The sequence below is a fragment of the Cygnus atratus genome, chromosome 5 (assembly GCF_013377495.2).
Source record: "Cygnus atratus isolate AKBS03 ecotype Queensland, Australia chromosome 5, CAtr_DNAZoo_HiC_assembly, whole genome shotgun sequence".
NCBI lineage: Eukaryota > Metazoa > Chordata > Aves > Anseriformes > Anatidae > Cygnus > Cygnus atratus.
Window position 1 is genome coordinate 4,531,878 of NC_066366.1, and position 288,358 is coordinate 4,820,235.

General features: G+C 39.2%; 4 protein-coding genes across 20 annotated transcripts; 1 reads left to right on the plus strand and 3 right to left on the minus strand.

Moving 5' to 3' along the window:
* The first annotated feature begins 16,169 nt into the window (after positions 1-16,169).
* On the plus strand, positions 16,170-20,943 carry C5H11orf58 (chromosome 5 C11orf58 homolog). The gene is made up of 5 exons (XM_035550339.1): positions 16,170-16,367; positions 16,594-16,674; positions 17,295-17,355; positions 19,144-19,253; positions 20,493-20,943. Exons 1-5 carry the CDS (start codon positions 16,308-16,310, stop codon positions 20,697-20,699), a joined length of 519 nt encoding a protein of 172 aa, XP_035406232.1. The 5' UTR covers positions 16,170-16,307; the 3' UTR covers positions 20,700-20,943.
* Positions 20,944-29,962: 9,019 nt separating this feature from the next.
* Positions 29,963-181,477, minus strand: PLEKHA7 (pleckstrin homology domain containing A7). Of its 15 annotated transcripts, none has more exons than XM_035550073.2 (28): positions 181,323-181,477; positions 179,485-179,561; positions 179,323-179,380; positions 91,857-91,940; positions 83,823-83,934; positions 80,665-80,769; positions 78,824-78,896; positions 77,549-77,649; positions 70,270-70,388; positions 67,778-68,263; positions 63,600-64,119; positions 61,685-61,771; positions 59,342-59,395; positions 53,919-53,987; positions 53,650-53,730; positions 52,404-52,553; positions 50,476-50,577; positions 46,632-46,740; positions 45,322-45,560; positions 44,691-44,879; positions 44,352-44,469; positions 43,663-43,742; positions 43,069-43,269; positions 39,772-39,930; positions 37,523-37,656; positions 36,515-36,657; positions 33,189-33,297; positions 29,963-31,487 (listed from the first exon to the last, which is right to left on the minus strand). In XM_035550073.2, the coding sequence occupies exons 1-27, from the start codon at positions 181,460-181,462 to the stop codon at positions 33,200-33,202; spliced, it is 3,888 nt and encodes a 1,295-aa protein (XP_035405966.1). In that variant the 5' UTR covers positions 181,463-181,477; the 3' UTR covers positions 29,963-31,487; positions 33,189-33,199. The 15 variants fall into 15 exon arrangements, with proteins under 15 accessions (XP_035405966.1, XP_035405963.1, XP_035405965.1 ...); XM_035550070.2 differs by having other exon boundaries at positions 70,270-70,448; XM_035550072.2 differs by lacking the exon at positions 181,323-181,477 and adding an exon at positions 179,667-179,771 and having other exon boundaries at positions 70,270-70,448.
* A 40,763-nt stretch (positions 181,478-222,240) lies between these two features.
* RPS13 (ribosomal protein S13) lies at positions 222,241-225,905 on the minus strand. The gene is made up of 6 exons (XM_035550087.2): positions 225,791-225,905; positions 225,581-225,629; positions 224,396-224,474; positions 223,480-223,649; positions 223,025-223,125; positions 222,241-222,319 (listed from the first exon to the last, which is right to left on the minus strand). The coding sequence occupies exons 1-6, from the start codon at positions 225,811-225,813 to the stop codon at positions 222,286-222,288; spliced, it is 456 nt and encodes a 151-aa protein (XP_035405980.1). The 5' UTR covers positions 225,814-225,905; the 3' UTR covers positions 222,241-222,285.
* Positions 225,906-226,034: 129 nt separating this feature from the next.
* Positions 226,035-275,677, minus strand: PIK3C2A (phosphatidylinositol-4-phosphate 3-kinase catalytic subunit type 2 alpha). Of its 3 annotated transcripts, none has more exons than XM_035550148.2 (33): positions 275,565-275,677; positions 262,598-263,772; positions 257,401-257,501; positions 255,991-256,148; positions 254,209-254,329; positions 253,429-253,540; positions 252,778-252,857; positions 252,609-252,672; positions 250,065-250,208; positions 247,906-247,948; positions 247,605-247,818; positions 247,397-247,519; positions 245,562-245,729; positions 243,261-243,369; positions 242,366-242,508; positions 241,549-241,737; positions 241,015-241,108; positions 240,653-240,747; positions 240,155-240,335; positions 239,451-239,555; positions 238,410-238,502; positions 237,528-237,657; positions 235,916-236,052; positions 235,083-235,252; positions 234,150-234,306; positions 233,612-233,721; positions 232,597-232,804; positions 230,345-230,469; positions 229,802-229,919; positions 229,624-229,705; positions 229,109-229,218; positions 228,747-228,872; positions 226,035-228,221 (listed from the first exon to the last, which is right to left on the minus strand). In XM_035550148.2, exons 2-33 carry the CDS (start codon positions 263,705-263,707, stop codon positions 228,039-228,041), a joined length of 5,103 nt encoding a protein of 1,700 aa, XP_035406041.1. In that variant the 5' UTR covers positions 263,708-263,772; positions 275,565-275,677; the 3' UTR covers positions 226,035-228,038. The 3 variants fall into 3 exon arrangements, with proteins under 3 accessions (XP_035406041.1, XP_035406040.1, XP_035406042.1); XM_035550147.2 differs by lacking the exon at positions 275,565-275,677 and adding an exon at positions 263,998-264,124; XM_035550149.2 differs by lacking the exon at positions 250,065-250,208 and having other exon boundaries at positions 275,565-275,676.
* Between the last annotated feature and the right edge of the window lie 12,681 nt (positions 275,678-288,358).

Here is a 288,358-nt window from a genome sequence, read left to right on the forward strand (position 1 = left end):
TTCAGGCAGAACTTCCCTTCTGGCCTCCAGAGTCTTTGACCAACACCTTTGTTCTGCTTCCAGCACGCATGGGTATCACCATTGCAGTCATCAAACTGCTGTTGAGGCCAGGTATTCAGAAAATAATAGATTAAAATAATGGGAATACTGTTTAGCAGAGAATGTATTCTGTGGAGCTCTGTATAGTACTAGAGGCACCAATGCCGTAGAAGAATTCACAGTGCCATACTTGCTTTCCCAGACTGGAAATTCAGAACCACCTTTCAACCAAAGGTAAGATTTCATTTTCAATTTAACCTGTCCTTATTCTTAAGCTGTATTTCTGCAGGCATATTTATCCAGTGTTGCAATTTGTCTATCACCAAATTATTGCATGTTTTATTCTTTGTTTTATCCTGCAGAGATTTTGTTGGTTTTGTTGCCTAAAGCAACAAGCAGAACAACAAACAGTTCCAAGTAAGCTCCTCTTACACAGCTGTGGACATGCTAAAAATTTACCTCCTAAAGCCTGATCACAAGTGAAAGGTGCTTGAATTCTATCAGTCCTCAAAACAAAATGTTTTTATTTGTTCTGACATAAACTTGATGAAATTTGGATTAAAAAAAAAAAGCCTCATCACTGTAAAACAGAACTAAATGTCCTATTTCTCAGTAGCACTCAAGAAGAATACTCTGGATGTTCATTTAAATACAGAAAGCAAGCTTATGAAATAAAGTGCATAGACTTGTCAAACAAAAGCAGATCTTCTTCGGCTCTTCACTTTCACTTGTCCACAATTCTTCTGATTTATATTAACTAGATTGCTGCCATTGACAGTCTTTTTGCTACTGCATGTCACATGAATACAAATATAAAACTAATTTTAGGAATAATGTAAGCATCACAGTAGAAGTACCCCCCCCCCCCCCCCCCCCCCCAGTTATTTTTTTTTTTCCCCAATAAACAACAACATTTTCCTCATAAATATCAAGGAGGTAATTGATACTGATTATCTAATTAATTTTTAAAAGTCCAGCCCCCTCATTTCTCCACATTTAAAGAGAGCTGGGCATCAGTATGGAGCAGCAGGTTGAAACACTTAAAATAATTGGCAGGACAATGTGCAGACTCCAAAAAGCTTTCTTGTATGGGTATCTTCTAAATCTAATATTAAGCTTTTCCCTGAGTTTATAATATGTGAGATACAGTCCAATGACTTGTTCATTGCAGTCTTTTTCCCTCCCTTCTGTTTTCATGTTTGGGGGTTTGTTTTTTGTTTGTTTTTGTCTCTAGTACACATTTGGGTCTATTGCCTTCCTTAAGTCCCAGAATATGTGGTAAGAACTTATCTAATAAACGTTTTTCTAAATGTCCTAAGGTATGTTACATAACTCACAACTCCCCCTCAGATAAATAGCTGTTGCACTGTTCAGCATCTTCACAGCAAAACAAGCTTGTTTAAACAGTTTAAGATGGAGAGATCAGCCTATATTGGTACATCTAAATTACGACTGCTTAAGCAAAGTGCCCTCAATGTGGTTTTCAGACTCACCAAGCAGAGATTACTGAAAGATATAACTACTTGTTTTTCCAAGACTACTTTTTTTGGAAGAGTGGCTTTGCCTGCTATGAAATATTTTTCAAATCCCGACACCTAAAGCTGCTATATTGTACCTTTAAAAGTAAATGTGTGCACTTTTCAACAATAATAATGTAAGTAATACCCCATCACACACTGTAAGTACTATCTCCACTGTACCTATAGAGAAACAGAGTTATAGAATGAGGACTTAATTGAGCCCATTCACAAAGAATGTCTGTAGCATAACTGCAAGGAAAACCCTGACTTCTTGAATCCTTATGCCTTAACCACTCCACCAACATAAACACCGCACTGCTCCTTAATAATTATTTCCTAAGAAATAAGCATAGCATACTTGAAAACTGCAGCATAGATAAGACTGAAACAGCTGTTCAGTTGCTTATACTTACAGATACAAACAGTACACAGTGCATAATCCACCTGGAGTTTTCAGAAGGTTTTGATGTCAATGCTATTCAAACACATCTTCTAAAATGTTGAGTCTATAATCCCTCAGTATGTGACAGATAAAGGATTTCTTATTGATTTGAGACCAGGATTTCAGCATAGTGTAACTCATGCAAACTTAAGGCTTTTTATGTTGTTTCTTTTCCTTTGTCTGGCTACTCCTTTTTCACTTTTAAACACGCAATCTGTGATCCATAAGACTTGAGAAAAAATCCAGAACTGTTTTCCTTGTAATTCAGTACACCCAGATAAAACCATGCTAGAAGGTTATTATTGATGTTTTGTTTGCTCTTGCTATACACACTATCTATTATGTGTAATCCTTGGACGTTCTGAAAAATCATTGCTAAAATTAAAGACCTTTTGTTTGAACTTGAAGTTTTGGTGACTGAAAGGCATGTGCCATTAGAAGAAAAGACTAGCAAAAAAACTGCAGAAGACTATGCCTCCTTACTCCTACCACTTTTTGCAAACAAGCCATTAAAAAGTGTGCTATGGTAACATCAACAAATTGGTTCAGATGCCTAAGATTAAGATTCACAGGGCTTTCCTGAGACATATCTTGCCCTCCTTAGCACTGCCAGAGTTGCATCATTATCTCATTAAGTTTATTTAAAAACTTTTCACCCTATTTGTGTGAGAGGCTGCAACTAACAGGCTGTTTTGTAAACCATGCAAGTCTATTTGTGTTCTGTGTTCATGCAATGCTTGAGATTTGTCTACATACAAATGTTATGCTTAACCATGCTAATTTAACTTAATCAGCTCAGGCCCTGTACTGTGATGAGACCTAAGACTGTTTTCTGTGTGTGAAGTTCCTCGTGTTATGGAAGAAAGACGTGGCCCTTTCCTGCTATTGTAGCTGCATCCCCATCCAGGTTACACCTGCACAACTATTTCAGTAAACCTAATATGTAGCCAAAGCACTTGCACTTCTCTAGAACCTGTGTTTGGGACAAAACATAAACCTGAAAGAGCAGATGCTCCTCAGAAGTTTTGGTAAGAGATTTCATTAGGAAGTAAGACACTATTATTTTTGATGCGTACCATTATAGTGCTGAAAGAAAGTTCCAGATATACTAGTCTCTAGTGGAAGAGAAAATGGAATGAGTACTGGCAGAACCAGTTCCCTCAGTTTCTGTGTCATCCCAATGGCTGAGATGGTGTTTCCATTTACATGGCAAACAATCACCAACTTTGAATGCTTTTAAATAGCATTCAGGATGTATTTATATTTGTTGCCTAGGAAATGAAAGGCTGAAGATGCCTGGTTATCTAACAAATCCTAGTAAATATTTGAAATTTCATAAAGTGTTGAAAATGTCCCAGAATTTCTTTAAATTTAGGATGAGATTTCAGCATTTTGCAGAATATAATGCCTCTTCATTTTTATAGTTCAGAGCCAGTGCTACCATGTAGCAATGTGAAATATTAAATAATTTGAAATTTTCTTAATGGAAATATATGATAAGAAATTTTAATTGTTGATGGCATTACTGTTTTTATAAATGAGCAGGAACCTCCATTCTAGGGCACTAAGCATGGGGGGGGGGGGGAACAACAAATATTTAGGTATTACAAGGCTCCTATAAAATGCAGTTTCGTTAATAGAATTTCAACAGATGTGAACAGTTTTAATGAACAAATTGCTCTGTAAGCAATGGAAAGGTTCATAGAGGGGCTACCAGATCTGCGCTCTATCACGCTCACGTGGGCCCGACCACAATAATTTCCATTTTCTGCTTGTATCTCCTGTGACCTCTCCCTCCACTTTCCCCTGACCGCGGTAATACCAGGAGCTCTGGTTCCTTTCAGCCCTTTACCAGGGAATGCAGCTGGCTACTCAGCAGGGCAACATGCAACACGCGGTTCAGACAGAAACGATGACAAGCTGCCTGGTTGGCTGCAGGTCCTGCTGCATGCCTGCTTCAGTCTCACTAGTACAGAGGAACACTTTGGATCACTCTCTTTTCCTAGCTAGTCACCAATTTTTCTGAAGCTTGCAAAAACTTGGAAAGTTCAGGATTCTGCCCAACTGTCAAATTCTATTGAAATCAGCCAACATTTTCTGAAATACAGACTGGCATAGACATTGCAGATGTGTTCCTTCCAGAAACAAGGTGAAAATACACTCAAATAATGAATGTAAACATACAGAATTTTTCTGGAGGTAAGTGCTTGTCATGCTTTTCTGCTTCCAGATTCCTAAACTTTGTCCCTCCATGTCAGATTTGTACATAAGGTCCCATGTTACGTAGCCTCAACATTTGGTATTAGAATGCCATATCCACAGATTTGTTAAATTCCACCATCATCAATAGTGCTAAGCAATTTGCTACTTCAGTAGCATAAAAATGTTATCAACTATATGGATATAATGACAGAAACACTTGAAATGCTATCAGACTGTAAAAGCAGCATGCTATGGAAGCCCAGAATATTGGGCAACAGGATATGGAATATCCTAGATGAGTTTTCAATTATGGATAGATAACATTGTTTATATATGGAAACTTTCAGGTACTATATTGTTTCCTCACAAAATGCCTGTAGATTCAGAGAGGCAAAAACACACAGAAGCGTAAGAGTTAGATATATATGTGAATGACATGGTGGGTGCAAAAGGTTGTGTGCTATTACTCATATTTTTGTTATTTGTACGTTATTTATAATGGATATCATATGAGCATTATACACCTTATATATGCATATTCATGTATGAATTGAAGCTCTTATGAAAATTAGCATAAGGTAACAAAAATGTAGAAACACTTACAGATAAGCATTTAGGCTTCTCACTCTAATTTCTGATGTCCACTGTAAAGCAAAAGCTGTCTGAAATGGTCAAACTTGTCTTCAACAGACATACGTTTTTTACTAGGTATATAGATGTGATACATGGTCTAAAAACTTTCATGTCTCAAATCCCTTCTGAAATAACAACAGATTTATAACTCCCTCTCAATAACAGAAACAACTTCAAGACCAGGAAGGTTGCATGATATACCCTCATTCAGTATTGTTTAGATCCAAGAGCTCTCAAAGTTATTAGCATGGCATAAGGCTTTTGGAACTGCAGTATATTTACCATTGTTCATATTCAAAATCTCAATTTAAATATTTTGAAACTTTCTGAAGTTTTATTAAGGAACATTTATTGGTTATTAAATCACTTCCCACCCTGTTGCTCTACAGGACAACACTGCGTGCTCATTCATCCTCTTCAAGGCTTGGGTGGCCTAACAGAGTCTGTGGCTGGTCTCAAACTCCACTTGCTAGATATATTTACCTTACTTCTGCCATTTCATATGGAATTATTTGTCAGTTTCAATGCCATTCCTTTCTCTGAGCCAGAGCTTTCATTTTGCTTAATTTTTATCTTTTAGTTTCATTTTGTCTCTTCAAGGGATAAAGAAAGGGAGGAACTAACTGCAAATGTAACTTCATGTGTCCCCCATCTCTTTGTGATAGCCCTCTAGATAAGTAGGGACATTATTAAAAGTACAATGATACACTCCTTTGTATGCTAATCTTTCTCCAGATCCCACAAATAAGCACCAAAAAAATTTTATAATACAGATTTTCAGCTTAGATGGTCACAAATTAACCAGAGAGGGCTATAGGTTAGTTTAAACAAATTACTCACATTTTCCATTTTTGCACTATACCATAAGAAATTAGATAGTTAATTTTAAATGCAAAACTTTGTACAGCGTGCAAATCATGTCTGTATGTCAAAGTAAAATAACAAACTTAATGAGGAATGTTAAAAAAGCAAGACCCATTAGTTTAAAGATACATGGAAGCAGCCAAAGATGACAAACATGCATAAAATTCAAAACATGATGGAAAAGGGAACAGGCACTGAACCACATAAATCAGTGTTTTGAATTCTATTTCTCTGTGGGTATAATTGTACCTTAGTTTCTTATAATGATTTATTGAGGTAAATAGTCTGTATGGTTTAACAGCTACAGCTTCAAAGTGTCAGGCACAGACTCTCCTTTATTCATGAGGCAGCTGAGTATTGGGATGTGAATTAGCTTCTGTATTCTGGGACTTGGCAAAGTTTGTTTTTAAGGTCCTTATAAAGGATTCATGTTGATGCAGCTATTCAAATGTGAAAAACACTGTGCTGTAATGGATGAAATAGAAAAGCTTTACAGTAATTCTGGAGGAAAAAAAAGTAAAAACATTGAAATAAACCATTCAGAATTACCTTCGGCAAAAGAAAGGAATGCCCTAGAGTTAATTTTAATACATTATATCATTTTGGGGAACACAGGAAAAAAATTATTGATGAAGTACAAAAGTGTGAGGGGATTCCATAATTTACTTTTAAGTTAAAATAAAAGATATTATGAAAAAGAAATGGTAGAAGTTTAAGCTGTGATATTCTCACTTAGGGTTGATTGCCAAACCACACTTTCTATTGCCCTCAGACCAGGATAAACCAACCATTAACTAATCAAAAGAATCAGCATCCATGAAAGCTATGATGGCATTTTAACAGTTCTTAATCTATTAATAAGAAAGAATAATTTGCAAGAGATATTCCCTCTTCTGTTTATATTCATTGGGCCATTCTTAGCAGAAATTATATGTGGGCTCCCATGGTGTAGAAACCCCATGAAAGCCATGAAAATTCACTAAGCTTCCTTACGTACAGTGCCAAGATGTTCAGCAGGAACTTTGGTCCTTGCCAAGAAACACGTGTGCCTCAGATACAGAAGCTCTGCATGTACCGGTATTTCAACATTCCTGGAGAGAAATGTGACCCCTTGATGCATACACTGGTTTGCTGGCATGCTTGCATTCCTCCCCATCTGTCAGAGTGGCATTCTGCCTTCTCACAAGGTGGGATGCCAGTTTTGGAGCACAGGTGCCAACCAAATATAGGTTCAGGCTAATACTCCGCAAAATGCGGCAAATGACATTTCACCTGCAAGAAGATCATCCTACCTCTGACCCATGCCAAATAGGATTGCATGCCTCATTAACAAAGGGGGTCATCTTCTGAAAATCATAGGCAGCACCAGAAATGCTGGTTCTCTCTGTAATATCTCCTAGCTGTGAGTCTTCAGCTTCTGAGGCTTAATTTACAATACACCAGATTTTCCTAACATTGCGGACATACAGCCCTTTTGAGAAAGCTACAACAGACCATGGGCAGAGAGAAGTTGAATTCATCCCCCAAAACTCAATTCTGACAAATTCCAGGATTCTTAAAAAGGGAAGGTGAATTAACAGTGAGGGAAAAGCATAAGTAAAGACTTGTGTTATCTTTAAGGGGGTCTGCTGGCAACACAAAGAAAACTACCTTTATTATGACTGGCAAAAAACAAAAACAAAACAAAACAACAACACTTGTTATCAACCACCAAAGTACCCACATAATTTTAAAATTCTTAAGAGAGAATCAGATGTTTCTATAAGAAAATTTGACATAAAATACAAAAAAAAATCCTAAATTAGCTTTTAGTTTGAGAATTTACATAGATGTGAAAGCACACTAGTAATGAACAGCCATTGAATGAAAACTATTCAATATACAATGAAAATACTGGTTAATATTAAATGGTATCTCAATATCCTCAGAGTAAAATATGTTTCAAACTCCTTCTTTAATTAAAACATTCCACACTCTTTAATCTAAAAAGAAAAATTAAATATTCACTTGATCAATAAACAGAATAACCCAAAAATAGTATTGGTTTTGCTTTCAAATTAGCTTAGCTCACTTGATATATAAATGTACACAACAAAACCAAAACACTGTTAGTCTAAAAAAAAATACCGCCTTTCCGGAAACAACTCATTTTCCCTTCTTTGGCAATTTATTATGATTTCTGTAATTTATTTATCCCAGGATGCACCTGATATATTAGCAGCTTTAGGTGATTTTGTTAAACTGATTATCCACAAATGAGAGTCGTTATGCACAATTCTGCATTATTTAGACTATGCTGAGAATATGCCACTGCTATTCCCCAATGGCAAACCCAAAGCTATTAGTTCTCACTAGCACAAAATTATAATCCAATACATTGAATTCTGTAATTTTAATTCAATACATAAAGATGCAGAGCCCTGCATCTGAGATAGAATAACCCCATGCAACAGGACAGGCTGGGGGCCAAGTGGCTAGAAAGCCTAGTTGCAAGAAAAAAACACTGGAGGTTCCTGTGGACGACGAGCTCATCGTGAACCAGCAGTGCGCCCTGGCAGCAAGGAAGGCCAACAGCATCCTGGGCTGTTTCAACAGAAGCACTGCTGGCAGACTGAGGGACCTGATAACTCCCCTCTTTCTGGCACTTGTCAGACTGCATCGGGAGCAGCATCTCCAGCTCTGGTCTCCCCAGTTCAAGAAAGATATTGAGAGAGTGAAGCACGTCAGCGGAAGCACTGAGGCAATCGGCAAGACATACAAGGAGGAGCTGAGATAGCTGGGTCTGCACTGCCTGGGGAACAGCGGATGAAAGGGAAAGCTTATTGCTGCCTGCAACTGCTGAATGAGAGAGACTAGGGAAGATGAAACACGGATCCTCACAGAGGTGCACCGTGAAATGACAAGAGGTGATGGGATGCAAGGGTAATTATGGGAAATTCCAATTCAATATAAAGAAAAAAAAATACCATGAGGGTGGTCAAACATTGGGCCAGGTTGCCAAGAAACAATGTGGCATCGCCATCCTTGGAGATACTCCAAACCTGGCAGGACGTGGCCCTAGGCAACCTGCTCAAATGGGACCTGCATTGGGCAGGAGGCAGGACAAGACGAGCCCTGGCCATCCCTTCCAGCCTACATGATTCTATGCTTCTGTGATACACATGGGTTTGTAAGATACACCTACCAGTTTTGACAGTGCCATATACAGAGGTATTTCTTAGTACCACACTCTAGGCATTCACGAAGCTATTTAGGGACAGCATACAGCCTTACATTTGCTTTTTTCAGCCTTCCATTCAAACAAACAAAACATCTCAGTCTTCTGTACCAAACATACTTCTAGTAAATTAACAGCATTATATGGGGCATTTTTACAAAGCCTTCCCAAATGTTTTAGAAATAATGGATTATATAAAATAGGAAAAGGCACCTGGTATGCCCCCAGAGAAAACAAGGACGATGGCCTAAAGTCAGTAGAAAAGCGTATTTTTCTTCCTGGCACATTGTGCCTGTGTCCTGATGTAAAGCTGCTTCCTAAGCAGGATACCATTACAGTCTCAGACCAATCATAAACATCATGACATAAAGAAGGACATAATCTTTCATGCCTAGGTTAATTTAAGATTTATTATTTCAAACACTTAAAAATACCCTGATCCCTGGGCTACAAATTCCTATGCTCAAAGTCAAAATGTACATAAATTGCTGCAGTCCTGCACCTGCAACTTAATGTTGTTTATTATAAGAGAATACATTCCAAAATGTTAAAGTCAGCTGCAGTGTTAGGCAGAATGCACAGTAGATTCTTGGCAAAGTTGACAGATAGTTTATAGTTTATTAATACTGTGTATAGCTTGAAAAGTTCACTACATTAATTTTAAAGACCTGATGGAAGAAATAAGATGTTGGTGTAAAGCAGGTAAAAGAGGGTAATGAATTTCACTTTTATTTTTGTATTTATTACAGTCACTCAAAACCAACAGGCCGTGACTGATACCCAATTAATAATCCATGGGCCCAGTACACGAACAAAGTGAAAGAGCAATTATCTATTTGTATGTCTTTTCATACAGTGAAAATCTTACAGTAGAAAAACTCAGCGCTGCCAAGGAGACAGGCTGTCTACATGTGAAGTAGCACAAGTCACCAAAACATAGACAAACTGGCTGCAATCAACCTGATTCAACTTACAGGCTCCTGTAAATAAGAGAGGTAGTGAATGATCACATATGTGGAACTAACACAATTGGGACACAAATTAATGAAAAGATTTTTGCAGGAGGAAAAAAAAAAGTGATACAGTGGCCACAGACTACTGTGGTAAAGCTCTGCCATGGAGAAGCAGATTATTGTCAATCTTCAAAGTTTATTTGGACGTTGGGTGCACATGAAAAGCCTGTGTGTTCCACTGAGCATGAAAGTCAAACAGAAACATTTATTTTCAAAAAGGACTCTGACTTGGGAGCTATGCAAATATATCAGAGTTTTAACGCACCCCCTTTTTCAAACCTTTAGAATCTTTTCCATGTCATTTTGGATTGAATTAAAATTATACATATAAAGATAGCTGGTGTTATTTCGTGTACCCTTCTACTGACTCATCCACAAATGTTACTGACCCTAAGGAGGAGCAACTACTACAGTCACACAGGGTGAGGAAGGAGAGCATGCAGAGCCTGCAGAGCCACAGTTTCTCCCCTACCAATTACATTTCTTTGTAGTTTCTCTTTGCCCATACAGTAAAAGATTCAAAGGTATTAGGAACAGGAATAATTATATGAAAAGACAAATTCTGTATGCAGACAACTTTCAACTGACTTCAGAGACTTTGGCTTTCACAGTGCTACATGACTCAAAAAAGTACAATGTTGATTTTGTTCAACCTTTTCCAAAGGAGAATTTTCACTGAAGTATGTAAAGGAGTGGTTTGTCCATGACATTTTCAAATTACCCAATAATTTAAATTCCCTAATAGAAACAGATGGAAATGTTAGATTCCCACGAGGTTTTTTGATTTTCCTTGAAATATTCTGCTTTACTACAGATGGATGAAACAGAAGATATACCAAATGGAGGAACTACTAAGTTTTCACTCTAAACAAAAACAATTCATTTTGATAATGCTGAAGATTTTGTCTCATCATTCAGACTCACAGTAGAATAACGGAATTTGGCAGACACTTTCTGCAAAATGCCTTGTCTTTATTAGTGCTTTTACATGTTATCAAACACAAAAGAAAAAGAAGAAAAAGAAGTGAGATATATAAAGCTATATCTTCAATGCAATTAAAAAAAAAAAAAAAGATTTTTACTCGGGTACATTATTCTTGCACTATGCCAGGTACAGTGGTAAACAGTGAAGCCCAGTCAGTCTAATACGATGTAAAATCTTAGTGGAAGCAAAGCACTATGTTTTCTTATTTTGATGTAGCTTGTTCAAATCAACTCCAAGTAAGAGATATATGCCTGGCCTTGACTGGCTACACAGATATAAAAAGTACCTGGGTCCTGTCTCCGCCAGGACTGTACCCAGAGAAAGCTGGACTAACTTACCTTTTATCATGTTAAAAATGGGGATTTTTAAATCTTTGTACTGAGAACAAAGCCTAATACATACAATAGCAGTGGAAGCCTGCACAGTGCTAGGTTCAAGGACATAATTTCTTCATTTTTTGTTTTCGTCATTTGTTAAACTGGGGCAACAATTCTTTTTGCTGTGGTATTGAATAATGGCCTGCTCTGCTAGAGTAGAAATAAAAGTAAGTGAAGATAGTCTTTGTATTGATGTGCTGACTGTCTTGTTTACGACAGAAACTATTTTGTTTTTAGAAAGGAAGTGTTCTAAGAAAAGCTTTTATAACAGATTCAGAAATATAAAAGCCATTTCAGGATGAGGACATCTCTATCCTTTATTTTGTTAGGCCTTGAAAGGGCTTTTTAAATGTTAACAGCTATGACTGCCTTCCCTCAACTGATGCTCCCTTCTCAGCAATCCTTTTGTTGACATCTCTTTTTTGCTCTTAGCTTGTCTCTCCTTCTTCCCAACTCCTTAAAACAAAACTTAGCAAGAGCTTGGAATTGAACTTTTGGCAGACATCATGACACTAAAACATACTGAATAAGTATGTTGCATAAGTCAGATTTCAATTAAAAAAAAAAATCTTTCCACACCTCCAGTGATATACAGAATATTTTCCACTCTTCTCTGGGGTAACCTCTACATATTGCACTGACAACTACTAAGCAAAACTGGTTAGAAATCAAAAAGCATTTTAATCTTAAAATATGCTGAAAGAGATGAAACATTTTTGAAACGCGAGGGCAATGCCCTGTTTCCATTTAAAAAGAAATAGAGCTTTCTGTTAAAATGAAATGTAATTTAAACTGTGCACTTAATGTAGGTGTGTGTGTGTACATATGATATGTACTTTTTTTTTTTTATTTCAAGCTTAAAAAAAAAAATCAGTAGTTGCCTTGCTAAGCTTTCCTACAGACAAATCCTGGCAGCATTCCCTGTCTCACAGGGATAGGTACTTTGAATATCAGAAGTTCATTAGTAACAATTAAAAATTCTACAGCACTTGAGAAGGGGTTGATCCTATTTTATATGCCAAAGTCAGTTAGCACATTATAAATTACAGTAGTCCAATTACACTGTAGCTAATATTTAGCACGTATACATTGCTTTGAACAGACTGTGCAACCATTAATTAAGTCTAAAGGCTGGAAAGGAGATATATTGTCCACATTTTGTAGATAAAGCAGAAAGGTGAGATATGCCAAAGGCCACTTCTTCTTGGCAGAGCCAGGACCATTACAGGAGAAGATTAAGCTCTGCAACCAAGCCAGGTCTGTCCTGTCTCATTACTGCAGCTCAGTCAATGACTGCACGGCAAAGACATCCTTATCACATCACACAATGAAAAAAGCCTGTTGGCTGTCAGACCTAGCTGTGCTTTAATCTACCCTACCTCGACACAGACACCTCAAATATATATATATATTATTTTTTTTCAAAGATTGTACATCAGATTCTTCAAAGATAAAACTACTTCTGCCAGACCTAGTTAAGCTTCTGCTTTCCCATACCTACCTATCCTAAGTTGTTGTCTGCCTGGAAGTTTTTATTGCTGAGGTTCAAAACTTGGAATTGGACTGGTGCAGAAAATCTTCATTAAGGTAGTTTTTCTCCTGTAACAGGGTTGGTTTCCCTCCACCCCCAAAGATGGTTCCCATCCAGAGACTGGAGCTCACCAGCAAAGCAGAGTTACACAGAAAAGCCTGAGATGGTAACTGTATATAACAGTGAATAACTTTGTCATCTTATTGGTCATTACACCACATCACAGTCTCACTGTATCGTCTGCCTCTCTCTGTTTACCATTCCAACCAGAAGCCTTTTCGCTCCTCCCTATTGTTCCTTAGCTATACTGATGGACAGATGCTTAATCCAAGTCTGATTTCTGCATCACAGCCAGTTTCTACTCCATCGCAAAACCTGAGCTCCTGTGACTGGAATGCTAATTTCCAGATAGTCTCTTCTGAAGGACTATGTACAGAACTGCGGAAAATTCACACAAATGTTGCCCCGCATCCTTACCCACTGTTTTGTTTATATACTAAAACAGTCTCACACACGCTCAAGAAGACATGCTTCTTCTTAAAAGCCAATCTGTCTTGTTATCCTGTGAATCATTATATTTTTCAGTTGTTCAAAGACTACAGTAAATACAACACTGGATCTTAGCATGACAGGATTTTCTTAACTTTGCCCTTTCTTACCATTTTCGATTATTACTGGAATTAAATCTAGCTCCTTAGTCTCACTTCCTCAGAATTATCTGTAATATCTCCATAAAGATAAATAAAACCTTTGCATAATCAGTCTTCTACTGAGACAATCCACATTTTTGCTAGCAGCCTGATTACTCCATTTTAAGCTCCCCCATATGTAGACGGGTGCCATATAATGCTAGGGATATATCTGTTTTTTTTTTTTTAATTAAGGTAACACTTTTCTGCAAAACCAGAGCATTTTTATCCCAAATGAGCAATAAAATAAGAAAGACAAATATTTATAAAATCCCCTTACTAAAATGTTATTAGCACATCTTATTCAAAATGTAAACAAAACACCAAACCATTGCAGCCATATAAACAATCATATATTTCAGTCATCCTGAAAAGAACTTGAAGTTAACTGTAACCCACAACTTAGACCCAATTAAAAAAACTCATTTCAACTTTAGCAAAGTCTGATATTCTTGCACCTTTTTTTCCAATGGCAATCCTTCTCCCTTTGTCCCGTAAGGAAACCACAACCATGAAGTTCAAATTTTGCACTTGTTTTTCTTAAGGAACAGGTCTTTTAAGCATACTAGTACACAAACTGTAATAAAAGCTTAACTAAAAAAATAGAAAAGATACAATTTCACTAGTATTAGATTACCACAATTCCTATTAACAGACTAAAAATGCTGCTAGATACTACAAAAAAAATTACTGATAGTGATGTTATTTTTTACATTTTGTACCCCTTCCATGAGAAATCGTTTATTAAAGTACCAGAATTTCAATTAAGCCACAATTACAGTCATTATATAATTATATTGAGATACATTAAAATGACGTTAAAGTTGTAAATACAATATTCTCTCATATTAATGCTCCCTTCTGCTCTTTATCATTGTCAAACAACAATTATGGAAGTTTTAGAAAACTGGCGTTAACAGCTGTGCCTTTCTATTTGATTTTGCACACTCAGGTAGTACAATATACGTGAACATGAATTTAAATATTACTATCCTAGTGTTGTTTTGTATAAAAAATAATTGAAAATAATGACAATCTACAAATATCTGTAACTAAATCTACCTACCCAGGAGTGGCAGGGCTCTATCAGCACATCTCTACATTACTAGATCTGCTGAGCTTTTGTGCTCCATCTTCCAGAATATGTTCTTATTAACTCTTCTTTCACTGTACTTCAGTCCTACAAAGGAATGATGGGTGACATCTGAGTAACAAGGCTCAGGAAAAATGTCAAAAAATATCAAAATGACCAAATATTTTAAATGCCATACTCAAACAAAGAAACAAAAACCACATTGTAATGGCACGTTTTTAACCTCCTCTATTTTTCCTCCTCTGTAAAGAAGATATTCATAAAGACCAACTTAACTGAGAGCAGGTCATCCTTTAAGCATAGAGATTCCTCTCACAGAGTCAGAGCAGAAGCCTAAATGTAGAAGCCCTATAGACTTCTATAGGAACTTTTCATCCACTTGCAAGGAACTGAGCACCCTTTATATAAGTTGTCCATCAGCATCTTTACACCGTGTGCAGACCCCTGTGTTATGGGCTCTTCACCTTTAGTCAGTCTCTGCAGTGTGGTCTTCTGCCTTGCAGGTGACTACACATGGTGTTTGCAGTCATAGCCTACTTCCTCCTGCCTTGCCTCTAACCTTCAAAACCCCAAAATTTCCTTCATCTAGCACAGAGATAGAGGGGTGAGGGGGCAGACTTACTGCCTCAAGCCTGAAATGTTTCACTGTTGTAGTGACAAAGCAAAACAATAAAAGTGCAAATAACAACTTGGGAATAGAAGAAACCAAGCCAAAACAAACTACTAAAGACAAGTAGATGCAATGAAATGCAGCTTAGGTCTCTGCAAGTCAAAAAGAAGTCCAGACTCACCCCAACTACTGAGAAGAACGGCAGATTTGGGGCACGTTCTGACTATCTATACTGTATGTGCACACCATGTGAGAAGATTTGGGGGTACAGCTATAGATGAAAAGTTTGTGGCTGAACTGACTGCACAAAGACAACGTGAACGCACAGACTGAAAAACATTCAAAAAAGACCTAATTAAGACTTTACCTGTTTAGCTCTTTCACTAAACAATAAAATTGCAATCACTTGTTTTGAACCAGGTGTTAAGGAGGTTTCAACAGGACTGAGTACATTCACATGTATTCACTGCTGTTTTCATCCGGAGTGGTTTATTTCACTTCTGTTTTGAAAACCTGTAACCAAACAACTTTAACCCTAAGCTGCAACATGACCTGGCACATGGCACTCGCACATTTCCATATGCACACTTGGACCTCCTGGCCTTGGCTAGTCTGCTATAGCTCTGCCGTGTGGGCAAGTCACTACGGGACGAGGATATTAAAACAGAAGGGGGTTCTTAACGGCAAGCTGAGGGACGGCGGCGTACGTGAGCCGCTGTGGGGCCGTGCGTCTGCCGAAGTGATCCGAAAGCAGGGGGAGGGACCCCGCGCTTCCGCCCTCGCCCCTCAGAGCCGGGAAAGAACGGCCCGCCCAACGGCCCGCCCAACGGCCCTCCTAGCGCTAGCGCTCGCGAGCACCCCCCCATCTCCCCCGCCCCCCGCCAATCAGCGCGCAGGGCCGTCCCCGCCGCCGCGGAGGCTTCTGGGCCTTGTAGTCCTCGCCAGGGCGCACCGCGCCGCGCAGGCCGCGGGGAGAACTACACGTTCCGGCTCCCCCCGCGGCCGCCCCGCCCCGGGGCCGCGACCCGGCGCTGTGGGAGGGAGCGGCTCCGGCAGGAAGGTGGCGGAGGGGCCTGGACAGCAGCCGCGGCCATGAGCTCGGCGCGGGACTCGCAGTCTCAGCACGGCCTCAAGCGAGCGGCCTCGCCCGACGTAATGGGCGCGGGGGTGGCGGCGGGCGGGGGTCCGGGGCCGGGGGCCGGGGGCCGGGGGCCGGGGGCCGGGGCCGGGGCCGGGGCCGGGGCCGGGGCCGGGGGCCGGGGGCCGGGGCCGGGGGCCGGGGGCCGGGGCCGGGGCCGGGGGCCGGGGCCGGGGCCGGGGGCCGGGGGCCGGGGGCCGGGGGCCGGGGCCGGGCGCAGCGAGCGTGTGCTCCCCGCAGGGCTCCAGCAGCTGGGAGGCGGCGGACCTGGGCAACGAGGAGCGCAAGCAGAAGTTCCTGAGGCTGATGGGCGCCGCCAAGGTGAGGCCGTGCCGCTGTGTTAAAGCACCACGGTGTTAAAACATGCCACCGCCACTAACTGTGGCGCCTACTTAAATGCTCAAAGTACCCCGCCGTCTAACGCCAATTCGTGCCTCTAGGGAGACACTTGCTAATGAGCGACTGCTTAGCCACTGTATTGATGAGCACCAGTCCCAAAGTGGGACTGCAATAGGATGCGAAGGCTGAGCTATCGCATAATGTCAGAGACTCGAAGGGTGAACTGTTGGAACCCGGATTCGCACTCATCTGGTGTTGCTGTCACGTAGTTTTCATATCAGATGGTCACCATCGTTCCTTATTTAGCATAGTAGTATGGCTTGTCTTTGGAGTGGCAAAAAACAGGGAAGAAAAGAGACAGCTTTGGGGTGTGGGAAGAGGAAAGAATATCTAGTTGTTGGGGCTTCTTTTCCAGAAAAATTCAGTGAACCATAAAAATGAAATGAGCTTCATCAGTGGATAGCAGTAGTTAGCTAGCAAATCGTACAGTCTTATGGTTGGTTGTCAAGATTTGATTGGAAATCTTTCCCACTAGAGACTTCCAGAATGTTGGCAGAGCTGTCAGTGCCTAAAGCTCCAAAACAAACTGCATTTTCTTTTAGAAAGAACATACTGGCCGCCTTGTTATCGGAGACCACAGATCAACCTCTCACTTCAGGACAGGTCAGTTTATCCAACAGCTGCTACAAAGTTGGAAATCAAATGCTCACTTAAGAACATCCCAGAACTTTGAGCACGGTCAATGTCGCAGGGAGGGATTTCAGGTTTTGTGGTGGAAGGTGAAGGCAGATCCATTTGCGAAGTTGGTAATTTCTTGTTAGAGTACTGACAGTTTGACCGCACACGTTCACCTTCTGAAGCCCGGGGTCAGAAAAGTACTTGATGGTCAGTTAAACTTGTATACAAATGCCTTGTAAACCAGGGTCTGCAGGTCCTTGTCGTATTTTCTTATCAAAATAAGAAAGTAAAGTGTTATTGCTTTTAGTACCTAGCAGTGTTATGCTGCTTGTGTGCTGCTGGGTATGGATATCCACACCTCTAACTCAGTGTGTGTGTTGGGGGGGGAAGAGAACAACAAAAAACCAGGATTGATTTCTCCTCCAACCTGATTACCTATTGAATGGAAATATCTCTACCTTAAAGCAGCGAGATAGAAGAGGGAAGATATGCAAGGTCATCTTGGAATTAGCACTAATTTGATGTTATATAACATAAAACTCCTTATCAGACTTGCTCAGTCAAAGTACACCAAAATGAAGCTGGGCTGGACTGTCTGACAGAAGCTATAATAAAACTGTATAGAAGAGCAACTGTCAAGAGGTTCAGAAAACTTATTTCCCTGATATGCCCCACAAGTCGTTTTTCAGTTGATGAAAAATGGTGGGCAGGCCAAAACATCAAAGGAAGTCTGGGGATTGTTTCCAGGCTCTGCTATTAGCCTGCAGAGTGACTGTGAATCACCTCCTTGGACCTGAATTTCCTAGGGTGCTGCTTCTTAAGGAATCATAAATACTCAGAACTGCATTGTTATTAGCAAGAAGTGCTGCTTTTTCACAAAAAATCAGGACAGCTGTTTTCTTAACACTTTACTTCCTTTTCCAACATAAGGTTTTCCTCCTTCTAGAGTGACAGATGGCTCTACCTTCTAAATGAGGAAAAGTTTGTAATACATTTTTGGTTTACAGTGATATAGGTTAAAAACTAATGTTGTAGGCCTTTTTGGGGGGAAGATTTAGAGGTTTCTACTTTTCACAAGAACAGAGGATACTCAACTATTTTGGATCATATTTTTCCCCCTAGTAGAAATGCTCCTTTATTTACTTACACAAACAAGTAGTAGTAAAGAGCATGTAGAAGTAGTAGCTCATGTTCTGTTAACTAGATAAGAAAATTAGTTTTCCTGTTAATCCCTAAAGGTGGGCAAGAGTAAAGAGTAACTGTTCCTGATAATTCAGGCTGCATGGAATAATTTCAGGTGCAGCTCTATAAACAAGAGTGGTAGTATTGTTCTAACTGCTAATGCAGTATATTAATTACAGTTTAATTATGGTAATCACGTGCTATACAGTGAAGGTCAGAAACTTTGTCCTGGCTTTGACGTTGCAGTACTGGGGGGAAGCACAGAAAAGTCATACTGGTTGCACCTACCTTGTTGAGTAGAACATGCACTGTGCATGGTACATCTCTGTCTGAAGGCGGCAGGTCTTAGGAACATACTGTCCCATCAGACAGATGTATCACAGCAGTTTTGCTTGCACACTTGATAACACTGCTTTCAAATCTGAATGGTTTGTATACAAGAATACCCAATCCAGTAGTTTCTAAGGAAGGTGGCTAAATTTAAACTTTTTCACCTATATTGTGATAAACTTTGAAAATCTGGTGACTTTGTGTAATTTGATGTCTTTGTTAATTTGAATGAACCATAACCAAAGTACACTGGACATGCAGGGGAAGAAGACAAGAAAATGAATGAAGAACTGGAGTCTCAGTACCAACAAAGCATGGACAGCACCATGTCTGGACGAAACCGGCGCCATTGTGGACTTGGTTTCAGTGAGGTAGTAAGTTAATTATTTCTCTCATGATTTGGCTGCCACTTCAGTAAGACAAGATGATACATGGTTTAAAAATCTAATAACCGTGCATTGTTGTGAACTTACACAGTTTGGGTTAAATGAGAAACTGACTGGAGTCACTTGACCCTTATTTGTGTGCGCTGTTGTGGCCATGTAGGTGCCTGGAAATGATGGATGCTTTCCATTGTTCTGAAAAGTGCTATGACATACTCCATAGTAGTCAAGACTGATTAGGACAAAGTTGCAAATATATTAAATGAGTGTTGTCACGGAATACATAAGGGGAGGGGGGGAGTGTAACCATCTGCATTGTCACAGAGAGCTAATTAATCTGTTTTGGCTTCTTGCTGCTGTGAGGTGCATACCTCCCTATGGCCCTGAAAACTAAGCAGAAATAGAGGGGTCAGATGAGGTAAACTAGTCCTTCAGTGGGTTGACACCCACCTGGTCTTGTACTTGCAAGGAATTACATAGGGGTGAGCAGAAAGAAGTGTGACAAAAAAAAAAAAAAAACACAACCAAATTGGGTTATTAGGAAGCTGTCCTTATTTGCCAGTTGACGTCTCTTTTTTTTTTCCTCCTGTTGGCACCTATTATGGCATGAAAACATGGATAATGTTTCCAGAGAGAGTAAAACAACTCGTGCTTAGAGTTCTTAATATTAAAACATGGATGCATTGCTCCTTACGTGCATGAACAAAATTCAATTTTTGGATCATTCTTTTTAGCAGTAGCATTGGATTACTTCAGCACTCCTAACGCTGCTTTGTAATGCTGTGCTAAATTTATTTTCAAAGATTAGTCATGACTAATCATCAGAATTCTTGATGATCTATCAGTTAGTGTCAGTGTGTCTCATTCCCTGACAAGCATTTAAGTGTCATTGTGTACCCTGTATGCAAAAGTAAAGAATTACAGAAGTGATGGAAACTGAAACTTTTCAAACTCATTTAATGCAGTCTTTAGGGTTTCTACTGTAACTAAATAGGAAAGTGGCCGAAGAATCTTTGGCTGTTACAGTCAGTACTGTTAACCAGTCCAGTGGGGTTCCTTTCTGTCTAATAATTTGTATATCAAAGACCTGTGTTTAGCAAGCTAGCCCACTTTAGTACTGATACGAAAGGAGACATTTCGCACAACATTCTCACTGGGCACATCTAAGAGCCACAATGGAGTTGCCAGGAAATAAGGGCTTATCTGTCTCATAATCTGAACTTCTAGTTTCAGGAAGATGAAGAAGAGGCAGCTGGACACTCCTCTGAACATGAGAGTTCAGAGGACTCCGAAAGCGGCTCTGAGTCAGAGCAAGACGAGTCTGCAGAGGAGCTGCAAGCTGCTGAAAAGCATGATGAAGCTGAGGTTCCAGAAAACAAAAAAGAAGCGAAAAGCAATTATAAGATGATGTTTGTTAAAGCTAGTGGTTCATAACTGCAGATGTAACAGCTTTGTATTTAAAGTACAGTAAGCCTTATTGTTACAGTGCGAAGTGGAGGACTGCTACAGCACAAATCTTTGTATTATGATTTTAAAAAAGACCCTGTTAGATGACAAAAAGTAGTACTTGCTTTCAGTTGCCATGGATAATGTTTTTATGGGCACAGTGAGACTCCTGGTTTTTGTAAAGTGTATAAAATACTGGATGAAGAAATAAATTCCTTTTGTTCCTGCCCAATCTGTACTATATGTTATCTAAACTACCCTTCCCCTTATTTCATGCCAGAAAAGGAAAATTCCTGTTAGTGGCTTCTTCAGTTAGCACCCTAGTCTTGAATTTTTAACTATAAGATTACATGTGAATTATTGGATGTTGCAGTAGTTGTAAAATACCAATATCAGCACTATTTTGTGATGTGCTAGAGCTTTAAACAATGATTTTGTCTATAGATGCTAGTGTTGACAGGGCTAAGAACAGAAATCGCTCACTTTTGTGACAGCATTAATCACTGTATCCATCTGAAGTCCTACAACAGCTGTTGGGAAAAGATGGTTTAGAAATGCTTTATACAATAGGAGATGAGTTGCTTCTTTTTTTCAGTTTATAATGATGATGGGGAAAAGAAACTGCAGGGAGGGTGATGTGTAGTCCTTTATACCTTTCACTAGAAAAACGTGATTTTGAATTATTGGCACCTGATTATAACACTAAGCTGTTATTTTTAATAACACTGCCTGAGGAAATCATTTTACTTTGAAAGAGAAAATATACTTTAATAATGAAAAGGATATAAAAATCATTTAACTCTTTCTTTAATATATAGAGTACAGAGTTTTATGCAAGCCTCTCTTCCTTTCCTCGCCATACATACATCACTTGGATGTCTATGTAAATTACCACTAAAAGGTTGTACCTTTCAAGTAAAGCTGATATGCTTAAAGAGTCAGGACTTCTAGTAACTCCTTCCAACAAGAATTAACTGTATCCATTCCTTTGCAAATTTATAGCTTGTCATACTAAAGTAATCAGTAAAATAACAGAACTTTTTAGACTTAATTTCCTCATGAATGAATGAACTGCCTCTTTGCTGGGAGGACAGAACAGCAGACCTGTACGTGTAGCGCAGCTTCATTCTTTTACAACAGTGTTTCAAGAAACACTCCAGATGCTTGTGGAGAATTTTCCATTTCTGTATGCTATTTATTACATGCAGATAAAATTTGCAAGCCATGTGGCTTATATGAAAGCAACAGTATGTGCTAGTGTATAGGTTTATTGAATAAACAAACATAAACAGTGCAGCATCAATTGTTGGGGGAGGACTTGGAATAAGATACACTGGAAAAAATAAAAGCAATATGACTGTAAATAAAAAGTTTAAGGTAGCTGTTTCGCTATAGTTGTGCTTAATCCCAATTTTTTAAGTCATTAACTTTTAAAAACTTTGAACAGCAGCCACTCAAGTTCAGAGATGTGTACTTGACTTGTATGGATTTTTTTTGTTTGTTTTTCCAATATTCCAAGATTCTAATATGTAGATAGAAATTAAAGTTGCTTGTACACGGTTAAGAAAAACCTCTCCATGACTTAATTTTCCTAAAGACAGAGCAGCTAATGTCTAACACACTTAAAGTGTCTAAGACACTTAAAAGCACACAAGTTGATGAACTGTTATTCCTATTTGAAAGCAGGCTTTGAACTCACGCTATATAGACAACTTTGCAGACAACATATTTTCATAGAAGCCTTTCATATCTTCATCAAGATGTGGCTTTGGCCAAGGCCTAAATTAACGGAGAAATTTGAGAAAGATGCTCGGGAATAAAAGTATAGGAATACCTGTGTTGTTACCAGATCTTTGGGATTTTTTTCTCAATTTTGGATTTTATTTTTTCCACTGAGCAACCGCATTGCAGAAGATGCTATATCCAAAGTGCCAGCCCAGACATGTTGCATCATGAGATCCTCAAGACAGAAATCAGACCAATGAGGCAGTCTCTGCCTAGATCACGCTCTCCCCTCCATCCCACAGTCAAGCTGATTGATTAACTCTCCTTATCAGACTGAGATAGTTTCCTCCTATTTGGACACTGGCTACATTTAAACCAACATTTCACTTTTAAATTCTTTTAGATTTGGCTGCTACCTACTATTTATTGCCTCAAGTGGTGTGCAATCAAAATTAAAAGTGCAGGCTGCAACATGGTGCATATACACCAACCTGCCTTCTCTGTCCCAGCATTGAAGCCAGCGCTGCTCATGCAACCTTTTCTTCTGCAGCTGCTCAGCATCCACAGGGATCTTGTGACTTAACGCCACCATGCATCTAGACAGGAAGTCAGAAAGCGATGGAATCCACCCCTGCAGGCCCTGCTGCTTTCCCACTAGTCTTGAAGGAAGAGCATATTAAACCCTCACCTGTGGGGTTTTCGCCACAGTGCAACCAACCTGGGAAGACCCAGGAAAAGCAGATCCCACTGGTAGTCCCCACATGGGTCTCTGCCTACAGAACAGGCTGCCACAATGAGCACTGCCAGGGGCCTCCTCTGCCCAGCTCTGCCCTGAACTGACTGCAGCCTCCTGCCTCATAGAACAGATTTAGGCATCAGTCCCAAATACAAATAAATAGTTCACAAAAGAATAAAAAGTAAACTGAAATTAAGCATTTCTGATAAAAGCTGTTACCAGGAAGAGTCAGCACAGTGTAGCTTCCATTCCCAAAGTGTACAGCCAGTAATATAGTGAACATCTGATGAAGTTTGGTGCAACGCATTTCTAATACTGAACTAAGACTAACCTGCTCAGAACACAATCATACCCATTTCTGTGTAACACATACTATGTCAGCACCAGCACTTCCATCTACGAATCAGCACCTCTAAGAAATTTCTTATATGCTGAGAAAAGCTGATTTAGTTCAGTTGAAATTCTGCAATTTTTAATTCAACAGTCAGCTTTAGCAATATTTGTTATAGAAGCACCGGGATTAGTGACTTACAGCAGCAGAACACTTTCAGCTCTCAGCAGAGAGAGAACTGAGACGAAAATCAAGATTGTGTTTTGGTTGCTTCTGTAGTTAGTTCTCTGCCTTTTCAGGCTGATGTGGAAATTGCTCCCAGAGATGACAGCAGAACACACACACATCCTGAATCAAAGAGGCCAACTGCATTTGTCTTTTCAAACAAGATTTGGCCACTGAAATTCCTCAACTCAAAGACCATCTCAGTAGAAAGGCAGAAGTCTGCTCATACTTGTACATGCCTTTGGAAACAACTGAAGAAAGATCTGTCACAGAGCAACCACCACATCTGGTAAAGGCTCTAAACCACACTGACACTTTACCTACACAAAGGTTAATGCAGGCGCAGTACCAGCATTTGGCTTTCGAGGACTGAGAACACCTGAGCAGGTGGGAAGAACTGGTGCACCTCTCCCCCCTCCACCTGCCCTGGAGCAGGGAACCCCTCAAGATGAGTACCATCACAGCCCCGCTGCCCACAAGGCCCTGCACTCACAAAAGAGGATGCTTCTAAGCCAAGTAAAAAGGGATCTGTATTCTCACCATCATACAGGAATTCTTCAAGGCCAAGAAAACCTGATCTATAAGGTGCCCTGTAGCTTTATGCAACTGCTTTACAGTTTACTCTCCTTTTTTTCCTGAAGAGGAGGCTGACAACTTGATTCCTGAAAGCACAATTTATAGGCCAGCTTCAAAGCTATAGGTCCTTCTGAGGCACTGGTTGGGGAATTCACATCAAAGATGATGTGCACATGTTGTTCTGATGTCAGAGAGGACGGCTGGCAGAAATCTCTGTGGATTTACTACAGTCCCCAGAACAGGGATTAAATTATGCACTGAAGCTGCCTCTGTAAACTGCAGGAGACAAAGAGAATAAGTGGCAGTGCAATATCTCATAATCAAAGCCTGGCATAGTTATTTGCATCGGTCTCTTGCAAACTGTCAGGGGATTAAGAGAAGGGACATGTGTCAAGGTACCCTCACTGAAGGGACAAAGTGGAAGTTGGTTTTGTTTGTTTTTAAGACTGCCACCTCAAGTACACTTTTTCCTGAGAAAAATATCTAAGTAGTATACAGGTGTTTGGTATCATGATGGATAAATAAAAGTTTCCTCAGTTTTCGCACAGCATTAAAGAAGCAAAATGCTTAGTGATTTAATCTAATTTAACATGGGTTTGAAGTGCAGGTGCAGAATGAGATCACACCAACAATTTGTGCTATTATCTGTCTAAATCCAGTACCATTTATGGTGTCCATAGCTGAGGAAGATCTAGTACAGGGAAAAAAAAAAAAAAAAACACCTACCAGAAGAATGGAAACTAACATGTAATAGAAGAGAGGTTTTTTTTATATCATCAGTCAAGCAATACAAGAGCTCATATAAAAACCACTTTCTCACTTTGAACTTTTACACAACTGTCCACCTTGACCTGCAGGGAAATTTTCTTAAACCACTGAAGTACATGTGCTCATCACAGGTGTATCAAGCCATATTAAAGACTGAAGAAAAAAGTTAGACAATCTGAACTGATTTCTTTCCACCCACAGATTTATTGCTAAATAAATTGCACCAAATGCAGGTGAAGCTTTGATCCTTAAATGTTTGGGGCCAAGTCCCCTTCTTCTCAGCCACTAAAATCTAGTGATTGTGAACTGTTTGTAAGTATGCCATCAGCACCTCTCTTTCCAAAGCATATTTTTTTGTTAAAAAAGTGACAATCTTAACATAAGAAGTCAATACCTGACAGAGAAAAGAAAAAAAGATCCAATTTACTCAGTAGTGAACTGAAGAAGCCATACTACTCAAAGCCCAAATAAGATCTGCACATAAAATCATTTGCCAAGTCACTTTTAAACTGCATTCAGACAAGTGAAGAATTCTCAGGCACATGGAAGGATTTGAGGCAAGCAGGGAACATAGCCATACCCATGCGCTGCTCCTCTGCTCCCTCAGGGTCTCAGACAGGTGAGGACTTGCAGAGTGAGCAGAGCAGTTCTGGCACTTGTCTGATGGTCTCTCGACTTCTGCTGATTCTGCCTCTTAGCACCAAATGAAAAGAGAACAGGATCAACACGTGTACACGTGTGCACAAAGCCACCGCAAACCTCTGCTGGGCAGAAGACAAAACCCTGCTCCGGGGGAAGGGGGTGGGTGATTGGAGAAGAGGATCCTCAAAGGCCCAGTATGGAAGAAGCAGAGCAAGGACACAGACGAACTGCTCAGCATGAAAATGTGGCCAGAAAAAACAATAACAGAGACAGTATAGGAGACAAACAGAATTTGAAGTGATATTTCTGCTGTCGGTTAGCTTTTCCCCCCAGCACGGTACAGCTCAGTGCAACTAAAAAGCCAAATGCTGCATTCCATCCGGGTTCCATCTTGCATAACCCATCAGCCAGCGTTTCAAAAAAGCCTCTCATGTATCAAGAGATGAACCAGAAAACAACGTTAAGGCTTTTCTCAATTCTGGCTCTGGAGATAAAAACAAGGCAGCCCAGCCCAAGACCACCGCAGGCCCTGCAGCACCACACCTTGCAACAGCAGAGCACAGTGGCTGAGAGAGAAACGCGCGCTGGGGACAGGCTCTGGGCCAGGGGAGATCAGCCTTTTCTACCCCTGGCTCTGGGACAAGCTGTTGCCATGGGGAAGAAGAGGGTTTCACCAATACTAGCCATTCTTAACTGGAATTTGGCCGAAAAGAACAAAGCAAAGCAGCTAGCAACAGCAAAGAACCTTCCTATAACCAAAACACTACGTTATGCCATCGGTGATCGTCTCCATCCACTGCCACCTTCAACACTACTCTTATTTATCCCCTTCACAAAGGTGTTTTTTTGTTTGTTTGTTTTGTTTTTACTAGCACAATGGACTTACATATTTGCCAGGTATTCTTACCTCCCCCTCTACAATTTAGCCCAACTCCCTTTATCAAAGCGTTTTGTTTCTGCCAGAACCAATGTATTTCAGCTCCTTCAAGCTTTTTACAGGTATCTCACTTCAAACCACTAGGCTGTTCCCCTCTCTCACCTCCAGCCTCTTACTTAGTCTTGTTTGCAGATACATCTCTGCCATTATTTCCTACAACTCACTACTCACCCTCGTTTTCTTAATTTCTTTCATCCTTCAGTGCTTTCTTATGCTTAGCTCCGGGTAAAAGGTTTCTTTTAGTGGGAAGAAAAAAAAACAAAACACACTATTCTTTAAGCTTACATCTTATAACACTGTTTCATCAATAACTGCTGGCTGAAAAAAAAAAGAAAAAGCTAATTCATAATTTCATAATGTTTTGTCTGGAGGCTGTTTTACACTCTCTGTAAAGCAACCAGGAACACTTACAAGTAAATAACAGGTAAACAGGGCACAAATGTGTTCATATGCAATGCCTTCTGGTTTTATTTTCTTTTATAATTAGCACTCCGAGTTATTCTGTCACCTCCCTGTAATTTCATGGTAAGCTTTATAATTTTACCTTCCTCTTAGGTATACCTGTAGTTTAACATTCAAAGTATGGTTGTTGCACAGAATACCTCAACAGACTTGTATTAAAAATGCTCTTTAAAATTCCAAAGCTTTGAACTAAAGAAATATCTCAAGAAGTTTTCATGGAAAGTTCATCTCAGTTGGTTCAATTCAGCCACAGTTAGATGCACCTTTTCAAATAATGGAAAAAAAATGTAAAGGGGTCAGACCCAATCAATATACTTGTTCAAACAGAATTTCAGGCACTGTGATGTGTGTACTTTTTGTGCTCTTTCTTTGTACTGCTCCACTATGAAGAAAGGTTGCTTTTGCTAGTAGAGCAATAAAAGTCTTAGCCTTTTGAATACAGCCAAATAACCAATGGGAATGTTTACTAGGTGTGGAAAATATAGCTATTTTTCATGTCCTTCCTGTGCTCATCTTTGTTCTTTTTATAACTACGCGATACATACACACACACACCACAAGCAAACACTTTAAAATACCCGAAGACAGACATAAATCAGAGGAGTAACATCAGATCATGCCTTCTATATCTTCTAAGTTTTGACACTAAGTAAATCCAGTCTTTCCTTCATACAACATCCAGAAGTTAATTGCTAAGACACATGGGAAATGTGTGGTTTTATAGAGAGCAAAACCCAACAATATAAAATAAATACACATATTTAAAGGACTGGAAATTGGATGGGCAAGTGAGGCTGGTGCAAAAACAATCCTGTGAACATGCTGAGTGTGCTCTGCCTGTGCCCAGCACCAACCTCCCCTCCAAAAGGGGTGCCTCAGGCCACCTCACTTGACATTTGGCAATTTTTTTGAAATAGCAACACACAAGTTTAGTGGCATCTTTCAGTAGCTTTTAGTTACAGATATATGCGACTTTCCAGAATAGCATCCCTCAATACAATTGTTTCCTGAAAAATCTCTCTAGTGAAAGTGTGTTTGTTTTGTTTTGTTTTTCCTCCAACTGTTCCAAAACAGTCTGGATGCCTCCAAGTACAGTTACTACCCAGTCCTTCAAAACACACAGCTTTATATGCTCATACAAAGTCAGGCAACAGCTCAACAGGATTTCGTAACAGCCTATCCATACATACAATAGTGAAAAATGGGGGGGCCGAGGGGGTGTTACACAAGTTCAGAAAGGTGAAAGCTGTGCTAGTTATAATTATCAGGCTGCAGTTTTATAAATTCAGCTGTGTAATAAATGAAACACTAATAATGTTAGTACAAGAAATTGAAAATGTAGAAGGGGAAAGAATGCCCTCTACATAATTTTTGCTTAGTCTAACATTACAAAACACTAGTTAGAAAACAGTACCTTCAAAAGAACTGCTTTCTAATTACATTTCTGTTAAATTATAATTACACTTAAGCTTCTTAATAGGCAGTGGAAAAGTGTTGCCTTCTGACTGAAATGATATTGAACAGCAGTCTGCAAGTAGTCATCATTTTTCTAGTCTTGATATCAGAACTAAGACCTATAAAATAACATTTTGATGGAAACAGAACTAAAAAAGGAAATCGTCCCAAAGCAAACACTAGTTACAAATGAAACTTAGCTGTAATTATTTAAAGACTACACCCATCCCTGTAAAAGGATAGTCACTGAAGAATAGCATTTCACATATTTAATAAAAAGTTTTAGAAGAAAATCAATCTTGACTTTTTCCCCGAAGTATAGAATTAACTGCGGACACAGAGCAAAATCATTAGAGAGGTTCATCTCACTGAAAACATTCATAGTATAACCATTTAGGGCAAAATCCTCCTCTTTCATGCAAGCTTGAGTGAGCAGATTTTGTGTGTACGACTGAAGGAACGAAAATGAACATCTCCTGCAACCTGCAGAGCAAAACTGCCCACAGCCCTTCCCCTCACTGCTAGGGCAGCAGAGGACTGTGCTCCTCACCCACCAGCTATGGCCACATATTCTTCCAGCCTGCATAACAAAGCTTCTGGAGAAAGAATGCAGCTTCGCTGAACCACAAAACATGTGGTCAAAGGCTCCTTTGTGTTTCCAGCCCGAGTGTCTGAGAAACAGGAGAAGCACATCCTAAGCAGCTCAACTCTGAGTTCCTGCTTCATGCATCTGGAGCTCAGCTGCTCCCATTGTTAAATGCTTGCTCTCGAGGTCGCAGAGTCAATGCTAAGCCACAGAAATACTTCTAACTGCTTCTCTACATTTTGTTCTACATATCAAGTTCCAGAAGAAGCAAACATTTCCAGTGGCCTCTGTCAAACTCCTGTCAATTGAGTTACAGCAGAAATCAGTACTGGTCAGTAGCTAAGTGCAATCTGCAGGGCCAGTTGACCACCAGCCAGCTCTTTGGCTAATGCCACTTTCACGTCCACGTTTAGGTGATGAGCGAGTGATTAAGTGTGAGTTACTTTTGATACTTCATTTCACCAGAAACTAAAGGACCAAGAAAGTGTCAGACAAACACACATCTGCAAAATAGAAAGGACAGCATCGTAGTAGTTGTATTTAAGGCAGTACCCTGAACAATCTTTCTATTCAAGAATAAACAGATTTAATCAGATGGTAAGAAACATTTCTAAAAAAAAATGAAGTTTTTATGTAGGGGGGGAACTTGATTCACATCCTAACAATACAAGTGCAAAATTTGGGAGCTTCCATGGGATTTGAACCAAAGAAGGGCAAAACGTGGTAGCAACACGAGCAACTCTGGATTTCCAACTGGATGGATGCTGGTAAGAGAGCAGATAAAACAGAGGCGAAAGGAGGCAGTTATGTTAATATTTTAATCTGTACATATACCATTTTCCAAACTGTTACATTTTATTTAAATTAATGTTTTCTTGCAAAATAGTCATTTATGCTTTCAAAACTTTTTATAAAGGCAAAAATAAATCATTATTTTGGCAAAAGGCTTTGAAGTTGATACTGGCAGTATTGAGGTAAAATAGATTACATTAGCTAAATATATATTTTTAAGAGTATTTCTGAGTACAGTGTTAATATGATTTCTGTCAAAATCTGAAACTTGAAGGTCAGTCAGTTTCCAGGGGACTATATCTATCACTTGGATATAGCAAACAAGTTAGTGGTTTCATAAAATACTGCAGAAGTATTTGTCAGCCATTTCTCATCTAGAGCTGAACTCAACTAACCATTACATAGTATTGGGCAATTTTTGCATATCTTGCACTCAGTTCTGTTTTCTTCAAGTAAAGCAGTTGCAGCCATTCATTTAATCTTATTTTCTCCTTATGTAACCACCTCACCCTTTGCCCTATAAGTAAGTAAAACACTGAATTTCAAAGTTTGGCAAAGTAAAGCACCAGGAGAACTTACGTACAAAATTAGCAGGTGCCATGTTACGTTAGTTTTACCTTTTCCAGGATAAATACTAGTCAATACATCATATTATACTGTTTATTGAAAAAAAATCAAAAGAAAAAAATATATTTTCTAGTAAAATGGCATGCCCTATTTTTTATTGCTTACTTCACATATTGTAATTTAAAGTTTTCTTCTTCCACATCTCAACTTTAAAAAAAATATATATATAATCTGTTAGCTGTTTGTTACTACTGTCAAGAGCAACCTAACAGACTGTATATCGATACCATCAAGTTAATCATACGCAATCAAGAAAGGAGACAGGAGTTAAAACTGGTTATCATTATGGCTTTCATGGAAAATTTCATCTATACAGTGGTTATTAATATTTAGCAAATCAAACTAAAAGTTCCTTGCAAAATATCATTTCATGGGCAAAAGGGTGGGTGATTAACTCTACAAAAATATTCGATCCAAAACACCCTTGCATTAAACCTCTCACTTGAGTTAGCTCTACCCATACCCTATGAATGTGCACCTAAGATTGTTCAATTTACATTTTTTTCATGAAACTTTACATTGTGCATCTGAGCCTGAGGGGGAAGTAACAGCATCCTGTAACAACTACCTAAGTAGTTCCTCTTAAAATGAATGCAGCCCTTGATTTAAACAAATTCTAAAATACATTCTGTTCTAAAAATACATTGTCAGTATTTTACAGAGTTTATTAAAAGTGCCATTTATTCATATAAAAAGTCTGAACTAAGCTGAATTCAGAATAAAATGTTTTGCAATTCTCTTCATTTTCATAGAAAATCCCCCCATTATTCTCTGAACATATTTCCAAAAGAACGTGTGATCAGCCGATGAGCATCTCCACAAAAAGCAGGTAATGAATCTCCTCTTTCTTCTCTGCAGTGTCACTAGGTGGGATTTGCTTTGAGTCTTACATCAGTGCTCGCTTACTGCTTTGGCTGGCGTGAAGTAAAACGAAACATGGTTAAACATGAAAGCAAGCAAACCGACGCCAAGCAGCAAGCACTTTCAGGAAATGTACTTTTGTGTCAAAGCCTCCTGCAGTTTGACAGAATGAACAATTAATATAGACACATTAAGCAAACAGCTATCACATGTCATCACCGAGCTCAAGCTCAAACTCTTGGGTCCCCTGAATATTGCTAGTTATTGCAGTTATTTGCTTAGCAATTTTCCAGGCACACATACATACACATGTATGTATGTATTTTTATACAGACATACTATACATTTTAAGTCTGCCTGGAATCACAGAATGGTTGAGGCTGAAAGAGACCTCTGGTTGGAAAGTCACCCTGTCCAACCCCTGCTCAAGTCAAACAATATCCTGGCACCACACTATGTTTTTGGGTTCTTGAGGCTAAACATGGGTACCCCCTGTTCACATGTGAAGATGTCATGTCACAAGCAGTGATAACCAACCAGTGTATTCACTAGTTGTCAATTGCTACTCAGATATAGCAAAGGTAGTAGAATTTAGTTCTCAGAAAGATAAACTGCACCAGAACAAAACCAGCTATTTCTGTCAAGCTCAGTATATGTGCTCCAAATGCCTGCATACGTTCTTTCTTGCTCTGTGTGTAGCATTTATCCCAGGCCTTTCTGAAGACAGGTCACTGAGAACATTCATGAAAGGCCCAAAGGGGCTCTTTTATTTACGTTTTTATATTTGCACAGGTATTTGACTCTTACTTTAAATACCTTTGTTTTCAGATTCACTAAAGATAAACACCATTTGATGTGTTCACTCAATCAATCCTCTTTACTGCTTCATCTGTGTTCTGTGGCTTTGTCCAGCATCAGGCAATAAAATTTGGCCAAAGGAAATCAGAAAGATTAAAATAATTTCAAAGGGAACTAGGGACACATGGTGAGTGCTATAACTAGGGCACTTCTAGCAGGCAAGTATCATAATATTTGCATTCCCCTATTTCAAATAGAGAAAACACCATAAATACTACTGGGAAGAGATGACCCACGCTTCTTTACACGGGCAACAAAATTAACTGAATACTTGAAATCTCAAAATTACCTAATCAGAGGCAAAAATTCATTATTCTGTTAGCACAATTCAGTGAAAAACACACCCAAGGCACAAAACAGTAAAACTCTATTGCAGAATTAGTTACGCAGGGCCAAATTTTCAGCTCACCTCAATTAAGACTCAAATTTTAGTCCATGTGCTTTTAGACATCAGCCCCAAAAATGAACCCCCCTGCTTACAGAACTTTGTTTGCACGTTGGATTCTCTCAGGAAGCAAACGTACATGCCACATGCAGGCAAACAGCCCTACACGCCCCAGCTGTAGCCACAGCAGTACACAACACTAGCCATGGGAGGGCAAACTGTGGCTGAAAATCTGGCCCCATGCTACCACGAGCAGAGATGTCTCTCTCCTTCACCACAGTAAGATTATGGAATGTCCTTATCTGTAAAGCTCCAGCAGTTATTTGAAGACTTTATTAGCCCACATGTTAGCTTATTAGTAGCAATATTTGTTACACAGGAATGAAAGGTTTCTGAAAAATGGATGCATGCGTTCATTTGGATCCAATTTTAGTAAAACTTGTTAAAATTCAGCAAGCCACAGCAAAGATACAATGGCAAATCAGACATGCCAAAAGCAGTTAGTTCTTACTTTTAAGGTGTTTAAACAAATGTGTAGTGAAATCCATTGCTTAAGGGGGAGTGAGATGGCTGTGGTACAGAAGGTGAGGGTGCTTTAGGTGGAAAGGTCAACTGCTGAGCTAGAAGGGATCACATACACGAATTAGGCTGCACAATCAAACATTCGTATCAAAACAGAGCCACCTCAATTTTCTACCATGTGGATAGGAAACCTGATCAGTAACCCAATGAAGTGTTACATTATTTTAGTTACATGGAACACAATTTAAACAACATTTCTACTTGCTATTTTTTCTATTGGTTGCCGTAAGTTATGCAAATAAACATTCCTGTTTTGATGAGAATATGGACAATTATCTTAAGGTGAAGTTTCACTGGAACATATTAAGGCACACAATACTGACATATCTGAATCAAATTCTCCTTTTAAAATTACAGTTCTGGAATAGCACCAAATTTACTTGGTTTCAAGATTTTACTGCAGTTGTACAGGCTCTCAACATTTCATTTGTTACATGCCAAAAAACAGATATAAAGGTGCTATATAGAAAATCACACACACAAATATTATAGATGCATAGAAATATTTTGCTTAATATAGTGCATGATAAATACATTTTCAGATCTCAGCTTGAAACATCAGAATAAAAAAATGCAACAATATAAGTATACTTGTTTATAAAGTAGAGCAATGGTATAGTATTAGAAGACAATCTTAAAACTACAGAGACTGAAACTCAATCTTAAATTCTGCTTTTTCATTTTGGAAGGCCAAAGGTAGACCTGTTTCCAAAAAAACAGGGAGATATTGGGAACTGACTTCTTGAGACATGTACATTTGACTTTAATCTTTTGGACTCTTGGCATGATTTCTGTTTACAAGGTAGATTTTCAACATGCTGCACTACAGGAGTTAGATAAATGCACAATTTATATTAAAAATGATTTATATTATCACAGCATCCTAACACAAGCTATCTGCTTTACAAAAATAAAATAGGAAAAATTAGGCTTTAGTTCTTTCAAAGCAAATCTTTTTTACTATATCTGGACATTTAGGTTTGGATTTTCAGATATGGTCCGCTTCATCAGCAAGAAACAACTTTGGCAATACATATTTTAAATTCAAACTACAAAAATAAGAATGTGAAGGAATTTGTAAAATTAAAATAAATCAGAATGTGCAATCAGAAGCTCAACACATTACATAATTTTCTTTTTTAACCACTTTAGATCATCTTAAAATTTCCTATAACCCCAAGCTCTTTTTATGGTTTGTATATTTTCAATCAAAAACAAACTAATATGGCTTCTTTTTTTTTTTTTTTTAGAATTATCCACATTTTTGTTCTTGTTTGTTTTTAAAGGAGAAAGTAATAATTGCAATCGTTGTATAAGAAATGAATATTTGAGGTAGAAATGTGGTAAAGAAAACTGGGCACAGGTGTAAACATGCAGACTTCCTTAAACAATCAATTCCTTGACTATTACCTATTTTTTTTTTGTTTTTTTTGTTTGTTAAGCGTCTGAAAGAAAAATAAGCCGGGTGCTATGCTTCACAAAGGTATTAAGCTAATATTAAAACAAGCATCTCACAACTGACTGCAAATGTATTTTTCAAGCAGCACTTAAACATTTCAGGGAAGACACATTTTAATTCTCTTCAGGGAGAAGTAAAGAATTAAGTAGATTTCTGTGGTGACATATACCCCAGAATATGTGTTAATCTCACTTTGAAATAATTATAATAAAAACTTTAAAATGTAAAAGCAAAAATTGTACTGCATAGCTATTACTAGCTACCTCACAACTACTACATTAACTATAAAATACAGACAGATCAAACATATTTCAGTGCCGTGCAACTACTGCACCTTCACACACACCAAGAAGGATGTTAGCTGTCCACATGAAGACTATTTACTATGGCAGCCTCTCTACTCTTGCTGTACTGACACAGGAATAATTTCAAGAAAGGACTGTGCTTGCTGGTCTTAGTTTTGGTGCCATCTTTTCCCAGAAGAAGCTAAAACTCATGTGGCAAAATGCTGTGTTGGTTCATACCTCCCAAACACAAAGTCCCACTCCATAACCAAAGCGTGCAAGTCAGTGTTACAGTACTGAGGATCTGCTTACTAGAACTGGGACCAGACTGCCTGAGGAGAAGCTGTTTCTATGCAGAGATGCCTGAAGTTCCAAAAGGTTTTCCCTGAAATGCTCCCAACACCTTACAATTCTGTTTATTTATAATATCTAGCCTCCTCAGTGAATCCTTATTATTCCTTCAAGTCTGTTAATTTCCCACAGAACTCCTCCAAAATCTGAAGTCTGATAACCTGAAAATGCATCCCTTCCCCTGAAAAATCGCATTCCCCTTAGATTTAGCTGCCACCACATCTGAGTATACAGCCACATTCAATCCACAGTCTGTTACTACAGATGTGTGTTACGCATCTGAGTATTGGAATAATCTGTCTTTAATGGAAAGGCCTTGAAAGCTTCTGTGGCAAGTACCATATGTTTAAACTGACAACTTCAGATGAGAAACGTGCATATTTTTTCTTCATCATAGTTAAAGCTTCCATTATTTCCATTCTCCACTGGAACAGTGAACTGTGCAAGTTATAAATGGCTAGTCAAGTACTTGCTAGAATAGCTGCTGCATGTATTAATATGCCATACAAATCCGTTAACTTTTTTTTTTTTTTTTTTACTTATTTCAACTATAAAGCAATCAAGAGTGAAATTATCATCTTTAATAACATATTACAAAAGGTCTACTGATTTCCAGGCATCAAGCAGAATTCATGCATGGTTGTCTTGCTCTGATCTCTAATCTTGGTCACCAGACAGAAACATACCAATACCCATTTTACAATGTCTTTTTCAGTCTGCTGTTACATAGCTCAAGCTGCAAATGATTATACTATAGTTTCAATCATCAGCCCAGTGAATCTTTCTGTTAAAAATAAATATTTTCCCTTCATTTTATACATCATTAACCATTTTACTTTTAAAAGTGATTACAGATACAGCTTACTTCAGATATAGTTCACATTCATAGAAAATGTTCTTTGTGCTATTAGTAACAGCGAGTTTCCAAGTTCTGAACTTTCTGATCACACTATTTTCTCCCATTCACCCTGTTCACTGAATACCAGATACTACTCCATGTAAACCTTTAGCTTCTCTGAATTTGTTACCTATACACACTTCTCACTATTTTGAATGTGAATGGCTAAAATTCTCTCTTTTGCCAGAAGTTCAGCAACAACCACACACAACTTTAGAAGCAAGTAAGAAATAGCTGTTATTTTGTAAATAACTAAGTATTACCTGCTACCTCCTTGCTCCTCTGAGAGGCTTCAGAAGCCAAAGCGTATGATATGGTAATGATGCGTTCCTGCTCTTGCAGCTGTGAATCTAAATCAACTGAGTTGTGCTTGTCCTGGGCAATAGTAGGCTGTAGATTGTGCATACTAGCAGGAAAGTGCAAAACAACATTAACATTTACAAAGATAAAGAAAAATCCACTCTGCAGATGAGAACAAGCTTCAATACATACAGCAAGTTTCGGATCTCACACATCAAACTCCATATTTCATTGAAGTTCTTTGAAGTAATGTTAGATATTGTATGTAAATGACCATAGCAAACAAAGACAAATGATGCAGCCATTACACATTCGGTCACAATATCTGCATACCCTTAAGTACATCTGAAAGTCCTTTGTAGTAAACGGGTTGTTTACATGAAAGCACTATAAAAATGTTATTTATTTGAAGTTGTTAATAAAATTTCTTGCTAGGGCTCGGAGGAAGAGATGTAACCTGGTGGTCCTCAGATGCAGACTCTTCTACAGTCTTACAAAGAAACTATATTTGCAGGCATTTGAGGTAACCAAATTATTGAAGCTGAATGTTTCAACTGACCCTACATTAGCTCTAAGTATCCAGAAGAGTTCTTTTAGAACTCCACCTCTCTGCAGACAACAGAAGCTTGCTCTCACATTGACTTATATTCTGCTCTGTGCCTTTCCTTCCTCCTCACCCTCATCTACAAGCTGTTTGGTAAAGACTCACTCCTATTTTAGGATGCTCTGAACAAGAAAATGGACATATACAAAACCTGTCATTATTAATATCTCTCCTGTATCCTGTTCTATAAAGGAGCTTTAAGTGTACTAAGTATACTAAACTGTATGCATTTTCCACCATGCTTAGATAAAAAAAAAAAAAGCCACCACACTCAGGCAATTAAATTGAACAGGAAATAGACTGTTATATAACGTCAGATTCCAATGTTTAACACCAAACTACAGATATGATCTGAAAAATAACTGACCTTGATTTAGTAAGAATACTCTTTATCTTCTCTGCTTTACGCTGCCTTGCTGCCAGTTCTTCTGTAGAAAGAGGTTCTTCTGGCTCCATCTCAACATAGCGTTCTGGAATTGCAACCTTCTCAGGTTTTGAAAGCTGTGGAAAGAAAGCAAGCATCAAGTTTTAATAACAAGGACTTAAACCTTGAGATATATTCTCCTCAATGTGAGAACACAATGGAAACAATAAAGCAGAGGTCTTCACAGTCAGTACATGTAGCCAATGCTAAACATTCCCTTTGGACATAAGCTGATGCCCTTTTAACAGTGTCTTTTTCCTTCTTTTAGAAGATAGATCAAAAATATTAAAGGGGATTACAAAAGAAATTAGAATCAATAGGTAACCTTTTCTTCAGCTCAGTTTAGAGCCCAAAGTAAGGCACTACCTCAAGTTGCTGCAGTAGAAAGAAGAAACCGTATACAAGAGTGAATGGACAGAGTTTTTAAAAGAACACTGGAAAATATTTATGTCATGCCAGTGAGGATTTCCTATAACTGAAAGGAGATATCACCTGAAGTTTTAATCCAGGGTACCACTCTTTTGAGACCACATTATCTTTCTCTGTGAGCAGCAGAAAAGAAAAAAAAAATCCCCAAACCAACACTTTATAATCATTGCTGGAAATTCCTTGACTCTAGATTCTGAAACCTTAGGTGTTCAAAAGTTGTCTAGGGAACTGACCCAGAAATACACTTACATTGGGCATTTAACAACATGTTGGATACACACAATGATGTAGACTGAAAATTTTAATAACTGAACCGATTGCACAAAAGCTAGCAACAAGTTTTTGTCAGGATCAGTTTCTTTGTGGAAAAATTTTGCTTCTAAACCACCTAATGAAAATTCAGTTTACAAATGGACTTTGAAAATGAATGCTTAGAACATGAAATGGACTTAGAAAATGAATGCTTAGTAGAACAGAGTACTTTCAAAATGCACAAACAGCAAATGCATGAATAAACAAAAGTGATAAAAGGAGAACTATCCCTCCCATCCCCATTGTATTTCTGTAAAACACTCATAAGGCCATGAGTTTCCAAAATTCAAAGTTTTAAATGGTGGCCATAAAGACACAACTGAGTACCTTGCCTTATGAGGTACAGAAGTGGCCAGGTGAAGAGGACGGGTAAATGAAATGGAAAAGGACAGCATGGGTAACCTGAGAAAGAAGCTTTAAATCCAGATCTTCAGGCCCATTTCAGTCACTCTGAGGTATGACAGAAATGCCTACACACAAACGTTTCCTATCTTAGGCTGGAGGTGCTAGTTTGGATGTAACAAGTGATTCAAGAAGCCCTGGAGGCCTTCTGGAAAATATTTTAATAGAGTGCAACTAGGAAAGGCAATGCAGTAACAGCATTTTTTCTATTTCTGAAGTTTACAAGAGCACTGCATTTTCTGTAGAACATATTGAAAGATTAATGAACGACGCATTTGTACAGAGCGATCAACAGATAATGGCTCACGTTCATCGTCTTAAAAATGTCTCTCTGAAATGGTACACTGGCAGCTGCTTTAAGCAGAGTAGAGGTGCTTACTAGTCAAAGTATCATTAACAATTTCATTGACTTTCCATCTAGCATGGCATTTTACACAATGCATACTTCTATCTTTCCACTTGTTCTACTCTTTCCTTTCCACCAGATGGCTCAATCGCATTTCAAACAAATACTTAACTCAGTTAGTGAAGTGGAAACAAACCTCGTGTCTAGAACACAAAATCACTTGGAAAGCCAGCAAAAAAGCTTTTTCTGTTCTGACCAGGATAAAGCAGCGCTCCCTCTTCCCTAATATGTTTTGCCAGATCAAATGAAGAGTAATGTAGTTCTGTGGAATGCACTTTTACTTCCTAGCAGTTTCTTATTTTAAATACTCTTCATGTTGCCATCTCATCTTTTTTTCCCCCCTATTTTTACATAACATTGCCTAACTTAATAACTTTTTCTCTATAAAGCATGACATATATTTCACACAGTAAAGCCAACCTTTCAGTTTGTTCTCTCCACTAGAATACCATATGAACACAAACCTTACAGAAACTCTAGGAGCCAGGCCATAAATGTGCTTCCTTTTCAATACCCAAATGACTCCTTTTTGTTGGAACTTGCAGCTCACTTTTGAAACAAAAGACAGAATTCACTACCTAGAACTTAGAGAAAGGTTAATACTTTGGGGGATAGAAAGGAAGCAAATAATTATGAGTGTTACCTCTCTGCTGATATCTAAATCATAGTCTTGAGGCTCCAGGTCTGTCTCTGTTACTGCTACTGCTATTGGCTGAACTTTTAGCCATTCATTTTCATCCTTGTCTTCTCCACGAATGGCCCTCTCCAGTAACTGCAAATCAAATTCTTGCTCTCGTTTCCACTGGTAATAGATACAAAACAATTAATAGCATTCAACCATACTGACAAATTCAACATTTAGCAATGTACATAACTATGGCTGCAAATGCTATATTGCTGAAAGAATCCACAGAGCAAACTCCTTAACTGACAGGAAAAAGAATATGCTACTCTATTTCGTGGAACATTTGGCTGTGAGATTTGATCTCTAGCTGGGCTGCATGGATTTCAGAGTAGTGTTTAATTCTACAGTCAATGTTCAGCTGTATTAAATTCTAACAAATATATTAACCACAATTCACATATGCTGATTAACATGGCACTAGCACCAACATCCGTGGAAGCATAGATGTCAGTACAAGTGAGTCTGTGGAGTGACAGCCTTGCCCTAGGCATTATAACCAGGCAGTGCTATGTGAGCTTGAATGGCCCCACACAAAGGACATTTATACTGCAGATTGATAATTGCAATTCGTAAATTGTACGCTAGAAAAAGACTTGGTGATTAAAGTTGATATTTCATGTACTAGCATTAACTTGTCTTGAATTCATGGTAATTTTCATGACTTCAAAGCTCTTATGACTTTGCTGAAAGACATTCTGTTCAACTAGCTACCTGCAAAGATTAAAAATCTTTCATATTGCCTTTACAAGAGAAAGACTGAGCAATAATAAATTCAGAGCATATTTAAATTAAACAGCATATTTTGGAGTTCCCAAATTATTGCACAGTAGCCCCTTCACAGCTACAATACAGCTGCATATAAACTCACGCTTAAAAACCCTACCAACACATTTTTGTTCATAAATATCAAAAAATTAAGTTCTGCTGCAACACCATTCCATCCAGCAAATCTCAGCAACTTTACCATACAGACGTGAAACACTGTATTAAAAGCAGTGAGAAAGAAAAGGGACAAAATCAACAACCAAATTATCTCCTCAAGTATTTGGGGCTACCAACAGTAGAATGTGCCATTATGTTTATTAAAAGCATGTCTAAAATTTCTATTACAAATCTCTAGCTTGTTTTGGTTGAATTTTGAACTCTATATGAAGTCCTTAGCCTCCATTACACTACCTGCATTATTAAATCCACTTGAAACCTATTCATGCACAAGCTCTCAATCTTCACTCAAAAGATATGTCTTCCATATGTATTAAAAAAGTTAAATAGCTAAAAGGCAATTACATCTCAAAAATTAAGATTTTTTTTCCAGAATTCAAAAGAGAAAAAATGTTTTCTCATTCTAATACTCCAAACTTCTTATTCTACTCATATTCAAACCAGGCCTGATTGACATAGTATATTTCAAATACACATTATCATTTTCAATTTATTAAATATAATTAAGAAAAACATCAAACCATTATTACAAAGCAGAGTTTTTATTGGCTTTGATGTTGCAACTTTTACATTAAAAAGGCATTTTATATAACAAATGAATTCATGTACTGTGATCAATACTTAAAATGTCATTCTACATTTGCGAGCTGACCAATTAAAAATTCGAGTTACATATACAATGTATGTTTAAAGCAAATGTTACATACTGAGCAGCATTTCAATTATACATTTAACTGTTTGCCATTTTGGCTGCTAAATAATTGCAATGCTGTAAGTAACTGTGCTATCAAACATGCTTTTTGCGTGTTGAAGCCCTGTAGGTACAAGAGATGACCTCTACAAAACACTGCTAGGGCTGAATTCAATTTTAATTCTTCACAGCAAGAAAAAGACCAAGATGGCACCCAAATTTATAGACAAAGTATTTGCCACAAATGTTAATAAGGAGTGTCACAAAAATGTTTAAATTCAGCTCGTGTATGTTACGTTAGACTCAGGAAACATTAGAAGCTCAGATTTAGTTCTAATTAAAATATGAAAGTAACAGTTATCCTATAGTTCTACAATTCCCAAATATTATGCACTATCTTCAATAAATTTGTGATTGCAAAACAGAAGACAAAATAGATGAATGTCTCCAAGTAGTGCACTCATTTACTGGGAAAGTAAAAACTGGCTGTAAAAGTGTGTTACTGAGCGGTGGGAATGAAAGGCTGAATATTATAGGGTTTTTTAAACACTAGCAATTGACACACACGTAATAAATGCAATTAAGCCTGGTAAAAATTGAGTAGTCCAGTTAGAAATTGTAAAATAACTACAAAATTTTGCAAATTAAAAACAAGCAAACAAAAGAAAAAAAAAGAGGCATTAGGTATGATGAGTGACAAATCTAAAAGCAAGAGATCTTGTGCAATGAATTAGGTAAAATAAGGTGATCATTCTAAAGCTCTAGTGGACCAAATGAAAAATAAATTAAAAGACTACAGCGTAAGTGCAATTACAGTACAATCTTGGTTTAGCACCAAGTGAGAAACTGGGTAGCTTCACCAATTAGAATTGCTTTGGTTAGTATCCAAACCATATAACTACAAACTTATATTCTGTACATCATTTAATCTCAGAATGCAACAGAAGTCCTTTTTTTTCAGCAGCTTAAATTTGAGCCTTATTAGAATATTCTACATTTTGAGCTTTAAAGCAGAATTTGTACCAACTGAAAGACATTAGCTCTTAGAAAATTTTCTAATAAGTGTTATTAGGTTTCAAAACTGATTATCCATTTCACTTTTTAAAAAACAAACAAAAAAAACAACACAACAACCAAAACCAAACACACACACATAAAAACCAAACAAACAAATATACAAACTGCATGGCCTGATATTAACATTACTATCTTGCAGCCTAATTTATGAATTTAAAAGAAAAAATAACCTTGGAGAATAAGAACATTCTAAAAGGCCCATTCCATTATGAAGCAGTTTAAAAACCATACAAGCTTCTTACACTTTCTAAATACAATTCCAATAAAAAACAAAACCATGTCTCCGAAATCACTCCAATATACTCTCATCTCCACTCAGCACACTAACCTCTGACCAACTTACCTGCTGAACCTGCTACATATACTGTTAACTACTAGTAAAAAATGATCATCTGTTACTCACGCTCTCTGACCTCATTTTATACAGTATAACACTAATTTAATTAGACTAGAAGCATCACACACGCTCAAGTGAAAGTGCTTGCTAGGAAAAAAAAATCCAAAGATATTTTTAGTTTAGTCCTTTTAAGGCATATCTAACATACTGAGCCTATGTCTGCAGAAATGGGCCTGACGAAAGACCGAGATGAAACAGACTGCCTTTCTCCTTGGCTAAGAGTTCTCTTGCGTTCCCGAACTAACGCCTTCTGATGTCGTTTCATTCTTTCTAGTTGCTCCTCTGCACTCATCTTGCCTCTTTGGTGGTCTCCAGAGTATAAACGTTCCAAGGCACTCTTTGGTCTGTCCTGAAGAAGTCACAAGGCACACAAAACATGTGTGGGAATCAATAGTTCAAAAGTAGTATACAAAAAAAAACTTTCTCCTATCTTATTACTAAATTAAGATGATTTTGCTCTATTACTTTGTATTAATTTGCATATTTAAACTCTAAAATTTCTATTAGTACTGGTGATTTTTGGTTCTAAACCTTGCTTTATAAATCTATTACAAATGCAATACATTGTCTGTCTACTTCCTGATTCATTTAAGAAAGTGAGAAAAATTTGATTAGATCACAGGTGTTGGGTTCTCTCCCATGCTATTAGAAACCTATCTCCTGCTAGGCAAAATATACTCTGGGCTTAAGAATATTTTGAACAATCCAGACATTTGCTTTCAGATGTTCAATTAAAACTTACCTTGGACCTATCCCTTCGAAGCGTTGCATATGATGAAATGGTAGATGATTGGTGCAATCTGGAAGTTGATCCAGATAAACCTTCATAAAGAAAAAGAGAATGCTTTAAAACTAAATGACAGATAGAAGGAAGATACCTGTGAAGGAAGTCAAATCTTAACAACATTCGCAGTTAGAGGGGTAAGAAACAAGAAGAAAATAAATAAAAAATGAAACCCTTTTTCCCAAATATCCTCTCTATCCTCATTTGTTAAACAATTACAGAACTGTAGCGCAGTGGAACTAGTGGCAAGTCATGTGTAGTGTTTGATGGCATTATGTTCTTATTCTTTAGCGCTTCCATTTAATTGACTTCCACAGGCAATTAAAGTGTTTTAAAAAATACTTGACTTTGTAAATACAATACAGAAATTATGAGGAAGAATAATTCTGAATACAGGAGACATTCTAACAGCTAACTTCATGTCTTGCTATTTTTTAAAGCATTATATATGAAGTTGCTTTGCAAAAGGCTGGTTATCTATAATGGCACCATCAAAAAACACAACATTTCTAGAATTCCATAGCATTACACAGTTAACCTAAAAATAATGATCTTAAAATAAAGACCACTTCCAGAAAATCCTAGGAGAGTAAAGCTCCTATACAGAAAGTACCATTACAAATCAGCTGTGTAAAATCCTGGCTTACCACGGGTAGGTAATGTCTGGTATCCACTATCAGAGCTTATTAAACCGCTGGAAGGTTGGCTGAGGTCACCACCTATCGTTGCTAGTTCTGGTTCACTCACATATGAACGCAGCTCTACCTGTGTGGAAAAATACTTACTGGCTCAAATGAAATCACAGACAGCAAGTCTTAATAGTCTTAAAACAAATCCCAGTAGTTTTGTTTATGGCTTACTGAATCTCTCTCTGCCCTTACTATACAGCATAGATCCATTCTCTGTCTCTTTGTTACAAAACAGTATCTTGCATTATAGGTTCACACAGTCTTAAAGCGCAGGTGGATAAGTCTGTGAGTGCTCACCCTATAATCTCCATTTACGTACTGTCCTAGTTCTCTGTCTCTCTTTCTTTCATCTGACTGACGTTTCAGGCCCCGCACTGATGTGTGCCTGATGACAGTGGCTTCTCTTGGGAGAGGTGGAACGGCTGGTGGCTGATCTTCAGGACTGTATAACTGAGGGAGAGGAGGTCTGGGTGGTGCTTCATCTTCCTGGTAACAGGAAAACACAGGTATTTTGCAAATAGTCTGCAAACTGTCTGGCATAAACTGTCTGAAATTTCATTACATTACATGAGTTATTTATGACTGCTTTAGCATGCTCTTCACTGTCCTCCAGGGCTTGAGGTGTTAAAAGCAAACAAGACCCAAGAAAGCTAACAACCAATCAGCCAAAAAGCATTTCCAAAGAAGAGCAAGGAAGGCTCTGCCTTGGTATGCTGTAAAGTCGTATACGGCCCCTGTGCATAAACCTCCCAGTTAGAGACATACATTCTCCTGTATTTGTTATAGCTCAGTTTCATTACAAACACCTTAAGTGTCTCCTTGTTGTGCCTCCACACTGCGTGCACTTAGTAACCATGAAAGCTTTCAGTGTTTCTGCCAGAAGCAAATGGAAACAGTGGTGAAGGAGTCTCACAACAGCAGTACTTACAACCTTTGGCTTTAGCCTAACTGGCGACTGAAGAGGCGGCTCAATTTTTTTCAGCTGCGGTGCTTGGTGCTGCGTTCTGGCCTGGAAATAAGGCTGTGGATACAGCCTGACCTCCAAAGAAGGTTTGACCGGGCTGGGTGGAGGGCTCTGCGGAATGGAGGGTTTGCTCTCCACGGTTGTGAGAGAAGCTGGTAAGGAAGGCACTGTAGACTGAGAAAATGAAGGCACTATTTTTCTCTCTAGGGGAGAAATATGTTAGACACTGTTATATATGTGTTTCTTATATCTATCAGCTATGTTCATAAGAATAGAAATTAACATCCTTAGGCTTTAAAAAACAGCCTTAACACTGCATGTTATTTTCAACACAAATGGTTTGTTTGCTTTTTTTTTGAATATAAAAATCTATGATTGGTAGATTATAGGAAGGGTGGGCAACATTTTCTTGATGAGGATCAGACATGCCCTTCAGGCTAAAAATAAAAACCTACACTTTAATATCAGCCAGTGAAATCCACTGGCAATGGAGAGAGGGTGAGATGGAAGGAAAAGCCCATGAGTCATATGCAAGCAGTTCACCAGCTGGATATGGCCCCACTCAACAGATTCCTTAAGATGCCTATAGATCTAGACACGGCTAAGCACAATAGCCATACCGTAAACAAAATAAAATCTCACCATCCGAGGACAATTTTATCTCTGTGCATACAAGGTAAGCAAAGATACTTTAAATATGAAGTGAGTTTACAGGAGGCATTAACAGCCTCTTGCTATCCCAATGTGTCAGGTCTTTCCTTTGAAACATAATAAAGCAATTGAAATGCAGACCACACACACTTTCCCTTCCTCTTTTCCACAGCTGATGTTGTTGCTCTGCCCACCAAACACCTGCCTGAAGAGGGAGGGGGAAGGCAACTATGGCAAGGGCAGCTGGGTAGCATCCAAGGGAAAAACAGCAAACGAGTGCAGAGAGGAGCTCCTGGACAGCATGCAGTGTAGATACTGCTATGGTATGAGCTTGTTATGTGAGAGAAGCTCTTCCTGCATCTTGCACAGCTTACCCCACTATTATTATTATTGTTGCCTTTTCTATGGCTTGCTACATTTTAGTATGTCAAAACAAATGAAAAACATTTTAAGACCTCAACCAAAGAAACACCAAGATAATGTGCTCAAGCTACAGAGATTTCTGCTACAGTGCAGAATTACCTGCATTTTCTGCATTAGAACATACTTCTAGACAATTCCCACAGACCCAAAGATTCACCTGCATTTGTATATTTTTAATGTTTTAATTATGTTCTCCTTACCTGGATTCTTGATAGAGTCTACTATGGTTTTGTAATTTGCTTTATTTGCACTCAAGCCAGCTGTAACATCTTCAATCCTCCACAAGTCTTTTTGTATTTGTGCTTTCTCCTGATTGTTTATAATAAAAGAGAAGATATATATATATATACATATATATATATAAAAATAACCCATTTTAATTTATAATGGGCTTATCCTGTTTTTGACACCAGAACCAAACTAATTTTCCAGAACTTACATGAGAACTTAGGAGTCTAGAAATGGGTTAAATGTTTATTTTAAAATTTAAAAAACAAACAAACAAACCAGCCCCAACCAACATATCTTGCACGTAGGCCCATAAGATTTAGAGCATTTTCTGAGTCATGGAAGACTTTCTAGAGAAGAGACGGGGAATGAGACATCACTATATTGTTCTCTACATTATTATTCAGACTACAAAAACCTAGTTTAATATTCTACATAAAGTGCGCTTACAGAACCTTTTAATTTGACCCCAAATTAAAGTCTCACATCTTTCTAACACACTTCAGGCTGATAAGGCAGTGTTACAAAACTTCATGCATTTAGGGGATATGTTTTATATTAAAAAGAAAAAAAAAAGTATAGTCTGCCTGAACACTGCTGTGAACTACGTAACGGCTTTTAATGGATGAAATATAAAATTAACTAAGAAAGGATGACAAATTTAATTTCACTTTATACTTGGGTGGTTAGACCTACTGGACATGATGTATTACAGGTTGAAACAATATACCTCTGTTCTTCCAGGATTCAGTCTCATCTTGTACCATATTTGCTCTACTGATTCTTTCCAACAGACAAGAAGGGGAAGCTTTGTCTACAGTCTGGGTCCTGCCTCTGACTGTATCATGTGGCTAGAAGCCCTGGCTGCTGAAGCCACCACTTCAGCCATGCATTTATTGCAATCATCATAAATAGCTGTTTTCCCCTCTGTTTGTGGATTTCTATTTTTATTTTCCCCAGGTTGGGAGTAATCTTGATACTTTATGGTAAGCCATTATTATTTTCTAAGGAATTAATGCCTGATAATTCTTCCTTCAAAAATCGGCATTAAGAATAAACTTAATGATATTGTTTTCCTTGTGGTTTTATAATGAAAGCTGAAGGCACTGCAACACTTCAGTTAGGAATTGCTTACAAACTCCTTAAGAACCCTAGAAATCCATCACTTGCCAGGAGCTGCAAAATAACCACTAATTAATCCTATAAACCTGAAAGAGAAAAACTTTAGTAAAAGCTCTTAAACCTCATAGAACTAGGGAAAACATATCAATTGCTTTCTACTTTCTGTCTTAGATCAGAAAATATGTCCAGCAAAGTAACAGGTCAGGAAACAGGGTGCCAAGAACACAAACATTTAAATGATGGAGAACGTTATTTGCCTGTAGTAAACTCACTCGATAGATGGGACATATCTTGAAAGATTATCAGGATGAAAACTATAAATTTACAAATTTAATTTCATTTTTCTGAGATTAATCATCCTACAAGGAACAAAATGATGGATTTACAATAATCAAGCCTCAAGATTGGTCACAAAAAACAACACACACATACAAAAATTCTTTTTCTGAAACAACTTGGAAAAATGTTTGATCAGTAATATACAAAAAACAGGAGATCTTTTAATATTATTTCTTCCCGTTACTTAAATCTTTATGTGAAGACAATATTTTAAACCAAAAATGGAATAGATCCAAAAGATAAACAGATGAATTTATTTTTAAATTATGAAAACCAGGACTGCTGTTTACCAGAGGGTATAAATATACTTTATGGGCAAGCATGAAAAGTTAGCTTGGAGAGATAAATTAATTTCTCTAACTTCCTTCACACAGAAACATAATTTAGCATGATTTATAAAACCAGAGCAGAAACACTTAACAACTGAGAAGTCATCACTGACAAAATATAACTTCAAAGTTAATTTCAGCATGACCAGATCCCAACCCTTAAGCAAAAGACAATGAAGCTACAATCTTGAAAGCAAGATTTACTTTAACCAAGCTGGTCGAACTATTTAGTTTTTAACCTCTTAATTAATGACATATAAAAACAATATTATCCATTTCCTATGGCAGCTTGAGCCTGCAATTTTATTGATTTTTCAGTAATATTCCATGAAGACTGCAGGCTTTTTTGTGTGTGCAGTGTTGTGTTTTTTTTGTTAGTTTGTTTTGATTTGGCTTGGTTTGGTGTTTTTGTGTGTGTGTGTTTTTGTTTGCTTTTTGTTGTTGTTGTTTTTAAATACAACATGTATTTAATGCTACTGTAAAATGCTAGATAAATAGTCTTGAGCCTATGCACTCTTGGGCAGACACCTAAAGACCCTAATGATTATGGGCACTTAAAAATCAGACTTCTTTGAAAGACTGTGATTTTAAGAATATTCAGTACTTTCTGGAAAAATCAGCTCCCCTTAATATCTCCGAAATGGATATTCAGAAACATTTTTAAAAGTCTTAGCCAAAGACAAACTTATCTATGCATATATTTAAATGTGCATGTACATATTTAGGTATACACACATAAAACACATCCCATGTGTAGGTCTGTGTGCATGCATATGTATGCATGTATGTACATGATATGAGATGCTAAACTAAGTTCACATTTTTTTCAGTGCAAGCCATCTTGTGTACTGCTAAGTCACATGCCATACAGCCAGTATTTTAAGCATGTTCAATGCAAAACTGAAAACTGTTTGTTAAAGTACTTTTTTAAAGTATATTCCATGTAAACCTGTAATTTCCCTTTGTTTATCAAAATAACTTCATACAGGGATGATCTTATTCTACTCCTGGGATTTTTTGGAGGGATGTATTCTACAGCTGATCTCAAATGAGTAACACTCTGGCTCCAGAAACTAAACACAAACACACCCGAAAATGAAAAGTGGCTGAAAATGGAATTTTAAGATTGATGAAATCTAAAAAGGTTTTACAACTCTTTTGTTCTGATACAAGTTTATGCATTAATGGCAAAAACAAATAGACTAACTCACATCTGATCAGATGTTTGTTGCAAATATATACATTTAAAAACTCAACTAGTGAGCTGTTTTGTTCCAGGATATTTGGAAAAGTAGGCTAAGAGTTAAGCAAATTATATACATTGAGCTTGTTCCTTGTGTTTTGTCGTTTAAAATAAAACTATTCTGCTTTGACACAGGAAAAGCAATCTGGACTGTATTCCTTGTTCTATGAAAAAAATCATCAGTCGTTAGCAGGTATGTAGAAATAACCTCATACACCACATACAGTTCAGCAAGCAGAATAGCTTAGCTTCAAACAAAGCTTCTTTGTAAGATTCAAAACAGAATAACTGACTTAAAACCAAGATGCCTTTCAATTACTGATGGCTGTTAAACATTTATTCCACTTCACAAAACAAGCCACAGAGGTAAGTCTCCCATAAATAGAAGAACATGACAAAGAACAAGTAACTACAATAACAAGCTAGAGGCTGATGTTCTTAAAAATGGATAAAGAAGCCAACGTCAGATCAAATAAATGGAAGACTAAGAAGTCCTGCACAGTCTTATAAATTAAATACGTCATCAATGTCAAGGTGTCAGCATGTAATAAAAACATAATAAAATAATGACAAATTTGCAGAGACAACTCATGAGAAACTATTAGGCTGGAAGACAGCTAGTTACTATGCAACTATGCTGTTACAATTTCTGAACTTTGCAAACTAAGATGTGACAGATGAATACAGTGCAAAAATTGCAGAGGTTCTCTCTTACAAGATGATAGCTTTCAAGTTCAGATAAAATTTTCTCACAAGTAAGCCAGTGTCGGGAAACAGACTCACCTGAGATACCAAAGAACTATTCATCTGTTCCTGTAAGGCTTTTTTCAGATGGCTCACATCTTTTTCTAGTTTCAGATACTCATTCCAGGCATTTTCCATTTCCTAATAACAAATGAAATATTCTAATGCAATGTTATGATAAACCTGGATATCACTCTATCCGTTCTCTAACTGAGCAATTAGATGTTTTTAAGACAGTGCTGTTCCTTTACAAAAAGAAGAAAAAAAAAGTATGTTTTGTGGCCTACATTTTCACTCTTATTTGAAGGTAGGCTTCAAAATGCTTTACAGCTTTGCAAGACCAAGTCAGCAATACCTAGTTAAGAAATTCTGGCCAGCTTTCTGACACAAAGCTATTTCTTAAGCATAAAACTGGTGTTTAACACTTGAACTGACTCTACCGTGCTATGAAGGAAGAAAGTCTACTTCAGTTCCATTTCCTTGAACCTTCCCCCTCTATTTAAAATAAATTTGTAATTAGAATTCAAACAGTCACCTAAACCAGAATTCGTATTATGAAACACAAAGTAGGATATTCTTTAAAAGCTCTACTGCCATGTCATTATAAGCAAATAAACAAGCAGACACCTGGAAAATAAAGCTATCCTAATCATCCTTACGTTACTTAGACTACTTCCAACACCCCTGGCACCACAGCCTGCCTTCTGACCAAGACGTGCAAAAAATCTAAAGTCTGGAGCAGTTTCTATGTAAGGAGTGATGGAGTAGGTTTTTTTTTTTTTTTTTGGCTTGTTTGTTTGTTTTTCTCTGAAGTTTGGCAAAGACATAATTCGGGAGTTGAGGGGAAGAAATAATGGAGGTTTACAAAACCCGGAGTTGCACAGAGAAATTGACTGGCTGTTCCCCATCCTTTCTCATACAAGAATATTGGTCTACCACATCAAACAAGTGTGAGTCAGGCTCTAAACAAATAAAGTGGCTGTCCACACAGTCAGGAACTGTTCTATGCAATACTTTGCCAAATGATGTTTTGGATGCAAAAGGTTCACAGAATTTAATAGGAGTCTTGGACAGATACTCTGATATAAGATATATTGAGGATTACTGAATAGATAAAAAATAACAGTCTGAGGAATTCTCTGATCAGCAAATAGTTAGAAACTGGACTGATCATCACAGGAAATACCACACACACCTCCCATCCTTACTCTTCCCTAAACATGTGCTTATACCCACTGCTAAACCCTGGACCAGAAGGAACCTAGGACTGGACCAGTGCAACCATTCTCATGATTATGGGGGCTACTTATGCCCCCAGTCAGATTTTAAAGGCTGTCTGTGAAAGTTATTAATTTTTCTACAGGCACAAAACACTGTACATATACTTTTAAATACTACTGGCATCTTAACGTTCAGATCTTACTACAGAAAAGGCGTTCTAGAAACAATCTTACGAAGAGATGATCCCATATTCATTAAGAGGTAAGAATAATACAGTGAGTGCAAAACACCCAGGCTTAAAATGTTCTCTTTCACAGCCAATTCTTACAAATATTTTTGTTTTAAAATTTTTCGATTAAGTCATAATATTAACAGTAAATTTTGACTGAAATATAGACAGACATTCCCAAGCCCTTTTCCCCTGGAAAAATACTATGGAATCATGCTTGTATTTCCACTGCGAAAAGGGGTACCTGAAAGATTTGCAGTTTAAGCCCCATACATGAATGACAGAACTATAAAAAAAACTTCAAGCACTTTATGGGGGTGGGGAGGGCAGAACGAGAAGGGTGCATTGAAGAGGAAAGCTGGAGAAGTAGTTTGTTTAAATTGTTTGTTCTGATTTAGTGTCCTGTACCTTAACAAAATCAGTTCACAATAGGACTTAATTTCCCCATCCAAAGAGAAAAATACAGTTTAACTGGCATTTTAATTACTGTTTCCTTGAAACAACCAAAACCACATACCGTCGAAACTTTGGATATTTCAGCCCGAATATGTATGAGATCCTCTTGCAAAAGTCTCTGCTGGTAGGAAATTTTTTCTGCATGCTGTGGTTGGTCTTTGTACTGTTCCATTTGCCTGTGTAAAACCTCCAAAACTGACTCCAGCTGATCCTAACAGAGAAGCAGGCAGCAGTAAGCTTACAGCATTTACAGCAAACTTCACTAAATTACCTGTGTGAATATAAAAGCTATTTTTCGTGCCCCCCGTATTTCCTCTAAGCCACTAGGTTAGCATTGACCTCCTATTGTGGAGACTAGGATGTAAATGAAAACGTGCAAGAGCTTTAATTAATCACTATAACCAAAATTCTCTGATATTTTCCACTATATCTGCTTCAATAGCCAAACCTGTACAAAAAAAAAAAAACAAAGCAGTGAGATTTTTTCTATATACAGTCTGTGCAAAACTGTAATTCACAGTTTCAGAAAATCCCCTCAAGTACTACAGAATTGTGATAGCCACAGTACAGCATTAACTGTTTATTTATATATAGCTTCTCATTCACTGCTATAGCTCATAGGCAGGGAAGCAGATAAAGGTGCACACATGCAAGGGAAGTCAAGGAAACCCTTTTGTTACTGTTCACAACTCAAATTGTGACCAAATGGGCATGGAGGAAAGGAGGAGGGTTCCAACTAAACTTGTCACAGAAAATATTCCAGCATTTCAGTCATAAACCTCAGAAGAAGGCTCACCATACTATCAATAAACAAGCATAAGTCTCAAATCAGTACAGATCAGTATCTCGTTTTTTTTCTTGTTTTTTTTTTTTCTTTAAATAAAGACCACACAAGTTACAGAGAGTGTTCAATATGGATCTTGCTAGCACACAGAAGCACACTGCTGTTTATGCAAACAATGTTTGCGCAGGTGGGAAGTAGTGCAAATGAAACATGATTCTGCCTCCCACCACATGCATATTGAGGCATTAAGCAGAAGTATACAGAAATGTGTATGCGCCCCAATTTTTGAAAAATGCCAGAAAAGTAAATATATGTAGTTTTAAAACATTTACTTTCAAAAACTCATTTTCTGAAAGTACATAATTCAATCCTAACATTATATAACATTGTATTTTTCCTTATGTTTATACATACATTCAAAAAAAAACTGCAATGCAAACAGCATCCAGTAATTTGATTTTTTTGTTTGCAATTCTGTAGTTTATAAGTATTTATTTTATAAAAATCTTTTTAATCTACTCACTTTATTTTCCTTAAGAGCTCTAATTTTGTCCTCCAAGTCCTGCAGAATTCTGTCCTGCTCACAGAAAATGCTCAGCTTGACCTGAAAATAAAATCATTTAAATATTACATATAATATTAAATTAATGTAATAATATTAAATTTCTAAAAAGAAGACGAATAGTGTCCACTAACAATAACTTACCCCAACAAGCATAATAAATGCGAACAATTAACAGTACAAATAGCCAAAACAATGCAAGAGGTTCCAAAGTGGTATTTGATACTTACATCAATATCACTTTCTGCAATCTTGACAGGTTTTGTACTTCGTTCTTTTAATGTGTCACGCCCTGTCACCTAAGAGGAAGAGTTTTTAAAGATCTGAGAAATTTGTTTCAAACTAAAACTTAACTATGCTTCAGCAATGAAAAAAAAGTTCGTTTAAATATTCAAGTTTATCAACAAATATAGACAACATTTTGGATACAAGTCTTTTCAAAAATGCCACTATTTTTTCAGGGAGGTAATCAGAAAGGATTATTAGTTATTTTAGGCTATTTAATTACTCTTGGCGTAGCTTAAAATTCTGTACAAAATAGCATAATCCCATCTGTCTATGGTTACAACGGTCCTGTTCCTGAAAAACCTAACAGTTTTAACTGTTCACCTTTAATACCTTTCTTGAACCCGAAGGACCTCAATAGTTCCTTTAAATGTGTGATTGCAAGAATAACAGCATTAACTAATGACTAAAAATATACCTTTCTGGCAACTATTTCATTCTACAAAGGACAGTCTCTTCATAGTACAAGGTGAATTTTATTAAAGATAGACTGGTAAAAGAGTGCTAGGGTGGAATTTAAATGTAATTAATCTATTTTGACATGTTTATAATATACCAAATCTCTCATTCCATAAATCACTGCTTCCATATGCCATTTCTGGTGAGATTATCATCTTCTCACATAACGCAGTTTTTACATCAGTACAGAAACTATACTATATTATACTTCCATCAATCTTAAAAGGAAGGTATGTCTATCCCCGTAGAAAAGTTTATTGCTTCCGCTGTTTCTATTCAACCCTTTTGGCAAATAAATAAGGCTAACAGAATTGTCATATAATATAGCTCACAAATCACATAGGTTTTGTAAGCTTTAAAATCAAAAGACTAAATGTTACTCAATTAGAACACTTTTATATTTCATTAAAGCAAATACTATCTTACGAAAGAAATAGCTGGCATTCAGTATAGCTCTCATATATATTGTATTCTTTCATACAGAAAAGAATTTTTGAATAACTGTTCACCTAATTGTTGTATTCAATAATATAAAATCAAAAGGTTTTTTGTTGTTGTTGTTTGTGGTGGTTTTGTTTTGTTTTACTATTTTTTTAGTGGGAGAGAAGGGGCAGTTTGGTATTTGCTGACTCTAGTACAGATTTCAAACGACACGGTTTACTTATCAACCTACCCAGGTCCTACAGGATCACACTACCTTTCTTTAAAGTAATTGAATTTTACTGCAAATGTAAATAAATCTTTGATACAACCTCAGTTTCTCCTTTAATATGGTGCACGAAGTTTGACAGCTACAGATAATATTTGCAAAAAAACTACATTTAAGACAGAAGATTATGCTCATTTATGTTCAACGTCTCCTCTCCTCCAACTCTGGTCTCCATTCACATACTTATCATGGGATTTCACGTGGGGAAAGTTACACATTTGCTACTTCCCCACCACCAAAATCAAAAGCATTTACTACCTCTCAAAAGAAACATTTCCATTTTCAAATATTTTCATCTTCAACAGTGTTATGCTTTATCTAAGAAAAACCCGTCTTTTAAAGACATTAATGAAATTATTTAAATACTAACTCCTATGTATAATAGTAAGAAATAATTGTATATAAACAGAACTTTAGCATGTCCAAATATTAATTTTGCATATTTAATTACCTGCAAATTAACAGGATGCAAAAGCCTTTTTCAAAGCAATAAAATTAACAAAAAGACACAGTCTACAGATTTGGGGGATATTTAAAATTACATAATCACAACTGTAAAGATTTTGTTAATTTTCAAGCAGTGAACATGAGGACATAATGAAGATTCAGCATGCTTTCACATTTTCAAAACTACACATAGGAGTCACTACTTGACACAATCATTTTCAAAACATGATAAAATGAAACCAAACACTGAGGTCAGCCATAACTTTGCATACAGACTCCAAAGTGCGGAGGTGGGGAGGAACCAAAAAGAAAAAAAAAAGAAAAAAGGAAGAAAATCTTACAGAAAGCTCTACTGTTTACTCCAAGACACCTGTAAAAGCCAGAATATGTAAACATCGACTGCTAAGTGAAAAAGCAATGGGATGAGCGCATTTCAGATGCAAGCAGTCTTACATGTATACTGGAAAGTAACCCCTGTGCTGAGTTCTTCAGCACTTTGTAAATCATGTTGATCAGAGGTCCGTTATTTTCTATCTGTTTCGAACAAAAGTTTAGTAATAGCTTGTTATAGATCGAAAAAACAAAACCTTAGCACACAAAACTCCATGAGCAGCAGCAATCTCATGCTTTCTTTCACACACATCCTCGAGGTTTAGAATCTATATAATCTCCCATTACAGAAGCTGTAACTGGCTATCTATCTATCTTGTTATATTTTGGATAGGTTGTCTTGAACCCTAAGACTTCTTTCCTTTCACAAACCACACATATAAACACACAACACAACCCAGGATTTATTCAGAGTTGTCCAGCTGCAGTTTAAGAAGTGCCAGGAATCACAGCAAGACGTTTTCTGTTGGGTAATATACCGTAACACTTGCACCATGAGCTCTGTGCTGCTAACTTGAGCAGCCCAGTCAAGACCTTAGTGACCCAAGTCACTCCAATCACACTTACCACTACTCCCATCATAAATATTACCTGTGTGGCACAACCTTGCACTAGCAACCTCTTTCAACTGCAGCAGAAACAGAACAGCTTCAGATATTAGAGAATAACTGCAGAAGAACGAAGCAGGACCACTGCTAAACCACTGAGAGAGCCCCAGATTTGCTTAAATTGGTTGCACGATTTATACCTAGCAGCACAAACTTTGCTCTACTCCAGCAGACCTTATTCATGAGTAGCATAAGCCCCTTGGGAATGTTTGGAAACTATTCTGAAGTGAGACCACCCGTCCCCATCCCTCCTGTAGGCTGCTTGCATTTGGTTTCATAGTCGTGAAAAGGGAAACTTCCTTCCCCGTTTCTGTTTCACCTAGAAGCTTGTAGGAAAATGTATTTTTCTACCCCTTACTATTCCTTACTGCTTTTCTAATACAGGATCACACTTTTTCACCTCCATTTTTGGGATAAAAAAAGCTGTAACACATAACTGTGGAAATCCATTTACAGAAAAGGCATAGTTATGCTATAGCACAGAGATACATTTCTTTCATGTCCTATATACCTCTGTTTAATGAGTGAAAAGGAATAGTCATTGGTTTATTCTTTTTCCTTTTTTAAATGTCAGAAGTATCTTGCTTGCAGGAGAAAAATACTGAAATTGATTAATATCTGTAAAGTCCATCTACTTCATTTATACAACTATCACGACAACGCACTATAATACTGAACAATACCACTGTGGTATCAACATCAAAATATTTCTTAGATAATACTTTAAAGCTTTTAAATAATACTCAAAAATAGACTGATAAAGTAAGGATAAGAACAATGTTTTTCTGAAGACAAAACATCTGAGTTATGACAAATTACTAAATGCCATGTAACCAGTTACTGCAATCTGTTTTAATACTGTGGCATGAATTATGCAGTTAATTAAATGCTTAATCACTATTCCATGTTGAAGAGTTATATTTCAAAACCTCTAGGAAGAAATATCTTCAGAGATAATGGATGAAGTAAAAAAATGTTTAGCTTCAGTTCTAAAGTCTTTAATCCTATTTGAAATTGTTTAATCAGAGTGGAGCTAACTCAAAGCCCACTGAACTCAAAAGACAGACTTGAAATAAAAGGCATTATATCTAAGCCTTCAGTGTCTTAAATGCAAGATACCATGTATATTAACTGTGAATTTGCCATATTCCACCGTTACCAAATCAATATGTAATTTTCTTTGTTTCATCGAGCACTCTATTTTCCTCATGCTGCTAAACAAAGTCTCTCTTCAATAATTTATATTAAGCAGCAAAACACAAATTCAAGCAAAACAAAGATACCTACTCAATTTTCACAAGGTCTCTTTAATCTCTCAACACCCTGACCTGAATTTTACATTTTTGGACCACAACTGAAAGAGGGTTATTCTTCCAAGCTTGAGGATATTTAACTGAGAAAGACATGACCACCTTGAAAAACCAGATCACTCTTACAGAACCACACTTGACACTTTGGCTGTCAAGATTTTTCATAAGGGAGTTCAAACTAACATTATATTTTCACAGAAAGAGCAGGTTGCCCCCATACATTTTTCTTTCTGGCTACTTTTGGTAGGTGCTACGCAGGCTGCACCTGGGATACAGTTAATTTGGCACAGCCATGAACAACCATGAACAAGGCCTGAAGGGAAACATGTCCAACTGATTTTAAATCTGTATATTTGTGATTACAACAGCTTATATATGCGATCATTTTCACTACGTATACCACATATAGTATGTGATTCATAAAACGTCTAACATATTGCTCATATTTTCCACTGATATATTTGGTTGTATATTCAGCCACTCAAACATCAAATGAAATTGAAATTCACGCAATAGTGGTCCAGGTAGCTTACTAGTGGCACATACACAATGCTCCCTTGGCATCAGGGAGAACCACAGGCATACAAACAGTAAGGATAATAAGGTATCCCGTTTCACTCCACCTTGATTTGCAGAAACACCATATGATTTATATATGGTGAGACATGCTAAACAGCATGGAAAGCGGTAGACTGCTTCACTAAGCAAAATGATTATGCAGTTTGTTTGTTGTTTTTTTTTTTTTCCTTCAAAACCTGGTATTAGTAAATCTAGATTTGCTTTTGAATTGCCAACTATCAGGTGTACCAGATACGGAAGGAATTTAGTTTAGATGGATGTTTTGATGCTCAGTACCGTATTTTCTTCTTATTAGGAAATATTACATAGTATTACACAAACATATTTATGCATGGGTAAATAGATAGATTTTATATCTCTTAGCCATAATAACATGAAAATAAATGAAAGGTGCCAATTAATCACCACATTTTCACCAAAAAAAAAGTAAGAGATTATAAATACAGGGTATTTTAAAAACAAGGAAAAAGCTCAAGTAGATTTAAAGGGAAAAGCTGAATTGAAAGAACATCTTATTTTAACTTAGAGGAGTTGACTTCATATTGGTTCTAATGCTATAGCAAAAAAGCATTTTGAATCTATTTTTTAATCTGGTTTCTCTAAACCAACAAAATACCATTCATCTGGAGTACCAATAATGCAAGTTCTACATACAAACTGAAGCACCTGTATTTTCTGAGTTTGCACATTAGTTCTAAAGCCACTAATATGAACTCACTCAACATTTTAAGCACAAAAGTGATGGCAAAAGACTCAGAGTTTCTGTCTCTGGACCCAAAGTGATTTGAAAACCTGAAGGAACAAAAACGATACATAAAAGATTGCTGGGTTAAAGATAATGGAAGTAGACTCTTATAAAGTCTTACCTTCAGATCCAAATACTCCAAATCCTTTTTCAGCTGGATGTAAGTGTCATCAGCCTTGAGGTAATTACATGGAAAAAAAAAAAAAACATTATATTTGAAGGTTTGGAAAATAATTCAGAATACTTGGATTGGCTATGTATACGAAAATGATGAAAGCGGAACCAAAATAACAGAGTAGAAAGTACATGAAAAGCACATTTGCTCCACCAGCATATTGCTATTTACAGCTGAAAGATGGGCAAAATATTTCCTGAGTACATTACTACCTCATGCCCACCCTCTGAAGATATGGATTTGAATCCTCCAGATCTAATGAGGCACATAACTACCTTAAACAATAGATTTTCAAAAGTTATTTTTTCGAGACCTTTTTTTGCTGACTATCCCGTCTTCAAAAAACTTACGGGGTTGTCCTCCAACACAACATGTCCCTTCGGGAGAAGACTTTACCTAACTGAATGTCAGATATAAATAGAAGCCTCTATGTATTGAATCATTAGAATACTTCTGAGCAGATTTCATATGCATGTTAAGATATGCATTCCTTTATTTAAGGAATATAAGAAATAAGCTTAATTAATAAAATACTGAATAAGATCTCACTTATGCAATTGGAGAATCCACTTCACTTGTTAAGTGATAGCATTCAACTTGGTCCCTATTTCTCAGTGGCTAACTCCTAGCTGCTGTCAGCTTAATGTTATGGTTACATTCATCTAGCAACATCTTCATTAGAGTCACTTAATGAAAAGCGTGCACACAAGTCATAACAGAGTTATCTCTTCTTTTTTATTTTTTTGATATGAGGTATTTGCAATATGTAACAAAGTAAAACTTTACTGTTGCAAATTGATTTTTAATTAGCCAAAATTCCTACATTTTTTGCTGAAATTGTTATAATTTTATATCCTCCGTTCATTAAACTTCAGAATAAAAGAAATATACAACTATACCTTATTCAAGTTTTGAACCAATCAGAATGTGTATTTAAAGAAAAAAACATTTTTTTGCCATAAAATCAATACATCACATTTGCATTTCTTCAGAGGTGTTCACTTACAATTATGTCCAATATCCCTGTAAATCTGGCTGAGGACTTGACTAGAAAGTATGCCCATTTTTAAGGAGAAATCCCTGTTATTATAGCCCACCTTAGTGAAATTGTTCTGTAGGTGAGGTTAAGTACAGAAAGTAAACTTTTCCAAATTTAAAAATAAAAAGCCTTTAAGTTTAGGCCAATACAAAGCCTCCACCAATTACAAATGTTTTATCCCTATTTTTGCAGCTCTAATACAGGCCAAAGAGCTCAACAAGTACATTTGTTTCATCTCACATTAATGTTTCAAACATCAGTGCAATCAAGAGCACTGTTTTGTTTATGACTCAAGATGCCCACAAACTTTTATGAGCTAATGTTCACCTGCAGAACTGACACAGTTACAAGCTTGTATGAATGTACAAACTGGCTGATGCATTTCAACTTGCAGGTGACACAGCATGTAGAACAAGGAGCCAATCCCATCATGAAAGCAGCACAAAGAAATGGTTTTGCCTCAGAGTGAGCATAATCTTTTAACCCACATTTCTGAAGATGCAGCATTTTCAGAAATAATATAAAGAGGAAGGACATGTAACACTTTGTAGCGTATGCACTGGCACCCTATAGCTTAAAATGCTTATCTCTTAGAGCGAGTACAGCAGCAAAGAAAAACTGCAAACAACCTGGGAATTGTAGAACTCCGAAGAATGGGCAAGAAAGCACAGACTTGAGCATGCCACTGACGAAGCATTTGCAGAGTCACAAAATGTCATACAGCACAGAAGAGCCAAGCAGCAGCTGACCTGATAGGTGGAATTAGTTGGCAAGTGCTGCAGCAATTGTGCGATTGTATAATTTCGTATACTAGCCAACTTAGCCTGATGTCTCCTTAATCGAATGAGAAGCAATGTTAGCTCTTCAGGCTGCAGGTATTTAGACACATTGTAAAGAGGAAATTAGCAGTCTTCAGGGAGAGTAACCGTAATTACATTTTTCACCTCAGTGCCCAGAAAGCAGTTACTTGACATGATTAAGCAATTATTTCATTAACTCCACATTTGGTCAAATAAACATAATAAAAGTTGAAACCTGTAATAACAGACAGCTCACTCCCATTCACATTGCAAGTAACAGCAAAATTCCTACAGGCTTTATTATTCCTATAGGTTGGCTAAGATCAAGTTTCAGATTCAGGTTATTTATGTTTAAACTAATAAAAATAACTGCTATGGAATAAGCAGAATTTTAAAAATTTGCGATATTATGATGACAAAAAAGGAAAAGAAATTGCTCTTTCAACTTACCGACTTGCCATGCAAACTGGGTGCGCTCACAGTATGGGTCATGTAGCCCATAGCTGGCATGGAGCGTCGATCAATGTGAGCTGAGCTCTGTAAGAAGCCACAGGCAGAATTGTAAGGATTGTCTCAGGTGAGAGGTATGCTATACTTGAGGGGAAATTCAGAAGATATGCACCTCTGCCAGAAATTTTCTATTTGAATTCAAGCCATGCTTAGATCAGGGAACATTCATGGGCCAGCCAGATCCTTGCGGATTAAGAACTTATAAAAGAACAAATGCAACCAGCTTAGAACCTGTGATGCTGGACAGAGCAGTGGATTCTGGCAGCGCGAGATACTTCAGAAGCTTGTGCATAGTGCTTTTCAGCAAATTAAAAAAAATATATTCATAAAATGTCTGTCTCGCACACAAACACACACACACACGTAATGTCTCCCAGAGAAAGGCTACTTGGCTGATGCCCTTAAATAGCAGGCTTGTACTCCAGACAGTAACAACTGTGAATGCCCTCCTTTAGCCATGGAACAGTTCTCCACCACTAAGCTCCTGACGTGAGTGACACCTTGTGGTAATGGGTCCCATTAATACCAGGTTTTATTAAATAATCATATTTGATATGCCTCTTTCTGCTTATAATATAAAAACCTACTTCACATCCATTCTTCCATCTTTTCCTCAATGCCAAACTCTTCGGCTTTCTTCCTCCCCCCCCCTTTTTTTTTTTAAGTGTAACTGAATAGAATTAAGTAAAGCATTCCAGGGAGGGAGAAGTATCACAGCTTTCTGTAGACACATGCATTTAAATATAAAATGATGCTGTGGACTTACATGAACATGAATGTTTTTCTCCAGAAACGTCTATGTAAAAGTTTTACAGACAACGAAAATTTTGTTTTCATATATTGGTAAAACCAATATGACATAAAAAAGTTTTATTCCATGAGTAAAATTTACGCAACTACATTACACAGGAAGGGAAGAGACTTCTGCACATTCCTTCATAAGGGATGTAATGCTGCTTCAACTTACACATGGAGAAACCAATGCCTGGTATAACATAATCAGGAGTTAAAAAAATAGTAATAATTTTCAGTGCTGCACATCACCAGACTACTTCATTCTCTGACAGAATATTATAAATCTAGAGATGCTGAAAGACATATGACAGTTACACAGCATATACTAGGAAAAATCTCAGCTGTGCATGAAGCTGGCATGCAGCCTCAGTTCATGGTCCTGAACAGCCATGCTGTATGTGCATGTGCAAGACTCTGCAAATACTTTCCCCATCTGAGCCCATGGATGAAGTTAAAGAATTGGCTGAACACAGAGGCTTTCATTTCCACTTATTCCGGTGTAAAAGCTACCAAGGCAAGTTCTACATTGATTCAATCCTGAATTTCCCTAATTTCCTCAGGCAAGGAGAGCCACATGGAGTACTGTGTTAAAAAACCTCCGGATAAGAGTTTAAAACAGTGACTACAATCAACTGCTCTGCAATTCTGCAGAAGGTTAAAGTTTCAGACCAACACAATTTGACTTTGGTTAGCCCAGTGCTATCAACTCCACAAAGGACATAAACTATCAAGTGCATGAAAAAGTACGATGCTTTTAGCCATAACTAAAAACTCAATCAGTACGTTTTATATACACACATGTAAACCTCCAGCTTTTGAACAAAAATATTCCAAATCCATGTGATGTGCCACAAATATTTTTTGTTTGGAAAGGCAAATTAATAAATCCGAAATGATCCCAAAGATATGAATTTTAGGAGAAGACTGCTCATTGTATTAACTCTTACAACTTGCATGATCTTTCATACACAAAGCAGGATGCAATGTAAATTACTAAATGAAATAATATATGATGCTACATGTAAAGTAGTCTCAAATTATTGTTATACTGCATACAAACCTTTACAGCATGACTTTGTATCTTCCTGGGTGATCCAGTGAAAGGGCTGTCTGCAGTCTGTCTCTCATCAGATGGTTTAACTGTAAGCCTTTCTGCAGGAGTGTGTGGTCTCCTCGGGGGAAAGCTTTTCGGTGGCCCAGGTGGAGGAATATCAGATGGAGAGGGTGGAACGGATATTGATCGTGGAACATCCAACGAACTTTTTGACTTACCCCGATCCATAAAGTCCGAAGAGCCTACATACAGCGGGGCAGTGGGGCTGCCATGCTTAAATTGCTGTCTCTGCTGCCACTCATAGAGCTGCCAAACAGTTCCGTCCTTATTTGCTTTCCTTTCCTCCTGGGACATCTTCAAGTGGCTAACACGGTCTTGTGCATACTTGTAGTCACTCGGCAAATTGCGGTTTGGTGGTGGTGGTGAGCTCCCTGAAGGCTGCCTGGTATTCTTTGGCAAAGTGTGATAGTTTTCAGGAAAAGGTGGATTAGGGCCCTGACGTGTAAGAGTCTGATCAGAAGCAAGGCTGTAAAGGGATAGGGGGAAGGGTAAAAATTAAGCATATATTGATGAGTAAGAGTGGGTGATTAAAATAAAATAAAATAAAATATTCTAATAACATTAGCTACAGGAAACACACGGGAGTCCTTTAAAAAGAATTTACAGCAACATTAACAAAGTAATATTGATGAAACTTACCCTGCACAAAAATATTACATTGTATCCGTGGACTGATAATAATACCATAAATAGAGGCTATTAATTTAGTGTCTGCCCTAGAATGGCCTACTAGAAATAATCTTAAGGGACTGCTGATTATCAGTACTTAGACCAAAAAAAGTGTGAAGAACACGAAGAAAGGCATCATTGTTAGATTTAAAGAGCAATCCGTAAATTAATATGCATTTTTTCTGAAAGCTCGTTCACCACCAGGTGGTGCAGTTTGCGAAGAACAAATACATGCTCATTGCAAACAATTACCTTCAAGAAAGGAAGAAATCTCACCCATTGCAGAATGAGTATCTTACACATTTTTTTTTTTGCTTACATGAACATAAAAATTGCATCACACAGGGAAAGCCATGAAACTTTGATGCAATTGCCTAGATACAAGCAGGTTGTAATTCCTCCGTGTATGAAGCAGGGAGAAACCTCCAGCTAAAACGACAGGCTTGAATCAAGTGGCACCTCCTACCACACAAGGTTTCAGACCCTTAGAAGTAATTTGTGTTATGTAAAAACAACCACTATGACAACATACCAATATCTAGAACAGGAAAGGAACAGCACCCCAAATGACTCAAATTAGTCCCTAATGAACTGTGGACACTTACTTTTCTCAGAAATCAAGAGTAGAATGAACAGAATTAGATGTTCTTGAGACTCTTCCTCTCTTAAATGATGAGGTATAATGAATATAAAAAGGAAAGCAGACAGTGAAGAGTGAAAAAAAACAGCCTATGCCATATGATTATTCACCACAAAAGTCATTCAGGATCTGCAATGGTAAGCAACTGGACAGAAGGTATTGTAGAGAGAGCAGTTAATTGTTCAGAAGAAAACAAATATGATTATTGGAAACATGATGTCCATTCATGGCAACACACAGAAGCTAACAAAGACAAGTAAAGTCTCTTCCTATCCAACTCAGGAAGACTTCTGCATGGTAGGAAAATAAGTATGTTTAACACTTTATTTGCAAGAAAGGAAATTCCTCAACGTGACACTATTTAGTTGGGAAAATATTAGGTTTACTTTTATCAGACTGATTTTTTTGTTAGTGTGAATAAACTGTGCGTTCACTGTGTCTATCCAGGCACTGAAATCAGCTCAAAGACAAATAATTTCTGGGCAGCTGCTGGCTGATGGTCCCAACCTTTAAATACTTAAAATTCCTTTCAAGCTGTCTTCCAACCTCTAGATTTCTCTCAAAGGCTGAGATGAACCTTACTGAAGTAGCTACTCCCCTCTGCTGAGAGCAGAGAGGGTTTAAATGACTCCCCTGGACTGCAGTGCATCTAACAGTTAGTTGTTTAGGAGAGATGAATCTCCCAAGTGACTGACAGCTAACATTTACTAGTTAGCAAACAGTGCTGAGTGCTTTACAAAAAGAGAAAGTAAAATACTTATTTGAAAGATCTAAATACCTATAAAAAGGGTGTAATGTCTGCAAATAATTATACAAACTACCAGTATATTTGTGTGAGGCATCTAACTGAAAGAGCTCTTTCTTGTCATAATCAACTTGCTGGCAAGCACCGCATCTTTATACACCTGAGCCAGGAGAAAAACAGTACTCATACTGTGTTCCAAAGTTTATAGGCTTCTACATCCTAAGAGGTTCTTTATTTGTAACATTTCAGGTGGAATAACCATGGAGCAACAAGAAATTGAGTGCTCCACTCATAATAACCAAAATCAAAAGGGAAAGCCAATCAAATGATCATCTCTATTTTAAATGTCTATATCCTGAGATCAATAGCACAGCTGACAACTATCATATCACTTTTATCTACCAGTTAAGTGCACTACAACAGCCTCAGCGGGTTGTGAGAAGGTGCCATTTAAAAGACTGAGCCATTTATCTTTGGAAAGGTAGCATGCAATTCATTCCAAATTCAAAGAATGCAACAGCATTTGTCAGGGGAAGACAAGAAAAACAAGGTCACCTGAGCTAGAACAGAACATAACGAAAGTTCTTAAGGTAAGAAGAAAATAACTAAAATACACGTGAAGTTAGATTTTGGTTACAGCACTGCAGTTAACCCTTGAGAAGTTTCGCTGCATACTTGGTAGTTGAGGGAGCTGCTTCTACCTGGAGCAAAGGCCGCCACCTGCAACAGAACTATCTTAACACTACGCCTGATACATGTCTGAAGCCCATTTACTGGCAAGAGTAATCAGGAAGAAAACAGCACTTCTTTAGGGTTCAGTCAAGCCTGGTCACTGCCTCTATTTGTGATGTGAATAAACTCAACAAAGGTTTTCTTAAGCTCCAGGTATTCAGTTAGATAGTTTTCAATATTATTTTAGACTGATACTTCCATGCATGTAAAGAACTAACGTGCTAAATATTTTTTTTCATTAAAGTTATATTCTTACAGGAAGCACGGACTGATATCCAAGGAAAAAATACAAATGTAAACTGTCTCTAGTATTCTAGAATATTAAATACTGAAAAGTATTAGAGCTTCATTAAGAGTAATTCCAAAGGTAAGAAAGTAGAAGGGGCTTCCAAACAGAATTAGCAAGCCTTAAATTTCTCACTGTATCCACGGTGACAAATGTTATATCAATAACCATTAAAGAAAACCAACAACTCCAAAATGTTTTTTTCCTCCTAAAAACCATATGTTAATGTCTACCATTGTTCTACGTTACAATTAGATTTTAGCAAATATGTAAGGTACTAACTCAGACAGTTACCCACATCTGAAAAACCCTCACACTCAGCAGAGAGTGCAGCTGCCTTTCCTGCCACTTGACCCAAGGTGACACCAGACGCACATACCCATCACTTCATTCTCTCAAACTGGTTCATAATCTGGTTGCACATTTCGAAACTAAGGCAATTATGAGATTTTCAAATTACAAAAGCATCCCAGAATGCATTCCAGCTCCTGGTAAGATTTATGTAATTTTCAGGGACTGAAAAGGGAAAAGAGAATCCTGGAGACATTGTGACTTCGAACGCAGTCATGTTATGTATAGAAGTGAATGGATGTTGGGAAGAGGAGCAGAAGAAAAAAACCAGCATTCTTTATTTTTTTACTTTTAGGATAAATGATTATGTTTACATTGTCTAGTTGTTTTTGAATAAGAGGTAACTGAGGGCTCCACTTCACTTTCTGTCTCCCTTGTGTTAGCAAATTTTAAAAGGTTTTAAGCATCTACAGTGATTAAAAACATTTTTTAAAAAAGTAGCACTTTAATCTCACCTTTTCTATTGGCACTGTAGTGACAACACTAAAGGAATTTGATTAGCCAATCCCATACTGACTTTCTCATGAGATAAACACCTGAAAAATACCATTCTGTACTGGGGAAGGAGAAAGCAAGTTTTGTAATATATTGTCTCCGTAAAATATTGTTCTAATTTGCACAGAGCATATTCCAAATGCATATTCCTTTAATTTATGAACATTCTGTTTGGCAGTCTATTTAAAGACGGGCCTATTACTAACCTTTTTGTATCTCCTTTTTGGACTTTTACCCAGTGCTCCACTTGAGCCATATTACTTTTTCTTTGAATCTGTTTATCTGGATTTGTTCTGGGAACAAACCCTCTTTTATATGAGCTGGTACCATTCTGCTCCACTAGTCCAGCACTCATACTTAATGAACTAGGAAGCGTTCCATTCTTCTCAACAGGCAGAGGCTGAGCTGCTTGAGACCGTGGTGCATTTGTTAAATCTGGAAATAATGAATCAACTTCTGTTAACGCATGCTTAGCCTTTCCCTTCTTAGAGTCCAGAGCTTCTTTTCTGAGGATATAACGCTCCTCCTCCTCTTTTTCTCTTCTTGTTTCTTCACGCTTATCATAACCAAGCATTTCAGCAGATTTTTGATAACTTTCTTTTGTATCTGTACTCTCTGACTTCACACACACTTTACAGGCATCCACATGATTGACTTGGGGAACAGCCTGCTGATCCAGTTTTTCATTTTCCCTGAAAAAAAAGAAAAGTGTTGGTAATGAACACTGCTTAATTGTCGGAAGTTGATGTGGTCTTATTAATATTTTAGAAAAGATAGCTACAAAAGCACCTTCTCCAGGCTGTGATGAATCCAACTGAAGTATGTTTAGATATGCTCACCAAAACTCAAGCTGTTATCCCAGTCAGACAAAAGTTACCTTTACAGTGCTATCAAGTAAGCACAAATCATTTATATGCATCTGTAAAAATGACTGAAAATATTAAGACTGTATGAAAAGTGTTGAACTTTCATAATATTGTGTACATACAACTGTAAAAAAAAAAAAAGTCATCTTTCAATCCTTGGAAGCACTGGAAGCCAAAAAACAGAAAATGAACTGCCAAGTGCACATTTCAAAGTCAAAAAAGTATTTCATATCTTCATAGATGTCCTAAGGACTAGTTATTTCTGGCCAAGAAAACAGAACAACATCTACACTTGAGTCAACACAATCACTGTCTAGGGAATCTCGAACTTTGTAATTTTGCTATTCCTAAAAACAAAATGAAAAAAGTTAAACCTACATTGCTCCTAACACATGCCATACACACTAGTTTACTAATTTGCCTTACCATCTAAATATTTGAAAAATTCCATATCAGAATTCTTGATATCAAACTTATCACAGTCCTAAGAGCTTTATGTTGCTTTTGACACATAACACACTTCATTTGCAATTTTGTTCATCTACTTATAGTCATAAGCTTCCGCACAAGACTTTTCTCTAACAATTTAATAGTATCATTGATCTGTGGGTAGTGCCTCATTTTCTCTGAAACTAAGTTCAGTTTCTTTCAAGCTTTATAGGAGGTGGATTACAAGCAAGCACCACAAAACAATTATTTTATCTTCAGTCTATTTAGTGTCTCAAAGTGAATAGTCTACTAGGACCAAGGACACTATATCAGTACATCTAACTTGCCAGGCTTCCTTGACTTTTTTTTTTCAATTACTCCTATCCTTATAAAGAAGATAAAGAAGAACAAGTAACAGATTACATATTATTTGAAGTTAAAATTAAATCCAGAAAACCCTAACACAAAATCATACAGAATGCAAAAGTCTGGAAGAGATACTGGATCTCTGCTTATATTAGATTAAATTTACCAGAAGAAAGCACTACAGCAAGACATTCTGAGAAATTGCACCATGACTTCTAATTCGCAGAGCCCCAAGGGTTAAAAGCTGGGCTACCTCACAGTACAGAGACTTCTTTCACAAGGGGTTTTAGGGAAAGAATCACATTCCCAAAGTCAAACCGTCGAGAAGGCTACATTCAGTTTAATAAAAAGGAATAACTGGAAGCACACGAAGGCACAGCTGAATTTGTTTGCTTCAAGCAGTGGTTCAGAACAATGGACCAAAAGGACATCCTCCTTTTTTAACAGTGCTTTTTTCTACACCAAGGAAACGTAAAACTCCTACAAGTACTAAAGGCCACCAAAGTAAGCCAAAAATAAGCAGTTAATACATGTATAAATTAGTTGATATCTTTAACCATGCATTTGCAGTTTACCCAACGTTAACATTCTTCTCCTGCATAACAGCATTTGATCCTTGTTCTAAACACTCGTTTGAAACAACTCTTTACTCTTTTGTCATTTCCCTTATATTTACTTACCTTAAGGCTGCCATTTGGCTGTTGCAGGTGCATGAATTTGCTCACAAAATTTGTAACCCTTTAACTGAATTTCCCTAAATATACACATATATATAAAAATAAATCCGTGTCATTCAATGTGGGCATATAGTTTGTATGTGAAAACAAATACTGAACGCCAGCCTTTATTAATTGTTAGCTAACTGATTTGCAACAGGAAGAAACCATTGCAGAAAGTAAATTAAACAGAACTATTTCTTTAAAACTGGAATAAGTTTCATAGCACGTTTACCAATATCGCTTTCAGAAATCATCATCATTCTGATTTTTAGCAGTATTTGTTTGTTTTTAAGCTAGGAATTGGTGTATTGAACTTGCCTCTTCAGTGAAGAGCGTGTTTGCATAAGAGCAGCTTGGTTCATAGCCCGGATCCAGCCATTCATATCCTCCTGGGTATCTGCACTGAAGTAGTATGTCCGCATCCCTGAATGCTCTGCCTGAGAGCCAATAACAGAATTCTTATTATAAATATATGCCCGCATTCCTGTATGAACAGCCTGTCACCAAAATAAAAAACAGAAATAAAAGATATAGTAATCAGACATCACTTTCATTTTCTTCCCAGAAAGTTTATTGCAACTTTTCCTGATATCTTAAAAATAAATAAATGAATAAAATTTTCAAGATTCTTTGACTGTTTCTTGAATTTAGGGTAAAATTATTATCCTACCACATCTGGCAGTTGTGCAGCCAACTTCAACAGCACTCTAATTTTTACTGAAATTCTTCTACCTCTTTCTCTCACTTCTAAGCTACAGATGCAGCACTTCTGTTTTTCGGAGTAGGAATTTTCAGCTTTTCATCTTCTCTTGGCTGATATGTTTCATTTACCATAAATACCATACAAAACAAATTAATGTAATTCTCACTGAGACATGCGTAAGTGAGCGAATTTTCCCAGCTCGTTTCATAAAGCAATTTAGTCAGACAAAACACAGACAAAAACCTTACAATTCAAGCAATTAAAATGCTTACTTAAGAACTGACTATAATGCATGTTAAGATCTTTCAGTTAAAGCGTGCACGTGAGCCTCTATAGATTAGCTGCAAAATCACAAGTCTTACTGAGAGTTACTAATACTGATGGAATTATCAAAGTGTCTAAAATACGGACAACTACCTCCTCATACCAAAATACCCCATGAAATTCCACTGAAAACTAGAGGTATTCAAAAATTCCTCTATAAACATAATAAATCACTAAATATTAATGTCATGCTCAAAACAATATTCAAAATGAAACGTCTTTATAACTCCAGGCCAGTTGAATTTAATCAAATCTTACCCACCTTTGTATAAGTGATAGTATAGATATTACTAAATCCTACAGTGAAGTGCTTCAGGACTAATATATCCTCCGTCTTACTTTACAGATTCAGCTGCTGCTTGCACTTCAGGTGCTTTTCACTACTGTTAACACAATTAGTAGGAAAAGACTTGTTTCCTTACTTCTTTTCAAAAAACTGAAGTGAGCATATTCAACATGAAAGCTCTTGTAACAATATTAAAACTAAATTAATAATTTAAACTGCTTTCAGTAAAACTAAGACTGCTGTCACATGTGAAAGCCAGTGGCATAAAACACTGCCGAGACAGGCGTTTGGTTTATTTTTAAAAGGAAAAAGTTCTCTCAGCTTTTCATTATGCTACATCTTCTTTTGAAGGTTAAACATATTTCATGAGTTTTCCCTAAAAGACTGGTCCTTTTATTTTGATGAAATCTTCTCCTTTTCCTTATTGCAAAATAAAAACTGCTCTACAATCACAGGTGGATTTGGAAACAGCAACAATTTTGACAAAACCCAGGCTATTTAATTTGTTGAAGCCTTCCCTAAAAGATGTATTTTCAGCTGTTTACACTGATATTGTAATCTTAGAGATTATATCAACAATTCTGATAAGCAAAATATTTGCTTGTTCTTACAGCTTTAACTTTTGCGGAAAATTTACTCCCATTCTACTGCATCCTGTTCTTACAAATGTGTGCGATGTGGCCTTTCTGCTGCAGGTCTTAAGCAAGGAAATTTCTTTCGAAAACTCTGGCAGTACAGTTTTTGTAGTGGTCAGCCCCTGGACTGCCACTGTGCCCATAGAGGCAAGGCTGAGACTGCCGCACACGAGCCAGCCACAAAGAGGAGGAGGAAGAGGAAGGGCTGATACAAGTCCGAGACTCTCCTGCACAGGCTTTTCTCTGCTTCCTAACAGCACTGGCTGACAACCCAATACGAGGTGGTGTTTTCCTTCCCACTATCACCTACCTTAACACAGTAAAGCAGGATTTACATATGTGAAATAATAGCTCTGATCAGTTGCATATTTAGGAATCAAAGGGTTTGTTTTTGTGTTCGACTGGTTGAGTTTTTTGGGTTTTGGTTTTCTTTGCTGTTGGGGGTCTGTCTTTTTTTTTTTTTTATTGACCTACTTGAAACTACTACAGATATATTCAAAACAAATATGGTTTAGAAGAATTTAATTCACTGTGATTTATGAGTAGTGTCCATTGCAAGAACAGATCAAGAAAAGGAGCTCCAGATGTAAAAGAAATCAGTAACTTTAAAACCAGATCTTATGACTACAGTGTGCCCATACACACCATGTTGAGTCTATAGAAGAAGATGCTAGAATATGGAAGCGAATCAACTTCTGCAAAAAGCAGACTGCGTATGCTCCACTGTGGATAATGTAGTAGGACCTTAGCCTTCCATTGGTTATTCACTTGCTGTATTAAATAACTAACTGTGCAGACTGCATACCGCATCAATAAACGGATTTAATTCACCTGTATGTCCTGATCAACATAATCAGTTTGCCTTTCACGTTCTCTTTCAGTGGTGAATGATGAACACAGCTGCAAGCATTGCCTAAGAGGCTACAGGTAAAACGGAATAAAAACACAAAGCATGTTGCACCATTCCCAAGAGACTGAAGCTATCACAGCTATAAACATTCATAGCTTCAGAAGGGGTAATGGAGATGGTCTTTTATTATTAACAAACCTGACATTCTTAAGTTTCTAATGTATGAAACCAGTTAAAGGAAAATTCATATACCTTATAGTTATTTATTAGCAGCATATCTAATATGCAAGAAAGCCACTTTGTGCTAATGTCCTGTAGCTGTCACTGCTAGCAGACACAGAAGCTAGTGGTTTTTTGTTTGTTTGTTTTTAAAGCAAAAGCTATTAGGATGACTACAGCATACAAAAAAAAGCCAAAAACATAGCACATGCGCACACATACACTATACACAACAGGGAAAAAAATAATATTGGTACCTATTCATGCATTCAGATGCCTTAATGTGGATAGATTGAGAAGAGAAGCAGTCTCTCTCCCATAATGCACAGAAGGAGAAATGGAGAGTAAACCCCAAGACCGTATTGACAGAACAAGACAAGGACAAAAGTTAAACAAGTTTAAATTGTGTAAAGATTCACGTATCCAAAGAAAATATTTAACAAAAGACTGTAGTAATAAAAGTATGCAGTAGCTAAAGTCTACCGCTATGTTCTCTCCCATTAATTTAAAACTCCTACGAGAGAAAAAGGCAGAGTTTACTGAACAGAGGGAAAGGAACAATTTTATAATAATTGCAACCTTCACGTTTAGTGCTCCCAATAAGCTATAAAATAGCGGAAACCCAACCTTCTTCTAAAGTTTGATATTTATGAAGCATTTTTGAACAAAAATTACAACAATACTCTGTCCCTTTACTATAAACACAACAACACACTACAATCTAACTTGTCTTTCCCCCTCAAGTAATACTGAGCTTTTTCAGAACTTCTAGATGCTGGTACCTTCCCTCCTCTCTTTCAAATTCTTAAATGACTCCCCAGACCCAGTGAAGCTTTATAAGTAGTATGGGAGCCTAAGGAACCAAAAATTGTTGTGAGAACACAAAGGAACAAAACATGAGATTTTTTTTTTTTTTTTTTTTTAAGAAAACCAGTGAGATCACAGGCAAAGAAATAAGTCTGTCCTGGTGCCATCAGGTCTAAGCAATGAACAGATACTTGCATCATTATGTCTTCAGTATCAATAATGGAAAGATGTTTAAAAAAAAAAAAAAAAGAGGCACAGTAGCATCTTCTGGAAATAATGTTTTGGCCTGGCTTCCTTGGCTCTGAGTGTCCTCACACTGACTCTGTAGATCTCTGAAAAAATGCCATGGGTAGTATCTAAAGGAGTTTTGTCTTCTTCACTTCTAACTCCAGTGGTAATTCCTGTCTCTTAGACAAGTGTCAGAGCATACTTCATTGATTCTATTTGCATTTAGATATGTACCTAAATGCAGACATATACTTCCATACAATGGCTTTGCTTGTTTTCTTGCTTTTTCAAGCAAGTTTTCTTGCTTTTGTTACAGCAGACACAAGTACGCCTTCCAATTTTCTCAATTTATATCAAAGTCAGATTTGTATAATGAATTTACTTTGAGTATTCTCTCATATTTTTAACACACAAGATCAATTAAAATAATCTTAACTGAGGACAGTGAGGCTTCTGAAGAGACTGCAATGACTTTAACTTTCATAAATTGCTAATAATGTTTACAACTGTAACACTAAGAAGTACAGTAAATTCTCTGTCACAGGGAGTATTTTCAGTTATATATTAATGTTGTGCACACTTTTTCACAGTAAAGTCCAGACAAAGGATTCGTGATACCTCACATCTGCATCAGCACAAAATTACTATATGAAGAAATAGAGCAGTTAATTAAATACCTGTGTTAGCTGCGGAAGTAAATGTGCAGCCAAGATCTTACAGTCTAAAGGCACAGCTTAAGGTGAGTAGCTTGTAGCTAATCACAGGACTTTGCTTGGGACAAATGAACAATGTGAAAAGTTTGTCAAGGACAAAGAAGCAAAGTTTCTAAACAAAATAATTTAATATGCAAATTCCTATGCTTCAAAGTAGGTCTTGACGGGATTTGAACAGCCCATACACTATTCTACAGGCCTGTCACTGTCAAGCATTTAAAAAAATCCTAAACTGGACTTCAGGAGGTGAAGTAAGGAACACAAGTTTGAGAATGTCAACAGGGTACATTTTATCTGCTACAGGGCTTAGCATATATCCTACTAAGCATGTATTTTGCAAACAGTCTTCTAATTGAATCATACAAAAAGCATCCATGTATTTGCTAAGTAAATTTCCTTCTTTTAGTTTTACAAAATAAAATTTTCAGAGATTGACTGCTTACCTGGCTTAAAAAACTCACTGCTACTTAAAAAAGTCATTGAAAATGGAGGTGTCTATTGTACCAAACAGCGTACAACAACTGGAGTAAATGACAGGCCAAATGCAAGAAGCGACGTGGCGCATTCTCCTCCTCGTTCAGGACTTAAATGTGAAAAAGTCCGATCTTTATTTTGGGCTTAATCTTCTTGTGTTTTCTATTTCTGGCTGTGCTACGTTGTGAGATAGAATGTCCATCCATGCCCTAGCTATCGAAGCAGATTAGATAAAGGTAATGGCTGGTGAGTGATGGAATGCCAGCACGGCCGGGCTCCTGCCACGCTGCACCCACAGCCGATGCCGCCGGCGTTGGATTGGGTCTTTGTGACAGGAATCACACAAAATCCTCCTACTGCCCTAGGAGTTGGCTCTAAAAGCATGAAACTGCAACGTCAAGCCTGCAGTCAATTATCAAACACCTCAAGCAGAGTCAAGACTGGCCCAATGAACTTCAAAACCTGAAATGTATGATGTGGATTTTTTCTATCAGTTTTCTAGCATAGAGGTTGTTTTACCAACAACTCCTTATTTCTCTATCAACTTTTTACTAACAACCTTACAGTGAAAATTCCAGGTTACTGGCTCATGCTAATTTTCAGAGAAGACTCAGATTAAAGACTTAGTAGAGCTCGTATGGGTATAATATTCAGAACTGAGAAAGGTTGCAACTGGTTCCGAAATGTTTAACCATGATCACAACCATGGGTTCTGTTCTGCAGGAAGAGAGAGGCAGCAGTGACTGAGACCTTGCCTACAGAACAGGTCACATAGGAACTACATGTGCACATATATGTTCATATACATAAAAATATATGTATGTGTGTGTGTATATATGTGTGTGTACATACGTATGCATTCATGCACCAGGGTTCTTTTCCCTTTATCACTGATGTCTTAAACTGGTTAACAATCCTAACGTGCACTTGAACATTTGCAAACATCCTTCCATGAAATTAGAAAGATATTTTTAAAACACCAAAGCAACATGGTTTAAGTAGATACTATTGTTAGTTTCTTCATCTCCTTCCCCAGCCTACACTAACAGTAAGACATGTAGACGCCTAAATATACATTGGGCCCTCCTTTTTTTAGTATCTGCTTCTGCCTAAGAAAAGGCTTGAGAAATGAACTTCATGAATCACACTTAATAAATATTAGAGTGAACTCACTTTTTTAACAAAGGTTCTTTTGTAGCTTGTCGTGCTATCTCACATTCAATGTATTTGAAAAAGTATAACAAATATTTCCATAAAGAGCACCAGGTCTTTTTTAAAACACATCTCCCAGGTTAATATTTGTTTAATACATTTCAAACCACTACCCACTTGAAAATAAATCCTAATGCAACAAAGGACAATCTGTGATTTTAAAACACCCCAAGAATCAAAACACAAGAGAAGCCTAGAGAAGCGTAAACTGAGAAGACATTCTTTGTAATTTCAGCAAAGATTTAAACAGTTTTCTTCTATATCTCAAGCTATACCCGACTGAAAACTGAGGTTTTTTTTGTTTCTTTTTTTACTAGTAGTAGTTTTTAGCTTGATATAAAACCAGGTTCTGCTCCAAGTATCAGTATAATTTAAATTTGCAAACAAATGCAGACATTTCTAAACTTTGTCTTAGTGCTGCAGCTCAAACAATCAGTAGGAGAGGCAGGTTTTTCCACCGTCATGAAGGAATGCATGTTTTATTACATTTTCCTAGTTTTTGATAACAATGAATAGAACTGTAAATGATACAATTACAAGGGGGGAAAAACAAAACAAAACCCACAAATGTGAGCTGTATCAAACAAGAGTATTTGTAACTTAAAAATTCAGAAAATTACTCGTTGTCACTTAGGACAATTATTGCTCCCAAACAAAAAAGGAGAATAAATTGGTTACTCTTTCTTTTCTTGAAAGGAGGAAATTATATGTCAAAAGCCAAGGTATTGTCATTTTCCCACTGTGAAAACTGAGCTGGTTATTTTATTATCAAAAAAAAGGTCATCAGTCTGCTACAAGGTTAAGTATCCTATAAAGGAAAAAAAAAGTCAACTTTTCTTTCAATATGAAAAAGAGTACTGGAACAACTTATCAGCATTAATTTCTAATTTTAGAAACAGTATCCTTACTCACAGACTCATAATTAAGCTCTGAAGACACTTACATAGTAACAGATATATGAAAATCAATTTATAAATAATAAAACTGCTATGTGACATCTGAATAGCCCATCAATAAACCTGTCTGCTTTTCAAAAATAAATTAAAAAATATAGAAAAGCAGATGTTTCTGCTTATGACAGTATCTTTTCTACTGCAACTGAGTATTTCAAAATATGATGAGGTAATAAGTTTTTTTTAACTGTACCTTGAAGGAAAACTTGCGATTTATGCGATCTTCAGGTCCAACTGGAGATATTACATAACTAGGCAATGGTATGCTACCCAACACAGATTCTTCTCTGCTGTCTGTAAAATAAAAAGAAAAAAAATCTAATTAATTGCACTTTTCAATAGGGTAATAAATACATTCTCCCTTATGGACACACAGTGGTGTACTACAGAGGGACAACAGACAGCAGGCATGAAGGTGAAAGAAAAGCAGTTTAGACTGCATATAAGGAGAAGAAATTTCTCTGTGAGGACAGAGCAGCAATGGAACAGGCTGATCAGGGAGGCTTTGCCATCTCCACCCTTGGAGGTTTTCAGTGCGCGACAGGATTAACCCCTGAGCAAATTGGTCTGACCTCTTCTTTCGGACCCAGATTTGACCAGGAGGTTGGACAGGGCTCTTCCTGAAGTCTGAATTTTCTTACAACTCAATGCCAGTAATTCAGAAAAATGTTTTATTTTTAAGGAACTAATATTGACATTTTGGAAAAAAATATATATTTTTTTTCTTTGTTTTGTTTTCTGTTGGTTCACATGAAAGAACACACTTCCTGAATAAAGCTTATTTTGACAAATGAACTCTGATAGGTTGTGTAACACAATAGACCTTCTATTTAGCATTCTACGTGCAGGCTAATTACTATAATTAAGAAACCTCTATTACCACTGGCTCTAAAGCAATCAGCAGAAGTGCTGTGCCTACAAACATGAATTTGAGCTCCACATTCTACAATGCTTTCCAAAAATTGTAACATGCTATATACAACATTCAAAACTTACAAATAACCTTATGTAACCATTATGCCATTATCCCTATTCAGAGGAAGACTACACCTAGCCTTTTTTGGTAGAAAAGCTAGCTTCAGGATTTCTCACTCTTATATTATCACTTGGATTAAAGCTGCCCTGATAGGGCCAAAGTGCATTCCCAAAATCAAGTATGCAATCACAATTAAGTAGGTACACAGAACAGGGATAAGAAAAGTCTTAAACAGGAATTGCTGCCAAATGTTTTGTAATGTAAATCTTGGCATGTACCAAAGACAAGGTACATGACAAAAGATCATACAGCACCCACTTAGTCCCCAACCCTGGCTTGAAATTTGTCACACATTAAAGATGGATAGGTAAGTCGTTGTTTCATGATGCATCTCAGAACACCTAAACGTATCTGAAAAATTCAATTGCAGTGTGATTTGAACAGGTAAACTGTTAACAGACTAACTTAAAAGAGCTGTTATTATCTACTCACCTTTGTAGTAAAACAAACAATAATCAGCAAGCACAAACCATCGTCTTTTCCATAATCGCATACCAGAGCTATCCTGAAATGCAAGAAAGGTGATAGACTTTTCATTTAATGAGAATAACAGTTTATCATACAATGTTGTATCAATGAGTAGCTTACCAGATGTCTGCATATGGTATTAACTGCAAAAATATGCGTTTTATATTTTAGTGAAATATTACATACATAAGAGGCACAGAATAAGACCCAAAACATCCAACTATAAAATAATCAGGTTAGAATATTCAAACTGCTGATTTTCATTAAGTAATTAAACTCACCTCCACACAGCATTGAGATTAACCTTATACACAATCAATGAATATTTTTACTAGACAGCTTTGTCCCACAATAAAGAAACAAATGTATGCATCCTGATGGCACAAACTCCAACAAAGATTGCCTGTGCACCAAAATGAAAGTCACTACACAGCTGTGAAGTATGACCTCACATTTCAGACAATGATCTCTTGTAATTCTACAGTCAATTTCCCATATGTTACCCTTGCTCAAAATGTAATTTAATCAAATGTTCCTTATGAAATAATACAGGGTGCATAATGTGAAAACTTTAATGAAGTATAATTCAATATGCCTGTAGAGATATATCTCTCTCCATATAATATACATCACCTTGTCAAAATGAGTAATATTTACATTGAAATTAATTTTAGAAGCCTGTAAAATTGCCAAACTGTAACGTCAGCAAGTACAACTCATTAAACTGAAGTAGGCTTTGATGAGACCAACAGTATAGAAAGCATCTTTGGTGTTTAAGTGCTTGCAAGTAGAGGTAGGCAGACAGAAGGAAATAGCTAAAGGAATATGGTACATACAATTTATATTCCTTCCTTTTGCAGTCATATTAAGTACGCAATGACTTTATTTCCTTTATTTTTTCATGCTACAATGCTGCCAACACATATAGTGTCTGACCTCCGTTTCTGTCCTTAAAACTAATGGACTCAGATAGTGGATGTCAACAGAACTGATCACGGAAGACAGAGCTCCACACAGGAGGAAGTGAATGGCTGTCAGCAATTTAAATTTCCTTTGTATGTAGAATCATAACTTTAAGCCTTAGATTTCAGCTTTCTCCTACTCATTCCTTAATTTAGCAGCTAAATCTCTGATAATAATCTGGTGGACACTGATTGGCAAATTAAAAGCAGGGAAATACTTTCACAGAACACCTGGCTTTATTTACTTTTTGCACTCAAGGATGTGCTTTTGCTAGCTTAAGAATTCAAGATGCAGCAGCTTTAAAATTCTGTTTGTTGAAAGAAATTCTATAATCCACTCATTGCTTGGACACTGGCCTTGGTGACAGAATGTGTGGTGAATGGGTCCCTGTCTCTCCCTTCATCTTCTCCCTCCTGCTTCTAGAGAACAAAATGCAAATGAGTTGGAATTAAGCCTTTGATCTAGGGCATAAGGGTGTAAGCAAACTGATGAACTTCGTAGCCAACCTCAGGTTAGCGGTGTGTTCTGAGGGAGACTGAAATCAGCATGGCAACAAGCAGGTGGGATAAAACAGGCAAAATGACCAGACTTGGACAACAAAGTTATAGCCTCAGCATTTAACCAGGATAACTGTGTCCATTTATCATTGTTTCCTCTTCTGAATCAAACCTGTATGTAAATCTCAGTTCTGGTACTTGCTGAGCACAAGCCCCTCATTACAGAAGCCCATGGGTGTTCCCACCACCACCGCCATTCCAGCTTCTGCTTTTTCAGTGATCTGAAAGGCGCTAGCTTTTACTTGATGATTGCATATGCATGGAAACAGAGGATTACATACTTACCTGTTTGTGTAGCCAGCCTCTTACTATAACAGGAACATTGGGGTTCCTTCTGATAGCTTGTTCCCTCTTTCCAAAGCTATGAACTTTGTTTCCAGTCTTCACTACCTGTAAGGAAGTGTAACAAAGCAGTGTTTTTTAAACTGAGCTGACACACACTTCATGTTTTAAATAACTTCACTGCAGTAATTCATTACACAGTAACAAAGCATTTATAGCATTCTCAAGGGCAAGTGAATAGACAATAATATTTACAACATAGCAAAGCCAATTTCCCACTCTCATCAACATATCAGTGCTAGGCTGGTGTGGCTCGAGTCTGAAAGGCAGAAATGCTGAAGTTCTATCGGCAAGTATTTTTGAGTGCACTACATGCAAGTCTCTCTCTACAACATGGCACAAGTCTTATACACACAGAAGTTTGTATGCATGAATCCTAATCTTGCTCTTTGTCGCTTGTTTTCTGTTCGTTTGTTTTTCCTGTTTAAATTCAAATAACATTGACAGTTTAATAAAATGCTTGGACTTTGACCCTGCAAACAAAAGGAGTAGATGCAGCATGACTGCTAAGGAAGAGACCTAGATGGCAGTAAGTGGAAAACACGAGGGCTACATAATGGTTTGCTTTACTGCAACCTTGTTTTTGACTCACACTGGCAAAATGAGTTCAAAAACAAGAAGGGAAAGCCTACCAGTCTGTGAAAAAAAACAGCAAGAACCTCATAAATGGTCTGCCTATTCTTTTCCAGCCTCAGCACAGTTTGCTACTGCAATTGCTTTAGGAACCTGAGGGGCACAAACCACCCTTACAGTTGCACCCGATCTCTGCAAGGGAAGAGCTGTCCAGATTCACACCCTGTCTCCTTCCTATCATGTCCCTGCAATGTCTCATTTGTTCGAATCTCTCAACTGGTCAGGGAATCAACCAGTTCTGATGTTCCCTCAGCTGCAGACAAACAGCAGCTCTGGAAAATGAACGCATCTGTCATACGCAAGGGATGATATCATAAAGACACCTGAGTGTACTGCTTCTGCCTGTCAGGCAACATCTGGACTAGAAGACAGCACATATCATCACAAAATACTCCAGCGATATACAGAACAGAATATTTCAGTTGGAAGGGGAACACAAAGTACAGGAAAACACAGTAACATTTGCAAGCTTCCATTCACACTGTTAGATGCTTTAAAAAAAACTGAATTCCAAATTATTCTCAAACTGAACCAGACCTTTATTTCTCCATATCCTTTATTCATAATCAGTATGAATGGCTTTTAACATGGTTCATAATGGGTGAAAATCCTCATCTGTAATGACTGCAGTGGTCTAAATGCAGTCTTGAGATGACTTATTCAGACAGTGCCAGCATGTAAATGGTGAGGCCCACCCCAAGAATCTATGCACATTTCTGCAACTGCCCATCTTATGTGTCTTGGAAAATGAGGAATTATGTATTTATATGTATATCAATAAAACAGAATGAGAGGTTGATAAGTATAAGCCTTCGTTTTAGTTGGTAGTGGTTTGCTTGTTTTGTTTCCAACACTCTCCTTTCCTTGTGCAGCGTGCAACTGACATTGTTGAAGAGTGCATGTGAAATCCTCTTTCCAAGCAATTACTTCTTATTTCAGAAATTTTATTCAATCCAAGTTCAGACTTGAATACTGCAGCAAGCAAGCCAGTAGGCTTTGTTTCTTTCATCTTGAACCAAGAATGACAAATCTACGATGCAGCTGGCAGCTTACCTTCCCTCTCCACCCCAAACATAGCAATTGTTAGCTGTCTGCTTTTTGCAGAAGAATCAAGCTGAAAGCCCTGTACCTGCTTCCACACTTTCTGATTTGGTACAATTCCAGTGCACATAGCTCTCTATAAAAATCAGTTTGAATTTGGCCAGGATTCCAACCCTACACCTACACAGTGTCAGTTTTGTGATAGCATTTGCAGGACAAAATAGTGAAAGCATTTCATGAAAGGTAATAACTAGCTATGGGTAGCTACGGGAATTTGCCATGATAAACAGAATGTACCTCTGGCTTCATGACTGTCTCCCAGATCTGTGTCTGGGAATTCACTCTTCAGAAAGAATGATTATAGAATGCATGGAGGAAAACATTTAGAAAATAGAGGAAAGGTTCTTAAAATCTACTCTTGGAATGCTACAAAACAACCTCAAAATGGAGGACACCGGTTATTCACTTTACAGCCTTTGTTCTTGGTACTGGTTAACTTGAATTCTGATATGGTAGTTTATGAAGGAATTTAACAGATCTCCTTCTAACTCTACAGAACATGGGGAGTGTTTTCAAGCTTGGAAACACATGCAACGATGAACCAAAGTGTATATGAGAAAGACTATGGTTCTCTGTCCTAATTAAAACTCAAGTAAAGTATTTATCAAGGGTCCACAGCTGGATGGATCTCATATAAACAAATTTGGTGGAGAAGGAAAGTACAAGCAAGTCCTCTGTGAGATGTCTATTTGAATTCTACAGCTGTAGAGTATTTAAAAGAATGTCACATCTAGCAGCCTGGCAGAAGCATACACTGGCACACTTCTACTGGACAGCAAACAAAATAACAGCAGAGGCCAGAAACAGATCAGCTGAAGTTTTGGGAGGAGATTCTGGATATTCTCCAAGTTGTGATGGAAAGAGCATTACTATCACATTTAGCTGTGCAGTTCTCATGTTTCCTGTGAATTAGTTCTTTCTCGTGGGTGGGCCTCTAAGTTGTATCCAGTCATCATTATCATTCTCTATGTTTTGCAAAGCCTGATTAGATGAGTGCAATTACATGACAAAGGAAAGCAGCAGGAGCAGGTGACAAGGGTGCACACTTACTGGCAAAAGTGTGATCAAAAATAACTTAAAGCCAACTGCATCACTGGAAAAATTCCTCATCTCAAAGCAGAGTACCAGGTCCCCATTAAGTTAATTGATTTTTAAGAGTGAAAAACTGAACCTTTTCTCTCTAATGCTGGCATTAAAAAAATGACAATGAGCATAAAAACAGTAAACTCAAATGCATAAGTACCTTGTTAAGTCCTAGTCTTCTAGTTTAATTCATGGACCGATTAAAATCAACACTAAAATAGCATTGGCCTTAAAGCAAGCAAAGTTCTAATCATCAAGTTCAAACAACATTCTGTTTCCTTTACCTTAGAACCAGGCTTTGTATCAACAGCAGACATAGTTACTGCAGTGGATGATTCGCTGACCATGCTTGAAGGTCTTTGGTTTATTTGTTGCTTGGACATAGGTGAATTTAGTCTAGAAAACAAAAACAAACAGATACTATAAAGCACATTGGTTTTTGAACACTTAGCTTTGCCTTTTTATATTTAAGACTCCCAGTGAGCAAATGAATGACAGGTGAGTCAAACACAAGGCAAACATTTCCCATTTCCCACTTCCATTGCACTACCCCTATTATTTTGATTTCTGGTATTTCTCAAGCAGATTCTGTCAGTGACATCTGATAATTAGTATTTGCCAATGTATCAGGAGGCAGAAACCTCCCAAACTGCAAACCCAACAGAGAATTGAGATGTAACAAAGAGCACTCAGAGAAGATAATGCTCATGCACAGAAACTGAACTATGCCCAATCTAGAGGCTTGGCAACAAACGTGTGGAAGAGACAGTAGTGGGAAGGGAGGGGTAGGAGTCAGCACACTTTGCAATTACAGATTTATTGTTTAAACTAGAAGTGTGGATACCCTAATGTTTGATCTTTCATTCTGCCCAAAATACAAGCCACACTACAATATAAATTGTTAAAATAAGAACATCTTTTAAGTGAAATGATTAAACTCATGGCAGATATTGTTAGAAATAGCCTCCGAGTCATACTAGGATACAAGAAATCTAGATAACTAGCTCAGATAGAGATACCCATTTAAATCATAGTGAGATGAATCCTACTGTAAGAACCTGTTCAACAAGTAAGAATTCAGTACAGCTGCCCAGATGAAGAAGCGAGAGGACAAATGCAAGCACAGACTCTTGTGGAATTCCACATGCGGATTGTTAGCATAAGCCTCAGCAGCCAAGCTTGTGAATTAAATCAACAGGTGGTATTTTCAAAAATCATTAAGAGCAGTTTAATAAATTATATTTTAGAAACATCAAATCATTAGGAGGTATCACTACAATCACACCAAAAAATACTGTTAACAAATAAACTCCTTTTTGCATTTCAGTAAGTAACTGAAGCATTTATTGAAAATAAAACAAACAAACAAAACTAAACCAAAACAAAACAATACAAACCACACCAAGCATTCTTCCTGCTGCCACTAAAATTCAACCAAATTCTGAATGTGGCAGAGACCAGTAATTGTGAGTGGTCTCACTCATAAGACCAGAGAGGTTGCTGGTTGCAGCAGACCAATACATGGCTTAACTGAGGAGGACAAGGTGCTTGCCACCACTGCTCTATCTCAGTTAAAACCTGAACAGTTACCTCTCCAAAAGCATTTATAGTTAATGTCAGAGAAAGCACATTTTCCCATTTGTGACCACAGTTTAAATTAAGCTTGCCAGGAAGTAATACCACAACTTTAATCCAATTTCCCTTACGCATCACTTACCTGGCCTAAGTTCTCTCTTTCTAGCTTTTGTACGTAAATTCAGGTCCCATTTATGAGAACAAACTACAGCAAGTCCCAAAAATCCCAGACCAGCCCCCAATGTGTGAGCGCTACATCACCTCAGTTTGAGCCAATCTGTCTTACCTCCTAGGGACCGGGCACCCTATTTTAGCATTTCACCAGCTTTAGGAATCCCCAATCTCAGCAAGGAGTAGATTAAGACACTTCCTGCATATAACACAGCCTGACCATGCTTTCTGTTGATCAGCCAGTCTTATTATCATCTGCTTTTGACTCAGCTTTCACCAGCTACGGTTCCACTCTATAAACTTTCAGAACAGGTAGTAAACACGAAGCTACATTGTCTGCATTCTTCTTGCAAAAACAAGGTACTTGCCTTTTCCTAATATTTCCTTTAGATTCTCTACAATTTCCAGACCACAAGCTATTGGGTAGGAGAGTCACTTACTGCATGTTACTGATTGTCCAGGTACTCACTGGGGCAAGGAGGGAAGATGAAGGAGGTGAAGGGCAGAGAAAGGAACACTTAACATACATATTCAGAAAATATGTAGACTGGGAAGCCTGCAGACAATATGCCTAGATTATGTTTCTTCATTTTATGGAGTAGCTATTTCATATAGAGAGAGAGCACACTAATTGTCTCAGGAAAGAGAAAAATGAAGAATAAAAACTAAAGTTTTAACATATTAGAAATTAATTTTTGCAATAAAAACATTAATATGGAAAAATAAATTACCCCAGAGGAATGCCTTTAATTACAAATCAGAGTAGATAAACTCAAATTGAAGCATGTCCACTGTTCAACAAGATACTGTTTTACAGTACGTCAAGCTTTGTGCAGTTAAAAAAAAAGGAGTAACAGAACAAGGTTCAGAACTACAAAGATAAAAAGATAAGCTTTATACATTTAACGAGATCTAACAGAAAATCACTAGCACTACCAGAAAACTGCAATGCAATACAGAACAACAACTGCACAACTTTAAAGAACTGATAATTTTGCCATTTGGTGATTTCTCTTCCACTTCTTACTGAAAACAATCACTGTCAATAAACAAAGCTTTCATTTGTTTGCAGTACCAAGATTAATGATGAACTTCAACTGGAAAAAGAACAGAATTAAAAAATAAATAAAAAATAAAAGAGCAAGGTTGTTGCCATGGAAGAACTCACATAGCCAGCACAAGGAACAGTAAGTCGACTGAAACAGAAAAAAAAAACACAACAAAACATTATTATTCCCCTAAAACAATGCCTTTGGTAGCAAACACTGGTGATCCGACCTTTTTGTACCTGAGATGTAACAGAAAACACAAAACAGCATTGACAATGAATTTAAAATATTCAAATGTAGCATTTCAATTATAAAATACTGTAACAGATTTGCATTAAACCAAACTCAAGCTCAAGTCTCTTAATAGCTAATTAATATTCTCAGTCTGTTTTAAATTGCAAAGAAATATATGGAGAATATACGGAATTACCTGCAACAGTCCAACATGCTTAATGGTGTTAAGACCGTCTTAACAGTGTTTACAGATTCATCTTCATAAATAAGTGAATAAAGCATTAACCCTGTGCATTCAGAAGCATTAGGTCAGAATCACTATTACCAAACGTTTCATAATGTTTGTTATTCAAGATACTGCATTTTGTCTTCACAGTGCTGGGTTTTGTCTGTGTTCTGGACAGTTTTCTTGCTGCTTCCCCCAGGGGTGTGCATACACACACAAAATGGCAGTGTGTGCACTCGGTGCTCCAGTCCCTTGTAAATCTTTATGAAATACTTGAAAATAACTCTCTACATAATATATCTCCTGTCTAGCAACTCCCTGCTCTACTTAAGCCATGCTGGGATGTCTATAAAGAAATCACATTTTACTACCTAAAAGAATCACATGGCCAGTATTTAGTTTATTTTTAAAAAAATGAACAAAAGGGGATTTTACACCAGTAGTCCATATCAAAAAATGCAATACTCATGAGAGAAGCAACTCCTTTTCTCTAAAGGATCATAAAGATTAGTCGACTAAAAAGACCCACGTTCATACCAGTGACTTAAAAAGTTTATTTTGTTGGAACAAAATAACATTATGTTAGTCTAGTTCTCATACTAATAAATCTCCTTTTCGGTTAGATAAAAAATAACTATCTTTGTGTTTCTATACACGTAAACATGCCAGATGTTTATTTTGGGGCTGCTTAGGTTTCCTCCTGTCTATCCACCTGATATTTTTGCTGCTATAGTAACCATATGCAATAGAAAAAATAGGATGTCTCTCTCTCCAGAGATAATCCACAGAATTTATCAGTTGCACAAAAAAAACAGGCAAAAAAGGATAACAGTAATTGCATTAAACACATAATGTATTTTCTGTATTTCTACATTTATGTTAAAGTTAAAAAGGATAAGACTTCAACATACTGTTTTCTCATTTGCAAGCATAATGCTATCACAAACACACTGTAACATTTCTAATACACAACTACTAGTGTTTAGCAACAGATGCAATTATATATGTCCCTATAAGTGCCTGCTTATTCCTTCCTGTATTAAGTTAAGAACTGCTATTTATAGAAAAATAATAGAGAAGAAAACTAAACATTGCACACATCTATCCTAAGCAATTCTATCATAGGTTTTTCAAAGAAATGCATAAATAATGATCATAGAATTATGGTTTGGGTTCGAAGGGACCTTAAAGACCATCTAATTCCAACCCCCTGCCACGGGCAGGTTCACCTCCAACCAGCCCAGGCTGCCCAAAGCCCCATCCAGCCTGGCCTTGAACACTTCTGAGGACAGGGCATCCACACGTTCTCTGGGCAGGCTGTGCCAGTGCCTCACCACCCTCAGAGTAAAGAATTTTTTCCCAATATCTAATGCAAACCTACCCTCTTTTACTTTAAAACTATTCCCCCTTGTCCTATCAATACACTCCTGACAAAGAGTGCCTCCCCAGCTTTCCTGTAGGCCCCCTATAAGGTCTCCCGAGCCTTCTCTTCTCCAGGCTGAACAACCCCAACTCCCTCAGGCTGTCTTCACAGGAGAAGTGCTTCATCTTTGTGGCCTTCCTCTGGACTCATTCTAATACTGCCACATCCTTCTTGTGCTGGGGACCCCAGAGCTGAATGCAGGGCTCCAGGTGGGGTCCCACGGGAGCAGAACAGAGGAGCAGAATCCCCTCCCTTGCCCTGCTGGCCACAATGCTTTTGGAGCAGCCCAGGGTACGGGTGGCTTTCTGGGCTGCAAGCGCACATTGCCAGCTCATGCCAAGCATTTCCTCAACCAACACCCCCAGGTCCTTCTCCTCAGGGCTGCTCTCAATCCATTCTCCTCCCAGCCTGTATTTGTGCTAAACACATAATGATGTGTTTAAGCTAGATCTGATGCCTGTCCAGCAGCCTGAGAATGAGAGGTGGCGATCTGACAGTGGTCTTAGCTAAGAAAGGGTTAGGAAATAAGGAATCATTAATCACTACTTTTAATAATAATAAAAATCTAAACAAAAACATCTTCAGGAAGCAGGAATAGCATAAGGATCAAAAGATAGCATAACTTAAAAGTTACAGGTTCCAAGCAATACTCTTTGTGTTTGTCTTCCAGTTACAATGGATGTGAGAAAACTGGAGTTTGGCTTAAGCATTGAGACTGATGTGATATTGCTTAAAAGGCAAAATGCCTTGGGAAAACACTACTGAGGCACAGTCTCAGCCTTCTACTGAAAGCATCCCTGTTCTCATTTGATCAAGTGAGACAAGGGCTTCTGGTTCATAACCAATCGTAAGTACGTTAGGATGAAATCATTCACCATTTCCCAAAACTCTTCTTTTCAAATCTTTTTTCCAGTACATTGCTTCCCGGATAAGAAATGGCCTGAACAGTCCATACATTCATCATCTCTGGATTACTGTAAATTACTTCCCTGATGTTAAATGTGTCCTCTTAACAGATATGTTTGTTGCAACTTGAACAAGTTTGTGCCTAGGTCTCCCCACTAGTCCTAGTCGACTCCTGGCTTTGGCCCTAACCTGAAATTAAAATCAACCTTTAAGTAATAAATCATGTCACAACAACACTGAAGAAGAAACTGATGTATAAAAAACCCTTAAGAGAGCTGCTACTTCAGACAGAATGCTTGAGCTACAGAATAAAAAAGAAACTTGTAAGTAGAAGAGAAAGTACTCTTGGTCAAAAGGATCTTACAATGGAAACAGTTTCCACAGATCATGCAAACCCAGGGACTACCTTTTTGACTGCGTCCTGTTTGTGAAATTAATTTCATTACAGGATATGATCTACCACACTGATTCCAAACTAATATACAACCTACAACACTGATTCCGTACAAATCCTGGATGCCTGACAGAAAAGAACCGAAAGTGTCACACAGCCCCATTACAATTCCTACATCAAAAGACAGAGAGGTGCCAACAGCTCCCTTGATTTCAGCAGAGACATCCACATATGTCAACAGTGTCATCTGCCAGAAACTCAGATGTGATGGCAAGGAACAGCGTCTGTATAAAACCTACACTGCTGCAAGCAGAAGTACAAAACTAAGGAAATCAGAGCATCTCAGGCACTTAATGTCATCCTTTGAGCAATTTTAACTGGTATATTAAAAATATCCAATGTTAAAAACACTCTGTTTGTACTTCAGGCCAATAACAAAGCTCAGAAAAACATTCTTGCAAAGACTGTTTCTTGAGTAGTTACTACAAACACATACCCCTCTCTATATCCCTCTGGTCATTCCCTCTTCACTTGGAATAAAAACCACTTGTCTCTACTAATTCTACTGCATTGCAAGATTTTTTTTCTGCTTTTGATATCATCTCAGTATGAGTAATTGAAGTCTGCAGATGACAAGTTATGCCTGCTCATCTGTTTGCCCTCCAAATAAACACCTCAATTTCTCTTCTAAAAATGCTTCTGTTATATACAGAAGATCAATAAAGCCACATGCCATCAGCCAGTTAGTCTTTCAATTCTTATAGCATTTTTTCTGCTACCGCAATTACAAAACCAGAAACAAGCCAAGGAAGTGTGTGTAACCCAGGGAAGCACTCCAAGGAGTTCTGTCCAAACACCTACTCTCCTTGACACGTGTATGAATTTTCTCCACCCTAAATTTGATTGAAACTGTCCAGCAGATTAAATATCTATTAACGGCTGGAAGCCAGAACACAGATGGACAGTGGCTGTTGTCTATATTGCCTTGGAGATTTACTCATTGCAAGATACCTGTTCTCCTCGCTAAATGACTGGGAACAGCTCGTTTGCATGCCTGTAACAAGCCACCCCCCTCCTGAGCAGCAAGCCACACACATACCTCTGAACACTTGGGGTGACCTCCAGCTCAGCAGCATTTCCACACTCTTTACACCTAATCACAGCAAAATGTGGCCGACATTCTACTTTGTGCTGGTTCTTAGCACGGGCCTTAACATAGGATTGGCCCTTGGATTTGCTTTGGGCTTTTGGGTGAGAAGCTTGTATAGTGCTTGGCTTTTTTTAAAACCATTAAACCAGGCACTTCTCAGGGCTGTATCAGAAGCCCTGAGCAGAAAGCTGTATCGTCATGCTCTACCTCTTCTTTCCTCTCCAGGTCCACAGCAGAAGGCATTGCCACAAAAGGCTCAATCTCCTGGGAGCCTCATGAGGCCCTTCTCTAGGCCTGTGAATTCAATACCACCTCACCACCCTTAATGCAATACTGCTTTAAATTAAATGTAAAGCGGATTAAAATGCCACATAATTTGAAATATAAAGTGTTCAAAATCACGAGGGCAACCTTACAAACCACCACGTGCAGGGTGTTGCAACATGGTGTCTGGGCTCTGTCATGTGTGAAGAGGGGCATGTGAGGGCTGAGGCTGCTGAAGCAATGTTGTAAGACGAGGCTGGAACGGGGAAAGGTATCTGGTGTTGTCCTCTGCCTCTTCCTCTTTGAGGTAGTTTTAGAAGTGACGTAGCACTGAAGGGATACCCAGCCATCCAGCTACAGAAGGGATTCCAGGATCTCCTACCTATTCCAATCTAATATGCAGCATGGATGACAGGAGTAGGAAATACATTGAAAACATATGTGATTTTATTTCTCTAGAATAAATTGAAGAATGAATGGACAAAAATTTTTGAACAAAAAACAGTCCAAAGACACAATCAATGTAGAAAAACTAAAACGTAAGAAAAGCAATGAATTACAACATAAAATAGTAATATTTCTGTGTATTTCAGTTTCAGTACAAACCTTTCAGTTTCCTGCAAAGATGTGAAAGCTTTGTTATGTATGTGTGACACATAAACAATGACAATTTATGTAAATATCCTACTTAAATGCTTCTTTTTTCTTTTTCTTTAAATAAAGAACTGGTGGAGTTTTCCTCTCCAGCCCTTATGTGGAACAGTGCTAGACTCAAAAACATGCTGTCTCAATGAGAATTACCTTTTAAAGCATCAAGCTGTATGACATTTTTGCTACAGTACCAGAAGAATTGTCAAATTACTAAACCACTGTAATTAAATGTGTTATTATTTTAGATCTCTTGCCATAGGTATAGAACTACTTACTCTTCATGCAAAATAAATTCAATATTTTCTGGAGAAACCTGTCCTGTCACAGGATGTCTAAATGACGTGGTCTGTTGATTATGGCTGAAAGGAAAACAAAAAGAAAAAAAAAAAAGAAAAAAAATTAATATTGAAGTGCTAAACTCAGTAAAATATACCAATGATACCTAAAAAGGCAGAATGTTTTATATTGACGCTTAGCTTCTGCTACTCTAATGTATCTCTTAGGTACTTTTCAAGCTTCTTGCTGTATTCTTGTTGACTACCAATGGCATACTATATCTTTTAATTATTAAGGAGGTTAATGTTTTAAAAGTAAACTAGTTACAAAGCTTAGTTAGGGAGACGCACTTGAATTTATGAATATTTATACCTATTACTGTATTATTTAAACACTAACATATAATCTACACAACATAAATTATTGATTCATATTTCTGTAAATTTCACCCAGCAAACTAGTCAAATAAGTTAAAATGCCGCTGGACAGTTCACAGTCCCACACAATTTGTAATATTGAATGAGATCACTGAGAGATGTTTTGTGGAACCCATTTATTAGATGCTTTTTTCCTCCCTAGTATATCTTCAGTGCTTTTTCTTTGTACCTCTACACATAAGATTATTTTTAACCTTAACTGTTTAGATGCATAGCCTATATAAAGCAACATAACTTAGTATTTCAGCTGAATTGAATTTAAATTGTGGGTTTTTTTTTAATCAACCTTCCCCCCTCAGAGTACTATCTACGTGTTTTACCACCCTTTATAAATTATTACTGTCCATTAAAGGCAATTACTTTATCTACCTGTATAACTGTACTCATATAATGCAAAAATGTGGAGTGAAGAAAGTTTATTTCAAGATAAACTGGTTGTCTTTCCACCTCCCAGTGGGAGACATATACAAATTACAAATCTTAAAGAAATATGATATTTAAGATCTTATTTCCTAATTACAAAGACTGTGACTGACTCACTGCTAGAGAGCCTTAGAATGAACAAGTAATGAACCAGTTCACTTATTTAATGTTCTGAATTTCTATGCTAGTTGTTAACAATGTTTAGGTAAACAATATCAACAATATCCCAAAGTACAATTCCCATCAAGTGCAGCAAAATGTTAACAAAAACAATAAAACAAAACTATAAAAAAAAAAAAGGCTGTTAAATGATTTATACCTCAAAGATTCAAAAATAAATACTTCTCCATTCTTCTGTTTTAAAGCGTGTTTTTTTTCCTCTCCTGTAATGACCAGCCATTTCAGGCCTTACACATTTGACCTAGTAGTCTAGCATAGCAGGACATCCACCCAGAAACAGAATAGGGTACAAGGAAGTATTCTCGGGTTTCAAAATAAACAAATTCCAAAAAGGTTACAGCCTTTCTACAGCATACAAGACAGCTGAAAATCAAACAGCTCACGCAAACATTCAAATGTCAATAGCTCAGGACGTGCCTGGATTAAAAAAATATGCAGTTGAGTCTCCTCTCAGTTCTTACTGATACCTGCTCCCACAAAGTCTCATTTAAACCATGAGCGGCAGAGGATGCTGTCGGTACTGTAAACCTTTCACCCTCTTCCAATCTGCCTTGCTACAGAATACCATAAATAAGGGACTAATATAATAAACATCAGTGATAAAACGAGAGCAGTGACAACTTATATTGCACCAAAAGGACTTTTCCAAGCCCCAGCTCTAACGAAAATTCTAGCCTTAGAGCCAGTACAAGCTGCGACCAACATATCAGGCCACACGCCACCCAGCACAGCAGCGACAGCGTTCATTGCCCAGACTGGCGAGAGCCAACTTCTGCTGTAGAGGTGGCTGTATGACAGAAGTTGTCAGTTTCTACCTCCTCAGCTTGCTCCTGAAACCAGAGATGGGGAGAAAGCAGTTACAGTAACCCTGCAGTGCAAATATCTACAAAGAAGCCATGGTCTTTTTCTCCTAAGAGGACTGAGAAGCATCGTTTTCTGAAGAGGCAGCACTTTAACCTGAGTTTGTACTCTAGGTCTGGGTACACATCCCAAGAAAGGAATATGAACTTGCAGATGTTTTCAAAGAAATTAATAAATAAACTAGAACAGTAACAATTAAGTTCCGTTTTCATCACACAGTCCAAACAGTTTTACGCTGAGAGCATTTCCTTTCAAATCAGGACCGAAGCAGTCCGTTTAACCTTTGATACATAGGCTAGGCGTACAACCAGAAACGCAATTACATTGTCAGCCGTAAGAATGAAAGTACATTGTCAGCTTTATTCTCCAGAGGCTGACAAACTGTCAACAAGTTTTCATCTGCAGGCTTTTAGTCATTAATAACTCCATAATTAAGACTAAGAAAAAGGACTCTATTCCAGAAGTGCTCCAGGGTAATTTGGGAAATGAAGTTATCCATTGTACCATACTTGCACTTTTACACAACTTCCATTATTTCCCCTGAAATAAATTCTCCAGGCCTTTGGAATAGGAATTGGTTCTGTTGCTGTAATTACAGAGCAAGTTCATTAGTAATAGACTAAATACTACTTGCTAAAGATAAAAGTTTCAGCTGCAAAGCAAACACCTCTTCAGTATTTGAGCAACTGCATTTTGGAATAGTTTTCCATTTTGAATGGGAAGAGCAGAGAAACAGAAGCACAGCTATGTTCTTAGAGAAAGCGGTTAGTAATTTCACAGACAAAGACACATACCAGGCCAAAACTTTCTGCAAATCTGCAAGTTCAATACTTAGCACTTGACTAGGAGGAGAGAAACAGCACCACAGGCAGTTCTGCGGAACACAGTGCTTTATTTGAATTTGAAAAGTGAGAATTTAAATGTTTTGCCTCATAGGTCTCATTAAGAATAAGCAATACCGTTCAAAACAATCTATACAACAGATGGCTAATGCCTTGCAACAAGGAATTAGAGAGCAGGGAGATTTTTGCCCACAATGAGAGCAGTCAGACACTGGAAGAGGTTGCCTAGCAAGGCTGTGGAATCTCCGTCCTTGGAAATACTCAAAACATGGCCAGAGAAGGCCCCGAGCAATCTCATCAAACTTCTAGGTTGGTTCCATCTTTTAAGCTGCTTTGCACAGGAGGGGCCGGATCTGAAGGGGTCCTGAAGTTCCTTTCCCACCGAAGTTATTCCGTTCTGTCACTCTCTGCTGCTCCCTCCTCTGCAAATATCATCCAGTTCTTACAGTCCCTGTGAACCTTTTCCCAGTGTTTAAATAGATGCAGCCCAGGCATATTAGCAGTACCTCTCTGATTAGAATGAAATAAAACCCGAACTGTTATTAGATTTTTAGACTTAGATCACAGTATTTCTCGTGTTCATGTTTTTCAGCCATTGGCTTAGCAGTAATTTCTCTGCTTACGTGGCAGTGAGAACAGTAACATCGCTGGGGACAGTGACCTAGTGACTCTGCACAGTGAAAACTGTTCCTTGTTGCCAAGCACACATGAAGAAAAGCCCTGGCACAGCTGCTCTTCAGACACACAGGCTAACCAAGCCTCCCGGCAGTTCACCACCTGTATTTCCTCCAAATAGCAACTGCTAAGTTTCTGTTGTCCAGAAATCTACCATGTGTAACAGGCACAACAAGCGAGCCTTAATAAAAGGACACGTGATATGCTGCTGTCACTCTTCATGCCCCTTTTTTTCCTTTTTCTCCAGAGGAAGACCTGATACCCCTGACAAAACGGGGGAAAGCTTCTGATACTTCGCCATGGGAGCTCTGAAGGCCCCGTGATCTGCATTAGCACACCGCCACACATCCAAGATGCTAAACTTTCAGGCTGTGTGATTCAGTTGTGGTATTTTTGTTAGCCATCGTCCTTTAACCTTTTAGTTTACACAACATTTACACATGTAAGAACCAATAGCAACCCACTACATTTCTTAAGACCAATGTACTATAGCAGTTCAGAAAGACTCGAGGCCTTCAAGCTATATCTACCGCTCACTCATCTGGCTAATATTCGCCACATTTGCAAGTTGGCTGCTTGAACACACAACATAACCTCCAAGCTGGCCCTGGGCTAAAGGCTGGAACCAGCAAACCTCCTGCAACCTGAATGCCATTTATCATCCTCCTGGGGGGTGGGAGCATGACAGCCCGATAGCCTTTGCTGACACCTTGCTGCTTGCCATCAGAGTACAGCCTACGAGATTTCTCAAGTATTACTGATTAAACAAGTCTGCAAATTTAGCATTGCCTACCATTTGTTTGCACTAACGTAACCTATAGTATCCTGAAATTTAACCAATTTAAATACTGAAAAACCTCACAACTGCAATACAGTTTCCAGTCCTGCAATGTAATTCACAAGGGCAGGCCCTTTTCCCAACTCACTGATAATCAACATAACTTCACCTATTTTTATCTTTCAGTTCATTTTGTATTTGAAGTGAAACCAGATTTTAATAATTAACTTTTGGCCATGACTTATGTTGATGACCTTGCATTTGGTCAAGCAAGTTTATATATTGCCTCTAGAGTAATTTAAATGCCCAGACAGATGAATCTTGAAATGTGTGAATCAACTACTGATCGAGTCTACCTCATCACCTTAACAACAAATGTACAGATTGCAAAAGTAATTCATGCTGTCATTGGATGGACTACCCTACAAATTATTACAAGCCATTTCTGTGATATTTACTTCTCCTGCTGGCTGACTCCGTTATGCTTATCTTCAAGACCACACAAGCACCAACAACTTTACGCTGAAAGTCCCAAATGGCAGTGAGAGTTAGGGGTGTGCACCTGCGCTTCTAAGGGAGACCCTGCTGTGGGGGCAGCTGACAGAAGAACTTGAGTGGTGAAGAGCTGCTGGTCTGCAGTGAGAGTGAGTTCTCCAAAAGGATCAAGTGCTTGTATCTAACCAGGCAACCACTCAGGTACGGGTTGCTTTATTTCATAACGTATTGCTGAAATACACAAATAGTTTCAAAACAGCTTAAGCATTGCTGAGGAGTTTTTGTTTGTATTTTCATTTCAGCTTTGAGAATTGGTTGGAAAGAAAATCTAAGACATTCCAAGAAAATCAGTGCCACGGAAGTTCTGTGAAGAATATTCTTCTAAGAAAAATGCAGTGTAATACTGACATAATTTAGAAGAATTTTAATCAATACCAGTAGTACCCACTACTACAAGCTAGACGCACACCACAAACATCTTTTCAGGATTTTAGTTTAAAATAGCTAGGTGCCTCTTCAGAGTAGCAGTGAAATCCTTGGTCCACTGTAATCAATGTCCAGTAGATTTAATAAGGTCCAAACCATCACCCTCTCCTATAGAATCATAGGATAGTTTAACTAACATCTTAGCCCATTAACTTTTAGGGAAGAATCACAGAGTAAACGCGATTCTCTCAAATCTCATATCCTCCTTAGAACATCACAAGCTTTTAGCTGTTAGTCAGAACACAGTTCTGTAACTAGCCTGAGCAGCTCTGTCTGCGACTACAATGAACACAAAGGCCCAAAGACAGATAAGGGGATCACTTGCATGAGATCAGATTGTATCACTTATTCCCACTTTTCTTTGTATTTGAAAAAAAAAGTATGCTAGCTAAAGTTTTTAAGAGAAGAAAATCCTCAGAAAAGGGGGCATTCCTGAAAAGTCAAATCTGATTTTATTTCTTTATTTTCCCAGTTTTAGAAAAACTACACTCCTTGCCTTCAAAATTTCAGCGAAAAAAAAAAAAACTCTCTGATCATACCAAAATAAAATTAGAAAAGCAAAAGACCACCTTATTATATCACATCATCTTAATAATTCGGGCTTGTAACTCACTTAGGACTGTTCCTTTCTTTCTTTCCCACTCAAGTATTTGAAGTTAGTCAGGTGATATCTCCACAAACAAAATGTAGTACCTTCAAAAATATCTAAATGAATTTGGAACCTTGTGACCTAAACAAAAGAGTTTTGACAATGAGTGACAAAGAGTGACAATGAAATGTCAGCAATATCGCAATGAGAGCAGCAGACCTAATTGATTGTACAGTACTTTACAGAGACCATGTGAACATCTATGGCAAATTTTGAAAGTCTGAAATGGAAACAGGAGTAGGTTCAACAGTTAAATACATGTATCAATGATATATGCATATATATATTTGAATGCATACACGTACACAAACATATGTGCATATAAATGTGTATCTATTAGATGAATATTGATCTATAAAAATGTATATAAATGTATTTCTTCCAGTCATCATCTCCAATGCTGGCACAGCTGTTTCTTCAATGATGTAGATAACTGGCTCCTCTGGGTTTAATTTTCATCTGTCCTTCCTACAAATGGTCCCAATGGTCCAATTAGATTCAGAAACTCTGAAGACGGATGCTCACTTAGGAGGCAAGTATTCTTTTAATCAAATATTTTTGGGAAGCATGGATTTGTTTTGTTGTTGTTGTTGGTTGGTTGTTTTGTACTGGGGTCATTGATGTGACAGGGAAGCAGCACCTTTTATCACTAGTAAATTCTATACCATACATGAAGCAGTATTTTTCCGATAGGCTGTCATACAGAAGAAAACTATACAGACATGACACAACCGTATTACATTAGTCAAGCTGCAGAATAGTTATACACAAAATGCTGCTATAAACCAATTCTTCCACAATAAAAGAAACACGTAGAGAGCAACACAGGTTGCTCATTGCCAGCTTTTTAATGTTGAACAACTTAAGTCTTGCACACTTCTGATATATTGATTTTAATGCATAATGTGACTAAGCAATCGTCAGAGGACAACACTGCAGATTAAGAGACCTTGCTTGGCTGCTGTGTGTGACCCCAGACAGACTGCAGAAAGACATTGCCCTTCTCCTCCCTCCATAGCATGGAAACGCTTTATCCATAACCTGTATCAGAAGAACGAAGCTTTACTCAAATACTGTTTCCTTACACAATCACAAGAGTTCAGAACAGGATTAAAGAATTATAGCTGTTATCAATGAACTTCTCTCAAAGATACAGCCTAGGGTACTGCATTCAATTTCAGACAGGAAATTTTCTACAGGAAAGACATCAACAAACCGAAGCAAATTTAGCAGAGGGGCAGCAAGATGTTCAGGAGCACCTGACCTGCGAGGAGAGGCTGAGGGAGCCAGGCTTGTTCGGCCTGGAGAAAGACAGCTTCAAGGGGACCTACCAGCAGCCTTCTGCAAGGAGACGGTGAGAAGGCTCTTCACAGCAGTGCCTGACAGGAGAGCAGGAGAAAACAGGCATACATTGAACCAGAAGAAGTTCAGGCTACACGTAGGAGAAACTTTTTCACCTCAAGGATACAAAGATGGATGGAGCAGATGGCAGGGCACTGGCATGGGTTGCCCACATGGGCTGTGCAGTCTCTGCCCTTGGAAGTTCTCAACCCCAGAATGCAGGAAGAGCTGAGCAAGCTGGTCTGACCTCACAGCTGACACTGATTTGAGTCCATTTAATTTCTTCCAATACAAATTCCATGAAAGATGAAAATTTATTCACCCTGGGTTCCTGTGGCTACGTGTTTTTTATCTAGTAGGGCACATGTCCCTGCCGAAGTTTTCCCTGTAGTTAAGGACATACAAAATGCTCATGGCTTTGTCTCACTCCCTTCTCCATCCCCACCCCTGTTCTCTGCCACTTGACAGTCCTCTTGAGGCATGAAAGGCAATCCTACAAACTCCATCTCCTTCAGACATCAGGCTGGAGAATAAACAAGGATATGAGCGTCACATTCCCCGAAGTACAGTTTAATAGGAACAAATCACAGTTCTCACAGCACACACCTATTCTTGTGGGCTGGCTTGTAGTGTTCACTGGCACATATACTTCAGAAAGTGCCTTCATTAGCAACAAGCTGTTCCATCGTGTCTGGCGGTTAATTCTGAAATGCTTCGAACTCTATACATATACTCTAAGGACAAGCTTAAGCCACAAACTAAAAAATGACAGCAATGAAGTTGCTTCCTTTGGTTTGTTTAACTCTTGACTGTTTTAAAGGAGTTCCTCCATCCCCACCCTCATTCATCTCACAGGTGGATTAAACATGCTGCATCTCCTCCAGATGTAAATGCATTTGGAGAAGAAAAGAATTTTTCCCCTATCAAATCTTAAGTATAAAGGGGACTGCAGTACTCCTGCAAGGCACATCAAGCTTCTGCTTGGGAGAAGACTGGCAATAAAAGAACATCTTGCCTCAGGTAACAAGGGCAAACTGAGGAATTCTGTCAGGCCCACTCTCCAGAGCTGAGTTGGACAGACACTGGTTATTTACCCTCCTGTCTCCAGAGGCCTGGAACACACAGAACTGATATACTCTGACATATGAAAGCCATGACTCTAGTATCAGTTCATAGGCCCCTGGCACAAGTCATATGTGATCCTGTACGAACCCAGAGCCGAATTTCTCTGGATTTATACCGACAGAAGGCTCATGAGCCGAGGCAGTGAGGGCCGAAGCCTGGCCTGCAGCAGACCCATGTGGGGCGCGCACGAGCAGTGGGCAGGGGTCCTGCTGGTCAAAAGAGAAAAGCACTTCAGAGCTGCCCCTGCTGTGCAATGTGGCTTCAAGCATGACAAAAAGGGGTGCACTGTCAAAGAGTAATACCGCTTTAGAAAAAAAAAACATACATTTCAGTCAATTGGTACAGTATGACAAGTTACTGCGTATTAATTGTGGTCTTTCATGCCTCATAGAAAATAGTTCTGAAGCCAAGGCTATAAAGCTGATAAAACTGTACTAAAATGTTATTTACCCAAATGTTTCCATCATACCGTTACTCAAATATATCCCCACTGCATAGCAAGAGACACATTATGTTTCATAGCCTAAAACTAATCCCAGATTAATATTTTAGGAATTAAATTTGTAAAACAGATGTGGAAGATTTTCTTTTTAGATTATACAGAGTTTATAAAATTATCCAGAAATGTATTTTTAATTCAACAAAAAGCTCTTTGGCATTAAAAAGAGATTTATAGCTCTATGAGTTTACAGGACTTCAGTAAAACCAAGTCAAAAATATAACCTAGACCAAACTCATCCTTACAGAGATGTTGAAATGTTCAGTGGCTCCCAGTCAGACAAGCAGAGAAATTCTGAGACACTTCCAAGCAATCACAGAAATATTGCCATGGAATTAAATTTTAGCAGTCTTTATGGCCTCTATACAATGGAAAATATGCTAAGATATACACACTAATGCTAGATAAAACTTTATACAACCAACAAACCAATAAAATAGCATTAGTAAAAGGAATTATAACAACATACTAAACAGTTCTGAACTCTGTAAAACTTTTCTGTTTTTAATACTCACCACTTCATTTGATGCAGAAACCCAAGCAAATTGTTTTGAAAATGAACTATTTTGGTGTATGCAATGCCAGAATTCCCTTTACTAAACATAAACCAACAAAATAAATCCAAAGAAAGAGAATGAATTATTTTTGGTCAAGCATTGTTTCCTCCCCAACCCTCAAACCCACTGCTATGTAATCAAAGCACGTTGAGTCACAATATAACCTATAACAAATTAATAACAATTTATACTGTTGGCATAATGTATTGGTGCTGAATTTAGTATATTTTATGTCTATGTATGTGAATCAAATGTAAATCAAATATGAAAGCTCTTGTATAATGACATTGTGTTTAATTTTTTGAATCAACACTCACATCGCACTATCAGAAGGTGAAAATTTGAGAATAAAACATTACAATAAAATACAAAAAAGACAGCTGTGAGAAGAGTGACACTGAAAACAAGGCACCAGTGGAAGACATATTTGGATTTTCTTAACGCCTCTAAGTAGACACACCAATGGTGCCCAAACAGCCAGCTCTGAGTAAGTCCCCAGAAGACAAAGGTGACGCCAATACGAAGAGCTAGTGGCTAAGAAAAACAGCACAATGAATGTAGAAAGAAACATTTGTGCTCCTTCAGTCTCAAACAAAACTTTAGCTAGCAAAGACATTTTAAAAACTACTTTTTTAAAAACTACTTTTTTAAAAACTACTTTGTTGGTTTTCTATGCAGTGGTAAGGAGCTTACATTTATATCAACCAATGTCGACACACTTTGTTGGTAGCAATGTCATTTGGGGACAACATGCATCTTTAAAATCAGCTCTGAATTAGACTGTGAAACCACATTATCCCATTGGGAAAGATGAAAAATTCTTCCTTAAATACATGAAAAATGCTATTATTTTTCAAATTAACTGGAAGGATGAAGCAACTACAACCTTTCACAATAAGCTTGGAAATCAACAGCCAAATGTAACAGCCAAAAGAAAAACTGGCAGAGGAGACATAAAAACAAGCTCCTTGACTTTGGTTCGGGGAGCAAGACCGCAGCAAAACCCAATAGCTCTTAGCACATCACTAAATATAGCGGAGCTATCAGCTACATTCCTCCTGCACCACTTGAGCAGCATGTTACGGTCTCTTGTCTGGTTCTTGTCCAGCTCTACCATGCTGAACCCGCAGCCGAGCCCTCCCTCGCCACCAAGACAAAGCTGGTGCGGATAACGCCTCTGGGAGTACAACTCCTGCAGCCTTATCCCCAGGACCTTCACAGCCCCTATGGCTCCACAAAAAAGCTTGCACAGCTGAATATCAAAGAAACATGCCCTGACATAAGACCGTGGCCAAAAGACCTACAGCATTGCCATCGGTGAGGATGGAACAGCTTCTCACCTTCACAAGGCAAGGACAAGTTCCCCGCCACTTCCCCAAACCGGCCCACAGCAGGAGCAACGCTGAGGCAAGGGAATCTGGCAGCGAGCAAGCTCTCACACTGCTGACAAGGCCTGGGGTGAGGACAGGGAGAGCTGGGCAGGATTAGAGATCGAAAGAAATTCCAAAAACTTTTTCAGATCCTGCGTTAACTCCACTTGATGCCAAGTAAGCCTCTATCAAGCATGTGACTGAAACTTGGCAGCTAGGAAGGTGAAGTAACTCGACATGAAATGTTTGTTCTTTAGGTAATTATTTAACGACACTTACAATGACTGAATGACTTAGAAAACTGTACATCTTCCACTTAGAGAAAACTTTGTTATCTCTCAAAATACAGTTATTAAATAATCCTTCACTATTTGGGGAATTAAAAAGGCTTTATCCCCGTTAAAATGCATTAAGATTAAAGTGCTCCAAAGCACCTGATTGAGCTGTGCCAGAACTGAGCACTCCACACTCCAGATAAGTCCAGGCCAGCATTACAGCAAAAATGGTTTTACTCAATGCTAAGCTTTAAAAAGAAAAAAAAAAAAAAAAAGGCAACACAATGAACATTACATATATATTATATGCATATACATTTGATCAAGAGGATTGCAAGCAGCACAGTACCTTTTCAAGCTTTCAGCGTTTCAGTTGCATTTTAACTTACTAACTATAGCAAATACACATTATAAAAATTGCTGAAGTATATAATTTAGCACTTCGATTATTTTCAAAAGAAGATTTACTGTATACGTTACATAATGAAAAATGTGTACCACTAAAGCACCTCCAGACACTAACATTGCAACAATTTTCTCAGTAACTCTTAGGATCTTCCCCTCTTCTTTAAAACTATATTGGACACTACTGCAATGGAAACCAAAGCTATTTCCACCTTCTTGGAAGGTGTGCCACACTGTAATATTTTTTTTTACCTTTAACTCCATAAGACTTACTTAAGTTTCTCTGCTTTTCACTTTAGACACTTTAGTAACACTAATAAAACAAAAATTAAAAAATCAATCTGCAAGAAGCACGGAAAAGAGAAATACTTCAGAGTGGCAGTTTTTGAGTCATCACTGACTCACAGAGTGATTCTGCTTAATGGTTAAATTCATTTTGCATTAGAAAGTTGAAACAATTGGAATTCATTGAGTGATGGCATTTCAGTTATTTTGGACACTGGAGCAGGACTTCAGAGTCTGTCCTTACACAGAAGTGTGCTTCTGCCACAAGAAAAGAGAAAGAAGTATCTATGTTTGTAAAATCTCTAGTGCTGTAAGTTTTTCTGTATCTATAACAGAAAAAAGAAGTTAATGGTTTGGGCAGTACCACATCAGGATTCGGAAGATTGGGATTCAGATCTTAGCTCTGAAGCAGATTTCTTGTGTGACCTTGAGTAATCCTATTTTTGTAAAATCACTGTTTTATTAACATTTAAGACCCTGAAAAGACAGACAAGTGCCTACCAATTTAGAGTCTTAACCTCGTTTGCAGCTTTCTGGGCACAGTACATAAATGCATAATAATTCATTGTTTTCAACAGCAAAAAGGACTACCTCGGCCTTCCCAAAGAATTCCAGCAAACCTCAGAGGTCAGTCAGACTGGAAATGCTGAATCGAGCTGAACATGCCACATTGTTGTCTTCCAAGTTAAACTGTTCAAAGATCGACAGAAAATCTCTTCCAGTGCATGGAATTTTCTTCCTTATAATATTTGTAGCCATCACAAAACCTTCCTTATTATGAAGGCAGGATTTTGGCTATCTATTGATATTCATTTTATTTCGAGTACTAGGTGTATGGATGCAGGAAGAAGATTATTGCTTTTTTTTTTTTTTTACTAGTGTACGTTTCATAGCTGTGAGGTAAAACACTGTACAATAGAATACAATTCTGTACAAATACAATAAAGCCTAACGGATTACAATAACCATAAAGTAAATTTAATAAAGTTATTTGTCATGATTAAATTGCCAGAGAGGTTCTACAAAACTCAAGCAACAATGCCATCTGAAACTTGCATCTTTGTATGCAAGTCTCCAAAATTAAACCCACGAAGATTACCCTTCCAATACTACTTAAGCAAAATCTTTTTGCTCCATTACTTACTTCCCAGTCACTATTAACTTAATTCACCCACATATGACTTAAAAATAACTGCACCAAAACATCAAGTTCAGCCTAAGATGCCTCTGAATGTTTGCTTTTGTGGTATCACATACTGTCTTCTTGGTGCTGTCAACTTCTTTAAAACAATCTAAGAATCTAAATTAGCCATGTTAATACAGTAAATTAAATTCCAAAAGCAATGAGTGGCAATATTCATTCATCTCAAAGTACAGCACTGTAAAGACAACTACATTCTAATGCAAACTAATGTCAAGTCAGAATAAAAGGACAGAAAATGCCCTGCTTCTGAATAACAAGACTCTCTCTAGGAAAAATAAGATAATGAATTCTTCTCATCTTGTGTGATGCAGACAACATCTCTGTTTTATGCCCAGCATTATGGGTCTTGCATGTTATACATATTATACATCATTACTTTAAGTTTTAATACCTCTGAACTGAACTGTTTTCAGACAGCTCACCAATTCTGCAAATACCATGTGCATATTTTACATTCCTTTGACATGAACAGGTTGCACAGTAAGCTGTTGTGTTCTCAGGACATTAAGAAAAAGCAACTCAACCTTTCTGACATCCTGGAATTTCTGGTCCTACATACCTTCCTGTCTTCACTCTCACATATTTATATTGATATGAATGCAAATTTTATCTGCCTGAGAACTAGAAAATAGACACGAAAGCTATTTTATTGATGCTTTAGAAAATGACAGTTGAGAATTACTGTGAGAAAAAATAAAAAGAAAAAACCCCTACCACCAAAGTTCCGTAGTTCTGTTTGGAAGTAGTCAATCACATTTTAGGGACAGAAACCAGCGGCTCTAAATATTTTTCTTTTAAATAATATGGTTTAAAGAAAATTAGCAATATAATTGATTGAAGTTTGAACAGTAATGTTCCTGATTAGTCAGCGTGCCCTACAGTGAAGGTCAAGAAAAATTAGAAAGGGGGGGAAAAAAAGCCTCACAATCTCACCTTCTGAGATGAAACTGAAAGGGATCCGCCTTCATCCATCCAGACACCAGCACACACTCCTACTTCCATTAGGAAACCGCAGATAACTTACTCTTTAGCAGACATTGTAAAGAGCTGTTTTACTGAAACTGGATTCCCATGACTTAGATACAAATATTTTACTATTAGCTGTTATCAGTAATAGCCTTCGAGTACCCCCCATCGGCTGAGGGAACCCCAAATTCCCCCATGGGCAGAAGACCCCAACCACCCAGCTGCACCAAGTGAGCTGCGGCACAGCAGAGAGCAGTCCGACACACTGCTGTGGATTGTGAGACCAGCTCCTGCATTGTACAGTGAACAGTCATGGGGGGGGAAACCAAAAATAGCCTTGACAGCAGGACCAAGAATCACGTTATGTTTGTTAACAGTCTTCCCTGGAAGTTTATCTGAAGGAAGAAGAAAAGAAAGAAAAGAGGCACAGCATTTTAACCAAGTGACGTTACCCAACCCACAGAATCATGAACCTAAGGATCATAGTTCCATTTTAAGGTTATTTCTTGCTACATTTCAGAGCAGATTCTTAAGTGGAGAGGAAAATTCACATAGATGATATGCAACACCAACTATTTTTGGAAGCACAGAACCTTCATCTAATGCCAAGTGAAACGTATCAAAGATATTTGCCAGAAGCCAGTCTTCCAACTGCTTACCAACAGAAGAGGGAAAAACTTCAGGAAATCCTTTCATGAAATCATTAATAAGCCAACCAATAAGTAAATACAAGGGAATGACCAACTTTTTTAAGGACTGTTTTTCCATTAAGTTGCATTGACAGTTTATACAACTCAACCCCACTACATGCCTGTAGAATTGACATGTCCATGGATTTGGTAGAAATACAAAAAAGGGTGCTGGAAATACCTGAAATATACATTATTTCTACTGTCATCTTACATACTTTTTTAAAAGTACTTGCAGATCACAAACTACCTCAATCCATAAGATAATTACAGCATTACACTGCTCTAGCACCACAAGCAGCTTATTGATAAGGTGGAGGCCACACGTTTCACTTCTATCCATCACATTCAATTTGCATTCAGTCAAAAATAAATGGGGCAGACTGGACTGGCAAGAAATTGCACGTCCTTCAATAGGCAAGTGACAACGTAATACACACAGCACAAGTCACGGGCCTTTTCCTAAGGCAAACCATAAGCAACCAAATTCCAGCAACTAAAAAAGTTATGTAAGCGCTATGGGGATTTTCCTTGTGTCCTAATCCTCCACCAGTGAGATGTTATCTCCTGCTCCCAGCTGTTCCCTGAGGCTGGAGTACAGGTTATTCCAGCTCACCAAAGAAATATCCTGTCCTCTTCTTCACACAATAACTATCATTATAACTGCATTGTAATCATATTACAATCATGCATATTATATGCATGTATAATTACACAACTTTAATAATCATGATCAGTATACATTCCTAAATTCAAGAATCAAAAATTAACTGACCTGTGAGATTCCAAATGGAGAACGCTTTCTAAAATGAAGACATTCAGAACTCTGAATGTGGGGCATTAGCAGCAGTTTTTTCTACAAATTAAATCTCAGTGGTATCAATTAGCAGATTTCTCAGGAAATAATTAAAATGGGATTCTCAATTCAGTCTTCACAATGCTGTTTCTATTGCAACCTCCATAACACAACAGACTTTTAGAAAACTTTTCCTGTTACATTTTCTGAGAGCCTGCATTTGCAGTATTATTTTGTAAATGAGAAGCTTCAGACACTCGTATCTCCAAATATTATAACAATGCTGCACACGTATTGCTCCAGGCTCTCCCACCCCCCTTCTCTGTAAACTATTCACCTCCAAGCAGGATTTTCCCTTTGCACTACTTTTAGTTCAACTAGTCTGTCATACCACTGTGATCACTATAGAAATCCTGAATTAGGATCAGACAGACTGCACAGATGTATTTTATCTCCCAAAAACCAGCTGAAGTTCAAGATGCATCCATATCCAGCTTTCTAAAGAATATTTTACACTACCTTTCCCCAGTCTTCATTCACAGGAAGCTATCAGGCATCTGTAACAAGCTGGCACCAAAACAAACAAAGATAAAGAGAATGCAGTCCCTTGAGTGACGGAATAACATTGCTCTTGCACAGTTTCCCTTCCCTTGCCTGTTTCCTTCACCTTTGTCAGAAATGCCTTTTTTTTTTTCCTTGTTGCCGAAGGGTCATAATGACCACAGAAGTAAAACCACATTAAAGCATCTCAGGACTTCCATTGTAGAATGTCTAATCTACAGCAAACTTCAACAGCCAGTACTTCTAAAAGGCATGAATAAAAGGTATTACAGCTGAACCCATTTAAGTTACTTACACATCCTCAACCACATGAATTAGAGTAGATAAGACTTCCAGATCATAGACTAAGAATTACTACAATGCAAGTAGCAAACTACGGACTATGGCAGAACTTGGAAGATGCCAACTTTTCTTGACTTGTGTATGCTTTTGTCCATCGAGTATTTTGTATTTATTTTAACTGGCAAAAAGTGTGTTTTCCTACAGAGGACTGATGAAGGAAGTGGGGTAATAGCACTATCCGATGGGAAATATGGGTGTTTTATGTAAAAAGCAAAGATTGCATCACCTGCTGATTGGATCAAAAAACAGGTGTGCTTCATCCTGCATATATTCCCCATGTTAAAAGGAGCTTTGTTTTGAAATCTTTCCTTTCGTTTGTTTCTTTAAATGACAAACTTCTGCACGCATTTTTTTTCTCTTTCTCCAAGACAAGAAGACTAACATCACACATTATTTTTTCTGAACCAGTGCACCATACATTATTTCAATTAAAATGTTTAGAAATGACTTCTCACACTAGAAAAACTCAACACTTATTTTAACACCTAGTATGTCTGTAGTTTGAGTTACCTCTCCTTTTGTCTGTATGTAAAGGATTTTTGCAAAAAGACATCTTAAAAAATCAATACTTAAATATTCTCCCAGGATGATCAAAACAGAGAGATAACCTTATAAAATGAAAGTCTCCTTATAAAACGCATAGGAAACAATGACATTTACAGCTTGCAATGAAGGGAAAAAATACTTCAGCGCTCTTAATGTATTGGGCCTCATTTTTAAACACCACTTTTCATGTAAGAATTTACTCTAAATCGCTGAGCTCATGAAGCTACGTACCAGACACAAACAGAATAGTACTTCAACACCCTTACTTCACTTATTCCTTGGCAAACAGAACAGAAATCTGGCAGGGCTTACCAGGGGTACAATGACAGCTCAGATCTAAGACGCTTCACAATCACTAAGAAAAGTCTGACCAAATTTGACTGAATTCATAGTTATGAAGAAAATTCCATAGCATACTCTCAAAGACCTCTCCTCTACAAACACAGCAGTCCTTTAGCTCTCCAGTTGTTCCAGTTAATAGTCTGCTTAAAGTATGGCTAACTAGGTTTCCTGAACTTACATGGTCAAAAATAAAATTAAAATTACTCCCTTTTCCTGCTGCTTTTTACTAACAATAAAAATAAACAAAATATTTACATAAATATTTAATAAATAATTAATATATATTTACTTGTAATAATTATTTAATAAATATTTACTTGTACTGTTATATAAATATAGACATACACACAGTTTTAAAGAGTGAGCACATGGGCATGCATGTGTATGCACAAGTGCACATACTTGAGGTTTTCATTTTGAGACCAGACACAGGAGGTAGACACATGAGTCCAAGCAGCACTACCAAGACAGAATGACGGAGTTAAAATCCAACAGACCTGAAATTCATCTTATTATCAATAAGCTACTGAGATATCAGAAACTCCTGTGAACTAATTTGTGCTTGCCAGTGTTCAGAAGACCACAAAGTCAGGCAGCCAGGCACCACAATGCACCGCAATGATCATGTGTAATTCTTATTTCAAGGGATCTTGAACTAACCTGATGTCACTAAATTCTATGCATTTGAAACGAAAGCTATATTTAAAATATTTTTCCTGAAACAACTCCCAGAACTTAAGAAAATAATCCCAATTTGAAGTAGGAAATACAGATAAATGGGGTGCATGTAACCAGGTTCCTGCTCCATATGTGAGACCAACGCACTTGTTAGCGCAGTAATACCTAAGAGGAAGCACAGTTTACAAGCACCCTTACAACTTGCACATTTTACTTCCTTGCCATTCTTAAAATCATGGAATTAATAGAGGTAAAAAGTCATGTAGAGACTGCAAAATCAAGAATACAGCTTTTCTCACTAAATGCGTAATGCCCACTATTCAGAAATGGGATTCGCAGAAACTCTTCAGGCTTCAAAAAGCAAGTATAACCCTAAGGCAACTTTTCCAGCAAAATCCTACAAAAATGAATTTATAAAACATTTGTACATGCAACGAAGTTTTTATAATCCAACACTACTCTATGACAAAGGATCCATTAAACCTTGCCACCTGAAACACATGACAAATCACTAAAACGCAGTAACATTATATGTACAGACTGTACAGGCAGGCATAGGAGGTGCATCTTCTAGGATAAAATGCTTCCATACCCATGCTGTGAAAGGAAAGCGTGCTAGAGAGGAAAAAAAAGCAATATAAAGGACTTGTGGGACACTGAAAATTCTAACAGTAACAGGTAGCACTTCAGGGAATTTGGTCCTTCTGATGAAAGCAGGCCAAGAAAACAGCCAGTAGCAATGATACTTCACATGGTTATTAAAAAGAAGCTTCTGAATCAAAGTCATCTAGACAGTACTTCCTTATACAAAAACATTAGGTTCAAGAAAGATGCTCTGAAAGCCCAGAACCGAAATTCCATTTTGTCCTGCGATCCCCTCTGAAAGATCACAAACATCAATGCTAGAACTCTCAGCAGCAATTGCTCGCTTCGGAGCTGTCGCTCAGCTGTCCCTGTGACGACAACAAACCCCTCTGCTTCCCTGGAGAAGATAACGGGAATTTTAATTACTGCCATTCATTCTGCTGACACCTTGAGTAAGACAAAGTTCTCCTCTAAAGAAGTACAGATACCAATTTAAGATTTCAAGAACAAGACGATTTTTCCCTCACACATCTTTATATTTTTTCCCACATTTATATTTAACGCTTGCTATTTACCAACTACATTTGTGAATATGGGTTATAAGATGGCCATTGGAACTCTCTCCACGTAAGTGCAGAGCGAGTTTTGCAAGTCACCTCAGTGGGGAATCTCAGATATTTATCAGGGACTAACTTAGCCAAGTATCATCCCGGAGAGTTTACTGCAAAAACCTGTAGGCAAAGCTGCAGAAGTGGTTTCTCATCTCTTTTTTCCAGCTGCTCCCAACAGCATACAAGATTTTAGTCTTGGAGAAAAATAAAGACAGTGTTCTTTTAAGTGACTGGGTTTTGGTTTTGTTTAAATACTATTCTGCATGCTGTTTTGAGAAAAATAATTGTGTTTCTGATCCTGTAGATTCTTAAACATTGCAAGGCCATTCATTAGTCACAGTATGCAGAAACGAGCCTGGGGATCAGAAAATATTTTCAGTTCACTGATAAAAATGCATGAGGGGATAAAAAGAGGAACACTTGGTGGTAATTCTTCCTGATGCTACTACAATACACAGACCACAGGAGTTATTTAGTTTAACCACACAGCAATGTTTTTCTCCAACGAGCTGGCAAATGGATACAGCTTGATAATCTCATAGTTTGCCCTTAGTTATAGCACATTTGGAACATCAGGTTAGATCACTGAGCAAAGAGATCATTCCTCTTTTGATACTCATCCACCATCAAATGTCATATTGGGAAATGTGAAAACAGAAACTCATGCAATAGAAGAATATATACATTAAAATCCAAAATGGCAGAAAAATTGTATCTGGATAGATTTCAGAGTAATCACTTTGCTTAGAAATTTTATTGTAGACAAATAAGTGATATGAATCAATTGGAAATGCAGTTAGATTTCCCAGCCACAACAACAAAAACTTCTTCCTTTTAATATTAAGGATGCTGGCTTACGGCACAAGAAAAAAATGGACCACTAGGCATGGAAGTTTAGGTAATGCAAATAAATTCATACAGAATGTATGTATCAATAATACAATTGGATTCTTTACAGAATATGTGAATAGATGACATTTTAAATCCCATGCTTGAACAAATAAAATACAAAAGTAAGTTCAGAGAAGAATAAGGCACAACAAATGAGAATGATCTCAAATGTCCCAGGACACGAAGCTTAAATGAAAACTTTGAGTGTGGATTACCACCATCATGATGAACTGCAACACACACACACACAAAAAAAAAAAAAGGAACAGAACAAATGTGTAGAGGAATAAAGAAAAGTTACTTATTCTGATATTACAGGATGTCCTGAGTAGGAAATCTACATTCAACCTAGAAGAGTCATCCAGGGAAAAAGTTCCAAAACCAACATTCAAGGAGAACACATGGGAAGCTTTGATACCGAGAAGTTTCAAGTTCAATGTGGAGAACAAAACCACATTTTCAACACAGTGAGAAAGGAAGATCTTCATATCAATGAAAAGACAGTATTACATGGAGAATGACAAATTAATTACTGATCTTTAAAAAGTAAAAAGGGTGAAAGGCAACTTAAAATTTTGGAAGGAAGCATTAAACTCAGTGTTGGAAGAATTAAACTCCAAATTAAATACAGTTTCATTAATACAACAAATACTTAATGAGCCTGGCCAAACTTACTGAAAATGCCACACTGAAGGAAAGTACTTCAGAAGTATTTCAGAAGCCTCAAATCTCTCTAGAGCTAGCATCTCAACAACTTCTGTGCAGGAAGTGATCTAAACCACTAAAAGAAGAGGCACAGGTGGAAAAAAGCACAGTGCATGCTGAATGGTATACTGCTGCTACATATAGTACTTAATAATTTCCAGTCTCGGCATTTAATTTCTACAAATTGGATTTCTACTCACCTGAAATTCTTGATCAAGGACATCATGTCTATTGTCATCCAGTATTCTCCAAGGATACTTAATGAAGTAGAAAGGACTCAATCCAGTAGAAAGGACAAAGAGTAGACTTGACTACTCTAAGAAAACACAAACCTATTTTTCTACTAAAAATGTCCTTCTATGTAGAGTTAGTGTTTAATTACTTATTATTATGAGGGCAAGAAATGGTAGTGAGTCAAAGCCCTTTATTTCTGCATATTTTTCCAAATCATGACCAAACAATGCTGAGCGCCAACTGCCTTCCTGAAATGCACATTTAACAAAGGCAAGTTGTGACACAAGTTTATCCATGCAATTTAGAGGCTTCTACAGGAAGAATGTTCTAAATCAGTACACATACACAAACTCTGCCATGTATGCTGGTTAAAAAGAAAATCATATAAATAAAAATCTATAGCACTAATAACCTGTATTTACTCTGTTTAAACCATCATGCTATAGAAGTTAATGGTCAAAAGCTGTAGAGTCTTTATCACGAACATTGATTTAAATCAAATTTCCTACAGGGACCAAATGACTCTGGGGGACTAATGGGATTATTTAAATCAGTATCTTGAATCCAGACTGGGCTGGTAAGGACAGTAAATCACTAGCATATAGCACCTGGATAGAGGGTTTTATGAAATATTAATGTAATCAATCCTTACCACAAAAGCCTCCAGTGATACAAGTTGCCAGTATCACTTGAGAAATCCAAGCCTTTTTAAGAAGTGTCAGAATTTGCTATTTATCTAACAGCTGATCACTCATAGCATGCCCTATTAGGAAGAAATACATAGATGCACAAGTTACTTGTGTTATGTGAAACCAAATCTGCTAGATGTAGGACATTTCACTTCAACAACGGGTAAGATTTTCTAGCGTAACAGATAAAGATCAGAATTCAAGATGAAAAATCCACATTGTGATACTGGCATTAGAGCTATCTGTAGCCATTAGAGTGGTAATAAAAGCAATGAGATTTATGCACGTATATTTCATAGCTGTATTTTCCTGTTGATACTAAAATTTGTTCCTGTTTAAGGCTTAACCAGCAGCATCACAAGCCAGGTGAGAAACTGGTGGTCTTAGTTCCATCGAGAACTGGAACTTTACTATACCTTTTAACTAACTGAAAATGAAGCATTCCCGAAAGCCACATCTGAAATAGAGGAGTAACTATTCCATCCTGCCAACTCTTCCATCCTACCAACTCTTAATTATTAGCTTAAATCATTCTAAACATTTTGCTGGCTATCATCAGCACCTGGACTTCCATTTTAATCATATACTGGCTACATAACACACAGATGGTGTAAGAAGAACGATTTTGTTACTGCAACCTTCAGCTCTCCTGTGCTCCAGGAAACACAGCTCATCTATTAGCAATAGTGGATTCTATTTGTGCTCTGCCTCACTTTTATATCAGATTCTTTGAATTTTAAAGTTTACTGATAAAAGTACAAAGTGATGGAAGCTAGTATCAACTACCAATACGTATTCATAATAGTAAACCAAAAAAATAAGCCAGTAAGGGATTTCAATTCAAAAGCCCTTATGTTTGGCAATCCATCCAATCGTATAAATGCTGCAATTTGTACTACGTACAGAAGACGAAACTTCTGTGGTGTCAGAAAGCAAAACACTAGTTTTACTACCGAAAAGGTGTAGTGTCTCAGAAACAACAGCTTCCAGATACCAGTGATATTAATATTAACCAGGCTACCTACTTCTAGCCCAAGGGTTACGGAAACTATTTCAATCATTACCTGGTATTCCAGAAAGATCTTAATAAGAGCTTCCAAATTCACAAACATCGGGATAGGTTATACAAGGCAAAGAGTATATTTGAGCAAATTACAAATACTCGATTTAAAAGGGTGCAAAATTTCAGCATGAGTTATAATTTTGATTAAAGTAAGTTCCAAGTTAAAATTATAACCAGGTCTTTCAAAGTAGCAAACAGAAAAATGCCGCATTTTTAAGGTGTGTTCTTTACTTAGTATATCTCATATTTAGAGGAAGAATTCTTCACTTATTTACACCACAAAATTATTTGCCTCAAACATTTATTCAGACATACTATTTGTTTCCCTCTTTTTCTTGTAAAAGTCCTTTTTGCCTATACATTCGCAATAAACTGTAGTTAAAAAAAAATCCTTTTCTTGTTACTAATCAAATAAAACAAACAAACAAACAAAAAGAAATCCTCAAGGAGTTAACCTGAAGATCCTCTCAGTAAGAGAGCTCCTAGTGATTGACCGGATGACCACATGGACATTTACTGTCAGATTAAACTTCCATGTATTTTCATATACTAGCACTGCAACTTAGAGATCCTTAAGGGCAGTAAACAAGACTACACAATCTTTGAAACATACTTTACCTTTGCAAAGCACCAGTGCCCTGCAAGTACATTACATGGGATATTTTCTGAAAATATTAATTCAAGGCCATGCTGCAGCTTTACAGACATCTGATACAAGGATTGCAAAGACACCCAGTCTTAAAGGTGTCTCCTATTTCACTTTCTGCCCTTTCTTTATAAAAGAAAACTTCCTCAGATCCTGCATACGTGAGAATTACCCGTACAAGAACACAGCAAGATGTGCAAATGATGAACCTGAGCCCTATCATGACGACTTTGAATTCAGAATAAATCAACAGCAGAAAGGAAGCAACAGATGCTATTTGGAAACAAATGATGATGTTTCAAAAACAACGGCCTTAGTACTAAGGGCATAGCTTGGACATCCAACTTTTAAAGATGGATACTGTCAGGTGCAGAATTCAGAGCATCAGATCTTAACACCATGGTCCCAGGTACTTTTTTAAGGAAAGGCTGGGAAGTAGTATATTAATAGCTTTACACTGTCCAGAAGGGGAAGCTTTCTTTGAAAACTAACTCAACCTTCTGAGCTGTGTTTCTAAACTCGAATCACAAACCCCTGCACAATACACAGTGACGCCAGCTGGGCTCCAGTCGAAGCTGCCAATATTTCGTCAGGTTGTTATGAAGTATATCAACATGTATGGCTGGGATCCAAGGCATGTCCTAACACTTACAGATCTCCACTTCCATATTAAACTGGGCTTAACACGCTCTGTGTGATGCAATGAGAAGCTGAATAAACTGTCAAGAAAAACAAACAACACGTGGGTATGCACAACTGGAAAAACAACCAGTAAGATGCAATAGTTTAAAAATAACACAGCAGAGAATGGATTCATGTATTAGAACTATACTTCCTTGGTTTAAAAAAAAAAAAAAAAAAAAAGAAGAAGAAGAGAAAAATAGCAGCACTTAACAGGACTAACTAGCAGGGCAACAGCATTGCTTCAAACACTTGGCAGTTCCTGGCCCATTCAGGACTGATGTAGCAAAGAAAAGCTGCCACTTATGACATATCTGTAATGCTTCTAACTTCTGGAAACTCCCAGTCATAATACAAAAAACAGAGATTATGGGGGTATGCTTGTGAACTTGGAGAAACCACGCTCTACCTAGGTTTAAGGTGAATACAGAAGGATGCCATACCAAGAATAATTTAATGGATGCTAATATTGGTAAACTACATACTGCAAAGATTTGAAAGAAACTTCCTATGTAAACTACCCAAACTCACTACCTGCAAACATCCAACAGCTTAGGCTTCAGGAAAATTTGGGTTTAAAACTTGGAAAATTATGACATTTAAGCAACTGAGGTTTTGTGAACAGCTTGTGCTTAAAAAGAAGGGGCTTGTCTCTAGGAGTTTTTAGCATCTGAAATACAGCAAACCATGACCCAGCGGGGTGACAGTGGGCAGAAAAAACAGAGAGAGAAAGCACAATGGAGTGAAATTGTGCATAGTGTCCATGGTGCATAGCAATATAAAAGTTTACATTAGCAAATCCACTGCAGATTTGTCTAAAGTTTTCAGTGCATGGAAATAAGGCAGACCTGACAGACAGACGCAATAAATCAATAAAAGAAAAACATTCTGCCAGTGAAGGAAAACAAAAGACTCTCAGCAGGTATTAATAGATCAGGACTGCTTTTCGTCAATTTGAACAATTCCGAATTGTGAACCAAGATTTTAGGATTACAAGTTGACACAGGCCACATACTGAATATTCTGCATTTTACAAGATTTATTATCCACCTATGGTAACACAATGAAGGGAGAAAATAAATCTGCTTGTAAGCTTTCCACGTGATTTTCTTTGTGGTCGGAATCTGAACAACAACTTGACTGCATCTTTCCTCATCCAAAAGCAACACCAAAATCATTACCGCTCTTCAGACATCACACAGCAGCTCACACCAGCCAGAGATAAAGCAGAGGGGTACCTAGCCGACACATCTGAACATCATTCTCATTAAAATCCAGTTGACCTGCAAAATAATATACATTCATTTCTCTAATCCATGTACACCCACAGACTCTTTTCAATAGTGTGAGCAACTTGCGATGGAGAAACCCTTGAGAAAAAATGTTTCTAGATCTCTGACATCACCTGGAACCCATCTTTCCTTGCATCATGCCAACAGAAATCAGAGGCAGAATTAAAAGACTTCGCAATTACAGGCAATGCTCTAACATTGTCTTCTATTTTCCTTCAGGCATCTTTTCAAGCAATGGAACAGACAGGCTGTAAGAAAATAAAGGGAAACATTCTAGCTTTTACCTGTAAGGGGAGAGGAGGAGGGAAAGGAAATCAGTAAAAAAACAAATCTGGCTGAGAAAGACAAAAGATAATTAACTTTTCAGAACAGTAATAAGTGAATAATCACTCTTACACACCGAGAGTTACAAGTACCATAAACTATGGCATATTTCAAGTCTATAAGTCTTACCTACCCAACAGCAGACAAATGTAAAAATCATTTTTACTACAGCCCCATTTGAATAGACTTAAACAGAGGGAGTAACCTGGCAAGAAACCAGAGTAGGGACAGAGCTAATGACATGTCTTTAAAGCAAGGAAGACAAGCTTGAACTTGATGCAGTATAACAGGGGAGCCAAGAAACGGATTTTCTGAAATGGGTGATGCAGTTAAAGCAGTAGGTAAAATGTGGATTACTTACATGGGAATAAGGAGAAGAGGGTAGGGAGGAAGTTCTGTAGAGCACTGAGAAGCTACAATCACCCAGCAGTGATCAGGCGTCTATCAGGAGGCTCTGTAAATCCTTCGGAAATAGGGACACAACTTCAGCAAAGGAAGGGGCAGCAATGTGTGGGTATGGTTGGAATTTGGGGCGTAAAAGAGAACAGGAGGGATGATTTACCCCATAAGACAGTGATAGACACAGGGAATACACAACTAACATCACGAATGTCACAGCAAGCAAAACATAATAGTAAAGAACCCAAGAGTTTCCAAGGAAAGAGGACTAATGCAGAGAGCTGTCTGTAAATGACACGGGTCTTAATTTCTGCAAGAAGTCTGTTTTTTCACTTGGGGCAAGTCATATCTCAGACAGATGTACTGGGGAAGCAGGAACAACCTTGGGCACGATTATGTACTGCCTGGCACCTCCCCACATGAGGTTACACTCTCAGCCATCACAATCCTCCCCACTACCATGGCACGTCTTCAGCAGATTATTATTCCTTACCTAAAGTTATGAATATATGAAACCACTGAGAGCTGAAAAACCTGATGTAAATTTTAAAAACGTTAGCGGCATCGGTATTATCTGCATTGCAGCCCTCTGTTCAGTGTACAGAGGCATTTGCACATTTGCATGTCAACAGGACTGACCGTCTGTTTCAAGTGTCTTTAATTTAAGATGGCTCTCCTCAGCGCACGAGAAAGCGGTAGGCTATTTTTGAAAAAAATCTAAAAACGGAATGCGTAAGTATCCATTTATTGAGTGCTCAAATTTACACTTATTTTCTGCAGGAAAATGTCCTCCAAATGAATTGCAGGACTCACAAAACTGGATTAACAATGTCATATATTATATACCTGTCAAAATAACAGCATAGAAAGTGAGACTAAATATAATCTACACCTTATTTGAATAGATACTATCTGTATTTAACAATTTGTTATAATTCAAATATTAGCTGACACTTATTAAAATTTAAACACAAATCACTACATTGGTTAAAATGTTCCTATGGTTAATTATTTTAAAAATAACACATTTAAGCTACTGCAATGTCCTCGTTTCTGATTTAATAAGAAGCTTTGAATTTGCACAAAGAAGAAACTTGCAAATTTATGCCTTAGAAATTTTCTACCAGTGCTTCAACTCCAAACCAAATTGCAACCAAATCCTACACTTCACATTTCACTAACGACCAACTGGAGTGCTGCACGAACCAGGACTTTTCAAGGACCATCTTTTAAATTGTATGCTTATTACAAGTCAATGTCTCCTTTATTTATACTGGAAAGAAGGGTCATTTCTCTCCGGATTCATTTTCTAAAACACGCTCAATGTTAGTTTCAATATTTATGTTCAAAAACAATGTATTAAGAGCATAAACTCTCAGCTTTGTAGGATGGCTCTTTGATGTTCATTTTGTTGCACAAGGACCTCTGAACACATCAAGTAGATCTCAGAAAAGCTCATGGCACATCCCTGTAAGGTTTTCTAAGGGATCCAAGAGGTATCCAGGCAGTTTCACCTCTAAGAGAAGTAATCACAGTGTAACTCCTGGGAAGCGTGCTATTGAAGTGAGAACTGTAATTCCTTAGCTCAGTTCTGTAAGTAGATTAGTCAACTGCTGAGATAGAAATGTTAATGGAAAGAAGAGAAGAACTGGACAGAATTCAGAACAACCGGTATCGTTCAGAAGAACAAGGTGGTATATGTTTGCACCAACAGAGAAATTTTCAAATTTTTTTCAAGAAAGAAACTGCCTTTTCACGCTGAAACCCCCAGAATAATGAAAATACAAAATATTACATCAGAATCTCAAGACATTTTCTTGACACTAGATTTTTTTTTTTATACTGAAGGATATACTAGAAAATAGCTGTTAGAAGGAAAAGTAACACAGAACTTGTTGTAACTGGTTCTGCTGGCCAAATATCAATGTCATTAGAAGAATTACCATTACAGTTTTGAGCACAAGAGCCTGAAATACCAGATATCACAAAATAAATACAAAGAAATGTTCAAAGTTTCAGTAAGAATTAATTAGGAGAGTAAGAATTAAAATCAGAGCTATTACGTTGAATCATATGCAGTTTACACTGTTGCCTTCTCTTGAGGAGGATAACAGATAGCATTATTATAATGCTCCCATTTTTCTTCAGAGTTCCTCTTTTCTGACAGAATGATTTATAATGAATTGTTGCAATCTGCAACCGCATTAATCTGATTACACCCTTACCGCCAAGTGTAACCGGAGCCATGCTAGGAATGTGGAAAGAGACTTGAGGAGCCAGAAAGTAACGTGGGTTAAGCAAGTGACATGCATGCCTACAGAAGGCAGTATCCAGTACACTTCAACAGAGGTGAAACCAGCAGCCTTCCACTGCAAACAGTCTTGCAAGTGCCCAGTTCAACACTGGTACAGCATCGAGACCCTTGCAGTTTCCAAATCTGTCCTGTAGATCACAAGGGAGCCACATTTGGGATAATTGACCTACCGGCCACTTGCAAGAAGCTGGGGGTTTTCATTTCCCATTGAGATCTGACAGCAGAGTGGAGATTAAAAGAAGTGAATAAAATACACTAGGGGGAAAAAATGGGGAGCAGGAGATGAAGAAGAGAGAAAAGACTTCCCATAACAAAGACATTTCATAAGAAAAACATTCTTACCTAGCAGTATTTTTCAAAGGAAGCACTTGAAAGTCGTACAGGAACTGCAGCCCATACCTTAATCAACATCTCCTACTCCCGGTTTTGTGCTTGTATGTCCTGGACATACAAGTTAGAGGTGGTGATCTTGCAACCTGCCACGTCTTTAACAGTTTTCCTACTATTTTGTCTTCTCAGAGAACAGCCTGTACTTAAGATTTATTCCCTGCAAGCAAAACTCTTTTTCAAGTTCAATCTTGCTTAATGAGTTACTTTTTATTACGTGAAGCTTTTTAATGCGTTGTTTGTTCTGTCAAGCCCAAGTAACTGCTGACATTCTAATCATGGGGCTCCTTGGAAATTTTTTTTGGTTTGGTTTGGTGTGATTTGTTTAAAAGCAAACTTGATATTTGCCTGCAAAGCAACTATATAATATTTAAACCATTTTAATATAGAAACAGCCTGCCTTCATTTTAAATATTGTAGAGCGTAAAATATATAAAACTTTCTTCTTCGTAGTTTGATTATTACCTCTCAAATATGAATTTAACCTATTCTTTTTTGACATAAATGAGATAGCTAGTGTGAGCAGCACCAGCTTGCTTCATCAGTTCTTTCCAAGTCCTGAAAAAGGATTATCTAACCAAAAAGCAGACACCCATCTCCCTCTCTCCAGTATGAAAGCTACTGTTACTGTAGGCATATATAAAATCAAATTCTATGGGGAAACAGCTTCTACAGCCAGCTGGAATGTAGCACACCATGTTCTTGCATTTATTTTGTCAATAACTTTGCCCTCCCCTTTCAACTCCTATTCCTCCTACAGGGAAAGGGAATGGCTCTGCACAAAGAACAAAAAATACAGGAAGTTTTGCTTAACTGATTTAATTATTCCAAGAAAATGCAACTGTAAATTCTGGTCATATGCATGCATACTTCCAAATATTCAGAACAGTTGCATTAAATAGTTACCCAGGAGCTTGGTTCATGCTACCAAGCAAGCAAATATTTTAATATAATTTTTGTCCTTCACTTTATTCTTGATTGCTCTTTGCCCGACCTCATTATTTCTTAGAGATTTTAGTTCCACTAAGCTTTTCAGATTATGCTATAAAGGAAGCTCAGTAATTGCTTTGTTTCTTTAAAAGCACTGGCTTTCTCCTAAGACTCAGCAACACAGAGGAATAAATCTTGATCACCTCCATCTAACATACAGCAGTAAGAAATATCTTCTGTTAAATTTAAAGACTTGATGCTAATTAAATACCAACATTTGAAACGGACAGTGGCTTCTTCCTCTAAGAAAAAGCAGCAGATTCATGCAGCAACATCTCTTTCCCTTTCCACAGTTGAGCGCTGTCAGGTTGTTGCTTAGTTTCAATTACAACAGCTTACCTAGGACATCGCTATGACTGGCTGGGACCTGCAACACTGCATTTTGAATCAATGCACAGATGCAATTGACTCATCTTCAAGTCACAAAATTTCAAATTTTCCTTCTCCCCACTGAACAGCTATCTTTTACTGATTTATTTATTCAGTATAACAGCACGTGTAACTCAAGGAAGTCTTGATAGGAACAGCACCCTGTTCCTGTGAATAGGGTTTCCAGCACGTTCCCTAGAAGACAAAATTCCAGCATTACAAAGGGCTGCAGAAGGCTCTGATATTGGTTAGGCCAAAGGACTATGCCAGACCTAACAAACCCTCAAAAATGTTTTGCTGCTTTGCATGTAGCTACTGAAAACAGTAAGCTCTCCATGTGATGCAGAACAAACATGTCTTGACCTCTATGCATTTGTGTCAGAAACAAGAAGATTCTGTCTGAAGAGGAACTTTGCTAAGAGCATCAGTCCTCCAGCCCAGCTCCAGCTACCTTCCAGCAACAGCAGCGTTTGCTCCACCGCTGAGACAGGGTTGCGTTTGCATTAGCTCACTTCTCCGCATGAGGACAGCTACGTAACTCCTCCTACTCAAAAAAACACCTTCTCTACTCAAAATTATTTTTGAATGCGCCTTTTTTGAGGCCAACACAAAAATCATGATCATTTTGCAGGGGATTCTCTTGGCAAACATGGCTAGGACACTAGATCTCTTCCTTTTCTCTTTGCCAAAGGAAAACCTCATAAGGCTACCACCAAGGATATCTTCTGGCAGCTTAGAGCAATGAGAAATAGCAAATGTTCTTACAGCAAATGCCTCTTGCCTTGCCCGGGTAACCGGGAGAAAGACACGAGCATAGTCTTTGCAAGTCCTTCCAGAGAGAACTTTGTTCTTAATCTCTACCGATTAAGCTTTATGTAAAATCGAAGAGCGATAACCATATTTTCAAAGACTATTTTTTGAATAGGCTCAGTGCTGTCCTATATGAAATATGACTCAAAACTAGCATTACAACAGCAAGCAGCTGCAAAAATGCAAGCTGCCTGTCCAGTGCCAACCCAGCTGCCACAAGCAGGCCATATGCTGCACCCCCTATGTTTTGCACTGTGCCCTGGGGAACGTTTAAAGTTTAACCACCAATACTAACATTACACTTGCTGCTACTTTTCTTAAGCTACAGGAATCGTAGATGGTAATATTTTCTTTGTAATATTTCTATATTAAACAGAAAATCTATAAAGAAAGATCAGTTACTTGCGGAATTTTTTCAGTCACACAGAATATTTTCCATACCTACTGTCCAGATCAGCTCTCTTATGTCATGCCATGAAAGAATCAAGAAGAAATTTGTTAAACTCAACATAAATGCTATTCTTTTTTTTTTTTTTTCCTAAACACGGAAATGTTCTTCAGAAATCCCGATTCTGCACTGCACAGGTATCAAAAGCAAGTTACGATATGGCTCAAGAACGCAGTCACCTGGACGAGTGCCTCAATTACGCAGTTCCATAACTGAGAGCTAGCCCACAGACTGAGCCACGTCGAGTGACCTTGGGGGCCGACTGCACCTTGGTCACCTCCAAGATGGAGTATGAACAATGCTACACTCAAACTTTACAAAAGCACACATGAACAAAATGCTGATTGCATGCTTCTCCAAAACAGGCAGGCATCAATACTTCAGACCACATCCACTTAAGTATCATACCAATACTGTTACTCCTTATGTGCAACAGAAAATGTAACTAATTCCAAACACCTCTAGAAAATGAAGCTTGTCTACACAAAAGACAAAACACAAAAGTTTCATAAAGACAGAGCCTCTCCAGACCTCTGCTGAAGACTTTGGAACCGCCAATTTCCTGCCATCCCAGATGCAAGCCACATCCGATTAACATGACTCCGCCAACGTACAAACTTCACATAACGTATACTAATCGACCCCGCTCCAGACTGATCATAAAGCATTGACGGTAAACAGTAGTCTAGCCGCTGATTAATTTTACTGGAAAAACTTCACTCACCAGAATATAACCATTAACAGAGAATAGAAATCCTAATTCAGCCCTCTCTCCGCAAAGCATATTGTGCCCCAGTCAGAAAGGGCCGTGTGTTACTGTGCTGAAGGAATATTCCGCACCTGAGCACAAGCTCTAAAATGACTGCAGAAACACTAATTTGACATAGCTGGAGCTGTCAAGTTAGCCATGGTTGTATGATATGTAAAGGAACTGTCTTTGCAGGTACCAGAACAAAAGTAAACTTGCAAGGTTGGAATAACCTAGCGATGAAAACAAATAAATCCATGCAATTCTACATACATAAAACAGGATTTAATCATCTATGTTGCATATCACAGAAATTATCTTATCTGAACATTATTAAACGCAAGCTTCATTGAAATGCAGAACAACTATTTAAAAACCACGTAAGAAAGAGGGAGGAGTGAATTAAAAACCAAAAATGCAGGTAAACAACAGGGAGCCAAAAGTTCAGTAGCTTCAATTTCTGTCTTTTCACGACGGAGAGGTGAGGAGTCGGAACTCACTTCCAAGCCCCTCCTTCTGTCCTGAAGGTAACTGTGGAAACCAAGGAGCTGGGTGGTAGGCTACGCTCATTTTGATCCTATGGAGCAGGAATGAAAATGCAAGTATTTGACTGAGCATCTAACGTATTTCTGGAAAAGAAGGCTTTTACAGCAGCTGCCGTTTACTGAATGCCTGTTTCTAGCTTATTCATGCCTATTAACATGAAAAGGAAAAGAAAAAGAAAAAAAAGGAAGAAAGGCTAGACTTCAGCATCCTCCATAGTTAGGCCAAAGAACAGCAGCTACAAGCAATCATTGTAGTTGACCTTAAATGGCTAACTCTGGTTTCAATAAAACCCTACTGGTACCTTTGACCGGACAACCTAGTAGTGCTACAAGGAGATAAATAAGCAAGTGAGTGCCGGACTTTATTTCAAGAAACGCACAGAAAGGTGGTTAAATTAACAATATGCAGAACTACTATTGTTTCTACTCACAAATGACTCTTTATCACTCCAGCCTTACAAAACTAACCCACACATATTCTACAGTTTACAAAGATTATTTGCCAGGTACAGTCTCTGCATATGAACATGTTAATAATTAACTTCTTCTCTTACCCTACTCTACAAATGCATTACAGAAAGATGAGTAATAGAACAAAACTCCTGTTCCGGCTCAGATTTTCCCCTCCCTCTGTTATTGTTGCAGCATGAGAGGCAGGACTTCAGATTTAGACACAATAAACAGAGACCACATTCCATTATTAAGGTGTGCCAGAAACCCGAGACCTCCCAGCCAAAGAAGTATTGTAACACATTCCCTCTAATTATTATGCAACATTACAGTCTTCCACGGCAGGCACGGCAATTTCACGGTTAGAATCCAACCCGTTCTCTCGAAGGCTGTTCTCTAGCACTCTTGGCAGGAAAGGTTTTTCATAAAACAGGACTGCTGAATCAAAAAGATAAAGCAGCAAGAACCCTGCATGGTTAAGCTTTATCGTAACACTGGCATTTAGCACCTTTCCACATGTGCATATATTTTGTGAATTGCTGTCTTAAAAGCATAATGACAGCTAAGTGCTCTGTTTATTCACTTTACACCATTCTGCATGAAAATACTTAAAATGATTCATGTTTTCTAGAAATCTGCGTAATTTCTGATTCTCAGCAACGTAGATACCCAGTTCCTAGCAAATGACTGAGAAATCAGAATACATAACTCACTTTCAAAATCTCCAAGGTTACAACTTAATTCTCCCAGTCAGAACAACTCACAAAACATTTAGTATGTTTAGAAATAAAAAATATTGGCTTTAAATAAATGCCATCCTAGTTAAAAAGTCCAGCACAAAGCACTTAAAAATGCATTTTTATTTTTCATCATCTTATTTGTCTGTTTTCTTTTCTTTTTTTTCAGATAGCAAACAAATGGAAGCACAAATCTCTTGATAATCTGCTACAGCTCCATATGCCAGAGCATTAAAAAATGAAATGTAAAACGTGACATACCTGCATGACACCTGGTAGAATGGATATCCTGGTGGAGGAAGAGAGTTTGAAAACCCAGACTGACTCGACATTGCCTTCAGGTATTGTATCCACTTAATTCGCTTCTGTATTCCACATGTTAATGCCTTACCAAAAAAACACATGTGCTCATATCCATCTGTACATTTGTCCAAAGCTAACTAAAAAGAAACCAAACGCACATTCGAAGGTTTGAGAATTCTGCCTGCATATCAAACTGCTTCCTCAGTCATGCAATTCCTCCGAGCCAACACCCTCATGACATCACGTACTACAAAACCACACACACGCAACTGCCTCAGCGCAGCGAGGGCAGCCGCTCTGCGTTGGCTGGGCGCAGGACCCCGCACCGCATTCCCCCGGCACACGCGGTGCCTCGCCGGCTGGAGCGAGGCAGCAACCTGGCGGCTCAGGCAGCAGCCCTGCACTGGCAGGCGGCCAGCAGGCAGCACAACTTAGTGCCACTGCTGCAAATCCCTCTATCAGCTAATGAGGATCAGGACTGCAGGTGAAGCACGACTGTAGCCCGGACAAGAATTTCCTTGAAAATGCAGGAGATCTGTGACCTTCAGCTCAGTGACAAGGATTTCCTTCACGATTTTCAGTTAAATGTACAATGCATCCTATTGTTTTCTAAGCAACATCAGCCTGCATTTCTGCACTTCACAGGAGTCAGGAAAATCACATTGAGCTTCCCCCTGCTAATAAAGGACAATACCATGAGCCCCTCGACCACAGGAAGGCAGGAGGGAAGGCAGGGAGCTGGGATGTTAAACCACATTACTTAAGCTACTGAATACAGAAATAAAATTCTGTGCATGCATTCCTCTAGTATTTTACCACAGTTCAAATCAAAAAAATATCAAAAGCAAGATTTCTTTTGATATACAGTACAACGCTAAGTGACATGAAAGTTTATTTTGTGCATGACTTCCTCAGGAAGGGAAAAGACAATTAACAAGCAGGAAGACGTGAGGAGCCACAGCAGCCTAGTGCACGGCTAATGTCAAATAGAATTAAATGATTACTTACCTGCACAACTCTTGGAGCAAAGAAGGCATACAGTGCCCTCACATGAAGACTTGCTTACTTTTGGCAAAACATTATATAGGACGGATTTAAAATGTGTTTTGTTATCTGTACTAAGCACACTGGAGAACATTAAAAAGGGGAATTTAATACATCCACAACCATGACACATTATTTACATTCTGTCTCTCAGTCTTGGAAAACAACCGAACCAGTTTCACTTGGTTTATTGCGAGTTTCCAATAAATATCTCAGTCGTTAGGAAAATGGTGCAAAAATTTGTCACTATTCTAGGTGACTTCTAAAGTCTGACACAGAGGAATGGGAACTTGTTCTCCTACCCTAAATGTACCTGAAGTTTTAAAGTAAGTCTGATCTCAGTGAAACATTCAGTTTCTTGTTGATGTAACTACACTATTTTCATAGGGTTTGAACAGCACTGTGATGTTTTCATTGCTAACCAGTACTTGTCAAGGTGTAAAAAAGGGCGCTTTACTTTTGCAACATGGTATCTGCATTTCACATAGCAATAAAACAGTAGGGGAAAGACAGCAACAACAATCAAAGACTGCAGAACAAGGACTTGGGCCTCAAGAAGTTGGGAATGCTGATTAATTAGCCCTGCACACTCACACACAGAGCTCAATGAAGTGACTGACCTGACACCAGCTACCACACAGGAACGACAAGCCATTCTGCACAATAAACGCAACACGCGCTTGCACACGGATGAATGTTCAGACACCACAGGTCACTGCGTAAGGCAGCAATTCCTCAAGTCCAATCAAAATGCCAGAATGACACAAACGGAGCAAGGTTTGCCTGGAGAAGTAACTTTTTATTAGCCTACCTGATACGTTTGGAAAAACAAACAGGCTGCTGGGCACATCATTTTGCAGAAGTTTTTATGCCTCTCCTGACTCTAAAGAAAAAGCTAGAAAAAGCAAGTTGAGCACAAACAACGGCATGATATCAGCTGAGCTTTTACAAATAGGCTTGAAAACCAGCTATTATAAATATAATCTCTCCCATGTACAGCACGGAGCAGCAATTCCAAAAACCACCACTCTCAAAAACCACACAAGTAAGAGCAAAAAATTGTACATGAATGCAAGAGGAAAACTTCCTTCTGAAAACTGGCCCAGCCACGCTTCCCGTACGGCCTGCTGCCACCAAGACACCTTGCTGCCACCAAGACACCCTGCTGCACTGCTGTGCGGGGGCACCGCCAGCTGCCCCGTCCTGAAGTGCTTCAGTTTCTCTCTTCTCCATTCATTCGGTGCCTGCTTAGCAGCAGTAATGCCAGCATTAAAACATTCATCCAATAATTCTCATCTCAGAATAGCTTTTGGTAGCCCCAAGCAGGATTTGGGGGGATCCATTTCCTTTGCCAGCTGACAAGCACGGTAACATCAAGCCAGGAGATCCCAGCCTCCTGAACAAGGATCTGCCTCTGACTTGCTACGCCATTTTGCAGAAGTCACTCAGCCACTTAATGCCTGGCTTATCCACATAATAAGGAAAATACTCGCTGACAGCAGAGGAATGATGGGAGGCTACATTTTTTTGTAATTAAGTATTGAAATCCCTTGATTAAAGTTTTATGAAGGGATAATACAGCTGTTGTATTTGAGGGAAAAGATGCGTGGGAATATTCGGAATAGAGGTTTCTTTTTGTCTCCTCCTCCTAGCTCTAACACAACAGAAGCATTATTGGGCTGAGATTTCTATTTAAATATAAAAGCCATTTAAATTTTAAAATGTGGTAGAACCTACTGAGTTTTTAAACAGGTGGACAGCATTAAGCAGCATTTAAACATGGGAATATTTGAGATCACAATAGGCAGGCAAAAACTGAATTGAAGGTGATCTTTACAAGAGCAGAATCCTTCATTTGTAAGCATCACACAGTGGCTGGTGATTCCCCAGCGATCGGTGATTGGGAAACAGGAAGGGAATGTGCGGCACAAGAGGGAGAAGGGAGGGGGGACGAGAAAAACTGGTAAAGACCACAGGGAAAACCTCCAGACAGTGATACCCAAATTGCCAAGTGCCCCTTTCACTTCTTGGCACGTGCAGCTGGATTACAGCTGGAACCCATCTCCACTTGCCAGCCACCAGCAGCACTAAGCAGACAAATGGGTTTCCTTCCAAACACAGGCCTCTTCAGCTGCATTTTGCTTCCAGGTTTCAGTGCCAGCAAACGAACTCTTTAAAAACCCAACACATTAGGATTGTTTGGTAGAACGTGCCATGTAGCACATATGACTTTGCTGGAACAAAATTAAACAAGGAAACTAAGTTTGAGGTGCCAGCTTTGTGTGCTCCCGAATTTACAATGACCTTACCAGTGAACAGGAACTGACCCGTTACAGCATTTAATTCTGCTAGGTGAAAATGTATGCAATGCAAAAACTGAGGTGTAACTGCACTTTAAAAAGCACGGACAGTCTGAAAGACAGGAGGAGAACAAATACTCAATTTAAAAAAAAAAAAGAACACATTAAAAAGGTCGTGACTGGTTTCTGGTACTTCAGACAAATGACATTCTTGGTAAGCTGACAAAATTATTGTAATCTGAAAAGGCAGATTGAAGGAGAAACTGAAACTAACCTCATTACCGGAATCTAAATTAACTTCATAAAATCTAGATCAGAAGCTTCATCAAATCTCGACACATTGCACACAGTTATGTGGCGATATATCAAAATGCATATAAAATGGTAGTATTTGTAAAAAAGCTGAATGAAGTGCCATGCAGAAATTATTGTAACGTCAATACCATAAATCAGTAATTTACCCCCAGACAAAATGTTTTATTCAATATTTTCCCCATCTGATAAGAAATATATTACAGACACTAAAATAGAAGAAAAAAATTAAAGGAAATGTAGGAAAAACCCTTACACAGAGTTTGAAAATACAAAAACCCTCACAAAGAAAATACTACAAAGATATCTGATATAATGAATGGTACTTAAAAGACATAATGGATTTTTTTCCCTTTCTGTACAAAGCACAGTAATAGGGAAACATTCAACAATACTGCAGAAGAATAGCAAATTCAAAACTGATAAAGGACACTATGGCCAAAAACCCCAAACTCATCCAGAAACAGACTAATTGGGTATTTACATAGAAAAGAAAACTAGCCAGAAGTGGTAACAGAAAAACCACTGGAAGGAAGGAAAGAGGACTTGAACACCACCAGAACTTGAGAGAAAACGTCTACCTCAAAGCACTACCTGATCCAGTTGCTGACAGATGGCTTTCTCTCTTTCCTGAGGCAGACCAGTGGGTTCAATGATAATGCAGCTCTGGACTCCTAACTTATTGTTGAAATAACTCAACTAAAGGTATTTTCAGCCCAGTTTCCTAAGAACACTGAAGGGATCCCTGCCGCACGAGGAAGTACAGAATAGGCAGGCTTCTTGCTGCTTTCAGGTAGGTCACCCCATGAAAAATAAAGAAAAGCGAGCAACCTCTGTAAGAAAACAGGCAGCATACAAAGTGTTCATATTCAGGCTTCAATTAAACCGGGTTCTTCGAAGCAAAAGACATATCCACCTTCCTCCACCTCTCCTACCTGCCTTCCAGTCTCTCAGGTGCCCTGTTTAGCTGCCCTCCCACCACCTCACACCTCCATTTACCTTTCAGTAGCTTTCCATTCCTCCAGCCCCCATGGACTATTTCCATCATGCCGTCTCCTGTTAGGGCAGCTTTCTGACCATACATGTGGTTCTGCCCCAGAAGCCTATTTACAAGCTTGTTCAGCTCGACAGTCCCTTTGTCCAGCCTGGAGACGGATGCCTGCTATCTGTCCTCAGCCTCCAGCAGCTTTGCATCACTCCCAGCAAAATTTTTATGTCAACATCCAGACATCAAAGAGCAAGCAACAGCTGACTGAACAACTACGTGGTTTTCACAAAGAAACGGGAGTTTTCCCCTTGATTTCTCCATATACTCCCTGTCCATATACTGCCATTCTCTGAAGTATGTCTAGCGATCATGACACAGAACTGACTCAAACAGGCAAAATTTGTAAGAAAAGCAAGAATCTCCTCTTAGTTTCTCAAGCTTGTCTGTTTCTTGTTGATATTTAGAAGGAAGCACTGAGTGGAAAGCCGCTTTCTCAAACTGGAACACAACCTTGGCATCTCTCATGACATAAAAATAAGTGAAATCTCCTTTAGAAGGAGCCTTAGATTGGCAGCTGGCCCCATGTTAGCCATTGAAAGGCTAGAGAGATCAGATGAAAAAGTACTGAAGAAAATGAGAGATTTACTCTTTCCTTGGCACGAGATGAACACTCCACTGCCTGCGACCAAATACTAGCACAGAAACAACACACAAGTTTGAAGAGTCCCCAAACACCATGCAGTCCTCCGTCACCTATCCCCATAAGCCCATCTTCGCTCCCCTCAGCCAGCAGCAGAGGAGGAGCCCAGCCCAGCACCAGCCACAGCACACAGCTGAGCTGATGGAAGGAAGGGAGGCTGATAAGGGAAGCCTCTCAGTGGCAAAATGCTCACATTTTTTTTCCTTACATACACTTTAAAGAGGGAAAAATGTGTTCCCAAACTTAATTTTCTAGATGTGAGAGCCTGGAGCAGTTACGCAGGGCTCAGCTTTCAGCTGCCTCTGCACCACTCACATTGCTGAGAATCACAGAACCACAGAATCATTAAGGTTGGAAAAGACCCCCAAGATCATCTGGTCCAACCATCACCGTACTACTAATGTCACTAAAACCATGTCCCTAAGGACAAGGCAGGCTGCCAACGCACTCCTCTCTGCGACCACACCGCCTGGTGTAAGAGGTGGAATTCCATAAAGCAGGACTAAAGAGGACCTTGAAGCATAGTGTCCGAAATTCATTTCCATCAAGGCTTTGTCCTGTCAGCCATGAATTCCCAATCGCTCTCAATTGCTACCCCTGACAGCAAATACAGGAAGAAAGCACGCACTAGAGCTGAGAGGTATAAACTGCAATCTTGATCTAGATTTCAGATAACCAACACGTGTTTCTTTACTGCTAAGCAAGAGCTCAGGAGGAAGCTAAACAACTCTTCATTGTGGCCAAAGGTTCCCAATTGATTCACGAGCGACTAAGCACGGCTGGCACCCTGCCTGTCAGAGAGAGAGCCCTGACCTGCAGAACTACCGCAGCGAATCCCCGGCTGCGAACCCACAACCACCGGCAGGTTGCTGCATCGCCAGGTCCCGTGTCCTCAACCAGACCATCCTGCCCTGCAGCTGGCTCGATGAGTCCACAGCAGCTCGCAGAACGAGCGAGGAAAATGCCTCTTGCTGACAATAAAACATCTGGATGTCTCCTGGGGCGGAAGGGGAGTATCTGGGCTGGAAGTGAACCTAGTGCAATTCATGAAACCTCACAGACACAAATCCATTGACGGTGACAGAGACAGGAGAGGGTACGTACCCTCCTTATGACCCTGCCTTCCTCTCCAACAGTAGCTCCAGCTGAACCAACAGCCACAAGTAACCTGCAGCTGGAAACTAATTTCCAAGTTTAACCTGATTGTTACCAACAGACGGAGGTGCACAGACCTCATGCTGTACCTGTGCACATGAACAGCTCGTACTGCGTGTCTTGGAAGTCTGACCTCCTGGTGACTCATTAAGCTCTGGGAGGATGCTCTCATCTCCACTGCTAGCAGGAAGGGCTGTCCTCCATCACCGGGATCACCCCTTATCCTCCCCGTGACCTTTACTCTGGGTACAGAGCAAACATCGTCTGGCCACACAGCCTTGCTGGTTACCAGCCATCCATCACCTGCCAGAAGAGCAGAACAGACAGACTGCTGTTGCTGGAAAGCAAGAGGTTCAGGGCCAAGGCACACCTGCAGCAGCAGGCACCAGTGACACAGCATTTCATCAGTCGAGTCTGTTCGGCCTGGCTTTGGAACGAGGTGGCTGAAGGACTCGGCACCGCTTCCCCCAGCACTGCAGCGCACACAGAGCCCAAGGGCTGCCGCCTGCAATGCGCCGCGGGAGCTCAGGTTGGGTATAGCAGCCTGGCACAGAAAGGCTGCAGCACTCGCGCCTGAAAGCCAGGGCTATCTGCTCTGCAAGGCTGAGAATCTGTGCCAGCACTGTGGCTGGCCAGAAAAAGGGGAGAGAATTCCAAAACATATCAAGCAAAAATGAACAAAAAACCCTAAAGCAGCCCAAACCAAACCAGAACCCCACCCCGTTCCTTGCAGAACTTCACCAAATTGACCGATCTGTGCAAGACTTCCAAACAGCTCTGGGTGGCAAAGATTTTTAAGACATGTACCAGGTACTGACCATCTTCAAATATCATTTGGGAGTGAGCATTCCATTTTCTGGGTACTGCATTTAAAAACGAAGAGTATAAATCCGGTGTGCTGTAGATTCAGCAGGTATTCCACATTTCTGTTCAAAGAGAATTACAGAATCAAATTCCATTCTCTTGCTGCATGAAATAATTCCTGATTCTTACATCACAAATAACTCTTCTAAATAACAACAACATTAAAACAAACCCATTTCTGAAGGCATTATTATACACACATATACATAAATAAATAAATAAACAAACCAGCACCTAAAATGGGATTCTTACATAAATATAAGTTATACTGGATCGAGATGAAAACCTACCCCCAGGTGACATTAAAATATTGAACAGAAAACAAGGAAAATAATTGAATAAAAAAATGAGTCAGAAAGAAACTTTAAAGGAATAAATTTCTAATAAAAGCTAACAGGAAATGTAATATTTAACCGAGTATGGATGCATGCAAATTGCATTGAAGTGATTAAATAAATACAGTCACCAGGAACATATGTAGAAACCAGAATGCTGATATTACAGCAGCTTTTAAAATAACTTGTCATTTAGAAGACAGCACTTGGTTTCTCTCTCCCATGACCCAAATGAATTTTAATTTATTTGAGCTACCAGAATGTAGTAAGTTTGTCTCTCCAACAGCTACAACTCTTGTTAATACAAACTAAACAGACGCCTACTTAATGGCATCCAAACGTTGCTTTGCTACCCCTGCACGAAGCCGCAGAGTATCTACTGGACCTCTCCCAGGACTGCAAATAAGGCAGGCCGAGTCTTATCTTTGGGCTTCAGGGTAAATCAGACAAAGTCCTGTAAACCAGAGAACTGTCACACAGCATCCTTTTTATCTGCAAGGAATTTTATGGTAACAGCCCTGGTAAATTCATATCTATACGGATGACCTGTTCATAATTCTTACCAACAAATCAACTGTGGCTAATGCCTTGACAATCGTTCAAATGAAATACCAGCTTATTGAAAAGTCTTACAGAGACAAATGAAACACTGGTGTTTTGCTTCAAAGTCTGCAGTTTCTTTAATTCGGCATGGCTCAAAAGTGCAAGAGTAAAAAGAAACCGTAGGGTGTACAAAATCCTGAGGTCAGGGTGATAAATGAAAGCACTTCCAAAATAAGCTTTCCTAATTAAGGCGTCTAAGCCAGAGCTGGCTTGCATTCAGTTAATATCACTGTTACAAGTAATCTGAAATATTCTTGATAAACTATTTTTAGTATTGACTCCAGCATATTAAAATCGGTTCAAGGTCGTTATGGAATGAAAAAAATAAAGTTCAGACATGGGATGGATAGCAAATTCATCACTAAACCTGCAAAAAAAATTTTGAGAACTCCATATTTAAATCGGTTCAAGGTTAAATGTTTGTTTGTAACCATTGTCTTAATGCATTATAATCTGAGCAGTAAAAAAGAAAGAAACCAAACATATCGTTCGGTTCTTGCACTACGTCCACGGAGTTCTACTTATTTGTCCCTACAGGCACACCTGGACTGCTAAAGGCAGGGTGGGTGCCTTTTGGTTATAAGACAGAAATGCTGTATAAGAAGTTTTAATCAAGCTTTTGTCACCCCAGCTTCCTTGAAGAAATATTTCATTTGCTTAATTGGACAGATGGTGCTTTTTACTGTACTTTTATTTATTCAATACACTCAAGAATTTTAATTTGCTTAGCCTAACTTTTTCATTTGCTAGGTCAATTCATGTGCCTCTAAATGGCAATTGGGCACTACAGACTGAACAAGATAAATCTATTCCATTCTCTGAAATTCAAATATTCATACTAGTCTTTTTAAATATTCAGCTGTTTAAACTTCCCATTCTGTATTGGTGTAAGAACTTATTTTATTTATTTAACTTTGGCATACGTCACTTTGATCTCAAGAAAAAAAATAATGTTAAGGAATCCTTTTAATTCAGTTACACTATTTTGGTTTCCATTATCATACACTACCTTGAAACGGAAGAAATTAAGCTTAAGCATGAAATCACACAACGTACAACACACATTTTAATCACAGTCAGGCTGTTAAGGACCAAATGGGCTGCACAGAACTCTGCAAGAACTGGGATTTATGGAAAGCCAAACAATGAAATACCTCCAGGCACCCTGATTTCCAAACTTGGATGGCAGCGTGCAAAAGAAAGGCACATGCTTTCTGAGGACACAAAATGCAGTTCTATGCAAAATAAAGCACACAGCCAGGATGTCCCTTAAACCATACGCTGACATACATACACAAATAAAATAATTGATTATATTTTGATCATCTTCTCAAGCCTGTGAAATTATTCATGCTTACAATACCTCAGTAACCTCAAATGCTTCACCAAAAAAGCTTTATTTTCCTTCTTAAGAACTACAAGGATAAAAATGCAAAAGTAGACTCAAACCTGGATAATAACATCTCTGACTTACCACTGTAAGAAATAGCTAGATATTTTCTGAGATAGGGCATGATTTCATTCATAACTCAGCTTCTGATTGCTAGAGCAACCTAATTACTTCAGAAGGCATTACAAATACTTCCGATCTTCATCCCTCCTAATAAAATCTATTTAAATACTTTTGAAATAATGACAATATTTATTCACTTTGATAAGAATTAATCATCGATTTGAAGGCAAAGTCCGCAATAACGAAGAAATGATCCTACCCTTCGCGTCGGGGTCCTTCACAAACGTGGAATGTAAGCACAGGGAGAGACTGGGCGCTAACAGTATGTGCCAGGAGTGTCCAGCACTCATTGCCATAATTATTTCAGATAACAGCACTCAACTTTCAGGCAGGTATTCTAATCACAAAACAAACTTTGAAAAACGTGGCACTAAATCAACACCCTGCTTTTAAAGTTACAGCATGGAAAAGCCCAAAGAGTTAGCTAGAGATCTGTACAAACCCCATACATTATCTGAGGCATTCAGTACACAAAACGCAGGAAAAAATAGAGGGTTTCAAACAAAGCATTACAATCTATTTGCAAGGGCTGAACACCAATACATACCTAAGATAATATTTTTGCATAGCAGTGTTTACAGACCATCAGCTTCAGTCAGCCATTAACCATTCTCATGATTAAGCCCAAAGCATTCAAAAGTATTCAAAAGTGAAGCACGGTCATTAAAAAGGACCATGCTTCCTCTCTCCCCATTTGCTGAAAAATTCATTAACGCCACCACTGCCCTCCTTCTGCCTAGGGAAGAAAGAAAGGGGAGGGACGAAGCCCAGAGCAGAGACTGCCCACCTCACTGCAGTCGCTATTTCCCCCCAACAGGCCAGCTGCATGCAGACAGAGGACTAAAGGTGCTTTGGTTCTGTAGGTTAAGAGAAAAAGAAATGTAATCAGCTCACATGATGTAACCGACATAAATTTGTACATTTCATGTTAGCTGATTTTGCACTGATGGTAGAACCACTCACTGCTGGAGATCCACTTTCTGTTTCAAGATAAAGGAAATTAATTTCAATACCAAAGAAACTATAATCAAGATATTATATCCCAGATAGTTCCCAACCCCAGGAAATGGATGTTTTAATAGAGTTTCATTATTTGGACTTGTTACGTTAGGCCTTGTTCACACTTTTCTCGCGGCGATGACAGCAGCTTTGCAAAATTATGTTTGCAAACAATCGCTTTCTGGGTTTCATCCCATCTAGAACGAGTTAATCATCTTGTTATGCAAAGCCAAATTAAATATCATCTTTGAAGAAAATATCCCTCCTCAGATCAATTCCTCTAAGTAGAGCAGAAACAGTTATTGCAGGCATGATTTTAATGCGTGTTCTTCTGAAACCGGAGCACTTGGGGATGGGTGGGTTGAATCCGTAAATTTCTGCTCAGACATGAATTCATAATCTCTTCAATTTTGCAAGATATTCAATTTGTTTAAAGAGCCTTGACATGTCCTATTGACTCCTACTTTAAAGTAACTAAATTATCAGGAGTTGTTACGCTTTGTTTTAAAACTGCCTTCAGGACTGGTCCGATCACTTCAACCTGCTCCTAAGTTTTCTGGAACAAACTTCCTCACAGACCAACCAAAAAACTCACCCTAACTGCTCTTGGTAGCCAAGTTCTTCTGTCTCAACAACACCTGGCATTAAAATAATTATCTAGTGTTTCATGCTAATTGAAGTAGGCCACGCTGCTTCTATTAAATTTGCCTTAAAGCTCTTCCTACTACATCCAGCTGCAAGAAAAGTTGTGCCTTTTTTCTCTAAAAAGTTGTTCGTGAAATATTATACATTATGCAGCCCACTTTCTCTGAGAGACTCAACACACACTCTGCCAGTTCCATCACAGTGCGGAAGATGTGTTTAGGATGAATTCAGTTATGCTGCAGGTGCAGAGCGCAGCCTCTGTGCAAGTGCCACTGTTCCTGGCAGCACAAGCGCCGTGCTTACCGTGTGTGGGAGGTGAAGCGGGCAGGGGCCTGCACGGTATAAAATTTTTCAGTATAAAATTGAAAGAGGTCTGTCTTTATAGCATAAGCATATATTTGCTATAGTCACATACTGTTTATTTTTTTAAATAAAAGTGTTTTGACTGCAATAAAATGTGATGTAAAAAATAAAAGGCAAAACTACCATGCTCTTTTTCTTAAGGGAAACGATAAAAAATCTGGAGAACTGCAAGGCTTCTGTTTCCCTTCCAGGTCACCAAATATACATGGTGAGAAATTAAATTTTTCTCTAAGCTTTTATTTTACTCATCACTGCAGGATCAAAAACTTCAAAGTTTGCAAATACTCCCATTACTTCTTATTTACCTAATAAATGAGATATGCAAATCCATGCAAAGAAGCGGTTCCAGGAGTAAACGCTACACAAGTGGCTGCACTAACACCGACCAGACAACGGGATCTAGGAAAGCTACAGTCCATCATAGCTCAACACTTGTTTTTAATCACTTTACATGTCATTGCAGGTGCTCATGAAGTTTACAAACTAATACCGATCTCTGCTTAGTATAAACTATTTTAAGCTGGAATCATCATGTTAATTAGTCAACAGTACCTTATTTTTGCTTTGAAATAAGATTTACATAATGTTACATCAGCAAACATGTCCCAGACAGTCCTTCCTAGGGGTGCATTAAAAATAGAAACAAGCATACAAAGGGCTTAGAGCAACATCAGAAAGAAGCTGCTCTATCTTGGCTGCACGGTGCTGACAAACTCTCACTCTTCTACTTTATACAAAAGTCTCACTGATTACCTGCATAACCTGACACCAGTTCCCACATTGTTCATTCCCACAAACTATACGAGGTGGAAGAAGACGAATTTTTTCCTGTGGTGCCCCAGCTACATGTGACTGCTGAAATCCTGGTTTGCCATCCTTCCAGCCACTTTTCAGAACCTGCCGTAGATGCTTTCTCCACACAGCTATCAGAAAAATCAATTCCCACAAGCCCTGACTACAAGGAATTTATTTTTTTTTCCTATAGGAATTTTTCATCAATACACCTGCCAAGAGATGTTTTTTAGATTGCCCTATCCAATTATTTTAGATATTCAAGCAACCACTTCCCATCCTAGAGGCTCCCAGCTCTCCCTGTCACAACCTTCCCATCCTGGTCTATCACTCATTTTTGTTCTGCTCCCTTTTCAGACATTCCTTGTCATCTCCACGATAATTTCTTTGCTGCTGCTTCAGCCCCTGACACCTTCAGAACTTGGGATCCATTTACCACATGAAGTCTGCTCATCATATTCAGGCATTTGCAAAAAAACAAAGTTGTTTTGCTGTGTGTTTGTTTGTTTAATATGTAAGACTAAGAAATCCTGGCCCTTCCTAATGGAAGCATTTCTTCTCAACTGGCCTAGAAGTTTGTATTTTTACCATTCTTCCAAAATCATAATCATCTCATTACCTGGAAGTACACATTGTTTTAATGTCAATTTTTAATTCTAAAAGGGAATGGTTGATAAATATACTACCAAAATCACACAGAGCAGGACCATCACCGCCTCAAACGAGTGAGCACTCTTTTCCCCCAGCATTTAAATTCAACAAATTAAAGATCTCAAACTTACTTCAAGGCTCCTCTATTACACTTCAGTGGTTTTCTCACTTAAAAAGGGGGAAGGGAGATAGATTAGTCTTCAAACTAGGACGATGAAAAAAGCAATACAACTGCATCAGCTTTTATGCTTTATAAGTTAATAGAAGGGAACATTAAACTATGGCATCTGTGATACTGACGTCCCTTAAAGAGAAAAGAACAAGATCATACATAAGATGCATGTGATGATTTGTGGACCTGTCTTCCAATTTGGCTATGTCATCCAGAAAAGAATGTACAAAAAGAAGGAAGCACCCAACAAGCTAAACTGCTTTTCTGCATGGAGAAAAACTTTGAAGCCACATGAAGCCTCGTGAAAAGCTTGCATAAGTTTTATGCTTTTGGCAAAGAAAGAAAAATTATGCAAGAAACTCAAAATTATAATGGCTCTAGAAGTACTTAAAAACAAACAAAAAACCTCCAGAGGACTTCTCTAGACCCAAGGTAACGTTTCCCACACACATGGTAAACATTTGGTGCTATAGAGAAATTACAGATGGAATGCCAGAGACCCTGTAATCTATTACTCTCTAAGATCCTACACAAGACTTGAAATTTTGATTTATTCCTGAGTCGGTTTTGTGAAAAACATCCTAAAGACAAAATCATTCCCAGTTTATTTTTGTTCCAACAAACAAATTTTGCCATCTAACATAGAGAGAACCACTGTAATCCCATTAAAGGAGCTTCCAAGTGGTTGTTCAGATTAAACATACGTCATAAACTTCACATCATAAATGATGGGTTATTTTATATGATTTTTCCTTCTGCATTGCAGGCTAAAAGCAGCATAATGGATCCAGAATGCTACAGAAGGTGTCCTATGCTTTTTTCTTCTAAATTCTAAAAGAAGAAAAGTATACTGCAGGCTTCACTGGATATCTTTTAAAAAAAATAAAAATCACATAAAGTGCAGAAACCCAAACACCAGAGCTGCCCAGATTCACTGTTACATTTTACCTTGTATTTTCCAAATGCTGGTGCTTGAAATATTTTTAAAGATTTTTTTTAAAGTAATTTAATTATCCAAGATATGCTCTTAATTCTGTAGGCATACTCAAAGAAACTTAAAAGGAGCTTCACCAGTCTTGTCTTAAAACTGTTTAAATAATGAACGAGAACCACATTGTAGAAGCAGCTACTTGTAATAAATTTCCTCATGATGGCAGCACAAACCATTCTGATCAAGTGTTAAGTGACAATACGCATTGCTATTCGTACAAAACAGTGAGATCCCAGCTGCTCTGGAGCGAGCCATCGCTGCTGTTCATTTTTCCCCCCTTCACATTAGCATTCCTACACTACTTCACAGTCTTCTTATTTGGTTCCCAGAGTTTCATAGGAGAATTATACTACTTCACACATATAATTTTTCAAGAAGTACCACACTAATGAGTATTTAGACAAGTGATATATAATTTTATGCACCTATCCCATATGCTCAGATTGTGTATCATTTCCATACTCCATTTCAAAAAGATGACGACAACTGCAGAATCTACGCGGTGGCCTGAATCCCTGAGTCGAGGCTTCACTCAAGATCTATGAAATTCTTGCAAAGAACGATTTTCCAAGAAGTTTTGTTTGTTCTTAGTGTTCTTCTCATCCCCTTTACAAAGAGGACAATACCATGGCTTCAAAGACTCCACAGTTTTCTTAGAAGGAACAGTAATTTTAAAACTGCCAGGACAGCTGTAACGATTGTGAAAGTCTTACTTCATATATTTCTGGCCTTTCACAGTGTATAAATGACAAAAATCTACAACAAAGCCAGTTGTACTGTTTTATAAGCTATGAAATCAACAAGTTCAAAATCTGCATAGATTTCAGTTTATAAATAGATTGTATCAATTAAGTCTATACTGATTAACAGCAGGTTTGAGATTAAAAGGATCACCATGCTTGGAAAGACGGTTTAAAGGCTACCACGAGTGCATTCGCACTTTTCAGACTGTGCTGCAATTGAGGCATTGCTGCAGCCAGCAACTCCGAAAACTCATTGCCTCACTCCTGGAAAGGCCAACGTCCCCCTCCGAACAGCCACTGCAACTGCCCATGTACCTGTTCTTTGGTCCAGTCCCATCGAAATCATCTTAGTTTTTGAAAACTATGCTGGAGAGCATAAGGTAGGCCAGCCCACTGACAGACCAGGTTAGGAAGAGACCACATAATGCCACCACCATAGAGTGGTGGCAGACCCACAGGGCCAGTTAACTCTCAGTGGAGAGCAGTCAGGCGAGTAAGGAGTGCCAAAAGTCCGAGTGCAATGCCATCACAACCTCCTGCTCAACTGCAAGAGTTTTGTCCCTGTACATGGCCTTTAAAAGTGCACTAAGCCCTTCACTCTTTTCTCTTTGAGAACACCTACGCAGAATCGAAACATCAGAAGTGCATCTTTATTTATTTCTTATTCACTTCATGTTCCCTGCTTCAATTTACCTAAGAGCCTTATCAATTTGCAGTTTTACACCATCTCCTATTAGTCACCCACTGCTTAAAGGAAGAAATCTTGAGATTCCATCAAAGTGAAGATAAACTGCCACTTGCCCTTTCCCTAGATGTTAGCAAAGACTGAAAGAACAAACATCCAGAAGGGGGGAAAAAAACAACAACAACAACAACACTGGTTTTGATAAAATAGAAGCTGCAAGAAACATAAATGGAAGTTTTTAACCCACAAAATGCTGAACAGATATGCTAGAAGGTTAACGTGCAGTATGTTTTGGCATACTGCACTCTGCACGCCTTGGCAGTCCCAGTGACACGCTGCTTCTGGACAGAGCAAAGTAATGTGCATGCACACCAACACTAGCCAAAAGCAGCAGCAAAGGTTTTCTGGGTGTAGTTAAACTTTTCTTAACCACGTCTTGGCAATTCTACCTCCACTATGGTAAGAAGGATGGTTAACAACAATTTTCTCAAATCTTCTCAAATCGGACTCAGATTACACTGAATGGAAAGACTGACCCTATCTTAATTTGAGGGTTTACAATAAGAAGATTAAAACAAACCAGCAGCATCCTTGTTTTTAAGCAATATACTTGCTGCATAGCAAACAGACACTTACCACATCAAAGACAAAGTAGCTGTAAAGTCAAAGCCCATCTCCTGAATGTTTATGGCTTCTAACAGAATTATTATTCCTCCAGAAACCTCACATTTTCTTCCTCCCCGTACACCTAGCCTGGCCAAGACAGAAACAGCGCTTTACCATATTTCGTCTGCTAGCAGGGTTTTTCAATGAGCAGCACAGGCTAGGAACAGCTGGAGCTCCAGAAAAGGATTGCCTCATTACAAGCAGCCAGAATCAGAACAGTGTAGAGGAAAAAATCAAGCTCTTCATCTAAAAGAAAATTTACTAGGTTTAAAACTGTTACGTACATTTGTGTGTATTACTATGTAATAATGACAATGTAATAGTAATAAATGTAATAAATTGTAAATATGTAAATAAATTTGTATTTATAAATACATATATATATAAATATATAAATACATATATATATATAAATTTGTATATATGAATAAATCTGTATAAATGTAAATAAATTGTAAATATGTAAATAAATAAATAAATGTAATAGAGTCCTGCAGTTTGTTGTTCTTTTAAGTAATGTTTGGTTTAAGAAACATGATGAGGTCAGTTGAGGTTATATAAAATAATTACCTAGAAGCTATTAGAAACCATGACTTCCACCATTTTCAACAAAGCAATTCTTCAAACATATAATGAAAAAGTCATGGCCATGTTGAGATAGAAAAGCCTAAAATCAACTTAAAAGAAGCACAAGTAACTGCACGACAGCTTGTCTATTCGGGGGGGGGAGGGGGGGAGGAATCTAATAAAAAGGTGAACTGGGCAAGACAAACTTTCGTTCCCAAGTTATTTTTCCCTCCAGTCTTGTATCCCACTGTTACAGATTAGCAGATTTTTTTTTTAATAGAGGTGGAAGTGTGTAATTTATATAGCACAAAGAAATTTTGTTACTTATCGAACAAAGGGTTTCATATGAAGGACGTAATTCAAACGCAACTTTAAGTAAAAGAAATGTACAGGCTTAAAAAGCAAGGGAAATACAACATTCAAAATTAGATCCAAAGCATGAGCTAACAACTGAACTAGATAAATGCAGAGATGATATCTAATGTACATCCAACCATACGCTGCTCTGTAAGCAGCAGGCACCCTAGCATTGGACACGGAAGTGAAAAAGACAAAACTCAATGCCAGTGTACATCATGACAGGTATTTCCAGAAAAGACAAGGAAATATTTTAAAGAGTCTTCAAGTCTTGCTGAAACACGGTTAATTGAGTATATCATGTGCCATTCTAGATCATCCAGATTTAGAAAATGTCAAACAGGAGCACATAAAAAGAAGGACTTGGTGTATCTGGTGTGACCCCGAGTGGCTGACGGGGAATACGGCCAGGCACCGCATCGCCCCGACGTCCCCATGCAGACATGGCCACGCTGCCGGGGCTGAGAACCGCTGTCTCTGGCCAGTGCTGTGGTACACCAGCTGGGCCTTGGTCGATCCACTGCACGCGGAAGACAAGTGTTAACACGCACCTCGTTCAGCCCCTTATTTGGTAGGGTGTAGGGCTGCTCTGTTTGAAAACAAACCAACCAACACAAATACCAGAGGAGGGAAAGTTGCCTACATCAGACAGCAGGGATGGCAGGAGACCAACAGATGCTAGATTGCCACTAGTCGGTACAAGCCAGAACTTAGAAATGAAGAAATTTTGGGAATGCTGTTCTAACACAATCTGATAGGTCCAGGAAAATGGAAACAAACAAACACTCTCACCCTTCCAAGGAAAAACAAAGCAATACAGATGCCAGTTAATCAGTCCACGAGGGAGTTTAAATGATGTGGTGAAAATCAGAGAGCTCGACTGAGTCAGTAGGTGCTTGCAGACACCAGCCTCTTATCTGCAAATACTAGAAACAAAAGCTAACTCATGTAGTTACTCGTATTTCATAACACCGCTCACGCAAAGAATTCACGACTGTTCATTAAGTATATAAATATTTTGGATCCTCTTATATCTCTGAAGCCACAAAACTTCTCAAAATGCGCAAACACCTACTTGCGGACCTGTGAGCGCGCGCTTCAGCAAGCGAAATCCACGCAGCTGCAGTATTATGGGACTGGTAAGTGCAGAGAGAGAAACCCAGCTGCAATTTTAGTGGTTTTGAACCAACAGCCATCAGATAAGCCAGACAGTCGGTCGTGGCTTTGCTTCTAGCACAACGAGCCAGCACTGCTGTCTTGCTACATAACCAGTAGTAGAAACTAGTCCATCCAAAGGTAGAGGGCACAATGCTTAAGTAACATTGTGCTGAATAAATATCAGCCTAAGAAGTAAGGAGAAATAAAAGAAATGTGCGATGCACGGTACCTATGCTGAGTGTAAGTAGGTTAGATAGTGCATAAATTCGCAACACCACAAATGCAGACAGGCAAAAATCAGCAAGCAGAATGAAGAAAAACTCTGAATTTCTCTTATTTGCAAAGACAGAACCAAAGCTTTAGCATTGTCATATACTAAGATTACAGATTAACCCAGTTTGCATTACGTGCTACTATTACAATCACAGAACAGAAACACTAAAAATGTCCCAGTATTCAGGTGGGGGCAGCCTAGACTACTCCCCCAGAAGTTAGTCTCAGTATAAGATCTTGTTTATTTTCCACTGCCCTGATCTTTCTGTGTGAGCACCACCATCCCACGTACCCCCCACAGTCAGCAGAGAATGACAGAAGTCCCGTAAGCGCCTTCCCAGCTGTTAGACCTCGGCCAGCCAGCACCGTAACAAAATGAACAGACAACCCATGAGAAGAAGTGACTGGATCCAACTTTTACTAGAAAAGTGATAACGTTCATTTACTTCAGGCACCTCAGTTAAAATAGCTTTAGCAGAAATAGATCAAAACTAAGATTTTTTTTTTCCTGAGTTCTGGTTATATTAATCAAAACTACTCAAAGCAGGAACACCACGTAACCACACTGCAACCTTAGATGCAGCAGCAGCAGCATCCTATTTAACCAGCATACACAAGCAAGCTCAGGCAGGATAAAAGCTTAAGTGAAAGGGGGAAATATTTTTATTTTAAAAGTCTTTCATTAGTACATAACCATACTTCATTCTGCAAAATCTGTATCCTTTTGTTGAAAAGTTGCCTTCTGTACAAGTTTAAATACACTGCTGTGCCTGTACCCTGCTCAGAAAATGCCGACCTGTCGGAACACAGAAATCTTAAGAATCACATGCAGGAGCGTGAACCTATTTCACTTCATGCAGAAACCCAGCTAGAGCCATTCCTCCACTCAGTAGAGGAGCCAAGGGATGACAAAAGAAGTTCAATATCCTTTCTAACCTTTCCATTGCAGCTTATCACGTGTCTGTCTTTGCATTGTCTAAGTGAGCCAGTACAATCCCTATCCGGGATCTGAAAAGGCTCAAGAAATGGCGTAATCGTTTCTGAAATGAAATCAAGTCCAAGATTTGAATTAAACCCTGCGAGACAGAGCAAAAAGCTTAGCTTTTCACACAGTAATATCACCTAGCCACCCACTTATAGGCAACTGAAGGCCACTGGTAACCCCAAGTGCACAGCAAGCATCCTGACAACTGATTTCCCAAGAACTGTTTCATAAAAGAATGAGATTTTTTCCTTTCTTACAGCACAACAGTCTAAAATTCCAGTTCTCATCTTTTCAAAATAATTTAGTAGCTTGCTGCAGGTTCATTTTAACGGAAATCTCTTTTGCAGATGATTGGTTGGTAATAACCTCTCTTTCCTGTGAAATACAAGAGCAGTGTACAAGATCAACACCTATCTGGACATCCAAACCTTTACGAGTAAGACACATCCATTTTATTCATATTTTATAGCTCATGAACACAGGCAACAACTGTCAATGGTAACTGAAAAGTAATTAGCATACTTACCAACCACTCTCTGCTCCAACTAAATCTAATTAGATTTTTTTAATTATTTCAAGTTGCAATCAACCTGCAAATATTTCAAACATTTCTAACTGTCAGATCTTACAAATAACATCTAAAATAATCTTTAAAAGGCAAAAATTTTCCATTGAAACGAACAGTTTAAGAACAGAGGAAGATTTTTCTCTCGAGATAACATGAAACAGATTAATCAATAAGAAAAACTAAATACCACAGTCCCTAACAAAGAAACCTTTTTCTTGTGTTTGCTCAATGTAGCAGAGACAGGATAAATTTTAGAAAGGACTGGCAACTGCTGGTTTGTTTTAAAGATGAATAAACAGGCTCTTCTCTCTATAGAGCTAAAGGACAACGTATCTAGGACCAAGTTTCTATGGCAAAATTTATTACTTGGACTTATCCATGGACTACAGTCAGCCTTTCAGGTATCGGGTTGGTTATTGGCCTTTATCAATGAAAGCCAGCTATTACTGTAGACATCTGTATTATAAATCAAAGAATGAAGAGTGATAATTCTCAAGCCCAAACCCTTTAAAAGTATTTACTGTTGATTGAAGATTGGTGAGTAACGTGTTCATGAAATTCCATCTTCTCTGCCAAATAGCTCTTCTGCAACGTTTATGAAATAGCAAAGCAATATTGAATCGAAGTCTGAAAGCTGTCACTGACATGGTTTGGAGAAATAATATAAATGCAATTTACATGAGTATCCAATCAATTTGGTGAAGCTCAGCTGCATAAATTTAGTACTGCACACTCACTATTTTCACTACAGACAAGATTATGAAAAAGAACCATGTAATCTCACAGCACACCTTGCAAGGAGTAAACAGTCCTTTTGTAATGAAGCTGCTCCTTGACTTCGTTCCTCACTCAAATTACCAACAAATGCCATTGGTAGTCATCACTTAAAACAAGCAATCAGAATATTAATTATTGAGTCAAGAAGAAAGCAGTGACGGAACCACGGTATTTTTATTTGCTTTTGTCTTCTACGGTGCTGCAGAAGAACCACAAGCTCATGTTCAGAAAAAAAATTTTCAAGTGGAAGCAAAGAGGTTATTACAATCAATAAGCTGATAGAAAGCAGAGTTACCAACAGCATATTTGACATCTGCCTGCATTAGTATCAACATGAATAAGGATTCAAACAATTATCTTTTGATAATGTAGTCAGAAGCCTCAATAGTATTAAGGACTTAGAAGTTTAAAGGACTTAAAAGTTTAAGCCAGGTATAACTAATTACAATAGTTTCATATTAACTTTTTGCATTCTAAATTAAAATGTAGTTTCAGATCTTTTTAAAATTATTATTATTATTATTTTCCTGGAAAACTTCTTAGATAGCTACGAGCACAACATGCAGACACCAGTGTCCCTGCCAAGCCTCCTGCACAATGATTCCAGGTAGCTTTAGTTCTCTAGTTAAAATATTTAGCAATGCAGTTATATTTGCAGTCTCATAGCTCTTCTGCTGGCTCCGGAGTCTTACAGTCCTCTGCTAACCACCATCTCACTAAGACTATTCCCTACTCCACAGCTCAGAGAACATAACTGGGTACAGGAATGAGGGGATGTCAAATGAATCTAAGAATCAAAATAATTTTCAGGGGCAGGTGGGGTCCAACAGACAGGCTTCTTCATTCCATACACAATTAAACTTGAAAACTCTTAAAGGATCTTGTCGATGACACAGTTTGATTTAATCACAGAAGGAAAACCCAGCAAAGCTGAAAACACAGCCTCTGGCTTAAACTCTCCTACCCTCCAGCAACTTGCGTTTCAAATTGTAGTGGAAGAATTTTCACCATCTGTTTGTCCTGTTCTTGCATCCTTTTCCAAGCACCTGGGCTGCAGGGAACAGCAGTGTTACACCTAAGAACCCTGTCTTTGGCACGACCTGGCACAGCTGTCCTCATGTGCCTCTTCGTGATCCACATCCCCACCAGCTGCCCTGCTTCCACACACTCCTAATTCCCTGCACTCCCTTTTCACGTGAATCCTTCTTCAGGCTAATGCTTCTAGCTCTGTCTGACCCCACAAGAGGAAAAACACTGCCAGGACTTCTTGTGTAGCCTGGGAGAGGAGTGTCTGCCCACCTGCCTTCTGCACTGGGGCTGGCAGGCAGAAGTGGTAATTCCTTATACTGAAGGAATGGGGAGTTCACTGCTTGTTCCCTGCTCCTGCTTGCCGGCTGGAGAAGAGACAGCTGCTACCTGCCAAGCCACAGGAGCACAGGAAGGTTACCAGCAGGATGTGGGCTCACCTGTACACGCTGTGCTGCTTTCTCATCGGCTTTCCTGGAGGGAGGAGGTTACCAGCTAAAAGCTGGCAGGCCTGAATGCCAAGCATTGAAATGGGTCACAAAACCATCATTCCCGTGCACAGACGTAAGAGACCAGAGATGAGACAGGGACTGCCACCCCCAGACAAAATACTTCAAATAAAGTAAGATACGTGAAAAACAGAGCGCGTTTATAAGTAGTGGTACTTCTTCTGAAATGAAATATTCTCAAGGACACTGGATACCAATTAACTGCTACATCAGAGAAAGTCACCTGCTAGTTATTGGTAAATGGATTATTTTTTTCCATATGTAACATTGCGATAACTACACTCCCATACATCACAGCAGCAAAGAACTGCCACATAAACAAGACTGCAACATACTCTGTTAATATAAGAAAGTTAAAGGAATGCTTAATTTAGCTACCTCCATCTTTTCTTCAGATGCTATTATTACTACTTGGTAATTTTAAGTACCTCTCTACAAGAATCTTACAATGTATCTGTTTCCATAGAAATGTAACTCAGTGAAGAAAAGAAAAAAAAAAAAAGGACTATTTCAAAATGGCATGCCACTAATTACTGTATCAGTAGACCCTGAGAAATTAAGCTTTTCCAGCTCCAGAACATTTGGCAATCCTTTAAAAACCCAGAGAACCTATTTTCTTCTGAATCAAGACCATGCAAAAGAAAACTTTGTCAGAAGCATATTGGAAGATAATCTGTTACGAGCTCGCTATGCTAAGGTACTATGCGGGCTAAGATTTAACTTTTTTTTTTAATTGCCCTTTAAATGAGCAGTAAGCGTGAGATAACGAGCATTACTGTAGAGCAGAGGGCAGCAAAGCCTTAAAACTTCAAGTCATGTTTTAGTTTGCTGGAAAAAGAATATGGTTTTCCCACATCATGAAGCCATTACATTGTGTAATGTACAATGTGTTAAAAACTGCTTAGATTCTGAAAATAATTTAAGTCCACAGTAGCCTACTTACAGGTAGGTTTTTGTTCTGCTGCTTCAAACTGCTAACAAAGCTCTGGTTGAGCAATGCCTACTTCTTGGCTTAAGAGAGTTTCACAGATGTCCAGTTGGATGTCTCGAACAAGCAATGATGTCTTCCTCAGCCAGGAAATACTCCTCAGAAACCCCTCTCCTCCCCCCCCCCTTTTTTTTTTATTCTCTAAATTCTTCATTTCTAATTCTACTCTAACTTGACTGAAGTTTTGCTATAGCATCACTGACGGTAATGGAGTTCAGTAATAGTAGCTTGACTTAAAAAAACGGCAGATTTTTGAAAGCTTAAATATTTACTTACAAATATTTTAGCTCCTACACAGGAAAGCACCAAAGAATGTAAATTCCAACAAACACCTCTTACAGAGCTCTCTACTATTCTTCAAACACACACAAAAACCTTTTACACAAAAGCATTCATCTTCCATGTTTGTCAAATATGCAAAGTCCCTTACTTGTACAATGTTATATAAGCAAACTGACACAGAACAGCTCAGCACTTCGTGCTCTAGCGCAGTTAGATACTAAAATTCCTACACCTTGAAGGTTGCTGATTTACCATACTTTCTTATAGCCATTCTTCACAATGCAGAACTAAAGAGGAACCCAAAGCAAGAGCTGACCAAAAGCCAAGCCTCCTAAGCCTTCAAAAATGGCTATGAAACACGGTTTTAAACACTAGACCAGAGGACAGAGTTGCCATTTAGAGGGCTTTTGACGAGCTGGAAAATATGCTGATGGAAACCTATAACATGCAGCAACAACAAATGCAGGCTCCTGCATCTGGGGTGGGAAAAGTCCATGCTGCAGCAAAGGCTGGAGTCTGCCTGGCTAGAAAGCAGCTTCATACAGGTGGTCCTAGGGGTCCTGGTGAAGAACTTGAACAGTATTTATTTATTGTGTAATTTTCATTCTAGATCTTGACTTCTCCACTACATTACAACAGGGAAAAGTAGAAAAAATACAAACAAAAAATATGACAGAGTCTACACACCTGATGTTTTATAGAACAAGCGGTATCAAGAAAGCAGGGGGAAAGGGACAGATAACCTTCTGCTCAGAAACATGAAACACCAAAATAAGCTGGTTCACTGATGAGGACTGACAGGCTCCTGGAGAAAAGCACAGGCTGACAAAAACAATTACAGAAGCCTCAACATGCTTTGCAGACTAGAAGTTCCTTGTCCCTGTCTCCCCTGGAAACAGATCTGTCAAAACTAAGTTCCAACAAGGTTCAGCTTCTGTGGTTTCCGAAAGGTCCTTCCTCACGTGCTGAGCTCCTTCGGCGCGCCAGCTGCACTCTCCGGAGCACTAACACACTTGCACTGCTTTCAAGGAGCTCAATGTTCCCATTTGCAATAAAGATGAAGCTTGAGCAGAGAGAAATGCAAAAGTCAAATTACACTATTAATGCTTGTGACCTATCTGAAAGAGGTACAAACAGTGAGCTCTTTGATGCATGAAGATTTCTAAGTTATTTCTACTTGTAAAATATGATGTCTCTCTAAAACAGGCTTGGATAAGAATTTTTATTACACTTTATTTCAGTACTGCTGTTCTCTCAATGTCTCAAGAATACTTGAGACCATATATAACCATATACCATTCTAATTCACAGTCATCAAGAAATTTTCTTAGCTTAAACACATTCTGTAAAACATATCTAGAAACATCTATTTTTATACTCTGCTTCACTGCCAGATCTGTAAGTATATTTTTGTCTAAATTTGAGTATCTAATTTGCTTCTGTAATTTTATTCTTTCTGAATTATTTTTTGTAATATTGAAAATCCTAGCCCCCCGTCAAAAAGGGGCTAACCGAACATCATTTTGATCTTTCCTCAATTAAAATCTGGTGTTTCCAGTGAGGAAGAAATGCTGAGAATGGAGTGCATGACAGACACATCTTTAGGCAATCTGTCTGTTCCATTAAAAAAAAAAAAAAAAAAAAAACTTTTACATTAAACAGTATTCTGTTATTTACAGATCCTCACAACTGACACCATGGAACTTAAGTTTGTAATCTCTCAATGATCACCATCCACAATCAGCACCTCATTCTACCGAAGTGGTTTCTTTCTGGAGATAAAGTTACTGTTACCAACTCTCCCTCCCCAAACAGGAAAATAGACAGGCTTTGTCAAATACTACTCTTTACCAAGTGTTTTGGTAAGATTTGTTCTGCAACAACAAAAAGTGACAAAACCTATGCTCTTTGTTGGATTTCACTGAGTTACAGAAGTAGAACATCCAAATTCACCCTTTACGTTAGACACCTGAGTTTGTTTTGCCAGCTGTGAAAACTATTTTGCAGCTCCTCGATACCCCAAAGATCAATAAACCCAACAACAGGCTTCCCTCTAACACCCCTGCAAACAAAACCGTATTAGCATAAGAAGCAGACTGCTGCAGACTGCAAATTACCTGCAATTTTCAACTTGACTACAGAAATATCTAACAAAAACAAAAACCAATCCTTGCTACATATGCAGAGAAATCACTTCAGTTTGCTCACCAGGAACCACACACGGCCAGGTACTCCTGCTTTCTGGGATACCTAGAAGCACACCCCTGTAATTCAGTTTAGGCTGCGAATTTGTGGAGAGCACTCAGCAGCAGCACAATCTCATTTTCTACCTCAGCATAAATGTCTTCTCTTGAGCTGTAGGAAAGACGTGCCATCTTGCAGGACGGGCATCCTTGGAAATAAGCTGGTCTTGTCTGAAACTGTTAGGCACCCTGTTTTGTGAAATGTCACACCAAGTACATTCCACGAGAAGGAATGTACGTGGTGTCCCTGCAGAAACCACAAACACCCACCACAGCCGGAGATTTCAGTGTTTCTTTGTATTTCTTGTTTGGAAGAAAGGACCAAAACATCCAACTTTTACAGAAGTAACTCTCTCCACACCAAAACAATGGTTTGGCATTTTGTGAAGTTCTAGAAAAAGAAACAAACTCAGTTTCCCAATCTCAAAGGGAGCAAAAAATCAAACGCCAAGCACTCCCACATCTCTCTACAGGGAAGCCTATAAGTCATAACTACGTATCCGAACCTATCAGTGACCTAGCCTGAGTGTCTGTGCATCCTTATATAACAATCAGACTCTGTAAATGGTACTTTAAAGCCTAAACTATTTTGAAACCATGCATATCTGTATTCAAAACTGCACAAGGAATCCATTAACTAAAAGCATTTGTAAAATGCCCATTTATTTTAAAAAAAAAAAACCACTCGAGCTTAAAGGTCTTCTCATAAACCTAAACATCATTTAAAAAACTGTTAATTTTTCCTATCTCTGTCTGAGGATTTTTGGCATACTAAATTCATTTCAAAGCTCACATGAAAACTAAGGTAAGCTTTCACAAGTAAACTATTTTGTTTTACTTATACATTGTTTTTATTTACTTGAAACTATTTCAGTTTGGCTCAGTGATGCGACAGGTGTAAAAAGCTATGGTTAGGCAAGAGATATTTCAGAAAACGAGTGTAAAAAGATAATCAAATTAATTACTTCAAATGGGAAGTATATAAAGCAGCTGTTCAAGGGCAACTGCCAAATCTCAAGGAATGCCTAGTCTCTTGGGTGTTCTAAATCTCTGCTACTTAATTCTCACCTGCCATGCAGTCCCAGTAAATGGTCATTTTGTGAAGGGCTTAAGTCCAACAAAGGTCCCATCGCTACTGGAAAGAACAGTCCCACCTCCTGTGCTCCCAGTGCTTGCTCAGCACCACCACCGGTGCTTGTGCAGCCATCCAGTGAGGTGAGGAGCAAATGATTCAGCTGAAACTAATCTCTCATAGGATTTATTTTTCACCTAGATCAAAGAAGTGAGCTGAAGCATCAGGCTGCTAAACAAGCGTTCCAGGACTGGTTGGGAATGGGCTGTAAAGGAAACATTAGTGTCCCTTTCACTGACAGCTCAGTTTTAAACCAGTTTAAGTCCCTCATGAAACTTACTAGCTAGCTAATTTGCGTTCTTCTCATCCACAGCAGCCAGGATGGGACTTCACACCTTTCTCTTCTAATGATAGTGAAGAAGTTGAATTAATTGGCTTCCATAACTCAGTCATACAGTACTCCAAAGCCCACCAAAATCAGCAAGCTTGAGATTGTACCTCTAATGACCTGGAGTGGTAAAAGCACATAATTTACTATTCTTGTCCTCTGCTTCTATAGAAATGCTCAGAAACTGGAGCATATTAATTCCTTTGACACTTCCACATGCTGGATATAAATAGCCCACTGCCTGGTGGCCCAAGCACATAGTACCCCCCTAATAAAAACAGCACCACAAGAAAGAAATTCCTGCCAAGTTTTTAAAAGCAACAAGATTTTTTTCAGGGCACCGTTTAAAGCTTCTCATAAAATACCATGCACATGCTTCTAACGGGATGAGGAGAGCAGGCTTAGCAAGTGGTACCCAAAAGAAAACAAAAGTACAAAACAACTCAAGGTCAGTTGTTTTCAAAAGCCTTGTTTCTTCTCCCCATATGCTTTACAATCTAAAGAAGAGCTTTATTATCAGCTTGCTTTCAAAATTTTCAAAATTTTCTGACCACAGTCAATCTTGTTCTTCATCTTTCACTTAGATATGCTGACAGTATTTTGCCACTGCTTTGGAATTTGAAAGCTCACAACAGCTATTGTCATAAATGAGAAGCAAAAGTGGGGACTTCATTGAACAGCTTAATTGTACGCAGGCAAAATGCATTTTAGAGCCAAACCAAGCGCTGAAAAACAGCAAGATATCTGAATCTGTTTAGAATCAAAACTTTGATTAATCCCAGCGAGTATCTTAACTAAATAAGAAAAGAATAGGAAATGTTACAACACAGAAGCAAATATTCATTTTGAAAGAATAACATGAATTTTAAAAGGCCAACACTATTTTCTTTAATACTCATTCCTCCATCAGTCCCATACTAAGGGGAAGCTGAAAGCACTGGCTAACAAGGAGAAAGTTCTCCCCTCTGGACCCAAATCAACAAGCCCCAGAATTGACAAGTGGGTACTAATTTTAGGAGGTTCATTGAAAGCATTGAGGAAAGAAAAGCTGTTTACCCAGAACAGTTAGAGAAGTAAGGGACTTTTCTAGTCCTGTACCTGTACTGGCTGCCTAGGTTGGCAGAAAGCAGCTGCACATTCAGTTTTCACCTAAGACAGAGCATGGGATTTACCTGTACATCTCTGAACGTCTATAGCTGAGCTAGTCATGCACTGCACTTCACAGAGGAAAGAAAGGGAATTGGGAAGAACAATTTATCTGATCTATTTTATATAGTAGGCACTTTAAGATAGATGAACCTGCCCTAGAAATGCCTTTCTCCTGCTGCCTACAAATGAACCTGAAAGCGACCATCTCAGCTGCCATCTGTGTTACAGACGTCTACACGTGGACAAAAAGAAAGTGCATGATTTCTAGCTAATGGCTTCAAGACTGGATCAAATTTATCTTTAATCTTCTCCATTTACATTTTTAATCTAACTGTATTAACAGGCTTTATATACATACACATGTATGCAAACCTGTCCTTAAATGCATAAATAAATATAAGTATTCTACCAAAGTTCCTTATTCTCAGACTGCAATGAAGAGATATATAAGCTAAAATATTAAATACCAAAATAATTTATTAAATCAACAGCTCAATGTTCTTCAGCCAAGATCAGCGTACTGTTGAATCCCCTCAGATCGCACAGTATTTATTCTGACAGATACAACCACACAACATTCACTCAACACCTGGAAGTTTCTCTCTTCTAAAACTTGCACGTTTTTAATTATTTATTTAAATTTAATGAGTTATTAAATCAACAGCTATATATATATGGTATAAAAATTTGAAAATAAATATATGTGCATATCTATATATTAAATGCTTCTGAGGAAATGCTGCAGCAGCATATTTTGCCAACCAAATTATGCTGTTGAGGAGGTTTATAGAGATAGGAATACAGAGATACTGAAGAGTGTAACTGAGATCGGTTGGTTACTGAGAGCCTTCAGGATCCAATTACGTTAGGAATAGCCAGCAACATAAAGGAAGGAAGGAGACACTGAACACTAATCTCTGCTGAATCTGAAAGCTCATTTAAAAGGTTAAATTAATATCACATGGAAGCCTAGCAAAGAAGCATTTAACCATTTTCTAAGGCAGGACTGCAGCTTGTGCTAGATTAGATTTAGAAATAATTGAAAAAAGGAAGGCATTACACAGTATACAACTCCCACACATATACATGGGGAGAATACACTGAATTGTAATTTGACTACTTGATTCTATCTGTAACAAAATCACCTAGAACATTTAAAGTAGTTGGTTGTACTCGTACTCCAAAGTTGAAAAAAAATTACTTAGGCACCACATTAAGGGAAAGCATCACTAACCATAACTAGCTCTTCGGAGTGACAATTTTAAAACATTACTAATCAAAATACTGGGGAGGAACAAGAGAAATCTGCAGGCAACAGTGGGACGCAACACAGAGAGTAACAAATAATCTATCTGATAAATAAACATTACCTTACAAACTGCTTTTCACTTTAGTTTCCCATTTTCAGAGATGCATAAAAACATTTTAACAAGCACAAATAAAATTTTTTCAAAGCTTAATTAAAAATGGACAGAAAGGTATATGGAAAACTGTCTTAAAAACAACATCTGTCACTTATTCCATTCATTAAGGACTTTTACAGAAGTCCAAGCTGTACACTGGCATTCAAAGGACTTGCTGCAACTTCCACATAGCCTAAAAACATAACTCTTTTACAAAATGTTTGGCTATGTTAAAGTAAGATATTTTCTGAATAGGCAGAAATGATGTTTCCTTCATAAAAACATTCAGTTTTAAAATACAAAACTCTGAGAGTCAAGTTTTCCCAGTTTTAATATATTCCTTCGCACACCTCAAGAGTTAAACTGCAGTAGAAATGCATGTCAAGAGTGTGACAACATACAGAAATGAATCTGCAACATGCAATTATAAATACATTAATTTTCAAGAAATTTAGTTTTTTCACTTCAACAGAACGTTATTTGGCCTTCCTCATTCTCCATTGCTTAAAACTTCACTTATGAATTCTCACAACCATCAGCACACTCAGCTTACTTTGGAGACTATAGCTAAAAGCTCGTTAAAAGGAAAAGGGAGAGACAGATTGTGGGCTTACCTCAGAGAATGGAAACAGTTTCTAGAAAAAGTCAAGGCATGGGATATAAAATAACAGAATAAAACCTTTAATTTTTATTCAGCATTTCATTCAAGTATGCTAATCTCTACTGTGCAAGTAAACAAACATACTTTTTAAAAGTTTTGCTCAATTTCCCACACAATTTTCTCCTCCTTTCTGTACATGTAGTCACTAATACTCACTACTGACGGATACTGTGGTAGAAATCTCATCAGAAAGGATGACACGCACATTCTGGATAAACATTGTAGGCATGGAGAACTCACTAGCTTTACAACACTGGTGAGAAGGGTGGTGGGATCTGAAAAGCGTAGTTTCAAGATCAGTACCTTGCTTACAGGCAACATACAAAGCTCCTGAACTGCCAACGTTGACTTCTGGTTCAAGAGAGGACTGTTTCAGCAATCACTGTAGGAGCAATGGACACATCTCTATCTACAGAATTAATATAAAAAAATGCAATATATTCAGTTCCTCTACTGTGAAGCATTTCCATATGCGCTTCCTTCTACTTGTAGTCATGGTCAATACTCTGGTAGCTTACCGACACCTTTTTCTTCTTTGCAAGACTCTCAGCTTCCTTGTCCTGGAGGCTGCCGTGCTGCCTGCCGAGCTCCAGCACTGCCCAACACAAATCAGAGCATTGTTTACACATTCCTACATTTCTTCTGCGTGGCTGCAGAACACAACAGTATCTCCACTACTTTTTCAGATGATTACGACTCAGATAACTGAATGGAACTTACGAGGCACGCATAATGAGAGTTAATTATATTGATGTGATGCAACTGAAGTTGTGGTCACACAAAATCTCAGCTACAGTAACAGCTATGCAGACCTAGCAAATCCTCGTGCACAAAGCAACAAGTATGCTACAATCATGTTAAACACTGCAAGACGTGACAAACATGTACATCAGCACTACTGTAAGCTGTACTAACCTAATACATGACAAGATTTACCCAAGTCTTCTGCACAAAATTAAATGTGCATATAGAAAACCAACCTACCATCTTCCTACGAAACTTTAGACTAGGATCTAACTACATATGAAACCTCTCCGGTTGTGATATTCTTCCAAAATAAGCAGCAGTAACTATTTTCTCAAAAGTGAGTTGTTTAGCTAAATACATTTGATAATTTAAGTATTCACATAAGCTCAACTCCAACAAGATTCAAAACTGTGAACACACAGTCTATCATCCAATTTCATTATTTAGCTTAAAAACAAAAGGCCTAAAGAAATGCCACAAAACACAGGACAAGTTTGAACATTAACTGCTAAGGAAATTACATTTTCTAAAAAGGCACTGTTGAGGTCGTCTCGTCAGCTGAATCATCACCAAAAAATGTTTATGTTCATTAACGAACCAAGACATCATCCATTATAGTCGAAGATACGACATACCCCACAGCAACCAGCAAGGAAATAGGCCAGCAAATGCAACTGCCCTTATCTGTAACAGTATATACACTTAGTGTATAGACAATACAGACACCTTATTTTGTGCCAAATATCATAAATAATATGGTGTTAAACTTTTCCTTATTCTGTTTATTAAATATTTGTAGAAGAGACTTTGTAAACAAGCAAAGCTTTGATATATATGCTGCTATTAATTGTTCAGCTACTTTAAGTGCAGGAATTGGAAGCCACTGATATATTTTAAGGAATACATGAAAAGACGTAGTTCAAGTCAAAAGGTTATTTTTGTCCAGGGTAAATAAAATTATTTTCTCCTGCTTCCTCCTTCTCAAAACCCTGAAACGTCACATATAGAGGATTTTATTAAAGTACAATGCCTTCGGTGAGGCACTCTACTCTGTACACAAAACAATTTTGTCTGCAATAAAAGAGCAGCACATGATACATTGAAAAGCACCGCAGGTAGTAACACGTACATCATGGCCAAATGAACATTCCCAGGATTTGGCCGTGGCTTTAAACCACAAAGCAGACATGCTTGTTATATCCTGTAATGCCATACTGTTTATTTTGGTAACTACTATAGTTTATTTCCCACAAAAAGTGATACAGCAATCCCAGAAGTAAAGTGAGAACTACTATTTACTCATTTATAGACCAGGATACTGCTGATGAGTCTCCTCACAACATCGCAGAAAGGCTTGTGTCCTAACATGGGGTGTTTGGGAACAGTCGCTCACATTCTGTCCCTCCACTAATTCCTTCCCTCTCCTGTGCTATAAATTGTGAAATGTAAAATTTCTTGGTCAGCATACAAACACACCATCCATTGTTTTAACAGTGAAAAAGTGTAAAAAGCACGTATGACTTGGAACATATCAAGAGCTTTTCTAAAGAAGTTATAGTGTTAAATTAGAAAACTCTTATGAAAAATACTCTGTCTATAAAGCACAATCTATTCTATAATGAATCATCTTAGCTGAAGATACTGTTTTCCAAAGCCATTTGGAAGGCATCAGAAGTTAAACACGGTTACTACTTGAGCAGTGCCATTCACATTACACATATGAACAAAAGGAATCATTGTCTGGTCTGCCTAAGGCTGATTGCAAATACACCACAACGGGCCCGTTATTGTACTACTCAACAGCTTCAGCAATTGGCAGTAATGAAGTTTTAACAGAACTTCCCTGCAATCCACTGCTCGGTTGCTGGACAGGTCTCCACTGGAGATAACACAGCAGCATCTCTGTAAGACCGTGCTGTTCAGAACGTGACTTGTGACAAGACATTTAATGTGCCTTACTTTCTACAAATCCCACGTGGTTTTTCCTCACATGTATGGATACAAATTCTGTAGTTCTACGCTGATGCTAATGGTAAGTCCTGTCATTTCCACACGTGTGTGTGTGGGAAGAGGGAAGGTATGTTTGTTTTTAAATACAGCTAGCACAACTTGTCATCGTTCCCAGACTCTCGATTGAGACCAGAAGGGTTTCTGACAGAGCACTTCATTGGCAGCATGAGATCCGAGCCATGCGTGTATCTGTAGGCACGTACATCTGTTGCTGAGGTGTACGTCTCTGGACCTCTACCAACTTCCCCTGCAGTTTAGCACCAATTTATAGCAGAATTTATAGAGGAGGACAACACAGATCCCATGAGTAATCCAAGCAAAGCCTCAATTAACACTGTCAAAATGATAATTACTTGGTGCCAATTATGACAGTACTTCTTCCATGAACACGCTTTAAGAATCCAGGAAGCCAAAGACTAGTTAGCCTTTACTCACTTTTGTTCAGACACACTTTCTTTAAAAGCACATGGCAAACCCCAATCTCCAGTAGCTTTCTACGTTTGTGATCGTTGCCCCTAACACTGTGAAAAGAACCCAGCTTTAGTTTGGAACCACTTCTTTTTGCACTTCTGCGCAGAAACAATTTAAAAAGATCTAAAACTGGGAAAGTAGGAATACATCAAATGTTTGTAATTACCGCCCTAGCATTAATAAATTCTTCCTAATGACTAAAACATTGTTCCCAAGGACTAAACACCGTGAGTTACCAGCACACGCACTTGCTCATTCCAACAAGATTAAAATTCCGCAACAGCCTCCAAGTGAAATTGTTAGAAGACACAGGAGCCACTGCACAACCCAGATGAACAATCTGCTCAGGATAGCCTTTCTCTCAGCATGTATTCCGTTTGCTATTTCTTTTTGCAAAGCACGTACATTACAACAGTGTTTTCACATACTTTTTTTTTTTAAGCCAATAAAGTAGGTTTTCTTCTAAAAGAATAAAACAAGCGAAGAAATAATCTCATTATAGGCAAGCAAGCTACAGAACTAGGCACACCAAGTGCAAAAGCACATAAATTTCAGGAAAAATATACAGCACAATAAAATAAAATCCCAAGAGAGAACCACATCAGCAGGAGAATGAATGCTTTTCATAATGAACCATGGCAAATCTTACAGAATAGCATTATTAAAAGTTAGCACCCATGTTATTCAGCTGATGTAAGAAAATTATTAGTGCCAGTTTACCCCTCCACAAGAAGCATTCAGAAGGCTTCAACCACACTTCAAATAACCATGCAGACGTGCTGCAGAACAGAACAACAAAACCACAATTGTCTGTTTTCCTGATGCAGAGCGAAATAGAATCATAGAATATCCTGAGTTGGAAGGGACCCATAAGGATCATCTAGCCCAACTCCTGGCACCACACAGGTCTACCCGAAATTTCAGACCATATGACTAAGAGCACAGTCCAAACGCTTCCTAAACTCCGACAGTCTCGGTGCAGTGACTACTTCACTGGGGAGCCTGTTCCAGTGTGCGACCACCCTCTCGGTGAAGAACCTCTTCCTGATGTCTAGCCTAAACCTCCCCTGCCGCAGCTTGACACCATTCCTGTGGGTCCTATCACTGGTCACTAAAGACAATAGGTCAGCGCCTGCCCCTCCACGGCCCCTCGTGAGGAAGCTGTAGGCCACGATGCGGTCTCCCCCTCAGCCTCCTCTTTTCCAGGCTGAACAGGCCCAGTGACCTCAGCCACTCCTTGTATGTCTTTCCCTCTAGGCCCTTCACCATCTTCGTCGCCCTCCTCTGGACACTCTCCAGCAGTTTAATGTCCTTTTTGTACTGTGGTGCCCAGAACTGCACACCGTACTCGAGGTGAGGCCGCACCAGCGCAGAGTAGAGCGGGACAGTCCCTTCCCTCGACCGACTAGCAATGCCGTGCTTGATGCATCCCAGGATACGGTTGGCCCTCCTGGCTGCCAGGGCACACTGCTGGCTCACATTCAACTTGCTGTCAACCACAACCCCCAGATCCCTCTCTGCGGGGCTGCTCTCCAGCGTCTCGTCGCCCAGTCTGTACGTATAGCCAGGGTTGCCCCGTCCCAGGTGCAGGACCTGGCACTTGCTCTTGTTAAACTTCATGCGGTTGGTGATTGCCCAGCTCTCCAGTCTGTCCAGATTGACTACTGACTTTTAAAGGCACAACTTCAGTATGAATTTGATTTATGAACCTGTGTATTTTAGAATGCTAGCTCAACGGCAAAAAATGCCAGTGACTGAAGTAAATAAAGCTAAAGGTCTTCCCGTAACTTAACTTTTCGTCGACATAGATATGATATTTGTTTTCAATCTGTAGAATACTTTAATGCTTTGAGACTAATAATGCATGGGTTGATTATAAGAGGCATAGGAAAGGTGTTGTTTGTTTGTTTCACTTCCATTGTGAATTTGGTTGAGCAAAAGCTATGTTAAACAATCTTTCTGTGTTTTGCTGCAGACAGAATTGTTGCTTCACATTTCCACTGTTGTTTTTGTAGTATTTGTAAATGCCTTCCCACCAACCCGAGAGCATGAGCAATGGTTTGCAAGGCTTAAGTCAACACATTTAAAAAAAACAAACAAACTAAATCCTACCACAATTATGTTCAGTGAGATCAGAAGGCCCCTGCAGATTAGTTGAGCTCGCATAACAAATCCAGCCCACCAGAACAATTCATCTGGCTTACGTGCTCTTCCTCACCGCCATGTTTCCTAAGGGATGCACAAAACATGAGGGATTTCGTGTTGGATAAGCTCTCTCGGCATTCTGCTCCCACAACTCCTTTTTATGAGCAGAGAGCCCCGTTCCCCCATGACAATGGGACATGGGGATGAGGACGAGCCACCACAGTGCATGCCCTCTCAGCAGAGGAGAGCCAGGTGGGAGAGGCCTGTGCATTGGTAAGAGGACAGATGCTCACACGGACCTGGCACAGCGCGCATCCCACCACACACTGAGCAACAGCACACGGCATCTACCCGCGGGGAAGATGCAACAAGCATCGGGCTCCGGGGTCACTGGAAGAACCTGGCTTGTCCCACTGCAAGGGGTGGGCATCTCTGAAGGACACAGCATGTCATACTTACTGCATGCAGTATGTGAGTCCAATTATATCTCCCATTTACGATATTGCTGACTGACAGCAATAGAATGTGAACTCTATAAAAGGTTAGCACGATGGTATCTTGCATTTGTTGCAGTACACTGCAGTACTTATGATACTTCTAGTTACATTTCCTCTACTTTTATTATTCCTGTATTCTATATAACTAGAACAAAAGGATATACTGCTCTTATGAGTACAATCTTCCACGCTGAATCACCTTACTAAAGTTACTTGTTCCAGAAAGAACCACAGCATCATATTTTCTCCATATCGCATTTAATTCTTTGTAATCACTACCACACAGACCATTTATTTAATCATTTATTTATTAACCGGGCACGGAAGACAGAATCTGAAAGAATCTACTCTGAATACTTAGGCTTTATGTAATTACACAAAGCACTGAACAATTCAATGCTAACTAGGAATACAAAGATCTCAAACTATTCCTTTTTAGTTATGAAACTAAGAAGCTTGGAGAAAAGAAGCATCATGTCAATTCTATTTTTCAACAATACACCCAAAGTGAGACATTTAAAAGCACATTTATTCCTTAGTAGCAGCACAGCTGGCACCAAAAACGCCCTCTTGTGGCACAGCAGAAGCCTGCAGAGCCTGTACTCAATTCTTGCAAAAAACAATTTAAAACAAGCATGTAGTTCGCAGGTCTTGTTTTGAAGCTAAAATGAAATAGGAAAGCATGTAATAAACTGAACTTAAACTGCAGACATTGTCCAGAATCTGAAGAAATGTTTGAACTTGGTTTCTCTACATGGTTCTTTTGAGTGTTACTGTAAGTAGTGGGAGCATCCGGTCCCTCCTGTAAATCTAAGGATAATCAAACTCCTTGGGAAAGCTGTTCTGGGAACTGAGCACTGGTCCTTTGACGGATTCCTGAAAGGGGAATTTTCATGCCATTTCAAGTCTTTTATTAAAGATTGTGTGTAAAAACAGCTTTGCTGGGAAAGTATTGGTGCATTTCAACGTCGCCAACAATAGGCAACAACTTGCGAGCCTGCCTCTCTCCCATCCCACAGACTGCCGATCCCCAGGGCCGTACTGCAGGCAGAGCAACAAGCAACAACCAGCATCACTGCACGTTGTCCCCCTGGGAGCACAGCTAACGCACTGCTTATTTCTCTGCAAGACAGGAGTGACCGGGCAGGCCTCAGGTCCGTTATCTGAGGAGGGGTCTCCCCCTGCACAGACAATCCAGCACAGCTCCCAGCTCACTCTCAGATCACCCCGGGCTGCATTTGCCCAACGCTGGGGACGCGGGCCAGATTATTGCTGAGGAGAGTCACCGGCAGCCCGTTTCCACAGTCTTGCTCCTATGGAGGCAGTCAGAGGCGAAAGGTGCTGCTCCGTTCTTCCAAATGCAGCCAAAGTAGGAAACAACTGCTTGTAAGCGCAGGAACACCAGATTTCAGCTGCCAGGGAATTTGTGGCAACCCAGACCATGGTCGTATTTCCCTAGAACACGCTCGAAATGCCACACGCAGCACTGCTCAGCAGAACAGACAAGTGAACAGGCAAGCCTGAGAGGGGAAAAGCCCTTTTGTTCAAAAAGGAAGCTAGCTATTCAGTCAGTATTTTTACCTCAGTGTGATGATTAACAACAACCAAAAAAAAATACACAGCTCCTTCTCAGCCTATTATAATCCCTCAACCAAAACCCAAAATTTCAGCTGGAATATTCAGACAACCTTAGAAAAATAACAAAACATTTTAATGATTTGAGTATCTGAAACTGTCTCTTTTCAGACAAAAAACCATCTGTGTTTGGTTTATAAAAAGGCATTTTCAAAGTTCTCAACTGAGGCTCCAAATTACGAGATAAATTTGTTAAAAATATTTATTAAAAATATTTTTAATAAAGTTTTTACTTAAACATCAGCAAAATTACTTTGTCACTTCAGAAGAGCACAGATAAAAAAAATGGACAAGCATCACTAAGCACTTTCTTTAAACTGTTTTGTATGGAGCTGTGGTGCAAGTCTTCCTGCAAAGAGTCGGATGCATGCACTGTTCAGCAGACTGCCTTGTGTCCTGCGGCAGCCTGGGACCGCCTCCCAGCCCCAAATCACAGATCCGCTTACGCAGTGGTCATGGAAACGCACAAACGCACACGGCTGACACTGAGCATACAAGCAGGTTCCCCGGGACAAAGCCCGCTAACCACACTGCAAAGCTCCTCGGAGAGTTCAGGAACTATGCAGGAGAATCGTGAGACCATTTACCAACCCACCATGCCAACACCGGAGATCTGAAGGTTTTGATCACTGTGCTCATGCTGCATTTTCAGTAAAGATTCTCAAAGAGAAGAGAATCAAGAATCATTAAGCTGTGCTCTTCTAGGTGTACAAGTTCAACAGCTCTTTTGTTTCCAAGATAAATCAATTTTTTCCACCCTTTTGAAATCAATAAATCAATATTCTCTTTCACAGTTATCTTAGTTCGTGTCTGTTTTCTACATCACAACCCTGCTACCTAAAAGGAAATGTTAACAATCAGACACTGAGTAAAACTATCCCATAGGAAAAAAACAGTTATCTGGTCAAAACCCCAAGCTATCAAAGCCAAAGTCTTTCATATAGTTTTAGCTAGCTCTCCTTCACTGCTTGCAGAATATAAGCAACTCATACACACATATACACGCCCATATAAAAGGAGTGGTATGGGTCAGGAAAGAAGAGAAAAAGAAATCACCAAGTTTCCTTATTGCCTCAAAACAGCTGTGAAGCCACACCTCAGACTCCGATCAGTGGTGCTGCAGCTTTGCACAGCTTCCTCTTCAAGCAGCTTTCCTGGTACATACGGGAACAGTAACTCAGCCCAGACCGCCAACCTGTGCGCTGTCCTCAGATGTCCGCAGCTCTCTTAGCCTTCTGCTCCTGGAAGGAAGCCCTCAGTCTCGGTACCCACCCATCTCGACTCAGCAAGGCACCGCTTTCCCCACGCAGGCAGAGAAGGCCTTCTCGCAAGCCCTATAGGAAATACCTCCTCATAACCCTCGAGCAGTTGAATGCTAAGGTCTGCCATTTGCAGCTTCGCTTCAGCGTGCGCATGCTGAAACAAGCTGTGTTGACTACGCAGGCCACAAGCATCTGCCTCTGACCTCCTGACAAAACAGGAACACTTCCCCAGCAGCAGCAGCACCTACACCATGGCTAGTACCAATTCTGTACAGAAGGCGAGAATTTAGCTGCCCACTGTCGATCCCTGACTTGTTTGCAGCTACTCTGAACAATTAAGACCACGTATGATATAAGACACCATTACACAAGCCACCTTTAAAAAGGCAGCTGTGATATTTAAGATAAGCCTCCTTAGCAGCCAACCTAAGGAGAAGCCTATGCTTATAAGAAATGTTGATTTTTTTCTCTATGTACATACTAAGCAGTGGCTCATGAGAGTGGGTTGGTCTGCCTTTTTTCCCCAAGCACTCAAATACTTGCTTTCCACAATAGAAAATCTCCAAAGGCTGTTTTTATTTCTATAAGTTTTTCTTTATTTCCAGAGAAGCATTACCTAAGTATAAACCTGCTTTTCATGCCCTGCAGAAACTGTTCTTAACACCTTTGGGGAAGGCAGGGCGGAGGGACAATCGAGAGCTAGAAAACTTGAAAGGCCATTCCACTGCTGTGGAATTTCAGATTAGGCGAAAACTCCTTCCTCTAACTTTTAGATCTGTTGAGAAGCAAGTATCCATCCTCTTGACTAACCAGCTTAAATAAATGCTTCACGAGTTGCCCAATAAATGCTTCAAGAGTTGCCCAAGTCTATGTGAACATAAAAGGTCCAGACTTCAAACAACAATGGAAAATTAACAGGACAACTCTACAAGCTAGAAGTTTACTGACCTTTCAACAGCTGAAACAGGAAAAAAAAAATCAAGAAAGACAGACAGAATTCTTCCTACTGTTTTCCAAAGCTTTGGGATCTTTTTTTTTTTTTCCTCAGCATCAAGAAAAATACCCAAAACACAAACATTTCCTTAAACCCATTTGTCTCAATAAGCAGTGTTTTTTCATGATCTTGTTCTACAAAGATGGCAAGTGCTCACTTCTCAGAAGATTTTCCTAGTATGAGATCCAAAAAAAGCTTCCACTACACAAACCCTTAGAGTCTTTGACCTGCTGGAGCTTTCTGAAGAATACTTTCTTTAAAGGACGAGGAGGAGGTTACGCTACATCGTCATAAATGTATTTTAACATAAACACGTTTAAACACCAACTGATTAGGTAGTGAAAATAATTTCACTGTTCAAATCTTCCAAGATGAGAGCTCTGCATCTTTCTTATAGAATGGAAGCCATTATAAATGCATTTGCTATCTTAGATGGAATGACATGAAGAAAAAAAAAGTCACATGATTTTTAGTTTTCATACATACAGAATTTAAAATTCTGGGTTTTGTGTTTGGTTGTTGTTGTGTTGTTGTTTTTTTCCCCCTAATAGCAAATGAAGCACAAAGGCTTGTTTTTAAGAGCTTGATGTGATCAGGAGCTATTCAAAATGTATGCACTTATGATTCTTTAAACACAACAATACTGCACAAATCTTTCCTACAGTATCAGAAACTTCACATTTTAATGAGTTAATTTAACTTGTCCATAACACATGGTGATAAAATAATTCTTGTACCTCTGAGCTACTTTGCAAAGTTTGTTTAATGCTTTAGTTTCCTGGCAGGCACAGAGAAAATATTTCCTCTTCTTATTCAGCTAATTTAATCAACAGCTATGTCAGAAGCTGAGAAAAACTACAGGAAAACACACTCCTGTTCATTTTGCAATTTATTACCAGGTAGGAACAGAAGAACAAATTCACAGACTGAGATTAGAAGCAGTCTGAAATTAGAACATGACATCAAGATCTACTATTTATAGTGATCTGAGGCATTCATAAAGAGTCTATCAAGAAATTCACAAATCTATTTCTATAACGTATCCATAAGAAACAATTTATTTCAGCTCAACTCAGAAATGAAATTCCAGTGGGACCCACATATTTGTTGCCACGACTTAAGCTGTTTTGGGACCTCTACTCCAGATCACCAAACATTCATTTCTGGAAACACGGGTGCAGCATGAAATAACCTCTGAAAGATTTCTTATACCATATTAAGAAAAATCCAAAACATGACACACAAACAGCTACAAATAAAGAAAGCTACTTCAATTGTTAAGAAGGGTAAGGTTAACAGATAGAAGTAATTTCACTTATGAAGTCAGAAGTTCCAACTAATGCTAAATTCCACAGACTCCACTTTGCACAAAAAAGAAGTTTCTTTGATTATTAGACAGAAACTGTTTTTGTCTACCTCACAAGTAGTTAAAAGCTTCCAGGAAGGTTGTTTGCTTGTACACAAATCCATTCCTACATGGCAGGTCCAGATGTTTCCTAACCATTTATTTCATACCTTTTGAACAGGGCTCGACCCCAAAACTTTGGAAGAACAGGTTAACTACCTTCAAACCAGCTGAAAACACAAGGGCTTTTTTAACCCTGTTATTCTACTCTAAGTCTTCACGTGGGCACTCTTCACAGACTGTAGCACTCAGAATTTGTACCTTCTTCAAAATTCCAGTCACCTCCCTGGTAGACAAGCTTTATACACCAATTTAGCATTTTCACTGCAAACTTCAGCAGCCAAAATAAATGGAATGTCAAGTTAATTGGCATGGAAGCTGCTGAGCTAAGTGAATAAAACAAAAATAAGTAATACAATAGAAGTGTAAGTTTTGATATATTTGCAGAGGTCAGCAGATTTCTACATATCTCTAGAACCAAGAAACCTTGTGACAGAATACTTAAGAACTTGGTTAAATTAATCAAGCATAAAATTGTGCTTAATTTATTTTATCTTTTCACCTATGCATTTTACAAAATGCTGAAATTCACTAAGAACAGCATTCTCAGCATGTTTCTTTAAATCGGTTTCACCTAAAACCATTAAGCAGACCTGATAACAGGGGAAAAACATGTTCATTATCAGTACCAGAACTCCTAAAGGTGAGATGAAATGACAGAAGGTTAATTTAGCATTAACTTTAAAAAAAAAAAAAAAAAAACTGTCGACATTGAACTTTATTCCTAATCTGACTGTCTGCATTGCCCAGGTTTGGAATCATCAGCTCATTAATAGAGCTTCCTATTGTGCTTCTAATCATGTAAATCTTAAAAATTCATCAAGAATAAACCATCTGAAATTTTCTCTCTACAGGAAACAAACATAATACTCACTAACAGGCCATTAACAGTAAAAATGTATTTTTTCCTACACCCACATAAAAAAATGTAATAGGCTTATTTACAACGTATCTCATCATAGTTACAGAAACCACTCTGGAAAGAGCTGTATGACAGCCTAAACAAATCTCCAAGCCTTCTCATCTCCCTATATAAACAAAATTCCCTTCTGTACATTAATAATGCAAAAAGTCTTCTTGCTTTATTCCTTACATCACTTAAAAACACAATCTGCATCTGCTTTTTTTTAAAAAAAAAAGATTTCAGGCAGTGCTTCATTCAACTTCTACATCACCTTTTTCTTGAACTTCTGTTGTCTTCCTACCACAGTGACACAGGAAGAGCACGCTGGTAATCAGAGACGCCCCTTAAAGGGCGTAGTTAAAAGGCCTTAACTGTAGTTCCCTAATTAGGTCTGTCAAGGAAGACAAACTGTAAAAACTGAACTCCTGTTGGCATCTGTAGATCCTTTCCCTGTGACTGCTGCTTTTGTGGTGACGGAATAGAAAATTCACGTTATTCTCATAAAGAAACTTTAACTTCCCCCTTGGTTTCTCTCTTCAGCCCTCTTTATTTATCAATACCATAAAACTGGTTATTTGCAACTAATTCAAAGCAAAGCTTTCCAACCCTCTCACATCATTAAATTCTACATCCTGTCCACCAGTCAAGAATTTGTTCTCCTCAGAGGTGGCAGATACATACATACATATATGTATTTTTATATATATATACACACACACACATCGTTCATGCCTTCATCCGCGCCTGCTCATCTTCACCTGCAGCTTCCAGACCTTCTCATTACCCGGGTATCCATCCCCAAGCTATCAGAACCACAGATTTGACCAGTGAAACAACGAGCATGTCAAGCACAAGAGCTGACTGTTACATCTACAGAAACAGTAAAACACTGAGATTCCTTACAAGCAATACTGATGCAGCAAAAGTTGCAGAAAGTTGCTTAGGTGTTGGCTGTTTTTTCTTTTGTTTTCCCGAGGCCACTTTAAATCCCCCAGGAACTCTCTTTGAAATAGTCTATAGTATGCAACACAAACATGGCTTCTGAATTTCACACCAACCAACCACATACTGAAGAACATGCCACAAACGTGATGGTCAAAAACATGAGTACTGTTTTACTTCTTCATCACATGGCATTGCCAGACAGCTCAGTAATTCACTTTTCTTTCCCCCACTCCGTTGTTTCAATATTTCCTTAGACAACCCAATACTCTCCAAGAGTATGGAAATGCGACTCGCAAGAAAGCCTTTGTCCGAGAGGCAGATGCCCAGCTTCTCAACTCAGCTAGCTTTAAGAGCAAAACAAACAGGCAGTGACCCTAAAGAATGTTACACTGATATTAACACTTGGTAAGTAAAGATGCATCACTTCGCATTTTAACTGAGAACTCTAAGTACACTGTCAAACAAATACATCAAAGCCTGATTTGATGCCTGTAATGTATTTATCAAAATAGTTTCATATGACGATTTCACACGAGACAAGTAAAAATAAGTCACTGGTCTTTTTTAAAACAAAATTTTTATAAGTGAGCTTGAACTGAGACTCACTCCATGACTAACTGGACCAGCAAAAGGAAGGGGATCAGGCTACTCAAAATTGAATACTGAGACAACACGCACAGTGTTGAAGGAATAAGTCTCGTCACTCTCTGAAAAAGTTTCAGATATTCTCCCAATCTCCAGAAAAATATGAAGAAAATATTAATGCTGCTTTCCCAATCGATGAAAATGACATATAGTGAATCACACTCATTAGTACAGTTCTGTCTGCAGACGTGCAGACACTGATAAAATAGAAAATTTATTACTCTAAGTATTTGGATAAGTCCCATTTTCTTTCCCTTTGATCCAAAGTAGGCATTGAACTTGAGCATCAAGAAATTAACCCTCAGAGCCCACATCTAAAACACCTAAAAAAACAGCTTTTAAGGACACCTATTTAAAAAAAAAAAAAAAAAAGACATTGGCCTTTTGACTTCTGATCTACACAGGCTGATAAACAAACGCAGTCCCTCCAGCTTTTCTGTGCTCTCCATGATGTTAACACCAACATCTTAAGTTCACCAAAATGAGTCAGCCTTCCACACAGAGAAAGGGTTGAGAAACACTGCAGTTAAAAGCAAGTTCCTGCTCAAGCATTTGGCTAGTTTGAAGACTAATGTGAAACTATGACATTTTGAAACAAATATGTGGCTTGCAAAAAGCCAGTAGCCCTACATTTTTTTCAGATAAAATAAAGTAGAAACTTAGGAGCAGCTTTGCTGCTTAGTCATATTTGACAGTCCCGGTCTAAACAGAGCTGCCGGTAAATCACCTGCATGTTGCAACACCAGTGCACGTTTACAGAGTGCTCAGTACTCTCTTCTTAGATCAGGATATTTGGCCTCTAGGAAGTAAATAAAGGGTAGTAATAAATGTCTTGGCTTGACACAGCATTGTAAATATGATTTAGTATCACACAAATTCATCATTTCAGCAGTGTATCCAGAACTCATTCAAAACTTTCTGGCATTTGTGGTTGTATTTTTTTAAGCTAAAGATAAATCCATCAGAGATACAGATAGGCAACAAGGAAAACAAAGGCTTAAAGGAAGAAACCTTCAGGAAGAAAAGCACATACCTACTACCTACTGGCAACAAGCTTTTCTACCTGTCTAGACAAGTCAGTGATGTTCTTGCCAAGTACTACGTGGCAGACACCCAAAAAAAGAAGGGTTGGGAGCTTAACCAGATTCTTTTTGGTTTTTAACTTCTTTAATTAGAAATTTGCTTCTAAGGACAATATCTCAAAGCAGAAGTTTTAGAACTGTCTAATAATGCTGCAGGAAAAGACAATTAAGCTACAAATAAAATGAGGTTTTAGCCCCATCTTTTATCATCACGCAAGCCAAGGTCATAAAAGAAATTAAAAAGCACATCTAGAAGGCAAAGTCAAAACCAATTAGATTTAGCAGTAAATTTGAATGTACCGTCACATTGGATAGAATCAAACATGATGTTAAGTACATGTGACACTACATTATTCCAGCTGGTCCTTGCAGGGATGCAGCATAACAGTACTAAAGCAGTATACTTGGTCTGTACCAATGAAATGTAAATGTTCGAGATGATGGCATACTTTGATCAATAGTGAGATAAAAACTCACTTTAGTGTAACCCACCTGCAACGAATGGAAGGATTCGAAAATGCAGGGCACAGAACCAGGGGGAAAAACCTGCACCTATGTACTTCAAAGCACACATACACGCTTCTCCCTTCACCAAAGCACTTGCTAAGACTGTTTAGTATCACCAGACTCATCTGTAAAATGTACTTTTTTGTTATCCATTATAAAATGCAAAGATATCTTGTATGATATATTTGTCCACAAATCAGTAAAGTCCTTTTAACTAGGTCCACTTGCTAGAGAGTTCAATGGTTACTGATAGGTTGATAAAGCAAACTTCTTCAACAAAAGATGTACTGTTAATATCAAAATTCTGCTGTTCCAAATATGTTAAATTATCTTTTTTTGATAGATGAGTAATAAACTAAACAAAATTAGAAGCGTTGAGTAGATTATCTATTTCTTCACCCGATGCAGTAGACATACTACACACTTCTAACATCAGTCTAAAATGTAACACAAGATGACAAAAACATTTTTTAAGGCTAAATCTAAACCTGTATGTTACAATTGTGTTTATTTTTAGTCTTAACATTTCAGTGAGACTTTCAGAAGCACTGAAACCCTCACTGCAACATACCTCAAACACATGCACATGCTCAGGTGCCCACAGACTCAGCAAGTGCAGAAGTGGATCCTGCTTCAGGAATCAGGCTGAATGACTCAAGTGTGGTTTTGACAGATTCATGTTAAAGGAGCTGAACATGTGCCAAAATAGGTGGGGATTTTGGAAGAATGATTTCACAGGCAAAGAGGATGCCAGCAGCTCTGAAGAACCAAATCTTACCCTGCTTTCTGAGCTACAACACATCAGTCAAATAACCCCAACCAGGACAAAAGAACATTCCTCTGTTTCCCACACAAACTTTACCAGTCAGAAGCACTCAACGCCAAAACGACATCTCAACTAAGTGGGAATTATGCTGGAAATGTCATTTAAAGGAGGTCTTGTTGGTGTCCTCAGGTAGCCAAAATTCAGTTTTCCCAACAATTAAGCGTGTCTTTTGGAAGAAGGGCAAATGGGGATAGACAAACCCAGCTAAGTAGTTCTGGTGCAGCCTTGTTTAAAAACAAACAAAACCTGGGGCCTCCCCCGTACACTCCTTGCCCCCCCAGGAACGCACACGATGTTCCTCTTGGTACACGCCGCTGAATCAAACCACACACGGTGTTTGCCTTCTGCAGAGCTCCGACCCTGCTCTTCCAAAGGGCGCCCTGCAATTCAGGCTGCACCCACGTCCCCTCTTCCCTTTGGCTGGGAGCTAAGGACAGAGTGCTTCTGCTGCCTGCAGCCCTGAGCCACCCCTGCCTGAGCACAAACCCATCAGCGCTTACTTCACTCTTTAATGAGCAGTCTCCCATTGTAACTGCTATCAAAACAGACACATTTCCCCAGCTTGAACAGAACATAGGTGCTGTATTTGCCCAGCACGTCCAGCGTTCCCATCTGGGTTTTGTTCACCATCCAGGAGAATACAGTTGATTAAACTAGCTGCATGATCAAGCTTGGAGCTGGAGAGCAAAGGACAACAGGATACAGAGAAACAGTTGCAAGCAATACAATTTCCTTTTTTATACAGATCTTTTTTCCTCACTGTCCAAACAGATCACTTTTCCAATCATAAATTTAAAACAAAAAAAATCCAAAAAGCCACCATGGGTTCACCCAGCAGCTTTTCCCTTGCTGCCCCATTTCCTGCCAGTGAACCAGCAGAGGCCGCTGAAGACCGTCTCTGCTTCTGCAGAGCTGCAGGATGGGACAGCTTTCTCTACCCTTACATTCCACAGCAAAACCCAGTTCTAGTGTTTTTCTTCCACCTGTAAATTTATGATCTGTTTCTCCACCCATATACAAATTACTCTGATGAAGTCCAGTCCCCTCAAGAGCAACTCTGAGCTCTTGGAGCCGCTCATGACCTACAGACTGCTGCATACACTCCCTACCAAGCTTTATCCAAACCAGAGCCTCAGCTGGTGCTGTGGAACCAGACGTTTCTTTCCACAAAAGTTTCTCCACGACACTTTAGAACATGCACAGCCCCTGCACTTTGCCAGAGACTACCCTCCAATGCTCTAATGGTGGTGACAGCTTGTGCTTTGGTTGGGTAAGTGGGCACGTGGTCCCAGCTACAGCATTTCTTTCCACTTGAGGAGCTCCACGCAACTCGAACTGGCAATGCAGAGCAAGGACAGAGTGAAGTACTTCACTCTGGCCAGCTCCTTGCAGGTGGATTTCACATCACTTTGTACTTACTTACATGCTAATTGAAACCTTTTATGTAAGCACTGGTCCAAAAACCACAAAGAACATCTTCTGTTTCAAAGATCTCATCATGAGGGACGTCACTACTCCTCATTCACAGGAGTTAAGTGCTCCAATACCTTCTACTTCTATAGCAATAGCCACCACAGGAAACACGATAAGAAAAAACAAACAAATGCATTTAGAGCAGCCCATGGCATCCATGCAGTAAGTAGTGCTTTAGCCCACCTAGACAGCCACTAAAACGCAGCAGCCTTTGACATTCTACTAGGAACTGGGAAGACATCAATTTCTGCAGGGCAAAAGAAACATGTTGATTACATTTATTAATGAGATTATAAAACAATCTTCTCAGATAAGCACAATGGCTGAACTCAATCCAGATGGTCTCTTCCCCTTCCGCATCCTACGATTAAATAATCATTACCTGGGTATCATCTACAGCCCACATGAAGCGAATCCAAGCTCCAGTATGGTTTCCAGTGACAAGGTATCTGAATGGATGCGTTTAGAGAACAGAACCACAGCTACGAACACAGGCTTCAATTGGGTGCTCACTAATTCCCCTTTTTAATATTTCCAAATGCTTGAAACCACATACCGTGTACCTTTCTATACACAATAAAAGCTTTAAAAAAAAAAGAAAAAAAAAGGCTCATTATGCAAACAGTTACAGACTTTTGCTACAAACAATGGCCCTTAAAATGGCCCTTAAAAATGTCTCTTGTACATCCACTGCTACCTGATGAAGATCCCAAATTGCATATGGTTCACCTCAAAACTGATTTCAGGAATCAGTCAAAGGGCTAACTTTGGCTATTTAAGTGCCCATTTCCACGTGCTTGTGCCTAACTTCAAGCTACACTTTGAATGCAGTATTACCTTTGTGACATGCAGTATTATTTCGGCATTCTAAAACAACCTCCACAGCTTGCAGTATGCTTTTTAAATATATTTTAATACAAGTCTGCCAGGTATTAACAGTGGAAGAACAGATCCTTTTACATACATAGACATCTCAATCTTTCAAAGCTGTAAGAAGGTAACAAGAAAGGATTCTAGATTTTCGGTGCCTTTCAACTTCCCAAAGTCTTTTGGATGATCAGAAAAAGACAACAAGCAAATTGAAACAAAAGCTTGAACTATAATGCATACATGTACTGTTTTTGCATCACCTATATTTTTCCTTGCATGTCACAACTCCTTCCCCCAAAAGCATCTGCTAGCCGTGCTTCATATCAGCAACCCAGCTACCTGAAACAACCCTAGCAAGCGTTGTAAATCGTCGTTCAATCCCACATATGTTCAAAAACGTTCTTTCTGTAGCAACTCTAACATAAAGCAGCTGCTCAACATACACAACGTATTTCAGAAACATCAGAAGAGAAAACAGAACGGGACAAAGAGAGAGGTGAAAGAGTAATGCAAGCCATTCTCGGCTCGTGAAGTCAGGAAAGGTGCCTGTCATACTGTTAGACGAAGCAACACCCGGTCCTAGGAGCACTCCTAAATCAATATTCCTGTTCAAGTGGATCAAAGGCTGGCACGATAAGCAAATTGAATACTCCATTTCTGGGGTTAAAAAAAAAAAAAAAAGTTAAATTGCTGTTTTTCGCACATTCTTGTCATCCAAAGAAAAGAGGAAATAAGTCATACAGACAAAAAAAAAAGTCTCACAGTTCAGGCAAAGGTGACGAAATTGCAACCTTTCATAACAGGTATCTATACTGAGTAGAGCTGAGCATGCCATGAGTCTATTTGATTAACAAAGATGTTGAGGTTATGTACACAGAAAGACATAAAGCTACATATAAAGTTATCCCATTTTCTCCTTAGGGCAAGCTGTTTAAGTTGCAAATAAGCTGCAAAAGTGTGATTTTACTGAAACTACCAAATGGAGATCCAGAAAGATCAGTGTACATGTCATTTATTTAATGATTTAGTGATTTCAGTACAAAAGGCAGGACTACCCCGACAGGGTTTGCCACTATCAGGAAAACCTGAAAAATAATCAGCACAGTCATTCAGGAAGACCTGGATGGGCAGCACCGGGAAGAACTAGAATGATGCTTCATACATGACTTCCCAACAGAAATTACAGTCCTAAAAGTAAAAGCAGCAAAGGAAAGGAAGGCTCTAGATGTATCAGTCAGTTGGCAGCATTCACATGTGCTGTCAGTGTGGGTGTCTGCCCCAAAAAGGCAAACAAGCTCAAACACAGAAAGCTGAGAAATTTGTAAAGCCAAGAAAGCACTTTTGTTGTTTGAGACTCACAAAAGCTCATTCCAGTATACAACTCAGCTCGCTCACATGCAGCAAGGATGACTTCATACTGCAAGAGGTGCAGAGGACTACAGATAATTCACCAGATGGAGAGCCCTTTTTAGGGGACTGGACAAAGAACCTGGCTTACTTACTTGAGCAAAACAAGACTAAGAAGGCATGCAATTTCATACAAACATCTTATATAAATAACCAAAGGGAAAATAGTCCCCTTTCCCCCACCCCAATGTACAGGACAGCTGCTCAACTATCAAACAGCACTGGCACAAAACAAACAAAAAACAGATTATAAACCAGAGCACATCAATTCAGAAAGCTCCTACCCATCCTACCCCCTGGAAATTTCAGAGCTCCCAGCATGGGGAAAGGGGAGAAGCAGCTTAACTGGTTTCATTAAGCTTGACCAGCTTATAAGCCTTTGTTTTACTACATGATGTTTTGAGACTGTCCATAGTACTGAAGGAAAGAATAAATACATGGAAGTAAATAGACACAGAAACCGTTGATTTTGAAAATGAAAGACAGCTCACATCTAACATTTCGTCTAGCATTTTGATTACTAACGCACTAGAAATTAGTTATATAAGTGAAGTTAGTCTACATATATTTAAATGTTTGATAACATGTCCCAGGGGAAATTATTTAAAATAGGAATAAGACTTAAAAGATACATAAAGAAATTGATCAACAAGAAAGTTACAACAGGTTGCACCGAAGTGGAAATTGTCACAGGAGACAGTGGTTACTGTAGCATTCCTCCTAGCCCCATTCAATAAATTAGTAATCAAGGAGTAAGAATTAAGTACGTGCTCACAAAATTTCTGTGGATGACACCAAACTGGAAACTATCACAGGTACAGAGAACTGGATAGTTAAAGAAGAGCCCATGGGTTTTGTGGACTAGAATGCTAGTAAATAGTATTTAACAGTACGACGTGAAATCATGCATTTACGGACCAGTAACCTTTTCTGTAAGCTCAGAACTCATCACGTGGAAGCAACATAGGAGGAACACACAGAGCAATGAACTGTGGAAATCCTTGTGTAAGGATGCTGATGCTTACACGAGCAAAAGAGGAGCTCAGCACGTCCACGTAAAAAAAAACTCCAGAGTAATTCCACTCTGAGATGGAAACAGAGAGGCTGGAACTGTCCTGGGGGAATTATCACTGCTGACAAGGATACTGCATCAGGTGAATTGTTGGTCTGAAATAGTACAGACGAACTGATTTCTGTCAAAAATTGCTGTTGCCCCTCGCAAAATATTTTCTTGACTGAAGAGGACCAACTTTAACTTTTATTTATCTCTGTAAAATACACGCTCCTTTCCAAATTTCATTTCCTGCAGCAATTCCAACTCAAGCTAAAGAATGTTATTAGTGCAAGTTATGACAATGCACTGCACACAAGTGTAATTTAATGGATCTGAAATTAAAAGTTTTGTAATTGCCTGACAATCAAGATACAAGAACACTCTTCCAAATAGAGCAGCTGGGAAAAGGAACCGTAAGCTGATCTAAAAATTGCTTCAGTAAACTTTTGGACAGGATAGAGGAACAAATGGGTGTATTCCTGAGAAGTAGTAGTTCGTGTTTCTGTATTTGTGTAAAGGATCTGTTTACACTACACTGACAGCCTGGATAGGTACCATATTTTAGGGTTCCACTGGCCACCTGTGGAACCAGGAGGACTTTCATTCCTTTCTTTCAAGGCACTAGACGTTGGCTGCAGTTTAAGAGCGGCTGCCATACACAGTATCCAGCCGTGCCCCAGTGCCGTGCTGCTATCTCGCTTTCACAAGCTGAAGGCAAACCTAACCGCCCGGCACCCTGAGGGCTTCCTGGGTCAGCGGTGCCTGGCTTTTTCCTGCTTTGCAGTGGGGCCTGATGCATGTTTTCAGATCACCTGGACTTGTGTTTAACAAACTTCCTACTACTGGAGGTATTCCAGATGCTTTCGGTCAGTCAATCCCTCCTTCTCCTGGCACAGGGCGGTTTCGAAGTTTGACCTTTACTGTAAACCTCAGGTTTGTCAAAGGTTTTGGGGCACGCTCTGGCTTATCAAAACTGAACGTCTGTCACATGGGTGCCAGCAGTGGCCTGGGTTACTGTAACAGCCCTGTACTGAAACAGCAAGGCACTCTGAGCATCTTCCAGCCCGTTACGGTTAGTTTCCTGGAACTCATCTTACTTTTAGACTTCCCTAGGAAAACACAAAGGCACCGCAGGTGACACACAACCACTTACCCACAGCGCCTCCGCGTTTAACCGACCTGACCGAACCCCGACTTTCACCGCAGCACTCACGCGCGTAGGTTCGCATTCACATTTTCGAAGGAGGCTCCCCGGAGCACCCTGTTTCGCTGCAGCATCCCTGCAGCTCACACCAGCGGCAGCCCCGGGGCCCGGCTCCGCACCGCACCGGATCTCCGCGGGGCCACGCGCCTTAACCACCCGGAGGTCGGGGCGAGGAGCGAACAAAGCCCCGAGCTGGCAACCGCGGGGGGGGCAACCTGTTGCCGGGAGCGGCGAGGCCGCCGCCGCTCAGTGCCGGGCCCGGGCCGCTCCCTGAGGGCTGCCCGCCGGGCTGAGCCGCCCCCCCGGGCCGGGTCGGGTCGGGTCGGGTCTGTCCCGCCCCGCGCCCCCCGCCGCCCCACTCACTCACTCGATGAAGTAGCTGGCGCCCTCCTCCGAGAAGCCCTCCTCCCAGCCGCGGGGCAGGTCTGCGGGAGACACAGAGAGAAAGGGGGAAGGGGGTGAGGGCTCGGCCCCTCGGAGGGGAGCAGGGGAGGGACACAGACACACGCACGACCCCGAAGGGCCCCACCTGAGCGGATCATGTGGCCGGAGTTGACGGGCTCCCCGGTGCGCGGGTGCAGCCAGGTGGTGCTGCGGGTCAGGTCGCTGCGGGGGGAGAAGCAGACAACATGCACCTGTTAGCGGCGGGCGGGCAGCGAGCGGCCCCTCCCCGCCGCCCCTCGCCCCCCGTCCCTCCCGCCGCCCCCTTACTCGATGAAGAAGACGCGGCCGTCCCTGCAGACGCCGTAGGACCAGTGCTCAGGTAGCGCGTCCCGCCCCACCGCCGCCGCCATGTTCGCCGTGCGCGCAGCCAGGCGGCCGGCCGGCCGGGGAGGGGGTGCGGGCCGCCGGCCGCTGCTCGGCGCCCAGTGCCCGACCCTGCTCGGCAGCGCCCCCGCGGCCGCCGGAGGCGCGGCGGCTCGGCCCGGCCCGGCCCGGCCCGGGCGAGGGGCGACGCCTCCCGCCCGTCAGCAGGAGAAGGAGGGCGCCCGCCCCGCGGGGCTGAGGGGCCGCCGGGGCTTTGTCCGCCGCCGCCCGCGCTGAGGGGAGCGCTTGGAAGGCGTGAGGTGGATGGGGAGTGCGGGCGGGAGCGTGATGTGCCCGGCGGCCTCCCGCCGGCAGGGAGAGGCCGGAGGGAGCGAGATCCTCAGGTAGGAGGGAAGGTGGCCGCGGGGCTGAGAGGGCGCAGTCAGGTAGCGGGTGTCAGCACTGCGCTCGGCTACAGCAGCGAGTGAAGGAAAATGGAGAAAACTGAGGGCACAGCTGTGAGGGAGAACCCGGTAATATGGAAGGGAACAAGGGGAAACTACTGCTTTACAGGGAAAAAACAACGCACGTGTACTTTTTCTTCTTCTACATAGCCAAAAGATGTTATCAGAAGGAAATAGGAGGTATGAAAAGTGGCAGCAATGCACAGAGGGGGGACTTTGCCCTGCTTCACGGGACCTTCAGACAACATGCAGGTATGTGCATCTAGATGGCATCGTGTGGAGCTGTGGCACAGGCAGCCCCTACCAGCTGCTCCTGGCTGCAGTCAGGATGGGTCAGGGCGATACGAGTGTCAGCCCTCCAGCATGGGGAGAGCACGTCGAGCTCCTGGAGGGGCTGCAGCCCGTATGCAGAGCACCAAGAAGTGACTGGGTTAGTCCTTCACCCTTTTTGGCCACTGGGCATTACTATGAGACATTATGGGAGAAAAGTTTCAAAGTGGTTTGACTTGAGTTACACATAAGGAAACGAGGGTTTAAAGTCCAGTTTGGTGGGGATTTTGTGAAAATCTAGCAGAGTTTTACAGCTGCAGAACTATTTCTAACTTCTACAGACTAATTTCCTTGACAGTACGCTATCATATAGTTCTTTCTCAATTTTTCCATCTTCCAGCAATTCACAGAATTTTCACTTATTCTCTCCTGCTTTTTAATCAAGCAGGATGACTTCTAGCCCTTTATCCTGTCTAAGTTTTGATCAGAGCTTCCAAAACCAAAAATTCTGTGCTGCTTTTCTTTGAAACCCCATCAATTTGGAGACATGCTGGTAATATGATTAGAAGTGAATTAACACACAAAGTACCTGTGGTAAGTTCAGTTCTCATGCAATTATACAGTAAATCAAATACTAGTTGCTTAGCGTCATTACATGTGAAATCCGCACAGAAGAGATAAGAATCTCATGCTCTGGAGAGATTAATGTACCTTGATGCCATGGAGCAAATATTTCATTCTCTGTCAGCTGTGTGAACTCATTAAAGTTAGCAGGTAACTCCACCACACTTTGGCCAAATGGATCTCTTCTGTGAATGTGTCCAGACTACCTTAGAGCCTACATCCAAAACAGCCAGTGGCAAACTCTTCCTGATGCTCATCTTACCCGAAGTGTGTATAAAGAGTTGCCTCCTTTTGGTTGCTTTGAACCCAGCTCCGATTTAATTGATTCCCCTCAGTGCTGGCAATGGAAGAGTCCAACTTCTGCAGGGCCAACGTTAAATTTAGAAGATTCTTTCTTTGCATCAAGTTCGAAGCTCCCTTTTTTCAATTTGTGACCCTTGTCATATTAGCAAATCTTGAGCTGATCTATCATAGCGCCTGCAGCATTAGAATACATACATCAGTTAATTTCAGATAAATGCACTATTTAAAAGCCATGTTCTATTGTAGTAACATGCAGAGCTCTATTCTAAAATTAAGATCAAAATAAAACCAATCTAAATTCATAAAAGTTTGCAAGCTGACTTGTGTTGGGTTCATCATCAGGAGGCAGGTTTATGACTTAGAGCAGTGGAGAAAGAATGCCTCCAGGTATCATTCATTTATAAGTTTACCAAATACTTCTGATATTTTTTTTGACTATTTTTCCTGCTTATAGCTGGTGCTAAAGCTCTAGTTTCAGTTGTTCCTGGCTGACCTCAGCCACTTTTATTTTCTTTTACATATCATTTATTGCTCTTGTAGGGAACTGTCTGGAATAAGTCATTCGGAGTTAAATCAGGAGTTTCAGGCCACAGTATCAGGAATTCAGCTAATGGGAATGAAATGTGCTATTCAACAAGATTAAGAGTCTAATAAAAGCTAAGAGTTTCCAGGCTCCCTTTGTTGCTAACTGGATAACCTGAGGAGATATGCTGAGGTCCCCAAATACTGCGGGTTTGAACCCACATTTGGCAGCTTTATCTGAAGGCATTACTAGGGTTATTTGTTCTGTCTGCATCCTAAGAAGCACTTTCTCAGATAATTTTTGTTAAGTTTCTTTTGCCTAGGGAGGATGGTAATATATTTAAAAAGGTACACCAAAATCTTTATCTACACTTTGCAACTTCCAGAATAAAATCAAACAACCAGATATGAGCACCCTTTTCCTTTCTTTTCAGACCTTTGCTTTACAGTCCACCTTTATTGATCACTAATATCTCACTCTCATTTCTGTTTTTTTTTTTTTTTTTTCTCCCCAATTCTATATTATTTCCCCTGCCCCATTGAGGTCAGCTTATTTCCCTGCACTTTTTCAACCTTTCATATAACTTTTCAACAAAATATACAGAGAAATCTAGAAATAACACTGGAAATGCTTTGTAAGAACCTCCAACCAAAAAAATCTTGAAGTATGATTTCCATCAGTCACAATTAGATCCAGTGTCTAGGAGGTTACAGAATCACAGCTGGATTTCACACAGTTGGCTGTGTACTCTAATGATCTATTTTCTATTTTTTCTGAGAATTGAGTATAATTGAATTTGGTCTTAGAGGTCAAGCGCTGCTGCTGTTTCGGGAAAACTTAACTGAAGTGAACTACAATACATAGAAAAACCTGCTAGTTATGGCTTTTTCATAATTTTTCATGGTCTGAACATTTTTTAAAGGACAAAGATAACCTATGAAAGGTGAGAGGCCAGTCAGAGGCAGAGCATTTGAGAAGCAATGAATTCAAATTAATGAATTCTGATTAAGAAGGCTCATAAGCCATGTTGTAAAATGTATAATATGCCTTTTAGCGTGATTTGCCAGCTCTGCTCAGAACAGCTGAGAATTAAAATGATAATAAGTTACGTAGTGGTAGAGATTAATTTGGAAGACCATTTTGGAGCAGTTTGCCCAATTCTTTTTCTCATTACACTCAAATATAGGCTGTGCAACTGAATTGTTCTTCAAGATTGTGCAGTGAGATTTCCATCCAGAAGTGACAATTGCTTAAGAGACCAGAAATCAAAACCTAAATTATTACAGGTAGAAGAATATGTTAATCAGACAATAGGGAAAACATGAAAGGTCTTGGAGAAATTAGGCAAGCCTGTACTCCAGGAACATTTCTGATACTGTTTTGCCAACATTGCAACACTGTTTCAGGTGATGGAGGAACTTCACTAAGGAACAGATAGGGTTTATTCATTCAAATTAAGGAAAACAACTTCACTGTTAAACTCTCAAACAGCATGGGAAAGTCATCTCAGATAACAGCATTAATGATTCCAAAAAATAGCACAATAAGAATAACAGGTTTGCCTATCTCTAGGCAACTCAAGGAAACATGCTGAGGCCCCCGATTACTATAAGTTTGAACCCACAGAAATGGTAGACTTCAAACACTTAAAGACACTTCCTGGTAGGGTCTCTTCAAAAAGAATTATAAAGAAAAAAGGAGACCATTTGCCATTGATTACCTAATGTCAGTATCTCAGTGCAGAATAAAAATATTAGTGGCATCAACGGGGCTCTTCAATAACCTGAAAAATCAAAAAAGGCCATGCAAAGCTAGAACCCATGCCATGCCGTATGATTACAGAATACCATAAAGAAAAAGATCAAGCATGCTGACAGTTTTTTGTTTTTTAAGTCCGAAATACAAAAATTGCTTTCATCAAGAAGATGGCCAATAAAAAATATTTAACACAGACAGAATACTACCTTATTAGGTATGAGAAGCAAATAAGAAAACAGAAATATCTTTTTTTTTTTCCAAAATAAAAATATAGTATTTTTTTAAGTACATATCAATCAATTGTATTCCCTGTTCACCCATTTTAGGGTGAATATTAATTATCTTGATTTATACGAGGATAAATTTGAAGATAGATACTGCATAGAAAATTTCCCAAATGTAATTTTCAATAAAATAGATTAAGTAGGAATATGTCATGATATTCTCTTTATCACCAGTTTTTAAAGGCTGGTCCAGACAAAATTTCCGTCAGAGAGATTCTAAGTATTATTTGTTGTTGTTTTCCAGATCAGGAGCTGTGAGCAGATGATCTCACAAGATCCCTTTTAGCCTACCTTTCCAGGAAAACAGAAGCTGATTCAAAATTATAAGTTTTTTAGAAATAAGTGGACATATAAAAAATTTCATCACCTGCTGCCTACTGAAGAGCACCATTATCAAGTGGCTACCTAGCTCACAGAAAGAATGTGTGGTAACTACATGATCCACAGAAGACAAAAGTCAGGCAAAACATCTGCAAGATGTTGCCTGTTTCCAGCCTAAGTACTTTTCAGGACAGGATTAACATATATCCAAAACCACTATCCAAAGCAAAGTGACAATGGTGGCCTTTTCATGAAGGATATTAGAAAGCATTCAGTTTCAAAAAGATATTAGTAACTGATTGCTTGCAATTCCAAATAAATGTTGAAGAGAACCAGAAAGGTATTGTCACTGATAGATTGCGTTTCATCTTTTTGTAATCATTGATATTAAATGAAACAGATCTTTTGCATTTTGTGGACAGTGCAATTTATGCCATGGGGAAAGTGATGGCAAATATTAGCAAAAGTAAGATTTTTAGAGCCTGCTTCCCTTGCAATAGATTAAGAGGTTACCCTAAATTTCCATGGGACTAGTGTCAGGCAAGAGTGCCGGAAGATAAATAGAGCTCATAAAGCAAGGAAGATTAAATAATGTAAAATCTATTATTGAGGGAATTCCAAATACGGAAAAAGGAATTATTAATTTTCCTGACCACTGGAAAGAATATAAACAAGCTCAAATTGTAACCGCGTTTCCTTTGAGAACATTATGGAGCATGGCAGACATTGCACAAGGGTATTATTCAGGCTTACTGTATCACTATGCAGTATGATCTGACTGATGACTGCACACATGGATCAGCTGAGTCTGTAACACTGCTGAGCAAGACAGATGGGAAAATGACATTGAGAAGGCAACACTCATGCTGCATAACAAATCCAAACTTCTCCTTCCAAAACATGCTGAACTCTCCTAGGAGTAAAACAAAACAAAAAAGGTAACTATTTTTAGTCAAATGGTTTTCTATTCCAAAGCACTGTCAGTGTTTAGAATTGTATTCATGCTAATAGCACCTTTGTGGAATCCAGAAGATAACTTCAAAAGAATTTTACTTTTGTGTTTTCCATACAAATCTTCATTTTTTATCCAGCTGATTTACCTTTTAGATGCTAATATCTGAATATATATCCAATTACTTTACTCACCTGAATACCGTATTGCCTAGAAATTTTTTATTTCAGGAACCAAGTTAAGCTTATCCCCTAAAATGCACAAAAATGCATGTGAAAGCAAAAATGAACGAATACATTGCCTAATGACTATGTCAATTTACAATTTTCTGTCACGTGAACTTTTATAGTTACTATATTTAACACAGTCTTATCAGTTCTCTTCAATTTTTTGTTTTTCAATTCCCAAATTCCCAATAATTTACATACCTCATGCCTAGATTCTTTGAACTAAGTTATACTTCATAATCAATAATTAAACTAATAACAGTCATAATTTTGTCTATGTATCATTCCAAAATAACACAAATGTCTATAGTTATCAGGCTGCACAGTGTTCAAGTTATTTGTAGAAGGGAGAAATACATTAAAAATGCAAAAGAACAATTACATGTCAAAGTACAGGATCATTTCCAGAGATTTAAACAAGATTTATAATGAACAGTTACGGGTCTTTTTCTTACGTTCTTTGGCAAAGGTTGCTGTAGGCCTGACAACACTGAGAAGCACTCAGTTCAACATTTACACATCTGTGTCTGTCAACATATAGTTTTTTCAAAGCAGAGACCTGAAGCCAGTTTCATGTGTGTCATCCCACAGCCATGTGCACATGGGCATGAAGAGGAGATCCTTTTGTAAGAAAAGGGATGAAATAGAAGATGGACATCTCTAACTGACCATCTAAGACTAAAAGCTTAAAATTTGAAATCCAACTATTGAATTTTCTCAAGTTTCCTCACTGACCATGCACTTTCCTCCTGCTCCTTTCCCCAGAATTAGAGACCTCACTTTTCTCTTCTCGGTCAAAGCTTTTTTCCCAGCTTCAAGCCCACCATCCTGTGTAATAGCTCCTGGCTGGCATTACCCTTTTCCAGGACCTCTGGCAGCTGCCATGACTATATTTGCCTTTTTGCAACTGCATACCACACCCAGGGCAAGGAGAATGTCACATATTCCCAGTAATCTTCATTATGACCTGTTTTCTAGAGAAACTAAACATCACTGAATTCAATATCCAGGCTCCTCCTGAAGTTTGTTCCTCATCTGCACTGTAAGACTCGAGACACCTCCCTGGAGTCCCCTCAATAACAAAGCCCACGCAAATCTCCAGACAAAATTCAGTTTTAGCGTCTTCTGCCCAGTCTTTCCAGAAATGTTATTTTCTCAGCAGGCTCATAACTCACCAAGGTCTCAGCCCTCTTTCTAAATGAGTTTTGCCTGGCAGAGCAATCTCTTCTCACAGAGGTCTCCCAGTTCCTTTTTCAAAGACTTCTTTGCAGGAGAATCTAAATTTTGGCTACCTGCTTGTCTCCAGGAGCAGGAGATAACGCAGGGCTAACCAAGCTCTTTGATTTTTCTCACACTGTAAATACTTCATCACAGGTTTCCCAATACCCTACTTCTTTTCTGTTTCTTCCATCTTTCTGTTACAAGCCTAGCAGCCATGACATTTTGCCAATCCTCTGCACCCATTTTTTTTTCACTTCCTATGTTGGACTCTGGTCCTTCCATGGTTTTCCAGTCTCCTGCTACACAGCTATATCCCTTTCACCCCAGGCTTTGATGGTTTGGAACAGCAATCAGTCAGTTTCTAAAGGCAATGTGATAAAGCATCTCTATGTGAGCATGACAGAGCCAGTAGCTATAGTAACAGAAAAGCATACTTTAAAAAAAATGAAACAAAAATAAAATCCAAGAGAGGTCTCCCATCTTCCCTCTACCCCCAAATATTGCAGGGTTCCCTAAATGTACTCCTACGTATCTTTACTTAACTGTATCTCCTCCGTAGCCCAAAACAGGGTGAGACAGAAATAAAACTTTTTCCCCCCCTAGTTTAAGGGCAATGGCCTCACCAGGGAGTCCCAGGAGGAGGCTGGGAGGTTAGCCAGGGTTTGGGAGAGGACGTTTTCCACAGCACAGTGGTGCTGCGCTGCCTGAAGACATCTGTTTGCGTCCCAAAGCAGGAAGGCTGCCTGTCAATGCTGGTGACACAGCTCGCTGTTGCGCAAACCTGGACTGCAGTTTCTGAGAATTCAAAATTTTAAAATAGAAATCATTTAAAACAGTAACTTTTAAACCAGAAGAGCTTTCTGTGAGTTTTTGAGAAGAGCTCCTGAACCTCACTGCACCGATAGAGGTATTAAAGAAAAGGTGCTTTTTTCAGCACTCATATATTCTTCACTCCTCTAGAACCTGTGTAGGTGGCCTTCCGCAGAAAGGACCAAAATAGACCTGGTGCCTCAGATTACTTTACAGGTCAGCAGGCTGCAAAACGCTGTTCAGTAATTTAGTGCATTTATACATGTCACACCTTTCCATTCTCTCTTTTTAAAATATGAACGTGGAAAGAGATAAGCAATGCAGGCTCAATTTGCACAAAAAAGATGTTAAGTGAACTCCATATTTTACACAAATTACAAGAAATGAATTTTTTTTTATTTACTGCAGTATCACCTTTCAACAAATTATTCTTTTTTATTTGATATCCCCTTTCTGAGGGACTAAGACTGTTCCATATATCTATTAAATACACGTGTTCATATTTTCAATAAAACCCACCCGAAATAGATTTCCTTTTAATCATTGAAGTAAGTTACCATGCAATTAAGGAGAAAGAATTATATATTTCAGCAAGTTACATCCTAACAACTGGAATATTGTTATACCTGAATCAGTTTTATACTTTGACGTCTTTCCATTGTTATCGTATAATAGTTAAAAATCTCTATGGTTGTTATAAGACATTGTTATAAATAACCTCTATTATTTAGATATCTGACAGATGTAATCTCTACAAATGATGAATTATATCCCACTTCTTAATTACACAGTCCTCTGAAATCTAATTTAAATAGTAGCTAAGCAGAATAAATACAAAAAAAAAAAAAAAAGCAGTTCGCAAAATGATAAATTCAGGTTTTTGGCTCAGCACTGTAATTTTTCCACAGATGATTTTGCAAAGTATCATCTTTCGCAGTATCTTCTTAGGTCAGCGTAATCTGGATTTACATATTGATTCATTCAGTTTCTATGTCAATCATAACACAAAAAATTTAATAAAAAGAACAACTCTTAAGTGTTCTTCAGAGACTTAGCAATAATTACTCCCCTGTCATCTCAGTCAAGCAGACGTCTTTCACATGTTCTGTTTTTCAGGCATAACGACTGTATGTTTCTTTTGGGCACTGCATAGTTTGCAAATCAGTATTTCATTCACTGAGATGTTGATGGCTGCCTTAACAACATACCACACAGGGGTTACACTTGATAAAATTGGAACTGTATTCTGTCAACAATAATTATGTGGGTGTTTTGCTCGTTTCCTGCCATAGCTGTCCCATGGTAACAGTGTAAAAGCAGCACTCTCCTTAAATACATAAACGAATCCTTACATGACACGTTTCTGGCTCAGGTTTGGCAAAGGCATGGTGAAAACAAAGACTTTTTTGAGAAAACATCACAACTACTCTTCCACTGTATGCAAATCTGTCAGGGACGTGCTAATTCCCAAGTGGAGGGTACAGCTTTGCTGCAGTAACGGCAGCAGCAGGCTGAGGTATTTCCAGAGACAAAACAAGCTAACATTTTCACTTCAGGCCACTCTCCCCACTTTCAGACTAATTTCCAAAGAAATGCCTCAACTGAAGGTCATTATTACAATTAACCCTGCTTTTGAGGCTGTTGTTGCTGCTAAAGCAAATCAGATAAAAACGTTAAAAATTCTATTTATTATCAGCTCTACCTCCATCAGGACTGTAGAAAAACAGCTGCTGTTAATGAAGCTACTGCCCTATAAACTCTTGAAAATAATCAAAGTTTGGTGCATGGGAAATCAACTTTATCATTTCCAGTTGTAGTTATTTTGAGAATGTTTTTCTAAGATTGTTTTGTCTGATTGTAAATCAAGCTTAAGAACAAAAGGTATCCTACCGCACATAAAGCAGTCACGAGAAGAGTTAGGATGTTGCAGGCTTTTACCCTGGGCTCAGCGAGCATCTGAGTGCCAGGCTGAAAGGGCCTGGTGGCAGCATCAAGCGCAGCTCCAGCTCCAGTCCTTCAAACATCAGCTTCAGTGACAAGACTAGCAAAAAGGGCATGAGCACCCTGACTAAACTTTTTTCATTCAAGTTGATGCTAGTGTAATGGGAAACACCCGGCAATTAACAAAGTGGGTCAGATTCGGGGTGGATATGTAGGAGAAACTGTTTAATAGCCCACCATATGTCCCTGGAAGCATCCTTTCTTTGGGTTTTAACATTCTGGAAAGACGTTAAGAATAAACTGTAGCACTTGCCAAGTGTAAGACTACTTGCAGAATTTAAGATGTATCTGTAAGAGCATTCAGTACACAACTGTTTCACACTAGGGGAAAGAAATGCAGCTCAAAATAAGGAGACGTGTAATGACAAGCTGTGTATTGGTGGTATATTGACAAAACCCAGTTTGCCTGGAATGTCAAGAGTTAGTCTCATGTTAGCCACATATCAATTGTCTTTTGTATCGTCACGTGGATGTAAAGGAAGCCCTGAGTGTTTGCTGTCAGCATCTGATTAACCACTGAATTCTAACCATGGTTATGGAACAAAGAGCAATTTTATTTGATGCCAACCATTGTCTGCAGCAGTGCAACAGCACAGCTTCCATTAGAGGAGGATGAATTTGAATTCTGGTAAGATGTGGGGATGAAATGTTAACTTAGGCCAAATGAATATTCATATAGGAAAGTGAAAATAGGTGTCAAGGACTTGCTGCACTTAAGTCCTTAGTTACATGAAAACTGTACACCATTTGACAAAACAACACTGGTTTCTAATGATTCCCTTCCCCATATAATTTATTCATCTATTCCAGAGCAGTGTTTCAGGGCTTAACAACTATTTGTAAAGCTCTGGCTGAAATGCACTCTCTAAATGCAAAACATTACACCATTTACAATGAATGAAGTAGTGTAGATTACTGGTTCAGAAAAGCCACCAAAGCTCATCAGCATGTGCATTTGAAGGGCGTATTACTTCACGGGCTAGGAAAGCCCTCTGGTACCATCCCATCCAGCTGAAAGGCTAAATGTGTTGCCTTCCAACTGAGTCCTCTCTGAAGTGCACAGAGAAAAGAGAAGTTGGGTAATGTGGTCTCTTTTCTTATTTTCATCCCATTTCACCCTTGTTTTTCCCCATCGGGGGCAATGCCATATCATGTCTTAAAGAACATCTGATAGAATTACTAACGAGGTTAAATAGCTATATCACTGCCTTTGGAAACAGCTTTCCTTCGTTTCTAAAAGACAATAACTGTCTTACTGATATGGCCTGAAGCTCTTCTCAATGCTTTGTGAATTCAAGCACTTTTATCACTATCAATAACATTAAGAGAAGAGCAATGGAATACCAGGAGAGCTGAGCTCTTTCGGCCCATCTCTACCACCTTGGCACACTAATGAAGTCAACTGCTGATTCTTGCACGGCCATGTTTCTCCTTAGGAGACCAGCTTTCTGAAACAGACATTTCTGAAAGTAGATAACATGCCACTGACTTCCGTCAGCAGAAATGGCAAACAAGATGATCTCGTTTCCAGGCAGGATCTGCACAATGATGCAATTCTCTTGTCCATTGTTGCAGTACCACTGCGTCTGCTAACGATGCTTTGTGCAATTTTAACTAGTTATATGTCTATTGGAGAAACTAAGATTTCCAAAACAGTAATTCTCTTAAACTTTTTTTTTAACGTTATCTGTACACTGTGATAATTACATATTATTCCCAGTGACAAAAATTGACATAATGGTAATTATGATGATGAATAGTTCCATTAACTGTAGAGGCAGACTAAGACTTTGTAAGAGCAGGTTTTAGTACAAAAAGAGATACATCAGGTACAATAAACAGTGTGGAATTAAGTAGTCTTTCTTCCCATATTAACTGTCTGTTTCCCAAGCATTTTTTTTTCTACATTATGGGAATTTGTGCTCTGGACAATAAATGAGAACTCAGGAAAGGCAAAACTTTGGCTTTTAATTGTATTTTTCTGAATGTTAATTTGTCTTTCTTATACCTGTAAATGGTGAATCTTTTTACAATTGCTCTTACTTTCCTCATACATAGTTCCTACTATATCTTAGGACACAAGAGAAGATACAGTTTAGATTTTATGCATCTATGCCAATGTAACAACAACAAAAAAAACTTTTCAATAGCTCATGCTAGCCTCACGGGCAAATAGAAATATAAAACTTTTTTTTTTTTTTTTAATAGCCAACTTTGAAGTCAAATACCATTTTTTGTCATTAGCCAAGCATGGTAAGTAGTTTGGCTAAAATATAATCTGAGTACTAGGGGTCACTGTGAAGAAGAAAGATGACCAGAATTCTAGATTATACCAACTTCTTTGACAGTACTGTGTATGCAAATAGGATTTATAGAAACCACCATCCATCTGAAAGAGGCATTAATTAAAATGTATGGTAGCCTAAGATTACATTTTATTAATTCCAGTTTGCAAGAAGATTATGTCTAATGATTTTCTTTTGGAGTCACTGTTTTTTGCATGTGGACCACTGAAGATTTTGATTCTACTGACAGAGTTACTCAGATTGTTGCAAACTCAAGTGCCAATACCTTGATCTTTCAGTGTTTGTTATAAGTTTTTGCCCCAGTGTGATTCTCATATTCTAAAGGGATAACAACTACACATAAGGCATGAGGAGTTGCAATTAATTTTGCATCAGTCCAGAATAAAAGCCAGGCATGACAACCAGTACACTCCAGCATTCCAAATACCCAGGGTAAATTACTGCAAACAGCCCAATACAGTTCTCAATTGCATCATTGCTGCTTTACCCCAGCTGTGACAAATATACAATTTCTTGTAAATACTTACAGTTGAATTACACTGTATATGCATATTAAAGTATGTATGGCATTTTCAGAGACTCATATATTCAAAGTATTCTAGATGAAGGAGACACGAATTAAAAAATAATCACCACCTTCATTTTAATTCCTTGAGGGGTGGGAACATCCTGACCACTGTGAAGAAAGTATATTAATATTCCATCCTTTAAAATATTTTGGAAACATGCAGAAACTGTGAAGAACATCAGTGTGATTAAATGGATAGGCAGAGAGACAAAGATAAGATCAATTTAGCTGCTTAAATAAAAGGCAATGATTTGGCACAAGTCTCCAGAATGTGCCTGTGTCCAATACTACTAGTTGCAGGAGCACGTAACACACAGCACATTCCAACAGTAAATCTCAAACTCTTCTAAATAATAGTAATTAATCACATTAGTGACCCAAGTACATGGAGAGATTGGACCAAAGGGAGTTAACTGTTTTCAGCATGACCAGTCCTTCTAAATTTACTGTCAGGACAACTAAAACTACAGCCAGTCCTGCAGACATTTAAGTGCATCTTGAACTTACGTACATTCAGCCACTGAAGTCAATGAGTCACCCTGCTAGCATAAGGACCTATAGGCGCCTACAGCACCCACGTCTTGCTCTCAGTTGTCTCCCTAGTAAGGACATATAAAAGGGCACTAGGACTTCCCATTCTCCCGCAAGAAGGTCTGTGTTGTACATCTTCCAAAACATTTGGCCATGGCTGGCAGAGGTATTGGATGCACAGGGAAGGAGACTTTGGAACCTCACACCTGTTTTGTGCATATTAAGGACTCAGTTAAATTGCTCTGGTTTTGGGGCACCACTAGAGCCTGTGGTGATTGAAGGGTCTTAGGGCACCACTGCAGGCTGGGGTTCTGTGCCCAGGTTGCATTCTGGTGGGTGCTTTTAATGATGCAGCATCCTCAAATTCATACCCAAGCTTAGCTGTCTGAAGCAATCAATGCAATATATGTCAGTATACAACGAGTGCAAATATTTGTAATCATGTCTCACCAGGGGTGCCTCATGACCCGAGAGCAAAGAGCAGGTACATAGTGAAAAACGAGGAAAGCTCTTTCAGACAGGCATGGGGGAGCAGAACAAGAAAGGTAGCTCTTGCCTAACACGCAGGGATTCAGGCAGGTTTTTGGTGTTCTTTGATTTTTGCTGGTTTTACATGTCATGAATGTGTTTTGCAATTTGAAAATCCTCTTGTCTCGTTATTTGCCTAAGTAGAAATGTCATTCCCAGAACCTAATTTTGAGCTCCTGCAGGAAAGTCTCTCAGTGAAAGCTGCTGTCATCTAAAGAGGCAGCAAATCACTGTCGGAAAGCTGCTGTTGATCAGCTTCCTGCTTTCCCATTCCCTGAAGCAATGAGCATTGAAAGGCTTCTTCAAGGAACAAGAAAAATCAGATGCATACCAAACCAAAGGTCACAGTCATTTTTTTTTTCTTTTTTATACTTAAAATGTTACTAAGGCTTCTGTTCACATGAACTATCAAGTGCAACTAAATGCGTTTAGCAACTTCTTTGGTGAAGCGTTACCCTCCTCTTGTGGGGGCATGTCAGATTATTTAAGACAGTCAGAAAAAACAGATGTATTGTTTTGACCAAGAGCAAAGGCACATGACTGAGCAGGATCCGGTTATGACAGCAAAGCAATCACAAAGCTGCACACAGCTACAGCCTGCTACCAGTCCTGTTTGGTCAACGTGCCCATGCCAGCAGCGTAGCAATGGAGACAAGATATGGAGGGTTAAGCATAACCTCCACCTTACCTGCAAGGGAAAAAACTGCTGTCCTTCACCCAGGCTCCTCGTGTGGCATTTTCCTATCCTTGCAGGTGATATCCTTGCCCCCCTTATCCCCTTCCTTCCCACAACTGACCTGAACCAAATCCTGCATTCGGACTTGACCCATACCTTAAAGCATCTTCCAAAAACAATGCAGTTGCAATGGTACAATTGTTACCTGCAGGTAAGGCTTGGTCTATTTTATAAAACTGGAAAAATTACGGAATATTTTGTTGCTTTACTGTATTACTTTCACGAAAGCGGGGAAATAAGTCCAGCAGGAAAACTTCCCTCCGTCACACGGTGTATCTTCAAGCATGGGACTCTGCTATCCTGGGTGCACAAGCACAGACTCAAATAATACAAGTGTGAGAGATGCAGGTTTTAAAACAGCCTTCCAGTGGGAATAATTGTAACTGTTTTTAAGACAGAGCTTGTCAGATTTCGGAAAGGGACTGAATGCTGTTCTACCTGTGATAGCAGTAGGCTGGATCCAATGATCCAAGAAGTCCAATATTTCTAAGCAAAGAAGAAAACGAAAGCACTGAAGTGCTGGCAGGAGGAAAAAAAAAAAAGAGTCTTGGAAAGACCAGCAATAAAAAGAAGCTAGTTACACATTAGCTAACATACGTGCTTCTATGTGGCTTCCATTGCTGGGTTGCTGAGCCTCCCAGAGAGGAGCGCGTGACCCAGCAGGGCTGGCACAGTCCCTGCCATCTAACAGCTCCTTCACCTTGGAAGATAAGCAAACATCACAAAGCAAGAAAGAAACTGTGGTGGCACTAGAGACCTTAACCATAATCAAGGTGCCTCTACACCATGCCATGCAAATGTGTGCTAAGGGAGCCTTCCTACTCAGAAGAGTAATGCCTTTAAAAAGACAAGATAGAAGACAAAAAGCAAGAAAAGAGAAGACATGGAAAAACTTAGCCAAAGTCACAGACTTTAAGAGGCAAGCAGTCTCCTGAGTGTAAGGCCAGTGCCCCGTCTACTCAACAACTCTCATCTCACTTGCCTTCCTTCTACCTCCAGATCTTCAGACCAAAACCCATCCAGTGGAAGTCCACTTCAACTGAATTTGGTGGGTATCAGGACCCAGAGGTAGACGTGGAACAATGAAGAATTTTTAAATCAAGTACACAGATTGTTTTGCAGAGGGTGTAACAGCATCCCAGCCGTTGTAGCTAGTGGGATCTGGCAGATTCCCAGCAAAGAGTTACACGTTTGCTGAGCTATAACTATATTCCGCAGGCCTGGAGGTGGAAGAGGGAAGAGAATAATGGGTTCATTCTAAGCAGCAAAAGTTTCCCACATCCTAAAAACCTGCTTGGAGATTTGGGATGTTCTGCAAACTGGGGAGAAGTTTCCCACTGTGGAACAAGCGATGTTTCTGCTGTTTCCAGTGAAAAGGGATCCATCTCCTTGCTGGCCTCCTGCAGCTTGCTGTATCATTTCTGCTGAACGGTATTTGAAATCCCAAGTTGAGAAGAACTGGATGCAATTCTTAAAGCTGCAGTAAGGCCACCTACAATGGCTAGCATCTCTGAAGTGGGATAATACTATTCCTGCGTGGGCAAGACGGGAAATTTAGCTATAAGAATGGTTGCACTGTGGATTATTTATCACGTCTGCCTGTGGTTTACTAAGCATGCCTCACAAAACATTTTGATTTACATTTGGTGGCATTTTTAACCTAACAGTTTCATTGACATAAATATTTAGTATACCCCCGCCAAAAAAACACCCCAGAAAATTAACGTACAAGGCAAACAGCAAAGGACTAATTCAAATCCCCTTGGAATTTCCTCAGGAATCAAAAGCCACTTAGAATAAACATTTGCCAGCTCAACAATTTGAAATGTCTTATACACATCTCTCTAATAGCCTCTGTAATAATTGACAGAACACAATACATAGAAGAGATGCCAGCACATCATAAACAGGAGGCTGTTGAGAGGATTAGGCATAATCCTGTCTCACCAATGAACAAAGAAAGTAGGAAAATGGAACTGCGTTATGTTGAATAGCACTGAGTCAAAGGTACACTTATGACAAGCTTATTGTGGTTGTTTTGTTTTGTGTTCCTTCCCCCCCCCCCCCCAACAGAGCTTCACTGAGAAGGTCATGCATGAATTCTGGAAAAAAAAATGGCATTATTACTGAGGAATGCCAGGCAAAGCAGGAAATAATCTTTAATTAATTTGTGAGAAACTTTCATTTGGCAGACACAGTCCTTCACATCAAGACAGAACAGTAGCTTTTTTATTAAGCTGGTAAAAATCGACCAAAAGTGAAGAAATCCCATAGTTAAAAAGCATTTCAACAATGGATTTTTTACTAGGAGACGTCATAGAAATCCACAGGGAATCCTGGCAACGCTCACGAGGGTTTTTGTGCTGAAATCAAAGGTATTTCTGACAAATGTAAAGGAAGAATCTTAACATTTTCCGCTCTCCTAGACTTTGATTCAGGATTTGATTTCAGACACTGCAAAAATGCAAGTAGCTTCAAACTTACTAATTCTAAGAATTCGAAGTATGATACTTTGTTGTTTTTTCTCTTGTTAATATCGTCACTGTTATTCCATTTCCAATTGCCACCTCCATCTCCCAGCAGCTTGTACAGGTATTAAGAGATATTTTTGTCATTGGTAAAATGCTGCAAGAACTTGACATAATAGGCACTTCATAAATGTGATGTGTTATTTTAGTGAAACTGGGACAAACCGCTCATTTCAGACATAATTGGCTACCATTGTAAAACTGGAGCATCCATAAAAAACTGGGACATGGTATGTGTGAGGTGCTAATATTTATCCTAATGTGGCAGGTTTGTCTCTGGACAAATCTGGCATTCACTCCTACATTAAGAGGTGTAAGAAAAAAAAAATCAGAAGAATCTCATCTTTACTTTTTGGAAATGTTTTCTGGGAATGGGAAGCAATTCAGCAAATCAATGCATTTGTTATTCACATCCAGAAGCCAAAATTTAAATCTAGCCTAAGCCTAAATGGAAACAAGTTGGGCAATTTCAACATAATCCCTTCAGAAATGTATTCTCCTCAAATGAACATGGCTCAGCACAGTAGCAGCTTTGTACAGGAGAAGCCACACACTGAACATAAGAAGTGCTACAGTTTAGGCTAAGAAGGAGGGTCTTTTGTCGGCAGCCTTTATAATCATATCTTATATAAATTCATAAATAATCTTAACATATTGACATCCTGTAAAGGAAATGTGGAAAACTTGCCTACGAACCTGCCTGCATTAATCTTCATTCTATCCTGTGCTGGCATGTTTCCCAGTTTCCTGTGCCCTAAGTTCACAATATCTGTTTTTAAAGTAACACACTGATCCTCACAGAGCAGAGTCCAGAGAGCCTGATCCGCTCCTAGGTTTTAGTTTTTATATCCTCTTTGCCTAAACAAGTAGGTTTTGAAGTACAGTTTCTAACAAGTCGATGGAAAGTGCTTTTACGTGAAAAAACTTGGCGTCCAGATGAGATGACTTAACTGTGTGGATTTATTGCACCGTCAGGCCTCATGGACAGAGCTAATATAAAGGGGGGATGCAGCGAAGCTCAAGCTTATGGTCCAGCCGTGCTAACACACATCAACACCGGCCAACAGCTTTTTATCACGGGCTTTAAGCAAGTGCCAAGGAACGAAAGTCCTAGTTAAAGTCACAAGGCTGTTTCCAGCCATACTCTGCAAACTCCTTGCCATGCCAAACAAATTGTGCCTTCATGAAGTGGATTTGGTGTGGCTGTGGGGACTCCTAGTGCCTTCCTCCGGCTGAAACAGCGAGAGGTGAGACCGGAGCCAGCAGCTCATAGTTGCTGTGCTGGCACACTCAGAATGATCCCAGAACAATAAAGTATTGCATATTGTGGGACAAGGAGGTTCAAGGCTTTCTGTGCTACAGAACTGCTTCACCAGCCCAGGAAACTGTCACAGCAAAACACTCCTGGTGTATATCCAGGATCTCCTGGCAAAACAGAGCTCACTGGTGGGGCCAGAAATCCACCCTCCCTCTCAGTAGAACAAACTGGCTAGGCAATAACTCAGCTTGCCAGAGTACCTGTTTCATGCATGGGCCTCTACCGTCACTTCAGGAGCCCAGCAGAGTTCATCCCTCTTCACAGCCCACCACGAAGATGCCTTCAAGGCTTGTTTTGTAGGTCTGACTTGCCCTCACCTGCAAGAAGTCAAGGAGTGAGGGCTGGCACCTGGGTTTTGGGAGGAGACTGCCCCGGGGGTAGCTGTCATGGTGCCACTGAGTACAAAGCCCCCAGGTCTCCCTCTGCTGAAGTCTCCCCCCTGTGCAGCACTCAGTTTTCTACCAGCACAGTCACCTCTGGCAAGGCCTAGAGCATCCCAACTACAGAGACAGCAAGATCAGAGCATCACTGGCTCCTTCAGTGAATGCTGGGGAGGGGAGAGCACAAAATCTCTCCTCGAAACCCTGCGGAAAGGAGCAGGGCTTGCTGTTGTCCTGGTTAGGAGACGTCATTGTCACGTTCATGCTAACTGAACGACCGCACCACCAAGTCAGAGGAAGAGCTAATATGGAGTTTTTTGGTGCAGTGTGCATAAAACCGGAGGGACAACTGATAGCATGTCTGAGTAGTCCTACCTGTGACTATCCCAGAATGTCTCTTCAAGATCTTACTTTCTAATTAATGGCGCTGGCATGACTTCTTTTGGGGTTATCAGGCACCTTCTGAGATGAATACATAGCTTCCGTATTCATCAGCTCCAAGGTTAGCAAAGGATACTGCCTGCTGCTGTTGCTTATCGAAGCCAATTTATTGAAATTAAGCTGGTTTACCTGCTGGCATACGTGGCATGAATTCACTGTACTCTCTAACAATCCATGATAATAGCCCCAGGGAAAGTTTGGAGCAGCAGGAAAAAAAAAAAAAAAGACTAGTACTATTTAAAACTTTTCTATGCAAAGTTCCCCTGTCGCAAGGCTGTTACCCCATAGTTCCTGTCATATACAGCATTCAGATTATGGATTGTGCTAATGGAGACACGATGCTAGCAGGTATTCCAGGTCAAGTTCCATACACATTCAGCACAGCTAATGTGAGTTTACTCTGGTCTATTTGAAAGAAGAGTTTATCCCTCACTGAGGCTGGGAGGATGTGAGGGCAATGCGAGATGACCACTTAAAGGAAATACAATGCACCTTTTATGTACTGGAGATCACAAACATCTCTGTTTCTAGCATTTTGAAGTTTTCCCTCTGATGCGCAAACATAATTCCCACTGATATCTGCAGCGTGATCCATGCCCCAATTCCCACAGCCCTGGCACGCTGCTCTCAGTGACAAGGGATGCAGAGGACAAAGACAACAATGAAAGAGCCATATCAAAGCAGGTAAAACTTCCCAAAAGTGTATGTCTTAAAATATGTGTGTTAGATGAACGGGAACAGAAACGATGTGCCTGGAGTTGCCTTTCTTACTCCACTAAAAAGACATGTAAGAAAAAACATAATTCCACTGCCTTAGCAAGACATGTAGCTGGTATTTGCTCCCTGATCACACTCAGTCACAGCTTTCCCTCATTTTTATACAAACAGCATGTCCGGTCAAGACAAAAGTTCCACCCCTAAGGCTGATTTAATTTGCAGTTTGGCTTTATCGGCTGGGCACAGGAAAGGCAGTTACCACGGCAGGGCTGCCCCCTTCTCCCACCTGACTCAGGCTTGCTGTGAAGGACGAGCTGCCGCAGGAGGTTCAGCGCCCTGCAGTGGAGCACTTTGTGTCAAGGGCGGCTGCCAGCAAAGCCTAAGGTCAGGTTTGTGCCCCCAGCGTTGTGGTGAGGCAAAGGGCTCGCAGCCCAGGGCACCTCCTGCATTCCAAGCATCTGTTTGAGATGCGACATGCAACACGGCATTGCCAGCCCTGCACCATCAAGCCTGAGTCAGACCCTAAAAAACAATAGTTTAGAAAGCTTTTGATTAAATAATATTAATAAAGAAGACTGTATTTGCTTTCTGTTTTCTAAGCCCCAGGTTCACACTCTTGAGGTCCCACCCACCCCAGTAAGAACTGGAAGCGTTACACCTTCAAATAACCTGACTGAAGGCCTCAAAAAAAAAAAAAAGCTATGAAGTACATAATAAAGCATGAAAATTAGTGATACTTGATTTAGGATTATATTCGATAAAGCTAACAGCCCAAATTATTCTACTGCTAAGAGCTGCTCTAACACAGCAGAACACAAAGTTTAATAAAAGCTCGCAGGTTTACACTTTACTTACGGACAAAAACGATGAATTCTGGCAGGGTGAAAGGCCAGACAGAGAGCTGCGCTTTGTCATTTTTCAGAATGTCTTTATTATTGGAGCACTGAAATTTTGCTGCAGTGAAATTTCAACATAGGGGAACAGGGACTAAGGGCAAAGAAAATCACGTACAGAAGGAAGCTCAGGAAAGTGCTGCCAAAACTCCCAAGGAGCTTCCAAGAGTTTATTTCACTCTACTCTCATCCCAACCATGCGACAACAACGAAAAACAGAGGAAGGATGTCTTATGTTGGAACACTGACCTGGGGACATCTGAGCTCAGTTCCCAAATATTTCATAGACTTTCAGAGGGACCCTGTGACTCAGTTGTCATCTTACAAATATACAAAGGAAAATAATGTTTCCTCTCCTGTGCGCTGGTTCTGTCCTTTTCTTCATCTCGTGAACCTGTCTCTTATAAACCATTTAGCGAAAGGAAGTCCTGATCTCACCAGGAGCCCTCAGGCACTGTAAGAGCAAATAAAAACTGGGGAGAAACCTGAACTGAAGCCCATCTCAAAGCTTTGCAGAAGTTCAGATCTGTTCCTTTAGGAACAGGAACATTTCTATTGTAAATGGACTCCTCCCTTTGAGCCAGTTGTCAGCAGGCATCCCACAGTCCTTCTTCCATCAACCTTCAGCTTTTTGACTAAAATGCTTAAAGCAATCTAAAAATACAGTAGAAATAAACCGTGCTGCCAGAAATTCCACCTTCTCTCCCCTTGTATCCTATGCCTTTTATTCTGAAATGGACAAATGGCAAAAGCAACAAAAGGGTGATTATTAATCTTTGATCCTGAGTCACTTTCTCTTACAGAGACCTATTCTTAATCTCAGGAAGCGCGATACACGAGCACTCCCGCAGGCTGATTAAAGGTCCAGGTATGGGGTCACACAATGCACAAAGAGAGCTGCAGAGTTTCAGAGCGTGATATGTATTTAGTGTCTGACTAAACATAACCACGATAAAGAATGAAAAAATGAACATTCCCAATGATTGCCCTAACTGTGAAACTGCCACAGAACTGTTTGAGGTAGTTATGTTAAGAAACTGAGTTGCTTTTTAAGAAAGAAATGACTGAGTGTGTTTTCCAGACAGTTACCCTGGATGATTACAAAAGAGAGCCCTGCAAGAATGCCAAATTGTTGAAAAGTGGCACTGTGCCCTTCTCAACAGAAAACAGCAGCGCGGACCTAGGTTTTACTGGCTTACCCCAAAAGCTAAGGGACAAGAATTGAACACAACTTGAGTGAGGAAGCCAGCAGCTGAGATTTCAGGTTTGTCAGTGAAGATACGCTTAGCAGAAGGGTCAGAGGTGATGTCTGGAGGTGTAGAAGATAATGACAGAGCTCAGATACACATCAAACTGATCTGGTCCAGCAGAAAGCAAATCATCATTAAATCCATTTTTGATGAGAACAATTTGGCTTTAGACAAAATTTGCATTGCTTCTGAGGGAGGATGCACAAATCCATCTCTCTCTTTATTTCTTCTGAAATATAAGAAGAAACATTTTTAAAATAACATCAAATTCTGAATTCTAAAAAGAATATACAAACAAACCAGCTGTGGTGGGAGCCTCATTCAATCCCTGCAAACTAAAATAGCAACACACCTGCAAGCTCTTATGGCCATTCCCTGTAAAAGTGACTTAGGACAACTCTTCTAACGAGGGATTTGCAGCGCTCTGAAAAGTGCTGAAATTGTGGATGACAACAAAACTGTATCTCTCTGGGAGCAGGCAGCGCGGGGAGAAGGGTGGCCTCGCAGCCAGCCTGCTTTGGGAATGGAATCCGAGCCCCGCGGCCCCGCATTGGGCAGGAGCCGCTCTTTTCAGCCACACAAAGGAGGACGCGTGAGCATGAAATCCACTTTGAGCACTGCTCACCCTGCATAGCTGCGTCTAAAGGCTGCTTTGGCTTGGCCACCGTGAGGAGCTGCATTCTGATGTTCAAAATGTCAGAAAGTAACTTTTTTTCTTCTCTTTCCCATCATTCATAGGATTTTTGTGTTCTACCGATGTCACCTTAAGAATCCAGCCAAAGAACTTGATTCTTGCTGTCACTGGAGTTTACAGAGTTTGCAAAGGAAAACAGATGTAAAGATTACAGAGAAGCACTTTTCTGTTAATCTACAAGTCCCTTGAGATTTCTGCATCCTTTGTCAGGAATGAAAAAGCAACTTTGTTCTATAAATTCACACTTCACGTAACACTAACATTTTTTTTTAGCTGGTAATCAGAAAAGAACTAGCAAACCTTACAACAGAACCAACATTTACTGGACCTAACAGCAATTCAGAATGTATCAAGAACTGTGCTCATTTTATCAGCAGAATGGCAACCTTCTAATCAAGCATAAAGGCTTACTCACCTACTCTGTCAACAGATTGTTTAGCCTCTGAGAGACATTTTGATTAGACAGAAGACAAAAGAGAAGTTTACAAGCATTTTACAACAGAAACCTATAAAGTAGTACATGCCCTTAATTTAAGCCTGGACTTAGTCAAAGGTATTCTGGGAAGTCCTAAAATATGAAAATATATCAGCTCTTAGATATTATAGGGACTATTGTCTTGATGACTCTGTATGAGTAGAAGAAAAAAGATTGTGTCCTTGCTTCTGCATGTACTGGTGAAAAAAATACCTCTGCTTCTGAGGGTCATAAAATGCCACAAATTGATAAAGCTCTAGAAACCCCTGGTCTCATCTCACTGCATATTAGGTATGTATTTCACGTTCAAATCTAAGTTGCAGCAACAAACAGCATCATAACCTGACCTCTTCTGCGGAGGTACAGTTAGCCAGCACAATTTGTGTCCTGTATGACTTCTCTTGCTATAGCTGATGTTTTACAGAAGGGCTGTCAAGGACGCTCCTAAGTACACTAGGAAAAACAAACAAACAAACAAACCAAAAAAAAAAAACAAAAAAACAGAAGCACCACTGACAATCAAGACACAGGAAAATCCCTACCTTTCTATATAGCCATTACTTAATATAAGGGCTGAAGTAAAGCCAGTAACAGCTACTGAAGGTTAAGCAGAGGCATTTCAGTTTAGCAGCACTGCATTATGTTATTCTTACCTTATTTTTATTTTTTATTTTCTAAAAAAAGCTGCTGTTCTGCATCAATGTGCTGTAGTGGAAAATTCAGTAGGATGAATGGTTCTAAATTTAGGATGCAGGACACTTCAGCTGTGATAACATTTCGGAAGTGGAAGGCATAGTAGATACATGACATTCAGATAAGGAAAGATAACTATTTTTAGTCAAAACGATGCTCAGTTTTGGCTACTTTAGGAAATGCACTAATTCATCTAACCAGTTCAGATACACTTTATGCCAGCTCTCATCCTTGCTGACAAGATAGCACATACTGTGACTACTTCTGCATATTAGTCTTCTGAAAACTAACCGGTAAAACAAGAGAAAAGTAACCAAATTTGCCATTTCCCTTTCCTAAACATCCAACAGGAGGTATTTCAAGATATGCTGACAGCCTGCTAGTCTACTGTACCCTGCCATACTACAGCCACGGTCTCCCATACTTTTCTCTTCTCTCACCCAACTGCTTTTGTTGGTCTCCTCCATAGGGATCAAATCAGCTGTTGATATATTTCTGCTAAGTTCAGCCTTTTATTTTATCAAAAGATAATGCAGTCTCTCTCTCCCACTATTTCAAGCTTAAAAAGCTGCTCCATGACCAGATCATTCTTTAACTTTTTTTTTTTTCATAGCAACTTCCTCCCCATTTATGTCCATCCCTCCATTAGACACATCTCATCCTCAGGTAATCCTTCCTGCTTTCTTAGCCCACCTTCAGTTGTATCTCATTTTGACACGTACTTTCCTTGTCATTTTTAGACAGCAACTTTTCTGTCACATGGACTAGACTGTTGACAGCTCCAAGTCAAGTCATAGTGGTAATTTTAAAATCAGACTCCAGGCTTTCAACTCAGAAACTACAGTATCCACACTTCCAAAAATTTGCATCGAGTTCTGTTGATAGAAAGTTATCTTTGCACAATTCAGTGAAAAGGAGTCATTTTGATTAACACCCAAATGTACTTATATTTTGTGAAACTGAAACAAAATATCATTAAGAAACTGCACACGGATCAAGGTTCATTCCTTCCAAACAAATCTGCCCTCTCTCCAAATAAGAATTTAACTTTTTTTTTTTTTTTTTTTTTCTTCTGAGGGGGGGGAAATTCTGAAAACAGGGAGGGTTGACAGTAATGTTTCAGTTACTGCTGCAGCTCTGGTCCCCAGCCAGAAAGGGGCAGGGAGCAGCGAGTCTACTGGCACAGCTGTAATGGTTTGTGTATGTGGCACCTGGGCACCTGCAGAGGAGCAGTAGTTTCGAGTTTCCCCAACAGCACACAGTTCAGCAGATTAATTTCCGTGTTTGTAAATGAGGCAAAGTCTGGGTGCTGATGAGCCCAGTTCAGCATTAGACGTATCCACAGAGAGCTCCTGTTCTGCAGTTCCACAGAGGAGGAATCTCACCTCGCAGTGCACTTGGCAAAAGCAGGTCTGCAGGTCTGAAGAACTGGCTATTCAATGCACAAACTTGCGTGCATCAGCAATTATACTCTTAGGTATACCAGAAACAGCACCGATTTCACTGACCTGCACCAGTGAATGCTGGAGCAAACATCTTTGGATTATCAGCACAGTACGATAAAAACGTATATAAATTCCTCGAAATTCCACAAAGAAAGATCCCACAGTCATTTCAATTAAGTCTCTAAAAAACTCAGTACCTCAAATTAAGCACCAGACATCATTTTTATCCCTTAACCCTGCTGAACTCCCAGGAGATTTGTCGTACTGTATGTGAACTTCTCTTGCACTACTTCAATGCACATTTTGATGGAAAAATTAGGCTGCCAGAAGCTCACACTCCCCTAGCATATCACGCCAACACTGCTCTCTTGTGGCAAACACTTAAAGTGAAGTATCGGTGCTCTACATACCACAATTTAGCTACAACACAATCCTGTTGGCAAAGGGTATATACAATAACAAATCGCCAATAAAAATGAATGCTCAGATTTTTGATAGATAAGAGATGAAAAGCAATGACAGATCATTAGACGTTGCCTTCTCAGATGCAAAATATTCATCTGTTCATCCCCATGTCTATATCAATGCCAAGATTTTATGCAGAAAGCACTGCTACTGCAATTCCCTTCTCCAACATGTTCTGAGATGCATTTTTATCAGACCAAAGCTTACAGTCTTTCTGCGAGTTTTCAAATGCCCTCCAGAAATTCATATTTTGCTCCTCAAAATGAAAGACTATCTTTAGTTCTATCCGTCAGGCCTCAGTTATCTCATCACTTGAATTTACACATCATTTGTAAATCAGCCACTTCCTCCTTTTCTTCCTTAAAATCAGTACAAATGATTATATCCCAGGCATGATTCATATTAGCAAGCTAGTGAAGATGACCTAGTAAACAGCTTCAAGCATTCATTTTCTTGATTTGGAGAGTGCCAATGAGGGGACAAACACATTTAGGCAGGAAGACTCTACCTAATGACTAGAAAGTATGTGCCTACAAATGAGAGATTCCCAGTACACAATTCACAGTTGGGTACCTAACATGTCTAACTCACCACCAGTGTCTGTGGAGTATCATTTTCATGGGCTTTGAAAACACCACTGATTCCCTGCTAGAAAAGCTACTGGATAAACTCTTCCCTGGATAAACACCCACCAGCAGGTTTTCTACTTTTTCTCTTTGCGTGTTACAAATGCCAAAATAAATCATGTTTTTGCTTCATCATGGTAGAATCAATTGCGCATAGCACACACAATAACCATTAAAAGGGCAAATATCCTTCAAACAGGTGCGTACAAGCATACGCTGTGCTTTGATAGCTGGGTGGATCATTATCAAGGGACTTTGGGACATCATTCAATCCATTCATGTACCGATCAGTGCAAAGTAGGTGAGATCACTAGTGAAAGCAGGTGTCAGATTTTTACAAAGGAGTGACTTGTGCTTCCCATCCGCTGCCTTTTCCTTCCTTGAGGCATAATTTGACTTGCAGAAGTCAAAGCTGCTTTACATTTGTTACTGAAAAACAGACGGCTGCATGCAAATCTCCCACTCTAGCCAGTAGGTGTTTTGTGACTTCTTTTTCATTTTGATTCCTACTGTAAAATTTTTGGTTAGCCAAAAGAAGCTGAGCTATTCCCGTTAAAAACTGATAAAAATGCCCTTGAGATTCCTAGGTGTTGATTTAATATTTAGCATTCTTTTCAGAAAATGAAGGTTCCAAACGGGTCTCATCCTCCTCATTTTAGAAAATGAAATCCCACAAATTATTGATATTCCACAGATTTCTCATGTCGATTCGGATTTCTAAAAGTCAGTTTATGATCACGGAATTGGGCCCAGTGGCCCACGTTAACAAAGCAGAGTCTGCTTTTATAAACAATAATCCCATTTTGTGACACTTCTTTAAAAAGCATAACTCTACTGCAACAATCCCCTAGTTTCTTACCTGAAAAGACCACCTAAAGTGACTCTTCGGGCAATCAGGAGAGGAAGCTTTGCCTCCAAAACCAAGTATCAGTTCCCCCAGCACAGGAGCTGAAGCAAGCTCTGTGGGACAGCACCCATGGCCCAAGCTGCCTGCTCAAATTGCTGCAGCACAGGCCGAGGTGACGCATCTTGGAGCACCCTGGAAGTGCTTTGCAGGAGATGAGAGGAGATCTGGAGCATCTCCCCGTGTCACAGTCAGATGGGACCAGGCCACACAAGTGGCCAGCTCCCAGTTTATCTGAAAACACCAAGCAGCAGCTGATAACTTACTTTTGACAGCTGGAAATTCAGACTATAACAGTCCAGAGCTCGTACAACATAGTCTGGCCAGGGCATGGCACATGATGTAGATAGTACTCGATACCCTGCAGAACAACAAGGGGCACATTTCCCTTAAGTCACAACATGAACTCGTGCCTTAGACATACTGACTGCTCTTCCAGCTTCAATGCATTTTACAATCACACTGCCCAGAGGAAGAATTTGTGTTTCCTGCACCTTTTACAAGTAAGTTAATTGAGTCATCTCCCCAGGGCAGCCCCTAGAAATTGAACCTTTCTGTCCACTCTGCTTTTTCAGAAAGGTCATGGCATCGGTGTCAATCCTTCCTGTAACTCCTCCTCTAAATATGAATAACCCTGGACAAACAACAGCCCCCTGCCAAGGCCAAGAACTGCATCTAAAATACCCGGCCCTCAACAGCTACCCTGGGAGCCTGAGGAGCCAGGGAACCCACCAGTCAAACCCACCCAGTAACACCCCTCGAGGGAAGACCAGCAGCACTGCTGCTGCTCTGAAGCTCCAGGAGGGTGACCCAGAGATGAAGGCTGATGACTCTTATGGAAACCCTGCACTATTCAAACACACACAACTTTCTTTTTAAAGTCACAGCATAAAGACACACGTCCTTACAAAAAAAGCGTCCCAGGCTAAGATTCATTTTGCTCTGCCACTGACAACCTGCCACACGGCAGAACAGAGGCGTCCAATATTTCACTCAATTGTCATATTTTGATTGCATCTGTCACACACCGATAGATCTTCAGGTTGAGATATATGATGAGCTTTCAGATTTCCTTTCTTACAGCTTCATACTGTGTGCCTCTACAGGAATGAACTTGTCAACTCAAATGCAAAATGAATGAATGGCTTTTAATCACTTTGATAATGTTAATGTTATTGCTTTGACAGGATAGCAGCAGATACAGTTTGCTGATTCAGCCACTTGTATAACGATCTAACGGGCTTTTCTGACTAATGCCATGCTCTAAAAATATACACTGGGCTAATAAATGGGCTTCTGCTACACTGAAAAACAGGCTCATTAAGACAATTCCTCTGAAAAGTGGCATTTTTATGACAAGATACTGAAGCATTTAATTATCCTGTACACTGACAGAGCTGAAAGAAATTAATTAAGAGAAAAAAATGTGCAGCAATGTAGCAAATCTTGAGGAAAGAAGAGACTTCTCACACAGATGCGCGTAGCCGGTAGCATAAGGGGAATTTGGGAAGAACTGCAAGGCTGTTTCCCCAAAGGAACCAGTCTGCTGATAGGAGGCAGATTGCCATCCACTTACACAGAACAGAAGGCCAGTTCCTACAAGGAGGCCTGTCATTACAGATCAATTAATTCTCTCTGCTGTAGTCTATGTCAGAAGAAGATTGGCTGCTGTTAAAGGGCAGTGAAGTCAAGAGGTTTGGGAGGGATGGAACAGCCCTGAGTGGTAGCTGAGGTAAGGGCCTTATTTTCACCACAGCGTTTACTCGGATTAACTACCCTTAAGCTCCTTCCCTTCTCATCAAAAATCTGTGCGTAAGGAGAGTCAGAAACACTGCTCAGGCTGCAGCACGCAGCAGCGTGGCTTGTGTGGAGGTTGAGCAGAGCTGGAACATGCTGGTGTCGTGCCTGGAAGCTGCTCCGAGTGACTGAGTGCGACCCTGCAGCCAGCAGCATTGGTGCAACTGAGGTGACAGCGCTGTACGGTAAGTGCAGGTGGTGTTAGCCTGGGGTAGCTCACCTTTTCTGGCCATACCAAACAGGAAAGTCAACCTCATGCAATCCCTGTCTCTTCTTGGGCAGGGATTTGTTCCTACCTTTGCACCGCTCTCTGTCAAAGCTATTTTTTGCAGTGCCAAAGAAAAGAAATACACTGAACTGATCCCTAACACATTTTACAATGATTTTTTTCTTCCCAGACTATGAGTTCTCACTCCAACCAAGTACCCTGCTGCATCAGTAACCTTGCCAACACTGCAGAAAGGGCAGTGAAAGGACAGAAACAAGTGCCAAGGAAGAGACTGCTAAATCCTGCTTAAGCAGCACTGGTGTCAAATGGGAAATCCACAGCCCACGTCCCCACTGCAACATTAAGCAAGCCTCGAGGAAAGGTTTCCTTGAAGAGCTAGCGCTTAACCAAGCTAAAGACTTCTGCATGTGAATGCAGGCTGGACTAGAGGCAATGCTTTGAGCTGAACTTCAAAGTGTTCTAGCAGTGAAGACAGGCCTAAGGTGATCAGGAGTGCAGCAGATGGAGTTTTTCCTGGGAAAAAGGGCTTCATTGGGCACTGACAATTCATCAGCTGTTGACTACAGTGTGGGTTTGATCTTGCCTTTGTAGCAAGTCTGAGCGGTAAAAGAACTATGGGCTGTGGCCTGCGTGCCACACACAGCTTGCTGGGGCAAAGCCTCCAGCCCCCAGTCATTTCCAGCAGCTCTCTCCATTTCTGTCACAGACACCCGCAGGTCACACAGCAGGGAGAAGCCTCAGGAAATCTAATCAAAGCACCCGCAGCTGCTCAGACAGCCCATGCCAGTTTATTTAACCATGAAATAGGGTTGATTTTCCTAACCTTTCTCCTTTTGTCATCTCACTGGTTGCCGTTCTCAGTCAACGACATAGGTCTATCTTCGAACCACAGTGCCAAATTACAACAGTTTTGGTGCGAGGACTGTCACAGCCAGCAGCCCGCTGACAAGAATGGAGGAACGTACATCTTCCAGAGTTACAGGTTCACCCTACCAAATGTAGCATACCATTCGTCGCTGTTTGCATTTAATTCTATACACGTGCATGAAAACTAGAGCTTTTTTCATTGTTGGCACAAAAGCACAGCCACACCTATACCTGCTTCGCTCAAGCCTTCAGAGAATTGTCACTGTTTGCAACGACAGTGTCCCAGCACGAGCATGGATAGCCAACCACCCCTTCACTAGCTCTAAACAAAAGCACAATCCAAGCCACAGCATTAGAGAGCATTTGCAGGTATTAGTACCAGTGGGAAACGTGACAGAGGACTGCAAATATTTTAACCAAGGGCACACACCTATGCTCCCTGCCATCCTGCCAGATGTACCTGATCCACACTCGCTGCTTCCGAGGTGCATCTCACCAGTGAGGATCTTAAAAACAGCAAATGAGGCATGGGGCACACATCTGTGGCTGACGCGCCCCGGGGAGACTCGTGAAGAACATGGAATGGGCTGCATGGGTAAACACGCCGCCTAGAAGGTGGGGAAGCAACCAACTAGACGGTCCCCCTCGTGTTTCCCTGCCTCCGATTGCCATTGCAAAGCAGGCACGAGAATGTCCCTGCTCCCTCTCATCCTGCTGTCAGTGGAGCGAAATAGCCCTGCACCTGCTGTGCGTTCCCATCTGCGCCGGGAAGGTGACCCTGCTCAGCAGGAGAGGGCTGCAGCGCTCCCCTCCTTGGGAAGGATGCTCCTTCACGAGCACAGCCAATGCCTCTGCCCAGGATGCACAATATTTTTACTACCTCCGCTGACAAAGTGAAGCTGCCATTTAACCAACGGGTAGTGACAGGTGCTAATAGTTTAAAGAAACATATTCCACTCCAAAGTGTTCGGCACATCTCTTCTTTACAGAGGTTAAGAGGAGGGCTGAAAACAGCTGAGTGGACATAAAGAACTCACAAATGCCTTATTAATAAGTGTGCTGGATCTAATGATCTGTGAAACTGAAATGAGATTATTTGGATTATCTCATTAAGCAAGAATAATAGCAATAGTAACCAGGCGGTAATTAGGAGTGGGCCAACCCAAGGACAAACTAAACAATAGGGGCCAAAATGCTCTTAATTTATACTCTGCATTTTTGTGCCTCTACTTCCACACCCAGAATTTATGAAGAAATCTAGAACCACGGCCAACCAAACAGATCGACTTCAACAAGCAGAAATTGAGCCGCTAGCTACCCCCGGCTGCATGGGTTTGCCATTTCCTCCCTCAGCCTAAAACAACCAGCTCGAGGCAAAACTGTGTGGCAGAGGCTGAGCACCAAACAGAAACAACACTGACCTCAGGCCTTCGTTTTAACCACTGGCCATCGCAACCTCCCAGCAAGAGCGCTCCTCAAGGTGGGAAGGTAAGCGCTGAACTGGTTCAATACACGACGAAGCACCACACGGATTTTACCTTTCAGGCTGCACTTAATATATAAGCACGCAGAAGCTCTCCAGCTGAGGCCAACACCTCCGCACCCTCCCACAGACGGATGGGGCACAAGGAATTGAACTCGACAGATGCGGCCTGAGTGGCAGCTAGGCCAAAAGGTCCCCATATTGCAGCCCCATGTAACTATCATTGTACAAAACACGCCGCTCCCAACGCCTTCCCTGAGAACTCTTTACTTACCAGGAACAGCAGGCAACATGATGTACAGCGCAGGGGTAAAAGGCTTTTCCAGAGGACTGAATAAATGAGTCTAAAAAGTTAAGACAAACTGCCCAACGGCCTAGCACTTGACACATAGCACTGTCCTCTCGCGAGCTTCCTAAGGCAGCCTGATGTAGCGGCACTTAATGCCCCAGAGTTATTGAGGCCACATCACAGCCTGACAAACACGGACTGTGTTTATCAAGGGAATTGAAAATCAGAATGTCCATCGTACTCGTCAGGACATAAAGTGTTTATGTCCCTCTTAAGGCTTTGCTTCCACGTACTGAATTATTAACATTAGCAACAACAGAAAGGTAATTGAGGGAAGCTGCTTCGAAGAAAGATGTCTTTGTTATTAGAGTTATTTCAGTAAGAACAGAAGCCACAGCCTTACCTAACACACTCGTAATTCTCCACGGAATGCAGTGCCATTTGGATTTTGCTTTTGTAGCAAGTTTGAACTTTAAAAGACCTATGGTTCATAAAAACATCATTTTAAAGATGACAATACTGCTGTAATAGTATGGTAGACATTTAAAAGACAAAGGGAAGGGAAAAAATAAAAGCAAAACCAATGACTGCTCAATTATCCCGAAGAACTAACTCTAGCACAAGAAAAGCACTCAGAGTGATTCAAGAATGAGGGAGGAAACATTTGAACAGCCATAAAACGGGAAAAAAAAAACTAAGAAATCCCCAAAGTGCTTTGGCACCCCTTTGAGAGGAATTATGATGCTGCTACATATAAGGCTCATTGTCCTAATTCTCTGGTTTTTTTTTGACTTGCCCCTCACAGGGCTGCTCGGCTGTCCCCTGCACACCCCCAGGGCACAGCAAGGCATTCCTCCAGCCTGCAGTGTGTTCCTCTCGGCCTTCTCTCTTTTTACCACTGACCTGCGTGGGACACACAGCAGGGAGGGGAAGTGTTTCCCAGAAAAGGCACTGGTGGGAGCCGCAAGACCCAGGAGCTCATCCCATGCAGTTCCCCAGGTTCAGTGGGTTGCTGAGCACAGACTGAATGTCTCCTGAAGGGACAAGCCTTCCCCAGCACAGAGCGAGCTGTGAGCCCTGCACCCACTCACTTTGGTGCTGCTGAGGGTGTCAAAGGTGTTGGTGGCAGGACGGGGATCGGTGAGCAGAAAACAGCCCAGCACCTGGTGGACAGGGAACATGTCCAAAAACATTCTTCTTCACACGATCTTCACCCCTAGAGTAAGGCGAGGTGAAGCCCCCATCAACATGCGTGAGGTTTGGCTCTTTCCTGAGCCATGGAATCGGTGAAGGTTCCCATTACTCCTGGATGCTGGCAGCTGTGAGAGAGCCCGTTCCTGTGTTTGGGAAACTAAGGCAAAAAACTAGGCGACAAATATGTTTCCCCTTCCTCCTCCACAAAGAGATGGCTGCAATTTAAGATGGACAGTGATAGTTAAGGTTAGCTTGAATCTACTTTATCCAGAGGGACCACAGCTGGAACAGCAAAGGAAGGCAGACTGTGCTCCCTGCCAGAGTCCCAGGCTGTGGGACAGTGACATTGCCACCAGAACTACCTTTTGGTACAGCAGTCACGACTTCATTTGCAGCATGGTCATGCCACCTAGAGATGCTGAATAAAAGCACAGAGAGAACCACTGTTTTGGGGGAAAAAAAAAAGAAAAAAAAAAAGGAGGAGGAGGGCACTGAAAGGCCATAGAAAGGGCAAGATACATCAGGATTGTACGGAAAGAACTGAACACAGACCAATTTGCAACATGACAAAGGTTTTCACTGATTCGGTAAAGTCCAGCTACCGATCTACACAAGTGTAATTCACCAGTTACTTGAGTAATTGAAGAGACAGTTATTTTGTCCTACGTCCAAATGGATAAATGGCTTGTGGTTTCTTGTTTGACAGCAGAACAGAATTCCTGGCAACAAGAAGTAAATGTCTGCAACTTAAGCGGAAGACTTCTGTTTAAGCTGACTCTCAGCTTGTGTGTTAAAAGGACTGCAGCAAGGGAAACTGCATTTCAACAGGATGCTGCCTGTGTGACTGATGCAGGGGTCAGCGTGAGCCCGCCAGAAACGGGAGCACAGTAATCAGACAGCCCATCTTTGTGCCCTCTGGGGATAGATGCTGTGGAGCCAGGCACTGCTACTTCTGATAAGGACTTTTAGCCAGGTAAGGAGATGTCTTCAGCAGATCGCCAGGATGCATTGTCTTGGAAGGGCAGCGATGGAAGAGAAAGCACTCAGAGTACCCCAGCTATCTCTCTGGCACACATCAGAGAAAGCTCCAAATAACGCACATCAGGACGGCAGGCACTCTAACATGCTCCCCGATGGGGCTCTGTACTTCAGTAAGTGCAGGACTACTCAGGGACCAGGGAGCAGAAAAAAGCCACTGCTCCAAACACACATCACAGTTATAACCCACAGCCTGTCACATTTTTGTAGATGTGAAATTCCTACCATCTCCCAGCTCACACGGGAGGGAATATGAAGACTGAAGTTGTACTGACAGCCAGTACCTTGGCACACATCAGGTGCTTGCGCCTACTCTGTAGTCTGATGTTAACAGGGCTTGCTTTCTATCACCACTAATATGTCGTCTCAAATGTTTGAAGATTAGAAGTCAGAATGCAGGGAGGAATGCTTATTACTCAGGTTATTCTGAATAATAATAGCTCTGCTTTTTAAGACTGGCTAAAATACATGAACCAAAATTCTTGCACATTTGCATGAGCTCAGATGGAGCATTATGCAATCCATGAAGCAGCTCTTGTGAAAGTTCCCATGCCGAGTTCAGCAGCTGAATCAAATCCAGCCACATAAAGTCTGTGTAACGCTCCAGCACTTCTGCTTTATTGTTGGTGTTGAGTTTTGCCTGATGCTCACCGCTGTCACTGCTGCCTTCTGGAATAGATGCTTAGTTTCGTGTGTTTCTGTAGAGTAGCCATTGCAAATAGCTGCCTGGCGTTCAATATAGGTGCTGTTAACAGGTACCTGGGAGGAACTCTCAGCATCATCGTCCCAAATGCCATTTCACTGGACCAACTGTTTCCCTGCAGAGTAGGCGACGTGAGCAAAATACTCCAGTTTAACATGGTTGTTGATCATGTGGCACACTGGAATGAAAACGCAAAATATGCGCATGCATGCAACAGCAAAAGGAATGCTCTCAACCTAAACTACAAGCCGTGTAAACGGTGCTAAACTGCAGTGTGCCACAGGGTTATCAATCTTTGTGATGAACTCAAGTCAAAGGCTCCGTTTTGTTAAACTGTATCTACCATTGGTGGCTGCACTATGACATTTCCCATTATCATTCTTTCAGACAAGCTTCCAAACTTGTTGGGGAGAAGAATTTTACTGCCGTTTAATACCAAACAACACTGCAGCAGGTGCTTTTTGTAAAGAGCATTGTTTCATTAAACCACTCACATTCAGCCCTGTTAAGTTTGATCTTCGGATCAGAAGCAAGGCTGATGGGAATCCTTACCTGAAATAGAACCTCTCACTAGACCAATTTGTGACCCTCAGATTTTTATTACACAACTGCAGAAGGTACTGATGTTTGCTAAGAGGGAAAGACACACAAATGGAACATTTCTAGAGTCCACTGAAACACAACCTCTATCCAAGAGGTAAGGGGAAGCCCATATATTAAGCAGCTAAACCGAGGGGACTGCTGTGCAGTACTTTACCACTGAGCTTGTAAGTCAAGAGGCTTGAGAAGTGAGAAGCGTCGGCGTCTCAGCTGTACAACAGGACTAAATTCCTAACCTCCTGCCTTATATATCCTGCTCTGCGGTATCTGAAACTGTCGTACACAGAAAGACAAGATAGCAGAGGATGACCACGTCATGGCTTGCTCTGAGCTGGTAGGAGCATGGAGCTACATGCCCCGCAGGAGCACAGCCATGTAGACGAAGCTCTGAGACCACATTTGGGTCCATTTCCCCGGCGCTCTGTCAAGGAAGGAGACTAGGCCCCCACCTAGGACAGGAAAAGGTTGGGGAATTGTTACCTTCACTCTCAACCTTGCACATCCATCAGTGTCACGAGGGGCATCAGTAACTGCCCACTGCTGCCCACCGAGCATCACACTAGAGTACCCTGTGTCAGGACTGAGTGCCAGAGTTTGTGCCCCAAATGTCACTTTAAACTGCTTCCATGCTCGGCTGTACACCACACATCCATTTGCGTATAAACACCCATCTTTGGTTAAAGTGTAACTTCATTATAGGTTCACCAGGTAGGACACGGGGGGACCCAGAGCATAAGAGCTCCCATACCTAGCACTCCTGCTGCCCCCAGGCAAGCTATTTCTCTGCTTAGTGTTTGTCTCACAGTAAAGGGTGAGGAACAGTGAGCACTACTCTATCCCCACACAAAGCACTGAAATGCACGGGTCAAAAGCACTGTGCAAGAGCTAGACACTGGTAAAATGGTGTTATAGCAGCACTTAAGCTGCGCTCACATTTGGTGAGCTGCAGAAAACCAAACACTTTCTCCAGAAGCTATCCTGGACGTTACACAACACTATCAAGTGTAATCATAGTACTTGGTACCACTCAAACAGTTACCTCCCTCTGCATCACAGGATGTCAGCTTTATTTGGTAATCAGATAGGTTTTTGAGATCCATGATTGACAGGAGCTACCAAAATACAAATTTTAGGTATTAGTCTCATCATGCCTTCCAAATACAATGGATCTGAACGGCAAAATACTAAAACAAGGAGAACCCAGATCTGACTTCATTGCTAAAGAAAGTTACCAGGAATCACTACTGAAGTGAAGCCTAAGGACTTATCTGTAGGACGAGTTTGAGTTTTAAATGGAATACCCAATGCAGAAAATAAGTGTTACTATATTAGCAGTTTCTGAAGAGTCATTAATTTATAGCCCCAGTTTTTCCAAGAATGTCAGAGCTGAGCGAGGTGGGGTGGACTTGATTTCAAGGAAAAGATGCTACAATTTTTCCATTGTTAAAAAAACTAAAAACACAAGAAATACCACAAGAAAATATGTTAACAGCCCGAATTTCACCACAGCTTTCGGTGTGTCCCAGCATCCAATAGCGTATGTTATACTGAGAAACATGTTTCCATCCTCTTCCCTGCAAATCTCAAATGCCTTCACCATCAGAACTGATCCTCTGAGATTTGGATCCTTCCCAAGTTCATTTAACCTGATCAATTTTTAATGGCTGTCACTGGTTATTTCACCCAGTCAGTCAACAGCTTCTACAGTTCAAAACACCAGCCACCCTCTTCCCGCTCTGGCATAACACAGGGCTCAGGATCTACGGAAATTATTCATCTGCATCATAAAGAACTTGAAGGAGCTGTAAAAGAGATTGATCCCTGACAGCTGCACTAAACTTGAAAGCCCCTTCTTGGCTCTGAAGAAGGAGAATTCTGACCTGAAAAGGGGTCTTGAGCGAGCAGCCTCAAAGGGAATAAAATATCAGTCTGTAAAACCAGCACTCACTAGAAAACTCAGGTGATCTTTTAATGCAGGTACACCACTTGCCTCAGGCACAGTCAACATAATTACTTGCCACACTAGCTCCAGCTCGCAGGTTTATGTAACAGACCGTTCCTCACCTCCTTTTGTCCTAAGTACTGAGCAAGCCCCCAGAACCACCAGAACTTCTACTCTAGTGACCACGTCCTGCAGGACAGCACTAAGATTTATCCTCATACCCGGTACATACTGCTATGCCGCTGACATTAACCTTTGTACCGACGCAACTCTGGTTACTAAATCAGCACTGGTCAATGTCTTCACTACACACTGCGGTGGCAGGAAAGAACTTGTGCTAAATCAGCAACACCGATCATTTTAAGGCTTACAGGTCTCTAACCAGAAGGAAAATTTATCCTAAAAGCAGGAGACCGTGGAGAGGAATGAGGGAAGACATTTATCCAACTGCAAGCATGTCTAGAAATCCTCGGGAAGCAAGGAAAGGACATTCACAGACATCCCATTTGTGCAGCGACCAGTGCTGAACCGTTTCCTGTTGCCAAGGTAGGAGCTCGATGAGGGACGTTACCAGGGCACGGCAGCGAATTGTCATGCAAATGATGCAGGCATTGAAGGGACTTCCCAGCAACAGAGCACATTTTTTCACCAGTTTGATCCTAGCACTGAAAATGAAACAAAACAACTGCGTGAACATGAAGCAACATTGGTTTCAACCAGAACCACCAGCTACCCCAGAGCTGTGGGAGTACCAAACCTGCCTTTGGTGAATTCAGTAGGCCCTACTGCTCTTTATTTAAATGGCAACATGGAGAGAAATAGGCCCTTGAGTTTGGAGAAACACGTGCAGTGCTTTTTAACTACATTGTTTTTCATGAACTTAAGTGACACTGAAAACAGTGGCAGAAAGTAACACACAACCCTTCACACAGAAAAATCAGAACATATGTTTCACCCACATTGTGCTATTTGGGATTAACTCACACGCAGTGATTTTGAGTTGAAAGCTGTAAAAATCTCACAGGCAGAAACTGAAACACTTTAAAAGCTGTTTTCAAGAAAAAGTAGAACATACACTTGCAGCCGTACATTTACGAACTTTTTTTTTCCTTGTAACAATTGCATTATAGCTTGGATGATACTATTTTTTTTGCCCTTTTCAGGTTCAGAAATCTATTTCCAGCAGTGGTAATGACTTACCAGAACAATTGGTATTTAATTTTCCTTACTTGAAACAAATTATTACAAGAAGAGTAGCTTAGTTTTCACAGAAGTACTTGTAAACAGAACTACTGATTAGAAAAAGTGACAGAGGTAAGGAATTTTTATTTTGCATCCACAGGGAAACTAGTCACAAAATCCTCGATGAGGAGCAAATATTTAGCTCTGAGGGAGTCCTCTGGACATGACCAAATCAAAGCTTTCTCTTAAGTTCCTGTCAGGGTTAATCTTTCCCCATCCCTAACAGTTACTTCCCAATCTCTCTCTAAAAACAAACGCAGAATTTGTGTGTGGCAATCACTTATTAATTTAACAACAGGAATAAAGACTCACCTTTCTGGACTTACCATTTCAGGACAAACTACAGAATTATCAGGGCAAACACAGAGAACGCATAGAAACTTGGAACAATGAAAAGAAAGGCAAAGGCTGAGGCCAAAGAAAGGCAACAGAGGGAAGAGCTTCATGCCCACCAGAAGAAAACTGAAATGGCTGGCTATCTGAGTGGAAAAAACAACTTATATATATCCCAAACAACTCCCTTGTCCCTGTGTCTGTGCCATGTCCAATGGAGAACTTCAGAACAGAAGGAAAACCGTCCGTTCCCCCCTTAACTCATGGGAATGGCAAATAATGCCAGTTACCAGCAGCTCTGCAAGAGGGCAGGGTGCCTCAGCAGCCAAGCTTCAAAAGCAGTTGCTTACGAGCCAAATGAAAGCAGCCTCTGCCATAAACCCCACAGCCCGGCAGTTGTGTTTCTCCTAAGGAGGACAGGCCTCACAGCACTGGAGAGGCAAAGGCAGCAGGGCAAGCCGTGTGCCAAGGTCCACAAGAACAGTGTGCTCCTTTCTGAGGCATGTCCTGCCATGACACAGGAAAAACCTCACACTGGAATAGGAAAGAAAACCATAATCACTCAGATTTCTACTGGCTGGGAGAGCGAACAGACAGCAGGAGACAAAGAACAGTGCAGATTCAGCTAAGTTGCCAGGTATGAGGCTGAAACAAACACAGCTTGTGAAACTCAAGCCAAGACAAAGAAACCATGAAGGCAAGAGATTTTTTGACAGGAGGAAGCAAGAAAGCAGTGTTGCCCAAAGCTCACAGAACACCCCAGACTGCTGGGTAGGAGTAGGCCAGAGAGGTACCTGGAGGTAACCATGGGACAGAGATGGCTTGTTGCGTTTCATCTGCATTTATTCCTACTATTACATCCCTCCATCCAAGGGAAATCATAGTACCTTTACCCAGAGGGGCAGGAAAGGCTCCACCATTCTCCCAAGCAGCCATGACCTGTGTGACACGTTGGCAGCTGGAGCACAAGTCCTGAGCTGCCTGGGACAGTCCCGGTGCTTGGCTGGGTGGTAGGACACTACCTGAACGAGTTTCACCATCACCCAGGTGCAGTCCTGTCCTACAGCCCCCACAGATTAAACTTACCTCGCATTTCCACAGCACCAGGTTCCCCTGGTCTCGGGCTCCTCTCTCCAGAGGCACGCTGTAGGACTGCCTCCTCCCAATGCCAAATTCTGCAGGCAGCAAACGTGGTGTACCTTTCTGTCCTCAGGAGTACCTTCCACACCTGGATTTGATCTTACTGCAGGACCAGGATCTGTCCCTCTATAACTTCGCTCCTGACATTACAGCACAGCATTTACACAGTATTCCCCCTCTCCTCTGCTCCTGGGAGGCACACCCCACCACTGCAAACCACCCCTGCCATTCCCTCTCCTTCTGGCAGGGTCAGCAACATTCAGCACCACTGGAAACGCAAGGTGACACCAGAGCACAGCGCAACTTGCCCTCAGCCACTCCAGCAAGCCAGGGCCACTCATGCTGAAAAGGACACAGCTCAGAACATGCAGAGACCAAAATATTGCAGTAGCACGAAATATAAGTTGTGTAAGCTTCAGTACTACTGTGCTCAAAGCCATTATATCACTTGGCACTGCATATATTTACATCATTATTAAACATAATCTGTTCACCGGTGTGAACAGACTGTTGGCCTTCACACTTGATCTCTAGGCGGCACTGTTCATAATACCAAACTTTTCAAAACTGGTGTTTCAAAGTGCCATCTGCTGGTACTTGAATTATTTACACAGAGTTAGTTCAAAGTAATGACTACTGAAAGTGACTGCAGACTTCTCATGGAGTTAGCTGTACCTCAACCCCAAAGACCCATAGCACTTTTTTTCGCTATTCTCATAGTTTATTGCAACTACATCCCAAAACACTTAATAGATAAATACAAGAGCCTGGCAGGCAGACACCAGGAGCACTGAAGGAAAACCTCTAGCAAAGACTCTTAGGAAAAGCTGTTGCTACACTGATAGGATCTGGCAACCATTTATACTTGAACTTGTGTAAGGTTGTCTACTTTCAAGCTCTGCAAGAGCTACCCTTATGCTGTCTTGTAGTGAAAAATGACACTTTGTGCACTGTCAGCTCTGCCTCCTCTTTCATTTCTAAAACAATACGGAAGCAAAAATTCACACTTGTAAACACCCGACTGAAAGCTTAAGGACTTTTTTAAAATGCTGGCCATTACAACTAATGAACAGCAAGAAAAAGACTGACCCATATCGCCATGTCAGCTGCAAACAGAGAGAAATCTCTTCTTCAGCTCACCAATTTCTAGTTACGCAGAAGCAACAGCAGGTTATCTTGACAGAGCGTGGAAGCTGGCAATCTAACTTTAAGATGGACCAGTCATCAGCACTTCATAGAGTTCAGCTGGAGCGCAGTGCTCTTCTTTTAAAACTGTCTTAATCCCAAATGCTATATTTAGTTTCATGATCAGAGTACAGGAAACCTGTCCTTCTGCAAAACTGGAGCCTGGTGCCTTTTTGATCCATTTCTTACGGCTTAGCAAGCAGTTACTACACTTTAAAAAAAAATGTTAGGTCTATTTTAAATTTACTTAAATGCCTTTTAATGTGGCAAAAGTTAAGTAGTGCACCAATACTTAAGAAGTACCAGTCACAACAGCTCAGTAAAACCTCCATTTAAAATTTTATCTTACAAAAGACAAAAGCCTGTCGTCTACATTTTAGCAGAAAGATGACTCCTTGGGTCACAATTACTTAGAACCTGGAGGCACAACTTCAGTAACAGTGACTGTAGACCAGCCACTGCCCTTTGGGTTTAAGGGAACTTCCTCAGCAAAGACATGGCATCTGAGGAGCGCTAAACGGTTCTATTTACCCAAACCTCAAAGATGATTCTTAAAATTACTTACAAATGACACCAACAGTTACCCAGAACATCCGTTGAACTATGGCAAGTGCTACTACAGAGGGAAGCAACAGGAGCCCCAGGACCAGGAAGCTGCATTTCAAAAAGGAGTTCCTGCTGGCATCCACAGGGCAAGGAGTCCTGAAATGGTTTGTGCAGGTGTGCAGACATGCACACAGAGGCATGCTCTTTCCCTCAGCTGTCAGGAACCGTTTCAGACCCGTTTAAGCTTTCTGCACCTGTTCTTCAAGAGGAATGGATCCACATTAACCTACGATGATCCCATCTACCTTTCTAGTTTTGCTTCCCTCCGTCACCCCCAATTCTTTCCTCTCCACCTTTAAGTTTCCAATTTTTCCTCCTGTCTTCGTTTTCTTCCCCAGTTCTTCCTGCAGGACACACACAGGAATGGCACCATATTAAGAAAATGCACTTGCTGTGAATGACTAGGTTACCTGTCTAACTTGAATCTACCAGATCAAAAATCAAGTTCTAGCAGTCACAAACCCTATGGCTAATCCAGACCAGCAACAGCCACTACCCAGATTTGCAAATGTAAGATGGCAATGTGGAAACCACCACCACACTTGTGCTTCAGTCCGAGAACCGCCCGTTTACATCTAGCTTCCTGACACTGACCCATGTTTGTAAGACACCAACCACTTAGAGACAGCACAAATGTAGTCAATGGGAATTTATTCTTTCAGTAAGTCATAGCCAGCTCTTATGCGACCAGGGCAGAAGCTGTCGATGATTCACTAAAAAGAGAGAGAAAGAGAGAAAGAGGGGGAGAGAGAGAGAAATATTAATTGCAGGGACAATTATTACATACCAGTTGCCAAAAACCATTACTTCAGTTCAAAGCTTTAACTACCAGTCCTGAGCTTAATCACAACTCTTAAAATTCTATATAGGATAAAAACAGACTTCACCCTTCCTTTTAAAATACGAATAGACAACAGAACTAAACAGTATTTTCAAAAACCTGGCTAGCTGCACTTCAGCCTTTTCAGAAAGAAAAGTTTACCTAAAACTTCTATAGGAATTCTGCAATGTTGGCTACTTTTTCCTAGAGAAATGACAAACACAAATGACTATCAATTGTTGCCACAGCTACTGAGCCATTTCTCAACAGATTTTCAGACTAACACGAACTGTAAAAGTATCTCAGTAAGAACAGAGTGCACTTTGTGTAAAGTGTTAGAAAAATTGTCTAGTACACAGTGGCTTCACTCGTTGAGACAATTCTCCTTTTCCAAGTGTTGTAGCAGTTGTTTTACCCAGCAATGAGTTCCATGAATTTATCAGTTAATAAACATGAAAATATCTGTTCCTTGCAAGCTGGTTTACCTGTATGTCTGATCACAAATGCACTCTCGATCCTTTCAACAAAGGACCCAGCATATTGCTTACTAGACCTAGAAGACTGCAGTGAAAACAATAACCTAAAATAGAGGACTTACTACTTCCAGTTGGGCGGCAGTACTCTCTTTGTTTTGTAGTAGCGAGCCAGACGATGGATTCTGCTTTCAATCAGAATCAGGCGGAACTTGGCATCTTTATCCTATAAAATAAAATTGCATTACAACCAGGCTCTACTTTGACTTCCAGGCAACGTACATTTCAGATGAGCTCTAGTAAAGTCAAATATCCAAAGCTACTGCTACAAAATCCATACTCCCACCGTCTAAGTCCGATGCATATGGTAAATTCATAAACCCCTCCTTAACATGATACTGAAAAATCAGAAAATGTGAGTTGATAGTGATACAAAACAAGGCATAGGACAGCAGAGGGGCTCTCCCCAGGTGCCTAGGATTGTTTGCATAAAGTTTTAGAATCTATTCTAAGACGTTGTAAGGGAACTACTGTATTATTTGAAAAAACAAGTGGAGTTCCTATTTTGATTAGCACTAACCTTTCTGTTTCTCTCAAGATGCTTGCGAACAGCAACAGCTTTCTTGATCAAGTGATAAAGATCCTCTGGAAGGTCTGGGGCCAGTCCCTTTGATTTAAGGATTCTCAAAATTTTGTTGCCAGTAACAAAGCGAACCTGGGCAACACCGTGAGAATCCCTCAGGATCACACCTGAAACAAACATTTACATACTGCACTGAAGAGAAAAACCTTACACAAACAAATGTTATTACTTTAAAGTCCATTTCGCCAGACATCCAAAAAAAGTTCTCTCTAAATATTGGTTAAACCTTTCTGGTAGAAACCACGAACAGCAGTAGACAGTAAGTGAGCAAAATACTATTCACAGAAGCTGAAATGCTATCAGAGAGCACGTTAGAGGCAACTGACCCACCCATCACATACAGGCAGGTAATACAGTAAGCGCTACAATACTGCACGTAGATCTTCAGCAGAACTTGTTAAAGCTAGGTATACAAACACCCTTTGCTCTGGGGGTAACAAAGATTCCAGGGACTACTTCGGAGTTAAACCTCTGGAGGCCAGTAAGCGTGTTCTATTAGAACGTTCTGCTCAGGAGCTCTAAGCTAAAAGTTAACAGTAAAGTCAAGATAGGAACTGGTAAACTGGAGAAACTAAGCTTCCCGATAGCACACACTAGTATTCTTAAAGAGAGGTTCTAAAATTAAAAAGACACCTCACAATTTCTGACTGAAAAAATACCTGCTTCATCAAATATACTTCTTGAAAGAAAGAGACACACTGCATACTTCCAGTGGTATCCACATAGTGAATGCATACACACCACAGAAAACCTGTTTTCTTAATATATTTAACACAAGTTGAGGTAATTATTACATTTTCACAGTCAGAAAGATGTGTTTTGCCTACATTCCGGTGTTATTCATGAACCTTACCAATTTGTGAGGGAGTCAGGCCTTTTTTTGCAAGCTTGTAGATCTGCTCCTTCACGTCATCAGAAGTAAGTTTCAGCCACTGACGAAAATTACGAAAAAAACAAACAACTGATGAACACTGATTAGTACAAAGGCACAGACTAACTATGAAAGCCTATGATATGTGATGAAAATAGCTGTTTTGTAATGTTTGAGAAAACAGTTGAGAAGTTATACTTTTAATGATACAGAAACTTACTTAGGTTCTGTGAATCCATAGTGCTAGTCAAAATGGTGGAGAAAGACAGAGGTGAATGAAGAAAGACTGTTTAAAATACCCCATGCAGCCTCCAAACAGCTGTTTTATCATTAGCTGCCAGATTTATCACATGAAAACAAATTTATAGAGAAAATCACTGCCACTGGGAAGGAACTCTTTAACTGGGCCTTTGACAGAAAGGCAACGCTGAGAACCATTTAGCCATCCATTCCCTGCTACACTACCTACAGAGATTAGTGGAAGTCAGACTCGAAGTACACAAATTAATTGAAAATGAAAGAACTTGATCTTTATCCAGATAGAACTGTGTCTTTTCTATTATTTTATGCATTAAATTGTGCTAATGGAGTCACTGCTCTGTGGTTATTAGAGGAAAAACACCAACAAGCTGGGTAATCCCAACTCCTTCCACAAGCTACAACAGCTCCCAAGAGTTTTTCTCCCCACCCCCCACCCCCTCCTTTTTTTACACTGTCAAGTTATAAAAATAGAAATGGTTAAAGACTTATTTGGAAATGCTCTGTTGATTACAATTCAGAAAACAAATAAAACCCACAGGGTTCTTCACAAGCATAGCATTTGAGCATCCCAATCGTTATCCAAATGCTTTAAGCAATGTTAGTATACTTCACATAGCTTTACAATATTTTATTTTCAGTTATATTCCTGTGCTTTAGCTTCACGGTTCTGATGAACTATTTTTCACAGTATGGTTTTCTATACACACCACAAACTGATCTTTCTGTCAGCAAACAGATCCCCCAAACCAGTCTTGGAAAACAAGGTGAGTTAAGCAGCTGCTGGTTTAGTGCATTGGTACGCCTTAATTTTAAGTGAAAACCCCTCGAACAAACAGAAGGCACGCTGGAATTCCTCAAGCTTGTACTACGAGCGACAGATCGGCGTTGCACAAGCAGGCTCCTTACCGTGGGCACGCTGCGGCGGTAGGGCAGCGCTGACTGGGACAGGCCCTTCCTGCGGGAGGAAGCACAGCACACTCTCAGGGCCGGCCGACAGCACCGGGTGCTCCCCAGGGGGCCGCAGCCGGGCCCGCCCCGTTCCCTCCCGTCCCCCCGTCCCTCCTCATCCCCCCTCGCCGCCCCGCAGCGCGCCCCCGGCCCGGCCCGGCCCCGCACCCGGGAGCGTGCATGCGACCCATGATGGCGGCGGCGGAAAAGAAGGGAGCGGAGCGAGGGGACGGCGCTTCCCGCCCGCCTGCCGCCGGAAGCCGCCTCAGCGCCCGGCCGCCGGCCAATCGGCGGCGGCGCGGCCGCGAGCAGCGCTCCGCCCGCTGAGGGGCCCCCTGAGGGCAGCTGAGGTGCGGTGTGTCAGGGCGAGGGCGCCACACGTTTCTCAGCAGAGACCACACAACTATTAAAACCGTTTTAAAATTATTTCAGTTTATTCGTATTTTGTGCTGTAAGACACTGTGCTTCAATAGCGAACTGCGAAAAAGGCAGTACATATTGCTTTCGTTTTATTTCACAACGGAACGTTTCACAAAAACAGTAGTCTACTTTCCTGTGTTTAAGTGACTTGTGATTCTAGTGATGGAATGGAGTAAGTCTCAAAAGCATCAAGTGAGCAGGAAATATATCTAGTCAGTTACACAGAATACTATTTACAGGCTATGTACTAAATGAAGAATATGCAGAAGATACTTAATAAAACTGGGATTTGGGAGTTGTTAGTGTCCATTAGCATCAACCCAGTTTCTAACATTCAAGATATTCTTAGCTTTTTAATTGCAATAATTCCTAAGAGATTGGACCATGACTATTTTAGGCACCAAGAGATTCAAGTTTACTTCTTGCTTCTGTACTGAAGGGAGATTGGTCAGTAGCAGGGGAATAAAATCAGATTCTGAACAAGCTTTTTAGTGTGGGGTAGGCAGAGGACGTTCCTGTATTTTCATTCATCGTTGTAAATTTTACTTCTAGTCATACTCAGCGCTGAGAGTCTGTCACCCTTTCTCAAACACGCTTCAACATTTACCATTAAAGTGTGCAACTTAACTCTATCGCTTTGTCTAGACAGAACATAATCACCCTAAACACCGAGTAAGGTAAGAACACTATACCTGTAGTGCAGAAACTACCTAATTAAGTAACCAGTGGTATTAACAGGAGACAGTAAGTCGTATTTGTACTCCACTATCACAGTATATTTCAAATCTAGTGCTGCTTGAAATTTTTATATTTTTTTTAGTGGAATTCTTACCAGGAATGAGAATCACTGTTGCTGTCAAATGGAAAAAGAAAAAAGTGCAACCAAATTCCTCGCTCAAAAAGTTCTGTTAATGCCACTTATTTCTGGCCTGCAAATATCCAGCAGTTGTGCTTTTTACCTAGAGGCCATCATTTACACGGATGTACAGGTAAGTAACATAGGTGCAAGTGCCACTTCGATTTAGTGTCCAAATCTGTTATACATTTGATCACTGCTGTATTTAAGTTCTAGAAATTTTGCAATGTTGTAAAACACTGATAACCTGGATGCATTTCCTATGGCATCACATTCAGACAGTCTTCACTGGCTTTGGAGATCATGGGTAGAAGATGGGGTACAAAATTTTAGGTTGCACTAATTATGGAGATCAGTATAAGCGATTTTATCTGTAATTAACACATCTCAGGAAAAGACTTCTACTAGAATCTGCAAGTTATCAAATATGAGAACGTTACCCCTCTTTAAGGAGCAGAAAGTTAACGTGTATACATATTTAAATACCAGGAATGAGGTAAAAGAGAAGCATTTGAATTATAAGGCACCATTATTTACAACTTCCATTATTGGCACTCGCTCCAATAAATCTTTGAGAAGCATGCATCTGGAAATAAATGCAATGCTAAAGAATTTTTCCAGCCCTTCAACCTTAATTTCTACAGGCGTGTGTGAAGCCACAGAAATTTTACCCGTCACTGCTTCTGTGATGTTTAGTTAATAGCATGAGTGTAATCCTAAAAGTACATAGTTTCTTTGATATCCTCCAGCATTATGCCATGAATGACATAAGACGGATTACAAAAAAAATTATAAAGCAAAAATGCATTATATCCCCAAGCCTAATGATTAAGTTATGGTTTAACCAGCCAGCATGGTCAAACTGTTCATCTTACTGTTGTGGATGGTTTAAAAACACCTTCCTTTACCTGCAGCTCTTAAGAAAGACTTGTAATAATGCTTTGATAACATTGCATAAAAATAATCCAGCAATGGATTTCTAGAAATCCTTCAAATTAGGCTTCACGAAGGTTGGTCCAACATGTCTGTTGAAATGCAGAGTTTCTTATTTTAAGATGTACAAGTTATTTTCAAGTAGGAAGATGCACAAAGCACAAGTGAATACATCTGTTCCGTTCTTACTCAGGTGTTGGAAAAAGTTCATAGATAGGGTACAGCAGTTAGTCGATACCAGTTAACAGTCTCCTTGCTCAAGTTGAAGTCCTTTAGAGAGAGTGTAATTCCACCCAGGAAGAAGTTCTCTCGTAATGATTCCGCACTGAGCACACTTAACTGAAGTTCTCTCTGTTTCAGAGTCTCCATGCTATATCCACTGTACACAAGCTAGAAGGTAAGAAGTAATAATATTTTGGTTATCCAAATGAAATTACACGGATTACTCCCTTTTTCTGACTGCCTAGCCACTGATACTTTAACTGCACATTATGACCATGCAGTACGTCTGTTTCTCAGAGACTAGGCTGAAGCACATGCATATTTTGTTTTGTGCTCTTAAGTGTTTAAGAGGACCAGTGTTTTCAGATGCAAGTACTTTTTACACGCCAAGAGTTCTGAATTAATTATTTTCCTCATCCTGAATCAATGAATCGGGGGTGGGAAACAATGTTCAATTTTAAGATTCCTTTACTTCTCTCCATCACTCCTCAAAGTCAGAGTCAGAAATTTAATTTGTAACAGTACGTTTACCTACTCTGATTTTTTTATTTTATTTTTTAAACAGGGCAAAGTTTTGAAACAAGTTCCTTTTAAATTCATATATCTTTACAGATTTTTTTAGACATTATTTTAATTACTGCTTAGAATAAAAGACTGTAACTACAGGGAGATGTTACATAATTTTTAACTTGCCATTTCATTGAAAGTTGGATTTCTCGTCTTCCGGGAGATTTTGGTTTTGCGTTTGGATGTTTTGTGCGTGTCTGGCAATAAGTATGTTTTCACATATGGATTTGGATCTGCACCATCTTCTGTAACCTACAATCCAAAACCAAGTCAAGTTAGAAAACTAAGTAGTCCATGCCCATTTGATTATTTTCAAATTGCTAGTCTTAGCCATCAACCTAACCAAAACCAGCAGCTGATTTAGGTTAGCAGTTGGAGAATTTGTAGGAAGAGATACACTTCCATCATCTCTACATCAATCCAATTCAAGAAGGTAATTGACAAAATAGAAACAGTTTTTGGCAGGGAGCTCATCTCCTCTTACTTACCAGATCTTTAATGTGCATCACCATGATAAACAGAGTGCTGTTTCTATATGATATGGATAGCTTCACTTCTCCTCCCACTTTGCCTGAGGTAGGACTTGATGGACTTGCATCTGAGAAAAAATATATAATTATTTCCTTTGTAATATTTGTATATCATCATCAGTACTACACTAATTATTTACAGGCAAAAAAAAAAAAAGGACATTTTTAAAAAGATTTTTGCATTCTCTTGTAAGAACCAACCTGGAAGTTTAGAGTAAGAACTTAAATAATTTATTCAAGTCACAAGCAAACCTAAGTGATGACACATACTGTTGCAATTTTTGGTATGCTTTTTCATTTCCTAGAAACTGTACGCAAGCACATCTGTAAAGAAGGAATGCTATACAAAATCTCAAAGAGGGAAAACTACAGTTAATTTTAAAAGATTCCTTATAAACCACATGAAAACGGTGTCATACTACAGTCACCCAATTTATAAATATCACACCTCCTGCCCTGAAAATAGCACCTACCTGTAGACCTGGCTATTCCGTCTATTCCTTCCACTTTGTCATCACGAAGCAGTGGATGGAAAAACGTATAGACAAGATCACACTAGATTTGGAAGAAATGTTACATATTAGATTAAATGGTAATGAGCATTAAAATTTGAAAACCTTCATTGGATTTGCTCAAGTTACTTGAACTCACTTCTGACACCTCTGAAGAACTGTTCATCAGACTCTGTATGTAGCTGTTGAGCTCGACTTTTCTTTTAGCAGCTACATCTTTTATGTGTGTTCTTCCCAGAACCATCTTGTTAGGAAAGCTGTAAGGGGAGAACAATATAAAGGTTTTAGTTAATTTCCTTGAAGTTAGTACAGTAAAAATGTCATTGCAATTTCCATACTGAAGCATTAACATCCCTTTTTACAGTGAGTGGAGGCATGGCATGCTAATAGGTAATGATGTTTTAAAAAGGTAAAGAAACATTTATAGGTAACTGTTACAAATGATACATCACAAACTAAAGATACTGTGTTGGTCCTCTGGCTCTCCTCCATAAAACTTCAAGATGACAATTTTCTCCCTTAATTGCCATCTCTGAGGTCTACTTAGCTTGAAACGGAGGCAAAACTGCTGAGAGACGATCTTTAACTCCACCCAGTTGGAATCATTTTTTGCTGCATTATATTATTAGCAGTGCATTATATTTTGCTCATTATAACAGTGATGAGTGAGTGAGGAACATACCCTGGTAACTTCCAAAGAGGAAAGAGAATGCCAAGTTTGTTGTGGAGCTCCTGGAACTCATCAAATGTTCGGAAAACAAACGTTGGCTCAGCTTGCCCTTCTCTCAAAACTCTCACTACATATATCTGTCAAAAATACAGAAAAAAGAGACAGTAGTAGTAATGTTATAGAACTGACTTTGTGTGACCGTATTTTAACAATTAACTCCCCCTACTATGGTCATCTTTCTCCTGCACACATTTCCCAGTAACACTGTTTGAATTTTAAAGTTAGAATTATTAATAGCCCTACTATAATGCAAAGTAACATTACATGATTTTCCCATAATGTAGGTCCGCATCTGACAGTGGGATAAAAGTAGTTAAAGCTAAGCTGTCAGCATTCTCCCTTTTAAGCCTCATTCTAAGTTCACAGTGTATAGCAGGTGAACAAACTTTTAATAGATCAGTGCAAGACTTTATCTAGCCACATACCTGCGCAGCCAGTACTACTGTGAAAATTTACAGGTGCAGACTATGGAGGAACGTAATGGCTTCTTCCTCCCCAGTCTAATTCTCTAAGATTCTAATGGATTCAACTTTTTAAATGTGCTGGACAGATGCAGGTGTACTGCATTATATAACAGGAACTTCAAAAAAAATACTGGGGATACATCCCTAGGACGCTGTTATTCATGTCATTATAAAAGGGAAATGGAAGATGAAAAACTGCACGGAAAATTAAGTTCAGTGGACTCAATTTATGGGCAAAGAAGTTAGAGGGTTTTTTTGTTTGTTTGTTTGTTTTTTACAGAAGCAGATTACATCACCTTAGCAATTTCCTGGAAAATAAAAGGCTGCCTTGGCTTAGATCAGGAGTACTCAAATACATTTATAATATGGTGATTCACTGCAAAGCTTTTCTTCGGCTCTGGAATTCTTTATCTTTAACTTACCTAGGTGGTGTCTAGGAGATTAAGTCATTCACAGCAAAGGCAACTTGGAAACAGATACACGTTACCATATTAGCATAGCACTTTTAAAATCAACTTGAGGAAAAAGTAACTTGGGCTAAACTAGTCTAGGCCAGCAAACAGCCATAGTGAAATAACGATAATAAGGAAGGAAATAACATTGTTGCACATCTTCATAGGGATATGATTATCAATAAAAGTCTTAAAGTGTAACCCAGGTCTATCAAAATCCCGAACTGTATTGTTTGCTGTTACTTCTGCCCTTTACACTTTTTTCTGGATACTTTTCAAGGTGTGTCTTCATTTTGAAGAATATTCTTAGATGTCAAAAATACCAATCTCTACTTTAGCAACCAAGTTGTGGGTTTAGCCTGGCCAGCAGCTAAGCAGTCACACAGCTGCTTGCTCACTCCCACACTCCAACTGTCAGAACAGGGGAGAGAATAAAAGCGAAGTAAGAAGACTCAAAGTTGAGACAAAAAGACAGTCCTTGGGGTGGAAAGGCAGAAGGTGATGCAAATGCAATTTCTCACCACCTCCCATATGCAGACCCATACCCAGTCAGTCTCCAAGCAACAGCCACCTTGGAAGATGATTTCCCACCCACTTCTTCTCCCACCCCCCAGCCCCTCTTCTTCCCTTTTATTTTTTAAGCTAAGCATGATATTCCAGGGTATGGAACATCTCTGGTCAGTTCCAGTCAGCTGCTGTGTCCCCTCCCAACTCCTCGCCCACCTAAAGCCCACTCACTGCAGGAGGCAGCTGCGGAAGGGGGTAAAAAAGAGAAAGCCTTGACACTGGGCAAGTGCTGTTTGGCAACAGCCAAACCAACGGCCGTAAATCCAAAACAGCACCAAATGGGCTCCCCATGAAGAAAGTTAACTCCATCCCAGTCAGACCCAGTACAGCCCTCCTCTTCTTCAGGAAGCAAGCAAGCAGGCCCATTCCCAGTAAGATCTAGATTTCAGTGGTGGGTTTTGGTTTTACTTCACCCATACTGGGGCTCAGTTGGGTGTGCGTATGTGCAGGCTCCCCTTATAGTCAATGCAGTCAGACTTCAGAAAATTTTTAAGCTCATCCTTATCTGTCATCAGTGCATAATTCAACAAGTAAGGCTGTATTTACTTAATATCTGACAATAAAGGAAACCTAGTTGTCTATCTCAAAGGTAGCTACTTAAGGCTAAACCAGGCAAGTCACACCTGAACTAACTCTTTGTGACTATGTACTGAACTTAGAGCAAGAAGGAGAACGGATCTTGTTGGAAGAAAATGCGTGGAAAGGGATTCTACATACTCACATAATGTTTATCTGGATTATATCTCTTCTGATACGTAAACACAGACACTTGTTTGATTCGGCCATCTTGTTTCAGAGAATATGTCTTAGCAGAAAATGAAAGGATGGGTTCATCATTAGATGGTAGACCTGAGAAACGCAGCTGAGCCAAGTTATGAATGAAAAAATTAAACTTTGTGGCAACGCTTCCTAGACTGGATTCAATCAACCTACGGAAGAAAAAAATAACTTCAAATACTAGAGCGCATGTCAGAACACACAAAAATTGTTCTGTCAATCAGACAAATTTTAAGTCTTTAAGAAAAATAAAAAAACAAGTTATTAATGACAGAGAAACAGAGTTTTTAAACTTTTAAAATTGACTGATGAGCTATATAAATAGCACCACACAAGCATTTAACAGGAGATTCTGTATTCAAACTGGTTGTTATCCAAGAAGCAACAGTTTTCCAGAGTTAGTAACAAAAAAAAATAAAAAAATTACATGCATACTATTGCAGTCTGTCCCCCCCATATTTAAAATGCGTTACAATAACACATTTTGTAACACATAGCAACAACTCAGTTACACTATACGCACACACCCACTTGCTATATTGGAGTGTCATCCTTCCCTCCCCAGCATACAAAAGCACTTTTTGGAAAGCTTCTTTACACTGCATGCATTTCAAGGATACCAACACATACACTGCTATTAAGGAACTTGGATGCATTCAAAATGCAAGTCTCAAACAGCAGAATAGAATTGCTTGCTCTCACTCTTCCAAACCATTCTTTTGCATGAGGTTATTTTTAAAGGCGAAGTATCTTAGCACATGCATTAATCATATATGAAACTGGTCTTACTTATGCAGTTTACTGGTTCACTGATTGGTATTCTGCGATTGTACCATGCAACTAACTCAACTTCTACAGACATGCTTGTGAACGTCCTTAGTAAATTTTCACCAAAGCAGGAAGCTCCCATCAGAAGAATGATGCTGGTGGTTATTTTAGTTCTTTCACTTATCCAGTACCTTGTAAAGAAAATGGTAGCTTCTGCATCTGTTGTCTGGGGCTGAAGAGCATCCTGGACATACTTCAAGTCCTGAATACCACTTAGTTCTGGTAATCCAGAAGAAAGCATCTGTAGGAAATTACATTTGCAATTTTAATGTAATAAACATTTTTATGTGGAAATAATTAAAACTCTTAGACCTTCAAACTTAAGTGAAGCTGCAATAAATTGCTAAATGCTAACAGATATAGCCAAACAATTGCTTCCAATCAGCATTTATTCCCTTGTCTTACCTCTGCTGAGTTAAAAGCACCTAACAGAGCTTTGCAGTGTAATTTATGGTATTTTTGAAGTTTTAAATTCTCAGGAAATAGGTAGGTAGTTAAAAAGGAGCCTAAAAAAAAAATTCACCACATAAAACCTTCCCCAAAAGTACATCTGATATTTCTGGCTTCTAAAGACATGCAAGAGTTCTGGCACCATGAAAAGCTTAAAATGTAATATGAGCCAACATTACAGATCTATCAAGTTTCAATTGAATTTAATACAATGCTTACCAGGGAAAGTAGGTTAAGGAAGAGGTTTGCATGTTTCCTTATCGAATTGTAAGCTTGACAACAGAGATCCACAAACAACTGAAAGCGAATAGTCGGTTTTTCACCACCGTTAATGACATAAGCCATATCTGATGTTAGCACAAAAGGAGCCCGATCCCTGTCCAAAAAGCACAGAATTTCTATGTTGATTATAAGGTCTATTCACTTTGTCACGTGCTTCCCTCCACTCCCAGGTATTCATATCAAATAATCCATTAATACCACATTACTTTTCTAGTTTGGGATCAGCTGCTTACTGCCATCTTAGATTCCCAACACATTAATACGGTACCGGACCTACAGATTGCCCAGAGCAATGCTTAGAAGCCAGGTTACCTTACAGTGCCTTTCGTCCCTCGTTTCTAGAAGCCATAACACACTGATAAAAATGCAGTGAATATATTGTCACCTGAACTTCTCTGTCCTGATGACATAAACCATCTTCCCCTATGCAGAGGAGTAGTAAAGACAAACTTGCTGCTCGCTCTTGTCTCTAATGTTGGCATTCACTACTGTTTTATAAGCCAGTGACTGTTTTCATTTGTTTCACACTCAGAGGTATTTGGATTATGTAACATTTCTGGCACTCAATTATTCATTCATTGATAAAATTTACATAATAAGCATTTTATTTGAAAGATACACCTATGTGCTTTGGCTTAAAATAGTTCTAGAGATATAACATGGAAATAGAAAGCTGGGGACTTTACGGAATTAATTCTATACATGCAAGTTTGAATGCATTCTGGAAACTTAGTGGTTAAAGTGGAAGATATTGTCTTCTAACTGAGAACATCACTCATCAGGAATTTAAATGTTAATGCTTATAATGCCTATAAATATATACTTTAAAAAATCACTTCATTCTCTACATTGCTTAGCTACAGAAAATACCTTTTAAAGCTACCAAACATTTGTGCGTGACCCAAAAATTTTCCAAAGTCGATGTGAAACATATGCCCTGTGTTTCGAAGCATTATGTTATCATTGTGGCGGTCACAAATTCCCAACACATAAGTAGCTACACAGCATCCTGCACAAGAATAAATGAAGTTTTCTGAAGCCTGGGAAGGAGAGAGGAAAAAAAAAAAGTCAATTGAGAACAAGTATCAATGGGAAAACAGCATTCATACACTCAATAGTCAATCTTGACAAGGGTAAAATTCAAGTCATACAAGCCAGATCCTAAAATTCCTTTTCGAGTGTTCTTTGCAAAAATCTTTAGAAATCACGCTCTCCAGCAAAAAAGCGTTTGTTTGTTTGTTTTTAATAAATACAAGAGAAAGGAGGAGTTGAAGACAAATCACAAAATGTAAGAAGTAAGCAAACAGTGAAAAGGGTACAAGAGATTTATTTTCTAATGTGTTGTAACAGCATTGTAGCCAATAGAAAATGTTTTACTTTCGGCATCCTATGTCCCAAGAAGCACTGCTCCTAAACCACAATGAAGAGAGCTACCATTCCTTCCTATCTTAAAGTTTAATTTTTTTCTATATCCAGTAACCCCCCTCCGAAGTGAATCCTGAGAATTCATCTGACTCATTTGTAGTTAATCCCCTGTACATAAGGAATTTTCATTTACTCTTTCTGAAAAATAGGGAAAAAAAATAAGTTTCCTGGAAATTGCAAACAAGAATTTCAATGGAAGATGTAGAGTAAGAATTACATTCTTTAAAATGGTATTTATCCCTTTTAAAAGATCTTCAAAGGAACAATGAAAAGGTTACCTTTACATATTCTTCATCTGTAGGATTATACTTCCGCAACCATTCTGCCAGAGGTTTGTCTTTAAAAGAACCCGTCACTCCATATTCCACTTGAATTTTCCTAAGAGTTTCTGAAGCAGGAACAAGTTCTACCATGCCTTCATATAAAATAGAACAAAATATATTTATTATCTCAAGTTGTATTGCGTTTTCACCATTTGGTAGAAAGTCTCTTAACAGTGATGAATTTTATAATTTCATATTTGCTTCTTTCAAAATTGACTCCTACTTAAAAAGACTTATTACAAGGCACGCCATGAAGCATGTGTAGAGATCCAAGTTAGGCTTGCTTTACTACAATTAGTTTTGGACGCTACGATGCACATAGAAATTGTTCTCTGAAAGCATTACTGTGTAATTTACTTTCTACTACATAAACTAGTATTGGTCTATAACTGTAAAATATTTTGATACTGACATTTCTCACAGACACAATCTAACAACTTCTAATGGCTGTTGAGTGTTGAAATAGACCAGACTGTTGCTTCAGAAGTAAGGCAGAGTGGGATTTACATGTGGCCTTATTTTGGAGATACCATTTACTAAAAATATTTGTATAGCTAGATCATAAAAGGAAAACACTGACGTGATTAAAAGAATTTTACTTCTATCCTGGTGAGAGCTACTACAGGCAAATCTGCAATTTACGTCTTTTTTATTTTTCTCTTTAATCCTTCACGTGCTTTAGGAATACTAATATGAGCAGCAACAAAAATGTAACATGCTATGCCATCAATTCATTGCTTAAAGTAGGAAGAAATGTCATCTGTTTCTTGAAAAAACAAAGTCTTACATAAATTGAACCTTTTTGCTTAGTTTTGCAAACCTGAATTTCCATCATCTTTATTTATTTGGGAGTTTTCATGCTGTTCTAAGGTCTGGCTGAAAAAGTAAGTTTCTACACATACTCTTAAAGATATGTGTTTCCTATTGGCTACCTCTAGAGAATTAGCAACTAAACTAGCAAAAAGCGCGTTCAGGGTGCGAGGCAATCTTAAAGTTCTGTGATTTAAGTTTCAAACCTAAAAGCCTCATATTCCCAAGGAACTTTGAGAAGCATATCACATTAATTCTAGGAGGGCTGGAAAATGGACCCAGTGTTTCAATACTCCCTGACTCAACTTCAGCAGATTCCAAATACCTTATAATGTCAGTTTGGAGTTGAATACATTCTTTCACCATAACTAAATTTCAGAATCAGGACTGCCAAGGCACCATTAGTTTCCTGTGTTGCAGTACGAACACCAGAAGCCTTAAGCTTTTATTGTTACATTTATGCATTTGTACCACAGTTCATCAACAGCAGAATGCATAAACCTCAGGACTCAAGAGAAGAAACAAATTTAAATGCAACTCAGCCACCAGGGAATTCCAAACAATTCAACTTCCTATACTTTTTGAGTATGGAAGTTCCTTGTAAAGAAGGCCTTTGGCTTTCCACTGTTTCTTGAGCCTGCCTTTGAGTAGAAATTTTCTCTACGAGCATGACAAAAAGTTGGGGGGGGAGGGGGGCGGAGGTGGAGAGCAGGAGGGAAGACACCAACTGGATTATAAACAGCATCTGGTTTTGCACCTCGATCTTTTCCAGTTGAGAGACATTTGAAGATAACCATCCGTAGATCTAGTCCCTCCTGCAGCCAGATCTTATCCATAATCTTAATCATTTGTAAAGCCAACATATCTTGTCGCAGATCTTCTCCAACCTTAAATGGAAAAATAAATGTTAACTGGAGACATAAAATGCTTTCAGCAAAACTAAGTTTCAGATTTTAATTGCTTTACATTTCTAGTAAGGGATGCATTATACTACTTATTTCCTCACAGCTACGAATTTAATAAGAGAAACTACACATACCATTTTCACGTGCAGTAGACTGACTTTCAGATCGTACCACTTGTTCAAATGTTGGTTAACTTTTGAAATTGTAATATTTAGAGAAATTTTACAAAAACACTACAGTCTTTCTTATTCCTTTTTATCATTAAAACTTTACTGCCTCTTTGAGAAGATGCTAGGTAATAGCTGTTCCAAGGGAAACTGTACTTGTCCTTAAAAGAGCGCATTAACTCCAAGCACTACCTGTTATCCCATGCAGCTCTAGTAAGGTCATAGCAGTTATGTCAGACGTGCATATCATCTGTGAAATACATACTCTCCTGCCTAACAGGGAAGTTCTATGGATACTTTCAAGATTCTGAGGTGTTCATTTACATGGTGTCATGCCAGCACTAAGGTGGGAGTTTCCAGTTTTACAATTACAAAAATTAGCTGTTTAGTGAAAATTAACCTTTTTAAGACATCCGTTCCTAATTGTTAAGCTGAAGGGATGGTTTCTAGATGCACAGGAGGAAACTCACAAAGTAAGCTTACTGATCTACAGTAAATTTAATCACTGTTTCAGTGGTATCCATTATCATTTAACATTTTTCTCTCCAACGCACACGTAAGGCCTACCTTAAACATCACATTAATTTCTTCTCCCAGAGGGTCTGCATTTATCAGTGCAACTTTCAGTGGTACTGCATTGGAGCTGAAGAAAGAACATGCCTACAAGTAGATTTAGTGTTAATACTTGAAAAGGACTACTCCCACTAGCCCAGAAAACAGGACATTCTGACAACAAGCACGTATGACACACAATGTGCATATTCAGACTTTTAACGTTGCGATTGTGGTGAATACGTGCTTCTTTTGAATAAAGAGCTCTTTGGCTGATACTCGTTTAGTTCTTGTACGAAAGCCAACAGTGCAAAACAGTAATGGTTTATACATTTTGAAAAAGTGAGTAAAATATGAATAAATATTTTATCAGCAACTATTTTAAATTTTAGTTATAAAAAACAGTTATTTGTATCTCTTGCTATATTCTGTTATCTGCTATCTGTGGTTTAATTAATAGATATAATAGAGAAGGAAAGCAAAGGAACTCTCTACGTAGGAATAAATCCAGCGTTAGAGACCTTTAGGTTCCTAGTCATGCACAATGTGATAAACAAGGTTGTCAGAGCGGGCATTGCCAAACCTTGCAGAGTTCTGGAGAAAATTACCTGCCTATCATTTGTTGGATCTTCATAATGAAATAAAGCTATCGTTTGCCTCCCTTGATTTAGTACATCTCTTGGACATAACCAGTAACAGGTAGCTGTTCACTTTTCTGTTTTGATTACCACTGCAAACAAGATATTTTTCGTGTACTTTGAGTATTTCTCTCCTTTACTACAGCCAGAATTGCTGGTCTCAAAGCAGACAGGGTCTGAAGAAGTAATAAACTACTACTTTTTCCTTTTTAAATAAAAGTACCTTCACTTCGTTTTATACAAGGATAACTTTAGTCTTTTCTTAGCTAATTTTACTCCCTCTTTCAATCTATATTTTTAATTAAAACCCTCCCCAACTAGTGCAAAGAGCTTTCAAGAACTTGATTTTCCAATTTGTAAAAGCTTTGCCTATGTGTAATTGTGACAAAAAGGCTTTAAAACTATGAATGTGCTGTACCTTAATATTTAGTTCTTTTGCCACAAGACTGGGATTGAGAGGCAAACGGCATTTGTTCTTCAAGAAAAATGACTGCACACGTTCCATACCACTCTGTAAAGCAGCCTGCAGACACACACAAAAAAAAAGTTCAGCTGATATTCTATTAACTGGAGCATCTACAGGAAACTTCTGGACAAAGTTATCCTGAAATATACCATAACCAATGTTTTAACTCCTCAGTGTCAAAGGAATACCAAATATAAGTTCTAACTATTGTTTTGGCTATTAAAAAAATGCATATGCTTAGCAGTACAATACTAATATCACTTTTTGTTAAATTTTTCTGACTGAATCAGATAATAGCATCCCACTCTATCAAACTGTAAACTTACATTCTTATCATATAGATATCCCATTCTTTTGCAGAAGGGGATCACTCTTCAGGTGTAATAGCTTTAAATCTAAATCCAGCTTACTGTACACAGAAAGCATCCCTCTTCCTTACCTTATCACCTCACACAAATCCATGCTGCAGTTGACAACAAATTTGACAAATACATTGACTTCTTTAAGTCATTAGCTTGCTACAATGCAGAGCAACAGATTCATAGTCTTCCTATATATATATATATCATTTGATTGAACTTAGACTAAAAAGGTAATTGAGTGGATTGCTTTGAAGGTAATCTTCTTAAAGAATATTAAAAATTTAATCTACACACCTGTCGACCTGATACACTTGTTTGCTTGACTTTTTCTGCTACCATTCCAAAAAGCTGAACCAGTCTGGTCTGCTTCTCCAGCTCTTCCCTCAACCCTTTTCCACAGACTGAAAGAAAGGCTCCAAGAATTTGCTCATATCTTACACCAAACTTTGAATCATAGAGCGTATCCTTAAGAAGCCTGAAATAACAGGTTTAAATTAAATTTTCATCAAGGAAATACTGTGAACAATGCAATAGTCAAACAGAGAAATATTTTAGCGAATAGGTATTTTTTATATACGCACATATATAATCAGTGTCTTGATTTAAAAGGCAAGAAGTTTGCGCCTCATAGAAGCACTGTGTTTCTTCATGGAAAAAAGCAAGATGTAGATTTTGTCTCCTCTTCATCTGATGTAACTTTGTTATGAACTGTGCTATTAAGACAGCATTTTTTTCCAGAAATAGTAATCTTATAATTATCATATGTGAACAATGGAACAGAGAACATCTTACCAGTAAAGGTAGTGTGCTATTCGGATACTTCCCAATGCCCGTGCCAAAAGAAACTGGACAAGAGCACTGTCCAGGTAAGTTTCATACTTCAATGCCTAAATGCAAAGAAAATGAAATAAATGGGATATAGATTTACTTCTAGATGAAGGCAGATTTTATGACTGGCACACTGATAGAACCACTACAAATCCAGAGGACAGTCACAGAGCAACTACCTACTTAAATTGTTTTCCACCCTATGCAATAATTAAGGTTATTAAGTACAGAGGTATGCAATTGCATTTCCATGACTACTAGTCAGGGACTCCTTCGGATTTTCAAGAGCAAAAAATTCAAACTTCAGCGTAAACAGTAAATCTTACCTGCACGAATTGAGGGAGGAAATCTGTTAATTCATCATCACTTAATGTCTCTATCCAATTCATAGCTGTATTTCTCACTTCCTGATCAGCAAACCTAGAAAGTCATCACAAATCCACATTGTTTGTTCTGTTTGTGTAGGAATTACTTCCTTTTTTATGATTAGCTAGATAGAAAAGAATCAATATAAAGTCTGTAACAGCTCGATAAAGGACCTACAGGTTTCAGATGCTTCAAAGGCATTACGTAAGACACAAACACGTGTTTACGACAAGCATACCAACCTCTCAAAATTTCAGTCTTGACAGCTTTGCTATATACCTTGCTTTCTGTTACAAATTAGATTTCAGAATCCTAACCGTAACTGTTAGTCTTTGACTACATGACTTGATTAAGCCTGTCAGAATAAAGTTAGGTATGAGAAATTGTATTTATTTATTATTTTTTATTATTTTTATTTATTTATTTATTTAGCTTATCTTCTACTGAAGAAAAGTCATTTGTCTGACACACACAAAACTTTACTGTTTTCTTACTTTGAATCAAGTAGTTCCAGTGCAGCTAAGGGTGATAAAGGAGGCCACTGCTGAAGTAATGAATATATTTCTGGAAGACTTGCCCAGTCCCAGTGAGGGGCACTAGCCAGTATTTTTGGTAAGCTATTAGTATGAGTATGACAATAATGTCTCTTCTCCCACAAAAATTCTTTATCTTCTTTTGACAGCCTGCAGACAAAAGCATTTTAGTTCATAACGCAAGTTACAGAACATCACCCACATATCCCCAGTGCTACTGGCCACAGTATACGTACAGATAACCTTGCACACAAAATAGAGTGACATGTAAAATGGCTATTTCCCTCCATAAAAATCTAAAACAGGTGCAAAACAAGACTCAAATGTTATGGAAACAGTTGTTCAAAGTTATAAATTTCAGAGGACAAGAATAGGTTTTAGTGTAATCTGAAATAAACCAAAATGTTCGTGCTAGTTCGGTGCAGATGACTAGGATAGCCTGCCAGAAATGCTTTCATGGCATATGAACTGCTGAAATTGTCACTGCTGCTTGTAACTGAAGAAATATCAAGCAGGAATAGGCATATACAGCAGTCAGGCAGAGTAGCAATTTTCTAACAGGAGAATATTATGACACTGGCCATAGAAAACACAAGTGAATTTATTAAGTCAGCACCATTATTTTGCAGGTTTCATACAATCTCGTTTAAATCTCCACAGGTCTTCAAAATATACTAGAGGCACATTAAAGAAGCTTAAGCATAAATTAACATTACACACCCTAGCTGTAAAAATTGTCACGTACAAAGAGATCATAGCTACAAAGAGGTGAACATACCCAATGGTGTTATCCTTAGAGAGAATGGCGAGGAGACGTTCTCTCAGTGGTTTTTCCAATGTTTCTATGGAATGTTGCACAGTAGTCTTTGCAGCCTGAGGAATTTTATATTCAATATCAAAAGCATGGGATGGAAAGTCAACCTAAAAAAAAAAAGTTCTTAAGAACACTGCAGAAAGCTCCCCTTTCCAGCAGCATCAAGTGTTTAGGCGTCTGAACTCTTTAGTTCTACACATGTAACAGTTTTCAGGTATTGCTTCCAGAATATTGCCTGCCCCCATCTCAATTATTCCACAGAACTGTGGTCCTTAACTGTATGACAACTGTGGTGTTGTACAAACCAGTAGGCGGAGTACTCCTTTGAAGTGAAATGAGGATGCTTAGAGCTTAGCGTAAACACAGAACTATTAAAAAACATACCCAGTGGTATCAACCAAACCATCAACTCTAACCATATTTTGGGACTTCTAAGCCATGCCTAACAAAGTACCTTCCCTTGGGACCAAAATTTGGACACTGAACTGAGAATGAGAGGAACTCATGTTCTGTGAAGAAACTGAAATTGCTATTACTTGGATTTAGACAACTCCCCTTTCAGCACACATTTCTACAGATGGCTTTTCAAAGATTTTCTCTCCCAGTAGTGACAGCATGTATTATTAAGGTATTTCCAATGTCTCCAATTTCAACATAGTGATTCTATATCTGAGTTGTATACATTTAACGCAGCTTTCTATCCCTTGCCCATAAAGGATAGTAATCGCTATTCTATGCTGGCTTTCATATATGAAAAGATTTACACTCTCCCTACAACAATCTATTACCACTCTGGTATGAGTTAGTCACAACATTCACACAAAATGTAGTCAGGTTAAGTCAGAAGCATATATATAACCTGCAATACTATTCTTTCCATATTTCCTTTCTTACTGGCCATCCCTGATGCGTGATTTGGATGCGATGAGGTCCAGAGTTGCAAGAGCTTTGTCCCACAAGTTAGCAATCTGAGAGAAAAAGCATGTACAGGTATTAGTGTCAAAATCTGTTTACTTCAACCGAGTATTAGTTATTAAAATAATATCAGCTTAAAAAAGGGGATCACGTCCATCAAGTGTCACTTCCATTTTTTCCTTTCACTGGACATGTTCTATATTTTAAGTCCCTTAGAATGCTTGAACCTGCATACATCTATTATTGAAAAAGGCAGAGGAAAAATTCGGTGCTGACATGGTTGACCCAGCTAAATGAAGCGTTCCTAACTTCTTAAAGAAAAAACAAATACTTTTGCCTCTGAGGAATAAACTAAACACAAGAACCTCCTTACCCTCTCAGAAGAAAGATATAGGCATATGAATATTACAGAAATTATCACTTCCCTGGACTTTCCACATCACTAGGTTCTCCTAGGGCATATCAGGTGACATTGATATTTGCCAATTTATTTCCAATGTTAGTAGTTTCCAACTGTAATGAGGCACAACTAAGGTATTTCATAAATCAAGAAGCATTGTAATCCTAAGCACAGCAGACTTCTGTCCGTCTTATAAAATAACATCTCTCAAAAGACCGCTCAATGGCCAAGCTTTCAGTATATTTCAAGAAATGGTTTAGTATTCATATGTTTTAAAGAACAGTTCTTTAGTTATGTAAATATTGATTAACTGGGAGTTTGTGGTGCCAATAAAAATTACTAGATCATGCCACAAAGCGTAACTGAACAACTTGTTCTTTTTAAGAGTTTAATATACTTGCTATAGCCTTCTGTCTCATCCACAAGCAAAGATATTTTAAGCCACTCCACACACACTTAATCAGATGATTAGCATTTTGGAATATTCATCACTTAGTGATGAAAGTTTCAATGAACAGGAAAGTACAGGAACATTATCTGAGGAAAATTACAGTACACTTTTCATTCTTAGTGATATAAGAAGTTTAACAGGATCCAACAACCACATCTGAAGAAAGATCAGTTCAAACTAGAAGTACTCCAGAAGTGTAACAGAATTAAACAGAATTTTTAATGTTTATTTTTTAAAGAAACCCAGCTTTGAATCAAAAGGAACCACTTCAGAATATCCCGTGATCTCTATTACTCATACAGGTTAACAGGCAAAATGAGCCATTTCTGCTATGAAACTACACATGTATTTTAAAAGCTACATGTGTTTTAGAACAGTATTTTCATTCTCTTGCTGGCTTATTTATTGCCACCCTATTAACGAACGGGCTTAGAAATTTAAGAGTATTAAAATCAATCTATGCAAATGGTAAGATATTTAATCAAATTTAATTCTCCGATTTTGCTCCTGTATATGTAAACTTAATGAAACATGCAGCATTGATTATTTTACAGCCAAGGCAAAGATGCCTCTAAAGAATAATAGTACTTAGAAATACTGCAAACCTTGAATTAAAGGTATTTTAGTTACAAGATAGAGCCATCGCCATATTCAGCTCTACAAAAAGAACTGGATGAAGAGTTATTCTTTCCTATCTTAATACAGTTTTAAGGTAAAAGGCCCTCTTACCTAGTGACATGGAAGAATAGTACATTAGTTACCTGCTGTCAGGATTCTGTGCTCTTTTGTATTGCACTAGACACTATTCCTGCTGAATCCATCACTCGCTGCAAATACTTTCTTTTGCAAGTTGCATTCTCTATCACTGTAGCTCATGAATTGGCTGAGAAGTGGCTGTCTGCACTTCATGTGCTAAAATATACATGAATGCCAACTGAACTATCTCTAGCCAATATGATATACTTTCAGAACTCATGAAATGCCACCCATCAAGACAATGCGCTCTCAGTGTAGAAGGGAGGCTTTCAGTTCAGCAGACAGTGACACCTGCAGATACTTTAACTGCGTATGACTTATGCAGCAACAGATCCAGATCCAAATGTCAATGAATTAATTCCTCAAAGGACCACTTGTGGTGTTGTGCTTGCATCCTCAGCTGCTGCATACTTACAAACTGTTGCTGCTACCATGATCTCTTTTGACCTACATGACTATGGGCCATCCAATTGAATTTAACTGAAGATATTATTTCCATAACAATACAGTTGAAGATTCTTACCTTTGTTACTTCCTGCTACATTCAGCAGCAGAGAAGCAGTTTCTGTAGTTAGGTGTACTAAACTTTATATAGAATAAATCATGTTAACAAACTTACCCATATTTTGCACACTTACCGCCTAAAATCAAAAAGAGGTAGAGAAACCTGACCCAACATTTCTGGGCCCTTTCTCTGCTTATTTGAATCAGGAGAACTTCCACTACTTTGATTCAGAATTCCAAACAAAGTCAGACACAAGACTGATTCCAAAGGCAGTTGTGAAATCTGGATGGGGAAAATTATTCTATAAAATAAAAGTATTAAAGTAAGTCAGACATAGAAGGAAAAACAATTATTAGTAAATTACAGGCTTGTCATCCATATAATCTGTTGCTGCCTTTGGCTTTCAAAAAGGCCATTAACACTGAAGGACAAATGTTTCCATGCAATTATATTTCACTCCACTATCTCCCACAGTGATAGTTCATAAAAACTACTAAGTTACAATTCTGCACTGTAGATAGATTTAGAACAACCCTTTTTAATAGGCAGTAGAACAACCCTCTTTAATCTTTGTCTATTAAATCACATTCCTTGCTCAGAACTGCACAGTCCAGCATAACCAGTCTTCCCACTCTACTCACTACCAGGACACATACAATTCCATGTTAGCTGCCTCCTCATCTCTCAGATCTGACTGAAGAGGCAGCTGACAACAGTTTCCTGTCCCAATGTATTAATCTCTTAAGAACTACTGAAATTTAAATTCACCAGATGGTACAAACCCAGCACCCACACTGAAAGAAGCTGAGGAGCATACACCCCACTGGACAACTCAGATTGTTGTTTACAGTGTTTTCACTGCTTAAAGCGTTCTTTGATTTCCTGTAATTTTTTGAATTACATTTTGGTGTGGTATCACAGCACACTACTAAGCCAGTTACAATATAAAAGACCACAATTGTACTAAGCAGCTTATAAGTCTGTTTAACATCTTTCACTGTAATACACTATCACTTGTCAACAAAAGACCTGACAATTAATTCATTGCAATATCAGAAAAAAAAAAAAAAAAAAGAAGTGACCAGAGTACTCTCTGGAGGCATGTATTCCAGAACCTGAAACTTTCATTCCTGGCCTGAAATAATTTGTCACTGTAGACTTTTGGAGTATTCCTTGGAGTCCATTTCTGACCTTTAAAAGTAGTCAGGAAAAGAGAAATAAGGAAACATGGGAGCTCATCTGATACCTCAGTTATGACAGACTGCCTGGTAACTACGAAGTCAAAAAGAGTAACTTGTGTATAGATAATGAAAGAAGTTTTCCCCTCTCAGATATCACCTGCCATCCTCTTTCTCTGCATGCCCCTGCTTCTTCCTTTTCTACCCTTTTCCCCTGCCCCATACAAAGAGACCTAACTTTAGTACCTCAAACCAGACATTCTCATATGCTATAGACAGATACTCTAAGCACTTATGCATCTGATCTCTTTATAGAAACAATCCTAAATTAGATTTATTAATTAGATACGAAGTTGTTGTGACATATTTGGAACAAAAAACTATTCAGCATTAACGTCAATAAAAGTCAGCTGCTTTTCCTCCCCATTTAGATAATCTGAGCACTGCTTAAAAGCAAGCTTTATTCATCCTTCTTCTTTAAGCAGTGCAAGCTGTTCCCATTACAAAGAATGCTATGACCTTCCCAACTCATTATAGTTATATACTATAAATAAATTAGCACAGGGCGCTTGTCCAGAATTTCCATTCCCAATTTTAAAACACAGGGCGAAATACCATTCAGAATAATATTTCTGATTTTACTCTCAAGTCTCACACACAGTTCTTTCAACACTTTGGAAGCAAGAGCTGATTCAATTAGTGTATTCAGCAGCCAGCTAGGTAGGTATTAGCTAAAACAAAGTATTTTGCAGAGGGGGGTGGTGGTGGTTAGCATTCTAAAATCACTTACAGTTCATCCCATTTAATCAAGTAGAAGAAGTTCTTGTATGTGCCAACCTTCTTGGACTGAACAGGTTTGAACAGATCTTTTCCATTATGTGTCAGAGAACAAATCAAGTAGTATTTTTCATAACTGGACGAGGAAAAGAAAGTGAAGTAAACAAAAAGTAACTCCACAAAATAAAAAGGATGAATTTTACAACTAATGAATTACTTACTTTGCTACCCAACCAGGAAAAATTCCATGTGCAGCAAATACTGTGAACTGGAGATGTTCCGTGGCAGTCCATGCTTCCTTAGGACTCTTATCTTTCGGAGAAATCGCTGCCGAACTGCTGCTACATGAATTCATGTGGAGTTGCAGAAGGGCCTCAACTGCTCTTGTTAACTGGTCTATACTCACTTTCAGAGGGCTTTCAGGCTGTAGTGAACCTAATTTATAAGTTACCTTTAATGTGTATCTGCCTAAAATAACCACCTTAGAGCAATTTTCAAATAAAATTGAAGAACTTTACTCACCAGATGAACTCTTGCTAGGGTCATCGGCACATTTTAAGGATACCTACACAGTAAGTTAGAATAAATTTCAGTAACAAGAAACCTATACTCATTTTCCATTGCCCTTAAAAACTATCTTCTCCAGAAATTACAAAACATCTCAATTAGGGCCATATCTGGGTTTACGCGCCATACCTTTTATTCAATTTAAGTTCCTCAAGAGTTAACAGGCAGTGTCAATATTTCCATATCATGTAGTAACTACTCACTAAGTTCAAAAGCTTATGTTTTGTCAAGTCACAACTATCCTGACATCCTTTATGAACTTTTAAAAGACAAGCTACGTTGGAATATTGCTCAGGATACTCTATCATCCCCGAGTAAAGAGGAAACTCAGGGCTGTTGCAGATGAAAGCAGAAGCCGGTAGCTCCACTACCAACAATTTAAGTCTAACAGCTGTTTTGTGGCATTTGTTCAGGCATCTTTGTAGGCACAGTTACCATAAATTTTCTGAATTTAAAAAAAAAAAGCTAACCTGAGGAAATCGAGGAGTAAGTACTGCCACTATCTGTTGTGTTTGCTTCTTGGTCTGCTAAAATGGAAGTCTAAATATGATATGGTATCATAGCAATGTCTAGTCTCAACAAGGACACTGCTGCAGTCTACAGGTGACAAACAGATTACGTGAACTTACTCCCTTCAAATAAGAAAGGATTTCATGCCAAATTCAACTTTGATAAAACTGAAACTTAATGAAAACTAAGCTGGTGATTTAAAAGCAAAACGTAATGAATTCCTTGACTTGCAGAATGAAAGCTCTCCTTACACCTTCTGTGCATTAACTGAGCACCTTGACAACATTAAGTTTCAACTCTCAAAAATTTCTGCTAAAAAAAAAAAACAAAAAAAAACAGAAACCTGGGGGGAGAGGGGTGTCAGGTAAGGGGATCGCATCTTTCTCCCCCCTCAGAAGAACTGCCATGTCTCCACCATACTTGAAGTAATCCAAGTACTTTGGATGGCAGGATGCCAAACACTGGTGGAACAGCACTACAGATGTAATTTTCTACTTGAGAATCTACTATTTTCTTTTACATGTTTGGCCAGTACATTGAACCACAAACCAATTACTAAAGAAAAAACACACACAAACAGTATCTTACAAAAGGTTTAGATACGTTTCTGAAACCAATCCTTCATATACATTGCCATTCAAGCCAGTTTTCATCACGAGAAAATTGAAGGTTTTTACTGATAAAGAGGTACTTTTTTCTAATTCTGCTGGGATAGCATTTCTTGTGGAAGTTATTTTTACAATGCAGTCTAATTATTTGTATGGTTTTCTCCTACCAAAAAAACAAACACTGAAGAAATACATGTTGTATTTCCCTAAGCTTTTACACCAAATTTCCTGTATTCGTCTGCAAGAATTTTAGTGCTGGTGACAGTTATATTTATTCAGACTGTGCATTTTGCAAAACTTCAGCTCAGTGTTCCAAATATATCAGTACATTGACGAAGCCAAAAAAAGCAAATAGAACAGCACAGGAATCACCACTCTCTCTAATACAACAGCAAGACAACAGAAATGGCATTACAAGGCTATTTAGCTTTTTTATTTGCATACTTTTTGCTCTAATGACTTTCTGACAAAGTGATGCGAGACCAATTCTGCTCAAATTAGCTGCTCATGGTAAGCCAGTTTTATCAAATTCTGCACTACTGGATAAATTTTATTTTTGTCCATATGTTCAGGAATCCAGGAACATGGACTGCTAGAGTTTTTAAAACGTTGTTACTATTCACATAAATACTGCACAAAAAATACAACGTGAATTCCTCATCTAAGTGTAACTGCATTGATTTCAGAGAGCATGATCTAGCTGTCAGTTTCCCTGGTCAGATTTAACAGCATCTGCTGTGACTTTAAAACTAGGTTAAAGTTGCTGTTTGGAACAAGAAAGGATTCCAAGACCAAAGTGATTAATGCATTAATAGCAAATTGTTAAAATAAACTGATGTTACCAAATAAAAAAATAACCAACAACAACAACAACAAAAAAAAACATAACCCTGACTGTACTGTTGTCAATATTTGCAGCTACTGAAGATTATGAAATAATATTCATTGCTGTTAGAAAGCATACCTCAGAACACAACTTATAGTGTTAAAGTTTACCTCGGTGTTTTTAGTCCTTGGAAGATTAACAGCCCTCCTTAGCTTCTTTACAGATTCCGTTATTGCAGGAGTCTCTACACCATCCAATGTAGAACAGATTTTTCTGACAGTCTTAATTAATTGATCTACTGCTTTATGCTGGTTCTAATAAGGAATGTATGAAAGAACAGATTGATCTGATCACAATTGTTCAACCCAGTGTTTCTTTAAACTTTTTTTTTAATGAATTGCCGAGACAATTTTATTATGAGACCCACATCTCAATTACATAAAACTATGATGTAACAATGTGATTAAACAAAAAGCCTCAGTACTGAGAATTTTCTTGTAGCCCAGTTAGCAATGCCATATATCCAGGACTGGTACAAATTCTAGTATGGTGTCCCCAGAAACATGCGGTTTCCAATCATTTTTCCATTAAGTTCTAAGCAGGTAAGTGTTGTCTAATGAGATACTAAGCCCTAATTCCCACATGATGTTTAAAAAAAGCGTAGTTAAAAAATATTCAATTAGTGTGAGGAAGGAATCACGCTAAAGCAGCAGCTTTTCAATTTCAGCCCTCTTAAACATGTAGATTCAAGATACGCTTATACTACAGCATAACTTCCATAATGGAACATTTATCTTTTTGACTTCACTTTAACATATTGTTTGAAAAATGTTTGTTACAACTGTTGCCTTGCATATTACAAAGCTTAAATATTTCTTACAGATGAAGCAATGGCAAACTGCCATCTTGGAGAAGGAAAGGAAGGGAGATTGTACACTTATCTGGAATCTCCTCCTTCCTCCTCCTCTTCAGAGAGAAGAAAATATACCTAATTTAAATCCAAAGAATCTTAGATTTTCTTTTAATACAAGCAAAGTCTTCAAAATAACATCTCTTTACTTTTAAAAGGCTTAAGGTATAGGGACCTTTCACAATCACTTTTGAGCAGTTAGAGTAGGAGGAATTAGTACAATCTTCTCTTCTTAAGATGTAACCTGTTTCCCTATACCCCCCCACACACCCTCTCTCCTCCAACATTTCTGCAAATGGATAGCAAAGCAGCCATTTGAATTAAAAAAAAACAAATGGGATTGGCAGTTACCTGGCAACAATTAACTTCGTCCTGGTTTGAAAATAACCATAAAAGTTGGAAGACACTGTAAATATTTAAGCCTACTTTGAAAACTAACACTTTGAAGATAACAGCTGTTTGGCATATGAAAAGCAAAGTCTCCACTGTTATCTTCCTCACAGGCTCTCAAATTAATAAAAATACAGTAGCTCACTTTTAAGATGTCCATAGATGTGAAATCAAAGGCTAAATACAAGTGATTTGCAGATGACTTCACTTTTACCCTGCTTCACTTTGATTAGCAAGCTTCAGCTACTGAATACATGCATAAATTCACTTCAGAAAGCATTAAAATTAAATGCAGTAACTGCTGATATTTGGACCTAGTCATTACCTACAAGATCCATCTCCCACCTTCAGAAATACTCTGTGGTTAGAGTAGAACCTAAGTGTGAATTGTGATGTTTTGCATTCCTCATCTCAGCCTGTGAAACTGCAGTTAAACAACCAAGCTGAGGCAGCTGCAAGAGCAAAGCAACAAAAACACCACCATCTCAAGGAGCACTAATATCTCATTATTCTAAAACAAAACTGTGTTCAAAACTGCCCCTGAAAGTGTGGTGAATCACCAAAGGCATTAGAAAATCTTATGACTGAACGGTATTAAGGGGATATGTAAATAGCAGACAAAAGCTTGTTGAAACCTGCACTCCTGGAAAGGCAATAAAACAGACTTCATCACAATGTTTTTCATTTCCACCAAGGCACTCATTTTAAGACTCTTCCTTATAGAAACTGTTTAAGAAACAGTTCTTAAAGAAGCTATCTAAGGTTTCAGTCTCCAAGTTAAATTACTCTCAGGAGTTAAACTAAGACAGTCCTTCCAGAAGTGAGCAAAGTAGGTTATCATCTTCAGCTACCTTTTGCATTCGGGAAATTACTCCAAATTATTTCACATCAACTTGTTTTAGGTTATTTGTGATACAGTGAAATAGCCACTGATTTTGACATTGTATTTTAAATGAACTCAATAGCACAGAATAAGATAGTTTTACATGAAGCATAACCAACTTTGCTGTTCCAAAAATACTTCACTTCTAACTCCCATTGTGCACAAGTATTACTGCTAACTTGTGTAAATTTTTATGTTACCAATATACCCTTCATGAATAATAACTGACAGTCAAGATTCAGACCTTTTTCCCTAAATTAATCTCTTCCAGCATTTTTGAGGAAAAGGTTTTGCATTCCAGGACTTGGAAGACACATTGATAGTTGTGATGATTAGGTAATGATTACTTTGCAAGAAAAGCTAGAAAGAAAACTGAAAAGCAATGCAAAAATCCATGATTCCAAATTTCATCTGACAGCTTGTTCAGGTCTTTAGTTTCCACAACACAAGAAAGTCTATTTCCTCCAACTATCTTATCTGTAAATGTTCTCATGCTACTTTTGGTTCAGCAATAATTTACAACGAACTTACCTCATTTTTAAGAGCTATTTCAATTTGCTTATGATAGACTTCAAGAAGCTCTTCAATAGAACACCTGCAAGAAATAGTAATTGTTGAATGCCACTGCAGGAGTGTAACATAACCTCAAGACAGAAATTCAGCAGTGCACTTGGTAATGAAAAAAACCACACAATATTACCTTATAATAGGTTCTCTGAAAGGCTTTTCTACCTTGTAGAGGTGTTTGGTTAGGTGTATGGGTGTTCTGTCATCTTCTTCCTGCATTAAGATATTAGATATTCAGTCCAGTTCCCAACTTCCTGTTATTTCTAATACTGTTTTAGAAATCTCATTACTAATACCTGCAGAAGGGGAAGGACGCAAAGTGGTCTCTCAAAGACAAAAAGAAATAACTAACTGGTAGCCTAAGAAAGGTGTACACATTGACACGGGGGGAAAGTGGATAAACAGCGATGGAGTGCCTAACTCCACAAGTATCAAGTACTCTTTGTTCCCTCTTTGATGGTCAGATACCTACCTAACTGAACTCAAAAACTGTTCTCAACTTGGATTTAACGCTGAAGTTTGCCACTTCTCTTTCAGGCCTCAAGCTTAGTCCACATGCTCACACACATTTTCCAGTTACGATACTTGGTCTCAGTAACAGACATTGTCAATATTCAGGATATTTCACATACTCTTAGTACAGGAGAATACGATTTCCAACACCGTGCAGATTTATTTATTTGTTAATTAAACAAGAAAGTTACACCTCAGACCCATCAACTCTGACACAAGCTCCCATACTCTTGAAGGTTTATATTGCTGCTGCATTTTAGGAGGTACTTACTGTTCGTGCCAGACCTCTGCATATTACGCTGTGAGTCACGAGCTGCAGTTTAATTTCTGTATCCCACTTCCGACAGTTCTGAATATATTCATGGCTTCCTACACAGTGCTTACTGTTAAACAAATGAAAGCAATAGTTATTTACACCAAAAATATTCAGTGTTTTTCAGGGATCTGATGCGGAATATTTAAGGCCACCTGTTGGGCTCACAACAAGAAAATGGTAAATCAATCTTCACATCAAACTTCTTGATACAGTTTTTTCACTTCTGTGGAAGTTCTAGTATACTATTACTGATAGCTACATTTTTGCTAAAGGTCTTAACTACTACAGTTAACACCGAAAGCAAATATTCTAATCCAGAAAACCAATGGGGATTTGCAAGCCATTAGTTTTGAAAGAATTCAGATTATTTCAGATTAGAAATTGTCAGCAGATTTTTTTTCCCTGACTGTTGGGATTTAAAGAGCAGCTGAAAACTATAACATTCATCTATAGAAAAGATCTAGAAATCTGCATCTGAAAAAAAAAAACAAAAACAAAAAACTGATGTCAACACAACAGATGGCAGATTAGAATAGACTTCTAGGAAGCTGTTAAGAACCTAATTTGCTGTATCCCACAGCAACTCCAATGACTTCTGATCTTTGTGCAAAACATGCATCTTCTACATTTTGAAGAGTTCTGCTCTCACAGATTTAATCATTAAAAATATACTTGCAAATTACTGTGTCTTGAAAAAGTACGAAGTTAAACATTAATGAAAAAGAGTTTGCTTACTTCTGTAAAACTTCTTCTTGGCCACAGACTTTCAGGATATAGCTGCCAATGTCCACTTCACTCAAGTCATCATGCACCCAGCAAAGTGCCTGCATTATTATAAGCTCAACAGGGGAGCTCACTGTTCAAAGAAATTACATCTACAAGTTAAATATAGGTGTATTGCAAATGAATTTAAGCATAGTTCACTAACAAGTTGTAGTTGTTCTTTATTTAGATTTATTTTTATACTCATAGAAGACTTATGCTTTTATAATCTCCTGAATTTCGTCGTCTGAAATCTTCATGTTTTACTGCAAACAAAGGTATATTCTAAAGCCTGCCAGAAATGAATCAATCCTATTTAAATTATGATACAGTGTAGTCACTTGACTAAAAGTACAAAACCAGCTAATTTGCAACATGCTTTGCAGGAGTTTTTACATGAGAAAAGTGTGTTATTTTATTAATAAGATGGCCTTATTCAGCAAGTACTTCACACAATTAAGTAAAGCCAAAGCTTACGAAAGTTTAAAAATCATGATCTTCAAAATTGAAGACAGAACTTTCCTATTTGTTCTGCTTTTGAGGAAATGAACATCAGCTGTAGCAGAGGCAAGTCCTACTGACAGTTTTCTTTTCCCTTCTCACCTGTCTAAGGCAGTTTCCACATTGTACAGATCAGATCTCAGGAAGCATCACCAAGCTTTTGCAAACGACAACTCTTAACTACCAATGCTTTTATACCAGGTGTCAGATGCTGTTTTGGAAGTAGTCTTTCCTTTCCACCCAGCAACCACAGAGCAAAAGAAATAATCTCAACCCCCACATTTATTCCCTTACAGCCACCGACTGTCACTCAGGAAAAAAAGTCGTATGTTTTAACACAGAAGGTTTAAGTACAAAATGCTCCATACACCTCCCTACCTATTTTCTGATCATCTTTAAATCATCTGCCAACAATATTAAATGCTTCGATATTCCCTAAAAACACTATATAAAGGCATTTTATTTTTTCAGCAGGACCCTCAGTGTTTTTTTCTTGTTTAGTAGTAGCAGTTATTTTATCACCAAGAGCTACCCGAAGTTGATGGCATCCAGAGGTACAGCCTTAATACAGACAGGCCATGCAGTGTTGACTGCACGGAGAATATGATTTTTTGTACAAGGCAAACCCAAAAATTCCATTCCAAGATAATATGCTTGGTTACCCATGAACTTGACCAGCTAGTTGCAGCACAACAAACTAGTATTACTTTAGTATTTATGTTCATAAGTACATATTGAACTTGCGTGATAGCTAGCATAATTTCAGTATTTATTCTCAATTCCCAACGGCAATTTGTATGAATTTTCAGATAACCTGTAATAGCTTTATTTCAGCACTCTAGCATACATTTGAATAAAAACTTGATGAAAGAGCTTATTTCCTCTCTGCCCACCCCCCCAAATTACCATTAAGTAGGTAATTTGGTTTGTTAGGTCAAACACTAGAAAAGCTGGTTTTAATATTCCTAGTTTTGGATAGAACTGCACTCCTGTTTAGCTGTTTTACTTTTTTTTTTTTAAAAAAAAAACTACTTCGTTTTGTCAGCTTCTAAATATCTTCTGATGAATGGAGGCAGTGACCCACATTTAGGTTCTTTCTTCAATTACCTTTTTGACATTCCCCACAAACAATCCACGCACCTGAGACCCAGGGATTATAAAAACTGAAAGCCACAGGCCTAGACTGGGCACGCAGTCTCAGCCCACCATTCTAAGCCTTACAAGCAAGTTCCAGTTCAAAAAGTAGAAACGTACCATCGCATGTAAAAGTTACTGGTTGCTGGAATCCTTGGATTTCTATAGAAACCTTGATACTGGCACTCTCCCCACTTATATTTCTTTGCAGCATGATTGGACTCAGCACATATCCTGGATTTGTTTGCTGATTAGCATATGGAAACTTGGTCCTCAGTCTGTAAATAGAAAAAGTTTATGAAACATCGCAACGGTAAGTTTATGACTAAAGCAAAAGAACATTGTAATAACCACAAGCCAAAGCAGTAAAGAATGCCTATTGCTCTTACCTAAACTGTATACACAAAAACATTTATTTTTTCTACTCTCAACAGAACACTGCCCACAATAATTATATGTCAGTAGTTAGAGGGGAAAAAAATAGTTTTTAATTAGGCAGGTTTTTCATATAGCTTAAAATACTTAATAGGTCAACGCTTACAGGACATACCCAGATTCTGTAGAAGCTTAGCTCTAAAACAGTTTTGAAAAAGCTAATCCACAACATTTGCCTAGAATTGAGTTTAAAAAAAAAAAAAAAAAAAACACAGGGTAATTTCTTTCATGTACAAAAGACCACAAAAACTCTTTACATGTTAAATTTGTGGAAGTCTAGATACTACTCAGAAATTCAGATTAAGCCATGGAATTTGACAAAGAGGCTTAAATTAGGGGAAAGGCTGTTCTTTAGGACACAAACAACATAAAACATGTTCACCTAGTAATGAATAGACAGTACTGTGATAACTGCTTTTTATCTTCCTTGGTATCTTATTTAAGAAATTCCACTACCCCATCAAAGCAGGAACAAGTTTAGGGTTTGTATTTGTTTTTGTCAGATTTTTCTTAAAGAGCTCCACTTGTGGAAGAAAAAAACCAAACCAAACAAACAAAAAAAAGGGTATTTAAGATTTAGAAAGCCATTTGAGTAATAGGATTTGCTGAGGTATATCAGTAAAGAAAAAGACCAAGTTCTTTCCAAATAACTTATATTGAAAAACAGTAATATAGAAGAAGGATATAAAGATATATGCAGATACAAAAAAATATTTTGAGAGTAAAAATAGAAAGTATTACAAACACAAGGAAAAAAATGAGGAAAATCTACAACTGTAGAAGGTCATAGGACCAAAAGAATAAAAAGGAGACAAAACCACTCAGAAAACTTCATACTACTGAACACGTTAAGAATTTTGTTGCATTTTTGAAAACCATGCTAAAAACAGGAAAAACTGGAACAAGCAAAGGGAAAAAAAAAAAAAAAACACATACCAAAAACCTGCCTCATCAAGCAAAAATAACCCCAAAACCTAGGACTGGCCCTCTCAAACTGAAAACTTCTGATTGAATTTAATTTTTCCAATACAAAAGTAATAATGATTTATTTAACTTCTTTTTCCGAAAGTTAATTTAATTTCATCAATTTCTTACTTCATAACTGTTTGAGAAAAAGCTGACAGTTCTTGATTCTGTCCTTCAATTTCTTGGAGGAGTGCATTTTCTGTCAGCAAGCCAGTGGTCCCATTGTCTTTCTGCAACTCAAAGAAAATACAGTATTTAAAATAACTGCAAACATATTCCTAGAGCCTACAGAGTCACATGTAGCAGACAGAATTTCAGATATCTGGGGTTTATTATTAGTTTTGTCTATTTACATAGTGAGAAAAACATGCGTCATTACCAAGTTGAAAAGTAAAGATTCACTGAACCAAAGAGTTCCTTAAAGAAAAACTGATTTATTTGATAGTATCAATACTTGTTAAGAATAAGTTGCAAGCAAAACAGCTCCTGAGCTCTCAGCAGTGAGCAATTACAACAGGCACTTGGCCACACTTCGCTGAACATGATGAGGAAGGCAAACGTTTTTCCTCCACTTCTGCCATTCAGCCTTCAGTAAGGAGTCCCACAAAGAACTGTTACACACCAGTTCTGACTACTACCACCTTCTCCTACAAAGCAGGAAAAGATAAATTGTACCCTGGAAAGAAGCAGCATGCAGAACGCAAACTGACAGCTCATCTGGTGGTATCAAATTAGTGCTGTTTTAATCCCTTATGCCCCATGAACCACCAGCTGCTCCCAAAAGTGTAAACTACAAAGTATCTAGAAGGGAATTAACTAGTTGAAATAGTGAACAACTGCTTAACCAGTACATGGGTTATTTATTTTGAGCTGACAAAATGAGCTTAGCATCTCATTTCATTAGACCGTACCAGGTACCAGACAGATTCAAGCCAGAAAGAGAAAAGGGCTCACACCTGGACCACCCATAGCTACTTTTTATTTTAGCACTGGGTTTTGCTCAACAAATTAATGTTTACGTACTATAGCATTCACTTAAACAGGATAATATACACAACCAGTATGTATCATCTGAATTGCATTTCGATCTAGTTATTCCAGCTGAAATGTTGGGTTTATGAGCACCGATCAGTTCAAAAGCATAAATTCTACACGAGTGGGCATTAGCCAGACTGTGGCAAGCGATAAGAGCGGGAAAGCTACAAAGCCTGGAAAGAGATTCAGGAGCAGGCCTTAAGTTTAGAAAGCTTCATCCTAACATCGCAGATGAGTCCTAGCACACAAAAATAACTTCTGGTCAACTGCTGACAAACCTGTGCTATTGTTTCCAGCACACGTATCCTTTATGCAATTACACAATAACAACAAAAAGCCCCACAAGGAAACAGGAAGCTAACACGCCAAGCGAAAGGTAAACACCCTTGATAAAGAGTCAAGGAACTGCTGGGCAGAACTCAGCACAAAGCTCCCCAGCTTCAAATCCAGAAGCTCGCTATACAAGCGGTAAATTTTCTGTTACATACGTTAAATTTTCTGTGAGAAGTGATACTACAAGTAAGCACTTGACAACCCACAGCAGAGTACAAAAGCACTACAAAAGGAGATTCCTTTAAAAAAGAAATTCAAACATAATGAGCAAAGAAAAAAAAAAGGTTCATTTGGTTATCCATAGTTCACCCCAGGGGCACATCTGGATGAGGAGAAAGATCTAAAGTTATCACACATATGCTTTGTTGGGAATTACCTCCTACTTTATCTTTAAGAGCATTAAATACCCACTTGCTTCTTTAGTTAAATTTCAATACTCGATTTTGATCATTTTCTTGGAAAATAATTTCAGGAGGACAAGCTTTGATAAACTACGAAATTTGTTAAAACCCACTGAAGTCATTAGGTGGGTGACTAGGTTCTTGGGCTACCAGTAGGATGTGAATTTCTTTACCTTCCAGATGAGCAAATTTAAGAGGTGCAAAAGCTATCAGTCAACCAGGAAATAACTTGTAAGGTAGGACTTTAAGCCAAACTAAACAAGAGGCCTCTTATCAGCACAGCCTGCAAAAATAGAAGTGCTCTGCAAATACAGTTTCTCTTAACATTCAAAAAAAAATCCCACCATTCAGTAAACTACCAAAAGTCAAATTAACTTAGAACCCACAAGTATATAATGCTTAACTTAAAGACCCTGTGGTTAGGAATGGTAGAGAAGACAACATCGAGACTAGGACAAAATGCCCCTGCTTTCAGAAAGGAGACAGATGAACACTGAAGTATTTAAAGGGCAAATACCAAATACATACATACTTTATCAAATACGAAGCAAAACTCAAATCCTTCTATTGGTTCAAGATATTAAGTACATGATGGAATCAAAATATATGACTAGAAATTTTGACTAGTAGATTTGATTAAAGGAGCAGTGAAACTATAAGGTGATACAAGAAAAAAGTGATTCGGGGCTAGTTAGGATACAAGACTTCAGAAAATACTTTGAAGAAAATACATATCTGGAGGAAATGGGTTAAAATACAAGAGAATTGCAAAAAATAGGGGCTATCTAGAGAGCTCAGCTTCATATTATACCAGATGGAAAGTTATTTAAACTAGAAAAAGTGAGGATGCACAGGACAAGCAAAAGCAACAGGTTACGTGGAAAGGCTATCAATTTGAGGGGCTTGTCATTAAACAAGAGACAGAAACAGCCCTGCTGGTAATTTACAGCTTTTATTGCCAGCTAACATTATAATACAGACTAGAACTGGAATATTATACCACAATGTTGGCTTAACAAGATTCGGATACATTAGCTGACCACAGGATCAATATATGCTCATGTGATGCCGTTATGAATAAAGCAAACACAATAAATATATGAAGCAGGACACCTCTCCCAGTGATGAGAGTTTAATGCCACTGTACAAGGCATTAAGGTATATGTGGTCTCATACACAGAATTAAAATTCCCATAAACCATCTTCAAAAAGAAAAAGAAAAAAAAAAAAAAACAGGAAAGAAGCTACCACACAGGAGATTGCAATGAAAGCTGTCAGAAATTTCTTATAAGACATCGAAGGGCAAGGGTTGACACCAAAATGGATCTTCATCTCAAGTTGCTGCTGTTCCATCCTGTTAAGAAGAAAAATTGCTAGGAACTAGTTATAAATGTATTTCTGATGAAAATCAGATGACTAAAAAACAGTGAGGGCTTGGAACAGCCTTTAAATCAGAAGTAGCGGGAGGAAAATAAAACACATGAAGGCAGAGTTTGAGAATTTGATTAGCTGGATAATGTTTGTAAACAGCATGGGATTGGACCCGATAAACAGGAAAGACCCTTTTAAATCCTGCATTCTTGAAAGAATTTATGGAAAATGGAATTGGTAGAAAAAAGATTTCATTCAGCAACAATCACTCCAATATTACTTCCTACAGACAGCGCCTCAGAAGCAGCGTTCCGGTCAGAAGTTACATGACAACCACCTGAACATCCCTGGAAGATGGACAAACCCACCACTGGACAACAGGACAAACTGAAAAAGCAAACTGCTGCAGAGCCCAAGCCTTCCTGCCTCTCCAAACAAACACTAGGCCTAACTCAGCTCAGACGTACCAGCTTAACACGGGCTGGGGGGGGGCAAAAAAAACAACACACAAACTTAGACCTGAGATCTTCACACACATCATTTTAAAAATGTCATCGTAGGGAAAGAAAAAAAAAAAGGTAAAGGTCTAGTGTTTTCTTTATTTTTTTTTTTTTGTCTTTCTCCACTGGCTTTCTATTAGACTTTTGCCAGAATACTGACAACTAGCCCAGAAAAACAGGAAATACTCCAAGTCAGCAGCCAGCAATTTCACCTCAATGGAAATTCAGACATGAAGCTTCAGCCCAGTGGATATTCCTTTTCCTGGGGGGAAGAAATGGCCCAGTTTGGGGTGGTGGGTGGGAAATAAAGGAGCAATTTGGAAAATGACCTTGACTGGCAACAGTTGGTTTTACAGCTTGTCCCCAGTCTGCTAAAAACACTTAGAAAGACAATACATAAGATTCAAAACAGCTGCAATCCTAAATCTCCAAGGCAAACAAACCTTTTACCCCCACACCCTACTTTCAGCCAGTTTCTACAAATGGGATTTTTCCTGCCACCACCACCCTTGCCAGGGTGTAGACTTTTCCACTGAAGACTTCTCCTTCGGTCTCTGTACTCTCTCTACCAAAAAAAATAATAAAAATATGCACAAGCATTCATACTCACTTTCTAGTGAGGTGGATAATATTTTGTAAAGTTACATCCTATTTTATGATGGAATTATCGCAAAAACAGGAATTTAAAAATGTAGAAAAATGAAGTAATCTGCAGTCACTTACTGGACTCTTACTGGAATAGGGTAGGACGTACTTTTGAGGGCACAATGAAGCAGAAGAGACAGCCTACAAAGTTATGATCGCTAGAGCATTTATCACTGCTGTATAGTTTAAATAGAAACTGCACGAGCTCATCATCCAAAAAGAGTGCTATAACCAAAGGTTGTGTTGACATTTTTATCTTGAAATTTTAATGAAAATGACCGCGATTCTAGAGCAGAGATGACCTTTTTGCCCTGCTTAAGGCAAACAACCTCACACCAAGAAGGCCTTCCCTCTTCCAGCGCAGAACTACAGGGTTTCTGACCCAACAGCCCCCATCAGGCATCCCACCTTCAACAACAGCACATCGAAAAGGTTTGGTTACCATGTCTCCAGCATTCCTGCACAAAAGGAAAGATTTATGCCTACAAAAGAAAATTACACTGGTCCTGCAAAAGATTGCAAGTCATAATGGGAGAGCAGAAAACTGTTTTAAAACAAAGGCAGTATAGTCAAAGCTAACAACAACAACAAAAAGAAAACAAACAAAAAAACCACACAGCTTCAAATATAAGGTGGAAAGCCCGCTATTCAAACTCTGAGATAAAGCCTGCTCAAGATGAAAGCTCTCAACATCTAGCTCACCGTCTTTATTTTGTAGCCTTGTCTGATTAACTCATGAATTTAAGAATTTATGTAATTTAAATACTTCATTGCTCTACAGCCTATTTCTTTTCTGTAGTGTGTTGAATACCAGCAGTTTCCCTGGTAAATCTGGAAAGATTACATACAATCCCAGTTACTTTTGGATTTAGTTTAGTAGGAACGTTCAATTTTCTGAATATCCGTATGCGTATGTCAGTAACATCACATTATTAGGACACACAAGCCCAGTAATACTTAACAACAGAACTTAAAGTGTCTTTAAGTACTGTGATTAATCTTTACCATTATACCACTACCTAAAAATACTGATTTACTCACCTGTGATGTTTGGCCCTGTAACTTTGCAAGCTGAGTCGTTCGCATGTTTAAGGACTGGCTCCTTGTAACTGTTGCTCCAGCAGATTTCCCATTAATTTTTCTTTCCAGATGACAAGTTACTAACAACTTTTCTTCCAACAGCACAGCGTCCCATGGATCTTCAGCTGTCATACTTGAAGCCATCTCTCCATCACCCTCTGCCTTATATAAAGTCTCCACACTATCCACTTTTGGTTTACTTAGGGGATCCAAATCTAACCAGTCAAATTTACTAATGTCCCTGCAGCTTTCCGAGGCTGGGAGGTCAGAAACTGCAGATTTTATAGCAGTTATCTCTAAGTCAGTGCTTGACTTCCCATTTTTCAGAAACTCTGAGGTGCTTGCAATTTTGTCAAATACTTTTGCCATTTCTGGTGTAAGTACTGGAGGATATATAGGTAGGCTTCCTTGTGGATGGAAAGGTGTAGTAGCTGCCAATGGATATGAAATGTATTGCGACTGCCTTGGAAGACCAAGATAAAGAGGTTCTCTAGAGTGATAGGAGGACATACTTGGATGGAATCCGTTCTGAAATACACCAGTCTGTTTTGTATAAGAAGCTGAGGGGTAAATAGGAGGTAAAGTGCATGTCACAGGTGCTGGTATCCCAGGTGTCCACTGTCCCCTCTGACCAGCAGGCCCAAGATAAAATTGTGAAGACAGCGATGGGCTCAAAATAGGAGTTACTGGTAACGTAGGGGCTTTACTAGATTCAAAACTGTCATCCAGCAGCAGTTTCTCCAGCTCAGCATGAGTGAGCTTCTCTATGTCAATGGTACTTAGTTTATCTTCCATTCTCTTGGCATCAGACTCTGGAAACACCATGAGATCGTGGTCCTGTTTGTTGTGTGTCTGTGCTTTTTGCCTGGTGCTGCTTACAGAATGAAAAGATTGTTTGTTACCAGCTATACCTCTTTCTTTCTGCATCTTAGCTAATGCCTCAGCTTCCATCTGCAACGCCTCCTCTTTGTCCACATCTTTTGACCTTGCTGTTGCCAAAGAAGGTGACGAGCGCTGTTTAAATCCATTGCTACTGGATATCTGGGCCATACCGCGAGAGCAGATGTCCATTGAAAGAAGCAACACTTCCCTTGTACTGCTTGGCTACCCTTGGCTTCGAAATAGATTCAGCAGCTCTGAAAAGGAAATGAAACATTAGAAAACCATGTAAGAAATCATATGCAGAGAACTACTAAGCCATACACCACCAAATTACAAGGTTGCACGTGTAATTCAGAAACCTAGAGCAGAAAATCTTGAAAGAGAACAGATTTTTTGATCCAAGTTAAGAGAAGCCACACAATTAAGTTCACAGCCTTAGCATTCTAAAAGACCCATCTGTTTTTCTTACTAGTTCTTACCAGTAGGTAGAGAATTACTTAGTTTCTTTCTGCACCACTAAACCTCAGACATGGAAAAGGTGTATTCAGGTACCTAACGGACTTCAGCTTTGAAGCAATTCTGTACACTTAACCAGCTTCAATCCCTGAAAAATAGAAATTGTTCTGAAAAACATACGGATACTAGTACTGACAAAGCACACAATCTGGAGGACTTCCAGTTTACTTCAGTATATCGCAACAACAACAGAATTGGCAAACTGGTCACTGTACCATGATTACAATGCTCATGGTTACAATGCTCAATGACCTTACTTCATTTGGAAAATTAAGTTGTACTTTACCCCCTTAACCAGTAAATAGCACTTATGAAATGCTATTCCTTGGACAAGCACGATAAATTATTTAAGTGCAGCTGCTCATTAAGTAATTGCTTTAACGGCCCCTTAAAGGAAGCGTCATTCACCTATGTAAGGGAAGAAATTCTGGACGGTTGCTTTTGCTTAAGGCCACCTCCAAGAAAATGACATCTAACATCCCTCCAATTCCAATGTTGTGCTTGGTACCGTTATACTACTTCCCATATTCACCACAATATTTATGCCTCTGTATTAAAATAATCTTACAACAGATCATCACAAGAAGCGTGTTAGTTTTCCATATTATTTCTGCTGGATTCTACAGCTTTTACACACAGCCGGCTTAGCGTTGACTCCAAGAGATAAGCTGTCTTCCAGCAACAGCTAGTATGCATATCAAGTAGCAAGATAAAAATCATGAATAATGAGTTTCTGCTAGGAGGCTTACATAAACAGCAATCCTCATTAAAACACAGTTTCGCTGAACTAGATGTGCCCTCTCAATGTAAATCATCATGGCTTTAAGTCGTGCAACAAGCAAATCGAACAAAATAAAAGACAAAAAAATTATTTGCAGAAAATACAGATGAAAACTGTCTTTGTATTCCCTTGCTATTCATACCCATCAGAAGTTATTTCTCCTTGAATCAGACCAGAGATACGTGCTTCAACCACACTGTACTTCTGTCGACCCGCCACATGGACAGCAAGATTCTTAGCAGATTTCTAACAGATTCTTTAAATTCTTTAAGACTCTGGCCAAGCTTTTGTTTCATCTACTTCACTGCAGTGGCTTATACTATGAAGGACTCTACAAAAGGTTCTATACGTTTCAGCTAAGCCTGATTCAGGTCAAACCCCTCAAAAACCACGATTATACCAGAACTGATGTTACAGGTACCACAAGACTGCAAGAAAAAATGTGGTTTTTTTTTTTTTTTTTTTTTCCTTCTCCACTCTCCCAGTGACATTCCCCCATTTTATTTTTAAAACAAGCCTGCTCCAGTGAAGGGTTAAGTCAGCCGATTTTTGTAACAACTTTCTAACCACCCTTTAGAGATAAACTGTACCAACTGTAAAAAGATGATGAAAACAAAAAAGACATTTGTATTTGTAATGCCTACAACATGCTCGTAGGTCAAGAACTGTGACGTCCCCTAGAAATGAGGAATATTTTGGTGCTAAGCACTGAAAGGCATAGCTCAAACAGAACAAATGCCACTGGCAGCTCAAGAATACAACATTTTCCTGACCTTAATTGTACAAAGCCCCATAGCACTATCATGCAACTTAGCTGTTTACCATTTCTTTAATTAAGAGCTACCAAAATCCTTTCCCATCAACCTATCCCTTAGCTGTAAGCTAAGGGAGGAAAGGTTTATTCTATCTTTAAAATGAAACCCCTTATAGTTAGTTTAAAAAAAAAAAAGCATGCAAGTTATCTAAAGAATTATTAAATTTAACTTAGATGATTTATGGATTTATGACGGAGGATGTAACTTCCCTATTAAAACCTAGGACTTTACATTCTTAACAGCTCTCTTTAGAATGGTTAAGACCGATGTGTACAATGTATCTCAAAATCAGCACAATGCTAAACAAACATTCTGTGCTTATGAAGTTCCTGCTTTCTTTGGTATATTTCAGACAGATGCTGATCACTGAAACAGTGACAGACCAACAAAGTTAAAAACTGAAAGCTACACAATTGAATTCCTGGGGAATAAAGTCCTGAAGAGCCTATTCGTATGCATCCACTCCACGAAATAATGATTTTCAACACAGACAAAAATCTACCGCAGAGGCAGGCACCAGCTCTATTCCCTTACAGGACATTAGGCTGCACAGTCTGACATTCGTCAAAGCCACAACTACTGCCGTTAGAAAGAAGCGCTGCCCCATCTACTGCCCACCTGCACAGCGGAGTGTTGAACCCCACAGGGGAACTGATGAGGAAAACTGTTGGGCTGGGTTTCTCCATGGTTAGGACAAGGCCCTGATCGGGTTTACAGCGGAGCTGCAGCCTTCTGCAACATTCGGTCATTTACTATCCTCCTGTTGGCAGGACAGCCTCCCTAAATCTGCTCTTAAAGGTATACGGAATACTTCGTAAATGGTTAAAATCGCTCTGTTAAATTTCCAGATGCAAGACCACCCTGCACTTCCCAATTCACGAAGTTTTCTCAATTATTCCTACCTGGCTTTTCCAAGAAGCAGGAGCATGAAGCGCAGTTTTTGCAGCCTTGCTGTTGCCCAAGGATTCTAAACAGCAGCAGGATCTTTCTCCCGAATTTTATTCAAACAAACTGAAAGATGATCACACTTGCTAGGACTACTGAAAACTATTTGGGCAACAACTTGGCAGAATATTATCAGTGCATTCTGGTGCTGCCTGATAATTGTAGCAGCAAGAGCAAGTCGTTTTTCTGAAGGAGAAAAAACACCACGATTATATGGCCTTCAAAGCAACTATATATAAACCAAGTAACAGTAGCTTTGGCTCCTTAAGAAGTAGGAAACCTTATTTTTCTGCTGAACTCAACAGCTTTGATCTCCCTTCTCGCCAAGCCGTCTCCCACTCACAACAAGGCAGTGTTTCAGCGAGTCATGCCTGCAGACAAACACGCATTCCTTGGCGCTCGGAAACATGGTGCACAGCTACTGCAGCACACTCGCCCGTACATCCAGAGAATCCCACTCTCTCAATAACTGCTCATTTCTTTTACAATTTCACTTGACAGTGCTGCATTTTTCTCGGTTTGATTGCACGCTTGCACTGGCAGAAATCTGGAGTGCTGACCTGAAGATTAGGACTATCGCTTGTTATCTGGAAATCTGAATTGGGTTTTTATTTTTGCAAGGCAGACTCTGCCACCACGTACACCCTCAAGTTTGATCACTTTATTTAAGTCCTGTCCTCAGGACAATTCTAAAATCAAATCAGTGTGTAAATCTCTGTCAAACTTGATAAGCAGACTGCAGCTTTCAAACAGTTCAAAATTAAAAACATCTGATAACACCGCAAGAGTTTTAGCAAAACCTTATCCTGCACACCAGTTTTAAGCAGTAAATTCATCACATGATAAAAGATCAGAAGAAAAGCTCCCCAGACTTGAGGATCATTAAAATAAAGGCAAGCCTACTTTTAATGTTAATGACACTGCGTCGGTTAACATTTTCACATAAAAAGATGAGCTTCGCTTTGAACTTTTGAATTTGCAGCCATGTAAATTCAAAGGCAGACCGCTAGCAAAATTCAAACTTCTCCAACACTTAAAAAGAGAAGGGCACATTTCACTTGCACCATCAGCAGGAACTCCCCAAACACTCCGAAGAATGTTTCGGTTCAAATCCCAGAGGTGGGAAAGAGAGATCCCTGAGCCACTCCGGGCCACACCGTGAGAAGTCATGAGAGTCTGCAACAACTGGAAGGCATCGAAAGACCTGAAAGTAATCCTTAGAGTCAAGATTGTTCTCATCTCAACTACTGCACACTCTATTTTAAGCAACAGTTAAAAAAAAGAGGTTCTCAGCAAAAAGAGGTTCTCACCTTCAAAGGCACAATTCTCTTTCGAAATCCTTAAAGAACTGGTCAAATGCATCCCAAAACAAAACCAAAAACCTAGGAACACCTGGAGGGATTACAATGGAGATTTGAAAGCAATAAAACAATCCCCTCCATGACTTACTTTTCCCAAAATTTGCAGCAAAACAGACGTACCCATACTTTGTGTAACATCACCATGCTTGCCTGGCCCTAGTGGTAACTGATCAATACTGCCTGCTTCAACATTTCTTTAAAAGGAGGTCTAAAAACCTCAACACCTGAGTTACCTACAGTCTTGACTGAAGGTAATCCCTGTCTTGTAGTGAGGCAGAGTACCTGTAAGCAGCATTTTCTGGAAGTGTTCCACCAAATGCAGGAAGGTAGAAATCCACAGGCCTTTCTCCGGCTCGAGTCAGGCTGAGTTTCCCTAAAAGCAACAATTCCTCGGTCGCAATTTTGAATACACTTGTTTAGAGTGCAATGTTCGTTTGTTCAGCCATGTACCTGTTGACTGCCATGCAAATTTATTTAACAGAATAATGCTTATCAAGTATACAGCAGCAAAACTGTATAAACAAGAGCCAAGAAGCAGCAGACGTCTGACAATTTCCTTCACATCAAAGCCTCTAAACGGGATGAAAATTAATTTCAAAACAGATTCTCACTTACAGAGGCTTACATAAAAACAGAATATATTTACCTACTGACCACTCCAGCACATATACAAAAATGAACCAGGAAGCAATTCTTTCTAATGAGGAATTTAAAGATTTTTGGTAAGAAACATCAGGAGAATGATGCACAGGATGTCACATCTCTACCAGGAGAGAGACTCAAAAAATCTAAATTAGTTTCCTACCTTAATAAGCAAGGAACATTTTATCAGAGACAAATCCCACCACCTCAGGCACAGGTAATCTCACCATCTGCTCATGACCATGCTAATATTCTCCTCTACTTCAGCTGAGTTGCACAACAATTTTCTCCTCAAAAATAAAAAAGCAAATGAAAGCCAATCAAGTTGGTTTTTGTTTGTTTGTTTGTTTTTTAGCTATCTTTGTAATTTGTTCTAGTGCTAAACAAGCACAGAGTTCATACTACTTGCAATTCATCCTTAAGAGACACTTTATAGCTATAACAAATCAGTTCAAAAACTCTCTGGAGTTCCAGCACTAAATACAGAAGTAATGATAACATGTCAGACCATTTCCTAAATTCCTTATAAAGTAAAGCCTTCACATATTGTAGGCAGAGCTTCCTCAAAACAAGCACAATTTTCACAATACTTCCGTGTTAAAAAAAAAAAAAAAGATGTAAGGCATTTGCCTAATACTGAATAATAGCTAACTTAAAAATTAACTTATCTTGCCTGCATACCAGAGACAGTAGCAGTTTTGTGGGATAGCCGGGGAAACTTCTGCAAAATAAGACAGCAGTAATATACTATGGAAAGTACTAGTCGGCTGGAAAGGAATTCATAGCCAGACATTTGCCACAGCAGGAAAACTCCTTAGCAAGAAAAAACACAGGAACTTGGACATTCAAAAGCCTCCCTGCCAGGTGCATTCACAGATTGCTACTAATAGAGAAAACTGCACCGATACCTCATCAAGTAAGTCAGCTGAAAGTTACTTACAGGCTTGCCAACATAGTATGTGCATTTGGGAGGGGGGGCAGAAAGAGACTGGGAAGGAACTAGGACAAAACGTTAACAGAGAAGAGATTCTGACAGTGTCATCACCACGCATGAAGTGAAAATAGAAGATACAGAAAAAGCAGAGAAATCATCCCAGCAATGCTTGAGAAAGCAAAGGCTTTATTTTAATTCAAATACACGCAACAACTAACGTACCAGATACTTTAATTCTTGAATATGCATTAAGCTGGGGTACAACTATTTATCCCTCCCATGTACCTAATAAAATAATTATTTCCAGATACATTATAAGTTAGGAAACAAACAGATTCTTCAGCTGCATGACGGACTGTGCATTGAGCACAACTTTGGTATTACTTGGTTTATCACTCCTGTCCTGAGATAATACTCTTTCTTTTTACATCATCACTCTCCACAAAGTACGGGAACTGTTTACTTGTTAGAAAGGTCAAATAACCTAAGCAATAAGGATATAATCAGACTGATCTTCTTTCAAAATAAATAAGTATATATATAATATATATATATTAACAGCAGCTGCTTAAAGTCAAAAAATACTTCCAACATCAATCCACTCATTTATCTTTTCTGTTTCAGTTTGGAAGAACTTAATGGACTGCAGATACACCTGTTAAGAAATGTAAATAAATTGTGACAAACGAATTGTAAAGAATTTACTGACAGACATGCAAGTTCTACAACAATCCTATCCGACAAGAAGTCCTTTTTTTCTTTTAAAATATTGTTAGATTTAGATTGCAAGTTGTTCAATAAGGTGTACAGAAGCAGCAAAAGGTTAGTGTTTCAGCTACCGTTCTACCTCGCTACCTTTCCATTAACGCTCAACAGCTTCTTTAACACACTCGTAGCAAAATTAGAAGATACCTCCTCATGGTTGAGATTAACTGTTAACTGAAAGGTCAAATCTATTTCAGTTCAGATCGTACCTATAGAATTTTCGAAGCCAATTTCACTAGTTTAAATAAAGGTGCGATTTTTAATTGGGCACAAACTCTGACCCAGCACTTCCCTATTTCACTTCCGCTATTTCACTCTAAACACCTCACCAGCTGTACTGAGACCAACAACTGCACCTCTTAACTGAGATTTTAACAATTCATTTACATCCAGGAAGTACAATTTCATCACAAAGCTTCTGATTTTGAGAGCTGGATAAGAATAGGGTGTTTCTAATACTAGAACCAGAAGCTTCCAGGAATACTTCAAGGTCTTTCGATATTGGCAACAAGTCCCTCGAAAACCCCAGCCTCAGCTGCTTCAGTGTTTATAGGAACACTTACGAACTCCACTACTTCAAACTATTTTCATCCATGCCACTGTGCAAAAGACTCTAGATAATGCATACTTTCTAAATGTAGAATCTTGATGTTGGATCAACTTCCCCAGACAGCATTCCAAGGAAGCGTCCAGCACGGTGTTCTAGCCAAACTTCAGCACAGGCAGCTGTAGCTACCTGCACGTGTTTTCTGCTGCCACAAAGTTTTTCTTCCCCTTCTCAAAGCAGTGGCTCGCACCATCAGCCACTGCAACCCACTCCACCAGTGGATGTGGGTACATGCGGATTGGGTACAGCATGTCTGCCAGCTTCCTGTAAACGTCTGTGCTGTTACACTCCTCCCTTCAAATTCTGTACCCAATAGCCATTTCAGTTGTCAAAGAGATACAGGTCTTAAAGAGAATTAAATTCTTGTGTGTAAGTTGCATAAAAACATGCAACCCAACACAGCCAACAGTGGGTGCTGCAGCTGAAGAAAACAGTAGTGTGAGCTCATAATACTGGACATGGAAGATTTATCACCAGAAGAATCTTTATAAATACTCAAATCATGTCAAGATGCCCTTAAAGCACAAATCAACAAGAAACATGACATTGGTTCCACTGGCTGTAAAAGCGCCTTCTACATCTCCGTATTTCGCCCTGTTTTGTTCCCAGCTCTTTAACAGCCTACCTGCAATTCTGCTCCTGCCGCACAGTATTTTCTGAATGCAGATACCAGAAAAAGCAATAATGAAACCGATGGCATCCCAGGCTATTTCACTCCAATGCACTTGGCCAAGATTTTTTCCATCCCTCACAGCCAAGCCTATTACCGGCATTGTTTGACAAAGGCTAAGAATTTTGGTTCTGTTGCAATGTTTCTCCTTGCAGAATAATGCTTTCATATCCACTCCCTCTGCTTATTTCAGAAGTTTGCTTTTAAAAACTTTTTACTAACTCTTCTGCTTTTCAACCAGCTCTAAAATTGCACTTTTCTCTACTTCACCCATATTTTTCACACGCTTTTCCCATCAATCTCTCTTTTCAACGCACACTTGAAAACCCACACGTAATGCAAAATATTCCACACAGAATCAACATTAGCTGCTGGTTTAAGGTATGGCTTCCTTTTAAGCAATGCCAGTGCCCCAAATACTTGGATTCCCCATCTGAATAATTCGCCCAGTAATCCACGATTTGCAAAGTAATTTTACTTTAAAGCATCAGTTTCAAAGAATCATAGAACAATTAAGATTGCAGAGCGCCTCAGATGATCCCTAGCTCAACCTCCTGCTCAAAAAAGGGTCAGTTATGTGTGCTCAGTTATGAGTCAGTTATGAGTGCTCAGGCTCTACCCAGACAGCAACATCACAAAGTTTAAGTTATTCATAAAGCACAGGCCTGCTCACAGTAGGGCATGACGAACCATCCCGAGCATCTACCTGTAGAAGTACTTCCACTAACCCCTCATAGCAGTGGTTTGAAGAAGCTAAATATCCTCTTCAATCAAAAATATACAAAGTCTCTAGGGGTGGGAAGGACAGGGTAAAAGAGGAAAGAAATGTTCGTGCCATCCAATTACTTGAAAAAAGATGCCCAAACACCATATAGCCACGTAAGGCTCTACAGCACAGTTTAAAAAAAAAAAAAGTTTCTTAATTAATATGCCTGAAGTAAGCCCTCCAAATATCCTCCTAATTTCACACAACATCCAAAAACGCACCAAAATGCAAGAAGTTCATGATGCAAAGTTCAGTATCTATTATTCAGGGAGAAAAATCTCCCCTGCAAAGTTCCTATTCTATTATTCTGTTCCCTGGCTCTGCATCAGTGCACAGGATATTCCTTTAACGTATCAAAAACATTAACAGAATATGGAGAGAAAACCATGCCATCGCAGCTCTGTCCTAGACTTACCTCTGCATCACTGTATTAGTACCAACCTGCTGGTCTAACAAATGCAATTCTGCTGCAGTAGCCAAATTATTTCTACCACTTGCTCCAGCAGACAAGTTTCCCCTCAGGCTGGAAACTTGCACAGTTTCAGTTTTAACCAGCAGATGCTTCTCAGTCACCAACCTGGTATGCATGAAAGTATTAAACAGTTGTTAATTACTAACAAAACAAATGCACTGTTTACATGAACCTCTTAGCTTTACATATTAAAATGCTTATGAGATTATTTGAAGCAATGAGCTTTTAAAAAAATAAACAAAATCCACTACACTGCACTAGTAGAAAAGTAACAGGATGGCTATATTGGGTCAGACCAGAGGTTCATCTTGTCCTTAACTTGTCTCTGGGTGGTTTCAGAAGGGCATAGGTGAAAAAAAGTTAAACCAGGACAAGCAAGCAATGACATTTCCTCAAAATCCTCTTCCAGTCTCCACAAATATGCTGCTCAAGGTATTCCTCAGTTAACTTGTCTAATATTTAACAACCGTGATGTGTTCTTCCTCCAGGAATTTGTCCAACTGCACATCAGGCTTGGAACACCTACCTTGTAACTCAACACTGTCATCAACCCTGAGCTCTTCCACTGTGACTACAGCCTAGGCAGGAGAACAGATCAGTTATCACCGACCTGTTCTTGATGCGTCTTCGGCAACTCCTAACATCACCAGCAACACTGAGACCTACCAGCTGCAACCTCTGCGCAGACTAAGTTATTTCATCCAGGTTATCCTGCACTAACCAACCTCTAGATCGGAACAAGCGACAGTCTCAACACAAACACCACGTGAGTGTCCCATTTAAAATTTTTTTAAACGGACCAACAAAAAGGACGTTAGAATTTTAATGCCAAGCACCTGAAAACTAGGAGGTACACAAAATGTGCAGGCATCTCTCTCTACTTCAATTTCTCAATGAAAGCATTCCCGAGTGACCGCCACTTGGAACAAACTGAATTTACTCTAAACAACTGCAGACTGCATTTCTACTGAAAAATAGAGACCAAAGGAGCACTTCTCCTAACTTTTTTTTTTTTTTTTTTTAATGTGAGCTTTGAGGAAAACATTTTATTCTAAATCACTTATAGAATAAATGAGGTTCACCATTACTGGCATGCTTAGAAACATTTCCTCCTTCACTTACTTGCCCGGTCTGGAAACAGCTTCTGCATTCTTCTGCAGAAACTGACACCCCAGCAGCCTCTCCACGCACAAAGGGCTGGATAAATGCTCTCTGAGATGACTGATGTTATTGACCATTGCCGATAAAAACTGAACTCTGGTTCTGGTAAGTAATTACACGTCACATCCACATCACAGGAACATATTTACAGTTACACTGCTGTGAAGCAAGCAATTTACGTTTGTACCGCTCTCATTCATTTTAAATTTGTTGCGTTACTCTAAAAATAAACAAATAAATCCATCCCACAGTTATTTCTACACTAACTGCAGACACTAAGAGGCAATCGTTCTAAAATAAGAGCTTTATCTGAACATCATTAACGCTGATGTACAAAGCACATAGTAAGTTATGAACTCTACTCATGTTATCCTTACAGTGTCCTACCAATCAACATTACTTTATTTTTCTTTCTTAAAGCTTCCATAGGATGCCCTTCACATTGATCAAGATTTTTAAAATACACAGTATGCAACCCTGCTCTGATCAAATTCAAATTCCCCATGGGATTAGTTTTTCTAGCTAGTCTTATACTAGTCTAGTTTGGTCCAACACCAAAACCTAACACAACAAAACAAACCAACAGCAAAAAAACATCATCTCAGCATTTTCATGTTTGTAAGCAAGGTTTTAATTCAAGTTTCTCCAGCTACACAGCAGGGACAAATTAATAATAGCAGCATAGGGTAACAAATATCAGCGGTTTCAATTTTACTCAGTCTGAGAAGTAAGAAACTGAAGAACACCCTCAGAAAGGAATTATTTACTTAAAATTTTGTAAGGCATCATTTTCCATTTCAAGCATTCCCTTTTTTTTTATTGCTGTACAGAGCTACTCAAGAGAGACCAGCATCTAAGTCACCAATGTATACTCGTATACGCTGCTTATTTGTCCTGAGGAGCCTGTACATTTGCCTCGCTGGTGACGAGAGCAATACTCCATAAAGAAAGAGGAACCTCAAGTTTCCAAAGCAGGATTACTATGACTGTAATCAAGCAGGACAAGTTTACTTTAATAAACAATCAGGAAAAAAGAAAGTTTTAAAGTCTTTTTGAGACCATCGACGTATATTTTTTTTAAATCAACATCCACCTTCACGTAAAAGGTTATCAAGTAGAGCACAACATTACAGAGGCACAGGCTCCAGTTAGTGTATTGGTTTCTTCAAGGAAAGGCCACTTGGCTCCAAACGCCTTACTCGCCTTCTCCCACTGGCTTTACCTTCTCCACAACTTCCTTCCACCGTCCGTCTGTTCTCAGCGGATTTGCCCGAGTCGCTCTCGAGTTTTGTGCTGAAGGCGGTGGGATTTACCCCCCTGCAGCTCGCTAGCCCCCGGCAGTACCCTGAGCCCCCCGCCGCCCACAGGACACAGCGGCGTTTCCTCCACGAGCAGCAGGGGCTTTTCGCCGCTCTTCAGCCCCGCTCCAGGAAACGCAGGGCACCGGCAGAGCCCCGCAGGCCCCGCTCCCCGCAGCACACCTGCCTGCCCGGGCCCGGAGGCCCCCCGGAGGCCGAGGGTGGCGGAGCCGCGACCCCCGAGGGGACCCAGCGGAGGAGGGGACCCGGCCCGGAGCAGAGCCGCGGCCCCGTCCCGACACACGGCGCCTACCTCGCAGCGCCGCCGCCCCGCGGCCGCGGCCATTCCGCTTCCTCCCGCCCGCCGCCGGGCTGCAGCCGCCCTCCGGTCCCCCCTCCCTGCTCCGGTCCCTGCCTCTCTTCCCTCCGTCCCTCCCCATTCCCCGCTCCTCCCTCCCGCCCGCCGTGCGCTCACATCCGGCCCCGCGGCCGGGCACCGAGCGGCAGCCGCCGGCGGGGCCGGGCTGCGGGCCGCCCACCGCCATTTCGTCCCCTGTGGGCCCCCATCGCTGCACAAGCTCCAAACAATACAAAACACTACGAAGCGCAGAAGACACACGAGAAGGGCCAGTTTAGAAGCTACAACATAAATGAATTAATGAAGCCGAGTCACAAACTGACTGCCATTTGCCATGCGATTATAGTTAAACCCCATCGCTTCATAATCTAAGCATCTTCTGTAGGGTAAATCCGGACCTGGCACCAGCAGCGCCAGTGAAAGCCCTTGCAAAACCAGAACTTGGAAAAGTTAACACAAAGTATGTTCCTGTAGGAGCATCATAGGCGTGATTCTTTAATTACGCAGATTAACAAAGTTCTTACTGCCATTTAACTCTAAGCCATCAAGGAAGTTTCAGGCTGTCGGTTATTCAGAAAAGAAGCTGATGCTTTCTGATAGCAGACCACTATTTGCAATCAATAAGCACAAAATTCCACTTTGACATCTACCTCCCCAAGACATCTACTTGGCTCTCAAGGTCCGGATTTCTTGCCAGGCAGCGGTCTGTCCTTTAAAAGTGCAGCAAGAGGTGCCCATGTGCACATCCTTTCTGTTTGGCTGTACAGATAATGAATAGCATTGTTTTCTTGTAAGAAAATCCTATAACGGCTGACATGGGAAACCCTTTCCTATGAAGAGGGTCTGCACAGCATGCTGGACATAAATTGGAGGCTCATTCTGCTGCACAACTGAGGGTTTCCACCTTCTAAAGGGAGGTGAGATATCTATACTACCCGCCCTTTCTGTATAGTGTTGGCTCTAATAAACAGCATTTAGAAGGTCACTTTTTAGAGTATGAGTGCCTTTCTTACTGATGGGCCAGTACCTCCTGGTACAAAGCAGAACCTGTGACGTGTGTGCTGCTTTCCTTCTCAGAAAAGGAAACCGCCCTGGATTTCACCTCCTAGTCACTGGCAACAGGGGTTAGTCCTGGGACAACTATTTTTCTATATTTCATCCATCACTAAACAAAGGAGTGTTAATCTGCTTAGCTTGAATAAAAAGCAGCTATCATATCCAAGAATTCCAACAAGACCATGACTATTTGATTGACTAACTACCATCATAATGTTGGTCAATGTGTGACAGCACAAGTGGGTCAAATGTGAACCAGAAGTTGAGAAAGGAAAGATGATTTGGTTTATTCTGCTGATTAATGCACAATCATAGAAGGCCATTTTCATGCTTGCCTACAAGTCCCATGATAACTAGAACCTTCTGGGACTTTCGCTTAGAAATTATTTCCTTCTTATCAGGAATTTTTCCTGCTATTTACCATGTATTTTAATAATTTAATCCCACCCTTTTAAGTGATGTCATTACTGCAAAATATTCTTAAGGTACTTCATGTTAAATAGGCACCGATTTCCTTTTATCACACTAAATACAAACCGAATGTGCTATTCCTTCCTTAGCTTTTACCCCTTACACTGAAGAGCAACTCCAACACCAATATTTTTGCCTCTGCTTTCATAGTTTCTCAGTGACATTCGCATTAAATGTATACCAATTATCAGGTATGGTCTAGAAGCAGTACCGCCCAGCTTTTGGAAACAGCATCTCTGTACCTGATGCCAACAAGCATTCTCCATACCTTGGCCTTTACTAATGGGGAGGCAAAATGGTTCTGCTTTGAGAGAGAACTGCTCGGCATTAGAAGCCCGGCTTCAAAGTAGAATGGCACTGTCCCCCAGTTGAGTCAATACAGGGAACAATGACATAGCCTGCAGACTGGCTTACAAATGGGTAATTACAAGTTACACATTACCGCATGAAAACATGACGTCAGTTCCTAAGTATTACTTACACAGGAAGTTACTAATGTGTTGCTGTAAGTACAATGCACAAGGTGCATATCTCAGCAGTCTCGCTGCCTTGTTACTATCTGTGGTGTCTGAGACATCCACCAAGTATCGCAGCTGCCCTGAGAGTTCTCAGGAAACACCTCGTAGAAATACATCTTGGGGAAAAAAAGGTGTATTGCAGATAGATGAGCACTAAAAAATCCATATAATTTTATGGAGTAGTATTTTTACTAAAATTTAAATTGTAAATTAGAGGCAGAATAAACATAGAGAATTTGTTCAAATGTTTGGACAAAGTGCTGTGCTCATTACTGCTAATACTCAAACTTCACAAAATAATTCCAACATAACACATGCAAAAAAACAAATCACCCTGTGTGAATAATCATACTAATACTGGGATTAACTGGCAATCTGATAAACTGCAGCTGGCAGATGCCTTTTAAAACAATACTTAGGATACAAGAAAGCTCGATGTAGACCCAGATTAAAAGTACAGCTATACCCAATGAAAAAAAACAACAACAAAAAAGTGTTTTGGTGAAGGAACATCTGGAAGGTAAAAAAAAAAATTAAATAACTTTTAGAAGAAAAATGCCTTAATTTTCCTCTCAGCCTGAACACATTTTATGTAAGCCTTCCAAATTTAACAGATGAATGCCTTAATTTAACTGCTGGAATTGCTACTCGCCCTTTACTAATTGGAAGCAATAAACTTGATGCCTATTGTTAGAGCATCCTTTTGGTGAATGAGAAATTGCTAGTAGAAGCACGGGGATTTTAGAAGGACAAATATGTTTCCTCTGAAAATCGGAAGACGGAGCATATTACGCCAAGGACAAAAACCTCTTTGCAAATACCGTGACGAGTACCAGAATATGGTACTTACTTTGTGCAGGAAATCCCCAAACATGTATTCCGAGGAAATTCCCAAACATTTGTTCATCAGGGTGGGGACTGCAACATGAAATTCACCTCCATCCTGTTGAACACTGTCCTCATCGCAGACCATGTCAGGGCTCCTCGCTGCCTCCTGGAGCAGTGTGGGACAATGGCCCTGCAGGAGCCCACAGATGCATTTGGGGCTGGTGCACAGCACCCGTCCCAAAGCTGCCAGCCTCAACATCACAGGGCCCGTGCAGTTCAAGGAAGCCCTGTGCAGTTTTTACAGCTGGCAAGCTGTGCTTGGGGCTCTAGCTATTCTTGGGCGTGTGGCCCTCAAAAGCATTATGGCCTGTGAATTACACGTATGGTGCAGTTTAGGAACTCAAGTTTGAAAGAAAAAAGCTTAATTGTGATACACACTCAGACTATGCAGGAACTGAAAATTATTCATCTACGTTTATGTCTCCAATGTTAGGCTGCTTTTCAGGAAAGCTATGGCATTCAGTGATGTTTGACTTAGAAGCTAAACAGTTTAAATTAATCTTAAATTATAATTTTAGAATATACTTAGAATCCATTAGCTTGAACAGAGTGACTGCTACACAAATCTACCAATCTTCAGTAACCAAGACAGATCTAATGTCCTCGAGGTGACTATTGCTTACTTAAAGGCAACAGTTTTAAGCTGTTTTGGTAACTTGCATTTGGTAATTTGCATCAAAGTTTTAGCGAGTTCTTTTTTTTTTTTTACACTTTTTTTTTCCCTAAAACCAGCAGAGGGAGACAGGTTCTTTTTTACTCCAAAACAAAAGTCTTATTTCCTCAAAAACATGCCAAGTTGAACTTTCAGTACAACTTCCTCCATTAGTCTCGCAATACCTTTTCTTGTTAATTTTGAATTTTATTATTAATACTCATTTGGCTTGCTCTAAGTGTTTATTCAAGCTTAAATACCTACTGCTTACATCTATAGATGTTTATTCAATAGTATGTTGTTATTAATAATTCATTGTGAAGTTCTTTCAGGAAAAAATGGGATATCAGTGTTGGTAATGAATTTTTTAATGAAGATAAATAGGCCATGGTTGTTTTTATTGTTTCACTGTTATGCAATAGATCACGTGTTTTCACTGGGTAAGGTTTATATATAGCTCTTAAAATCTACACAATAATTTTAGCCATGTATGAGTTACATTTAACCTCAAACATAAGAAAGTTCCCCTTTGCAAACCAAAATAGAAAAAAAAAAAAGCCAACAACCGAAACCAACAACAAAGAAAAGACACTAATAGTTGCAAGTGCAAGTAAAATCTTCTTTTAGGTTAATTTCTTAGGACCCAAGTCCTGTTTCAGTAAGCGAGAATTTAGGTACTAGAAGCCAAAACACTATTACAGATCTTGGCACAGAGAACTAGGTATTCCCTGCATCATTTAAATAACACCTCTACGGCATAGCATGACAGGGCACACATTTGAAATTCATAAAAGATTTCTCATATTTACCCCAATTTTCTTCAAGCAAATTATGTCTAGAAGAGCTGTTGGACCAGGAAACCTAAGAACATAATTTAATATATTTTACTACTGGTTTTACTGTAAATATTGTGATAAAATTTCTTTTCCATATAACTTCTTATAGATTGCTTGCATAGAGACGAAATTATATGAAATGGTTTTGGATAGGAATGACTGTGCTCAACTGAAGACACGCACAATTTCTGTCATTTGAAGGTTTTAAATAAAAAGAAGCTTCTGAACATTCCTCAAATGGAGCGGAAGTGGAAAAGTTAGAAAACACAAGCAGAAGCTGTGTCAGTGCTGCAACATATTCGGGAAGCACCATGGGATAGTTTATAGCCTACAGTATGCATTGGTAAGGACAATTAATGTAAGAATGATGCCAGAAAAACCCGAGGGAGAAACTGTGGACAACAGGATGCGTACCTGGAAATAGCAATCATTCCTTGGGTAAAGGTAATTGAGGTAATTGGGAAGACTTCTGGCAAATTAAGTGCTTGAAATCCCAATCACAGCAAGTCATGCTTAATCAGACATCTAAAGACAGAGGATGTTAAATCTTCATATTGACTGCTCACCAGAATTGCCCTTTATTGAAGGGTTAAAAGAAAACAAAACCAGCAACAGCCGTAGGAATCCTACAGCATGAGACTTCCACAGGGATCTTTATCAGGTTGTTGAGAAAAAGGCTACAGGGACTTCTCCCAGCTGCCCCAAACCCTGCAGCCCAATGGACAATCCCGGCCCCGACCAGCAAAATCTGATATTCCTTTCCAGTATGAGCTAACCGCCTGAGGCTTCCTGTAGTCTTGTAGTAACCCCGGGTTCATTAGTAACATGACTTCTCAGGTCTTCAAGCGTTGCAAGTCAATGGAGATATTCTACCCTTAAGAAAAAGGAACAATTTCTTATGTCATACGTTTGTTCATAATCACACAGTATACGATGCTGAGAAGAAATGCTCATATCAAATGCATTCAGTGAGGTAGTTTTCATACCCCCATCCAAGTCTAATTCTATCATGGCTTGGCCCTTAATCCTTGTATTCTGGTATACAATTTTTTTGTAGTTTCCACAAGGGAAGTTAAGCACACAATGTGTTTCCTGGAGGACATTAGTAAAACTGGTTATCAGGTTAAGGGTCAATGATTCAAATTCAAGATTTTACTTAGTGGATGCTCTGGAAGCAGCAGAATTGATTTAAAATGCTTGAAATCCTTGCCAAGATGCTTTAGTTGGTAAATAAGCATCTCAAGCTTAGGAATGACACTTATGTAAGAGCAGAGTACTGGCACATTATTCAAAGGGACTTATTGCTTGCATTTGTTATTTACTTTGTTATTTCATGAGTAGAAAGATACCCATGCATCTGAAGGACAAAACTGAATATTGTTTTAATAAAAGTGATCTCTGAGTTCAGTGGAAGACTTTTCAGATAAGACAGCAGTAGTCAGCACCCAGCAAAAAGAAGCTAACATTATTAATACATGTTGCAACTCACCTAAACAACTTGAGATAGAGTTCATGTGCGTGTGGGAGGAGAAAAGTAGCGTGTGTTCACATACACACCTCACTTCAAGGAGGAGGACTACTCATCAGCACACCACACAGTTCTGGCCTCATTACAAAAGCTGTCTTCATGGATACTCCTCGCCCACCAGAGTAATCCTACCAAATCTATCTGGAGTTCTATGGGAACCAGGTTTATGCACCCAAGCATCTGTGTGCAGAACACATTACGAACACCACTTATCTTCCAAGGTGTCAGAGGAATCACCTGGTCAGCAAAGCTTCTCAAGATCCACAGTCATTCCTCTGCAATGAGGCATTGACACATCAGGTCATAAAGAAATACAGCACTCACCCTAATTAAAAGCATCACTCGAGCAGTATTGAAGCATTTGCAAACCTAGTATTAACATTAAGAAAATTACTTATTTTCTAAATATAAATGTAATATTAAGAAGTAGTAGGCCTTTGCTTGTAGAAACGCACTGTAGAGTAGCTGAAGGATATGGAAGACCATACGGGTGAGAGCATGGCACTTCAATGGAGTGTCAAAGGCTAATTCTGCCTATGACACAATACCTTATTTGACACAGTACAGCAAGTATTTAAGTTTATGCTTGTGTGTGGTGAAAGTACAGAGTGGTCTAGTGACTCCTTAAAGCTTTCTAGTGGAAAAATTTTTTGCTACCTATTTTAACTAAATCCCAAACGTTTCAAGGAAAAAAAAAAGTTAATATAAATACTACTTTCATTAGCGCAGTGCATAGCCCTTTGGAAGAGCAGGAATTCCTCACCCAAGTCAGGAATCACATCGCAGTAGCATTAAGCCTGATCTTAATTTTGTATATAATATTTTGGTATTTGATGTTTTTCTCTGCTTTCATTTAAAGCAGAGCCTAAGTACAAAATTATCTTTGCTTTGTTCAACTAAAATCAATGGATGATTCCACCTGCAACATTTTGGCAACCCCCAAAGATACCTAGCTGAATCTTTGACCTGTGGGAAACTACTTATTAAAATACCAAACTAATGTAAAGGTAGGTCCTCCAGCTATTTGTTCGTACTCTGTTAGCAAGGTCGTCCTGTCCTTCCTAGTCTCACATAATTAGAAACAAATCTGACTCTAACTTGGTCATTAGATTTTGAAGTAAAATGCCTGTCTCCTATCTGATATTAAAAGCCTTTTAAAATCTGCAAGGTTTAAGTGAGAAAAGTATTTTTTTCTTTAAAAAAAAATCCTTTCTGAGATTCAAAACCGGAATAAAGATTAATATGTTAGTCTTATAAAATGGCCCAGCCATGCAGTGAAGTATTATATATGTAGTTCCTGACTGCCATACTTTCTAAAGCAGCAAAGAACATGCAGTACTGATCATCACTGATCTCTCTTTGGTTAAGAGGCTTTAATAGTTTCTTCAAAAGACAGACAGAAGTGGACTTTTTTCAAGCCCCCCAAATACAGGAAACAACAGCTATCATCTTCCAAGGCTTTTAGAAAATTCTCTGGATGGCTTTGAGTATGTATACAGTGAATTCTTACAGCTTTCACTAAAAGGCCAAGATTTTCTTTTTTTCCTTTCCTAAAGTTATTGCTGTCACAAATTCCAGATGTTGGAATAGTCAGACTAAAATCCTAGTCTCAATTGTATAACTTAAAAAAATATTTGAAATACCACAGATTCATAAACCCTGCAGTCACCACACAATTTTCAAAGGAAAATGGCAAGGTAGCCTGACAGCTGCAGAGGGCTTTTGCTGAAAGCGTTTAAAGAATTCTTCTTTAATCTGATCTTAATGGAAATTAAGCTTTACTCACTTCCTCTTTGCACCGAAATTAACAGGGTTGATCTCACAGACAACTAAAACATTCCCTGAAAGTTTGGAATCAGTTACATGCAGTCTCAGAAGTTATTATCACCTTGGATTCATAGAAAAAAAAAAGAACCATAGCAAAAAGCTGAAACTGTTTCTGTAACAGCACGTATCATAATGCAGTTTGACAAGACTCCATCTCACACCTCTGTACAGGCGAATTGCAGCAAACCCTAGAGTACAACCAGCCTCTGAAAAGCACACCACATGGTAGGTTGCACGTGGTTAAGACCAGAGCACAGGTATCCAACTTCCCAACAGCTCTTCCAGAAACTCCCCTTGAGCCCTAAATGACTTCAGAAATCCTCATCACTTTTGAATCTCATTTCAAGCGTCCTGCTTTTAAGAAGTCAGTATCCGTTATGAGCATAATCACCAAACCCATTTTTTCACTGTGGTATTTCTCTTCTTCCCCTTCTTACATAAGCATGCAGTTATTTCACCACATAGCATTGCAGTCAGTGACCTGGACCAAGTCATTAAGAGTCAAAATGCACTTTTGTAACAATGAAAACTCTGCAACTCATTAGGAACCATTAATTCATTAACAGAGAACAAATGCTGTATTATGCTCTCAACGAAGTGCACACAGAATGGACTGCCACGCATGGAAACTTGAGAGTACTAATAGAGCATGACTAGCACCTTCGCAAATAAAGGACTTGAAAGACAAACACCGTGCCTGCCTAATGGCAAAAGGCAGACAGATGAAATGACAGAGGTGGAGCTTATATTGAAAGCTTTTTTTTTATTTTATGAAACCCATGCTTAAGCTGTATGCCGCTCTGTAATCATTAAGCACTAGGAATAAAAGCTTTAGGCTATTACTATGAAAGAGGATTTACAAAAATCTGGTGCCGGTATCTCTACTGGCTTTGAAAACCCTCAAACAATTAAATAATCTGATGGTAGTTACTACTAACCCTTAGCGACACAGAAGTCAAAACATTTTGATGCATGGAAAAGATCAATTCTTGCCTAGAACTTGAGTCCTGTGAGGGACCCTATGACCACAGTCATTAATTTAAGTAGTTTTGCCTTAGGATGATACAATAAAGCCTGAAGGCTGTATTCAAGTGTCTTAAAAAAAAAAATCCAACACCTTTGTCTGGTCACTTCAGTTGGTAAAGTTCCTTAAAGCCTCAGAAAATACTATTAATCTCAAAAGGATATAAGCAGCAATATTTGTTTCTATCTCTGCAAGGAGAGCAATTTCTCTCAATATATGGAACCCACGTCCTTTGCAGTAGCCTGGGGAAGGATGTCTCTTGGGGGGGATTGGTAGGGGCTGCACATGTCCCTTTGCACAAGAAGTTTTGAGGAAAGGCTCAGACAAGCTAGAGAAGAACAGATGAAGAGGAATTGCTGCTAGCTAAGGCTTGTCATCCTCTGCTAATGAGACAACTGAACCTGAACCATTTCCTAGATGAAGCTCTAGGCTTGGCAGTACCAGGCTTGTTGAAAGAGTTTGGTAACACTGTTACAACAGACACAGTTTGCTTAGGCAAACCAGTTTACATTGGCTTCAGCTTACCAGCCTGCAAAATGGACATTATCTAACTGCGGCTTTGCGAGACAAGGAACAATTGCAGAGTGCGTTCAGATATGCCGATGAAAGCTCTTACATTGCATTTTACATTTTCGTTGGTGGAACGTTTGAATATGGAAGCGCAATGGTGGGAAAGTTAGGCCAGAAAAAATAACAGAAAATGAAATAAAGCCCAGAAGAAGTGTTGCTGTCCTGATCTATTTTTGCAGGTCAGCCTGTCTCACAAACATTCCCAGCTGCACCTTTCACAATTGTAAACATTTCCAGCAGCTGCAGCAAGTCCCACAAAGGTACGTGGCATTAGCTATCTATTATTCCAACATAAACACCAGAAAGGTAAGCAGCTTGTAGCTAAGCAATTCTAGGAAGCACATAGGCATTGGGTCACAGTGCAGTTTTTGCACTTTTAAGCTGTATCAACCATTTCAGAATGAAAGCTTCTGGTTTTCTTTTCCAGAATGGTGCTTGCTCCTAACATTTCTTGCTTCTCAACAAATAGACCATTCAGGTCAAGTACAACTTCCCATCCAAATCTGATAGTCAATAAAATTAACAGTTAGATATCAAAGCACGTGTCTGTACAGATTGTCTTTTGAAATAAAGCTCAGGCTATGCAACAAAATATTATGCTGGTCTGTCCATTGGCCTGCTCCAGGATAGATAACTTCTTTAGAACAGTCTTGAATTATGATTTATTTCTATTCCTCTACAGGAGGTAGAAGTCTGCATTTTCATTTTTTAAACACCCACCCTGGCAGAGACAAGCAAATTACACGCAGTACTCTTTCAGATATTCTTACCCAGTCTGATTTTTGTGACATTTCTTTGCTTTTGAGGTAAGGAAAGATATTTGCAGTGCAGTATTAAAAAAGTAGGAATTGACAAAGAATAAAGAACAGTAGCTGATAAAGTGCAACCTGTGACAGACAGTGTGAAACTACTTCTAAGCTACTTGTATGTTTAGCTAGGGTTTATACAGGTCAATACAAAGCATGCAAGGTCCCTCTGACACCTCTTGCAGAAATCCCTTTTTAAAGCTTCAAAGAAAGGAAGAGTTGGGATGGTTTCCTTTTCTGTAATAAAGTCAGCCCTTGCTACAGAGTATTTACACCTCTTGATCATACTACTACTAAAGAGTAAGTGTTTCATCTCTGATGTAGACAAAATGTTTCCTGATGGCCAGGGTCCAAACCAATGCAGGATGGAACATGCCATAGCCTCCCATTATTGTAACATTCAAATTTCCTCAGCAAGTTTTTCAGGAACAAGATAATATAGGGGCCAACAAAGACACCAGTAACACTTTTTGCTAAATACTGTTCCTTTTTTCCCGTGTGAGGAAACACACACCTCTGTCTAACTCATTGTTTTGACGAGCAGACCAATGTATTCCTTTGTTTTATTTTCAACTTCCAAAACTGTAAATACTGTGGACATCTGTAGAGCAGTACTGACAAATATGCATGTTTCACTTCAGCATAACCAGAAGTAGCATGGACAAAAGGGTGATTGCTTCACACTGTGGAATGTCTAGAAAGATCAGGGAAATGGTCTCCAGACCAGAAATGCTCTTGTGATGGTTTCATGAGAAGACTCAGTCTCCAGTACATTCCCCATGGAATGGTAGCAGGGAAAAAGCAGACTGTAGACGCACAGAGGGTTCAGGGGAGTGACAGCCACTTCTCCACGAGCATGGCTACAGAGCACAAAAAGGAAAGGTGGTAAATTCTCGTTTAAATCTTCAACTTCCTGAAAAATATTCGTAAAATACACACCCACCTGCACGTTGGCTCAAACTCATGCATGCTTACACTCACAAGTACGCACTCATACTGGCAACTCTACACTCATACACGCCTCCCTCGTGGCCATTTGCTCATGTACACTTAGTCTTGCTGTCACACACACTCCCATGTTCTCACACACCTACTTACACAGCTGCACCTCCTTGCACTAACAAGTGTCGTCCCCCCCCTACCCCCCCCTTCAAGATTTTCTTACCAGAACTGGTAACTCTTCAGGTATGCATTTTGTATTTTTAACACTAAGTTTTGCTAATAGCGCTAGTTGTTTTGTCTGTAATTAAATTCATTGGGAACTAAGCACCGCTAATTAAAAAGCCTAAAAGAAAATGAAGACCTTTGGCTTGTACAATTCACGATGCAAGGTAATAGCACTTTTCACCCATAAGAGCAGACCTGTACTTTGCACAACACACAGGAAAGTGAAAAAACGTGTGCTGAACTTTACTCTCGGATACATCAGATCCTACCACATCTCTCCCCACAAAGCAGTTAAGCTTATATTTTAACTCTGATTTGCAACCCAGCCCATAAGGTGGGATAATTTCATAGAACAGACAGTTTAGAACATGCTAAACCAGCAAAACAGAGATAGCAGTGTTCAGCACACACTGTTGAATCTGCCAGCTGATTGTTTATCTGATGGCCTTTTTGCTTGTATTATGAGGAACAGTGAACATGTCTTTTTACCTACAGCATGACACTCATTGTGTTACGGGAATAGATCTGCATGCCATATTGAAGATGCGGGTATACAATGGATTTATATAACATTTATATTTACATAACAATCCTTTGCATTTTGTACTCTCGTTTTCCTAGCAATTCCATCATTTCTGATACTTAATATTTTGGCCTCCACTGAGCACTGATATTTCCAAGGAACTTTCTTATTACGCATCCACAATTGGAGGAATAGAAGAGAGTCTGAAGCCTGCTATTTGGGATGAAACATTAAGATTACCTTTTCCTCAAGGCAAATCAGTTTACATATTAATGTATTATTTGCTGCTTTATCACCCAGCTGAGTATCGCGATAGCCTCTGCTGCTCTGGAAGTAAAGGTCAGCTTTCAATTTTATTACTAAGTAATTCCCTTTCACCAGCAAGCTTTCCCACATCATTTTCTACCCTTTTTGGGATCGCCTATGATAACATTGAAGCAGAGCAGCCTGATAAAAGTTCCTGGGAAACACTACCACTGACTGCACTCCATTAGCCACAAGTTTATTAAAAATAAGTAGATACAACAAGAAACTTAAACACCCCAAGCATAAAGCCCTCTGTTTAGCTCTGACTTTTCCTGCAATAACAACAATAATTAAAAGCATGTAATTATGACAGGAAAAAAAGTAGATACGATTTTAAAGAACAGGCATTTTTTAGAACGACTACCACAATCTTATAAATATCTGGAAGAATGTCAGCTTTTTCCTGATTTTCAGGAGTTACTCATATTCATTATGACCAGAAAGGCATTATATAAACCTCAGGTGACTTGAAAAATACATAATAAAATGCTGATTTACCTGGGAAATAAAATAAAAACTGTATCATGAATAAAGAAGTAGATTTTCTTTTAATGAGACATTTATGGTACTTCTTGCC

Bases quoted from the DNA above. Each gene is read 5' to 3' on its own strand.
- PLEKHA7 (XM_035550070.2), bottom strand. From the start codon at position 181,462: ATGCAAAGAAAGAATCTTCTAAATTTAACGTTGGCCCTGCAGAAGTTG. The intron at 83,935-91,856 runs GTAAGTAGTTCT...TTTGTTTTCTAG, and splicing joins GAATTTATTTTGCATGAAGA to ACTAAATTCACCTATGTCCA. The intron at 59,396-61,684 runs GTAAGTTGAAAG...AATTACCTCAAG, and splicing joins CCAGTTTGCATGGCAAGTCG to GCTGATGACACTTACATCCA.
- RPS13 (XM_035550087.2), bottom strand. From the start codon at position 225,813: ATGGGTCGCATGCACGCTCCCGG. The intron at 224,475-225,580 runs GTAAGGAGCCTG...AATTTTCGTCAG, and splicing joins ACCGCCGCAGCGTGCCCACG to TGGCTGAAACTTACTTCTGA. The intron at 223,650-224,395 runs GTAAGGTTCATG...TGTTTGTTTCAG, and splicing joins CCTGACTCCCTCACAAATTG to GTGTGATCCTGAGGGATTCT.
- C5H11orf58 (XM_035550339.1), top strand. From the start codon at position 16,308: ATGAGCTCGGCGCGGGACTCGCAGTCTCAGCACGGCCTCAAGCGAGCG. The intron at 16,368-16,593 runs GTAATGGGCGCG...TGCTCCCCGCAG, and splicing joins AGCGAGCGGCCTCGCCCGAC to GGCTCCAGCAGCTGGGAGGC. The intron at 17,356-19,143 runs GTCAGTTTATCC...CTGGACATGCAG, and splicing joins AACCTCTCACTTCAGGACAG to GGGAAGAAGACAAGAAAATG.
- PIK3C2A (XM_035550148.2), bottom strand. From the start codon at position 263,707: ATGGACATCTGCTCTCGCGGTATGGCCCAGATATCCAGTAGCAATGGA. The intron at 250,209-252,608 runs GTAAGTTCGTTG...ATTCCTTATTAG, and splicing joins AAATAGCTCTTAAAAATGAG to AACCAGCATAAAGCAGTAGA. The intron at 247,819-247,905 runs GTGAGTAAAGTT...CTTATAAATTAG, and splicing joins CCCTAGCAAGAGTTCATCTG to GTTCACTACAGCCTGAAAGC.